We start from the raw sequence: 288,358 nt of genomic DNA on the forward strand, positions 1-288,358 counted from the left end.
TTACTTGATCTGTATTAGCAGAAAATATCCAGGTCAAATAAACAAAAGTCTAATTTGAATCATAAAAGAAAAAACACTCAATTAATTTTTAGGTTTCAGTCAGTTTACAAACCCAGAACTCCTTGAATAAAGGAGTGGCTCCCTAGTCAGAGAAAGGACCTATGGAGGTCAGGTGATCAATGATGTCTTTGCTGAGATCTATCTTGCAGTGAGTCCAGTGGGTCACTGAACCTATTCTGTTGTTATTTCTCTACTTCCAGAATGCATAATTAGAATAGAAATAATTAGCAGCTGGAAGAATCTCAACACTGGTTTTCTAACCAGAAGAGTGAAAGCTATTACAGTGAGAAAGGCCAAAGAGAAGCAATTAGAGTTGTGTATACCAAAGAAAATAGTAAATCAAAAGCAATACTGCATCTCCAGAAGGATTGTAGATATTAATGCCACCATCAAAACTTGAAAGATTCAAAGATGGTGATTTCTACCACATTCCCCATTCAACTCTTCTATTTCATCTGTGCAGAAGACAGATAGATCTTGGAATATTATGGTGGATTATCATAAACTTAAATAAGTGGTGATTCCAATGGAAGCTCCTCTACAAGATGTGGATTTACTGCTTGAGCAAATTAGCACATCTCCTGGTACCTGCTAGGCAGTTAATCTGGCAAATACCTTTTCTCCAACCTGTCCATAATGCCCACCAGAAGCAGTTTTCTGTTAGCTAGAAAGACCAGTAACAATCTTTATTGTACTTCTTCACGAGCGTCTTAACTCTTTAGCACTATGTCATAATTTAGTTCAAAGGGATCTTGATTACTTTTCTTTTCCACAAGATATTACACAGACCTATTACATTGAAGACATTTGCTGACTGGACTTAATGATCAAAAAGTAAGAAATACTTTAGACTTACTGGTAAGACATTTGCATTTCAGAAGGTAGAAAATAAATCCAACTAAAATTCAGGAGACTTTAACATCAGTAAAATTTCTAGGGGTTGTGTGGTGTGGGGCATGCCAAGATATCCTTCCTAAGGCAGAGGATAAGTTGCTGCATCTGATTCCTTCTGCAACCAAGAAAGAGGCAAATTGCCTAGTGGGCTTATGTAACTGGTCCAAACTATCAAGAAGAAGTTGGACTACTATACACTAGTGGAGGTAAGAAAGAGTATTTCTGGAATACAGAAGATCTTCTAGGGTGTCTCTTAATATTACCACACTCTATGATTAAGGGTCAGTGGAAAACTACAATGACCCAATCCAGGCAGAACAACAAATGGCCCAAACCCTTTGGGAATGAAGGTTTAGATCACACCAGCAGGTAAGGAATTACAACCAGCTGAGGTGCTTGCTAAAAGCAAAGAGAATACAGAATGCGTTGTAGAAATAGGTTGTTTAAAATACCAGCTATGACCACACGACCAATTAAGAAAATAAAGACAGTTATTTTCATGCGTATTTCCTTTCTATGTGTTAAAAATAAGATTTTATATATATAAATATATATATACATATATTAAGCAAATATATTTGTTTCATTTATATATACATATATTAAACAAATATCTTTGTTTCACTTCCTGTTTTATTCTTTTATCATGTAACAAAAGACATACTGACTTTATGTCAGTATTTAAGCATTGTTAATTTACATTATAGTATTTAAGTTAGAGAATATCAAGAGAAAAGTAAACAAACCCTCAGCAGTGAGTTTACCTCTATTTATAGGAAGGGATGAATATGTTTCTATTTTCATATGTTTTTGTGTTAATAATTAGCATATTTTTCTTTCAGATTAAATAACTCCCTTTAACATTTCTTTTAAGATAGATCTGGTGGTAATGAACTCCTTAAGCTTTTGTTAGTCTGAGAATATCTTTATCTCTTCTTCATTTTCGGAGGACAGCTTTGCTAGTTACAACATTCTTGGTTAGCAGGGTTTTGCTTTCGTTTTTGTTTCTTTTTCTTTTCTTTTCTTTTCTTTTTTTTTTTTGCTTTTTTGTTTTTTTGTGTTTAGTACTTGGCATATATCATCCCACTCTCTCCTGGCCTGTAAATTCTCTGCTGAAAGATTCACTTCTAGCCTTACTGAAACTCTCTTCTATGTTATTTGTTTCTTCCTCTTGCTGCTTCCAACATCCTCTCTTTGTCCATAATTTGTAACAGATTCAATATAATATGACTTAGTCTTCTTTAGACTGAATCTCATTGAACACTTTTCACCTTCTTGTTCTTGGATATTTATTTTTTTCACAGATTTGAAAAGCTTTCACTGTTATCTATTTAAATAAAATTTCTACCCCTTTGTCTTTCTCTGCTCCTTTAAATCATGTCACATAAAGTCTTCTTTTGATGTTGCCCTATAAAACCTTTAATCTTTCTTAATTTCTTTTTCTTTTTTTTTTTTTTTTGAGATGAAGTTTTACTCTTGTTTCCTAGGCTGGAGTGCAATGGTGTGATCTTGGCTCACCACAACTTCCACCTACCAGATTCAAGTGATTCTCCTGCCTCAGCCTCCCAAGTAGCTGGGATTATAAGCATGTGCCACCACAATTGGCTAATTTTTTGTATTTTTAGTAAAGACAGGTTTTCTCCATGTTGGTCAGGCTGGTCTTGAACTCCTGACCTCAAGTGGTCTGCGTGCCTTAGCCTCCCAAAGTGCTGGGATTACAGGCATGACATACTGCATCTGGCCTTCTTAATTTCTTTTTATTCTTTTCTGCCTGTATATTTTCAAACAACCTGTCATCTAAATAACGGGATTCTTTCTTCTGCTTCATAAATTATGCTGTTCATGTTCTTTATTTCATTTTTCACTTTATTCATTGTATTCTTCAGCCACAGAATTTATGGGCTTTTAAAAATAATTTCAGTCTCTGTTAAACTTCTCATTCTGATTATTTATTTTCTGAATTTATTGAATTATTTATCTGGTTTTCTTTTGAAATTTGCTAAATTTTCTTAAATACAATTATTTTCAACTCTTTGTCATACAGTTCACATATCTCTATTTTTTTGGTTTCAGCTAATGGGAGGTTGTATTTGTGTGATGATGTTATGTCTCCCTGGCTTTTCCTGTTTCTTATTGCCATATGTTTATTTCTACACATCTGAAGAGCCTGTTCTAGTACTTGCAGACTGGCTTTATCAGGTAAAATCCTTCAGCAGTCAGTCTATTCAGGGATTCTGTGCAGGCCATCTGGCAAAGTTTGAGGGTGAGCTTGCTTCTGGAGTCCTCAGGCATGTAGTTCTTGTACCTGGGTCAGCAGGCAGCTGGGTATGGTGGCTGAGTCTGTGGTGTTGGGCCTGATATCTGAATCCAATTGAGTAGACTTCAACAAGGGGGAGGTTTGCAGGGATGCACTTGGAGCCTGGGTCCATGAAGGCAAGTGTAGAGCCTGTATCTATGATGGCCAACCTCAAGCCTAAGTCCACAGGGACTGACCTGGAGCTGAGGTGAGACTTAACCCTGAGTCTGCAGGGGCTGACCAGGCACTTTGGCATCTGTTTCGACTGGGATGAGTCTGAAGTCTGAGTCCACAGGAACTAGACTGACACTGGACCAGTCAGGAACCTAAGGATGCAGAAGTGGGTCTGGATCTTGGATACACAGAAGCTGACCTGGATTCTGAGTCTACAGGGGTGTTTTGGAGCCTCAGTCAAAGGGGTATGGTCAGGCACGACTGTATACAGAAATAGGCCTGAACCCTGGGTCTGCTGAGACATGCCTGGACCCCGAGTCCTCTGAAGTGTAAGTCCACAGGAACAAGTTTAGAGCGTCAGGCTGACATATTGCTAAGTCTCGTGTAGAGCCTGGGTCTGCAGGGGCTAGTCTGGAGCCTGAAGCCTGGGAATATGGGGGCAAGCTTGGAGTCATGTCCAATGATGTCAGTCTAGAGGCTGAGTATGGAGTTGCTAGCCTAGGTTCTAGGACAGCATGTCTGGCCTGGGTCCTGGGGCATTGGGTACTGTCCTAGTATATGGGTACACAAGGACAACTCTGGAGTCTAAGCCCATGAGTGCCTGTCCAGCACTGAGGGCCTAGACCCTGGATCAGCTGAAAGGTGAGACCATAAGACCAGCCTGGCAATGGGAAGGCATTGAGCATGTCTTCATGGGTCCCCACTTGGTGTTTGAGGCCAGTATGTTGACCTGGCACTGGGACAGGTCTTTAGTCTGGTGCTGGTACCAGTCTAAACCCTGGGGCCACAGGAGCCAACCTCGTTCTAGGGCAGTCTTGGAGACCAAGTCTATTGTGCAGGCCTAGAGCCTGGATCTGCAGGATACTACCTGGTGCCAAGGTGGGCCTTGAGGATCAATCTGCATGTACCAGCCTGGAGCCTGGGGCTGTGGGGGCCTCTCTGATATAAGGTTTTACTGGAATGGGCCCAGTTTGGGGATCTGAGACAGTCCAGTGCCCAGTGCTCAGTTTTGTTTTGTTTTTTTTCTTCCCCTCATAGATGGATATCTTTCTCCACGCTGTGCTGCTTAGAGTTGGGGGAGGGGTGATGTGGGTAATGTGAAACTGTAATTTCTCCACTTTTTTCCCCACTTTGGAAATGGAGTCTTGCTCTGTTGCCCAGGCTGAAGTGCAGTGGCGGGATCTCAGCTCACTGCAGACTCCGCTTCACAGGTTCAAGCAAATCTCCTGCCTCAGCCTCCAGAGTAGCTTGGATTACAAGCACCTGCCACCATGCCTGGCTAATATTTGTATTTTTAGTAGAAATGGGGTTTCACCATGTTGGCCAGGCTGGTCTCAAACTCCTGACCTCAAATGATCCACCCTTTCTCCACTCTCAAATGCATCTTTCTTTATTTGCTACACCCAGGTGCTGTAATATCTCACCTGCTTTCTTTAGCTCTTGTAAAGATAATTTTGTGCATGAATAGTTGTTCAAATGGATACTTCTGTAGGGTGATGAGTGTTGAAGAGTCCTATTTTGCCCTCTTGCTACATAGGAATTTAATAAGTTTGGAGAGGCTGCCTTGGGAGCTGCTAGCCAGACATCTACTATTTTAAACACCATGAGATATGCACATATAGTACAATACATTATTTAAAGTGTGCAATTCAATGGTTTGGGATATTTATAGATATGCATAGATATGTGTAAATATCACTACTGTCAATTTTATGCATTTTCATTAACACTGAGTAAAATCACACACTCCTTAGACATCAATTCTCATCATAACTTAAGGGAAAACCCACCCTTAAGCAAATAGCAATTTTTTCTGACACTATAGATTTGCCTCTTGTGAACATTTTATTTATATGAAATTATATATGTTACTGTGTGATTGGGTTCTTTCACATAGCATAATGATTTTGCTTTTCCAAGACCACCAGGCAAGATTTTTTGTTTTCCTTTTCCTTGTCTTTTTTTTTCTCTTTTTTGGCATAATGCTTTCAAGGTTTATTCTGGCAGTATATATGTATACTTCTTTCCTGCTTATTACCAAATTAATATTTCATTGTATAAATATACATTTTGTTTTCCTTTCACCACTTGAAGTGCATTTGAGTTGTTTCCACATTTTCCTAGTATAAATGTGTCTTCTGTAAACAGTCCTGTACAATTTTTGTTTGAACACCTGTTTTTTAGTTATTTTGGCTATGTATCAGTAGTAAAATTGCTGGGTAGCATGTTATTTTTATGTTTAATTTATAGAGGAACCACAAAATTGTTTTGCCCCATGGCTGCATCATTTATCATTACCACCAATGATGCCATATGTTCCTGTTTCCCCACATTCTCTCTAACATTTATTATTTTGCTTTTTTATTAAAAAAAAAAAAAAAACTATCCTACTGGTATAAATTGGTATAGTTTTGTGGTTTTGATTTGCATTTTCCTGATGACTAATGGTGTTGAACATTTTCTCATGTGCAAATTGTGATTTGTATGTCTTCTTTACAAAAGAATGTATTCAGATCATTTCATCATTATAAAATTGGTTTATTGTTTGTTTTATTATTTAGTTATAATTACATTTTAGTTTAGTTTAGTTTAGTTTAGTTTTTGAGAAAAAGTCTCGCACTGTCACCCAGGCTGGAATGTGCAGTGATGTGATCTTTACTCACTGCAACCTCTGCATCCCAGGCTCAAGTAATCCTCCCACCTCAGCCTCCCAAGTAACTAAGATTACAGGCATGCACCACCATACCCGACTAATTTTTTTTTGGTATTTTTAAAAATTAAATTAAATTAAATTTTTTTGAGACAGAGTCTCACTCTGTCTTCCAGGCTGGAATGGAGTGACACGATCTCCGCTCATTGCAACCTTTGTTTCCTAGGTTGAAGCAATTCTCCTACCTCAGCCTCCCAAGTAGCTGGGACTACAGACATGTGCCATCATGCCCGGCTAATTTTTTTGTATTTTTAGTATAGACGGGGTTTCACCAAGTTGGTCAGGCTGATCTCAAGCTCCCTTACCTCAGATGATCCACCCGCCTCAGCCTCGCAAAGTGCTGGGTTTCATTGTTTTGTTTGGTTTTTTAGTAGAGACAGGGTTTCACCATGTTGGCCAGGCTGATCTTAAGCTCCTGACCTCAAGTGATCCACCCACCTCGGCCTCCCAAAGTGCTGGGATTACAGGATAAGCCACCGTGTCTGGCCTTAAATATTTTAGATACAAGTCGTGAGATATATTATTTGCAAAAATATTCTGGCACTCTGTAGCTGTCTTTCAACTTTCCTGACTGTTTTCATTGAAGCAGAAGTTGTTTTTTCTTAATTTTAATTATATCCAATTTATCCATTTTTTTCCTTATCAAATTGTGCTTTTGGTGTAAAAATTAAGAATCCAATGCCTAATTCAAGGGCACATAGATTTACTCTATATTTCCTCCTAAAAGTTTTGTAGTGTAAACTTTCTATTTGAGTCTTGGGCTTATTTTCAGTTAATTACTGTATTTTTCATGAGGTAGGGGTGTAATTTTCTTATTTATTTATTTACTTTTGCATATGGATACCAAGTTGTCCCAGCACCATTTGTTGAAAATAGTTAATTCCCCTTTTAATTGTCTTGCCTCCCTTGTCAGAAGTTAATTGGCTGCAAATTAACTTCTGTGAGGGTTTATGTCTGGACTTTAAATTCTATTTCATTGATCAATATTTATATCCTATGCCAGTACCAGCTTTGTAATAAGTTTAAAAATTTGGAAATGTGACTCTTCAAACTTTGTCTATTTCAACATTGTTTTGGCTATTCTGCGTCCATTACATTTTTATAAAAATATTAGAAACAGGTTGTAAATTTCTTCAAAGTAGGCAACCTTAATTTTGATAGGGCTTGCATTGACTATTTAGATTATTTTGAAGAGTACTATCATCTTTATAATATTGTGCCTTCTGATGCATAAAATGCCTTTTATCAGATGTCATTTTGAAGAAGTCTGTGATTACTGCTTTTGATGTTCAGGCTGGCTCAACAGTTTTAAAACTCTAATGTGTGATTAGTAATATTATACCATCTTTAAATAATTATCTGTAATTTATTAAGTGTGCATAACATAACTCTAGAATATACATAAATGTCACCATACCTTCATTTGTGATTTTTCAGATCCTTTAATTCTGACACCGGGGCGAATTTCAGAAGACTGTGTAAAATACTCAGGTTTCACAATCTCTCTAAATATTCGTTTTACAATGTCAGCTTTACTTATTTGAACAAATTGTATATTTTAATTTATAGGCTAAGTTTATCTGACATTTTCAGATATAATATATGCTTTCTAATCTGTTTATTTTTTATTACAATTCAGAGGTGGAAGTTTTATTTTCTATATCCCTGGCAATCATTATAGTCTATAATTTTTTTCTGTAAATCTCTAATTCCTGAAAAATTTGTGAACTATGTGAAATATTAAAAGCTGCTATCTAATTTTTTTCCATTTTACTTGTATTTTTTACTGTAATATTTATTACTGTTTTTAATTAGGATATTCTATTTGTACAGTACTAAGCATTTTAGAAAGAAAGTAGAAAATTATTTTTTAAAAAGCACACCAACCATTTTAATCAGGAAAATAGTTAAGGATTAGCATAAAAAGATGTGGATTCTATGAAAAAATTGGCAGCAAAGTAAAGAAAGTATACTGGAAACTAACTTAATTCTTTTTTAGATTAATCCTACCTCTCTTTTCCTTATATTTTTCACTAAAATAAATGAATAAAAAGACATAAATAAATGAATAAATGTAGGAAGAAGGTCATATTTTGATACCAATTTGAGTAATGCTTTATATATGGCGTTCTTATAAAATATTTACTTAAAATTCACAATTTACTAGATATAGTCATATAGATCTAACACAGCACTTAGAGACAAACTTTATTGGGGTCTTCATGGATTTATAGGAATATAAAGTTATACAACAAGAACTGGATGTCACAAAAAGAGCGCACTGGTTGGCTGCTGCGGGACCATCTCACAGATGTTATTTGCTTTGGTAAATTCATCATGATCCAGGCCATGGCTGTAAATCTTAGAGGTTTTACAACCCGATCTTGCCCACATCCTAGAATTCATCCAAATTCATGAGGTGAAATCACGCTGATTACATCATAATACTGAAAGATACAGAAAGAGAAGGAAAGTTTATTGATTTATAATGAGAAATGCCATTATCATACAGGTCAGATATGCCTGTTGAGCAGAAAACACCCCAATTTCCCAATTAAGCAGGTTAAAAAGAATGCAAAATTATTAGATGAGTTCTTAATAAACATTAAATCAAAGGCATACAATGCTGAGTAACCTTCATCTTGTTGGTATCTAACGTACTTGAAAGCAAAATAATTTATCTGTCAGGTGGACCAGCTGTTTCTATTATCCTAGTCATATTTCTCCCCCCAAAAATGCAGGAATGTCTACCACTGTTACTCTTGTTTTACTAGGCTTCCAAAACTGATCATTCAGCCCCATTGTTCCCTTATAGCCCCTTGACAAACTCCTATATTCCTTGGAAATTTTATATGTATTTATTTACGCAACTAATACATGAATAAAATATAACTTTATGTAATTCAAAGAACATAGACACAAGTCTTCTTATCACTAAACTTTTAACATTCCTCAGTCCTTCTATTTCCAGAAGAAAACATAGGTATCATTTCTGTCTAGACCTTTTTCTGTTTAAATGTACACATACATAGTATTTATAATAATATAATAATTTAGATTTGGAGTTTATAATATAAATTAGACCATCATAACATACTTCTGCAATTTATTTTTATTCACTTATAAATGTATTAATAATTTTTAATATAAAAATAGTCTCAATATTTTCAGTAGCTTCAAAATATTGCATTGTATTACAGTGTAATTTTAAAATCATTCTTTTTTGAAAGATACTTAATATGCTTGCAACATTTTTTATTATGAACAATAATGCCAATTTATTCATATATACAATTATTTTCATATATTATACAAATAAAATGTCAAAATTTACAAACATTAAAGTAATGATACAGATACAATACTTTAAAAATGTGTAATTTTACAGATAGTAGATATTTAATCAAATCCTTTCTAAAACAGAATTCTGGAGACTTTTGATTGTGGCAACTATCATGACCTAATATTAAAGTCAACTACATTTATTATGATTATTGGCCATATATTTTTGTCTTCTATGAATTGTCTGTTCTTTGACTATATTTCTATCAGGCTTTGTTTCTGTATTAATATAAAGGAGTGCATTATATATTCTAGGAACTAGTGACATCCATTATATATCTTTTAAATGGAACCACACTGTATATAAATAGTCTTTACGTTTACTTATGATGTTTTTCTTCATATAAAGTTTGCATGTTTTATAAAAGAAGATTATATTTAGAAATATAATACAAAGGCATTGAAATGAGGAAAACAATATAAAATGTATAAAAGAGAAGATTAATAATTTTTTCCAAAAAAACAATTCTAAATCCATGGAGGTTAAAAGATGTTAGAAATATAGAGTAAATGCCTCACAATTTTTTTCCCATAACAATCAAAGACACATGTACTTACAAACATGCAGAACTTTGTTTGTTGTTACAAAAAATGAGTTTGTATTAGACACATTACTCCAGACATGTTTTCTTTATTTAATAATATCTCATAGTAACCACATAAACTTAAATATTTTTAAAATATCTGCACAAAATTCCACCAAATGGTTCCACCAAAACTTAGTATTTCTCAAAATAAACAGAATTGAGACAGTTTCCAATTGTGTTTTCACAAATATGCAAATATACTTTCAGCTGGTATAATAAAAAAATTGAACAATTTGTGGATTACTATTTAAATGTTTCAGTAAACAATTGTCCACACATCAATGTATAAGAGACAAGCTAATCACCTCAATAAGAAATACCTGTTATCATACTTTAAATTTCTATGAATGATAAAGGAAACATGGCATATGTTTGATTTATTGTACCTTAATAGAATTATAAAGTGGACAATTTTTTAAAAACTTAGTGATCCAAAACTTCTTACTCATGATAATCTCCCCATTTTGATATAGAAAAAGAAATTTTCATTTAAATGAATCTCTATAAATGGTCATTGTGTATGAATTATTTTAATAATCTTTGCAACATAGGTTTAAATCTATTTACCAGATATTATACTATGCTTTGGTTTGAAATTAAGTGTTTTTAGTATTTTTATTAAGATATTTTATTATCAAAGAGTAAAGAATGTATTGATGACTTTCCAATTTTCCTGATTCCTCAGAAAGATCTATTTAAGCCAAGTCATATAGTCTATGAAATCATGAATTTATATTAAAATGAGTTGATTTATCACTGCTTTAAGAATACATTTCTCAATGTAGTAAAAATTGTGTACAAGATATGATGAAAATGTACAAAACATAGAATGAGGTAAAGTTTAAATATATATTACAAAAATATATTCTCTGTTAGCTATTCCTATGAGACATAAAATATGAAATTTCTTACTATCACATTTGATCAATCTAAAAAGGAAATATCCCAAAATATGATCAAGAGACTAAGTTGAACAGCAAAAGAAAAGATGTGGTTCAGAACATGGGTCACTTAAACAGGAAGCAAAAGAAAATTAAAACATACGATGCAAAAGGGAAATGATCTTCCCAAAATAAAAACTTAGTAATCCCTCATTAATATATAATCAACTCTAATAAAACTTAAGTTTTTAAAATGCCCTGAAAAGCCACAAAAAAGTTACGGAGTAAAATAAATGGAGAAAAAATATTTCATATAACAATAAAGCCATTCAATAACCACTCCAAAACAACTCAATAGAAAAAGACTAAAAAAACCACTAAATTAAAAAAATGATAAAACATTACTATGAATCCACCACTTGGGAAAAGAAATTAATCACCTAAAATGACTAACTTTGGTCCAGAAAAAAAAAAGATAGAAAATACAAAAATCAATTCAAATCTCAAAATACTAAATAAAAAAGTAAAACAACAAATTGAAAAACACAAAAGAAAAAAATAACTGAAAGTGATACCAATTATGTTAAAAATAATGTAAAGCAGTGAAAGTAAAAACAGAAAAAAAAAGACAAAAGAATCAGACTGAGAAGAAGGAATGACAATGAATAGGAGTAACAGAGATACAGCAGTGATGTCCTCATGAAAAAACATGCAACCAAGAAGCTTTGTGATTATGGGATCCTTTCTGAGTGTAAGTTTTTAAGCAGTTTGGCCAAGAAAGCTCCAATTTCACACCCACTGCTGGGACCTATCTGATAACAGACTTCCTGCATTTATTCTCAAAAGAAGGCCCAAGTTACCCAATCAATGGCATGATGACCCAGGCCTAGAGACAGGAAAACTTGCAGTTCAGAGCCCGTATGGGAGAGCGTGTGGTCAGTTTTATGCCTTGTGGGGGTGCATGTGTATGTGTGTCTGTGTGGGAGAATAGTTGGGCCCACACCCTTGTGTCTGTGTGAGGTTTCTTGTGTGTGTTGTGATTATGTTTCTGGGTGTGGGGTAACTGCTTGTGTGTTTGTGGTGTGTTTCTGGGTGTAGGGTCCCTTCAAGTGTGTGTATGTGTGTCTGTGTCTGTGGTCTGTGGATGTCTGCCTGTGTGAGTGAGAGTGGGCAAATGGACACGTGGCAGAGACAACCTGCCCGTACACACTGAAATGAAGATTGTTGTGTTCACATGGCTGGACTGGAAAGAAAGGCAACAGGACACAACTTGCTGAGGCTCATAATTGGACATTTACAGCATCCACAAGGAGAATGGGGGCAAACAGCAAGCCAAGAGGTACTGGGAAAGCCATAAATTCATGATGACATTTTACTTAAAAGTAACACCTGGGTGGCTTTTTGAAGCACCAGAGAAACTGAACTGGTGACCTTCATTTCTGCTCCTTTAAGAACAAAAGTGAAGCCTCCCTTCAGGCTTAGTGCTGCAAAGGGGCACACCCATCACCAAGAAGCAGTAGAAGAGGCAGTCTCCATAGAACACTTGTCCCTTCAAGAGCCAAAAGTGAAAGAAAAAAAGGAAGAAGAAAGGAGGAGGAGGAGAAGAAGAAGAGGAGGAGGAGGAAGAAGAAGGAGAACAACAACAAGTGGCAGCTTCATGCTACTGCAGCAGTCCTGAAAGATCTAGTTCAGGGATACATCACTGCTTGATGACATACACGACAAGTGGCAAAGGACACAAGTGACGTCCCAGTGAAAGGACACACCACTGAAAAGCTTCTTGTTGTTGGGATCCTTTCTGATTGGGATCAAAGTGCTGGATCCAGAAGTAGGCCTGAAGGAGCAAAAGAGAAAAAAGGTGCAGGCAAACCCATGCCCTCTGTATGTCATCAACATACTGCAAGTGGCCATTAAGCCCCTAGTCCATAAGGCCAAGGCAGGGAGAGACCCTGGAAATTAGAGGAGAGATTAAAAAATGGAGAGAAACCGGACACCAGGAAAAACAGGTGATCAGCCACCTATGGCAATAGGGAGAGAGGGCAGAAAGAGGAGGAGGATTCTGATTATGCACCTCAGGGGTCAGCCAGGGTCTTTCTAATTTCCTTGGGGAAAGTAAGCATGTCTTCCCTAATGATGTGCCCATGCCCACCTGACCAGAAGTGGACTAAAAGTAAAGATAGTGAAGACTAAAAAAGTGAAGGGAGAAAAACTCCAAAAGTACACAAAAAATTCGACTGAGCAATAAGGATGAGAACAGGTGGACAGGTAGCAACCCAAGTGGCTTCCTGGGGCCTCACAGAGGAGGAAGAGCCACCAGCCAGGAGAAAGTGTCAGCCCCTTAGGCCCAGGTCGGCACCACATTGGCACAGAGGCCTGTCAAGCCTGGAGGCTGCCCTGCTCTCCACTACCCCCATCCCCACACACCCCATCCCACACCATCCACCAGCAAATATTGGAAAGCCACACAGATAGGGACAAGAAAGACAAACAAGAGAGAACCTGGAAGCTTAGAGTTGCCTAGACAATGGGACCGAGTTTGAGAAGTGGTGCCTGGGCATATGCTTGTGAGTGACTATGGGTGAGGATATATGTATGTGGCTGAGGATGTATGGAAGCACAAATGAAGACAGGAAAAAGGTTAGATGTGATCGGAGTTAAATGTTAAGAACAAGGACCTCTGACATTCAGACTCCCAATGCCAATCCTAAGAATGCAGTCCAGATCTTTCTGCATTCCTTTCTTCCTGTGTTTTTCTTAGGCAGGCACCAGAGATACCCCCATGGTGATTACTACATATGAGAAAAGGATTGACAATAGTTGACAAGTGACTGAAAGGGGGGTGACTCTTGTTCCACGGTAATGTTGCCCTTCTTCCTGGAATGCCCTGAGAGTGCAAGCCGATGCATGAAATTGATGTTTGTGAGAGTGGGGCATACACACTGAGTGTGGGAATCATAACCTGTGGGGTGAGAGGGGAGACCCCCTCGCCTCCTTCAGTTTCACCTCCACCTCTCCCCTTCCAGATGGGAAGGAGGGTGAAGAAGAAAAAAAATGAAATAAAATACTAAAGAGCTGGGAAAATGACTCCCTCTTTAGTTCCCAGTGTCTCTGCTATCTGTTAACCTTGAAAGAGCTGCAAATGAATGTTATCCCTGCTGGTTGGAGCCCTGCACTGGTTCAAGCCCCCACATCTCCACGAACCAGGCTCCCTCTTGGAAACACCTCTGCCAACAAACAGCTTGTTTCTTTTGTCTTGTCTCTGTAAGCCCCCTCCCCTGCTGGTCCCCGCTCACTCTGCATATGAATTAGCAAATCAATGAAGCCAAAAGACTGTAAGGTCGGATATCCAGCAAATGGACACTGACATAGTACCACCTCATTTTCCCCTTTAGCATTGTAAGCCTATAAAAGGGGAGAGAAACTGCAGCTCGGGGAGCTCAGCGAATGAGGCTGTAGCCCCCACAGCTCCCAGCTGAATAAAAAGCCACTTCCTTCCTCAGTTCCATCTTTGAGAGGTTTGTTCCCTGCCGCTCCTGCTACAGGGTAAATTTTCTGTCCTATGAAGCTTTGGCCATTCTCAGTGCGACCTACACATCCAGGAAGACTTGTGACAAATGAAGACAGAAAACATTTGCAATATTCTGAGTGTCGTCTTCCATGCTGCTCTCCAGTCACTGAGTGGCATTAGTAAGACATGCAACATTTAGAGCAATGTGGCCACAGCTTTGCTTCTCAACGTGGGCTCTCTATAAAGGACCCATGCCCGGCTTTCCCATTTCTGCCTGGAGACCCAAAATGGGGGGCATGATTGGTCCTCCACTGTCTCGTCCATTTTCCAGGCTGAATAACTGACAAGCAACATAATTCAGCTTGAGGAGTCCAGATGGCTTTGTATCAAACCAAGGCACAGCCACCTCACCACCTACACAGACACGCCAGCCTCAGCCTTCACTTCCATGTCCAGCACAGGAACACAGAAGAGGCCCAGGCAAAAGTAAATATGGCCAGGGCCTGGCTAACCATGTACTTGGCAGAATGGCCAAGGTGCCCAGGGAACTCACTGGTGAGCCACCACGTTCGGTGAGCATGCATGCTCCATCAGATATGCCACTTAGAATACCCTCCCACTCCTGGGTATGGATGAGTGTCTGGGCTCCAGTGAGAAAGGTAGCTGAAGGCCTTAGACAGGTGTCTGATCTGTTAGGTCCCATCCTGAGAGACACCTGGCCTGACTCCCTTCTGCTAGAAGGGTCAACAATCTGTGGACACCTGTTGGACTTGGCTGCTTTTGATCCAAGCTTTCATCCCTTCCCCAAGAAAGAGTGTGCTGCCTATTGACAAGTGTGTTGTGGACAATCAGGCAGCTGGGTATCCTTAGGAGGCTTATGCAGATTCAGAAAAGGAATCTGTAATGGCCCACAGGCAGGCCCATGCATTCACACACCTCTCCCCCTGAACCCCCTCATACTGCCTCCAGTGTGACCTACCCCACCATGCCACAGCCCCAAGGGTGACATTTCTTGAGGATAGTCTCCTCTGGTTCACTGGGACTCCTGCCCAGAGAAGAATCCAGAGGGAAGGAGGGAGGCAGAGAGCCCTCCAACTGTTGCAGTTTTCCCCAAGAGACCACGTAGATGGGAGCCCTGCTGTAGGTGAGGTGGGTGCTTTTTGGCTGGTTTCTTTCTGTCTTTGTTTTTTGTTTTATTGTTGTTTGTTTTGTTCTGTTGGCAGCAAAAGGAGAAAGAGGAAGACAAGATGGGGGAAGGGAAATAAGTGACTGCCATTTCTGGAGCCACATTTCCATCCAGTGGCAGTTGTTTCTGAACACGACAGGCTGAAGGGACACTTGCTTTCTGACAGACATAGACTTCAGCAAGAATATGTTGGACTGGGTGGACTCTGACTAAGCCAGGGTTTTCCTCATTGTGGTTCAGAGCCCTTGAAGAAAGTGCACCTCCCATTTGGACCCCATGGAGATGGAGAAGCACTTATTCTAGAGGTCCGGGGACAGGGCATCCAGGCAGCCCCAAGACCAGTCAGCCCAGGCGGAGGAGCTGCCCAGGCAGCCATCTAGAGATGGGCTTAAGGGAAGCCACTGGCCACTGATGGCTGGGACTGGGGTTGTTTACTCTGGTCTCTTCTATTGGGAGTTCTGGGATGCTCTTGGCTGGGGTCACACTGGGTCCAGAGGTCCTCTATCCTCTCAGTGAAAAAAGAAGCTTTGGGGAGCTGTGGGTGGGATGACATGCCTGGCAATTTCTGGAGATGGCCAAGGGAACCCATGGTGGGCTGCCCCTGCGTGCCCTTTTTTTGGAGAGGGCTGTGGAGCCTAGGCACCATCCTGGGAATGAGCAAAGGGTCAGCCAGGAGTTCCCTTTTCATCCAGCTTCAGTCATGTCTTCTATGCTCCTGAGATTTCTCCAGCACTGGTTCCCAGCTGCCTTCTGTTTTCAGAAACAGATTCCACTCAATGGCAGTATGACTTTCCAAATGCCAACTATAACCTTAACCCTTTCCCTCCAATCCCGAGTCTTCTGTCCTTTCCAATGTGGAAAAAAAAAAAAAAGAGGATTGCTGGGTCAAATGGAATTTCTATTTCTAGGTCCTTGAGGAATCGCCACACTGTTTTCCACAATGGTTGAACTAATTTACACTCCCACCAACAGTGTAAAAGTGTTCCTATTTCTCCACATCCTCTCCAGCATCTGTTGTCTCCAGATTTTTTAATGATCGCCATTCTAACACAGGGAGGGGAGCACTATACACTGGGGTCTGTTGAGGGGGAGTGGGGGGGACAGAGGCGGGGTGGGGAGTTGGGGAGGGATAGCATGGGGAGAAATGCCAGATATAGGTGAAGGGGAGGAAGGCAGCAAATCACACTGCCACGTATGCACCTATGCAACTACCTTGCATGATTTTCACATGTACCCCAAAACCTAAAATGCAATTAAAAAAAAAAAGAGGAAGGAGAAATTTAAAAAGACAGGGAGAATAAAAAGAAACCAGCCACCTGGTCTCAGGTTGACCACTTATGACCTAAGACCAGCAGGCTGGAGACACTGTGGGAATCCCCTTCATGCAGCCAGCCTTTGACTTTCCTTTGGACAGCTCCAGGTTTCATCGCTCATGCTCATGCAGAAAAATAAAAGACAAAGGGTGCATAATCATGGCCACTGGGAAACCAGAGGAAGACTGGGATCATAGGGCTGCTGCCCCAGGACAAGGTGCTGGTTACCCAGCTGGCTTACACAAGGTTTTGCTGTAGGACCGTTGGTTCTCTCAAAGCCTGGAGCTCCAGGTAGAGTTTACCACCTTGGGTTGACACGTAGAGGTCACCAGAATGGGGAGATGGCTCAACAGGCAGTCACAGGGCTTGAAACAGGAATCTCCCTCAGAGGTGATACTCAGCAACTCACTCAAGTCTGACTCTGTGTAGGCTGTCCTGGCTTTCACACAGGGAGTGGGGGCTAACAGGAGGGTGGCTTAGGGGAGCTGGGGAAGGCCACCACACAACACTGATTCCATGGCATCACAGAGGGCCAAGGTTCCCAAGGGGACTCTCTCTGCCTCTACCCCAAAGTGTTGTCCCTTTTTAAGCAGGGTGACCCAGGAGGCTCCAGTTTCACACCAGCTGCTAAGGCCTATCTGATAATGAACTTCTCACATTTATTCTCAGGAGAAGGTCCTAGTTGCCAAATCAATGGCATAATAATCCAATCCTGGAGCCAGTAATCCTAGCCCATGGCCCACTGCCTGTGGCCAACTGAGAGCCCCTATGGGACAGTTCATGGGCAGTCTCATGCCTGTGGTGATGTGTGTGCATGTGCATGTGTGTGGGAGAATGATTGGGTCTGTATCCCTGGACCTGCGTGAGTGTTGTGTGTGTGTGTGTGTGTTACTGTACATGTTTGTGTCTGTATATGTATCTCCCTGTGCATGTGTGTTTGTGATTGTTTGTGGTTGTGGGGTGAACAAAGATGAACAAGAGAAAACTGGGAGGCTGAAGTTCCCTGTGAGTGCATGTGAGTGTGTCTGTGTCTGTCTTCTGTGGGTGTCTGCCTGTGTGAGAGTGGGCAAATGGGCACATGGCAGAGAGAGCTTGACGGCACACACTGAAATCAGAATTATTGTTTTCATATGGTTGGGTTGAAAGGAAAGGCAAAGGGGGACAGCTTGCTGAGGCTCCTACTGGCTCAGGGTTACACATTTAGAACATCCACAAAGAACAGGGAAGACCGGTGAGCCATGAAGAACAGGGTAAGGGGTGGGTTCATGATGACATTTCATTAAAAGTAACACATGGGGGCCTTGGTGGAGCACCAGAGGGGTTGAACTGGTGACCTTCATCTCTGCTCCTTTAAGAACAAAAGTAAGGCTTTTTCTCACTTGAGTTCTGTGAAGGGGCATTCCACATCACAAGAAGCAGAGGAAGAAGCAGTCTCAGTGTAATGCTTGACCCGCCAAGAGCTGAAAGTGAAAAAAAAAAAAGAAAGAGGAGAAAAAGGAGAAAGAGAAGGAAGGACAAGGAGAAAGAGGAGAAGAAGAAAGAAGAGGAGGAGGAGGAGGAAGAGGAAGAAGAACCAGAAAGAGAATAAGAACAAGAAGTGGCAGCTTCACGCCACAGCAGCTGTTCTGAAGGACCTAGTTCAGGGGTGCCTCACTGCATGGTGACATACACAAGTGGCAAGGAGAAACCAATAATGTCCCAGTGAAGGGACACAATGCCGAGAAGCTTCTTGTTGATGGGATCTCTTCTGAGTGGGATCAAAGACTTTGATCTACAAGTTGACTTAAAGAAGCTACAGAGGGCAGAGGTGCAGGCTGAACCATGCCCTCCAGATGTCATCAGCACAATGCAAGGGGCCATGAGCTTCTAGTCTACAAGGCCTAGGCAGGGAAGTATCCTGGAAATGGGTGGGAGGAGAGATGAAAAACTGGGAGGAAATGAACACCAGAGAAAAGACGTAATGAGCCACCTATGGCAATACTGAGAGAAGGCAGATAGGGGCGAGGGATGCTGCTTACTCCCTCAAGGGTCAGCCAGGGTCCTTCTGACTTCCTTAGGAAAAGTAGGCTTATTCTCCCTAAGGGCATTCTGTGCCCGAGACCCTGCTTTTGCAGGCTGATTCTGACCTCCCCAAACCAGAAGTGAACAAAAAGTAAAGACAGTGAACAAGAAAAAAGTGAAGGAAGAAAAACTCTAAAAGTACACAAAGAATCAGCGTGAACAATGAGGATAAGAGCAAACTGAAATGCAGGATGTTCCATGTGCAAAGATGGCTGCCCAAATGGCCTCCTGTGCCCTGATACAAGAAGAACCACGTGCCAGGAAAAAGCATCAGACTCTTAGGCCAGGATTTGTAGCGGGTCTGCACGAAGGCCTGAGGAGCCAAGAGGCTTCCCTGCTCCCCACTGCCCCCACCCCCATACCATCCCACACGCTCTAACAGTAAATATTGAGAAACCAGAGAGAAAGGGAAAACAAAGATGAACAAGAGAAAACTGGGAGGCTGAAGAACCCTGCCCATTAAGAGTTATCTAGACGTGGAGATCTAAGTGTGAGGTGAGGTGCCTGGGCAGACACCTTTTAGTGAGTATTGATGAGGATACATATATGTGTCTGAGGACATAATAGAAGCACAGATAGATCTAGGAAAAAAGTGAGATGAAATTGAACTTAAATGTTAAAAATGAGGACTTCTCACACTCAGAGTCACATTGCCACCCCTAAAGACACAGTCCAGATCTTTCTGATTTCTTTTCTTTCTGTGTTTTCCCTGGGCAGGCATCGGTCTCCTTCGGAGCATGCCTGTGCAGATTCATAGAAGAATCTGCAGTGGCCCACATGCAGGCCTACAGAACCACACATCCCTCCTGCTATACCCCCTCACACTGCCCCCAGTGGGACATCCCCCCCTGAATCAACAGAAAAAGAGTAACATTTCTTGAGGATAGGCTTCTCTGGTTCACTGGGACCCCCAGCACAGAGAAGAATCCAGAGGGAAGGAGGGAGGCAGAGATCCCTCCTACTGTTACAGGTTTCCCCAAAGTAACCACATAGGTGGGGAGCCCTGCAGCAGGTGAGGTGATGCTCCTTGGGCAGTTTCCTTCTTTGTTTCTTTGATTTTTGTTTTTTGGTGTTTGTTTTGTTTGGTTGACAGCAAAAGGAGGGAGAGGAATACAAGGTGGAGGAAGGAAAGGGGTGACCGCCATTTGTGCAGCCACAGTGCCGTCCAGCAGAAGGTGTTTCTTTCTTTTTTTTTTAATTGTATTTTAGGTTCTGGGGTACATGTGTAGATCATGCAGGATTGTTGCATAGGTATATACATGGCAAGGTGGTTTGCTGACTCCATTCCCCCATCACCTATATCTGGCATTTCTCCCCATGTTATCCCTCCCCAACCTCCCTACCATCCACTGTCCCTCCACTAGGTCTCCCCACAACAGATCCCAGTGTGTGATGCTCCCCTCCTTGTGTCCATGTGTTTTCATTGTTCAACATCTGCATATGAGTGAGAACATGCGGTGTTTGGTTTTCTGTTTTTGTGTCAGTTTGTTGAGAATGATAGTTTCTAGCTTTATCCATGTCCCTACAAAGAACGTGAACTCATCGTTTTTTATGGCTGTATAGTATTCCATGGTGTATATGTGCCACATTTTCTTTGTCCAGTCTATCATTGATGGGCATTTGGCTTGGTTCCAGGTCTTTTCTATTGTAAGCAGTGCCGCAATGAACACATATGTGCATGTGTCTTTATAATAGAGCAATTTATAATCCTTTGGGTATATACCCAGTAATGGGATTGCTGGCTTAAATGAAATTTTTATTTCTAGATCCTTTAGGAATTGCCACGCAGTCTTCCACAGTGGTTTAACTAATTACACTCCCACCAACAGTGTAAAAGTGTTCCTATTTCTCCACATCTTCTCCAGCATCTGTTGTCTCCAGATTTCCTAATGATCACCATTCTAAGTGGCGTGAGATGGTATCTCAATGTGGTTTTAATTTGTGTTTCTCTAATGACCAGTGATGAGGAATATTTTTTCATATGTTTGTTGGCCTCATAAATGTCTTCTTTTGAAAATTGTCTGTTCATATCTTTTGCCCACTTTTGAAGGGGTTTGTTTGTTTGTTTCTTGTTAATTTCCTTTAGTTCTTTGTAGATTCTGGATATTAGCCCTTTGTCAGATGAGTAGATTGCAAAATATTTTCCCCATTCTGTTGGTTGCTGGTGTACTCTAATGATTGTTTCTTTTGCTGTGCAGAAACTCTTAAGTTTAATGAGATCCTATTTGTTTATTTTGGCTTTTGTTGCAATTGCTTTCGGTGTTTTAGTCATGAAGTCCTTCCCTATGCCTATGTCCTCAATGGCATTGCCTAGGGTTTTTAATGGTGTTAGGTTTAATGTTTAAACCTTTAATCCATCTGGAGTTAACTTTAGTGTAAGGTGTAAGGAAGGTGTCCAGTTTTAGCTTTTTGCACATTGTTCAGAAGGTGTTTTTGAACATGACTGCATGTTCATGGCTGCAGGGACACTTGCCTTCTTCCAGGCACAGATAGCAGCGAGGATGTGCCAGGCTGGGTAGACTGTGTCCAAGCCAGGGTTTCCCCCACCGGGGTTCAGAGCCCTTAAGGAAGTATACCTGCCATTGGAAACTCGTGAAGAAGCAGGTAAATTACAGGCCCAGGAACAGAGCAGCCGGGCAACCCCAAGACCAGTAGCCCAGTGGGCAGAGCTGATCCATCTTGGGATGGGTTTAAGGGAAGCTACTGTCCACTGATGTCTGAGACTGGGGTCATTTACTCTGATCTCTTTTGTGGAGAGTTCAGTGGTGCCCTTGGCTGGGGCCACACAGGGGCAAGGGGCTCCCTATCCTCCCTGCGAACAAAGAAGTTTTAGGATGTGTGGTGGGGCAACTCATGCCAAGCAGTCTCTGGAGACTGCCAGGGGAACTCATGGTCGTCCATCTCTGCTTGTCCGTTCTTACAGAGAGAGCTGTGGAGGCAAGGTGCAATTCTGGGAATGAGCATAGGCCATGGGCCAGCCAGTAGTTCTTCTCTCAACCAGCTTCAGCCTGAGGGCTTCATGCTGCCATCTGTCTAGTGCTCTTGGGCTTTCCTCAGCACCTGAGCTCAGGTGCCTCCCATTTCCAGAAATGATTTTGACATGATGGCACTATGGCTCCACAAACTCCAAGTACAATTGTAACCCTGTTCCTCCACCTCGAAGGTCTCTGACTTTTCCAATGTGAACAAATAAATAGAAAGGAGAAAGAGAAAAAGATGGGGGAGAGAAAGGAATCAGCCACCTGATTCCAGGTTGACCACCAAAGTCAGAGGTCCACGTGACCAAGAACCAGTAGGCTGGAGACCCTGTGGGAATCCTGTTTCGGAAGCCAGCCTTTGGCCTTCCTTTGGCCCTCTCTAGGTTTCATGGCTCCTGCTCCTGCAGAAAATAAAAGACAAAGGACACATAATCACAGGCACTGGGACACTACAAGAGACTTGGGATCACAGGGCTGTGGTTACAGGACAAGGTGTTGGTCACCCAGCTGACTTACACAAGGTTTTGCTGCAGGACTGGGTGTCCTCCCAAAGTCTGGAGCCCTAGGTAGAGTTTCCCACCTTGGGCTGGCACATGGAAGTCACCAGAACGGGAAGACTGCTGAACCAGGAGCCATAGGACTTGAGGCAGGAGTATCCCTTAGAGAGCACATTCAGCAACTCACCCAAGTCTGACTCTGTACAGGCTGTCCTGGCTTTCAGACAGGCAGGGGTGAGAGGAGGGTGGCTTAGTGGGACTCAAAAAGGCCACCACACACCACAGATTCCCATGACATCACACAGGGCTAAGTCTCCCAACAGGACTCTCTCTGCCTCTACCCAAAACGTGGGTTTGCCTTTAAACAGGTTGACCCAGGATGCTTGTTTCACACCCTCTGCTGTGGCCTATCTGATAACAGACTTCCTGCATTCATTCTCAGGAGAAAGCCGAGTTGCCCAATCAATGGCATGAGGACCTAGCCCTGAAGCCAGAAATGATTGCCCATAGCCCATTGCTTGTCAGCGAATGAGAGCCCGTATGAGAGACTTTATGGGTAGTCTCATGCCTGTGGCTTTGTGTGTTTGTTTGCCTCTGAGTGAGAGAATACTTGGGCCTGAACCCCTGTGCCTTTGTGAGGTTACCTGTTTGTCTATGTGTGTGTGTATGTGTATGTGTGTGTAACTATGTGTGTCACTGTGCTTGCATGTGTGTGTGTCTGCATGTGTGTTTCTATCTGCATCTGCATGTATCTCCATGTGTGTATGGGTTTGTAATTTTATTTCTGGTTGTGGGGTTTCTTGTGAGTGTGTGCACGTGTTCTGTGTCTGTGGTCTGTGGGTTCCTGCCTGTGTGAATGAAAGTGGGCAAATTGGCATGCGGCAGAGACAGCCTGATTGTACACACTAAAATCCATATTGTTTTCTTCACATGGTTTGACTGAAGAAAAGGCAATGGGAGACAACATGACAAATTGCCAGGCTCCTACTGACACAGAATTATACATTTAGAAAGTCCACAAAAAGAAAAAGAAAGAATGGCAAGCGAGGAGGTATAACATTTTACTTAAAAGTAACACTTGGGCAGCTTATGGGTGAACAAAATAAACTGAACTGGTGACCTTCACTGATGTTGTTTCAAAAGAAAAGGTGAGGCCTTTCTTGAGGCCTAGTGCTGCAGAGGAAAATCCCCAATCACCGAGGAGTAGAATAAGAAGCAGTCTCCTAGAACACTTTTCCTGTACAGAACTGAAAGTTAAAGAAAAAAAAGAAGCAGAAAGAAGAAAAAGGAGAAGAAAAAAAGGAGAAAAAAACAAGAAAAAAAGAAGGTGAAAAAGAAGAAAGAAAGAAAAGACAAAGGACAAGAAAGAAGAAAAGAAGAGAAACAGAAACAGAGATACAACAAAGAAATAAAAAGAAGACCAAAAAAGAGAAGAAGAAAAAAGAAGGAGGAGAAGAAAGAGGAGAAGGAGAAGAAGAAAAGAAGAAGAAGAAGGAGAAGGAGGAGGAGGAGAAGGAAGAGGAGGAGGAGGAGAAAGAGGAGAAGGAAGAGGAGGAGGAAGAGGAGGAAGAAGGAGAGAAGAAGAGAAGATGAAAGACAAGAAAAAGGAGAAGACAAAGAGAAGGAGGAATAGAAGAAAAGAAAGAAAAAACAAAAAGAACACAAAAAGACTAAGATGGAGAATAAAGAAAGAAAGAAAAGAAGAAGACTGAGATAGAGAAGAAAAAAGAAGGGGAAAGATAAGACTGTGAGAAGGAGTAGAAATAAAGAAGAAGGACAAGGAGAAAAAGACTGTGAGGAGAAGGAGAAAAAGGAGAAGAAGATGATGAGAAGGAGGAGGAAGAGGAGGAGAAGAAGAAGAGGAGAGTAAAAAGGAGGATGAGAAGGAGAAAAAAGACGAGGAGGAGGAAGAAGATGGTGAAAAAGACTGCAAATAAGAAGGAAGAAAAGAAGAAGACAAAGGTGAAGAAGGAAAAGGAGAAGACAAACAAGAAGAAATAGAAGGAGAAGAGGAAAGAGAAAAAAGAAGAAGAAAAAGAACAAGAAGAGAAAAATGAAGCCAAAGAAGAAAAAGAAGTAGAAATAGAAGAAGAAAAACAAAAAGAAGAAAAAGAGAGAAGAGAAAGGGGAAAAGCAAAAGGAGAAAAAGGAGAAGAAAAAAACAGGAATAGGAGGAGAAAGATGAAGAAAAACCAAAAGAGGAACAAGCACAGGAAGTGAGAGGTCCATGCCACTGTAGCTGTCCTGAAGAATCTAGTTCAGGGGAGTGTCAATGTGTGGTGATATATACAACAAGTAGCAATGAGACACCAGTGATGTCCCACTTAAATAACACATCATAAGGAAGCCTCTTGTCCATGGGATCTTTCCTAAGTGGAATTAAAAGCTTTGATACACAAATAAGCCTGCAGGAGTTATAGACAACACAAGTGCAGGCTGAACCACAACCTGCAGATGTCAGCAGAAGACTACAAAGGGCCACCGATTCCCAAGTGTACAAGGCCAAGGCAGGGAAGGACCCCCAAAAGATGGGAACATAAAAAATGAGGAGGAAATGGACACGAGGGTTCTGCTGGGGTCCTTCAAGTTTCCTTAAGAAAAGTAAGCCAGTTTTCACTAAGGGTGTTCCTGTACTCAGCCGATTCTGCCTCCAGGCTTATCCTGACCTCCCCAAACATAAGTGTACAAGAAGTAAAGACAGTGAAAAAGAAAAAGGTGAACAGAGAAAAACTCAAAAAGTGCACTACAAATCAGAGTAAACAATGAGATTAAGAGTAAAGTGAAATGCAGAGTGCCCCAGGTGGACAGCTGACAGCTTGAGGGGCCTTCTGTGGCCTCGCAGAGAAAGAGCCACAAGGCAGAAAAAAGTGACAGCATTTTAAGCACTGCATCTGCACAGAGGCCTGTTGGACCAGGAGTCTGCAGTGCTTCCCGCTGCCCCCACACCAACCCAACATGCACACTCTGCTGGCAAATGTTAGGAAGCCAGATACAAAGTGACAAGAAAGAGGAACAACAGGGAAGCAGAAATCTGAAAAACTCCCCACTGAGAGTTGCCTAGATGATCCAACATGGGTATGAATGAAGGTGTCTGGGCTGATGCTTGTGAGTATGGGTGGTGATTTTTGTATGTGCAAGACTACCTATGGAGGAACAGATAAAGGTAGAAAAAAGTTGAGATATGATGTGAATTAAATGTTAAAAATGAGGACCTCTGACACTCAGAGTCTCAATGATACCGCTAAAGATGCAGTCCAGATCTTCCTGAGTTCTTTTCTTCTTGTGTTTTCCCTAGGCAGGGCCAGAGATGCCCCGTGGTGGAGGCGACCTACATGTGAGGAAAGGAACCACATTTGTTGACAAATGATAGGAAGAGACTTCTCTTCAATGGTCATATTGGTTTTCTACCCCAAATGCCCTGAGAGTGCAGCCCAATGCATGGGCTCCAGTGAGAGAGATAGCTGAAGCCCTCAAACAAGAGTTCGTCCTATCCGCTCCCGTCCCCACAAACACCTGGCCCAACTCCCTGCTGCTGGATGGGTCAACAATGTGCAGATGCCTGTTGGACCTGGCTGCTTTTGATCCAAGCTTTGGTTTCTTCCCCATGACGGAGAGTGCTGCCCAGGGACAAGTGCACACAAGCATGTGGCCTGGGCACTTGCTTAGGAGACCTGTGCAGATTCATAGAGGAATCTGCAGTGCCATGCACGCAGAGCCACACTCACACACCCACACACCCCTCCCACTGAACACCTTCACACTGACCCCAGTATGAACAGCCGCCACTGTGCCACAGTCCTAAGGGTGTGCTTTCTTGAAGATAGGCTTTTCTGGTTTACTGGGATCCCTGCCAAGAGAAGAATCCAGAGGGAAGAAGGGAGGAAGAGATCCATACTACTGTGGTAGGTTTCCCCAAAGTGACTTACTAAAGGTGGGAGCCTTGTACTAGGTGAGGTGGGTGATCCTTAGCCTACTGCTGCTTGCTTGCTTTTTCTCTTTCTTTCGTTTGTTCTTTCTTTTTTACTTTCTTCTTTCCTTCTTTCTTTCCGCTCTTTCTCTATCTCTCTTTTTCTTCCTTTCTTCTCTCTCTCCCTTCCTTCCTCTCTCCCTCCCTCCCCCTTTCTTTTCTTTCTTTCTTTCTTCTTTCTCTTTCTTTTTTCTTGCTTTCTTTCCTTCTTTCCGTCTTTCTTTGCTTTTGTTTTGTGTGTGTTTTTGTGTGTTTGTTTTCTTCCATTGGTAGTAAATGGAGAAAGACAAAGGCAAGGTGGGGGAGGAAAACACGTGACTGCCATTTGTGGAGACACAGTGCCATCCAGTGGAAGCTGTTTCTGAACGTGGCAACAGGCTGCAAAAACACTTGCCTTCAGCCAGGCACAGAGATCAGTGACGATGTGCAGGACTGGGTGGACTCTGCCTGAGCCAGGCTTTCTGCGACTGGGATTTAGAGCCCAAGAACAAAGTGTACCTGTTATTGGGACCCCTTGGAGAAGCAGCTACTCTAGAGGTCCCGAGAGAGAGAAGCCAGGCAGCCCCAAGACCAGTCAGCTCACAGGGCGGAGCTGCCCCAGCAGCCATTTTGAGATGAGCATAAGGGAAGCCACTGGCCACTGATGTCCAAGACTGGAGCTGTTTACTCTGGTCTCTTTTGTTAGCAGTTCTGGGGTACCCTTGCCTGGGGCCTCGCTGGGTCCAGAGAGCCCCCATCCTCCTGGGGAACAAAGGAGCTTTGGAGTACTGAGTGTGGGGCGACTCATGACCGGCTGTGAACCCTTGGCGGGCTGACCAGCTTGCCATTCCTTAAACATAGCACAGGTGCCGGGGCACCACGGCACAATCCTGGGAATGAACCCAGGCCAAGGTCCAGCCAGGAGTTCCTCTGTCATCCTTCTTCAGTCTTGGGGCCCCACGCCACCATCTGTTTTGAGCTCCTGGGCTTTCCTCAGCACTTGCACCCAACTGCCTCCCATTTCTGGAAACAGTTTCCGCTTGATGGCAGTATGGCTCCACAAATGCCAACTACAACCCTAACTCTGCCCCTCCAAGCTGAGGACCTCCGCCTTTTGCCACGTGAAAAAAAGTAAACAGAAAAAAGGAACAAAAACAGATAGAAGGGAAAGGAATCAGCCACTTAGGCACAAGTTGACCACCAAACTTGGGACCCTAGGACCAGGATCCAGCAGGCAGGAGACCCTGTAGAAATGCTGTTGAGACAGCCAGCTTTTGCCCTTCATTTGGCATCTCTCCCGATTGCATGTCTCCCTTTCGTGCAGACAGTAAAAGACAAAAGACATAAACTTGGCCACTGGGAAACCCCCATAGGGCTGCTGCCCCAGGACAAGGCACTGGCCACCAAGCTGGCTTACACAAGGCTTTGCTCCAGGACTGGGGGGGGTCCTCCCAAAGCCTGAAGCTGCAGGTAGAGTTTACCACCTCGGGGTACCACATGGAGTTCACCTGAAAAGGCTGACGGCTCAATAGGAAGTCACAGGGCCTGAGACAGGAGTCTCCCTCACAGGGGACACTCAGCAGCTCACTCAACTCTGACTCTGCTCTGACTGTCTTGGCTTTCACACAGGCAGGAGTGGGAGGAGGGGGGCTCAGGGAGGCTGGGGAAGCCCACCATGCACCACAGATTCTCATGGCATCACACAGGGCCAAGGCTCCCATAGGGACTTTCTCTGCCCCTACCACAAAGTGGGGTCCCTTTTTAAGCGGTTTGACCCAGGACACCTGCTGCCTGGGCCTATCTGATAACAGACTTCCCACATTCATTCTCAGGAAAAGGCCCTAGTTGACAAAGAATTAACATGATGACCCAGGCAGGCCAGAAATTCTCGCCTATCTCTACTTTCCCTTTGCTCATTAAGAGCTTGTGTTGGAGAGATTATGGTCAATCTTGTGCCTGCGGTAGTGTGTCTGTGTCTGTGTCTGTGTCTGTGTCTGTGTCTGTGTCTGTGTCTGTGTCTGTGTGGGATAATACTTGGGCCCGCGCCCCTGTGCCCATGTGGGCTTACGTGTGTGTGTGTGTGCATGCACGTTGGTGTGTGTAAGCATGTGAGTTTGTGTCTGCGTGTTCATTTGCCTCAGGGTGCGTGTGTTTGTGATTTTATTTTTGGCTGCGAGGATCCCTCACGACTGCATGTGTATGTGGCTGAGGCTATGGTCTGTGGGTGCCTGCCTGTGTGAGTGAGGGTGGGCAAATGGGCACATGGCACAGACAGCCTGCTGTGAACACTGAAATCCGGATCGATGTGTTCACATGGCTTGACTGAAATGAAAGGAGGCAGGGGACAACTTGGCAAGGCTTGCACTGGCTCAAGATTTCACATTTAGAGCATCCACAAGAAGAATGGGATATAACGGTGAGCCATGAGGTACTGGGTAAACGCTGCATTTACCATGACATTTCACTTAAAAGTAACACGGGGGCAGCTTTTTGATGGACTAGAGGGACTAAACTGGTGATCTTTATCTCTGCTCTTTTAAGACCGAAAGTCTTAAACAGTGGGACATACTCCATTACCAAGGAACATAAGAAGAAGCAGTCTCCTAGAACACTTGTCCACGCAGATCCGAAAGTGAAAACCAAAAGAGAAGGAGAAGCACAAGCAGAAGCAACAGCAGGAAGAAAAAGAAAAAGAGGCAAAAAGGAGGAGGAGGAGGAGTAGCAGAAAAAGAAGAAGAAGGAGGAGGAGGAGGAAAGAAGGAAGAGGAAGACAAAAGAGGAGAATAAAGAAAAAAGAAAAAGAAGGGAAAGAAAAAGATAAGGAAGAAGAGGAAGAAAGAAGAAGAACAAGAACAAGAATAAAAAGAAGACGAAGCAGAAGAATGAGAAGCAGAACAAAAAGAGCAGAGGCCGAAACAGAAAACGCAAAAGAAGGGGGAGGACGAGGTGGACCAAGAAGAGTAGGAGGAGAAGAAGGAAAGAAGAGGAGTAGGAAGAAGAAGAGGAAGAAGGAGCAGAAGGAGACCAAGAAGAAAAAGTAGAAGGTCCATGTCACTGTAGCTGTCCTGAAGAATCTACTTCGGGGGGGCTAAATGCATGCCAACAAAAACAATGAGTGGCAAGGAGCCACCAGTGATGTCCCGCATAAAGGACACACCACCAAGGAGCTTCTTGTTACAGAAAAAGGGGCACCAGCCAGGAAAAAGCATCTGCCCCTGAAGCCCAGTTTGCACTGCATCTGCACAGAGGCCTGTTGGGCCAGGAGGCTGCCCTGCTTCCCCTGCCCTTACCCCAACCCAACATGCACAATCCAACAGCAAATATTGGAAAGCCAGGCAGAAAACTACGAGAAAGATGAACCAGATCCTGAAAAACTGCCCATTCAGAGTTGCCAACAGCATTCCATACGGGTATGGATGAAGGTATCTGGGCAGAGGCTTCTGAGTATGGGTAAGGATAGGTGTATGTGCCTGAGGACCTATGAAAGTACAGATGAAAACAGGAAAGGGTTTGGGACCTGATGAGAGTTAAATGTTAAAAACCAGGACATCTGACACTAAGAGTCTCAAAGCCACCCCTGAAGACACAGACCAGATCTTCCTGTATTCTTTTCTTCTCACATTTTTCCTGGGCAAAGCCGGAGGTACCCGTGGTGGATGCTACCTACATATGAGGAAAAGATCTGCGTTTGTTGATGAGTGACAAAAAGGGGGTGACTCCTGTTCCATGCTCAGGTTGGTCTTCTTCCCAGAATGCCGTGAGAGCGCAGCCCCACACACAAGATTGGCATTCCTCTTGTGAGAGTACTTCACACACCCCTGAGTGTGGGAATCAAGACCCCTGGGGCAAATTTTCTGTCCTGTGGATCTCTGCCCATTCCCAGTTCGGCCTGCACATCCAGGAAGACTTGTAACCAGCAAAGACAGAAAGCATTGGCAATATTCTGGCTGCCTTGTGTTCCATGCTGATCTCCAAGCACCGAGCGGCATGGGTAGCATATGTAACCTTTGGAGCAATGCAGTCATGGCTTTGCATCCCAGCATGAGCTCTGTATGATGACTCACATCAGGCTTTCTTATGTCTGATTGGAGACCCTAAAGGGGCGGCATAATTTGTTTTCCACCATCTCATACATTTTCCGCGTTGAATATCCGGCAAGCACCAGAGTTTAGCCTGAGGAGCCCAGAGAGCCCTGTATCAAACCAAGGCAGAGCCCCCACCACCACCCCCAAAACACTCCAATTCCACACCCAGCACAGGAACACAGGCAGGGCCCAGGTGATAGTGAGCACGGTCAGCAGAATGACAACCATGCCAGGGCAACTAACTGGTGAACCACCACATTCCTGTGAGCACGTATGGTCCATCAGACATGCCAAGTGGCTCTCTCTCCAGTAGAGCCATCTGTGAAACTCACCCAGAATACCCCTGCCACTCCTGGGCATGGATGAGTGCCTGGGCTCCAGTGAGAGATGTAGCTGAAGGTTTCAGACAAGAGTCAGTCCTGTCGAGTCCCATCCCAACAAACATCTGTCCCGACTCCCTGCTGCTGGATGGTTCAACAATGTTCAGGTGCCTGTTGGACCTGGCTGCTTTTGATCCAAGTTTTGTTCCCTTCCCCAGGAGGGAGAGTGCTGCCTAGGGACAAGTGTACACAAGCATGTGGCCTGGTCTCTTGCTTAGGAGGCCTGTGCAGATTCATAAAGTAATCTGCAGTGCTACGCATGCAAAGCCACACACCCACACACCTCTCCCACTGAATCCCCAGTGCCATCTACCCCCGCCGTGCCACAGCCCTAATGATATGATTTCTTGAGGAGAGACTTTTCTGGTTCACTGGGACCCCTGACCAGAGAGGAATCCAGAGGGAAGGAGGCAAAGATCCCCTCTACTGTTGCAGGTTTCCCCAAGGTGACAAGGTAGGTGGAGCACTGAGGTAGGTGAGCTGGCTGCTCCTTTGAAGATTTTTGTTCGTCATGCTTGCTTTCTTTCTTTCTTTCTTTCTTTCTTTCTTTCTTTCTTTCTTTCTTTTTCTTTCTCTCTTTCTTTCTTTCCTTCTTTCTCTCTCTCTCTTCCTTTCTTTCTTTTCCTTCTTTTTGCTTTCCTTTTTTTTCTGTGTGTCTTTTTTTTTCTTAGGCAACAAATGGAGAAAGACAAGGCAAGGTAGGGGGAGGAAAAGAAGTGACCGCCATTTGTGAAGCCACAGTGCCATCCAGCGGAAGTTGTTCCTGAAGCTCACAACAGGCTGCAGAGACGGCCAGGCACAGAGACCAGCGAGGATGTACAGGGCTGGGTGGACTCTGTCTGAGCCAGGGTTTCCTCGACTGGGTTTTAGAGCCTGATAACAAAGTTTACCTGACATTGGGACGCCTTGGAGAAACAGCTACTCTAGAGGCCCTGAGACAGAGCAGTCAGGCCGCCCCAAGACCAGTCAGCCCACAGGGCGGAACTGCCCAGGCAGCCATTTTGAGATGAGCATAAGGGAAGCCACTGGCCACTGATGGCAGAGACTGGGGCTGTTTACTCTGGTCTCTTTTGTGAGCAGTTCCTCGGTGCCCTTGGCTGGGGCCAAGCTGGGTCCAGGGAACCCCTATCCTCCCAGGGAACAAAGGAGCCTTGGGGTGCTCAGTGTGGAGCGACTCGCGACCGGCTGTTCCTGGAGACAGCCAAGGAAACCCATGGTGGGCAGACATGCCTTCCATTCCTTAAAGACAAATGTGGCACCAGGACTTCATCCTGGGAATGAGCGCAGTCCAAGGGCCAGCCAGGAGTTCCTCTCTCATCCTGCTTCAGTCTTGGGGCCCCACGCTGCCATCTCTTTGGAGCTCCTGAGCTTTGCCTAGCACTTGTGCCCAGCTATCTCCCATTTCCAGAAACAGTTTCCACTTGATGGCAGTATGGCTCCACAAATGCCAACTACAACCTTAAACCTGCCCCTCCAAGCCCAGGGCCTCCGTCTTTTGCCATGTGAAAAAAAGTAAAGAGGAAAAAGAAACAAAAACAAACAGAGAGAAGAGAAAGGAATCAGCCACCTAGGCCCAGATGGACCACCAAACTCAGGGGACCTTAGGACCAAGAACCACTAGGCCAGAGAACCTGTGGGAATGCTGTTGAGGCAGCCAGCCTTTGCCCTTCCTTTGGCTCTCACCAGATTGCATGGCTTCCGCTGGTCCAGAAAGTAAAAGACAAAAAACACTTAATCATGGCCACTGGGTAACCACCAGAAGACTGGTATCATAGGGCTGCTGCCCCAGGACAAGGTGATGCCATCAAGCTGGCTTACAGAAGATTTTACTCCAGGACTGGGGGTCCTCCCAAAGCCTGGAGCTGCACGCAGAGTTTACCACCTCGTGATGCCACATAGAGGTCACCAGAAAAGTCCGATGGCTCAACAGGAAGTCACAGGGCCTGAAACAGGAGTCTCCCTTCCAGAGGACATTCAGCAGCTCACTCAAGTCTGACTCTACACAGGCTGTCTTGGCTTTCACACAAGCGGCAGTAGGAGGAGGGTGTCTCAGGGAGGCCAGGGAAGCCCCCCAGGCACCACAGATTTTCATGGCATCACAAAGGGCCAAGGCTCCCAATGGGATATTCTCTGTCCCTACCACAAAGTGGGGTCTCTTTTTAAGCGGCCAGACCCAGGAGGCTTGTTTCACACCTGCTGCCAGTGCCTATCTGATAACAGACTTCCCACATTCATTCTCAGGAAAAGACCCCAGTTGTCTGAGAAGTAACATGATGACCCAGGCCTGGAGCCAGAAATGCTCACCTGTCTCCTCTTTCCCTTTGCACATTCAGAGCTTCTGTGGGAGATGTTGTGGGCAATTATGTGCCTGTGTCAGTGTGGCTGTACCTGTGTGGGATAATGCTTTGGCCCACACACCTGTGAGCTTGTGTGTTTGTGTCTATGTGTGTGGGTGTTTTGGTAGGAGTGTGTAAGCATGTGATTTTCTGTCTGATTGTGCATGTGTCTCAGTGTGTGTATTTTATTTCACTTCTGGTTGTGAGGGTCCCTTGTGACTGCGTGCATATCTGACTGAGGCTGTGGTCTGTGGGTGCCTGCCTGTATGAGAGTGGGCAAATGGGCACGTGGCACAGACAGCCTGCCTGTACACACTGAAATTCAGATTGATATGTCCTCATGGCTTGACTGAACTGAAAGGAGAAAGGGGACAACTTGCCAAGGCTCCTACTGGCTCAGGATTTCACAATTAGAGCATCCACTAGCAGAATAGGATGTAACGGCGATCCATGAAGTACAGGGTAAACGATGCATTTATGATGACATTTCACTTAAAAGTAACACGTAGGCAGCTTTTTGGTGGACCAGAGGGAATAAACCGACCTTCATCACTGCTTTTTTTAAGAAGAAATTTGAAGTTTTCCCCATGCCTAGTGCTGCAATAGGACATCCTCCATTACCAAGGAGAGGAAGAAGGAGCAGCCATCTAGAACACTTGCCCGCCCAGATAGAAAAGTGAAAAGGAGAAGAGAAGCACAAGCAGAAGCAAAAGCAGGAAGAAAACTAACAAGTGCCATAAAAAGAGGAGGAGGAGGAGGAAGAGGAAGAAAGGAAAGAAAGGGAAGAAGAAGAGAAAGAGGAAGTAGGAGGAGGAGGAAGAGGAGGAGAGGAAGAAGCCAGCAAAAAGGAGGAAGAGAGAAGCTAGCAAAATTTTACCCCATAAACTGTGGGGTAAATTTTCTGTCCTGTGAAGCTCTGTCCATTCTCAGTGTGGCCTGCACACCCAGGATGAGGAGGAGTAGTGAAAAAGAGAAAAAGAAGAAAAGAAGAAGAAGGAGAAGATAAAGATAATTAAGAAGAAAGAACAGGGAGGAAGATCCAAGATGGCTGATTAGGAGCAGCTCAGGACCGCAGCTCCCAGTGAAAGCGCAGAGGGTGAGTAGACGCCACATTTCCAGATGGATTTTTATTGCCCACAGACCAGGAGATTCCCAGGCACAGGAGCCCCATGGGTCACCAGCATGGCTGTTTTGGTCAGTGCAGCTGTTATGCCAGCGCCCTGGCACGGGGGTTCTCCGTACAAAATACTCTGGTCTGGGAACTCCTTTAGCTGGCCAGAGGAGCTCCAGGAAGGCACAGTCACCCATTCAGCTGATTAAAAAGGGGGACTGAAAGAGGAAGCCAGGCCAGGAGATTCCCAGGCAAAAAAGCACCACGAATCTCAGAGTCACTGTTTCAGCTGGCGCAGTGGGTCGCCGCAAGGGAAATCACACAGATCCCAGAGCCTTTTCAACAGGTGACTGGAACACCTGGGAGAGAGTCAATCATTCAACTGAAAAAAAAAAAAAGGCTCTGAGGCAGGGAGCCAGGTGATCAGGCTCGGCGTGTCCCACCCCCACAAAAAAAAAAAAACAGCAATTTGAAGCGCTCTGGGTTGACAGTTTCACAGCAAGCACAGCTGAACCCGGGATGGTCCAGCTCTGTGTGGGAGGGGTGGCCGCGATTACCAATGCACTCCACCACTACAGAGGTAGTCCACCATTGCTGAGGCAGCCTGCCATTGCTGAGGCAACCCGCCATTACAGAGAGAGTCTGCCATTATAGAGGTGGGCCACCATTGCTGAGGCACTTCTAGCTACACCCATTTAAACAGGACTGCAGGGAAGTTCACATGGCAGCTGGGCGGAGCCCACAGCAGCTCAGAAAAACCTCTGCAGGCAGACAGTGACTAGCCTGCCTCCTTGCAGGGCAGGGCAGCCCTGAAAAAAAGGCAGCAGCACAACAGAAACTCATAAATAAAGCCCTAAATCCCCGGGACAGAGCACCTGGGAAAAAAAGGGGTTTATGAGTTCTGCTGTAACAGACTTAAACGTACCTGCCCAGCAGCTTTCAATGAACAACAGAGCTCACAGCTCAGCACTCGAGCTCCTATAAAGGACAGACTGTCTCCTCAAGCAGCTGCCTGACCCCCGTATATCCAAAGAGTCACCTCATAAAGGAGAGATCAGACTGACATTTGGCGGGTATCCTTCTGGGAAAAAGATAGCAGAAGAAGAAACTGGTAGCAACCCTTACTGTTCTGCAGCTACTGCAGGTGATGCCCAGGCAAGCAGGGCTTGGAGTAGACCTCAGCAGTCCTACAGCAGAGGGGCCAGACTGTTAGAAGGAAAACTAAGAAACAGAAATAATTTAATCATCAATAAACTGGAGATCCACTCAGACACCCAATATGAAGGTCAGCAACTACAAAGACGACAGGTGGATAAATCCACAAAGATGGAAAGAAACCAGCGCAAAAAGGATGAAAACACCCGAAACCAGAACACCTCTCCTCCTACAAGGGACCACAACTCCTCACCAGCAAGGGAACAAGGCTGGATGGAGAATGAGTGTGATTAAATGACAGAATCAGGCTTCAGAAGGTGGGTAATAAGAAATTTCTGTGAGCTAAAAGAACATGTTCTAACCCAATGCAAAGAAACCAAGAACCTTGAAAAAAGATTTGACGAAATGCTAACGAGAATAGACAACTTAGAGAGGAATATAAGTGAATTGATGGAGCTGAAAATCACAACACGAGAACTTCATGAAGCATGCACAAGTTTCAACAGCTGAATTGACCAAGCAGAAGAAAGGATATCAGAGGTCAAAGATCAACTCAATGAAATAAAACGAGAAGGCAAGATTAGAGAAGAAAGGGTAAAAAGGAATGAACAAAGTCTCCAAGAAACATGGGACTATGTGAAAAGACCTAATCTACGTTTGATAGGTGTACCTGAATGTGATGAAGAGAATGAATCCAATATGGAAAATACTCTTCAGGATATTATCCAGGAAAACTTCCCCAACCTAGCAAGGCAGGCCAATATTCAAGTCCAGGAAATACAGAGAACACCACAAAGATATTCTTCAACAAGAGCAATCCCAAGGCATATAATCGTCAGAATCACCAGGGTTGAAATGAAGGAGAAAATGCTAAGGGCAGCCAAAGAGAAAGGTCGGGTTAACCACAAAGCGAAGCCCATCAGACTCACAGAAGATCTCTCAGCAGAAACCCTACAAGGCAGAAGAGAGTGGGGGCCAATATTCAACATCCTTAAAGAAAAGAACTTTCAACCCAGAATTTCATATCCAGCCAAACTAAGCTTCATAAGTGAAGGAAAAATAAAATCCTCTGCGACCAAGCAAGTACTCAGATTTCATCACCACCAGGCCTGCTATACAAGAGCTCCTGAAAGAGGCACTACACATAGAAAGGAACAACCAGTACCAGCCACTCCAAAAACATACCAAATCTTAAAAAGCATCAACACAATGGAGAAACTGCATCAACTAACGTGCAAAAGAGCCAGCTAGCATCAAAATGGCAGTATCAAATTCACACTTAACAATATTAACCCTAAATACAAATGGACTAAATGCCCCAATCAAAAGACACAGACTGGCAAATTGGATAAAAAGCCAAAATCCATCAGTGTGCTGTATCCAGGAAACCCACCTCACATGCAAGGATACACAAAGGCTCAAAATAAAGGGATGGAGGAAGATTTACCAAGCAAATGGAAAGCAAAAAAAAAAAGCAGGAGTTGCAATTCTCATCTCTTACAAAATAGACTTTAAAGAATCAAAGATCAAAAGAGACAAAGAAGGACATTACGTACTGGTAAAAGGATCAATGCAAGAAGAAGAGCTAACGATCCTAAATATATATGCACCCAATACAGGAGCACCCAGATACATAAGACAAGTTCTTAATGACTTAAAAGAGACTTAGACTCCCACACAATAATAGTGGGATACTTTAAAACCACATTGTCAATATTAGACAGATCAACGAGACAGAAATTTAACAAGGATATCCAGGAATTGAACTCAGACCTGGACCAAGCAAACCTAATAAACATTTACAGAACTCTCCACCCCAAATCCACAGAATATACATTCTTCTCAGCACCACATCACACCTACTCTAAAATTGACCACATAATTAGAAGTAAATCACTCCTCAGCAAATTCAAAAGAACAGAAATCATAAAAAACAGTCTCTCAGACCACAGTGCAATCAAGTTAGAACTCAGAATTCAGAAGCTAGCTCAGAACCGCACAGCTTCATGGAAACTGAATAATTGGTTCTTGAATGTTGACTGGATAAACAACGAAAGGAAGGCAGAAATAAAGATGTTCTTTGAAACCAACGAGAACGAAGACACAACATACGAGAATCTCTAGGACACGTTTCTAGAGGAAAATATATAGCACTAAGTGCCCACATGAGAAGCAAGGAGAGATCTAAAATTGACACCCTGTCATAAAAATTGAAAGAGCTAGAGGAGGAGGATTAAAAAAAAGACTCAAAACTTAGCCGAAGACAAGAAATAACTAAGATCAGAGCAGAACTGAAGGAGATAGAGACACAAAAAAACCCTTCAAAATATCAATAAATCCAGGAGCTGGTTTGTCGAAAACATCAACAAAATAGACAGACCACTAGCCAGATTAATAAAAAAGAAAACAGAGAATAATTAAATAGATGCAATAAAAAATGATAAAGGGGATATCACCACAGATTCCACAGAAATTCAAACCATCATCAGAGATTATTACAAACAACTCTATGCACATAAACTAGGAAACCTGGAAGAAATGGATAAATTCCTGGACACTTGCCTCCTCCCAACCCTAAACAAGGAAGAAATCAAAACCCTGAATAGACCAATAACAAGGTCTGAAGTGGAGGCAGCAATTAAGAGCCTATCACCCAAAAAAAGCACAGGTCCAGATGGGTTCACAGCTGAATTCTACCAGACACACAAAGAGGAGATGGTACCATTCCTTCTGAAACTATTTCAAATAATCCAAAAGAGGGAATCCTTCCCAAATCATTTTATGAGACCAACATCATCCTGATACCAAAACCCGGCAGAGACTCAACAAGAAAAGAAAACTACAGGCCAACATCCATGATGAACATAGATGCAAAAATCTTCAATAAAATACAGGCAAGCCGATTGCAACAGCACATCAAAAACCTTATCCACCATGATCAAGTAGGATTCATCCTGGGGATGCAAGGGTGGTTCAACATACGCAAGTCTATAAACATAATTCACCACATAAACAGAACCAAAGACAAAAACTGCATGATTATCTCAATTGATGCAGAGAAGGCCTTTGAGAAAATTCAACTGCCCTTTATGCTAAAAACCCTCAATAAACTAGGTATTGATGGAACGTATTTCAAAATAATAAAAGCTATTTATGACAAACCAACAGCCAATATCATCCTGAATGGACAAAGACTGGAAGCATTCCCTTTGAAATCTGGCACTAGACAAGGATGCCCCTTCTCACCACTCCTATTCAATATAGTACTGGAAGTTCTAGCCAGAGCAATCAGGCCAGAAAAAGAAATATAGGGTATTCAAATAGGAAAGGAGGAAGTCAAATGGTCTCTATTTGCAGACAAAATGATTGTATATCTAGAAGACCCCATCGTCTCTGCCAAAAATCTCCTGAAACTGATAAGCAACTTCAGCAAACTCTCAGGATACAAAATCAATGTGGAAAAATCACAAGCATTCCTATACACCAATAACAGACTTAAAGAGAGTCAAATCAAGAACGAATTGCCATTCACAATTGCTACAAAGAGAATAAAATACCTAGGAATACAACTAACCAGGAACGTAAAGGACCTCTTCAAGGAGAACTACAAACCATTGCTCACCGAAATAAGAGAGGACACAAACAGATGGAGAAACATTCCATGTTCGTGGTTAGGAAGAATTAATATCGTGAAAATGGCCATACTGCCCAAAGTAATTTACAGATTCAACGCTATCCCCATCAAGCTACCAATGACCTTCTTCACAGAACTGGAAAAAGCCACCTTAAACTTCATATGGAACCAAAAGGGAGCCAATGTAGCCAAGTCAATTCTAAGCAAAAAGAAAAAAGCAGGAGGCATCACACTACTGGACTTCAAACTATACTACAAGGCTACAGTAATCAAAACAGCATGGTACTGGTACCAAAACAGAGATATAGACCAATGGAACAGAACAGAGGCGTAGGAGGCAACAAAACATATCTACAATCATCTGATCTTTGACAAACCTGACAAAAACAAGCAATGGGGAAAGGATTCCATGTTTAATAAATGGTGTTGGGAAAACTGGCTAGCCACATGCAGAAAGCAGAAACTGGGACCCTTCCTGACACCTTATACAAAAATTAACTGCAGATTGATTAAAGACTTAAACATAAGACCTAACACCAGAAAAACCATAGAAGAAAATCTAGGCAAAACCATTCAAGACATAGGTGTAGGCAAGGACAAAACACCAAAAGCATTGGCAACAAAAGCCAAAATAGACAAATGGGACCTAATCAAACTCCACAGTTTCTGCACGGCAAAAGAAACACTCATTAGAGTGAATCGGGAAAAAATGGGAATGGGAAAAAATTTTTGCAGTTTACCCATCTGACAAAGGGCTGATATCCACAATTTACAAAGAACTAAAACAGATTTATAAGGAAAAAACAAACAAGCCCATTCAAAAGTGGGCGAAGGATATGAACAGACACTTTACAAAAGAAGACATACACGAGGCCAACAAACATATGAAAAAATGCTCATCATCACTGGTCATTAGAGAAATGCAAATCAAAACTACATTGACATACCATCTCAAGCCAGTTCAAATGTTGATCATTAAAAAATCTGGAGACAACAGATGCTGGAGAGGATGTGGAGAAATAGGAACACTTTTACACTGTTGGTGGGAGTGTAAATTAGTTCAACCATTGTGGAAGACAGTGTAGCAATTCCTCAAGGACCTAGAAATAGAAATTCCATTTGACCCAGCAATCCCATTACTGGTATATATCCAAAGGATTATAAATCGTTCTACTATAAGGACACATGCACACGAATGTTCATTGCAGCACAGTTTACAATAGCAAAGACCTGGAACCAACCCAAATGCCCATCAATGATAGACGGGACAGGGAAAATGTGGCACATATACACCATGGAATATTATGCAGCCATCAAAAACGATGAGTTCGTGTCCTTTGTAGGGATATGGATGAACCTGGAAACCATCATTCTCAGTAAACTGACACAAGAACAGAAAATCAAACACTGCATGTTCTCACTCATAGACGGGTGTTGAATAATGAGAACACATGGACACAGGGAGGGGAGCACTGCGATCTGGGGTCTGTTGGGCAGAAATAGAGGAGGGACTGTGGAGGGTGGGGAGTTGGGGAGAGGTAGCATGGGGAGAAATGCCAGATATACGTGAAGGGGAGGAAGGCGGCAAATCACACTGCCACATGTGTACCTATGCAATAATCTTGCATGTTCTTCACATGTACCCGAGAACCTAAAATACAATTTGAAAGAAAAAGAATGCTTTAAATAAAATCATTTCACAATTACATTTATAAAAAGAAAGAACAGTAAGAACAAGACTAAAAAGAAGATGAAGCAGAAGGATAAGAACAAGAATGAAAAGCAGAGCAGAGGTAGAAACAGAAGAAGCAGAAGAAGGGGAGGAGGAGGTGAGGCAAGATGAGTAGGAGAAGAAGAAGGAAAGAAGAGGAGTAGGAGGAGAAGAGGAACAAGAAGAACAAGAACAAAACATTGAAGGTTCATGTCACTGTAGCTGTCCTCAAAGATCTATTTCAGGGGGTCTGAATGCATGCTGACATAAACAATTAGTAGCAAGGAGCCACCAGTGACGTCCCACATAAAGGACACACCACCAAGTATCTTCTTGTCACAGAGATAGAGGCACCGGCTAGGAAAAAGCATGAGCTCCTTAAGCCAGGGTTTGTGCCACATCTGCACAGAGGCCTGTTGGGCCAGAGGCTGCCCTGCTTCCTGCTGCCCTTACCCCAACCCAACATGCACAATCCAATAGCAAATATTGGAAAGCTAGACAGAAAGCTACAAGAAAGATGAACAAGAAGGAACCGGAAACCTGAAAAACTGCCCATTCAGAGTTGCCAATACCACTCCACACAGGTGTGAATGAAGGTGTCTGGGCAGAGGCTTGTGAGTATGGGTAAGAATCGGTGTATGTGCCTGAGGACTTACAAAGGCAGAGATGAAGACAGGAAAAAGTTGAGACGTGATGGGAGTTAAATGTCAAAAACGAGGACATCTGACACTCAGAGTCAAAGCCACCCCTAAAGACGCAGACCAGATCTTCCCGCATTCTTCTCTCACGAGTTTTTCCTGGGCAGGGCCGGAGGTGCCCCGTGGTGCATGCTACCTACATACAAGAAAAAGATTCGCATTTGTGGACAAGTGACAGAAAGGGAGTGACTCCTGTTCCATGCTTGGTTGGTTTTCTTCCCGGAATACCCTAAGAGTACAGCCCCACATATGGGATGGGCGTTCCTCTTGTGAGAGTACTTCACACACCGCTGATTGTGGGAATCATGACCCGTGGGGTAAATTTTCTGTCCTGTGAAGCTCTGCCCATTCCCAGTGCAGCCTGTACATCCAGGAAAACTTGTAACCAGCAAAAACAGAAAACATTGGCAATATTCTGACAGCCTGGTGTTCCGTGCTGCTCTCCAGGCACTGAGCAGCATGGGTAGCATATGTAACCTTTGGAGCAACGCGGTCATGGCTTTGCATTCCAACAAGAGCTTTGTGTGATGACCCACGTCAGGGTTTCTTATGTCTGATTGGAGACCCAAAAGGGGTGGCATAATTTGTCCTCCACCATTTCATTCATTTTCCGGGTCTAATATCCGGGAAGCACCAGAGTTTAGCCTGAGGAGCCTAGAGAGCCCTCTATCAAACCAAGATACAGCCCCCCGACCACCCCCTAAACACTCCAGGATAAACCTCCACTTCCACACACAGCACAGGAACACAGACAAGGCACAGGTGATAGTGATCACAGTCGGTGGTCAGGCTACCCATGCATTTTGGCAGAATGACCCCCACGCCAGGGCAACTAACTGGTGAACCACCACGTTCCACTCAGCATGCATGCTCCATCAGACATGCCAAGTGGCTCTCTTTCCAGGAGAGTCATCTGGGAAACTCACCCAGAATACCCCTGCCACTCCTGGGCATATATGAGTGCCTGGGCTCCAGTGAGAGAGGTAGCTGAAGGCCTCAAACAAGAGTCCGTTCTGTCCTGTCCCATCCCAAGAAATATCTGACCCAACTCCCTGCTGCTGGATGGGTCAACAATGTGCAGATGCCTTTTGGACCTGGTTGCTTTTGATCCAAGCTTTGGTTCCTTCCCCATAAGGGAGAGTGCTGCCTAGGGACAAGTGCACACAAGCATGTGGCCTGGTCACTTGCTGAGGAGACCTGTGCAGATTCATAGAGGAATCTGCAGTGCCATGCACACAGAGCCACACACCCACACACCCCTCCCATTGAACCGTCTCACACTACCCCTGTGCCACCTACCCCCAGCGTGCCACAGCGCCTACAGTGTACTATCTTGAGGGTAGGATTTCTGGTTTACTGATACTCCTGCCCAGAGAAGTAACCTGAGGGGAGGATAAAGGCAGAGATCCCCCCTACTGCTGCAGGTTTCCCCAAAGTGACCACCTGCCACAGGTTTCCCCAAAGTGGGAACCCTGCGGTAGGTGAGGTGGGTGATCCTTGGCCGATTTCTTTTTCCCTTCTTTCCCTCCTTCCCTCTTTCTTCCTTCCTTTCTTTCTTTCTTCCTTTCTGCTTTCTTTCTTTATTCCTTTATTTCTTTCTTTTTCTTTCTTTGCTTTAGTTTTTATGTGTGTGTGTAGATTTTCCACCATTGGCTGCAAATAAGAAAGAGGAAGGCAGGGTGGGGGAAGGAAAAGACGTGACCACCATTTGTGGAGCCACACTGCCATCCAGCGGAAGTTGTTTCTGAACACGGCAACAGGCTGCAGAGACACTTGCCTTAGGCCAGTACAGAAATCAGAGAGGATGTGCGGGGCTGGGTAGAACAGAGTTTCCCCGACTAGGATTTAGAGCAGGAAAACAAAGTGTTCTTGCTATTGGGATTCCTTGGAGAGGCAGCCACTCTAGAGGTCCTGAGACAGAGCAGCCAGGCAGCCCCAAGACCAATTAGCTGAGGGGGCGGAGCTGGCCTGGCAGCCATTTTGAGATGTGCATAAGGGAAGCCACTGGCAACTGACAGCGACACCGAAGACATTTACTCTGGACTCTTTAGTGAGCAGTTCTGGGGTGTCCTTGGCTGAGGCCACTCTGTGTCTGGAGAGTCCCTATCCTCCCGGGGTATGAAGGAGCTTCGGGGTGCTGAGTGTGTGCCGACTCACGATACCATCTGTTTCTGGAGACAGCCAGGGGAACCCATGGTGGGCTGACTTGCCTGCCCTTCCTTAAAGACAGGGAATGAGCCCAGGCCAAGGGCCAGTCAGGAGTTCCTCTGTCATCCTGCTTCAGTCGTCTAGCCCCACGCCGCCATCTCTTCTGCGCTCAGGTGCTTTCCCTAGAACTTCTAACCAGTTACCTCCCGTTTTCAGAAACAGATTCCACTTGATGGCAGTATGACTCCACAAACGCCATCTATAACCTCAACCTTGGCCCTCCAAGCCAAGCGCCTCCACCTCTTCCCATGTGAAAAAAAGTAAAGAAGAAAAAGAAAGAAAAACAGACAGGGAGAAGAGAAAAGAATCAGCCACCTGGGCCCAGGTTGACCATCAAACTCAGGGGACACTAGGACCATGAACCAGTAAGCCAGAGAACCTGCAGAAATGCTGTTGAGGCAACCAGGCTTTGTCTATCCTTTGGCTCTCACCAGATTGCATGGCTCCCGCCCTTGAGGAGAATAAAAGACAAAGGACACATAATTATGGCCACTGAGTAACAACCAGAGGACTGAGATGATAGGGCTGCTGCCCCAGGATGAAGTGCTGGCCACCAAGCTGGCTTACACAAGGTTTTGCTCCAGGACTGGGGGTCCTCCCAAAGCCTGGAGCTGCACATAGAGTTTACTACCTTGGGATGCCACATGGAGATCACCAGAAAAGGCTGACGACTCAACAGGAAGTCACAGTGCCTGAGACAGGAGTCCTCCTCACAGGGGACACTGAGCAGATCACTCAAGTCTGACTCTGCTCTGACAGTCTGGACTTTCACACAGGTGGGGGTGGGAGGAGGGAGGAGGGTGGCTCAGGGAGGCAGGGGAAGCCCACCACGCACCACAGATTCTCATGGCATCACACAGGGCCAAGGTTCCCAATGGGACTTTCTCTGTCCCTACCACAAAGTGGGGCCCCTTTTTAAGCAGCATGACCCAGGATGCTCACTTCACACCTGTTGCCTGGGCCTATCTGATAACAGACTTCCCACATTCATTCTCAGGAAAAGGCCCTAGTTGCCCAAGAAATAACATGATGACTCAGGCCTGGAGCCAAAAATGCTCGCTGTCTCCCTTTTCCCCTTGCACATTTAGAGCTTGTGTGGGAGAGATTGTGGGCAATCATGTGCCTGTGGCGGTGTGTCTGTGTCTGTGTCTGTGTCTGTGTCTGTGTGGGATAATGCTAGGGCCTACAACCCTATGCCAATGTCAGCTTATATGTGTGTGTGTGTGTGTGTGTGTGTGTGTCTATGTGTGTGTGTTTGCATGGTAGTGTGTAAGCATGTGAGTTTGTGTCTGCATGTGCATGTGTCTCAGTGTGCATGTGTTTGTGATTTTATTTCTGGCTGTGAGGGTACCCTGTGACTGTGTGCATATGTGGCTGTGGCTGTGGCTGTGGTCTGTGGATGCCTGCCTATGTGAATGAGAGTGGGCAAATGGGCATGTGGCAGAGACAGCCTTCCTGTACACACTGAAATTCAGATTGATGTGTTCCCATGACTTGACTGAAATGAAAGGAGAAAGGGGACAACTTGCCAAGGCTCCTACTCGCTCAGAGTTTCACACTTAAAACATCTACAAGGAGAACCAGATATAATGGCGATCCATGAGGTACTGGGTAAACGCTGCACAGGTGGGCAGCTTTTTGGTGGACCAGAGGGAATAAACCGATGAACTTCATCTCTGCATTTTTAAGAACAAAAGAGAAGTTTCTCCAGGCCTAGTGCTGCAGTGAGACATCCCACATTACCAAGGAGCGGAAGAAGAAGCAGTCTCCTAGAACATTTGCCGACCCAGGTCGGAAAGTGGAAAGAAGAGAAAGAGAAACACAAGCAGAAGCAAATGTAGGAAGAAAAAGAACAAGAGGCAAAAAAAGAGAAGGAGGAGGAATAAAAGAAAGGAAAGAAGAAGAAGCAGAGGAGGAGGAGGAGGAAAAGGAAGAAGAGGAAGAGAAGAAGAAGAAGGAGAAGAAGGAGTAGGAGGAGGAAGGAGGAGGAGAAGAAGAAGAAGAGAAGATGATGATGACAAAAGAGGAGAAAAAGAAGGAAAGAAAAAGAGAAAGACAAAGATGAAGAAGAAGAAGAATGAAATACCTGGTGAACCACCACGTTCCAGTGACCACCCATGCTCCATTTGACATGGCAAGTGGCTCTCTCTCCAGGAAAGCCATCTGTGAAACCCATCCAGAATGCCCGTCCCACTCTGGGCACGCAAGAGTGCCTGGGATCTAGTGATAGAGGTAGCTGAAGGCCCAGCACAAGAGTCCGTCCGGTTCAGTCCCATCCCAAGAAACATCTGGCCCGACTCCCTGTTGTTCAATGGGTCAACAATGTGCAGATGCCTATTGGACCTGGCTGCTTTTGATCCAAACTTTGGTCCCTTCCCCAGGAGGGAGAGTGCTGCCGAGAAGGGAATGTGGTGCTCCCAAGCATGGGGCCTGATCTTTTGATTAGGAGGCCAGGGCAGATACATAGAGGAATCGCTCTGCCATGTAGGCAGGCCCACACCCTCAAACAACTTTCACTCAAACTTCTCACACTGCCATCAGTGCCACCTACCCCACCGTGCCACAGCCCTAATGGTGTGGTTTCTTAAGGATAGACTCCTCTAGTTCACTGGGACCTTTACTCAGAGAAGAATCCAGAGGGAAGGAGGAAGGCAGAGATCCCCCTGCAAAGATTTCCCCAAAGTGACCATGTAGGTGGGGAGCACTGCCATAGGTCAGGTGGGTGTTTCTTGGCTGATTTCTTTCTTTCTTTCTTCTTCTGTGTGTGCATGCACGTGCGTGTGTGTGTGTGTGTGTGTGTGTGTTTGCTTTGTTCCATTGGCAGCAAATGGAGAAACAAAAGGCAAGGTGATGGAAGGAAAAGACGAAATTGCCATTTGTGGAGAACCAGTGCCATCCAATGGAAGCTGTTTCTGAACATTACAACAGACTACAGGGACACTTGCCTCAAGCCAGGAATGGAGATCAGCAAAAATATGTGGGGCTGGGTGGACTCTGCCTGAGCCAGAGTTTCCCTGACTGGGGTTTGGAGCTGGAGAACAAAGTGTACCTGACACTGTGATCCCTTGCAGAAGCAGCTATTCAAGAGGCCCCAAGACAGAGCAGCCAGGCAGCCCCAAGACCAGTGAGGCCAGAAGGTGGAGCTGCCCCAACAGCCATTTTGAGATAGGCACAAAAGAAGCCACTGGCACCTGAGGACTGAGACAGGAGCCATTTGCTCTGGTCACTTTTTGAGCAGTTCCTGGGTGCCCTTGGCTGTAGTCACGCTGGGTTCAGGGAGCCCCTATCCTCCCATAGAACAAAGGAGCTTTGGGATGCCAAGTGTGGGGTGACTCACAACCCGCTGTTCCTGGAGACAGCCAGGGGAACCCATGGTGGGCCAACCTGCCTGCTTTTCCTTAAAGACAACTGTGGTGCCAGGGTGCAATCCTAGAAATGAGCCCAGGCCAAGGGCCAGCCAGAAGTTCATCTCTCATCCTGCTTAAGTCTTCGGGCTCCACGTGGCCATCTCTTTTGGCTCCTGGGTTTTTCCCAGCACTTGTCTCCACCTGACTCCCATTTCCAAAAACAGTTTCTGCATGATGGCAGTATGGCTCTACAAATCTCAACCACAAGCATAACTCAGCCGCTCCAATAGGAGGGCCTCCACCTTTTACCATGTGAAAAAAGTAAAGAGGAAAATGAAACAAAAACAGACAGGAATCAGCCACCTGGGCCAAGGTGGACCGCTAAACTCAGGGGACCCTAAGACCAAGAACCAGAAGGCGGGAGCACCTGCAGGAATGCTGCTGAGACAGCCAGCCTTTACCCTTCTTTTAGCTCTCTCCAGATTGCATGGCTCCCGCTAGTGTGGAGTGTTCACAGGCTTGACTGACATGAAAGGAAACAGGCCATAACTTGCCGAGGCTCCTAGTGGCTCAGAGTTTCACACTTAGAGCACCCACAAGAAGAACCGGATATATGGTGTGTCATGAGGTACTGCGTAAACGGTGCATTTACCCTGACGTTTCACCTAAAAGGAACACATGGGAAATTTTTTGGTAAACTAGAGGGATTCAACCGGTGACTTTTATTTCTGCTCCTTTAAGAATGAAAGTGAAGTTCCACCAGGCCTAGTGCTGCACTGAAACATCCCTCACTACCAAGGAGCAGCAGATGAAAGAGTTTCCTAGAACACATGCGGATGGAGATGAGAAAGTGAAAAGAGAAAGTGAAAAAGAAGCACAAGCAGAAGCAAATGCAGGAAGAAAAAGAAAAACAGGTAAAAAGCAGCAGGAGGAGTAGGAGTAGCAGAAAGAAAAGAAGAAAAGGAAGAAGAATAGGAAGAAGAAGAAGACAGAAGAAGAACAAGAAGAAGGAGTAGCAGGAGGAGGAGAAAGAAGAGCTAGAATAAAAAGAAGACAGACTAACTGGTGAACCACCACATTCCAGTGAGCACCCAAGTTTCATCTGACATGGCAAGTGGCTCTCTCTCCAGGACAGCCATCTGTGAAACCCACCCAGAACACCCCTCCCATTTCTGGGCACCAATGAGTGCCTAGGCTCTAGTGATAGAGGTAGCTGAAGGCCTCACATGAGTCTGTGCAGTCCAGTCCCATTCCAACAAACATCTGGCCCGACTCCCTGCTATTGGATGAGTCAATAATGTGCAGATGCCTGTTGGACCTGGTTGCTTTTGATCCAAACTTTGGTCCCTTCCTCAGGAGGAAAAGTGCTGCCTAGGGACAAGTGTGGTGCATACAAGCATGTGACCTGGTGTCTTGCTTAGGAGGCCTTGCAGATTCATAGAGGAATCTGTAGCACCACATACAGGCCCACATACCCATACACCCACCCACCCCTCCCACTGAACTCACTCACACAGTCCCCAGTGCCAACCATGACCACCATGCCACAAACCTAAGAGTCTGATTTCTTGAGGAAAGTCTTCTCTGGTTAACTGGGATCCCTGACCAGAAAAGAATCCAGAGGAAGAGAGGGAGGCAGAGATCCCCCCTACTGTGGCAGTTTTCCCCAAAGTAACCATGTAGGTCGGAGCACTGCTGTAGGTGAGGTGGGTGCTACTTGGCCAGTTTCTTTCTTTCTTATTTTGCTGTTATTGTTTTTTGGTTTTTTTTTTCTGTGCATCTTTTTTTTTCCTTTGGCAGCAAATGCAGAAACACTATGGCAAGGTGGGGGAGGAAAAGACTTGAACGCCATTTGTAGAGCCACAGTGCCATCCAGCGGAAGGTGTTTCTGAACATGACAACAGGCTGCAGAGATGCTTGACTTAGGCAAAGCACTGAGATCAGCGAGGATATGCGGGTCTGGGTGGACTTCACCTGAGGCAGGCTTTCCGTGACTGGGTTTTAGAGCCCAAGAACAAAGTCTCCCTGACATTGGGATCCCTTGGAGAAGCAGCTACTCTAGAGGGCCCGAGACAGAGCAGCCAGGCAGCCCCAAGACCAGTCAGCCCACAGGGCGGAACTTCCCCGGCAGCCATTTTGAGATGGGCATAAGGGCAGCCACTGGCCACTCATAGCAAAGACTAGAGCCATTTACTCTGGTCTCTTTTGTGAACAGTTCTGAGGTGCCCTTGGGTGGAGCCATGCTGGCTCCAGGGAGCCCCTATCTTGGCAGGGAACAAAGGAGCTTCTGGGTGCTGATTGTGGGGTGACTCACAACCTGCTGTTCCTGGAGACAGCCAGGGGAACCCATGCGGGCCGACCTGCCTGCCCTTCCTTGCAGACAGCTGTAGCATCAGGGCGCCATCCTGGGAATGAGCCCAAGCCAATGGCCAGCCAGAAGTTCCTCTCTAGTCCTGCTTCAGTCTTTGTGTCCCACGCCGCCAACTCTTTTGCGCTCCTGGGCTTTCCCCAGCACTTGGGTTCAGCTGCCTCCCATTTCCTGAACCATTTTCCGCTTGATGGCAGTATGGCTCCACAAATGCTAACTACAACCATAACTCTTCCCCTCCACGCCGAGTGCCTCCGCCTTTTGCCATGTAAAAAAAGTAAAGAGGAAAAAGAAACAAAAACAGACAGGAAGAAAATAAAAGAATCAGTCACCTGGGCCAAGGTGGATCACTAACCTCAGGGGACTCTAAGACCATGAACCGGTAGGCTGGAGACCCTGTGGGAATGCTGTTGAGGCCATCAGCCTTTGCCCTTTCTTTGGCTCTCTCCAGCTTGCATAGATCCTGCCACTGTAGTGTTCACGTGGCTTGACTGAAACGAAAGGAGACAGGCAAAATCTTGGCATGGCTCCGATGGGCTCAGAGATTGACACTTACAGTATCCACATAGAGAATGGGATATAACCGCGTGTCATGAGGTACTGGGTAAACAGTGCATTTACCATGACATTTCACTTAAAAGTAACACGTGGGCAGCTTTTTGGTGGACCAGAGGGACTAAACCAGTGACCTTCATCTCTGCTCCCTTAAGAACGAAAGTGAAGTTTCCTCCAGGCCTAGTGCTGCACTGGGACATCCCCCATTACCAAGGAGCAGCAGACAAAGCAGTTTCTTAGAACACATAACTGCGCAGATCCGAAAGTGAAAAGAGAAAGAGAAGAACCAGCAGAAGCAAAAGCAGGAAGAAAATGAAGAGGAAGGAAAAAAGCAGGAGGAGGAGGAGCAGAAACAAAAGAAAAAGAAGAGGAAGAGGAAGAAGAAGAAGAAGAGGAGGAGGAGGATGGGGCAGTGGAGGAGGAGAACAAGAAAAAGAAGAAAAAGAGGAAGAAGAGAAAGAAGAAGATGAAGAAGGAGAAGGAATGAGGTGGTGTAGGAGGAGAACAAGAAATAGGAAAAAAGGAAAAAGAGAAAGAAGAAGAAAAAGAAGGAGGAGGAAGACAGGGCAGCAGTGAAGGAGAACAAGAAAAAGAAAATGAGGAAGAGGAGGAAGAGAAAGAAGAAGGAGGAGGAGGTGGTGGCATAGGAGGAGAACAAGAAATACAAGGAAAAGAGTAAGAAGAGGAAAAATAGAAAGAAGAAGAGGAAGAAGAAAAAGGAAAAGAAAGAAGAAAGAGGCAGAGGAGGAGAAGAAGCAGCAGCAGCAGCGGAAGATGAAGTTGGAGGAGGAGAAGACAAAAGGAAAACAAGAAAAAAGTGAAGGGGAATACAAAGATAATAAATGAAGAACAAAGAAGAGGAAGAAGACCAAAGAGGAGAAAAAGAAGAAAAGAAGAAGGGGAAAACAAAGACAATGAAGAAGAGGAAGAAGAATAAGAAGCAGGAGGAGGAGGAATAGGAAGAGGAGCAGGAGGAGGAGGAGTAAGAACTAGAATAACAACAAGAAGAACTCACTGGTGGACCACAATGTTCCAGTGAGCATGCATGCTCCATCTAACATGCCAAGTGGCTCTCTCTCCAGGAGAGCCATTTGTAAACCAACCTGGAATACCCTTCCCACTTCTGGGCACTCATGAGTGCCTGGGCTCCAGTGACAGAGATAGCTGAAGGCTTCACATAAGAGTCCGTCCGGTACAGTCTCATCCACACAAACAGCTGGCTTGACTCCCTGCTGCTGGATGGGTCAACAATGTGCGGATGCCTGTTGGACCTGGCTGCTTTTGATCCAAGCTTTGGTCCCTTCCCCAGGAGGGAGAGTATAGAAACAAGTGGCACAAGCATTAGGAGTCCTGTGCAGATACATAGGGGAATCTCTGCACCACATAGGTAGTCTCAAGCCTTCAAACCACTTTCACTGAAACCCTTCACAGTGCCCAAAGTTCCACCTACCCCCACCGTTCCACAGCCCTAATGACAGGCTCCTCTGGTTCACTGGGACCCTTGCCCAGAGAAGAATTCAGAGGGAAGGAGGAGGGCAAAGATCCCCCCTACTGTTGCAGATTTCCCCAAAATGACCACATAGGTGGGGAGCCCTGCAGTAGGTCAGGTGGGTGCTCCTTAGCTGGTATATTCCTTTCTTTCTTTCCTGTGTGTGTGTGTATGTGTGTGTGTGTGCATTTGCTTTGTTTCATTGGCAGCAAATGGAGAAACAAAAGGCAAGGTGGGGGAAGGAAAAGACGTGATCGCCATTTGTGGAGCCACAGGGCCATCCAGCGGAAGCTGGTTCTGAACATTACAGCAGAATACAGAGACACCAGCATTAAGCCAGAAACAGAGATCAGTGAAAATATATGGGGCTGGGTGGACTCTGCCTGAGCCAGGGTTTCCCTCACTGGGGTTTGGAGCCTGGGAACAAAGTGCACCTGACATTGGGATCCCTTGGAGAAGCAACTATTCAAGAGGCTCTGAGACAGAGCAACCAGGCAGCATGAAGACCAGATAGCCTAGAGGGCAGAGCTGCCCCACAGCCATTTTGAGATGGGAACAACAGAAGCCACTGGCCACTGAGGGCTGAGACTGGAGCTATTTCCTCAGGTCACTTTCTGAGCAGTGCCGGGGTGCCCTTGGCTGAAACCACGCTGGGCCCAGGGAGTCTCTATCCTCCCAAAAAACAAAGGACCTTTGGGGTGCTGAGTGTGCAGTGACTCAGGACCCACTGTTCCTGGAGACAGCCAGGAGAACCCATGGCAGGCCGAACTGCCTCCCCTTCCTTAAAGACAGCTGTGGTGCCAGGGCACCATCCTGGGAATGAGTACAAGCCAAGGGCCAGAGTGAAGTATTTCATCTTGCTTCAGTCGTCGAGCCCCACGGAGCCATCTCTTTTGCATTGCTGGGATTTTCCCAGCACACTGCCCAGCTGCCTCCCATTTACAGAAACAGTTTCCGCTTGATGGCACCATAGCTCTAGAAATGCCAACCACAACAATAACCCAGCCCCTCCAAGCTGAGGGCCTCTGCCTTTTGCCATGTGAAAAAAGTAAAGAGGAAAAAGAAACAAAACCACACAGGGAGAAGAGAAACAAAACAGCCACCTGGGCAAAAATGGACCACTAAAGTCAGAGGACCCTAGGACCAAGAACCAGTGGGTGGGAGACCCCACAGGAATACTGTAGAGACAGCCAGCCTTTGCCCTTCATTTAGCTCTCTCCAGATTGCATGGCTCCCGCTAGTGCGGAGTGTTCACAGGTTTCACTGACAAGAAAGGAGACAGGCGACAACTTGCCAAGGCTCCTAGTGGCTCAGAGTTTCACACTTAGAGCATCCACAAGGAGAACGGGATATAAGGCTTGTCAGGAGGTACTGGGTAAATGGTGCATTTAACGTGATATTTCATCTAAAAGCAACACATGGGCAGCTTTTTGGTAAACTAGAGTGACTCAACCCATGACCTTTATCTCTGCTCCTTTAAGAACGAAAATGAAGTTCCACCAGGCCTACTGTTGCACTGAAACATTCCTCACCACCAAGGAGCAGCAGATGAAACAGTTTCCTAGAACACATGCCTGCACAGATCCAAAAGTGAAAAGAGAAAGTGAAAAGGAAGCAAAAGCAGAAGGAAAAACAGGAAGAAAAAGAAGAGGGAAACGCAGGAGGAGGAAGAGGAGCAGCAAAAAGAAAAGAAGAGGAAGAAAAAGGAGAAGGAGAAGAAGAAAGAAGAAGAAGAGGAGGAGGAGGAAGAAGAAGAAAGAGCTAGAATAAAAAGAAGATGAACTAACTGATGAACCAACACATTCCAGTGAGCACCCATGCTCCATCTGACATGGCAAGTGGCGCTTTCTCCAGAAGAGCCACCTGGGAAACCCACCCGGAATACGCCTCCCATTTCCAGGCACGCATGAGTGCCTAAAATCTATTGATAGAGGTAGCTGAAGGCCTCTCACAAGAGTCCATCCAGTCCAGTCCCGTCCCAGCAAACATCTGGCCAGACTCCCTGCTTCTGGATGAGTCAACAGTGTGCAGATGCCTGTGGACCTGGTTACTTTTGATCCAAACTTTGGTCCTGTACTCAGGAGAGAGAGTGAGTACAAGCATGTGGTCTGGTCTCTTGCTTAGGAGGCATTGCAGATTAATAGAGAAATCTGCAGCGCCACAGACAGGAGAAAACACCCACACACACCTCTCACTGAACTCCCACACACAGCCTCCAGTGCCATCCATGAACACCATGCCACAGCCCTGAGAGTCTGATATTTTGAGGACAAGCTCCTCTGGTGCACTGTGATCCCTGCCCAGAGAAGAATCCAGAAGAAAGAAGGAAGGCAGAGATCCCCCATACTGTGTCAGGTTTCCTGTAAGTAGGTAGGAGAACTACTGCAGGTGAGATGGGTGCTCCTTGACCAGTTTCTTTATTTCTTTCTTTGCTTTTGATTTGTGAGTGTGTGTGTGCATGCGTGTGTGTGTTCGTCTTTTATTTCTTTGGCAGCAAATGGAGAAAAAGTAAGGCAAGGTTGGGGAGGAAAAGACATGATCACCATTTGTGGGGCCCCAGTGCCATCCAGTTCAAGGTGTTTCTGAACATGACAACAGGCCACAGAGACACTTGACTTTGGTCAGGCAATGAATTCAGCAAGGATGTGCGAGGCTGGATGGACTCTGCCTGATCCAGGTTTTACATGACTGGGGTTTAGAGCCCAAGAACAAAGTGTACCTGACATTGGGACCCCTTGGAGAAGCAGCTACTCTAGAGGCCCTGAGACAAAGAAGGAAGGCAACCCCAAGACCAGTCAGTCCACAGGGTGGAGCTACCCCAGCAGCCATTTTGAGACGGGCATAAGGGAAACCACTGGCCATTGACAGCACAGATTGGTGTGTTTACTCTGTTATCTTTTGTGAACAGTTCTGAGGTGCCCTTCGTGGGAGACACACTGGCTCCTGGGAGCCCCTATCTTGGTGGGGAACAAAGGAGCTTCGGGTTGCTCAGTGTGCAGTGACTCAAGATTGGCTGTTCCTGGAGACAGTCAGGGAACCCATGGCGGGTGACCTGCCTGCCCTTCCTTAAAATAGCTGTGGTGCCAGGGTGCAATTCTGGGAATGAGCCCATGCCAATGGTGAGCCAGAAAGCCCTGTCTCATTCTGCTTCAGTCTTCGGACCCCATGACACCATCTCTTCTGTGTTCCTGGGCTTTCCCCAGCATTTCTGTCAAGTTGGCTCCTGTTTCCAGAAACATTTTCCGCTTGATGGCAGTATGGCTCCACAAACGCCAAGCTCAACCATAACCCTGCCCCACCAAGTGGAGTGCCTCCACCTTTTGCCATGTGAAAAAAGCAAAAAAGAAAAAGAAACAAAACCATACAGGGAGAAGAGAAAGGAATCAGCCACCTGGGCCAAAATGGACCAAGAAAGTCAGGGGACCCTAGGACCAAGAACCAGTAGGTGGGAGCACCTGCAGGAATGCTGTTGAGAGAGCCAGCCTTTGACCTTCCTTTAGCTCTCTCCAGATTGCATGGCTCCCGCTAGTGTGGAGTGTTCATAGGATTGACTGACAAGAAAGGAGACAGGAGACAACTTGCCGAGGATCCTAGTGGCTCAAAGTTTCACACTTTGAACATCCACAAGGAAAACGGGATATATAGCGTGTTGTGAGGTACTGGGTAAACGGTGCAATTACTGTGACACTTCACCTAAAAGGAACACGTGGGTAGCTTTTTGGTAAACTAGAAATTCAACCGGTGACTTTTATCTCTGCTCCTTTAAGAACGAAAGTGAAGTTCCACCAGGCCAAGTGCTGCATTGAAATATCCCTGACTAGCAAAGAGCGGCAGATGAAACAGTTTCCTAGAACACATTCCTGTGCAGATATGAAAGTGAAAAGAGAAAGGGAAAAAGAAGCACAAGCAGAGGCAAAAGCAGGAAGAAAAAGAACAAGAGGCAAAAAAAGGAGGAGGAGGAGAGCCAGAAAGAAAAGAAGAAGAGGAATAAAAGGAAAAAGAAGAATATGAACTAGAACAAGAGGAGAAGGATAAAAAGGAGGAGGAAGGAGAGGAGAAGGAGGAGAAAAGAATAACCAGAATAAAAAGAAAATGAACTAACTGGTGAACAACGATATTCCAATAAGTACCCATGCTCCACCTGACATAGCAAGTGGCTCTCTCCAGAAGAACCATCTCTGAGACCCACCCAGAATACCCCTACCACATCTGGGCACCCATAAGTGCCTAGGTTCTAGAGATAGAGGTAGCTGAAAGGCCTCACACAAGAATCTGTCCAGTCCAGTCCCATCACCCCTAGAAAAACATTGGGCCTGACTCCCTACTTCTGGATAGGTCAACAATGTGTGGATGCCTGTTGGAACAGGTTGCTTTTGATCCAAACTTTGGTCCCTTCCTCAGGAGGAAGAGTGCTGTCTAGGGACAAGAGTGGTGCATACAAGCACGTGGCCTTGCCTCTTGTTTAGGAGGCCTTGCAGATTCATAGAGGAATCCGCAGTGCCACACAAGCAGGCCCACACACTCACACACCCACCCACCCCTCCCACTGAACTCCATCACACAGCCTCCAGTTCCACTCATGACCACTGTGCCACAGCCCTAAGCATCTGATTTCCTGACCACAGTCTCCTATGGTTCACTGGGATACCTGTCCAGAGAAAAATACAGAGAAAAAGAGGGAGGCAGGGACCTCCCCTACTGTGGCATTTTTCCCCAAAGTAAGCATGTAGATAGGAGTAAAGCGGTAGGGGAGGTGGGTGCCCCTTGGCTAGTCTCTACCCTTCTAATTTGATTTTGTTTATTTTTGTGTGTCTATTTCTTTGGAAGCAAATAGAGAAAAAGTAAGGCAAGTTGGGGGAGGAAAAGATGTGAATGCCATTTGCAGAGCCACAGTGCCATCCAGCAGCAGTTGTTTCTAAACATGACAAGAGACTACAGAGACACTTGACTTCAGCCAGGCATTGAATTCAGGGAGAATGTGCGAGGCTGGATGGACTCTGCCTGATCCACGCTTTCGGTGACTGGGGTATAGAGCCCAACAACAAAGTGTACCTGACATTGGGACCCCTTGGAGAAGCAGCTACTCTAGAGGCCCCTTGACAGAGCAGCCAGGCAGCCCCAAGACCAGTCAACCCACAGGGCGGAACTTCCCTGGCAGCCATTTTGAGATCGGCATCAGGTAAGCCACTGGCCACTAAGGACAGAGAATGGGGCCGTTTACTCTGGTCTCTTTTGTGAACAATTCCGAGGTGCCCTTGGCTGGAGCCACGCTGGGTCCAGAGAGCCCCTATCTTTGTGATGGACAAAGGCGCTCCGGGGTGCTGAGTGTATAGTGACTCAATAACCGCTGTACCTGGAGACAGCCAGGGGAACCCATGGTGGGCTGATCTGCCCGCCTTTCCATAAAGACAGCTGTGGGGCCAGGGCGCCATCCTGGGAATGAGCCCAGGCCAAGGGCCAGCCACCAGTTCCTCTCTCTTCCAGCTTAGTTTTGGGTCCCACGTGGCCATCTCTTTTGTGCTCCCGGGTTTTTCCCAGCAATTGTGCCCTGTTGCCTTCCATTTCCAGAAACAGTTTCCGCTTGATGGCAGTATGGCTCCACAAATGCCAACCGCAAGTATAATTCTGCCTCTCCAAGCTGAGGGCCTCCGCCTTTTGCCATGTGAAAAAAGTAAAGAGGAAAAAGAAATGAAACCATACAAGGAGAAGAGAGAGGAATCAGCCATCTGGGCAAAAATGGAACTCTAAAGTCAGGGGACCCTGGGACCAAGAACCAGTAGGCGGGAGACCCCCACGGGAATACTGTAGACAGCCAGCCCTTGCCCTTCTTTTAGCTCTCTCCAGATTGCATGGCTCCCGCTAGTGCGGAGGGTTCACAGGCATGACTGACAAGGAAGGACACAGGCGACAACTTACCTAGGCTCGTAATGGCTCAGAGTTTCACAATTAGAGCATCCACAAGGAGAACGGGATATATGGCATGTCGTGAGGTACTGGGTAAATGGTGCCTTTACTGTGACATTTCACCTCAGAAGAACAAGTGGACAGCTCGCTGGTAAACAAGAGGGACTCAACCGGTGACTTTTATTTCTGCTCCTTTAAGAATGAAAGTGAAGTTCCACCAGGCCTAGTGCTGCACTAAAACATCCCCCACTACCAAGGAGCAGCAGATGAAACAGTTTCCTAGAACACACGCTGCGCAGTACCAAAAGTGAAAGGAGAAACAGAAAGGGATAAGAAAGCACAAGGAGAAGCAAAAGCTGGAAGAAAAAGAACAAGAGGCAAAAAAGCAGCATGAGGAAGAGGAGTTCCAGAAAGAAACGAAGAGGAAGAATAGGAAGAAGGTAAGAGAAAGAAGGAGGAGGAGGAAAAGTGAAGGAGGAGGAAGAGGAGAAGAAAGAAGAACCAGAATAAAAGGAAAACGGACTAACTGGTGAACCACGACATTCCAGTGAGCCCCCATGCTCTACCTGACATAGAAAGTGGCTCTCTCTCCAGGAGAGCCATCTCTGAGACCCACCAAGAACACCCCTCCCACTTCTGGGCATGCATGAGTGCCTAGGCCCTAGTGATAGAGGCAGCTGAAGGCCTCACACAAGAGTCCATCCAGTCCTGTCCAATCCCAAAAAACACCTGGCTCAACTCCCTGCTGCTGGATGGGTCAGCAATGTGCAGATGCCTGTTGGACCTGATTGATTTTGATCCAAATTTTGATCCCTTCCTCAGGAGGGAGAGTGCTGCCTAGGGACAATTGTGGTGCTTACAAGCATGTGGCCTGACCTCTTGCTTAAGAGGCCTTGCAGATTCATAGAGGAATCTGCAGCACCACACACTCACACACCCAACCACCCCTCCCACTGAACTCCATCACACAGCCTCCAGTGCCACCCATCACCACTACGCCACAGCCCTAAGCATCTGATTTCTTGATGACAGTCTCCTCTGGTTCGCTGGGATACCGGTCCAGAGAAAAGGAGGGAGGCAGAGATACCCCATACTGTGGCAGTTTTCCCCAAAGTAACCATGCAGGTAGGAGCAATGTTGTTGGTGAGGTGGGTGGCCCTTGGCCAGTTTCTATCCTTCTGACTTTGATTTTGTTTATTTTTGTGTGTCTGCGTCTTTTGATTCTTTGGAAGCAAATAGAGAAAAAGTAAGGCAAGGTGGGGGAGGAAAAGACGTGAACTCCATTTGTAGAGCACTGTGCAATCCAGCGGAAGTTGTTTCTGAACATGACAACACGCTGCAGAGACACTTGACTTCAGCCAGGCACTGAATTCATGGAGGATGTGTGAGGCTGGATGGACTCTGACTGATCCAGGATTTCAGGGACTGGGGTTTAGAGCCAGAGAACGAAGTGTACCTGACATTGGGAACCCGTGGAGAAGCAGCTACTCTAGAGGCCCTGAGACAGAGCAGCCAGGCAGCCCCAAGACCAGTCAGACCACTAGCAGAAATTCCCCAGCAGCCATTTTCAGATGAGCATAAGGGCAGCCACTGGGAACTAACGACAGAGAATGGGGCTGTTTACTCTGGGCTATTTCGTGAACAGTTCTGAGGTGCCCTTGCCTGGAGCCATGCTGGGTCCAGGGAGTTCCTATCTTTTCAGGTAACAACGGCACTTTGGCGTGCTGAGTGTGCAGCTAATCAAGACCTGCTCTTCCTAGAGACACCAGGGGGAACCCATGGTGGGCCGACCTGCCTGCCCTTCCTTAAAGACAGCTGTGGTGCCAGGGCACCAACCTGGGAATGAGCCCAGACCAAGGGCCAGCCAGCAGTTCCTCTCTTGTCCAGCTTCAGTATTCAGGCTCCACTTGGCCATCTCTTTTGCGCTCCTGGGTTTTTCCCAGCACTTGGGCCCAGCTGCCTCTCATTTCCAGAAACAGTTTCTGCTTGATGGCAGTATGGCTCAACAAATGCCAAGCACCACCATGACCCTGCCTTTGCAAGCCAAGGGCCTCTGCCTTTTGCCATGTGAAATGTATAAAGAGGAAAAACAAAACCATAGAGGGAGAAGAGAAAGGAATCAGCCACCTGCACCAAAATGGAACTCTAAAGTCAGGGGACCCTAGGACCAAGAACCAGTAGGTGGGAGACCCCACAGGAATTTTCTTGAGACAGCCAGCCTTTGCCCTTCCTTTAGCTCTCTCTGGATTGCATGGCTTCCGCTAGTGGGCGGTGGTCACAGGTTTGACTGACAATAAAGGGGACAGCTGACAACTTGCCAAGGCTCCTAGTGGCTCAGAGTTTCACACTTAGAGCATCCACAAGGAGAACGGTATATATGGCTTGTTGTGATGTACTCAGTAAACGGCGGGTTTACAGTGACATTTCACCTAAAGAAACATGCGTGCTGCTTTCGTGTAAACTGCAGGGTCTCAACCGGTGACTTATATCTCTGCTTCTTTAAGAACAAAAGGGAAGTTCCACCAGGCATAGTGATGCCCTGAAACATCCCCAACTACTAAGGAGCAGCAGAAGAAACAGTTTCCTAGAACACATGCCTGCGCAGATCTGAAAATGAAAGGAGAAAGGGAAAAAGAAGCACAAGCAGAAGCAAAAGCAGGAAGAAAAAAATAAGAGGCCATAAAGCAGCAGGAAGAGGAGGAGTACCAGAAATAAAAGAAGAAGAGGAAGAAAATGAAATAGAAGAAGAGGAAGAAGAAGGAGAAGAGGAAGAAGGAGGAGGAGAAGGAGGAGGAGGAAGAGAAGGAGAAGGTGAAGGAAAAGAAGAAGAAAAGAAAGAAGAAAGAAGAAGAAGAAGAAGAAGAAGAAGAAGAAGAAGAAGAAGAAGAAGAAGAAGAAGAAGAAGAAGAAGAAGAAAGAGGAAGAAAAGAAGTACTAGAATAAAAAGAAGACAAACTAACTGGTGAACCACCACATTCCAGTCAGCCCCAATACTCCATCTGAGATGGCAAGTGGCGATCTCTGCAGGAGAGCCACCTGTGAAACCCAGCTGAAATACCCCTCCCACTTCTGGGCACCCATGTGAACCTGGGCTCTAGTGATAGAGGTAGCTGAAGGACTCGCACAAGAGTCCATCCAGTCCAGTCCCATTCTAACAAACATCTGGCCCGACTCCCTTTTGCTGGATGGGTCAACATTGCACAGATGACTGTGGACCTGGTTGCTCTGATCCAAATTTTGGTCCCTTCCTCAGGAGGGAGGGTGCTGCCTAGGGACAAGTGTGGCGCATAAAAGCATGTGGCCTGGCCTCTTGCTTAGGAGACCTTACAGATTCATAGAGGAATCTGCAGCACCACAGACAGGCTGAAACACCCACCCACCCCTCCCACTGATCTCCCTCACACAGCCCCCAGTGCCACCCATGAACACCATGCCACAGCCCTAAGAGTCTAATTTCTTGAGGACAGCCTCCTCTGGTGCACTGGGATTCCTGCCCAGAGAAGAATCCAGAGGAAAGGAAGGAGGCAGAGATCCCCCTTACTGTGTCAGGTTTCCCCTAAGTAACCATGTAGGTAGGAGCACTGCTGTAGGTGACGTGGGTGCTCCTTGGCCGGTTTCTTTATTTCTTACTTTGCTTTTGTTTTCTTTTGTGTTTGTGTTTCTACTGTTCCATTGGCAGCAAATGGATAAAAAGTAAGACAAGGTGGGGGATGAAAAGAGGTGATCACCGTTTGTAGAGCCCCAGTGCCATCAAGTTGAAGGTGTTTCTGAAAATAACAACAGGCTGCAGAGACATTGGACTTCAGTCAGGCAATGAATTCAGCAATGATGTGCGAGGCTGGTTGGACTCTGCCTGATCCAGGCTTTCCATGACTGGGGTTTAGAGCCCAAGAAGAAAGTGTACCTGACATTGGGACCCCTTGGAGAAGCAGCTACTCTAGAGGCCCCCAGACAGTGCAGCCAGGCAGCCCCAAGACCGGTCAGCCCACAGGGCAGAGCTACCCCGGCAGCCATTTTGAGATGGGAATAAAAGAAGCCACCGGCCACTGACAGCAGAGGTTGGTGCATTTACTCTGGTATCTTTTGTAAACAGTTCTGAGCTGTCCTTGATGGGAGCGACGCTGGCTCCAGGGAGCCTCTCTCTTCGTGGGGAACAAAGGAGCTTTGGGTTGCTCAGTGTGCAGCGACTCAAGACCTGCTATTCCTGGAGACAACCATGGGAACTCATGGCGGGCGACCTGCCTTGCCCTTCCTTAAAGAGAGCTGTGGCGCCAAGGCTCCATCCTGGGAATGAGCCCAGGCCAAGGGCCAGCCAGCAATTCCTCTCTCATCCTGCTTCAGTCTTCGGAACCCACGCCGCCATCTCTTCTCTGTTCCTGAGCTTTCCCGAGCACTTGTGCCCAGTTGCCTCCTGTTTCCAGAAACATCTTCCGCTTGATGGCAGTATGGCTCCATAAGCGCCAAGCTCAACCATAACCCTGCCCCTCCACGTCGAGTGCCTCCGCCTTTTGCCATGTGAAAAAAGTAAAGAAGAAAAAGAAACAAAACAATATGCAGAGAAGAGAAAGGAATCAGACACCTGGGCTAAAATGGACCACTAAAATCAGGGGACCCTAGGGCCAAGAACCAGTAGGCAGGGACACTATGGGAATTCTGTTGCGACAGCCAGCCTTTGCTGTTCCTTTAGCTCTCTCCAGATTGCACGGTTCCCGCTAGTGCGGAGTATTCACAGGCTTGACTGACAAGAAAGGAGAAAGGCGACAACTTGCCAAGGATCCTAGTGGCTCAGAGTTTCACACTTTGAACATCCACAAGGAAAATGGGATATATAGAGTGTCGTGAGGTACTGGGTAAACGATGCGTTTACTGTGACACTTCACTTAAAAGGAACACGTGGGTAGCTTTTTGGTAAACTAGAGAGATTCAAACTGTGACTTTTATCTCTGCTCCTTTAAGAATGAAAGTGAAGTTCCACCAGGCCAAGTGCTGCATTGAAATATTCCTGACTAGCAAAAAGCAGCAGAACAAACAGTTTCCTAGAAGACATTCCTGCGCAAATATGAAAGTGAAAAGAGAAAAGGAAAAAGAAGCACAAGCAGAGGCAAAAGCAGGAAGAAAGAGAATAAGAGACAAAAAAAGGAAGAGAGGAGGAGAACCAGAAAGAAAAGAAAAAGAGGAATAAAAGGAAAAAGAAGAATATGAAGAAGAACAGGAAGAAGAAGAAGAACAAGAGGAGGAGGAAAAGGAGGAGGAGGTGGAGGAGGAGAAAAGAATAACCAGAATAAAGAGAAAACAAACTAACTGGTGAACCATGATATTCCAATGAGCACAGATGCTCCACCTGACATAGCAAGTGGCTCTTTCCAGGAGAGCCATCTCTGAGACCCACCCAGAACACCGCTCCCACATCTGGGCAGTGCCTAGGCTCTAGAGACAGAGGTAGCTGAAAGGTCTCGCACAAGAATCTGTCCAGTCCAGTCCCATCCCAAAAAAAGAAAACATCTGGCCCGACTCCCTGCTTATGGATAGGTCAACAATGTGCAGATGCCTGTTGGACCTGGTCGCTTTTGATCCAAATTTTGGTCATTTCCTCAGGAGGGAGAGTGCTGCCTAGGGACAAGTGTGGTGCATACAAGCACGTGGCCTGGCCTCTTGCTTAGGAGGTCTTGCAGATTCATAGAGGAATCCACAGCACCACACAAGCAGGCCACACACACACACACACCCACCCACCCCTCCCACTGAACTCCATCACACAGCCTCGAGTGCCACTCATGACCACTATGCCACAGCCCTAAGCATCTGATTTCCTGACCACAGTCTCCTATGGTTTACTGGGATACCTGTCCAGAGAAGAATCCAGAGAAAAAGAGGGAGGCAGAGACCCCTATTGTGACAGTTTTCCCCAAAGTAACCATGTAGGTAGGAGCGAAGCTGTAGGTGAGGTGGGTGCCCCTTGGCCAGTCTCTATCCTTTTTAATTTGATTTTGTTTATGTTTGTGTGTCTGTTTCTTTGGAAGCAAATAAAGAAAAAGTAAGGCATGGTGGGGGAGGGAAAGATGTGAACGCCATTGGTACAGCCACAGTGCCATCCAGCGGAAGTTGTTTCTGAACATGACGCCAGGCTACAGAGACACTTGACTTCAGCCAGACACTGAATTCAGGGAGGATGTGTAAGGCTGGATGGACTCTGCCTGATCCACACTTTCGGTGACTGGGGTATAGAGCCCAACAACAAAGTGTACCTGACATTGGGACTCCTTGGAGAAGCAGCTACTCTAGAGGCCCCTTGACAGAGCAGCCAGGCAGCCCCAAGACCAGTCAGCCTACAGGGCGGAACTTCCCCGACCGCCATTTTGAGATCGGCATAAGGGAAGCCATTGGCCACTAAGGACAGAGAATGGGGCCGTTTATTCTGGTCTCTTGTGAACAATTCCGAGGTGCTCTTGGCTGGAGCTATGCTGGGTCCAGAGAGCCCCTATCTTAGCGGGGAACAAAGGCACTTTGGGGTGCTGAGTGTATAGCGACTCAAGAACTGCTGTACCTGGAGACAGCCAGGGGAACCCATGGTGGGCCGAGCTGCCTGCACTTCCATAAAGACAGCTGTGGTGCCAGGGCGCCATCATGGGAATGATCCCAGGCCAAGGGCCAGCCAGCAGTTTCTTTCTCATCCAACTTCAGTTTCTGGTTCCACGAGGCCATCTCTTTTGTGCTCCCGAGTTTTTCCCAGCAATTGTGCCCTGCTGCCTCCTGTTTCCAGAAAGAGTTTCCGCTTGATGGCAGTATGGGTCTACAAATGCCAACCACAAGTATAATTGTGCTCCTCCAAGCCGACGGCCTCCGCCTTTTGCCATGTGAAAAAATTAAAGAGGAAAAAGAAACAAAACCATACAGGGAGAAGAGAAAGGAATCAGAGACCTGGGACAAAATGGACCACTAAAGTCAGGGGACCCTAGGACCAAGAACAGTAGGCAGGGACACTATGAGAATTATGTTGAGACAGCCAGCCTTTGCCCTTCCTTTAGCTCTCTCCAGATTGCATGGCTCCCGCTAGTGCGGAGGGTTCACAGGCATGACTGACAAGGAAGGACACAGGCGACAACTTACCTAGGCTCCTAGTGGCTCAGAGTTTCACAATTAGAGCATCCACAAGGAGAACGGCATATATGGCATGTCATGAGGTACTGGGTAAACGGTGCCTTTACTGTGACATTTCACCTCAGAGGAACAAGTGGACAGCTCGCTGGTAAACAAGAGGGACTCAACCGGTGACTTTTATTTCTGCTCCTTTAAGAATGAAAGTGAAGCTCCATCAGGCCTAGTTTTGCACTGAAACATCTCCCGCTACCAAGGAAAAGCAGATGAAAGTTTCCTAGAACACATGCTGCGCAGTAACGAAAGTGAAAGGAGAAAGGGATAAAGAAGTACAAGCAGAAGCAAACACTGGAAAAAAAAGAACAAGAGGAAAAAAGCAGCAGGAGGAGGAGGAGTTCCAGAAAGAAATGAAGAAGAAAAATAGGAAAAAGAATAGGAAGAAGATAAGCGGAAGAATGAGGAGGAGGAGGAGGAGGAAGAGGAGACGTGGAGGAGGTGGAGGAGGAAGACACAAGAACCAGAATAAAAAGAAAATGAACTGCCGGGCGCGGTGGCTCAAGCCTGTAATCCCAGCACTTTGGGAGGCCGAGGTGGGTGGATCATGAGGTCGAGAGATCGAGACCATGCTGGTCAACATTGTGAAACCCCGTCTCTACTAATACAAAAAAATTAGCTGGGCATGGTGGTGCGTGCCTGTAATCCCAGCTACTCAGGAGGCTGAGGCAGGAGAATTGCCTGAACCCAGGAGGCAGAGGTTGCGGTGAGCCGAGATCGCGCCATTGCTCTCCAGCCTGGGTAACGAGAGCAAAACTCCGTCTCAAAAAAAAAAAAAAGAAAATGAACTAACTGGTGAACCACGACATTCCAATGAGCCCCCATGCTCTACCTGACATAGCAAGTGGCTCTCTATCCAGGAGAGCCATCTCTGAGACCCACCAAGAACACCCCTCCCACTTCTAGGCATGCATGAGTGCCTAGGCCCTAGTGATAGAGGTAACAGAATGCCTTACACAAGAGTCCATCCAGTCCTGTCCAATCACAAAAAACATCCGGCCCAACTCCCTACTGCTGGATGGGTCGACAATGTGCAGATGCCTGTTGGACATGGTTGATTTTCATCCAAAATTTGATCCCTTCCTCAGAAGGGAGAGTGCTGCCTAGGGACAAGTGTGGTGCTTACAAGCATGTGGCCTGGCCTTTTGCTTAGGAGGTCTTGCAGACTCATAGAGGAATCTGCAGTGTCACACAAGCAGACCCACACACTCTCACATCCACCCACCCCTCCCACTGAATTCCATCACACAGCCTTCAGTGCCACCCATGACCACAATGGCACAGGCCTAAGCATCTCATTTCTTGATGACAGTCTCCTCTGGTACTCTAGGATACCTCTCCAGAGAAGAATCCAGAGAAAAGGAGGGAGGCAGAGATCCCCCTACTGTGGCATTTTTCCCCAAAGTAACCATGAGGGTAGGAGCAAAGCTGTAGGTGAAGTCAGTGCCCCTTGGCCGGTTTCTATCCTTCTGACTTTGCTTTTGTTTATTTTTGTGTCTGTTTCTTTTGTTTCTTTGGAAGAAAATAAAGAGAAAGTAAGGCAAGGTGGGGAGGAAAAGACATGAACACCATTTGTAGAGCCACAGTGGCATCCAGTGGAAGTTCTCATCCAGGCTTTCAGTGACTGGGGTTTAGAGTCCAAGAACAAAGTGTACCTGACATTGGGACCCCTTGGAGAAGCAGATACTCTAGAGGCTCCCAGACAGAACAGCCAAGCAGCCCCAATAACCGTCAGACAAGAAGCAGAAATTCCGCAGCAGCCATTTTGAGATGAGCGTAAGGGCAGCCACTGGCCACTAATGACAGAGAATGGGGCCGTTTACTCTGGTCTCTTTTGTAAACAGTTCTGAGGTCCCGTTCACTGGAGCCACGCTGGGTCCAGGGAGCTGCTATCTTGTCGGGGGAACAAAGGCGCTTCTGCATGCTCAGTGTGCAGCGACTCAACACCCCTGTTCCTAGAGACAACCAGTGGAACCCATGGCGGCCCACCTGCCTGCCCTTCCTTAAAGACAGTTGTGGCACAAGGGCGCCATCCTGGGAATGAGCCCAGGACAAGGGCCAGCCAGCAGTTCCTCTCTCATCCATCTTCAGTCTTCTAGCTCCACATGGCCATCTCTTTTGCACTCCTGGGTGTTTCCAAGCACTTGTGTCCAGCTGCGTCCCATATCCAGAAACAGGTTCCACTTGATGGCAGTATGGCTCAACAAAAGCCAAGCACCACCATGACCCTGCCCTTCGAAGGCAAGGACTTCCCTTTTGCCATGTAAAAAAGGAAAGAGGAAAAAGAAACAAAACCATAGAGGGAGAAGAGAAAGGAATCAGCCACCTGGGCCAAAATTAAACTCTCAAATCTTTGGACCCTAGGACCAAGAACCAGTAGGCTGGAGACCCTGCGGGAATGCTTTAGAGACAGCCAGCCTTTGCCCTTCCTTTAGCTCTCTCCACATTGCAGGTCTCCCGCTAGTGCGGAGTGTTCACAGGCTTGAGTGACAAGAAAGGAGACAGCTGACAACTTGGAAAGGATCCTAGGGGCTCAGAATTTCAAACTTAGAGCATCCATGAGGAGAATTGAATATACGGCTTGTCGTGATGTACTCAGTAAATGGTGGGTTTACAGTGATATTTCACCTAAAGGAACACGTGCGCTGCTTTCTGGTAAACTGCAGGGTCTCAACCGGTGACTTATATCTCTGCTTCTTTAAGAACAAAAGGGAAGTTCCACCAGGCCTACTGATGCCCTGTAACATCCTCAACTACCAAGAAGCAGCAGAAGAAACAGTTTCCTAGAACACATTCCTGCGCATATCTGAAAATGAAAGGAGAAAAGGAAAAAGAAGCACAAGCAGAAGCAAAACAGGAAAACAAAGAGCAAGAGGCCATAAAGCAGCAGGAAGAGGAGCAGTACCAGAAATAAAAGAAGAAGAGGACAAATAGGAAGAAGAACAAGAAGAAGAAGAAGAAAAGAACTAGAAGAAGAAGAAGATGAACTAACGGGTGAATCACCACATTCTAGTGAACCCCAATGCTCCATCTGATGTGGCAAGTGGTGCTCTCTGAAGGAGAGCCATCCGTGAAACCCACCTGAAATACCCCTCCCACTTCTGGGCACCCATGTGAACCTGGGCTCTAGTGATAGAGGTAGCTGAAGGACTCGCACAAGAGTTCATCCAGTCCAGTCCCTCGCAACAAACATCTGGCCCGACTCTCTTTGCTGGATGGGTCAACAGTGTGCAGATGTCTGTGGACCTGGTTGCTTTGATCCAAATTTTTGTCCCTTCCTCAGGAGGAAGAGTTCTGCCTAGGGACAAGCATGGAGGATACAAGCATGTGGCCTGGCCTCTTGCTTAGGAGGCCTTGCAGATTCATAGAGGAATCTGCAGCACCACAGACAGGCTGAAACACCCACACACCCCTCCCACTGAACTCCCTCACACAGCCCCCAGTGCCACCCATGAACACCATGCCACAGCCCTAAGAGTCTAATTTCTTGAGGACATGCTCCTCTCATCCACTGGGATTCCTGCCCAGAGAAGAATCCAGAGGAAAGGAGGGAGGCAGAGATCCCCCTTACTGTGTCAGGTTTCCCCTAAGTAACCATGTAGGTAGGAGCACTGCTGTAGGGGAGGTGGGTGCTCTTTGGCCGGTTTATTTATTTCTTTTTTTTTTTTTAAAGACGGGGTTTCACCATGCTGGTCAGGCTGGTCTTGAACTCTCAACCTCAGGTGATCCACCCGCCTTGGCTTCTAAAGTGCTTGGATTACAGGCGTGAGCCACCACACCCAGCCGGTTTCTATATTTCTTACTTCGCTTTTGTTTTCTTTTGTGTTTGTGTATTTCTTTTGTTCCATTGGCAACAAATGGAGAAAAAGTAAGGCAAGGTGGGGGATAAAAAGACATGATCACCATTTGTGGATCCCTAGTGCCATCCAGTTGAAGGTGTTTCTGAACATGACAACAGGCTGCAGAGACACTTGACTTCAGCCAGGCACTGAATTCAGGGAGGATGTGCAAGGCTGGGTGGACTGCCCACAGGGTGGAGCTACCCCGGCGGCCATTTTATGATTGGCATAAGGGAAGCCATTGGCCACTGACAGCAGAGATTGGTGAATTTACTCTGGTATCTTTTGTGAACACTACTGAGGTGCCTTTGAAGGGACCCACACTGGCTCCAGGGAGCCCTTATCTTGGTGGGGAACAAAGGAATTTTGCGTTGCTCAGTGTGGAGCGACTCAAGTCCTCCTGTTAGTGGAGACAGCCAGGGGAACCCATGGAGGATGACCTACCTGCCCTTCCTTAAAACAGCTGTGGCGCCAGGGTGCCATCCTGGGAATGAGCCCAGGCCAAGGGAGAGCCAGAAGTTCCTCTCCCATCTTCAGTCTTTGGACCCCACGCTGCCATCTCTTCTGCATTCCTGGGCTTTCCCCAGCACTAGTGCCCAGTTACCTCCTGTTTCCAGAAACATTTTCCGCTTGATGGCAGTATGGCTCCACAAAAGCCAAACACAACCATAACCCTTCCCCTCCAAGCGGAGTGCCTCCGCCTTTTGTCATGTGAAAAAAGTAAAGAGGAAAAAGAAACAAAACCATACAGGGAGAAGAGAAAGGAATCAGCCACCTGGGCAAAAATCAACCAGGGAACTCAAGGGACCCTAGGACCAAGAATCAGTAGGCAGGGGACCCTGTGGGAATTCTGTTGAGACAGCCAGCCTTTGCCCTTCCTTTAACTCTCTCCAGATTGCATAGCTCCTGCTAGTGCGGAGTGTTAATAGGCTTCACTGATAAGAAAGGACACAGGCGACAACTTGCTGAGGCTCCTAGTGGCTCAGTTTCACACTTTGAGCATCCACAAGGAGAATGGGATATACTGGCTGTCATGAGGTACCGGGTAAACGGTGCATTTACCATGACACTTCTTCTAAAAGGAACACGTGGTCACCTTTTTCTTAAACTAGAGGGACTCAACTGGTGACTTTTTTCTCTGCTCCTTGAAGAACGAAAGTGAAGTTCCCCCAGGCCAAGTGCTGCACTGAAGCATCCCCCACTAGCAAGGAGCAGCAGATGAAACAGTTTCCTAGAACACATTCCTGCGCAGATCTGAAAGTGAAAAGAGAAAGGGAAAAAGAAGCACAAGCAGAGGCAAAAGCAGGAAGAAAAAGAACAAGAGGCAAAAAAAAGGAGGAGGAGGAGAACCAGAAAGAAAAGAAGAGGACCAAAAAAAAGAAGAATAGGAAGAAGAAGAAGAGGAAGAAGAGAAGAAGAGGAGGAGGAGGAAGAAGAAGAAGGAAGAAGAAGGAGGAGGAGGAGGAGGAGAAGGAGAAGGAGAAGGAGAAGGAGAAGAGAGAGAGGGAGAGGGAGGAGAAGAAAAAGAAGGGGAAGAGGAGGAGGAGGAGGAGGACAAAGAAAGAAGAACTAGAGTAAAAAGAAAACAAACTAACTGGTGAATCACGACATTCCAGTGAGCACCCATGCTCCACCTGACATAGCACATGGATCTTTCTCCATGAGAGCTATCTGTGAAACCCACCAAGAACAGCCCTCCCACTACTGGGCATGCATGAGTGCCTAGGCACTAGTGATAGAGGTAGCTGAAGGCCTTGCACAAGTCGGTCTGGTCCAGTCCCATCCCAAAAAACATCTGACCGGACTCCCTGCTGCTGGATGGGTCAACAATGCACGGATGCCTGTTGGACCTGGTTGCTTTTGATCCAAACTTTGGTCCCTTCCTCAGGAGGGAGAGTGATGCCTAGGGACAAGTGTGGTGCATATAAACATGTGGCCTGGCCTCTTGCTTGGGAGGTCTTGCAGATACAAGCAGGCCCACACACTCACACACCCAACCACCCCTCCCACTGAACTCCATCACACAGGCTCCAGGGCCACCCATGACCACTATACCACAGCCCTAAGCCTCTAGTTTCTTGACCACAGTCTCCTCTGGTTCACTGGAATACCTGTTCAGAGAAGAATCCAGAGGAAGGGAGGGAGGCAGAGATCCCCTTTACTGTGGCAGTTTTCCCCAAAGTAACCATGTAGATAGGAGCAAAGCTGTAGGTGATGAGGGCGCCCCTTGGCTGGTTTCTTTCTTCTTTTTCTTTTTTTTTTTTTTTCCATGTCTGTGTTTGTTTCTTTCGTTCCTTTGGAAGCAAATTGACAAAAAGTAAGGTAAGGTGGGGAAGGAAAAGATGTGAAAGCCATTTGTAGAGCCACAGTCTCATCCAGTGGAAGTTGTTTCTGAACATGGCAACAGGCTGCAGAGACGCTTGACTTCAGCCAGGCACTGAATTCAGGGAGGATGTGCGAGGCTGGATGGACTCTGCCTGATCCAGGCTTTACGTGACTGGGGTTTAGAGTCTGAGAACAAAGTGTACCTGACATGGGGCCCCTTGGAGAAGCAGCTACTCTAGAGGCCCCGAGACAGAGCAGCCTGGCAGTCCCAAGACCAGTCAGACCACAGGGCGGAACTTCCCCGGCAGTCATTTTGAGATGGACATAAGGAAAGCCACTGGCCACTAATGACAGAGAATGGGGCTGTTTAGTCTGGTCTCTTTTGTGAACAATTCTGAGGTACCCTTGGCTGGAGCCACGTTGGGTCCAGAGAGCCCCTATCTTGATGGGAAACAAAGGCGATTCACAGTGCTGAGTGTGGAGCAACTCAAGACTGGCTGTTCCTTGACACAGCCAGGGGAACCCATGGCGAGCCGACCTGCCTGCCCTTCCTTATTTGGTGCCAGGGCGCCATCCTGGGAATGAGCTCGGGCTAAGGACGAGCCAGGAGTTTCTCTCTTGTCCAGCGTCAGTCTTGGGTTCCATGTGGCCATCGCTTTTGCGCTCCTGGCTTTTTCCCAGCATTAGTGCCCACCTGCCTCCCGTTTCTAGAAACAGTTTCCTCTTGATGTAAGTATGGCTCTAGAAAGGAAAACCACGAGCATAACCCTGCTTCTCCAAGGCGAGGGCCTCCGCCTTTTGCCATGTGAAAAAAGGAAAGAGGAAAAAGAAACAAAAACATACAGGGAGAAGAGAGAGGAATCAGCCACCTAGGCCAAAATCAACCACAAAACACAGGTGAACCTAGGACCAAGAACCAGTATGCAGGAGACCCCATGGGAATGCTGTTGAGACAGCCAGCCTCTGCCCTTCCTTTAGCTCTCTCCAGATTGCATGACTCCCGCTAGTGCAGAGTGTTCACAGGCTTCACTGACAAGAAAGGAGACAGGAGACAACTTGCCGAGGCTCCTAGCGACTCAGAGGTCCAAACAGAGCATCCACAGGGAGAAAACGATATAAGGAGTGCCCTGAGGTACTGGGTAAATGGTGCATTTACTGTGACATTTCACCTCAGAGAAAAAAGTGGGCAGCTTTTTGGTAAACTAGAGGGACACAACCGGTGACTTTTATCTCTGCTTTTTTAAGAATGAAAGTGAAGTTCCACCAGGCCTAGGGCTGCACTGAAACATCCCCCACTACCAAGGAGCAGCAGAGAAAGCAGTTTCCTAGAACACATGTCTAGGCAGATCCAAAAGTCAAAAGAGAAAGTGAAAAAGAAGCACAAGCAGAAGCAAAAACAAGAAGAAAAAGAAGAGGGAAACGCAGGAGGAAAGGGAATAGCAGAAAGAAAAGAAGAAGAGGCAGAGAAGCAGGAGGAGGAGTAGCAAAAGAAAAGGAGGAGGAGGAAGAGGAGGAGAAGGAGAAGAAGAAGAAGAAAGAAGGAGGAGGAGAGGGAGAAAGAAGAAGAACTAGAAAAAAAAGAAGATGATCTAACTGGTGAACCAGCACACCCAGTGAGCTCCCATGCTCCATCTGACATGGCAAGTGGCTCTCTTTCCACGGAGCCATCTGTGAATCCCATCTATAATGCAGGAGTGCCTAGGCTCTAGTGACAGAAGTAGCTGAAGGCCTCGCACAAGAGGCTGTCCAGTCTAGTCCAATCCCAACAAACATCTGGCCCAACTCCCTGCTGCTGGATGGGTCAGCAATGTGCAGATGCCTGTTGGACCTGGTTGCTTTTGATCCAAACTTTGGTCCCTACCTCAGAAGGGAGAGTGCTGCCTAGGGAAAAGTGTGTTGTGTGCAATTATGTGGCCTGACCTCTTGCTTAGGAGGCCTTGCATATTTATAGATGAATCTGCAGCGCCACACAAGCAGGCCCACACACTCACACATCCACCCACTCCACCCACTGAACTCCACTGCACAGCCTCCAGCGCCACCCATGACCACTATGCCACAGCACTAAGCATCTGATTTCTTGATGACAATCTCCTCTGGTTCACTGGGATACCTGTCCAGAGAAGAATCCAGAGGAATGAGGGGAGGCAGAGATCTCCCCTACTGTGACAGGTTTCTGCAAAGTAACGATGTATGTAGGAGCAAAGCTGTAGGTGAGGTGGGTGCCCCTTGGCTGGTTGTTTTGTTTTCTTTCTTACCTTGCTTTTGACTTTCTTCTGTGTGAATGTTTCTTTTGTTCATTTGGAAGCAAATAGAGAAAAAGTAAGGCAAGGTGGGGGAGGAAAAGACATGAATGCCATTTGTAGAGCCACAGTCTCATCCAGCAGAAGTTCTTTCTGAACATGACAATAGGCTGCAGAGACAATTGACTTCAGCCAGGCACTGAATTCAGGGAGGATGTGCGAGACTGGGTGCACTCTGCTTCATCCAGGCTTTCCATGACTAGAGTTTAGAGACCAAGAACAAAATGTACCTGACATTGGGACCCCTTGGAGAAGCAGCTACTCTAGAGGCCCCTTGACAGAGCAGCCAGGCAGCCCCAAGACCAGTCAGCCCACAGAGTGGAGATACCCTGGCAGCCATTTTGAGATGGGCATAAGGGAAGCCGCTGGCCACTAACAACAGAGAATGGGGCTCTTTACTCTGGTCTCTTTTGTGAACAATTCTGAGGTGTCCTTGGCTGGAGCCACGCTGGGTCCGGGGAGCTCCTATCTTGGCGGGAAACAAAGGCACTCTGGGGTGCTGAGTGTGCAGAGACTCAAGACCTTGCTGTTCCTTGAAGACAGCCAGGGGAACTCACGGTGGGCCAACCTGCCTGCCTTTCCTTAAAGACAGCTGTGGTGCCATGGTACCATCTTGGGAATGAGCCCGCATGAAGGGCCAGCGAGCAATTCCTCTCTTGTCCAGCTTCAGTTTTGGGTTCCACGTGACCATCTCTCTTGCACTCTTGGGATTTTCTCAGCATTGTGCCCTGCTGCATCCTGTTTCCAGAAACAGTTTCCGCTTGATGGCAGTATGGCTCTACAAATGCCAACCACAAGCATAAGTCTACCCCTCCAAGCTGAAGGCCTCCGCCTTTTGCCATGTGAAAAAAGTAAAGGGGATAAAGAAACAAAACCATACCGGGAGAAGAGAAAGCAATCAGCCACCTGGGCAAAAATGGAACTCTAAAGTCAGGGGACCCCAGGACCAAGAGCCAGTAGGCGGGAGACCCTGTGGGAATACTGTTGAGACAGCCAGCCTTTGCCTTTCTTTAGCTCTCTCCAGATTGCATGGCTCCCGATACTGCGGAGGGTTCACAGGCTGGACTGACAAGGAAGGACACAGATGACAATTTGCTGAGGCTCCCAGTGGCTCAGAGTTTCACAATTAGAGCATCTGCAAGGAGAACGGGATATATGGCATGTCATGAGGTACTGGGTAAACGGTGCCTTTACCATGATGTTTCACCTCAGAGGAACAAATGGACAGCTTGTTGGTAAACTAGAAGAACTCAACTGGTGACTTTTATCTCTGCTCCTTTAAGAATGAAAGTGAAGTTCCACCAGGCCTAATGCTGCACTGAAACATCCCCCACTACCAAGGAGAAGCAGGTGAAACAGTTTCCTAGAACTCATGCTGCGCAGTACCGAAAGTGAAAGGAGAAAGGGATAAAGAAGCACAAGCAGAAGCAAAAGCTGGAAGAAAAAGAACAAGCAGCTAAAAAGCGGCAGGAGGAGGAGGAGTTCCAGAAATAAATGAAGAAGAAGAATGGGAAAAAGAAGAATAGGAAGAAAGAAGAAGGAGAAGGAGAAGAAAAGGGAGAATGGAGAAGAAGAAGGAGGAGGAGGAAGAGAAGAAGAAGTGGAAGAGGAGGAGGAAGAAAGAGGAACCAGAATAAAAAGAAAATGAACTTACTGGTGAACCAGGATATTCCAGTGAGCACCCATGCTCCACCTGACATAGCAAGTGGCTCTCTGTCCAGGAGAGCCACCTCTGAGACCCACCCGGAATACCCTTCCCCCTTCTTGGCATGCATGAGTGCCTAAGCCCTAGCGGTAGAGGTAGCTGAAGGCCTTGCACAAGAGTCCATCCAGTCTGGTCCCATCCAAAAAAACATCTGGCCTGACTCCCTGCTGCTGGATTGGTCATCAATGTGCAGATGCCTGTTGGACCTGGTTGCTTTTAATCCAAACTTTGGTCCCTTCTTCAGGAGGAAGAGTGTTGCCTAGGGACAATTGTGGTGCATACGAGCATGTGGCCTGGCCTCTTGCTTAGGAGGCCTTGCAGATTTAAACAGGAATCTGCAGTGTCACACAAGCAGGCCCACACACTCAAACACCCACCCACCACTCCCACTGAACTCCATCACATAGCCTCCAGTACCACCCATGACCACTATGCCACAGCCCTAAGCATCTGATTTCCTGATGACAGTCTCCTCTGGTTCACTGGGATACCTGTCCAGAGAAGAATCCAGAGAAAAGAAGGGAGGCAGAGATCCCCCGTACTGTGGTAGTTTTCCCCAAGGTAACCATGTAGGTAGGAGCAAAGCTGTAGGTGAGGTGGGTGCCCTTGGCCAGTTTCTATCCTTCTTACTTTGCTTTTGTTTATATTTCTGTGTCTGTTTCTTTTGTTTCTTTGGAAGCAAATAGAGAAAAACTAAGTCAAGGTGGGGGAGGAAAAGACATGAACGCCATTTGTGGAGCCACACTGCCATCCATCGGAAGTTGTTTCTGAACATGACAACAGGCTGCAGAGGCACTTGACTTCAGCCAGGTACTGAATTGAGGGAGGATGTGCGAGGCCCGATGGACTCCGCCTGATCCAGGCTTTCCATGACTGGGGTTTAGTGTCTGAGAACAAAGTGTACCTGACATTGGGACCCCTTGGAGAAGGAGCTACTCTAGAGGCCCCGAGAAAGAGAAGCCAAGCAGCCCCAAGGCCAGTCAGCCCCCAGGGCAGAACTTCCCCGGCAGCCATTTTGAGATGGGCATAAGGGAGGTCTATGGCCGCTAACGATAGAGAATGGGGCCATTTACTCTGGTCTTTTTTGTCAACAATTCTGAGGTGTCCTTTGCTGGAGCCACGCTGGGTCCAGGGAGCCCCTATCTTGGCGGGAAACAAAGGTGCTTCGGGGTACTGAGTCTATAGCGACCTGCCAGCCCTTCCTTAAAGACAGCTGTGGTGCCAGGGCACCATCCTGGGAATGCGCCCGGGCCAAGGGCCAGCCAACAGTTTCTCTCTTGTCCAGCTTCAGTCTCAGGTTCCACGCAGCCATCTCTTTTGTGCTGCTGGGTTTTTCCCAGCACTTGTGCCCTGCTGTCTCCCATTTCCAGAAACAGTTTCTGCTTGATGGCAGTATGGCTCTACAAACACCAACCACAAGCAAAACTCTTCCACTCCAAGCCGAGGGTCTCCACCTTTTGCCATGTGAAAAAGTAAAGAGGAAAAAGAAACAAAACCATACAGGGAGAAGAGAAAGGAATCAGCCACCTGGGCAAAAATGGAACTCTAAAGTCAGGGGACCCTAGGACCAAGAACCAGTAGGCGGGAGATCCTATAGGAATGCTGTTGAGACAGCCAGCCTTTGCCCTTCCTTTAGCTCTCTCCAGATTGCATGGCTTCTGCTATGGGGGAGGGATCACAGGCTTGACTGACAAGAAAGGAGACAGGGGAAAACATGCTGAGGATCTTAGTGGCTCAGAGTTTCACACTTAGAGCAAAGGCAAGGAGAACAGGATACACACCATGTCATGAGGTACCGGGTAAACGGTGCCTTTACTATATCATTTCACCTCAGAGAAACAAGTGGGCGGCTTGTTGATAAACTAGAGGGACTCAACTGGTGACTTTTATTTCTGCTCCTTTAAGAATGAAAGTGAAGTTCCACCAGGCCTAGTCCTGCACTGAAACATCCCGCACTACCAAGGAGCAGCAGATGAAACAGTTTCCTAGAACACATGTTGCACCGTACCGAAAGTGAAAGGAGAAAGGGATAAAGAAGCATAAACAGAAGCAAAAGCTGGAGGAAAAAAACAAGAGGCAAAAAATCAGCAGGAGGAAGAGGAGTACCAGAAAGAAACGAAGAAAAATAGGAAAAAGAAGAATAGGAAGAAGATAAGAGGAAGAAGAAGAAGAAAGGAGGAGGAGGAGAAGTGGAGGAGGAGGAAGAAAGAAGAACTGGAATAAAAAGAAAATGAATTAACGGTGAACCAGGACATTCCAGTGAGCACCCATGCTCCACTTGACATAGCAAGTGGCTCTCCTGGATGGAGAGCCATCTCTGAGACCCACCCAGAATACCCCTCCCACTTCTGGGTATGCATGAGTGCCTAGGCCCTAGTGATAGAGGTAGGTGAAAGCCTGGCAAAAGAGTCCTTCCAGTCCAGTCCCATTCCAAAAAACATCTGGCCCGACTCCCTGCAGCCGGATGGGTCAACAATGTGCAGATGCCTGTTGGACCTGGTCGCTTTTGATCCAAATATTGATCCCTTCCTCAGGAGGGAGAGTGCTGCCTAGGGAAAAGAGTGGTGCATACAAACATGTGGCCTGGCCTCTTGCTTAGGAGGTCTTGCAGATTTATAGAGGAATCTGCAGTGCCATGCAAGCAGGCCCACACACTCACACGTCCACCCACCCCTCCCACTGAACTCCATCACACAGCCTCCAAGGCCACCCATAAACACTATGCCACAGCCCTAAGCATCTGATTTCTTGACTACAGTCTCCTCTGGTTCACTGGGATTCCTGTCCATAGAAGAATCCAGAGAAAAAGAGGTAGGCAGAGATCCCCCCTACTGTGGCAAGTTTTCCCAAAATAACCATGTAACTAGGAGCAAAGCTGTAGGTGAGGTGGATGCCACTTGGCCAGTTTCTATCCTTCTTACTTTGCTTTTGTTTATTTTTGTGTGTCTGTTTCTTTTGTTCTCTTGGAGGCAAATGGAGAAAAAGTAAAGCAAGGTGGGGGAGAAAAGACATGAACGCCATTCGTAGAACCACAGTGCCATCCAGCGGAATTTGTTTCTGACCATGACAACAGGATGCAGGGACACTTGACTTCAGCCAGACACTGAATTCAGGGAGTATGTGCTAGGCTGGCTGGACTCTGCCTGATCCAGGCTTACTGTGACTGGGGTTTAGAGCCCAAGAACAGTGTGTACCTGACATTGGGTGCCTTGGAGAAGCAGCTACTCTAGAGGCCCTGAGACAGAGCAGCCAGGTACCTCCAAGACCAGTCAGCCCACAGGGTGAAACTTCCCTGGCAGCCATTTTGAGATGGGCATAAGGGAAGCCACTGGCCACTGATAGCAGAGAATGGGGCGTTTCCTCTGGGCTGTCTTGTGAACAGTTCTGAGGTGCCGTTGGCTGGAGCCACGCTGGCTTCAGAGATCCCCTATATTGGTGAGGAACATAGGAGATTTGGGGTGCTGAGTGTGGAGTGACTCAAGTCTGGCTGTTCCTGGTGACAGCTAGGGGAACCCATGGCAGGCCAACCTGCAAGTTCTTCCTTAAAGAGAGCTGTGGTGTCAGCGTGACATCCTGAGAATGAGCCTAGAACAAGGGCCAGCCATAAGTTCCTCTCTCATCCTGCTGCAGTCTTCGGACCCCATGCCACCATCTCTTCTGCGCTCTTGGGCTTTCTGCAGCACTTGTGCCCAGCTCCTCCCATTTCCAGAAACAGTTTCCACTTGATGGCAGTATGGCTCTACGAAAGCCGAACACAACCATAACCCTGCGCCTCCAAGCCAAGGGCCTCTGCCTTTTGCCATGTGGAAAAGGTAAAGAGGAGAAAGAAATAAAACCATAGAGGGAGAAGAGAAAAGAATCAGTCACCTCGGCCAAAATGGACCAGGAAACTCAGGGGACCCTAGGACCAAGAACCAATAGGCCGGAGACCCTGTGGGAATGCTGTTGAGAGAGCCAGCCTTTGCCCTTCCTTTAGCTCTCTCCAGATGGCATGGCTCCCGCTAGTGCAGAGTGTTCAAGAAATGAGACAGGTGCCAACTACTCAAGGCTCCTAGTGACTCAGAGTTTAACACTTAGAGCATCCACAAGAAGAACGGGATATACTGTGTGTAGTGAGGTACTGGGTAAAGGTGTGTTATGGTGATACTTCACCCAAAAGGAACATATGGGCAGCTTTTTGGTAAACTAGAGGTCTCAACTGGTGATTTTTCTCTCCACTTCGTTAAGAAGAAAAGTTATGTTCCACCAGGCCTAGTGCTGCACTGAACCATTCCCCACTACCAAGGAGCAGCAGATGAAATAGTTTCCTAGAACATGTTCCTGTGCAGATCTGAGACTAAAAAGAGAAACAACGGAAAGAGAAGCACAAGGAGAAACAAAAGCAGGAAGAAAAAGAAGAGGCAATAAAGCAGCAGTAGAAGAATTCCATAAAGAAAAGAATAGAAAAAAGAAGAGGAGGAGGAGGAGAAAGAAGAAGAAAAAGAAGAAGGAGGAGAAGGAGAAGGAGAAAGTGGAAGAGGAGGAGGAAGAAAGAAGAGCTAGAATAAAAAGATAACAAACTAACTGGTGAACCACGACATTCCAGTGAGCACCCATGCTCCACCTGACATAGCATGTGGCTCTCTCTCCAGGAGAGCTATCTGTGAGACACACCAAGAACACCCGTCCCACTTCTGAGCCAGCATGAGTGCCTAGACCCTAGTGATAGAGGTAGCTGAAGGCCTCGCACAAGAGTCTGTCCAGTCCAGTCCCATCCCAAAAAACCTTTTGGCCCAACTCCCTGCTGCTGGATGGGTCAACAATGTGCAAATGCCTGTTGGACCTGGTTGCTTTTGATCCAACCTTTGGTCCCTTCCTCAGGAGGGAGAGTGATGCCTAGGGACAAGTGTGGTGCATACAAACATGTGGCCTGGCCTCTTGCTTGGCAGGTCTTGCATACACAAGCAGGCCCACACACTCACAAACCCAACCACCCCTCCCACTGAACTCCATCACACAGCCTCCAGTGTCACCATGACCACTACGCCACAGCCCTAAGCATCTACTTTCTTGACTACAGTCTCCTCTGGTTCACTAGGATACCTGTTCAGAGAAGAATGCAGAGGAAGGGAGGGAGGCAGAGATCCCTCCTACTGTGGCAGGTTTCCCCAAAGTAATCATGTAGGTACTAGCAAAGATGTAGGTGAGGTGGGTGCTCCTTGGCTGCTTTCTTTCTTTCTTCTTTTGCTTTCTTTTTTTTTTTCTGTGTGTGTCTTTCATTTCTTTGGAAGCAAATGGACAAAAAGTAAGGTAAGGTGGGGGAGGAAAAGATGTGAAAGCCATTTGTAGAACCACAGTTCCATCCAGCAGAAGTTATTTCTGAACATGACAGCAGGCTGAAGAGACACTTGACTTCAGCCAGACACTGAATTCAGGGAGGATGCGCGAGGCTGGGTGGACTCTGCCTGATCTGGGCTTTCCGTGACTGGGGTTTAGAGTCTGAGAACAAAGCATATCTGACATGGGGTCCCTTGGAGAAGCAGCTACTCTAGAGGCCTCAAGACAGAGCAGCCAGACATACCCAAGACTAGTCAGATTACAAGGAGGAACTTCCCCGGCAGCCATTTTGAGATGGGCATAAAGGAAGCCACTGGCCGCTAACAACAGAGAACAGGGATGTTTAGTCTGGTCTCTTTTGTGAACAATTCCGAGGTGCTCTTAGCTGGAGCCACGCTGGGTCCAGAGAGCCCCTATCTTGGCGGGAAACAAAGGCGATTCACAGTGTTCAGTGTGCAGCGACTCAAGACTGGCTGTTCCTTGAGACAGCCAGGGGAACCCATGGCAGGCTGACCTGCGTGCCCTTCCTTAAGGACAGCTGAGGTGACAGGGCGCCATCCTGGGAATGAGCCCGGGCTAAGGACGAGCCAGAAGTTCCTCTCTTGTCCAGCGTCAGTCTCGGGTTCCATGCGACAATCTCTTTTGCGCTCCTGGGTTTTTCCAAGCATTAGTACCCAGCTGCCTCCTGTTTTCAGAAACAGTTTCCGCTTGATGGCAGTATGGCTCTACAAACACCAACCACAAGTATAATTGTGCTCCTCCAAGTCGAGAGCCTCCGCTTTTTGCAATGTGAAAAAAGTAAAGAGGAAAAAGAAACAAAAACATACATGGAGAAGAGAAAAGAATCAACGACCTAGGCCAAATTGACCACAAAACACAGGTGACCATAGGACCAAGAACCAGTAGGCGGGAGATCCTGCGGGAATGCTGTAGAGATAGCCATGGCTCCCGCTAGTGCGGAGTGTTCATAGGCTTGACTGACAAGAAAGGAGACAGGTGACAACTTGCCGAGACTCCTAGTGACTCAAAGAGTTTCAAACTTAGAGCATCCACAAGGAGAATGGGATATAAGGCGTGTCCTGATGTACTGGGTAAACATTGTGTTGACCGTGACACTTCACCTCAGAGGAACAAGTGGGCAGGTTGTTGGTAAACTAGAGGGACTCAATCAGTGACTTTTATCTCTGCTTTATTAAGAACGAAAGTGAAGTTCCACCAGGCCTAGTGCTACACTGAAACATCCCCCACTAACAAGGAGCAGCAGAGAAAGCAGTTTCTTGGAACACATGTCTAGGCAGATCCAAAAGTCAAAAGAGAAAGTGAAAAAGAAGCACAAGCAGAAGCAAAAACAGGAAGAAACAGAAGAACAGGGAAATGCAGGAGGAGGAAGGGGAATAGCAGAAAGAAAAGAAGAAGAGGCAGAGAAGCAGGAAGAGGAGGAGAAGGAAGGAGAAGAAGAAAGAAGAAGAACTAGGATAAAAAGAAGATGATCTAACTGGTGAACTACCACACCCAGTGAGTCCCCATGCTCCATCTGACATGGCATGTGGCTCTCTTTCCAGGAGAGCCACCTGTGAATCCGACCTATAATGCAGGAGTGCTTAGGTTCAAGTGATAGAGGTAGCTGAAGGCCTCACACAAGAGTCTGTCCAGTCTAGTCCCATCCCAACAAACATCTGGCCCGACTCTCTGCTGCTGGATTAGTCATCAATGTGCAGATGCCTGTTGGACCTGGTTGCTTTTAATCCAAACTTTGGTCCCTTCCTCAGGAGGGAGAGTGTTGCCTAGGGAAAATTGTGTTGAGTACAATTATGTGGCCTGGCCTCTTGCTTAGGAGGCCTTGCAGATTCATAGGGGAATCTGCAGTGCCATGCAAGCAGGCCCATACACTCACACACCCCCACACCCATCTCACTGAACTCCATTACACAGCCCCCAGTGCCACCCATGACCACTATGCCACAGACCTAAGTGTCTAATTTCTTGACCACATTATCCTCTGGTCACTGGGATCCCTGTCCAGAGAAGAATGCAGAGGAAGGGAAGGAGGCAGAGATCCCCCCAACTGTGGCAGGTTTCCCCAAGTAACCATGTAGGTAGTAGCAAAGCTGTAGGTGAGGTGGGTGACCCTTGGCCAGTTTCTTTCTTTGTACTTTTCTGTGCATGTGTGTGTGTTTGTGTGTTTCTTTTGTTCCTATATAAGCAAATGGAGAAAAAGTAAGGCACGTGTGAGAGGAAAACACGTGAACACCATTTGTAGAGCCACAGTCTCATCCAGTGGAAGTTGTTTCTGAACATGGCAACAGGCTGCAGAGACGCTTGACTTCAGCCAGGCACTGAATTCAGGGAGGATGTGCGAGGCTGGATGGACTCTGCCTGATCCAGGCTTTACGTGACTGGGGTTTAGAGTCTGAGAACAAAGTGTACCTGACACTGGGATCCCTTGGAGAAACAGCTACTCTAGAGGCCTTGAGACAGAGCAGCCAGGCAGCCCCAAGACCTATCAGCCCATAGGGCGGAGCTACCCCTGCAGCCATTTGAAATGGGCATAAGGGAAGCCACTGACCGCTAACCACAGAGAATGGGGCTGTTTACTCTGGTCTCTTTTGTGAACACTTCCGAGGTGCCCTTTGCTGAAGCGATGCTGGGTCCAGGAAGCCCCTATCTTGGTGGTGAACAAAGGAGCTTGAGAGTGTTGAGTGTGGAGCAACTGAAGGCAAGCTATTCCTTGAGACAGCCAGGGGAACCCCTGTCCGGCCCACCTGCCTGCCTTTCCTTAAAGACCACTGTGGCGCCAGGGCACCATCCTGGAAATGAGCAAGGGCCAAGGGCCATACAGCAGTTCCTCTCTTGTCCAGCTTCAGTCTTCGGGCTACTCTCAGCCATCTCTTTTGCACTCCTGGGTTTTTCCCAGCACTTGTGCCCAGTTGTCTCCCATTTCCAGAACGTTTCTGCTTCATGGCAGTATGGCTCTACAAAGCACAACCATTAGCATAACCCTGCCCTCCAAGTCGAGGGCCTCCGCCTTTTGTCATGTGAAAAAAGCAAATAGGAAAAAGAGACAAATCCACACAGGGAGAAGAGAAAGGAATCAGCCACCTGGGCCAAAACAGACCACTAAATTTAGGGGACCCTAGGACCAGGAATTAATACCAAGGAGACCCCACGGGAATGCTGTACAGACAGCCAGCCTTTGCCCTTCCTTTAGCTCTCTCCAAATTGCATGGCTCCCACTAGTACAGAGTGTTAACAGGCTTGACTGACAAGAAAGGAGACAAGGGACAATTTGCCGAGGCTCCTAGTGACTCAGAGTTTAACACTTAGAGCATCCACAAGGAAAATGGGATATACGGCGTGTCACGAGGTACTGGGTAAACGGTTCATTTACCATGACATTTCACCTAAAAGTAACACGTGGGCAGGTTTTTAGTAAAGTAGAGGGACTCAACTGGTGCCTTTCATCTCTGCTCCTTTAAGAACGAAAGTCAAGTTCCACCACGTTTAGTGCTGCAATGAAACATCCCCCATTACCAAGGAGCAGCAGATGAAGCAGGTTCCTAGAACACATATTTGTGCAGATTCGAAAGTGAAAAGAGAAAGTGAAAAAGAACCACATGCAGAAGCAAAACAGGAAGAAGAAGAAGAGGGAAATGCAGGAAGAGGAAGGGGAGTCGCAGAAAGAAAAGAAGAGGAGGCAGAAAAGCAGGAGGAGGAGGAGTAGCAGAAAGAAAAGAAGAAGAGGAAGAAGAAGAAAGTAGGAGGAGAAGAAAAAGAAGAAGAAGAAAGATGAATTAGAATAAAAAGAAGACGAACTGACTGGTGAACCACCACCTTCCAGTGAGCCCCCATGATGCATCTGACAGGGCAAGTGGTTCTCTCTTCAGGAGAGGCACCTGTGAAACCCATCCAGAATACTCCTCTGGGCATGCATGAGTGCCTAGGCTCTAGTGATAGAGGTAGCTGAAGGACTGGCACAAGAGTCCGTCCAGTCCTGTCCCATCTCAACAAACAGCTGGCCAGATTTCCTGCTGCTGGATGGGCCAATACTGTGCAGATTCCTGTTGGACCTGGTTGCTTTGATCCAAGCTTCGGTGTCTTCCTCAGAAGGGAGAGTGCTACCTAGGGACAAATGTTATGCGCACAAGCATGTGGCCTGGCCTCTTGCTTAGGAGGCCTTGCAGTTTCCTAGAGGAATCTGCCGCACCACACAAGCAGGCCCACACACCCATGCACCCACACCTCCTACTGAACTCCCTGACACAGACCCTAGTGCCACCCATGACCACTATGCCATAGTCCTAAGGGTCTGATTTCTTGATGAAGTCTCCTCTGCTTCACTAGAATCCCTGCCAAGAAAAGAATCCAGAAAAAAGGAGGGACCTATATATTCCCCCTACTGTGTCAGGTTTCCTCAAATTAACCATGTAGGAAGGAGCACTACTGTAGGTGAGATGGGTCCTCCTTGGACACTTTCTTTCTTTCCTAGTTTGTTTTTACTTTATGTGTGTGTGTGTGTGTTTGTTTCTATTGTTCCTTTGGCAGCAAATGGAGAAAACTAAGTCAAGGTGGGGGAGGAGAAGATGGGAATGCCATTTGTAGAGCCACAGTGCCATCCAGCGGAAGTTGTTTCTGAACATGACAACAGGCTGCAGAGACACTTGAATGCGGCCAGGCAATAAATTCAGCAAGGATGTGCGAGGCTGGGTGGACTCTGCCTGACCCAGGCTTTCCATGACTTGGGTTTAGAGTCTGAGAACAAAGTGTAGCTGACATTGGGACCCCTTGAAGAAGCAGCTACTCTGGAGGCCCCGAGACACAGCAGCAAGGCAGTACCAAGACCAGTCAGTCCACAGGGCGGAGCTAACCCGGCAGCCATTTTGAGATGGGCATAAGGGAAGCCGCAGGCGGCTAACGACAGAGAATGGGACCATTTACTCTGGTCTCTTTTTGAACAGTTCTGAGGTGCCCTTGGCTGGAGCCATGCTAGGTCCAGGGAGCCTTCATCTTGGCGGGGAACAAAGGCGCTGCGGGCTGCTGAGTGTGCAGCGACTCAAGACCGGTGGTTCCTTGAGACAGCCAGGGGAACCCATGGCGGGCCGACCTGCCTGCCCTTCCTTAAGGACAGCTGAGGCGGCAGGGCACCATCCTGGGAATGAGCCCAGGACAAGGGCCAGTGAGCACTTTCAGTCTCGTCCAGCTTCACTCTTTGGGTTCACGCGGCCATCTCTTCTGCGCTCCTGGGTTTTTCCAAGCACTTGTGCCCAGCTGCCTCTCGTTTCCAGAAACAGTTTCCGCTTGATGGCAGTATGGCTCTACAAACGCCAACCACAAGCATAACCCTGGCCCTCCAAGCCCAGGGCCTCCGCCTTTTGCTGTGTGAAAAAAGTAAAGAGGAAAAAGAAACAAAACCATACAGGGAGAACAGAAAGGAGTCAGCCACCCGGGCCAAAATCCACAGGTAAACACAGGGGATCCTAGGACCAACAGGCAGTATGCAGGAGACCCCGCGGGAATGCTGTAGAGGCAGCCAGCCTTTGCCCTTCATTTAGCTCTCTCCAGATTGCATGGCTCCCGCTAGTGCGGAGTGTTCACACACTTCACTGACGAGAAAGGACACAGGCGACAACTTGCCGAGGCTCCTAGTGACTCAGAGTTTCAAACTTAGAGCATCCACAAGGAGGACAGGATATAAGGCATGCAGTCAGGTACTGGGTAAATGGTGCGTTTACTGTGACATTTCACCTCAGAGGAACAAGTGGGCAGCTTATTGGTAAACTAGAGGGACACAACCGGTGACTTTTATCTCTGCTCCTTTAAAAATGAAAGTGACGTTCCACCAGGCCTAGTGCTGCACTGAAACATCTCCCACTACCAAGGAGCAGCAGAGAAAGCAGTTTCCTAGAACACATCTGTGCAGATCCAAAAGTCAAAAGAGAAAGTGAAAAAGAAGCACAAGCAGAAGCAAAAACAAGTAGAAAAAGAAGAAGGAAACACAGGAGGAGGAAGGGGAACAGCAGAAAGAAAAGAGAAGCAGGAGGAGGAGGAGTAGCAAGTGAAAAGAAGAAGAAGAGAAGAAGAAGAAAAGAAAAAGAGAAAGAAAGAAACAAAGAAACAAAGAAAGAAAAGAAAGAAATAGGAGAAGGAAGAAGAACTGGAATAAAAAGAAGATGATCTAACTGGTGAACCACCACATCCAGTGAGCCCCCATGCTCCATCTGACATGGCAAGTGGCTCTCTCTCCAGGAGAACCACCTGTGAAACCCACCTATAATACAGGAGTGCCTAGGCTCTTGTGATAGAGGTAGCTGAAGGCCTCGCACAAGAGTCTGTCTAGTCCAGTCCCATCCCAACAATCATCTGGCCAGACTTCCTGCTGCTGGATGGGTCAACAATGTGCAGATGCCTGTTGGCCCTGGTTGCTTTTGATCTAAACTTTGGTTCCTTCCTCAGGAGGGAGAGTGCTGCCTAAGGACAAGAGCGGCATGTACAACTATGTAGCCTGGCCTCTTGCTTAGGAGGCTTTGCTGATTCATAGAGGAATCTGCAGTGCCACAGAAGCAGGCCCACACAGTCACACACCCCCCACCCCTCCCTCTGAACTCCATCACACAGCCTCCAGTACCACCCATGACCACTATGCCACAGCCCTAAGCATCTACTTTCTTGACCACAGTCTCCTCTGGTTCACTGGGATCCCTGTCCAGAGAAGAATCCAGAGGAAAGGGAAGAGGCAGAGATCTCCCCTACTGTGACAGGTTTCTGCAAAGTAACGATGTACGTAGGAGCAAAGCTGTAGGTGAGGTGGGTGCCCCTTGGCTGGTTGTTTTCTTTCTTCCCTTGCTTTTGACTTTCTTTTGTGTGAATGTTTCTCTTGTTCCTTTGGAAGCAAATAGAGAAAAAGTAAGGTAAGGTGTGAGAGGAAATCACGTGAACACCATTTGTAGAGCCACAGTCTCATCCAGCAGAAGTTGTTTCTGAACATGACAACAGGCTGCAGAGACGCTTGACTTCAGCCAGGCAGTGAATTCAGGGAGGATGTGTGAGGCTGGATGGACTCTGCCTGACCCAGGCTTTCCATGACTGGGGTTTAGAGTCCGAGAACAAAGTGTACCTGACACTGGGATCCCTTGAAGAAGCAGCTACTCTGGAGGCCCCAAGACACAGCAGCAAGGCAGTACCAAGACCAGCCAGCCCACAGGGCGGAGCTAACCCAGCAGCCATTTTGAGATGGGCATAAGTGAAGCCACTGGACACTGACAGTAGAGAATGCAGCATTTACTTTGGTCTCTTTTGTGAACACTTCTGAGGTGACCTTGGCTGGAGCCATGCTGGCTCCAGGGATACTCTATATTGGTGAGGAAAAAATGAGATTCGTGGTGCTGAGTGTGGAGCAACTCAGGTCTGGTTGTTCCTTGAGACAGTCAGGGGAATCCATGGTGGCCGACCTGCCTGACCTTCCTTAAAGACAACTGTGGTGCCAGGATGACATCTATGGAATGAGCCGAGGATGAGGGCGAGCCATAAGTTCCTCTCTCATCCTGCTTCAGTCTTCAGCCCCCACGTCGCCATCTCTTCTGTGTTCCTGGGCTTTCCCCAGCATTTCTGTCAAGTTGCCTCCTGTTTCCAGAAACGTTTTCCGCTTGATGGCAGTATGGCTCCACAAACCCCAAGCAGAAGAGTAACCCTTCCCCTCCAGGTGGAGTGCCTCTGCCTTTTTCCATGTGAAAAAAGTAATGAAGAAAAAGAAATAAAACCATACAGGGAGAAGAGAAAGGAATCAGCCACCTGGGCCAAAATGGACCAGGAAACTCAGGGGACCCTAGGACCAAGAACCAGTAGGCAGGAGACCCTGCAGGAATGCTGTTGAGAGAGCCAGCCTTTGCCATTCCTTTAGCTCTCTCCAGATTGCATGGCTCCTGCTAGTGCAGAATGTTCACAGGCTTGACTGACAAGAAAGGAGACACGCGACAACTTGCCAAGGCTCCCAGTGGCTCAGAGTTTCACATTTAGAGCATCCACAAGGAGAACGGGATATATGGTGTGTCCTGAGACAGTGGGTACATGGTGCATTTTACTGTGACATTTCACCTAAAAGGAACATGTGGGCAGCTTTTTGGTAAACTAGAGTGTCTCCACCAGTGACTTTTATCTCTACTTCTTTAAGAAGGAAAGTTAAGTTCCACCAGGACTAGGGTTGCACTGAGCCATTCCCCACTAACAACGAGCAGGAGACAAAAGAGTTTCCTAGAACACATTCCTGGGCAGATCTGAAAGTGAAAAGAGAAAGGGAAAAAGAAGCACAAGCAGAGGCAAAAGCAGGAAGAAAAAGAAGAAGAGGCAAAAAAAAAACAGGAGGAGGAAGACGAGTACCAGAAAGAGAAGAATTGGAAAATGAAGAAAGTAAGAAGAGGAAGGAAGAAGAGGAAGGAGAAGAAGAAGAAGAGGAGGAGGAAGATGAAGAAGAAGAAGAAAAGGAGGGGGAAAAGGAGGGAGAAGAAAGAACTAGAATAAAAAGAAAACGAATTAACTGGTGAACCACAACATTCCAGTGAGCACCCATGCTCCACCTGACATGGCAAGTTGCTCTGTCTCCAGGAGAGCCATCTGTGAGACACACCTAGAATACCCCTCCCACTTCTGGGCAGGCATGAGTGCCTAGGCTCTAGTGATAGAGGTAGCTGAAGGCCTCGCACAAGAGTCTGTCCAGTCCAGTCCCATCCCAACAATCATCTGGCCTGACTCCCTGCTGCTGGATGGGTCAACAATGTTCAGATGCCTGTTGGACCTGGTTGCTTTTGATCCAAACTTTGGTTCCTTCCTCAGGAGGGAGAGTGTTGTCTAGGGACAATGGTGGTGCATATAAGCACATGGCCTGGCTTCTTGTTTAGGAGGCCTTGCAGATTCATAGAGGAATCTGCAGTGCCACACAAGCAGGCCCACACACTCACACACCCACTCACCCCTCCCACTGAACTCCATCACACAGCCTCCAGTGCCTCCCATGACCACTATGCCACAGCCCTAAGCATCTACTTTCTTGACCACAGTCTCCTCTGGTTCACTGGGATCCCTGTCCAGAGAAGAATCCAGAGGAAGGGAGGGAGGCAGAGATCTCCCCTGCTGTGGCAGGTTTCCCCAAAGTAACCATGTGGGTAGGAGCAAAGCTGTAGGTGAGGTGGGTGCCCCTTGGCCGGTTTCTTTCTTTCTTACTTTTCTTTGGTTTTCTCTCTCTCTCTCTGTGTGTGTGTGTGTGTGTGTGTGTGTGTGTGTTTCTTTTGTTTCTTTGTAAGCAAATGGAGAAAAAGTAAAGTAAGGTTGCGGAGGAAAAGACGTGAGCACCATTTGTAGAGCACAGTGAAATCCAGTAGAAGTTGTTTCTGAACATAACAGGCTGCAGAGACACTTGACTTCAGCCAGGCACTGAATTCAAGGAGGATGTGTGAGGCTGGATGGACTCTGCCTGATCCAGGCTTTCCATGACTGGGATTTAGATTCTGAGAACAACGTGTACCTGACATTGGGACCCCTTGGAGAAGCAGCTACTCCAGAGGTCCCGAGACAGAGCAGCCAGGCAGCCCCAAGACCAGTCAGTCCACAGGGCAGAGATACCCCGGCAGCCATTTTGAGATGGGCATAAGGGAAGCCACCTGTTACTAATGACAGACAGTGGGGCCATTTACTCTGGTCTCTTTTGTGAAAAATTCTGAGGTGCCCTTGACTGGAGCTACGCTGGGTCCAGGGAGCCCCTGTCGTGGCGGGGAACAAAGGTGTTTCAGGGTGCTGAGTGTGCAGCAACTCAAGACTGATTGTTCCTTGAGACAGCCAGGGGAACCCATGGAGGGCCGACCTGCCTGCCCTTCCTAAAGACAGCTGTGGTGCCAGGGTGCCATCCTGGGAATGAGCCCAGGCCAAAGGCCAGCCACCAGTTCCTCTCTTGTCCAGTTTCAGTCTTCAGGCTCCAGGCGGCCATCTCTATTGCACTCCTGGGTTTTTCCCAGCGCTTGTGCTCTGTTGCTTCCCGTTTCCAGAAACAGGTTCCGCTTGATGGCAGTATGGCTCTACAAAGGACAACCACTAGCATAACTCTGCCCTTGAAGCTGAGCTCCTCCGCCTTTTGTCATGTGAAAAAAGCAAATAGGAAAAAGAAACAAAACCACACAGGGAGAAGAGAAAGGAATCAGCCACCTGGGCCAAAATGGACCACTAAATTTAGGGGACCCTAGGACCAAGAACTAATATGCGGGAGACCCCGTGGGAATTCTGTTGAGACAGCCAGCCTTTGCCCTTCCTTTAGCTCTCTCCAGATTGCATGGCTCCCGCTAGTGCAGAGTGTTCACGTGGCTTGACTGAAATGAAAGGAGATAGGAGACAGCTTGCTGAGGCTCCTACAGGCTCAGAGTTTCACAGTTAGAGCATCCAGAAGGAGAACACAATATAATGACTTCTCATGATGTACTGGGTAAAGGGTGCATTTACTATGACATTTCACTTAAAGGAACACGTGGGCAGCTTTTTGGTGGACCACAAGGACTAAACCCGTGACCTTAATCTCTGCTTCTTTAAGAACAAAAGTGAAGTTTTCCTCCATGTGTAGTGCTGGAACTTCCCCCAATACCATGGAGCATCTGACAAAGCAGTTTCCTAGAACATATGCCTGCGAAGATCCGAAAGTGAAAAGAGAAAGAGAAGGAGAAGCAGAAGCAGAAGCAAAAGCAGGAAGAAAAAGAAGAGGCAAAAAAGCAGGAGAAGGAGGAGTAGCTGAAAGAAAAGAGGAAGGAGAAGAAGAAGAAGGAGAAAACAAGAAGAAGGAGAAGGAGAAGGAGGAAGAACAAGAATAAAAGAAGCCAAAGTAACTGGTGAACCACCACATTCCAGTGAGCACACATGCTCCATCAGACATGCCAAGTGACACTCTCTCCAGGAAAGCCGTATTTAAAATCCACTCGGAATACCCCTCCCACTTCTGGGCATGCATGAATGCCTGAGCTCTAGTGATAGAGGTAGCTGAAAGCCTCGGACAAGAGTCTGTCCTGTCCAGTCCCATCCCAACAAACACCTGGCCCGACTCCCTGCTGCTGGATGGGTCAACAATGCGCAGATGCCTGTTGGATCTGGCTGCTTTTGATCCAAGCTTTGGTCCCTTCCCCAGGTGGGAGTGTGCTGCCTAGGGACAAGTGTGGTGCGCACAACCATGGGGCCTGGTCTATTGCTTAGATGTGTGCAGATACATAGAGGAATCTCCTGCACCATGTAGGTGGGCCCACACCCTCAAATCACCTTCATTGAACCTCCTAACACTGCCACCAGTGCCACCTACCCCTACCGTTCCAAAGTCCTATTGGTGTGATTTCTTGAGGATAGACTCCTCTGGTTCACTGGAATCCTTGCCCAGAGAAGAATCCAGAGGGAAGGAGGAAGGCAGAGATCCCCCCTACTGTTGAAGGTTTCCCCAAAGTGACCAGATAGGTGGGGAGCCCTGCTATAGGTTAGGTGGGTGCTCCTTGGCTGGTTTCTTTCTTTCTTTATTCGCTTGTGTTTTTTTTTTTTCTTTTTTTTCCTGTGTGTGTGTGTGTTTGCTTTGTTCCATTGGCAGCAAATGGAGAAACAAAAGGCAAGGTGGGGGAAGGAAAAGACCTGACCTCCATTTGTGGAGTCACAGTGACATCCAGCAGAAGTTGTTTCTGAACATTACAACAGACTACATAGACACGTGCCTTCAACCAGGAACAGAGATCAGCAAAGACGTGCAGGGCTGGGTGGACTCTGCCTGAGCCAGGGTTTCCCTGACTGGGGTTTAGAGCCCAAGAACAAAGTGTACCTGACATTGGGACCCCTTGGAGTGGCAGCTACTCTAGAGGTCGTGAGACAGAGCACCCAGGCAGCCCCAAGACCAATCATCCCAGGGGACGGAGCTGCCCCAACAGCCATTTTGAGATGGGCACAAAAGTAGTCACTGGCCACTGAGGGCCGAGACTCGGTCTATTTGCTCTCATCTCTTTTTGAGCAGTTCCGTGGTGCCCTTGGCTGGAGCCATGCTGGGTTCAGGGAGCCACTATCCTCCCGAAGAACAAAGGAGCTTTGGAGTGCTGAGTGTGGGGCGACTCACGACCTGCTGTTCCTGGAGAGTGCCAGGGGAACCCATGGCAGGCCGACCTGCCTGTCCTTCCTTAAAGACAGCTGTGGTGCCAAGGCGCCAACCTGGGAGTGAGCGCAGGCCAAGGGCCAGACAGGAGTTCCTCTCTCACGCTGCTTCGGTCTTCAGGCCCTATGCCGCCATCTCTTTTGCTCTCATTTGTGTTCAGCTGGGCTTTCCCCAGCACTTGTGCACAGCTGCCTCCCGTTTCCAGAAACAGTTTCCGCTTGATGGCAGTATGGCTCCAGAAACGCTAACTACAACCCTAACCCTGCCCCTCCAAGCCGAGGGCCTCCGCCTTTTGCCATGTGAAAAAAGTAAAGAGGAAAAGAAACAAAAACAGCAAGAAGTAAATGGAATCAGCCATTTGGGCCCAAGTGAACCACCAAACTCAGGAGACCCTAGGTCCAGGATCCAGCAGGAAGGAGACCCTGGGGGCATGCTGTCGAGGCAGCAAGACTTTGCCCTTTGGCTCTCTCCAGATTGCATGGCTCCCGCCAGTGCAGAGTAAAAGACAAAGGACACATTAATCATGGCCACTGAGAAACCACCAGAGGACTGGGATCATAGGGCTGCAGCCACAGGAGAAGGCACTGGCCACCAAGCAGACTTACAGAAGGTTTTGCTTCAGAACTGGGGGTCCTCCCAGGGCCTAAAGCTTCCAGTAGAGTTTACCACCTTGGGATACCACATGGAGGTCACCAGAAAAGGCCGATGGCTCAACAGGAAGTCACAGGGCCTGAGACAGGAGTCTACCTCACAGGGGACACTCAGCAGCTCACTCAAGTCTGACTCTACTCTGACAGTCTTGGCTTTCACACTGGTGGCGGTAGGAGGAGGGTGGCTCAGGGAGGCGGGGGAAGCACACCACGTACCACAGATTCTCATGGCATCACATAGGGCCAAGGCTCCCAAGGGGAATTTCTCTGCCCCTACCACAAAGTGGGGTCCCTTTTTAAGCAGCTTGACCTGGAATGCTTGTTTCAAGCCTCCTGCTTAGGCCTATCTGATAACAGACTTTCCACACTCATTCTAAGGAAAAGGCCCTAGTTGCCCAAGAAATAACATCATGACCCAGGCCTGGAGCCAGGAATGCTCGCTGTCTCCCCTTTCCCTTTGCACATTTAGAGCTTGTGTGGGAGAGATTGTGGGCAATCTTGTGACAGTGGTGGTGTGTCTGTCTGTGTGGCACAATAATTGGGCCGGCACCTTTGTGTCCATGTGAGCTTACTTGTGTGTATGTGTGTGTGTGTGTGTGTGTATTTGTGTCTGCATGGGCATGTGGAGGTGTGTGTCTGCATATGCATGTGTCTCAGTGTGTGTGTGTTTCTGATTTCATTTCTGGGCCCCTTGTGACTGCGTGCATTTGTGGCTGTGGCTGTGGTCTGTTGGTGCCTGCCTGTGTGAGAGTGGGCAAATGGGCATGGGGCACAGACAGCCTGCCTGTACACACTGAAATCCAGATCGATGTGTTCACATGGTTAGTCTGAAATGAAAGGAGACAGGGGACACCTTGCTGAGGCTCCTATTTCGATCCTCAGAATTTCACACGTAGAGCATCCACAAGGAGAACAGGATATAATGGCAACTCATGAGGTACTGGGTAAACGGTGGGTTTACCATGACATTTCACTAGAAAGTAGCACATGAGCAACTTTTTGGTGGACCTCAGGAGCTAAATTGGTGACTTTCATCTCAATCCTTTAAGAACAAAAGTTAGGCTTTCCCCAGGCCTAGTGCTGCAGTGGGACATCCGCCATTACAAAGGAGCAGGAGAAGAAGCAGTCTCCTAGAACACTTTTCCGCCCGGATCTGAAACTGAAAAGAAACAGAGAAGGAGAAGCACAAGCAGAAGCAAAGGCAGGAAGAAAAAAAAAAGAGAAAAATGGAGGAGGAGGAGTGGCAGAAAGAAGAAGAAGAGGAAGAAGGAGGAGGAGGAGGAGGAGAAGAAGAAGGAGAAGAAGGAGAAGTAGGAAGAGGAGGAAGAGGAAGAAGAAGATGAAGAAGCAGCAGCAGCAGCAGCAGCAGAAGCTGACAAAAAGAAAAGAAAAGAAGTAGAAGAACAAGATATTAAAGAAAAAGAAGAAGGAAAACAGGATCAAGGATAAAGAGAAGACAAAGCAGAAGGATCAGAAGCAGAACAAAAGACAGAGCAAAGGCAGAAGCAGAAGAAGCAGAGGAAGGGGAAGAGGAAGGTGAAGCAAGAGGAGCAGGAGAAGAAGAAAAAGTAAACAAGAGGAAAAGGGGAAGTACGAGGCAGAAGCAGCAGAAGGAGACCAAGAAGGAGACCAAGAAGAAAAAGTGGAAGGTTCATGCCACTGTAGCTGTCCTGAAGGATCTACTTCAGGGGGCCTGAATGCATGCCCAAATAAAGAATGAGTGGCAAGAAGCCACCAGTGATGTCCCGCATAAAGGACACACCACCAAGGAGCTTCTTGTCACAGAGAAAGAGGCACCGGCGAGGAAAAAGAATCGGCCCCTTAAGCCCAGGTTTGCACCATGTCCGCACAGAAGCCCGTTGGGCCAGGAGGCTCCCCTGCTTCTTGCTGCCCTTACCCCAACCTGACACACACACTCCACCAGCAAATATTGGAAAATCAGACAGAAAGTGACAAGAAAGAAGAACAAGAAGAAACCGGAGGGCTGAAAAACTGCCCATTAAGAGTTGCCAAGACTGCCCCACACTGGTGTGAATGGTGGTGTCTGGGCAGAGGCTTGAGTATGGGTAAGGATAGGTGTATGTGCCTGAGGACCTACGAAAGCACAGATAAAGACAGGAAAGAGCTGAGATGCGATGGGAGTTAAATGTTAAAAACAAGGACATCTGACACTCAGAGTCTCAAAGCCACCCCTAAAGACACAGACCAGATCTTCCTGCATTCTTCTCTTCTCAAGTTTTTCCTGGGCAGGGTCAGAGGTGCCCCGTGGTGGATGCTACCTACATATGAGGAAAAGATCCGCATTTTTTGACAAGTGACAGATAGGGGGCGACTCCTGTTCCATGTTCAGGTTGGTCTTCTTCCCAGAATGCACTGAGAGTACAGCCCCACGCGCGACATTGGCGTTCCTCTTGTGAGAGTCCTTCACACACCCCTGAGTGTGGGAATCATGACCCGTGCGGTAAATTTTCTGTCCTGTGAAGCTCTGCCCATTCCCAGTTCGGCATGCACATCCAAGAAGACTTGTAACCAGCAAAAACAGAAAATATTGGCAATATTCTGACAGCATTGTGTTTGGTGCTGCTCTCCAGGCGCCGAGTGGCATGAGTAGCATATGTAACCTTTGGAGCAACACGGTCATGGCTTTGCATCCCAACATGAGCTCTGTATTATGACCCACATCGGGCTTTCTTATGTCTGCCTGGAGATCCTAAAGGGGTGGCATAATATGTCCTCCACCATTTCATTCATTTTCAGGGTTGAATATGTGGAAAGCACCTGAATTTAGCCTGAGGAGCCCAGAGAGCCCTCTATCAAACCAAGCCACAGCCCCCCCACCACCCCTAAAACACTCCAGGATCAACCTCCACTTCCACATCCAGCACAGGAAAATAGACGCGGCCCAGGCAATAGTGAGCAGGGTTGGTGGTCAGGCTACCCATGCACTTTGGCAAAATGACCACCACGTCGGGGCAACTAACTGATGAACACCATGTTCCAGTGAGCACGCATGCTCCATCAGACATGCCAAGTAGCTCTCTCTCCAGCAAAGCCATCTGGGAAACTGACCGGGGGATACCCTTGCCACTCCTGGGCACAGATGAGTGCCTGGGCTCCAGTGAGAGAGGTAGCTGAAGGCCTCAGACAAGAGTCCATCCCATCCAGTCCCATCCCAATAAACATGTGGCCCGACTCCCTGCTGCTGGAGGGTTCAACAATGTGCAGATGCCTGTTGGACCTGGCTGCTTTTGATCCAAGCTTTGGTCCCTTCCCCAGGAGGGAGAGTGCTGCCTAGGGACAAGTGTGGTGCGCACAAGGATGTGGCCTGGTGTCTTGCTTAGGAGGCCTTGCAGATTCATACAGGAATCTTCAGCACCACACACAGGCCCACACACCCACACACCCCTCCCACTGAAACCCCTCACACAACCCCCAGTGCCACCTACACCCACCTTGCCACAGCCCTAAGGGTATCATTTCTTGAGAAAGGACTCCTCTGGTTTACTGGGACCCCTGCCCAGAGAAGAATCCAGACAGAAAGAGGGAGGCAGAGATCCCCCATACTGTGGCAGACTTCCCCAAAGTGACCATGTCGGTGGGAGTCCTGCAGTAAGTGAGGTGGGTGCTCCTTGGCCTCTTTCTTTCTTTCTTTCTTTTCTTTTCTTTCTTTCTTTCTCTTTTCTTTTTCTTTGTTTCTTTATCTTTGTTTATCTTTCTTTCTTTCTCTTTCCTTCCTTCCTTCTCTCTCTTTCTTCACATTTGTTTTGTGTGTGTGTGTGTGTGTTTTGTTCCACTGGCAGCGAATAAAGAGAAGGCACATGTAACCGCCATTTGTGGAGCCAAAGTGCCATCCAACTGGGGTTTAGACTCCGAGAACAAAGTGTACCTGGCAATGGGACCCTTTGGAGAAGCAGCTACTCTATAAGTCCCAAGACAGAGCAGTCAGGTAGCCCCAACCCAGTCCGCCCACAGAGCGGAGCTGCCCTGGCAGCCATTTTGAGATGGGCATAACAGAAGCCACCGGCCACTGACAGCAGAGACTGCAGCAGTTTACGCTGGTCTCCTTCGTGAGCAGTTCCGGGGTGCCCTTGCCTTGGGCTATGCTGGGTCCAGAAAGCCCCTATCCTCCTGGGGAACAAAGGAGCTTTGGGATGCTGAGTGTGGAGTGATTCAGGACCCGCTGTTCCTGGAGACAGACGGGGGAACCCATGGCGGGCCGACTTGCCTGCCCTTCCTTAAAGACAGCTGTGGCACCAGGGCACCATCCTGGGAATGAACCCAGGCCTAGGGCCAGCCAGCAGTTCCTCTCTCCTGCTTCAGTCTTCAGGTCCCACGCCGCCATCTCTTTTGTGCTCCTGGGCTTTCCCCAGCACTGTGCACAGCTGTCTACCGTTTCCAGAAACAGTTTCCACTTGATGGCAGTATAGCTCCACAAACACCAACTATAACCATAACCCTGCCCCTCCAAGCCTAGGGTCTTTTGCCATGTGAAAAAAGTAAAGAGAAAAAAGAAAAAAAAACAGGGAGAAGAGAAAGGAATCAGCCACCTGAGCCCAGGTGGACCACCAAACTCAGAGACCCTAGGACCAAGATCCACTAGGCTGGAGACCCTGAGGAAATGCTGTTGAGACAGCCAGCCTTTGCCCTTCCTTTTTCTCTCTCCAGATTGCATGGCTCCAGCCGGTGCACAGTGGCAAACACAAAGGGCACACATTCATGGCCACTGGGATCATAGGGCTGCTGCCCCAGGATGAAGTGCTGGCCACCAAGCTGGCTTACACAAGGTTTTGCTCCAGGACTGGGGGTCCTCCCAAAGCCTGGAGCTGCACGCAGAGTTTGCCACCCCAGGATGCCACATGGAGGTCACCAGAAAAGGCTGACGGCTCAACAGGAAGTCACAGGGCCTGAGACAGGAGTCTCCCTCACAGGGGACACTCAGCAGCTCACTCAAGTCTGACTCTGCTCTGACTGTCTTGGCTTTCACACAGGTGGAGGTGGGAGGAGGGAGGCTCACAGAGGCGGGAGAAGCCCACCACGCACCACAGATTCTCATGGCATCACACAGGGCCAAGGCTCCCAAGGGGACTTTCTCTGCCCTTACCACAAAGTGGGGTCCCTTTTTAAGCAGCTTGACCCGGAATGCTTGTTTCAAGCCTGCTGCTTAGGCCTATCTGATAACAGACTTTCCATATTCATTCTAAGGAAAAGGCCCTAGATGCACAAGAAATAACAAGATGACCCAGGCCTGGAGCCAGTAATGGCTCATCTGTCTTCCCTTTCCCTTTGCACATTTAGAGCTTGTGTGGGAGAGACTGTGAGCAATATTGTGCCTGTGTCGGTGTGTCTGTGTGGGATAATGCTTGGGCCGGCACCCCTGTGCCTATGTGAGCCTACTTGTGTGTGTGTGTGTGTCTATGTGTGTTTGTCTGTGTGTGTGTAAGCATGTGAGTTTGTGTGTGCATGTGCATGTGTTTCAGTGTGCGTGTGTCTGTGATTTCATTTCTGGTTGCAGGGGTCACTTGTGACTGTGTGCGTATATGACTGCGTATATGACTGTGGCTGTGATCCGTGGGTGACTGCCTGTGTGAGTGAGAGTGGGCAAATGGGCACGGGGCACAGACAGCCTGCCTATACACACTGAAATCCAGATCGATGTGTTCACATGGCTTGACTGATATGAGAAGCAATAGGGGACAGCTTGCAGAGGCTCCTACTGCCTCGGGATTTTACCCACAGAGCATCCACAAGGAGAAGGGGATAGAACAGTGAGTCATGAGGTACCGGGTAAATGGTGGGTTTACCATCACATTTCACTTAAACGTAACACGTGGGCATCTTTTTGGTGAACCACAGGGATAAACCGTTGACCTTCATCTCTAATCCTTTAAGAACAAAAGTAAAGCTTTCCCCAGGCCTAGTGCTGCAGTGGGACATCCCCCATTACCAAGGAGCAGAAGAAGCAGTCTCCTAGAACACTTGCCCTCCCAGATCCGAAAGCGAAAAGTCAAAGAGAAGGAGAAGCACAAGCAGAAGCCAAAGCAGGAAGAAAGAAGAAGAGACAAAATAGAAGGAGGAGAAGGAGGAGGAGGAGAAGAAAGAGAAGACAAAGACAATGAAGAATGAAAAACAAGAGAAACAAGAACAAGAAAAAAAAGAAGACAAAGCAGAAGGATCAGAAGCAGAACCAAAAGCAGAGCAGAGGCAGAATCAGCGGAGCAGAAGAGGAAGGAGGAGGTGGAGCAGGAAGAGTAGGAGCAGAAGAAGAAGGAAAGCAGAGGAGTAGGTGGAGAAGAGGAAGAAGGGTCAGAGAGAGACAAGAACAAAAAGTGGAAGGTCCATGCCCCTTTAGCTGTCCTAAAGGATCTACTTCGGGGGGCCTGAATGCATGCCACAGAGAAAGAGGCACTGGCCAGGAGAAAAGCATCACCTCCTTAAGCCCGGGTCTGCACGGCATCCGCACACAGGCCTATTGGGCCAGAAGGCTGCCCTGCTTCCTGCTGCTGTTACCCCTACCCAACACACACACTCAATAGCAAATATTGGAAAGCAGACAAAGCTACAAGAAAGATGAACAAGAAGGAACTGGAAACCTGAAAAACTGCCCATTCAGAGTTGCCAATACCACTCCACACAGGTGTGAATGAAGGTGTCTGGGCAGAGGCTTGTGAGTATGGGTTCCTTACCCACACGTGTATGTGCCTGAGGACCTATGAAAGCACAGATGAAAACAGGAAAGAGTTGAGATGCGATGGGAGTTAACTGTTAAAAACAAGGACATCTGACACTCAGAGTCTCAAAGCCACCCCTAAAGACGCAGACCAGATCTTCCTGCATTCTTCTCTTCTCGAGTTTTTCCTGGGCAGGGTCAGAGGTGCCCTGTGGTGGATGCTACCTACATATGAGGAAAAGATATGCATTTGTTGACAAGTGACAGATAGGGGGTGACTCCTGTTCCATGCTCATGTTGGTCTTCTTTCCGGAATGCACTGAGAGTACAGCCCCATGCATGACATTGGCGTTCCTCTTGTGAGAGTCCTTCACACACCCCTGAGTGTGGGAATCATGACCCGTGGGGTAAATTTTCTGTCCTGTGAAGCTCTGCCCGTTCCCAGTGCTGCCTGCACGTCCAGGAAGACTTGTAACCAGCAACGACAGAAAACATTGGCAATATTCTGACAGCACTGTGTTCCATGCTGCTCTCCAGGCACCGAGCAGCATGGGTAGAATATGTAACCTTTGGAGGAATGTGGTCATGGCTTTGCATCCCAACATGAGCTCTGTATTATGACCTGCATCAGGCTTTCTTATGTCTGCCTGGACACCCTAAAGGAGTGGCATAATGTGTCCTCCACCATTTCATTCATTTTCAGGGTTGAATATGCGGCAAGCACCAGATTTTAGCCTGAGGATCCCAGAGAGCCCTCTATCAAACCAAGGCACAGCCCCGCCACCACCCCCAAAACACTCCAGGATCAACCTCCACTTCCACATCCAGCACAGGAACATAGACAGGGCCCAGGTGATAGTGAGCAGGGTCGGTGGTCAGGCTACCCATGCACTTCAGCAGAATAACCACCATGCTGGGACAACTAACTGGTGAACCACCACATTCCAGTGAGCATGCATGCTCCATCAGACATGCCAAGTGGCTCTCTTTCTAGGAGAGACATCTGTGAAACTCACCAGGAACACCCCTGTCATTCCTGGGCAAGGATGAGTGCCTGGGCTTCAGTGAAAGAGGTGGCTGAAGGCCTCGAACAAGAGTCCGTTCTATCCAGTCCTATCCCAATAATCACCTGGCCCGACTCCCTGCTGCTGGAAGGTTCAACAATGTGCAGATGCCTGTTGGACCTGGCTGCTTTTGATCCAAGCTCTGATTTCTTCCCCATGAGGGAGAGTCTTGCCTTAGGGACAAGTGTGGTACACACAAGCATGTGGCCTGGTCTCTTGTTTAGGAGACCTTGCAGATTCATAGAGGAATCTGCAGCACCATGCATGCAGACCCACACACCCACACACCCCTCCCAATGAACCCCCTCACACAACCCCCAGTGCCACCTACGCCCACCATGCCACAGCCCTAATGGTGTGATTTCTAGAGGATAGACTCCTCTGGTTCACTGGAACCCCTGACTAGAGAAGAATCCAGGGGGAAGGAGGAAGGTAGAGATCCCCCCTACTGTTGCAGGTTTCCCCAAAGTGAGCAGGTAGGTGGGAGCAGGGCAGTAGGTGAGGTGGGTGCTCCCTGACTGGTTTCTTTCTTTGCCTTTTTTTTTTTTTTTTTTTGGTGTGTTTATGTTTGTTTAGTTCCTTTGGCAGCAAATGGAGAAAGACAAAGGCAAGGTGGGGTAGGAAAAGACATGACCGACATTTGTAGAGCCACAATGTCATCCAGCGGAATCTGTTTCTGAACATGACAACAGGCTGCAGAGACACACTGTTTCAGCCAGGCACAGAGATCACCGAGGATGTGAGGCACTGGGTGGACTCTGCCTGAGCCAGGCTTTCCCCAACTGGGATTTAGAGCCTGATAACAAAGTGTACCTGATATTGGGACCCCTTGGAGAAGCAGCTACTCTAGAGGACCCGAGACAGAGCAGCCAGGCAGCCCCAAGACCAGTCAGCTTGGGGGCGGAGCTACCCCGGCAGCCATTTTGAGATGGGCATAATGGGAGCAACTGGTCACTGCTCGCCAAGAGGGAGGTCTTTTACTCTGGTGTCTTTTTGAGGAGTTCCGAGGTGTCCCTGGCTGGGGCCACACTGGGTCCAGAGAGCCCCTATCCTCCCGGGGAACAAAGGAGCTTCTGAGTGCTGAGTGTGGGGCGATTCAGGACCGGCTGTTCCTGGAGACAGACAGGGGAACCCATGGCGGGCTGAGCTGCCTGCCCTTCCTTAAAGACAGCTGTGGCGCCAGGGCGCCATCCTGGGAATGAGCCCAGGCCAGGGGCCAGACAGGAGTTCCTCTCTCGTCCTGCTTCAGTCTGTGGACCGCATGCTACCACCTCTTGTGCTCCGGGCTTTTCCCAGCACTTGTGCCCAGCTGTCTCCTGTTACGAGAAACAATTTCCGCTTGATGGCAGTATGGCTCCACAAATGCCAACTACAACCTTAACCCTGCCCCTCCAAGCCCAGGGCCTCCGCCTTTTGCCATGTGAAAAAAGTAGAGGAAAAAGAAACAAAAACACGCTTAGGCCCAGACCCCTGTGCCCGTGTGAGCTTACTTGTGTGTGTGTGTGTGTGTATGTGTGTGTTTGCATGAGTTTGTGTCTGCATGTGCATGTGTCTCAGTGTGCATGTGTTTGTGATTTCATTTCTGGTTGTGAGGGTCCCTGGTGACTGTGTGCGTATGTGGCTGAGGCTGTGGTCTGTGGGTGCCTGCCTGTGTAAGAGTGGGCCAATGGGCACGTGGCACAGACAGCCTGCCCGTACACACTGAAATCCAGATCGATGTCTTCATATGACTTGACTGAAATGAAAGGAGAAAGGGGACAACTTGCCAAGGCTCCTACTGGCTCAGGATTTCACAATTAGAGCATCCACTAGGAGAACCAGATATAACAGCAAGCCATGAGGTACTGAGTAAACGCTGTGTTTACCATAACATTTCACTTAAAAGTAACACATGGGCAGCTTTTTGGTGGACCAGATGGACTAAACCGGTAACCTTCATCTCTGCTCCTTTAAGAACGAAAGTGAAGCTTTGTCTAGCCTAGTGCTGCAGTGGGGCATCCCTCATTACCAAGGAGCAGAAGAAGGAGCAGTCTCCTAGAACAATTGCCCTCCCAGATCCGAAAGTGAAAAGAAGAAGAGAAGAAGCACAAGCAGAGGCAAAAGCAGGAAGAAAAAGAACAAGAGGGAAAAAAGAGGAGGAGGAGTAGAAGGAAAAGAAAGGGAGAAAAAGAAAAAGAAGAAGGTGGTGGTGGTGAAGGAGGAGGAGGGAGAGAGGAGGAAGCTGACAACAGGAGAAAAAGAAGAAAAGAAGAAGAAAGAGAAGAGAATGATAAGAAGAAAAAAGAGCAAGAACAACATTAAAAAGAAGATGACACAGAAGAATCAGAAGCAGAACAAAAAGCAGAGCGGAGGCAGAAGCAGCATAAGCAGAAGAAGAGGGAGGAGGAGGTGGAGCACGAAGAGTAGGTGAAGAACAACAAGGAAAGAGGAGGAGCAGGAGGAGGAGGAAGAAGAAGCAGAGAGACAAGAAGAAGAAGTGAAAGGTCCATGCCACTGTAGCTGTCCTGAAGGATCTACTCAAGGGGGCCTGAATGCATGCCGACAGAAACAATGAGTGGCAAGGAGCCACCAGTGATGTCCCCCATAAAGGACACACCACCAAGGAGCTTCCCCTTAAGCCCGGGTCTGCACGGCATCCGCACACAGGCCTGTTGGGCCAGGAGGCTTCCCTGCTTCCCACTGCCCTTACCCCAAAACGACGCACACACTCTGCCAGCAAATATTGGAAAGCCAGACAGAAAGCAACAAGAAAGATGAATGAACAAGAAGGAACCGGAAACCTGAAAAACTCCCCATTCAGAGTTGCCGAGACCGCCCCACACTGGTGTGAATGGTGGTGTCTGGGCAGAGGCTTGACTATGGCTAAGGATAGGTGTATGTGCCTGAGGACCTACGAAAGCACAGATAAAGACAGGAAACAGTTGAGACGTGACGGGAGTTAAATGTTACATACAAGGACATCTGACACTCAGAGTCTCAAAGCCACCCCTAAAGACGCAGACCAGATCTTCCTGCATTTTTCTCTTCTCGAGTTTTTCCTGGGCAGGTCCAGAGGTGCGCCGCGGTGGATGCTACCTACATACGAGGAAAAGATCCGCATTTTTTGACAAGTGACAGATAGGGGGTGACTCCTGTTCCATGCTCAGGTTGGTCTTCTTCCCGGAATACACTGAGAGTACAGCCCCATTCACTAGACTGGCGTTCCTCTTGTGAGAGTCCTTCACACATGTTCACACACCCGAGTATGGGAATCATGACCCGTGGGGTAAATTTTATGTCCTGTGAAGCTCTGCCCGTTCCCAGTGCTGCCTGCACATCCAAGAAGACTTGTAACCAGAAAAAAACAGAAAACATTGGCAATATTCTGACAGCGTTGTGTTCCGCGCTGCTCTCCAGGCACCAAGCCGCATGGGTAACATATGTAACCTTTAGACGAACTCAGTCATGGCTTTGCATCCCAACATGAGCTCTGTATGATGACCCACGTCAGGCTTTCTTATGTCTGCCTGGACACCCTAAAGGGGCGGCATAATGTGTCCTCCACCGTCTCATACATTTTCAGGGTTGAATATGCGGCAAGCACCAGATTTTAGCCTGAGGAGCCCAGAGAGCCCTGTATCAAACCAAGGCAGAGCCCCCCCACCAACCCCAAAACACTAAAGGCTCAACCTCCACTTCCACACCCAGCACAGGAACACAGACGGGGCCCAGGTGATAGTGAGCACGGTCGGTGGTTAGGCTACCCATGCAATTTGCAGAATGACCAACATGCCAAGGCAACTAACTGGTGAACACCATGTTCCAGTGAGCTCGCATGCTCCATCAGACATGCCAAATGGCTGTCTCTCCAGGAGAGCCATCTGTGAAACCCACCCTGAATTCCTCTCCCACTCCTGGGCACCGATCAGTGACTGGGCTCCAGTGAAATATGCAGATGCCTGTTGGACCTGGTTGCTTTTGATCCAAGCTTTGGTCCCTTCCCCAGCAAGGAGAGTGCTGCCTAGGGACAAGTGTGGTGCACACAAGCACAAGACCTGGTCTCTTGCTTAGGAGGCCTGTGCCGATTCATAGAGCAATCTGTAGCACCACCCACGTAGTCCCATAGGCCCACACACCCACACACTCCTCCGCCGGAACCCCCTCACATTGACCCCAGTGCCACCTACCCCCACCATGCCACAGCCTGAATGGTGTGATTTTTTGAGGATAGGCTCCTCTGGTTCACTGGGACTCCTGCCCAGAAAAGAATGCAGAGGGAAGAAGGGAGGCAGAGATCCCCCATACTGTTTTAGGTTTCCCCAATGTGACCAGGTAGGTGGGGAGCCCTGCAGAAGGTGAGGTGGGTGCTGCTTGGCGGGTTTCTTTCTTGCTTTCTTTAATTTTGTATGTTTTTTCTTGTGTGTGTGTGTGTTTTTGTTTTGTTGGCAGCAAATAGAAAAAGATGAAGGCAAGGTGGGGGAAGGGAAAGATGTGACCGCCATTTGTGGAGCCACAGTGCCATCAAGCGGACGTTGTTTCTGAACGTGATAACAAGCTGCAGAGACATTTGCCTTTGGCCAGGCACAGAGACCAGCAAGGGTGTGCGAGGCTAGGTGGACTCTGCCTGAGCCAGGCTTTCCCTGATTGGGGTTTAGAGCCTAAGAACAAAGTAAACCTGACATTGTGACCTCTTCAAGAAGCAGCTACTCTAGAGGCGCCGAGACAGAGCAGTCAGGCAGCCCCAAGACCAGTCAGTCCACCGCGCAGAGCAGCCATTTTGAGATAGGCACAAGGGAAGCCACTGGCCACTGACAGCAGAGACTGGGGGTGTTTACTCTGGTCTCTTCTGTGAGCAGTTCCGGGGTACCCTTGGCTGGGGCCACACTGGGTCCAGGGAGCCCCTATCTTGGCAGGAAACAAAGACGCTTCGGAGTGCTGAGTGTGGGGTGACTCACGACCAGCTGTTCCTGGAGACAGCCAGGGAAACCCATGGTGGGTGACCTGCCTGCCCTTCCTTAAAGACAGCTGTGGTGCCAGGACACCATCCTGGGAATGAGCCCAGGCCAAGGGCCAGCCAGGAGTTCCTCTCTCGTCCTGCTTCAGTCTTGGGGCCCCACACCGCCATGTCTTTTGAGCTTCTGAGCTTTCCGCAGCACTTGTGCCCTGCTGCCTCCCACTTCCAGAAACACTTTCCGCTTGATGGCAGTATGGCTCCACAAACGCCAAGTAAAATCATAACCCTGCCCCTCCAGGCCGAGGGCCTCCACCTTTTGCCATGTGAAAAAAGTAAAGAGGAAAAAGAAACAAAAACAGACAGGGAGAAGAGAAAGGAATCTGCCACCTTTACCCAGGTGGACCACCAAGCTCAAGGGACTCTAGGACAAAGATGGAGCCGGCGGGAGACCCTGTAGGAATGCTGTTGAGGCAGCCAGCCTTTACCGTTCCTTTGGGTCTCTCCAGATTGCATGGCTCCCGATGGTGCAAAGAGTAAAAGACAAAGGACATATAATCATGGCCACTGGGAAACCACTGGGGGACTGGGATCATAGGGTTGCTGCCCCAGGACAAGGCCTTGGCCACATAGCTGGCTTACAGAAAGTTTTGCTCCAGGACTGGGGTTCCTGCTAAAGCCTGGAGGTAGAGTTTACCACCGGATGGCACATGGAGGTCACCAGAATGGGCGGACAGCTCCTGAGGCAGCCACAGGCCCTGAGGCAGTAATACCCCTCATAGGGGACTCTCAGTAACTCACTCAAGTCTGACTCTGCTCAGGCTGTTTTGGTTTTTACACAGTTGGGGGTGGGAGGAGTGTAGCTTGCGGGGGCTGGGTAAGGCCACCACGCACTAGAGATTCCCATAGCATTACACAGGTGCAAGATTCCCTAGAGGACTCTGCCTTTAACACAAAGTGGGGTCCACTTTCAAGCAGCTTGACCCAGGATGCTCCAGTTTCATTCCTGTTGATGGGACCTATCTGATAACAGACTTCTGGCATTCATTTTCAGGAGAAAGCCCAAGTTGCTCAATCAATGGCATGAGGACCCAGGCCTGGAGCCAGAAATGCTTGCCCATCGCCTGTCACCTGTCAGAGATTGAGAGCCCCAGTGGGAGAGTTTGTGAGCTGTCTCGTGCCTGTGCTGGTGCGTGTGCCTGTGCATCTGTTTGGGAGAATGCTTGGTCCCACACCCTTGTGCCTGTGTGAGGTTTCTTGTTCATGTGTGTGTATCTGTGTCTGTGTCTTTGTACCTGCATGTGTGTGGTGTCTGCGTGGGTGTTTGTGTCTGTATCTGCATGTGTCTCCCTGTGCGTGTGTTTGTTGTTTCGTTTCTGATTGTGGGGTTTCTTGTGTATGGGTGCATGCGTTTCTGTGTCTGTGGTCTGTGGGTGCCTAACTGTGTGAGTGAAAGTCGGCAAATTGGCACGTGGCAGAGACAGCCTGCCTGTACACACTGAAATCTGGGTTGTTGTGTTCACATGGCTGGACTGGAAGGAAAGGCAATGGGGACAACTTGCCTAGGTTCCTAATGGCTCAGGATTACACACTTAGAGCATCCACAAGAAGAATGTGGAAGAAGGGTGAGCCATGAGGTACTGGGTAAGGGGTGCGTTCACCATGACATTTTACTACAAAGTAACACGTGAGTGGCTTTTCGGAACACCAGAGAGACTGAACTGGTGACCTTCATCTCTAATCCTTTAAGAACAAAAGTGAAGCTTTTTTCTAGGTCTAGTGCTGCGAAGGGACACCCCAATCATCAAGGAGTAGAAGAAGCAATCTCCGTAAAACCCTTGTCCTGGCAGGAGCTGAAAATGAAAAGAAAAAGAGGAGAAGGAAGAGGAGGAGGAGGAAGAGGAGGAGGATGAAGAGAAAGAGGAGGAGGAAGAGGAGAGTAAGAAGGAGGAGGAGAGTGAGAAGGAGGAGGAGAGTGAGAAGGAGGAGGAGGAAAAAGAAAGAGAAAGAGAAAGAAAGAGACAAAGAGAAGAAAGAATAGGAGGAAGAATCAGAAGGAGAACAAGAAGTGGCAGCTTCATTCCACTGCAGCTGTCCTGAAGAATCTAATCAAGGGATTTCTAACTGTGTGTTGACTTAACAAACGAGTGGCATGGATACACCAGTGAAGTTTCGGTGAAAGGACATACCACCAAGAAGCTTCTTGCCACTGGGATCCCTTCTAAATGGGATCAAGGGCTTTGATTCACAAGTAGGCCTGCCCGAGATACAGAGGACATAGGTGGAGGCTGAACCATGCCTCCAAATGTCATCAGCACACTGCAAGGGGCCAGGAGCCCTTAGTCTAGAAGGCCAAGGCAGGGTAAGACCCCAAATATGGGACACATGAAAAAGGGAAAGGAATCTGACATCAGGGAAAAGAGGTAATCAGTCACCTATGGCAGTAGGTGGCTGATTTTCATGTCTGATGGAACCCATGCTCCATCAGACATGAAAAGTGGCTCTCTCTAGGAGAATCACATGTGAAACCCAGAATACCCCTCCCACCCCTGGGCACTAATGAGTGCCAGAGCTCCATTGAGAGAGGTAGCTGAAGGCCTTGGTGAAAAGGAGTCTGTCCAGTCAAGTCCCATCCCAAAAGACACCTGGTCCAACTCCCTTCTTCTGGATGGGTCAATAATGTGTGTATCCCTGTTGGGCCTGGTTGCTTGTGATCCAAGCTTTGGCCCCTTTCCCAGGAGGGAGAGTGTTGCTTAGGAACAAGTGTGGTGCACACAAGCATGAGGCCTGGTCTGTTGCTTAGGAGGCCTGTGCCGGTTCATAGAGGAATCTGCAGTGGCCATACACAGGCCCACAGCCACACACAGCCCTCCCCTGATACCCCCTCACACTACTCCCAGTGTGACCTACCCCCAACATACCACCGCCCAAGTTTGGGATTTTTTGAGGATAGGCTCTTCTGGTTTACTGGGACCACTGCCCATAGAAGAATCCAGAGGGAGGAAGGGAGACAGAGAGCCCTCCTACAGTTGCAGGTTTCCCCAAAGTGACCACATAGGTGGGAAGCCCTGCTGTAGGTGAGGTGGGTGCTCCTAGGCCGGTTTCTTTGTTTGCTTTTTTTTGGGGAGGTGTTTATTTTGTTGTTTTTTTAATACCAACAGGAGACAGAGGGAGAGAAGGTGGGTGAAGGGAAAGACGAGATTGCTGTTTGTGGAGCCACAGTGCCATCTAGCGGAAGTTGTTTCTGAACAGGACAGGCTTCCGGGACACTTGCCTTCTGCAAGGCACCAAGACCAGCGAGGATGTGCCGGGCTGGGTGGACTCTCCCAAAGCCAGGATTTCTCCCACTAAGGTTCGGGAACCCTTGAAGAAAGTGTACCTGCCATTGAGACCCCTTGGAGAAGCAGTTACTCTAAAGGTCCCGAGACAGAGCAGCCAGGCAGCCCCAAGACCAGTCAGCCCAGGGAGCGGAGCTGGCCCAGCAGTCATTTTGAGATGGGCATAAGGGAAGCCACTGGCCACTGATGGCCTAGACTGGAGCTGTTTACTATGTGTCTTTTGTGGAGAGTTCCGGGGTTTCCTTGGCTGGAGCCACCCTGGGTCCAGGGGGCCCCTATCCTCCTGGGGATCAAAGGAGCTTTGGAGTGCTGGGGGCGGGGCAAGTCATGCCCAGCTGTACCTGGAGACTGCCAGGGGAACCCATGGCAGACCGCCCCTGCCTGGCCTTATTTTCGAAGTTAGCTGTGGAGCCAGAGCGCATTCCTGGGAATGAGCACAGACTAAGGGCCAGTGAGGAGTTCTTATCTCGTACAGCTTCAGCTTGGGTGTCCACATAGCCTTCTTTTTCGCACTCCTGTGCTTTCCCTAGCACTTGTGTGCAGCTGCCGCCCATTTTCAGAAACAGTTTCCGCTTGATGGCAGTATGGCCAAACAAACGCCAACTGCAACCATACCCTATCCCTCCAAGCTGAGGGCCTCCGCCCTTTCCCATGTGAAAAAACGGAGAAAGAAAAAGACAGGGAGAAGAGAAAGGAACCAGCCACCTGGTCCAAGGTTGACCACCAAACTCAGGGGACCCTATGACCAGGGACCAGTATGCAGGAGACCCTGCGGGAATTCTGTTTAGGTAGCCAGCCTTTGCCCTTCCTTTGGCCCTTTTCAGGTTTCATGGCTCCCGCTGGTGCAGGAAGTAAAAGACAAAGGACACATAACCATGACCACTGGGAAATCAGCGGAGGACTAGGATCATAGGGCTGTCACCCCAGGACAAGGTGTGGGCCACCCAGCTGGCTTACACAAGGTTTTGCTGCAGGGCTGGGGGTTCCTCTCAATGGCTAGAAGTCCAAGTAGAGTTTACCACTTTGGGATGGCACATGGAGATCACCAGAATGGTCCAAAGGCTCAACATGCAGTCAATGGGCCTGATGCAGGAGTGCCCCTTACAGGGGACACTCAGCAACTCACTCAAGTCTGACTCTGTGCAGGCTGTCCTGGCTTTTACACAGAGGGGAGAGGGTGGAGGGTGGCTTAGGTGGGCTGGGTAAGGCCACCATGCACACAGATGCCCATGGCATCACACAAGGCCAAGGCTCCAAAGGGGACTCTCTCTGCCTCTACCCCAAAGTGGGGTCCCTTTCTAAACAGCTTGACTGAGGAAACTCCAGTTTCACACCCGCTGCTGGGGCCTATCTGATAACAGACTTCCCCCATTCTTTCTCAGGAGAAGGCCCACATTTTCCAATCAATGGTTGATGACCCAGGCCTGGAGCCAGGAATGCTTGCCTGTTGCTCTTTGCCCTTTGCCCCATAGCACATCACCGATTAAGAGCCCCTAAGGCAGAGTTTGTGAGCAGTCTCCTGCTTGTGGAGGTCTGCGCGTTTGCATCTGTGTGGGAGAATGCTTGCACCTGCAATCTTGTGACCCTGTAAGGTTTCCTTTGAGTGTGTGTATGTCTGTGTGTGCATGTGTCTGCATGTGCGTTTGTTTCTGTGTGTGTTTGTGTCTTTGTGTGCATGTGTGTTTGTGATTACATTTCTGGTTGTAGGGGTCCCTCATGAGTGCATGCGTGTATGACTGTGTCTGTGGTCTCTGGGTGCCTGCCTGTGTGAGACAGTGGGCAAAAGACACGTAGCAAAGACAGCCTGCCTGTACACACTGAAATCCGATCGTTGTTTTCACATAGCTGGACTGAAAGGATATGCAGCGGGGACACTTGCCTAGGCTCCGATTCGCTCAGGATTACACATTTAGAGCATCTACAAAGAGAGCAGGGAAGAGTGGTGAGCGGTGAAGTACACGATGACCTTTCACTTAAAAGTAATACATGTGTGGCTTTTTGGAGGACCAGAGTGACTTAAGTGGTGACCTTCATCTCTGCTCCTTTAAAAATGAAAGACCTTTCTCCAGGTCCTGTGCTGCAAAGGGGCATCCTCCATGACCAGGAGCAGAAGAAGTAGTCTCTATGAAACACTATTCCCTCCAAGAGCCAAAAGTAAAGGGAAAAAGAGAAGAAGGAGGAAGAGGAGGAGGAGGAGAATAAAGAAAAGGAGAAGGAAGGAGGAGAAAGGAAAAGAAAAAAAAGAATGAGAAGTAGAAGGAGAAGGAGAAGAAGAGGAAAAAGGAAGAATAGGAGGAAGAGGAAGAAGTACCAGAAAGAGAACCAGAACAAGTGGCAGCGTCTTGCCACCGCAGCTGTCCTAAAGCATGTAGTTAAAGGGTGCCTCACTTTGTGATGACATACACGAGAGGCAAGGAAACACCCCAGTGATGTCCCGGTGAAAGGACACACCACCAAGAAGCTTCTCGTCCATGGGATCTCTTCTGAGTGGGATCGAGGGCTTTGATCCACAAGCAGGTCTGCAGAAGCTACAGAGGACAAAGGTGCAGGCTGAACCATGCCCTCCAGATGTCATCAGCACACTGCAAGGGGCCACGAGCCCCTAGTCTACAAGGCTGAGGCAGGAAAGGACTCCAGATATGGGAGGGGAGATAAAAATCCGGGAAGAAATGGACACCAGAGAAAAGAGGTAATGAGCCACCTGTGGCAATATAGAGAGAGGGCAGATGGGGGTGGAGGGATGCTGCTTACTCTCTCCAGGAGTCAGCCTAGGTCATTCTGATATCCTTAGAAAAAGTAGACTTCTTCTCCCAAAGGAGGTTCCTGCACCCACCTGACCCTGCCTTCCTGGATGATCCTGACCTCCCCAAACCAGAAGTCAACTAAAAATAAAGAAAGTGAAGAAGAAGAAGGCAAGGGAGAAAAACTCCAAAAGTACACTAAGAATCAGAGTGAGCCATGAGGATGACAGCAAACTGGAATGGAGAATGTCCCAGGTGGACAGCTGGCAGCCTGATTGTCCTCCTATTGCCTCACAGTGGAAGAATCACCAGCCAGGAGAAAGCGTCAGCCCCTTAATCCCAGGTCTGCCCTGCATCAGCACAGAGGCCTGTTGTGCCACCAGGCCGCCCTGCTCCCTACATCCCATTCTGCACACTCTGCCAGCAAATATTGGGAAGCCAGACAAAAAGGGACAGGAAAGGGGGAACAAGATGAACAAGAGGGAACCGGGAAGCTGAAGAACCCGGCCCACTGAGAGTCGGCTAGACAATGGGACCCGGGTTTGAGCGGAGGTGCCTGGTCAGATGCTTGTTAGTGAGTATGGATGGGGATACACGTATGTGCCTCAGGACGTATGGAAGTACAGATGAAGACAGGAAAAATGCGAGATGAAATGGGAATTAAATGTTAAAAACGAGGACATCTGATACTCAGAGTTGCAATGCCACCCCTAAGAATGCAGTCCAGATCTTCCTGCATTCCTTTCTTCCAGCGTTTTCCCTAGGCATGCGATGGAGGTGCTCCTGTGGCAGATACTACGTATGAGGAAAGGATCTGCATTAGTTGACAAGTGACAGAAAGGGGATGACTCCTGTTTCATGTTAATGTTGCCCTTCTTCCTGGAATGCCCCGAGAGTGCAAGTCCATGCACAAGACTGACATTCCTCTTGTGAGTCGGTCATACACCTCTGAGTGTGAGAATCATTACTGGTGGGGTAAATTTTCTGTCCTATGAAGTTCTGTCCATTCCCATTGTGGCCTACACATCCAGGAAGACTAGTAACAAGTGACATAACTAGTAACATAAACATTTGCAATATTCTCAGAATGTTGAGTTCCATGCTGCTTTATAGGCAATGAGGGCATGGGTAAGACACAGAACCTTTAGAGCAACGCAGACATTGCTTTGCATCCCAACAAGGGCTCTGTGTGAAGGCCGAGTACCAGGCTTTCCCGTGTCTGCCTGGAGACCCTAAAGGGGTAGCATAATTTGTCCTCCACCGTCTCATTCATTTTCTGGGCTGAATATGTAACAGGCACCAGAGTGTAGCTTGAGGAGCCCAGAGAGATCTGTGTCAAACCAAGGCACAGCCCTCTGCATCACCCCCAAAACACTCCAGGCCCAACCTCCACTTACACTCCCAGCACACGAACACAGAAGAGGCCCAGGTGAAAGCGAGCACCATGGCTACCCATTCACTTGGGCAGAATAATTAAGATGCTGGGCAACTAACTGGTGAACCACCAACGTTCCAGTGAACACACATGCTCCATCAGACATGCCAAGTGGCTCTCTCTAGGAGAGCCTCCTGTTTAAGCCACCTGGAATACCCCTCCCACCCATGGGCATGAATGAGTGCCTGGGCTCCAGTGAGAGAGGGGACTGAAGGCCTCAGACAGGAGTCCCTCCTGTTCAGTCCGGTCTGACAGACACCTGGTGTGAGTCCCTTCTGCTGCATGGATGAACAATGTGCGGACATGTCTTGGACCTGGCTGCTTTTGATCCAAGCTTTGGTCCCTTCCCCAGAAGGCAGTGTGCTGTCTAGGGACAAGTGCTGTGGCACAAATGAGCAGCCTGATCTCTTGCTTAGGAGGCCTGTGCAGATTCATAGAAGAATCTGCAGCGCCATGCACACACACCCACACACCTCTCCCCCGTATCCCCTCACACTGCCCCCAGTGCCACCTACCCCCACCATGCCACAGCCCTAAGGGTGAGATTTCTTGAGGATAGGCTCCTAGGGTTCACTGGGACCCCTGCCCAGAGAAGAATCCAGAGGGAAGGAGGGAGGCAGAGATCCTCCCTACTGTTGCAGGTTTCCTCAAAGTGACCACGTAGGTGGGGAGCCCTGATGAAGGTCAGGTGGGTGCTCCTTGGGCAATTTCTTTTTGTTTTGTTTTTGTTTTTTTGGTGGTTTTGGTTTTGTTTTATTGGCAGCAGAAGGAGGGAAAGCAAGGCACCGTGGGGGAAGGGAAAGAAATGACTGCCATTTCTGGAGCCATAGAGTCATCCAGCAGAAGTTGTTTCTGAACACGAAAGGCAGCAGGCACACTTGCCAGGCACGGAGATCTGCGAGGATGTGCTTAGATCATGTCTAAGCCCGGGTTTCCCCCACCAGAGTTCTGAGACCGTGAAGGAAATGAACCTGGCATTGAGACCCCTTGGAGAAGCAGCTACTCTACAGGCCTTGAGACAGAGCAGTCAGGCAGCCCCAAGACCAGTCAGCCCCAGGGGCGGAGCTGGCCGGGCAGCCATCTTGAGATAGGCATAATGGAAGCCGCTGGCCACTGACGGCCGACACTGAGGCCGTTTACTCTGGTGTCTTTTGTGGGGAGTTCCGGGGTTCCCTTGGCTGGAGCCACCTGGTGACGAGGGTTCCCCTATCCTTTCAGGGAACAAAGGAGCTTCGGAGTGCTGGGGGCGTGGTGACCTATGCCCGGCAGTAGCTGGAGATGGCCAGGGAACCCATGGCGGGTTGCCCCTGCCTGACCTTTTTTTTTTGTAGAGAGTTGTGGAGCCAGGGCTCCATCCTGGAAATCAGCGCAGGCCAAGGACCAGCTTGGAGTTCCTCTCTTGTCCTGCTTCAGCCTAGGGGCCCCACGCCGCCATCTCTTTTGCGGTCTGGGGCTTTCCCCAGCACTTGTGCCTAGCCGCCTCCAATTTCTAGATACAGTTTCCGCTTGATGGCAGTATGGCTCCACAAACGCCAACTACAACCGTAACCCCGCCCCTCCGAGCCAAGGGCCTCCGCCTTTTCCTATCTGAAAAAAAGTAAAGAAACAGGAGAAACAAAAAAAGATAGAGAGAAGGGAGCCAGTCACCTGGTTTGAGATTGACCACCAAATTCAAGGGACCCTATGACCAAGGACCAGTAGGTTGGAGAACCTGTGGGAATCCCGTTTAGGGAGCTAGCCTTTGCCCTCCCTTTGGCTCTCTGCGGGTTTCGTGACTCCTGCCCGTGCCAAAAGTAAACAACAAAGGACACATGATCGTCGCCACTGAGACACCACAGGGATCATAGGGCTGCTGCCCCAGGACAAGGTGCTGGTCACCCAGATGGCTTACACAAGGTTTTGCTGAAGGACTGGGGGTCCTTCGAAAGCCTGAAGCTCCAGGTAGAGTTACCATCTTGGGCTGGCACATGGAGGTCACCAGAATGGGTGGACAGCTCAACTGGAAACCACAGGGCCTGAGGCAGGAGTATCCCTCAAAGGGGACACTCAGCAACTCACTCAAGTCTGACTCCACTCAGCTGTTCTGGGTTTCACACAGATGAGGCGGAGGGAGGGTGGCTGGGGGTGGGGGAAGGCCACAACACAGCACAGATTTTCACAGCATCACACTATGCCAAGGCTCCCCAGGGAACTCTCTCTGCCTCTACCACAAAGTGAGATTCCTTTTTAAGCAGCTTGACTCAGGATGCTGCAGTTTCACACCGGCTACTGGGTCCTATCTGATAACAGATTTCCCGCATTCATTCTCAGGAGAAGGCCAGAGTTACCCAATCAATCAATGGCATGATGGCCCAGGCCTGGAGCCAGGAATGATCTCCTGAGCCAGGAATGATCTCCTGTCACCCGCTGCCCATTGCGAATTGAGAGCACGTATGGGAGAGATTGTGGGCAGTTTCGTGTCTGTGGTGGTGCGTGTGCATGTGTCTGTGTGGGGGAATGCTTGGGCCCACACCCCTGTGCCCGTGTGAGGTTTCTTGTTTGTGTTTGTGTGTCTATGTGTATGTTTGTATGTGTCTGCATCTGTGTATGTCTGTGTGTGGGTGTGTTTGTGATTTCATTTCTGGTTCTGGGGTCCCTGGTGAGTGCATGTATGTGTATCTGTGTCTGTGGTCTGTGGCTGCTTTCCTCTGTGAATGAGAGTGGGTAAATTGGCACAAGGCAGAGACAGCCTGCCTGTATACACTGATATTTGGAGAGTTGTGTTCACATGGCTTGACTGGAAAAAGAGGAGACGGGGGACAACTTGCTGAGGATCCTACTGGCCAGGATTACACTATTAGATCATCCTCAAGGAGAACAAGTTAGAAGGACGAACCATGACGTACTGGTAAGGGCTGCATTCGAGACAACATTTCACTTAAAAATAACTCATGGGTGGCTTTTTGGAAGACCAGAGGGACTGAACAGGTGACCTTCATCTCTGCTCCTTTAAGAACAAAGTAAAGTTTTCTCCATGCCCAGTGCTGCAGAAGGACATACCCTATTACCAAGGAGCAGAACAAGACGCAGTCTCCATAGAAAACTTATCCTGACAAGATCTGAAAGTGAATGGAAAAAGAGGTGGAGGGGAGGAGGAAGAGGAGGAGGAGAAGAAGGAAGAAAGAAGAGGAAGAGGGAAGAAGGGAAAAGGAGAAGGAAAAGAAGAACAGAGGAGGAGGAGGAGAAAGAACCAGATGGAGAATAAGAACAAGAAGTGGCAGCTTCATGTCATCTCAGCTGTCTTGAAGGATAGAGTTCATGGGTGCCTCAATGCATGGTGACATACATAATGAGTGGCAAAGAGACACGAGTGACGTCCCAATGAAAGGACATACTACCAAGAAGCTTCTTGTCGATGGGATCCCTTGTGAGTGGGATCAAAAGCTTTGATCCACAATTAGGTCTACAGGGGCTACAGCAGGACAAAGATGCAGGCTAAACCATACCCTCTGAATGTCACCTGCAAACCGCAAGGGCCCACAAGACCCTAGTCTACGAGGCCAATGCAGGGTAGGAACCCAGAAATGGGAGGAGAGAGGAAAACCAGGGAGGAAAAGGACACCAGGGAAAAGAGGTAATCAGCCACGTATGGCACTAGAGAGAGAGGGCAGAAAGAAGAGGGGCACTCCGATTACACCTGGCAGGAGTCAGCTGAGGTCTTTCTAACTTCTTTAGGAAAAGAAAGCATGTTCTCCCTAAAGATGTTCCCTCGTCAACCCGACCCTGCCTTCCAGGAGAATCCTGACCTCTCAAAACGAGAAGTGAACAAGTAAAGACAGTGAAGAAGAAAAAAGTGAAGGGAGAAAAACTCCAAAAGTACACTAAGAATCAGAGTGAGCAATGAGGATGACAGTGAACTAGAATGCACAATGTCCCAGGTGGACAGCTGGCAACCCAAGTGGCCTTCTGTGGCTTCACAGAGAAAAGCCACCAGCCAGGACAAAGTGTCAGCCTGTTATGCCTGGGTCTGCACCGAGTCCGCACAGAGGCCTGTTGGGCCAGGAGGCTACCCTGCTTCCGGCTGCCCCCACCCCCACCACATCCTGCACGCTCCGCCAGCAAATAGGCAGACAGATAAAAAGGGAGGAGGAAGATGAACAGGAGGGAACCGGGAAGCTAAAGAACCCTGCCCACTGAGAGTTGCCTAGACGATGGGACCCGGGTGTGAATGGAGGTGTCTGGGCAGACGCTTGTGAGTGAGTATGGGTGGGGATACATATATGTGCCTGAGGACATTTGGAAGCACAGGTGAAGACAAGCAAAAGTTGAGATGTGATGGGAGTTAAATGTTAAAAACGGGGACCTCTGACACTTAAGAGTCGCAATGCCACCCCTAAGGACGCAGTCCAGATCTTCCTGCATTCTTATCTTCCTGCTTTTTCTCTAGGCAGGCACCAGTCTCCTTCTTAGGAGGCCTGTGCAGATTCATAAAGGAATCTGCAGGGGCATGCACACCCGCCCCCCTGTACCCCCTCACACTGCCCCCAGTGTGACCTCCCTACATCACGCCACAGCCTCAAGGATGGGATTTCTTGAGGATAGGCTCTTCCGGTTCACTAGGATCCCTGCCCAGAGAAGAATCCAGAGGGAAGGAGGAAGACATAGAGCCCTCCTACAGTTGCAAGTTGCCCCAAAGTGACCACATAGGTGGGGAGCAATGCTGAAGATGAGGTGGGTGCTCTTTGGCCGGTTTGTTCTTTTGTTTCTTTGCTTTTTGGAGTTTGTTTTGTTTGGTTGCCAGCAAAAGGAGGGAGAAGAAGGCAAGGTGGGGGAAGGGAAAGGGGTGACTGCCATTGGTGAAGCCACAGTGCCATCCAGTGGAAGGTGTTTCTGAACATGACAACAGGCTGCAGGGACACTTGCCTTCTGCTGGGTGTAGACATCAGTGAGGATGTGCCAGGCTGGGTAGAATCAGCCCAAGGCAGGGTTTCCCCCACAGAGGTTCAGAACCCTTGAAGGAAGTGTATCTGCCTGGGACCCCATGGAGAAGCAGCTACTCTTGAGGCCATGGGGCAGAACACCCCGGCAGTCCCAAGACTAGTCTGTCCAGTGGGCAGAGACATCCTGTCTTATAATGGGCATAAGGGAAGCCACTGGCCACTGATGGCCGAGACTGAGGCCGTTTACTCTGGTCTCTTTTGTGGGCAGTTCCAAGGTGCCCTTGGCTGGGTCCAAGCTGGGGCCAGGGGGTTCTTATTCTTTCTGGGAACAAAGGAACTTTGGGGTGCCTGGCAGTCCCAGGAGACTCCCCACCATGGGGAACCCATGCTGGGCCGCCCCTGCTTGTCCTTTCTTTCGGAGAGAGCTGTGGAGCCAGGGTGCCATCCTGTGAGTAAGCACAGGCCAAGGGCTAGTCAGGAGTTCCTCTCTCCCCTAGCTTCAGCCTGGGGACTGCCCGCTGCCATCTGCTTAGCGCTTCTGGGCTTTCCCCAGCACTGGTGCTCAGCTGCAGCCCATTGCCAGAAACTGTTTCCGCTTGCTGACAGTGTGGCTCCACAAATGCCAACTACAACTGTAACCCTGCTCCTCCACCCCGAGGGCTTCCTCCTTTTCCCATGTGAAAAAAAAAAAGGAAGGAGAAAGAGAAAAAGTGGGGAGAGAAAGAAAACCACCACCAGGTCCCAGGTTGACCACCAAACTCAGGGGTCCCAGTGACCAGGACTGGTAGGCTGGAGACCCTGCGGGAATCCTGTTTAAGCGGCCAGTCTTTGCCCTTCCTTTGACCCTCTCCAGGTTTCACGGCTGCTTCTAGTGCAGAAAGTAATGACAAAGGAGACACAATCATGGCCACTGGGCCACCACAAGCGGACTTTGATCATAGGACTGCCATTCCAGGACAAAATGCTGGCCACCCAGCTGACTTCCACAAGGTTTTGCTGCAGGACTGGGGGGCTAGGTAAGTGTGGAGCTCTGTGTTGTGTTTACCACCTTGTCTTGGCACATGGAGGTCACCAGAACGGGCCAATGGCTCAACAGGCAGCCACAGAGCCTGAGGCAGGAGTAGCCCTCAGAGGAGACATTCAGCAACTCACTCAAGTCTGACTCTGCACGGGCTGTCCTGGCTTTCAGAGAGGCAGGGGTGGGAAGAGGGTGACTCAGGGGGCCGATGGAAGGTCACCTGCACCACAGATTCTCATGGCATCACACAGGTCCAAGGCTCTGAAGAGAACTCTCTCTGCTTCTACTATAAGTGGGGTCCCTTTTTAAGCAGCTTGACCTAGGATGCTCCATTTTCACACTTGCTGCTGGGGCCTATCTGATAACAGACTTCCCACATTCATTCTCAGGAGAAGGTCTGAGTTGCCCAATCAATGGCATGATGACCCTGGCCTGAAGCCAGGAATCCTCACCTGTTGCCTGTCACCAGTCGCTGATTGAGAGCCCATATGGGAGAGTTTCTGGCCAGTCTCATGCCTGTGGCCATGTATATGCATGTGTGTCTGTGTGGGAGAATGCTTGGGCCTGTACCTCTGTGCCTACGTGAGGTTTTGTACATGTGTGTGTCTGTGTGTGTGTGTGTGTGTGTCTAGGTGTGTGTGTGTTTCTGCATTTGCCTGTGCCTGTGTTTGTGATTACGTTTCTCGTTGTGGAGTCCCTTGTGAGTGCATGCATGTTTGTCTGTGTCTGTGGTCTCTGGGTGCCTGCCTGTGTGAGTGAGAGTGGACAAATGGGCAGGTAGCAGAGACAGCCTGCCTGTACATACTGAAATCCAGATTGTTGTGTTCACGTGACTGGACTGGAAAAAAAGGCAACGGGGACAAACTTGCCAAGGTTCCTACTGGTTGAGGATTTTATATTTAGAGCGTCTACAAGGAGAACAGCGTAGAACAACAAGCCATGAGGTGGTAGCTAAGGGTGCATTCATGATGACATTTCACTTAACACCTGGGCGGCTTTCTGGAGCACCAGAGGGACTGAACTGGTGACTTTCATCTCTGCTCCTTTAAGAAGGAAGGTGAAGCCTCCCTCCAGGCCTATTGCTGCAAAGGGCCATCCCCCATCACCAAGGAGCAGCAGAAGAAGCAGTCTCCGTAGATCACTTGTTCTGCCAAGAGCTGAAAATGAAAGGAAAAAGAAAAAAGAAAGAAGAATAAAGAAGGAAGAAGAAGAAGATGAAAGGAAGGAAGGAAGGAAGGAAGGAGAGGAGGAGTAAGAGGAGGAAGAGGAAGAGGAAGAAGAACCAGAAGGAAAAGAAGTGGCAGCTTCATGCCACTGCAGCTGTCCTGAGGGATGTAGTTCAGGGGGGCCTCAATGCATGGTGGCATACACAACGAGCGACAAAAAGATTACCAGTGACGTTCCAGTTAATGTACACACCACCAAGAAGCTTCTTGTTGATGGGATCCCTTCTGAGTGGGATCAAGAGCTCTGATCCACAAGTAGGCCTGTAGGAGCTACAGAGGACAAAGGTGCAGGCTGAACCATGCTCTCTGGATGTAATCAGCATACGGCAAGGGGCCACCAAGCCCCTAGTCCACAAGGCCAAGGCAAGGAAGGACCCTGGAATTGAGAGGAGATGAAAAACGGAAAGGAAACAGGCACCAGGGAAAAGAGGTAATCAGCCACCTATGCTCTAGGGAGATAGGGCAGTAAGGAGGGTGGGATGCCGACTACTCCCCACAAGGGTCAGCTGGGGTCCTTCTGATTTCCTTAGGAAAAGTAAGCGTGTTCTCCCTAAAGATGTTCCCATCCAGGTGGATGCTGACCACCACAAACCTGAACTGCACTAAAAGTAAAGAAAGTGAAGAAAAAAGTGAGGGGAGGAAAACTCCAAAAGTACACGAAGAATCAGAGTGAGCGATGAGGTTGAGAGTGAATTGAAATGCAGAGTGTCCCAGGTGGACAGCTGGCAGGCCGAGTGGCCTCCTGTGGCTAGACAGAAAGGAACAAAAAAGATGAACAAGAGGGAACCGGGAAGCTGAAGAACCCTGCCACTTAGATGATAAGTCCCAGAGTTTTCTACATTTCTTCCTTCCTGTGTTTTCCTTAGGCAGGGCTGGAGGTGCCCCTGTGGTGGATACTACATATGAGGAAAGGAGCCACATTAGTTGACAAGTGACAGGAGGTGACTCCTGTTCCATGGTAATGTCACCCTTTTTCCTGGAATGCCCTGAGAGTGCAAGTCCCATGCACAAGATTGACGTTCCTAAGAGTCGGTCATACACTCCTGAGTATGGAAATCATTACCCATGGGGTGAATTTTCTGTCCTATGAAGCTTTGCCCATTCCCAGTGTGGCCTACATATCCAGGAAGACTAGTAACAAAGACAGAAAACATTTGCAGTATTCTGAGAGCATGTGCTCCATGCTGCTCTCCAGGCACCAAGTGGTATGAGTAGGGAATGCAACCTTTAGAGCAACACAGACATGGCTTTGCATTCCAACATGGGCTCTGTATGGGCCCCGAGCCAGGCTTTCGCATGTCTGCCTTGAGACCCTAAAGGGGTGCCATAACTTATCCTCCACTGTCTCATTCACTTTCCGGGCTGAATATCTGTCAGGCACCAGAGTTTAGTTTGAGGAGCCCAGAGACCTCCGTATCAAACCAAGGCACAGCCGCCCTACCACCCTCTAAAACACTCCAGGCTCAACCTCCACTTCCACATCCAGCACGGGAACACAGAGGGGCCCAGGCGAAACCAAGCACGGCTGGGGACCTGGCTACCCATGCACTTCGACAGAATGGCCAAGATGCTGGGGGAACTGGTAAGCCATCACATTCCAGTGAGTAGGCACACTCCATCATCAGATATGCCAAGTAGGTATTTCTAGGACAGCCACCTGTGGAATCCATCCGGAATATCCCACCCATCCTTGGGCATATATGAGTGCCTGGGTTCCAGTCCGAGAGGTAGCCAAAGGCCTCGGACAAGAGTCTGCCTTGTCCTGTCCTGCCCCATCCCGACAGACACCTTTTCCGACTTTGTTCTGCTGGATGGGTCAACAATGTGTGGATGCCTGTTGGACTCGGCTGCCTTTTTGTTTCCGAGACAGTCTCACTCTGTCACACAGGCTGGAGTGCAGTGTCAGGATCTCAGCTCCCTGCAACTTCTTTCAGGTTCAAGCAATTCTCTTGTCTTAGCCTCCCAAGGTAGTTGAGATTACAGGCATGTGCCACCACACCTAGCTAATTTTTGTAATATTAGTAGAGACAGGGTTTCGCCATATTTGCCAGGCTGGTCTTAAACTCCTGGCCTCAAGCGATCCACCCACGTTGGCCTCCCAAATTGCTGGGATTACAAGCATGAGCCACCTCGCCTAGCAGACCTGGCTGCTTTTCATCCAAGCTTTGGTATCTTCCCCAGGAAAGAGTGTGCTGCCTAGGGACAATGTGGTACGCACAAGTAAGTGGGCTGTTTTCCTGTTTGTGAAACCTGTGCAGATTCATAGAAGATTCTGCAGCCACCCAACTCCAACACCCACACACACCTCCCCAGTTTCCCAGCAATGCAAACTCCCCGTATCATGCTACAGCCCCAATGGTTGGATTTTTTGAAGATAAGCTTTCTTTTTTTTCCTTTTCTTTACTTTTCCCTTTTCTTTCTTTCCTTCCTTCCTTCCTTTCTCCTTCCTTCCTTCCCTCCCTCCCTTCCTTCCTTTTCCCTTTCAGAGAGAATAATCAAGAGGGAATAATGGAAGCAGAGAATCCTACTTTGCAAGTTTCCCCAATGTGGTCAAGTTGGTGGGGGAGCCCTGCTGAATTAGATGGGTGCTTTTTAGTTGGTTTCTTTTTCTGTTTTCCAGGTTTTATTTCATTTTTCAGATGTCAAGTGCTCACTGCAAAGGGCCACTGAATTGGTGGTGCACGAGGTGAAGGAAAGGATGCCCGGAATTAGTTTGTTTAGTGGTTACAATTTTTGTTCTTTATGAAATCACAGTGAATAGTTATATATAGTTGCTGTGAAATCAACCCTTGCTTCTTATTTAATCAACATGAATTTCAAAATTAATCCAATTAATCCTGAGTTCATTTGTCATCCTATTCCTCTGTAGAGTCCAAGATACACTACTACAAACCTTCAGAAAAATCTAATATAAGGAAAGATAGTAATGTATTTTGAAGTGGAACATGTCTCCTGTGGACACTCAATTCTTATAATTAGAATTTGCAATTAACACCTTCCTAAAGTTCTTTAGCAATATATTCTAATTCTGATCATATTTGATAATTATATTTTTCAAAAGCCAATCTCATTGTTATTTATGTTTATCATTGCTATTATAAGCAACAGTTTATCATTGTTATTACATATATATGTATATATATGTGTGTGTACATATATATATATATATATATATATATATATATATATATACTTTTTCCGGACAGGGTTTCACACTTGTCATTCAGGCTGGAGTGCAGTGGCGAAATCTTGGCTCACTGCAACCTCCGCCTCCTGGGTTAAAGTGATTCTCTTGTCTTTAATCAGTTTAATCAGTCCCGTTGTATTAAATCATTTACATTATCCAAATACCAAAAGGTGTCTAGGGTCATTTTCTTTTCTTTTCTTTTTTTTCTTCAGAGAGAGTCTCACTCTGTCACTCATGGTGGAGTGCAGTGGCTTGATCTCAGCTCACTGCAACCTCTGCCTGCTGGTTCAAGTGATTCTCATGCCTCAGCCTCCAGATTCACCAGGATTACAGGCATGCACACTAAGCTTGCTAATTTTTTTGTAGAGACAAGGTTTCACCATGTTGGCCAGGCTGGTCTTGAACTCCTGACCACAGGTGATTCACCCGCCTCAGCCTCCCAAAGTGCTGGGATTACAGGCGTGATCCACTGCACCTGGCCTGTTACGCATTCCTTAGAAAAATATTAGTTCATGTTCTCTACCCTTAATTGGATTGCCTTTTTGTTTTTGAATTGCGTGTCAGATATAGACCTTTATCACATATATAATTTGCATTCATTTCATCCCAGTTCTCTATGTTTTCACTTTCTTGATAATATTGTTGGTCACACAAAAGTTAATTTGATGAAGTCAAGTTTATATTTTACTTTTGTTGCTTGTGTTTTCAGAGTAATATTCAAACACCATCGCAAATATTTACACCTGTGATTTTCTTTAAGTTTTATGGTTCTAGGTCTTGTAATTAGGCCATTAATCCACTTTGAATTGATTTTTTAATAGTGTGAAGTAGAAATCTAACATTCTCTTGCATGTGAATACTCAGTTTTCTCAATGCCATCTGTTTGAGAGATGGTCTTTTCCCTATTGAATGGTCTAGATACCCTCAGTTAAAGATTCTCTGATCATATATGCAAGGGTTTATTTCTACACTCTCTATTCCATTCCGTTGTCTATGTGTCTGTTTTTATAACAGTACCACACTGTTTCGATTATTGTAGCTTTGTAATGTATTTTGAAATCAGGAAGTGTGAGTCCTACATTTTTGCTCTTCTTTTCCAAAATTGTTTTGGCTATTGTGGGTCTTTTGAGGTTCCATGTGTATTTTAAGATTAATTTTCCTATTGCTGCATAAAAAGTGCCATTGGGATTTTGATGGGGATTGTGTTGAATCTATAGGTCACTTTGCATAGTGTGGACTTCTTAATAATATTGTCTTCCAATCCATGAATGCAAGCTTTCTTTGCATTTATTTACATCTTTCATTTCTTTCAGCAATGTTTTGTAGTTTTTAGTACACAAGTATTTTGCCTTCTTGGTTAAGTTCATTTCTAAGTATTTTATTCGTTTTGATGCTACTGTAAATGGAATTGTATTCTTAATTCCCTTTTTCAGATTGTTAGTGTACAGAAATGCAAGTTATTTCTGCATGTTGATTTTGCATATTGTAACTTTGCTGAATTCATTGATTAGCTATAGTATATTTTTGTGAGTCTTTTGGTATTACATATATATAGGATTGTGTTATCTGTGAATAAAGATAGTTTTGTTTATTTTCCATTTTGAAAGCCTTTTATTTCTCTTTTCTTCATAATTGCCCTGTCTAGAATTTCAAGTACAAGCAGTGTTGAAAACAAGCATTCTTTCTTTGTTTGTGATCTTTGGAAAAATCTTCAAGTTAATCAACATTAAGGATGATTCAGTTGTTTATTGTTCATAAATGCTCTCAATTATGATGCAGAAGTACTGTTTTTGAATTGATATGGTGCATTACATTGACTTTCCTACTTGTTCATAATGTATAATCCATGTATACATATTCACATATGACACGCTGTTGAATTCTATTTGCTCATATTTTAATACATTTTTTACATTTATATTCATAAGGAATATTTATCTGTAGTTTCATTTTCTTGTGGCATCTTTGTCTGGCTTTGGATGTGTTCTCTCCTGTTCTGTTTTGTGGAAGAATTTGAGAATGACAGGTGTGAATTATTCTTTAAATGTTTGATAGAATTCACCAGTGAAACCATCTGTTCCCAGGTTTTTCTTTGTTGGTAGGTTCTTATTCAATTACTTTTCTAATAAGTCTCTTCAGATTTTCTTTTCTTCTTGAGTCAGTTTCAGTAATTTGTGTGCATCTAAGAAGTTTTCCATTTCATCTAGGTTATCTAACCTGTTCGTGTGCAATTGTTCATAGTATTGCCTTATAATACTTTTATTGTTGTAAGGTAACCACATCTCCATTCTCATTTCTGATTTAGTTATTATTTTAACTATTTGGTAAAGTTTTGTCAATTTTGTTGATATTTTAAAAACAATTTTGGTTTCAGTTTTTCCCTTCATTGTTTTTCTATTTTCGATTTTGTTTATCTCCACTCTAATCTTTATTATTTACTTCTTTCTTCTAGCTTTGGGTTGGCTTTGCTATTATTTTTCTTTTTCCTCTAGGTGTAGAGTCAGTTTTCAAGATCTACTTTTCTAATGCTGATGTTTACACCTACAAATTTCCCTCTGAGCACTGATCTTACTGTGTCCCTTAAATTCTGTCATGTTTTCATTTTCATTTATTTTACAATATTATCTAATTTCCCTGAATAATTCTTCTTTAAACCATTTATTAAGAATGTGTTAATATGATTTTACAGTTTTTTTCTGTTAATGATTTTTAGATTCATTCCATTGTGGTTATAGAAGATACTGTATGACTTCAATCTTTTTAAATTTATTGAAGCTTGTTTCGTGGGCTAACATATGACCCATCCTGGAGAATGTTTCATGGCACTTGGGAAAAATGTGTATATTCTTGTTGTTAGAGGAAGTGTTCTACACATGTCTGTTAGATCTATGGGGCAGTGCTGTTAGGTCTGTACAGTCTATTAGGTCTATTGATTTACAGTGCTGTTCAAGTCCACTATCACTTTATTAACTTCTGTCTACATGGTCCTATCCATTATTGAAAGTAAGGTATTTAAGTCTCCAACTATTATTATGGAACTGTTTATTTCTCCCTTCAATTCTCCTCCTCTCCTAAGGCATACTCTTCCACCTCTGCTCTGGATCCCATATAATCTAATTTTCTTCAAACTATTCATTATACACACTTTTTCCTCTCTCTTCAGCTACTCCTCTCTATTTATCTTTCCCATTGACACTTAAACAAATTTAAATCTTTTCCATCTTAAAAGATGATTCCTTTAACCATGTTTCTTCCCATTATAACTCTCTCCCTTTTTTTGCTACTCATCACAGCTTAAATTCCTGAAAGCACCATCTTCCCTATCTTTGCCCACTTCCTCACACTCCTTCATGCACTCTTCAATCCACTACAATCTTTTTTCTGTCCCTTCTATGCCAATAAATCTTCTCTTACCAAAGTCACTAATAAAGGACCTCCTTTGATAGATTCAATGTTTTCTTTCCCTCCCTTCTGTCCCCATCAACAATGGATGCTTTTAAATCCTTCTCTTACAAAAATATTTGACACTGTTAGCCACGCCCTCTTTCTTGAGATAGTCTCTTCCCTTGCATTTCAGGACACCTCATTTTCTGCTTTCCTTTTTTACTTTTTTTGACAATCTAGTTTCCTTTCCAGGACCCACTTCCTCTCCTAGTCATTTCAATGTTTGTGTTCTTCAGAATTTTCTTCTTGGTGATTTTTCCTCTCACAATAGACACTCTCCCCTGTCTTCAACTCTCATATATATGCTGAACTCTCATCTATATGCTGATTATCATCCAAGTCTACATTCTTTTCCTATATTTCTGATATTCTAGTGGACATCTTCACTTGAATGTCTCACAGGTACCTCAAACTCACATGACTGAAAACTAAATACCTTGCCAACTTCCTTCACCTGAATGCCTCCCACTTACAATGTAAGTTTAATTCGAGCACTATACCTTCCAGGAAGCCTTCTCTGTCTGGGATCACTATCCATCCTTTGTGCTTCCTACCTTTAGCTTCTTCCTTACAGAATGATTTTGTCTCCAGCATTAGACGGAGTGGTCTTCAGGAACAGGTGCATGGTTTAGTAATCTGGGTGTCCCCTTTGTCTCATAGAGTTCCTGACACAGCAAGTTTTCAGTGTTCACTAATTTCAAATTAACACCCTTTCTTTCTTGGAAACATTTTAAGATCTATTCCTACAAGCCTCTTCAAATCTCTGTATATTTCATTTTGCCTTCAAGCAGATAACACGTTACAACATTCTATTTCACTGTAAGGACACCCATCTAAATAATCATAGACTTTTTGATTTTTGTGATTCAAGAGTTGTTGAAGCCTTGCCTCCCTCTTAAAGCATTCCCTCGAGAGCTGTTTCCACATCTCCTTCCTCACAGATACCATTAGGGTGCAGCAGAGTTCTAAGGTACTGATAAGGCTTCAAATAAAAACCTATCTGACAAAAGAGTACAATCCTGTGAAGTGCGAATCAAAACCACAATAAGAAAACATCTCACACCAATCAGAATCGCTGCTATAAAAAGACAAAGAACAATAGCTACTGGTGAGGCTATGGAGGAAAGGGAACACTTAGACACTGCTGGTGTGAATGCAAATTAGTTCAGCCATGGTGGAAAGCAGTTTAGATTTCTCAAAGAAAACGGAGCTACCAATCAATCCAAAAATCACATTACTGTATACATAATCAATGATAATTAGATCATTATACCGAAAAGACACAAGCACTCATATGTTTACTACTGTACTAATCACAATAGCAAAGACCTAGGTGTCCATTATAAAAATCAACCTAGCTGTACAATAGTGGTAGACCAGATAAAGAAAATGTGTTTCATTTACAGCGTGGAATACTATGCAGTCACAGAAATCAACGAAACCATGTCCTTTGCAGCAATATGGATGGAGCTGGAGGTCATAATCCTAAATGAATTAATGCAGAAACAGAAAACCTAATACCGCATGTTCTCACTTATAAGTGGGATCCAAACATTGAGCACATATGGATATAAACATGCGAGCAATAAACATTGCAGATTACTGAGGGGGAGGGAGGGGGTGCCGGTGCAATATGCCCATGTAATAAACCTGCATATGTAGCCCCTACAAGTAAAATGAAAGTTTAAATTTTAAAAGCCGTACATATTCTGTGATTCCATTTATATAAAGTTCAAAAATAGGTGAAACTAGTTAATGTTAACAGAAGTTAGAATAATTGTTACTTTTTGGGGATGTTAACTTGAAAAGGACACAAATGTGCTTTCTAGGGGATATTGGAAATGTTCTATATTTTGATCTAGGTGTTGATTACACTAGTATATATGTACAAATTCATTGAGCTACATGCTTAAGATTTATGTACTGCCAGGCGCGGTGGCTCACGCCTGTAATCCCAGCACTTTGGGAGGCCGAGGCGGGTGGATCACGAGGTCAAGAGATCGAGACCATCCTGGTCAACATGGTGAAACCCCGTCTCTACTAAAAATACAAAAAATTAGCTGGGCACGGTGGCGCGTGCCTGTAATCCCAGCTACTCAGGAGGCTGAGGTAGGAGAATTGCCTGAACCCAGGAGGCGGAGGTTGTGGTGAGTCGAGATCGCGCCATTGCACTCCAGCCTGGGTAACAAGAGCGAAACTCCGTCTCAAAAAAAAAATAAAAATAAAAAGTAAAAAAAAAAGATTTATGTACTTTACTATGAATTGTGCCACAATAAAAAGCAAAAACCTAAGAACAAACCAAATAACTTCAGTCGTGCGTTGTAATTCTTTTTTAAATTCCTAATCAACTAGATGAAAGGTACTACACTGAGAATTCAACGTACATTCACCAAGTCATTGTTTGACATGTGCAATAATAGACAAATACCAGGCACAGAAATGGTAAAGAGGAAGCAATTATTTCTAGAAGCTGAAGACATAGGATGAGGAAGAAAATTCTTGAGGCTATGACAAATGAGCAGAATTTGAAGAATGAAGTTCACAAGGTAAACAAGGTGTTAGAGGGAGTCAAATGTACAAAGAAATCTGCATGAAATAATAACATGTTCAAGAAAACCCTAGTGGCACATAAAATACAAAAAAAATTGTGTGAGTTTTGAGATGATATGTAGGAATAGGTGGCAATAGATAAGGCTTGAGTAAGAGGTGTGTCACACAGAATCTTTCTGGTTATACTAAAACTTTAGATGCTATCATAGAAAGCAAGAAATCATTAAAGGATTTTCATAGAAAGCAAAAAAAAAAATCATTAGAGGATTTTAAGTAGGGGAGCAATGTGATCAGATATTTATTTTAGAGGCCATTCTAAAGGTTGTGCCAAAAGTCACTAGGCAGTACTGGAGGCAGGGGATCAGTTAGACAACTATTATTGTCATTCAGGGGAGAAACGGTGGGGCTCCAAACCAGGGCATGGGACTAGAGTTTTGGAAATGAAAAACAGAATTAAAAATCATGGGATATTTTGAAGAAATAACCATTATGACTTGGTGGCCTGTGCTAGAAATACAGATTTGGAAGTCATTGGCATATATCTTTTTTATTTAACCCAGGGCAGTGGGTGAGATTGCCAAGCAGAAGTGAGAATTGAAATAGGAAGATTCAGGAACCACTCAATTTAAGGATCTAGGCTGAGGAGGTATTGGGAAAAAGATAGTTAGAAACAATGGCCAAATATGTAAAAGCAGAACGAGAAGAGAAGTATGTTGCAGAAAGGAAGAAAGCACAGAATTTTAAACATTACGGAATGAGCAAGATAAAGCCTGAAATCTAGTTATTGGATTTGGGAATTAGAGCTATGGTAACCTCTACCACAAAGCACAATGCATTAGCCGTTGTCACAAATCTCTTCACTGTTGTTTAAAACATCAGCATTTACACTCATTCTTATCCTATTTCTCCTGTGCCAATGGTTTCCAATTCTATATGGCTCCCTTTCTTAAATATTTTAAAGCTTACTGTATTATATTAAAATAAAAATTTCAAAAAAATCAATTTCTATAATATGAAATAGAAGTGAGAAAGTAATTTCTAATAAAATATAATGCATTTTAAGATGTAAATGTGCAGCTGGGCACAGGAGGTTCATGCCTGTAATCCTAGGACTTTGGGAGGCGGAGTCGGGCAGATCATTTAAGCTCAGGAGTTTGAGATCAGCCTGGATAATATGGAGAAGCACCGTTTCTACAAACAATCCAAAAATTAGCTGGGCATGATGGCATATGCCTGTGGTCTCAGCTACTTGGGGGCTTGAGGCAGGAGGATCGCTAGAACCCAGGAGGTCAAGGCTGTGGTGAGCTGGGATTCTGACACCGAATGCCAGCCTAGGTGTCAGAGTGAGTAAATGTGGGGACATGACAACACTAGAAAACAATGAAGTATGCAAAAAATATACAGAGAATGCCTATAAATGTGGCAGCTACAATTATTGACTGATGTGTGTGTAGTATTTGGATTTCAAATATCCAAGAGCAGCATTTTTGTAGGTATCACGATTTTCCAAAATGATAAACATTCTTGGTAAGATTCTGAATAAAACAAAGGTTTTTACTTTGGATTACATGGTAGTTGCACTCCTGGAGAAGTCAGTGTATATCAAAACTTGCTTATTTATATATAAAATGGAATTCAAGGTCTAGATGAACATAAATAGGTTTTTCACCTATGTGAACATCCAATGATACATTCAAAAGTTGTATGGAACATAGAAAATTTCTTTGTGCAGACTGTCTTGCATACTGCAGGTTATTTAGCAATATTGACCCTGCCCACAATATGTCAGGAAGCCCTTCAATAATGATTATCTTAAATGCCTTTCACAAACTTTCCAATCACCCTCTCAGGAATATACTACCTCCACTGAGTACCAATACCCTAGTCTCATCCAAAGAAGGAAACGAGTCCTTCTCTTGGCACTGCATCCTCTCTAACAACTAGGTCTATTTATTTTCTTTCTCAGTAACTTTGAATTCTCCTCTCCTATATCATCAGTCTCTACCCCTTTTCTTGTTACTTTAAGTGAATAAAATTGTGCAAGTTCATATCATTATTTTTTTAATATTCCCTTGGCTCTTAATCTTCTTGTAGTTATCATTTAATTATAAAGTATTGCCCAATTTTTATCCTCCATTCTCATCCCATCTCCTATGTATGAGTGGGCTATGCCAGCTACCCTCAACTTGGCACTTCCTAGTAATTCTTCAACTCACTGTAATCTGGCCTCTGTTCTCACAATACGGAAAACGTTAATGCTAAATTCACCAATAAACTTAATTTACACATTAATGAATATTTTTCAGTACTGAACCCTCTAATGTGTGTGATGCTGCTGTTCACTATATTTTTCTTAATAGGGTAGCAAACCCTTTCAGGTTTCCCCCTCATCCTATTCCTCCTTTATCTGTTCATCTTTCTCTAGATAATCCTTAAATGTTAGTGGTCTCCAGAATTTCCTTCTCACTCCATAACTTTTCTCAAAAATACCTTCTTCTAGATTATTTAATTTACTCCCCTGGTTTTATCTGTTACCTTTATGTTGACGGTTTCGTAAATCTATTTATATGGACAACACTTCTCTTGCAATCTCAGATCTTTACCTGCTTGCCAGGAACCTCCATCTAGGTATCTTAACGAAAATGTTGAAAACCTGCTCCTTTTCTTGTATTCTATAACTCAGTTAGTGATTTCATTTAATACTCAAGCCACAAACTTGAGAACCACCTTCTATTGTTCCGTTTTCCTCGACATCCCATTTGTGATTGTCTTTTGATATGTCAATTTGGATAGGCTAGAGTCCCCAGTTGTTCAATTTAACTAGGTTTTGCTGTGAAGTTATTTTGCAGATGTGATTACTGTCTATAATCAGTTAACTTTAAGAAGATTATCCTAAATAATCTGGGTAGATCTGATTCAATCAGCTGATAGACCTTAAGACCAGAGCTAAGGCCTCCCTGAAGAAATTTAACCTGAGGACATCAGCTTCACCCCATGTCCAAGAGTTCAATCTGTACTTCCTGAAAGCCCACTCCACAGATTTCAGACTTGCCTACATAGCCCCCACAAGCCAATTCTTTACAATACATTTCTTAATATATATCTCCTACTGGTTCTATTTCTCTGGTTGAATCCTGATTGATATACCATCTCATCAATAATACTTCAAAAGCCTTTCTCATAGCCACACATCTGTGCTCCATCCCAACTACCATTGGCTGAGTTTAAGCCTTCATCCCTTTTTGTTGGGATTTTCATACAAGCATCTTAAATGATCTTCTTACCCCAATTTTGTTCTACTATACTACCCTCCACATGGCCATTAGTATGATCTATGTAAAATATAAATGTGAACACAGCATGCTCCTTCAAGATTGTCAGTGACTTCCCATCTCCTACAGATCTATCTTGAACCTTTGTAGCGTGGCACACAAAGTTCATGTTTATGCTTCAGCTTGCTGATCTAGCTCCATCTCTCCACTCCGGGAAAGCTACCTACCAAACATCTCCACAGCCTCCCCAAAGCAGCCTGTCTTTAGCTCTGTAACTTTGGTCATTATTTTCTCACTGCTTGAAGTTCTTTATCCATCTATAATCATCCATCCTTACTTAACACCTCACTCCATTTCAAAGACTGCGCTTAGATACTGATTGATACAGGAGGCCATTCCTGGCTCTTCTAGTCTTGCTCATATGCCTTCTTGTATTCTCTTACAGAACTCTGTGCCAATATTTATCTACAGAACTTACCAAACCAGTTTCTGAACTCCTTGGTGAGTTAGATGTTATAGTTTTGTAACTTTGGCACATAAAACAATGCCTGGAATTTAATACATGCTCAATTTAACAGGCATTCTTTAATATTTGTGTTGGTTGAATAAAAGAATGGATGAATCACACACTGGGTGTCAGGTTATGGCTTGCTACTGTAATAAAATCTGTGGTAGACAAAATGATGGCCACCCAAAGATGTCCATACCACAATTCTAAGATTCCATGACTATGTTATTTTACAAGGCAAAAGGAACTTTACTAATATGATTAAGTTAGGGATCTTGAGATGGGGGAGAATATTCTGAATTATTTGGGTAGGCATACTCTAATAATCTCATGTGTCTTTAAATGCAGAGGACCTTTCCCCAGCTGAGTCAGTGAAAGATGTAATGACAAAAGAAAATGGAGAAATTCTAAGTATGAGAGGGACTCAATCTGCCATAGTTGGCTTTGAAGATGAAGAAAGGAGATTACAATCTAAGGAATGCAGGTGACCTCTAGAAATTAGGAACAGCTCTCAGCTGACAGCCAGCAAGAAAGGGATCTAATATCTACAGTGGCAAGGAACTGAATTCTACCAGTAACCAAATGGGCAGTACACAGATTCCCCCTAGAGCCTCTAGAAAGGAATGCAGTCAGCCAACAGCTTGACTTCTCATCAGGTCTGATGAGACCCATAACAGACTTCTGGCCTATAACTATAAGATAATAAACATTTGGTTTTAAATTTCTAAATTTGCAATCAATTTCTTATGGTAGAAACATAAAACTAATACAGAGTCCATGCAATAAAATCTGGTTTATTTTTCCAAAGAGACAAAAGACCTAGATGCTATGATAACATGTGAGGAGGTAAGATTATCAGGAGAGGAACTTGATCATATCATAATTGCCTCTTAATAATGATCAATATAGAGTAGTGTGAGAAAGTCCTTATAAAGTAAGAGAGGAAAAAGTAACCAAGTCATAGGAAAAAGTACTTAAGGAGACTATAGATGAAGCTGCTGAAAAAAACCTTTATTTCCTACTGAGTTGATTGTGGAAGTTTGTGAGACAGACAACGAGTTGGAATAACTGAATGCTCTGACGTAGCAAAATATAATGGCAGAATAGATATAAAAACTCCTCTTAATGCTGAGCATTTCTGGAAACAGGTAACCTAGACAGGGAATATGGGGCAAATTATAAACCATAATTTCACCTGTGTCCAAAAAAGTAACTTTCTTAAGGGGGAAGTAAAAATACCCACCTAGCTATCCATGTAGTCTTCTTGCTAAAAATGCTTTCACTAGTCATGGGAAAACAATTAGACACATTTCATATTATGAGACATACAGAGGACAACGACCTGGACCCATCAAAAATGCCAATGTCACAAAAAACATACAAGAAAAAAAGTGAGAGAGTGCTATGCTAGATTTTAAAAGGCTAAAGGAGCATGACAACTAAACATAATGCATGACCCTTGACTGGATTTTGGACCAAAATAAATAAAAAGCTATAAAGGATATTGTTAGGAAAATTGTGGGAACTTGATATGGATAGTATATTAGACAATAGTATTGTATCAATGTTAAGTTTCTCTGGGTGTAATAGTAATTTAATTGTTCTTAAGATACGTATGATTTAGTGTATAGAGTTGAAGTGTCATGATATCTGCAATTTACTTCCAAATGGCTCAGCAAAAAATGTGTATATGTATACAGTATTTAGAAAGACAGATAAGCCATATGTAGCCAAATTGATGCACTGATGAATCTAAAGTAGTCCCCTCTTATCCAAAGTTTCAGTTACCCATGATTAACTGCAGTCTGCAAATATTAATGGAAAATTCCATAAACAATTTGTAAAAGTTTTACATTTCACACCATTTTGAGTAGTGTGAAGAAATCTCATGTATGCTCAGATGTGAATAATCCCTTTGTCCAGCACATCAATGCTGTATTCCTTACCTGCCTATCAGTCACTTGCTAGCCATCCTGGTTATCCATTAAACTGTTGCAGTATCACAGTGCTTAGTTCAAGTAATCCTTATTTTACTTAATAGTAGCTCCAAAGTGCAAGAGTAATAATGCTGGCAATTCACATATGCTAAAGAGAAGCTGTAAAGTGCTTCCTTTAATTGAAAAGGAGAAAGTTTTCAATTTAATAAGGGAAGAAAAAAATCATATGTTGAAGTTGCTAAGACCTGTGGTAAGAATGAGTCTTCTGGGTTTCACTGAACTCCCCTGCAGCTCTCGGGAATACTGTGGTTTTCTTCGTTGTCGGGGCCAGGGTACACACCAGCAACAATGTCGAAGGAACCTGCCGTTGGTATTGATCTTGGCACCACCTACTCTTGTGTGGGTGTTTTCCAGCATGGAAAAGTAGAAATAATTGCCAATGATCAAGGAAACCGAACCACTCCAAGCTATGTAGCCTTTACGGACACTGAACTATTGATCGGTGATGCTGCAAAGAATCAAGTTGCAATGAACCCTACCAACACGGTTTTTGATGGCAAATGTCTGATTGGACGCAGATTTGATGATGATGTTGTCCAGTCTGATATGAAGCATTGGCCCTTTATGGTGGTGAATGATGCTGGCAGGCCCAAGGTTCAAGTAGAATACAAGGGAGAGACAAAAAGCTTCTATCCAGAGGAGGTATCCTCTATGGTTCTGACAAAGATGAAGGAAATTGCAGAAGCCTACCTTGGGAAGACTGTTACCAATGCTGTGGTCACAGTGCCCGCTTACTTTAATGACTCTCAGCATCAGGCTACCAAAGATAATGGAACTATTGCTGGTCTCAATGTACTTAGAATTATTAATGAGCCAACTGCTGCTGCTATTGCTTATGGCTTAGACAAAAAGGTTGGAGCTGAAAGAAACGTGCTAATCTTTGACCTGGGAGGTGGCACTTTTGATGTGTCAATCCTCACTATTGAGGATGGAATCTTTGAGGTCAAGTCTACAGCCGGAGACACCCACTTGAGTGGAGAAGATTTTGATAACCGAATGGTCAACCATTTCATTGCTGAGTTCAAGTGCAAGCATAAGAAGGACATAAGTGAGAACAAGAGAGCTGTAAGACACCTCCATACTGCTTGTGAGCGTGCTAAGCATACTCTCTCTTCCAGCACCCAGGCCAGTATTGAGATCGATTCTCTCTATGAAGGAATCGACTTCTATACCTTCATTACCCGTGCCCGATTTGAAGAGTTGAATGCTGACCTGTTCCGTGGAACCCTGGACCTCGTAGAGAAGGCCCTTCGAGATGCCAAACTAGACAAGTCACAGATTCATGATATTGTCCTGGTTGGTGGTTCTACTCACATCCCCAAGATTCAGAAGCTTCTCCAAGACTTTTTCAATGGCAAAGAACTGAATAAGAGCATCAACCCTGGTGAAGCTGTTGCTTATGGTGCAGCTCTCCAGGCCACCATCCTGTCTGGAGACAAGTCTGAAAATGTTCAATATTTGCTGCTCTTGGATGTCACTCCTCTTTCCCTTGGTATTGAAACCGCTGGTGGAGTCATGACTGTCCTCATCAAGCGTAATACTACCATTCCTACCAAGCAGACACAGACCTTCACTACCTATTCCGACAACCAGCCTGGTGTGCTTATTCAGGTTTATGAAGGTGAGCGTGCCATGACCAAGGATAACAACCTGCTTGGCAAGTTTGAACTCACAGGCATACCTCCTGCACCCCGAGGTGTTCCTCAGATTGAAGTCACTTTTGACATTGATGCCAATGGCATCCTCAATGTGTCTGCTGTGGACAAGGATACAGGAAAAGAGAACAAGATTACTATCACTAATGACAAGGGCCGTTTGAGCAAGGAAGACATTGAACGTATGGTCCAGGAAGCTGAGAAGTACAAAGCTGAAGATGAGAAGCAGAGGGACAAAGTGTCATCTAAGAATTCACTTGAATCCTATGCATTCAACATGAAAGCAACTGTCGAAGATGAGAAACTTCAAGGCAAGATTAACGATGAGGGCAAACAGAAGATTCTGGACAAGTGTAATGAAATTATCAACTGGCTTGATACGAATCAGACTGCCAAGAAGGAAGAATTTGAACATCAGCAAAAAGAGCTGGAGAAAGTCTGCAACCCCATCATCACTAAGCTATACCAGAGTGCAGGAGGCATGCCAGGAGGAATGCCTGGGGGATTCCCTGGTGGTGGAGCTCCTCCCTCTGGTGGTGCTTCCTCAGGGCCCACCATTGAAGAGGTTGATTAAGCCAACCCAAGTATAGATTTAGTATTGTTCCACATGTAAAACATTGAAGGACCTAAATTTGTAGCAAATTCTGTGGCAGTTTTTAAAAGTTCAGCTGCTATAGTAAGTTTTACTGGGCATTCTCAATATTCCTTGAATATGGAACATATGCACAGGGGAAGGAAGGAAATAACATTGCACTTTATAAACACTGTATTATAAGTGGAAAATGCAATGTCTTAAATAAAACTATTTAAATTGGCACCAAAAAAAAAAAAGAATGAGTCTTCTATCCATGAAACTGTGAATATTGTAATAATTGTTCTATTTTATTAATATTGTTGTTAATCTTGTATTAATGCCTAACTTATAAATTAAACCTTATCATACGTATGTACGTACAGGAAAAAAACATAGTGTCTGTAGGATTAATTATTCTCCATGATATCAGGCATCCACTGGAGGTTTTGGAACATATTCTCATTGGATAAGAAGAGCACTACAGTACATGAAAGGTATCTTTTGACTTTTCTGTAGAGTTTAAATTTTATAAAAGAAAAAGAAAAAATAAAAATAATGATTGGATATATAAAGCTTATCCTTAATACTAATTATAAATTCTATTGGTAAATTCACAAACAAACAAATCAATGCATTGATTTTTTGGCAGAACATGTTGGATTATAAATGTTCTGATAAAAGATAAAAAGATAAAAGAAAGAAAAAAGTGAGCAAGTAAAATCATGGAAAAAGAAATACCATCAAAAAAGGAAAGCCGGAGTAGTTAGGTTAACAACAAATAAACATTGGACAGGTCTTCCGAACAGAAAATCAACAAAGAAACAGCAGACTTAATCTGTATTAGAGACCAAATGGACCCAACAGATATTTACAGAACATTTCATCCAACGTCTGCGAATATACATTTTTTCCCTCAGCACATGGATAATTCTCTAAAGCAGGCCATATGTTAGGTCACAATATAAGTCTTAAAACATTCAAATACAGCTACTCAGGAGGCTGAGGCAGGAGAATTGCCTGAACCCAGGAGGCGGAGGTTGCGGTGAGCCGAGATCGCGCCATTGCACTCCAGCCTGGGTAACAAGAGCGAAACTCCGCCTCAAAAAAAAAAAAAAAAAAAAACCAAACATTCAAATAAATGGAAATAATATTAAGCATCTCTGATCACAATGGAAGAAAAATAAAATCAATAGCAAGAAAAAATTTGGAAACTATACAAATAAAATTGAACAATATGTTCCTGAATAAGCAGTGGGTCAGTGAAGAAACCAAGACGAAAATTGAAAAATTTCTTGAAACAAATTAATGGAAACGCAACATACAAAAACTTATGGGATACAGCAGAAGCAGTACTCAGAGGGAAGCTTATAGCTATCAGTTCCTAAACAAAAAAGAAGTAAACTTAAAGAACCTAATAATGAATCTTAAAGAACTAGAAAAGCGAGAGCAAGCTAAACCCAAAATTAGAGGAATAAATAATAAATATCAGAGCAGAAATAAATGAAATTGGAATGAAGGAAACAATATAAAATAAAATAAATAAGTAAATAAAATAAAAAGTTGGTGTTCTGAAAAGTTAAACGAAATAGACAAACTTTTAGCCAGACTAAGAAAAAAAGATGGAAGATCCAAGTAAATAAAACCGAAGATGAAAAAAGAGACATTACAACTGATACTGCAGAAATTCAAAGGATCATTAGTGGCCACTATGAGCAACTATATGCCAATAAAGTGGAAAATCTAGACTAAATAGAGAAACTCCTTTACACATATGACATATCAAGACTGAACCATGAAGATAATCCAAAACCTGAAAAGACCAATAACAAGTAACAAGATTAAAGCCATAATAAAAAGTATCCCAGTAAAGAAAAGCCTGGGACCCAATGGTTTCACTGCTGAATTCTAACAAATATTTAAAGAAGAACTAATACCAATCCTACTCAAACTATTCTGAAAAATACAGGAGGGAGAGATATTTCCAAACTCATTCCACAAGGCATGATACAAAAATCAGACAAAAACAAATAAAAAAATACAGGCCAATATCTCTGATAAATATTGATGCAAAAATCCTCAACAAATTACTAGCAAATGAATTCAACAATATATTACAAAGATCATTCATCATGACTAAGTGAGATTTATCCCTAGGATGGAAGGATGGTTCAACAATAATGATACATGATACCAACAGAATGAAGGATTAAAATCATATGGTCGTTTCACTTGATGCCGAAAAAACATTGGATAAAGTTCAACATGCAATCATGATAAAAACCTTCAAAAATGGGTATAGAAGGAAGATGCCTCAACATAATAAAACCCATATACAACAGACTCACAGCTAGTATCATACCAAATGGGGAAAAACTGAAAGCCTTTCCTCTAAGATCTGAAACATGACAAGGATACCCATTGTCACTGTTGTTATTCAACATAGTACTGCAAGTCCTAGTTAGAGCAATCAGACAAGAGAAAGAAATTAAGGGCATCAAAATTGGAAAAGAAGAAGTCAAATTACCCTTGTTTTCAGAGGATTTGATCTTGTGTTTGGAAAAACATAAAGACTTCACAAAAAAACTATAAGAACTGATAAATTCAGTAAAGTTGCAGGATATAAAATCAACATACAAAAATTGGTACCATTTCTGTATGCCAACAGTGGCCAATCTGTAAAAGAAATTTAAAAATAATTCCACAAAATAGCCAAACATAAAATTAAATACCTAGAAGTTAACCAAAGAAGTGGGAGATCTCTATAATAAAAACTGTAGAACACTGATGAAAGAAATTGAAGAGGACACCGAAGTATGGAAAGAGAGTCCACATTAATGGATTGAAAGAATCAATATTGTTAAAATGTCCATACTACGAAAAGCAATCTACAGATTCAATGCAATACTTATCAAAATACAAAAAACATTCTTCACAGAAATAGAAAAAAGACAATCCTAAAATTTATATGGAGCCACAAAAGACCCAGAATAGCCAAAGCTATCATAAGCAAAATGAACAAAACTGGAGGAATCATAGTACCTGACTTCAAATTATACTACAGAACTACAGTAATCAAAATAGCATGGTATTGTCATAAAAACAGACACATAGACCAATGGAAAATAATTGAGAACCCAGAAACAAATCCACACACCTAAAGAACTCATTTTTCAAAGGTGCCAAGAACATACACTGTGGAAAAGACAGTCTCTTCAATAAACGGTGCTGGGAAAACTGCATATCCATATGCAGAAAAATGAAACTAGATAGATATTTCTTGTCATATACAAAAATCAAATAAAAATGTGTTAAAAATTTAAGTTTAAGACCTCAAACTCTGAAACTACAACAAGAAAATATGGGAAAAATCTCCAGGACATAGGTCTGGGCAAAAAATTCTTAAGTAATATCCCACAAGCATAGGCAATCAAAACAAAAATGAACAAATGGGATCACATAAAGGAAAAAAGCTTCTGCACAGCAAAGGATACAGTCTACAAAGTGAAAGTGCAATGGGAAAAAATATTTGCAAACTCCCCTTCTGACAAAAAATTAATAACCAAAATATGTAAGAAGCTCAAACAACTCAAAAGGAAAAAAATCTAATAATTTGATCAAAATTGAGACAAAAAGATTTGAACAGACATTTTTCAAAAGAAGATATACAAATGCCAAACAGGCATGTGAAAAAGTACTTAATGTAGTTGATTTTCAGGGAAATACAAATCAAAACTACAATGGGATATTATCTCATTTCAATTAAAATGACTTATATCCAAGTGACAGGCAATAACAAATGCTGGCGAGAATGTGGAGAAGAGGGATTGCTTGTATACTGTTGGTGGGAATGTAAATTAGTACAACCACAATGGAGAACAATTTGGAGATTCCTCAAAAAAGTAAAAATTGACCTACCATATGATCCAGCAATCCCACTGCTGGGTATATACCCCAAACAAAGGAAATCAGTATATGAAAAAGATACCTACACTCCCATGTTTGTTGCAGCACTGTTTGCAATAGCTAAGATTTGGGAGAAACCTAAGTGTTCATCAACAGATAATGAATGAAGAAAACATGGTACATATACACAATGGAGAAATAATCAGGCATTAAAAAAAGAATGAGATCCAGTCTTCTGCAACAGCATGGATGGAACTGGAGATCATTATGTAAGTGAAATGAGCCAGGCACAGAAAGACAAACGTCACATGTTCTCACTTATTTGTGGAATCTAAAAATCAAAACAATTGAACTCATGGAGATAGAGATTAGAAGTATGGTTACCAGAGGCTGGGAAGGGTAATAGATGATGGAGAAGAGTGGGGATGGTTAATGGGTACAAAGAAAGAATGAATAAGGTCTATTATTTGATAGGACAACAGGGTGACTATAGTCAATAAGAATATAATTGTATATTTTGCAATAACTAAAAGAGTATAATTAAATTGTCTGTAACAAAAGGATAGATGCTTGAAATGATGGATACCCCATTGTACATGATGTGATTATTACACTTTGCATGCATGTATCAAAACATCTCATATACTCCATAAATATATACACCTACTAGGTACCCAGAAAAATTTTAAAAATTTAAAAAGACTCAGCAAACAAAAAAATTTACATTCAAAAAGACAAAAAGGGTTCATAAGATAATAAAATATGTATCTAGTCTAGACTTATATGTACATACTAACAATGCCTCAAGTATACAAAGCAAAAATTGTCAAAAGTATAAGAATTTGACAAATCCACAATTACAGTGGAAGATTTTAACTCTCTCGGTAACTGATAGGTCCAGCAAACAAAAAAATTAGTAATAGAGAAGATTTAAACAACATAATTAAATTTAGTGAACAGAACACTACATGCAAAAATTAGATACACAATCTTACCAGGCACACATAAAACACTAGTTGATCATGTTCTCTAGGACATAAAGCAAGTTTCAACAAACTCTAAATAATCATTATCATATAAACAATATTGTCTCTTAAATGGAAAACAATAACAAAATGTTAAGCTAAAAAACAGCCATATACGATGACTTAGTTTCTAAATACTGTCTCCTTTAAAGATAACAGAGGTCTATAGAGAAATGAGTAATGGGGTAGGAAGTACACGACAAGCCTGAAAGTAAGGAAGTAAAGAAATTTTAAAGTAAGTAAAAATATGTGTTGAACAATGATGAGACATGTCAAAAGACAGGGGAGCCAACTTTAATGGGCAGCCACTCACTAAATCTGAGACAATTTGAGCATTAAAATAAATAACAATAGGGTATTTTAAAAATAAAGTAAATATCTATGTGTCCAAACTAATAAATAAATAAATGGAGAAAAACCTCTACCTTGATGTAGAATATAAACTAATAAATGTAGTAAAAATTATGGAGTTTGAAAATTACCATTTTGCATTTATCATGGTAATATCTGATTCAGTCATGAATTATCAATGGATTTGAAAACTAGTGGATGATAGTATAATGAGGAACAGGATAGGTACATAGTCTCAAAGTATCCCCAGCAAAATCATCAATTATAAAAAGGAAAATGGTAATTGTAAAGTGGATTAATCTAGCAACTATTCACAATGTTAACTAAGTAATCAAAGTTAACTTTACTCCTAAGGGGTCAAACCAGCATCATGTGCCACCAATATGATGTCCTGAGAACAACACATTACTCTTTTGGTGTTTTTGCTCATATGCATACTCTAAATATAATAATGGGGATATGGCACACAAATTGAAATTGAAGGACAATCTATGAAATAAGTGTCCTGTATTTACACAACTGTCAATTGTTGATGTGTGATATTGTGATATATATATATATATATATATATATATATATATATATATTGGTTTTCATCCATGGTTCCTGGCTCATAACTCCCAAAGCTCTTGTTATTTCCTAAGTGACTAAAACAATAGGCATATCTTTTGTTTAAGTATTTGGTCTTTTGTCTTTGGTTCCTGAAGCAGCTTTGAAACAGCTTCAGAGAAATAAAGGTGAGAGACAGTCAATATATGTGTGTGTCTATGTGTGTGTGTTTGTGTGTGTATAATGTATCTGTGTGTGGATATGTGTATACATATGTATAACATTGGAGCATTTTAGGCTTCCGAAATCAGAATCTCTTTCTGACTTTCTCCGGCCCTCCTTTTACCTTCTTTTCTTTCTCCCGAAGGCAAGCCATAGAAACTAAAAATATACTCTAAACTTCACCCAGCTTTCCGTCTTGGAGCTGGTCATGAAGTAATTCTCTGACCTACCTAGTTTGACTATGGGTCATAAGACTCCCATTTCAGAAAGAGTCCTGTCCCATACCCAGGAGGAAGGAACACTGCACAGAGAAGCCAAGAAGAATCTGAACAGGCAAGGCTTGCTAGGTTTCTCCATTGAATCTATTGGTATTAGATCATACCCTTTTAGTCCAATCACATTTCTACATGGTGTTCCGCGCTTCAATAATACCTATCGAATGAAGTCTTCATAAAAAGCACAAGAGGACTAAGTACAGCTGAATTTGTGGAGGCTTATAGAAGGATGAACAAGAATTCATCCACATGCCGGGAGGGTGGCATACCTCAACTCCACAGGAATCGAAGCTCCTGTGCTCAATACCCTTCCAGACCTCACTCTATGTATCTCTTCATCTGGCTGTTTATTTGTAGCCTTTAAAACATCCTTTATAAATAAGTAGGTACATGCAAGTAAGTGTTTCCCTGAGTTCTGTGTGCTGTTCTAGCAAATTATGTGAGCCTAAAAAGAGAGGTTATGGGAACCCTAACTTGAAGCTGGTCAGTAAAAAGTTCCAAAGGCCCAGAATTGAAACTGATGTCTAAAGTTGGGGCAGTCTCGTGGGACTACGCCCTCAATCTGTGGGATCTGATACTTTCTGCAGGGAGATAGCTTCAGAATTAAATTGGATTGGAGCACACCCAGCTGGTGTCCACTGTAGAATTGTTTACTTGCTTGTTGGTGAGAAGAAATCCCAATATATTTGGCCACAAGTTTTCTGTGTTGGTTGTTGTCGTGCAAGAGCCAAAGAAAACCCGTTTTTTTTCCACACAATCAGTGTCAGAGGTGGGGTTGTGAGAATATAATGAGAGAAACTGAGTTTGTTTTTCTACACACATAAAAGACAAAGAAAGGTCAAGGAATTGTTCTATATTAAAAACTGGAGAGGCATGACGCTAAATGTAATGCATCATCTTGGATTAGCACTTTGAACAAGGAAAGAAAATAACGATAAAAGACATTATCAGGATAACTGGTAACATCAGAATATGGATTAGATTATAATATCAGAGCAATATCAAATTTCTTGATTGTGACACATTTACTGAGAATGTATGAGGAAATCATCATTCTGAAGAAATAAACACTGACATATTAAGAGGTAAAGGAGAATGATTTGACATTTGGCAAATTACTATTTGCAAATACTGTCAAACAGGAGAGGGAGAAGGAGAGGAAGAGAAAAACAGAATGATAAGGCAAATGTGATAAAATGTTAATTGGTGAATGTGGATAAAGGGTATTATGGGAGTTCTTTGTAATATTCCCAGTTTTTCAAGTGTGAAATTAAATAAAAATAAAAATTTTAAAAACACAAGTATAAAATTCAACAGTAACAACATCAATAAATATCAGAACCATGCTTTTGCTATGTATTTAATGAAAGAAAATGTTTTATATTGCCAAACTCTGTTGGGAAGAGCAGCCAAGGTATAATTTTGTATCTTGTTATAAGAAGGATTAAAAAAATTTAAAGCAGAAAAAAAGATAAACTAGAATGGCTTTAATGATTTCATAATACAATTTTTTTTTTTTTTTTTGAGATGGAGTTTCGCTCTTGTTACCCAGTCTGGAGTGCAATGGCGCGATCTCGGCTCACCGCAACCTCCGCCTCCTGGATTCAAGCAATTCTCCTGCCTCAGCCTCCTGAGTAGCTGGGATTACAGGCATGCGCCACCATGCCCAACTAATATTTTGTATTTTTAGTAGAGACGGGGTTTCACCATGTTGACCAGGATGGTCTCGATCTCTTGACCTCGTGATCCACCCACCTCAGCCTCCCAAAGTGCTGGGATTACAGGCGTGAGCCACCGCGCCCAGCAATACAATTTTTAAAAAAGGAATCCCATATGGTTAGAAATTAAAAAAAAAAAAAAACATGGGTCAAAAAATCATAAGAGAAATTTAAAAATAATATTGAATGATAAAAATACTATATATAAAAACCTGTGAACTATTTCTAAGGTGGTAGAAGAAATGTATAGTTCTAAATTCTTATCTTACAGAAGACCATTGAAAATTAAGACGCTAAAGATCCAACTCAATAAATTAGAGAGAAAACAACAAAAGAAGAATGTTCAATATAAAAAGTAAAAATTATTAAAATAGAAAACAAAATATCCAATGGTGAGGCTTGATGAAAGCAAAAGCAAGAAATATATTAGAAAATTGATTATTGTAATTTATCACATGGTCACACTGTGATATTAATGGTAGAAAAAGGATATGAAAATGTCAGTACATATAGATGGGAAGAAACTTCACAATATTTGTAATAAAAACTTTCAGCAGATTAGGAATATGAAGAAAATTCCCTAACTTGAGAAAGACAATCTACTAAAAAAGGTGAAACTTTTGTAGAATTTCGGAATAAAATAAGGAAATCTTCCACCAATGCTCTTGTTCCTCTTTGAACTAAAGATCCTAGCTAGCACAGTAATACAAGCTAAAGAAATATTGGAAAAAAAACTGTCATTATTAAAAATACAATTAATTAACAGATAATCCAAGAAACTCTACAAATTATGAGAATAAACAGAATTCAAGAAGGCTACAGAATATAAAATCAATATACAAAAATGTCAATCATGTTCCCATTTACCATAAATAATTAGAAAATGTAGTTAAAAAGATGATATATTTCTCAGTAATAATACAAACTATAAGGTAATTACAAGTGAATCTAACAAAACATTTCTTCAGATTACATTATTATGAGTATGTTTTCATATAATGTAGAATGTAGTTTCAATTTTATCATTTGCTGCTATCTTTTTGTGTTTTGTTTGGCTACTTTTTAATGTGTCAAAACCAACTTTTTTCCTCCTCCTCCTCTTAATAGTTTTTGGTAAAGAGATTACCTTAAGAAGCACAACTTCCAGGTGCAGGACATCAGAAAAAGCAGGGTAGCATTGTAAATAATCTTCATTGTTTTCACCAAGTGAACTATTACGTGAATGCACCAGGGAAATGGAGTCATACTGCAATCCCTCAAAGACTGAAAAATAGTAAAAAAAATATTGTGACATAATTTTTTTTCTGTTTCTGTCCATCTCTTTGTCTCCTGGTCTCCTCAAGTCATTATCCTTTCCCTACCTCAATTTCAATGATATATTCCTATAAAACAGTTGTATACATAGTATTAGAAGGGACGTATTACATAGCAGTTTAGAGCACGAAGTCAAATCAAATGTTCTGGGTTCAAAGCTTAGCTCAGCCACTTCGTGCCGTGTAATTTGTGGCAACTCATACAACTTCCCTTGGCCTATACAAACTTCTCTAGTAGAGCTGTGATTAAATAAATTAAAACATGCAAAGCCCTTTAGAAAACTGGCACATAGACTGAGTGCGGTGGCTCATGCCTGTAATCCTAGCACTTTAAGAGGCAGAGGTGGGCAGATCACGAGGTTAGGTGATCAAGACCATCCTGGCCAACATGATGAAACACCATCTCTACTAAAAATACAAAAATTAGCTTGGTGTGGTGGCGCGCGTCTGTAGTCCCAGCTACTCAGGAGGCTGTGGCGGGAGAATCACATGAACCTGTGAGGCAGAGGCTGCAGTGAGCCAAGATTGCACTACTGCACTCCAGTCTGGGCGACAGAGTAAGCCTCTGTCTCAGAAAAATAAAAAAAGAAAGAAAGAAAGAAAAGAAAATTGGCACATAAATCTTTAGTAAATATTGGTCATTATTACAATTTTCAGTGACTTGAATCACTTGGGGGGAAATTATGTAGCTCTTGCACTTTTTGTTTTGCTCTTTTGTTTTTTCTTTCTTTCTTTCTTTCTTTCTTTTTTTTTTTTACGGAGTCCTCTGTCTCCCAGGCTGGAGTGCAGTGGTGTGATCTTGGCTCACTGCAACCGCCGCTTCCGGGGTTCAATCCATTCTCCTGCCTCAGCCTCCCAAGTAGCTGAGATTACAGGTGCCCACCACCATTCCTGGCTAATTTTTTTTGCAGTTTTAGTAGACAGGATTTCGCCATGTTGGCCAGGCTGGTCTCGAACTCCTAACCTCAGGTGATCCACCAGCCTCAGCCTCCCGAAGTGATTCTTGATTATAGGCCTGAGCCACCATGCCCGGCTGCCCTTTTGTTTTCTGTCTCCGCAATATTCACCCTACGCCCTGCAACCCCTCCACTCCACTACCCCTTTGAATAAAGGTAAACATGTGAGATAGAAGTAAAGCTGTATGGAATGACAGGGAGATGCTTTCAAGTAAAATTGACCTCATTCTTTTTCTATGCATTACCACCAAACCCAATGTCTGTAACTTCTCTGGTGACCAATGTTGTCCCATCATTCATTGATTTATTTATTCAAAATATCTGTTTCACTCCTACTATGTACCAGGCACTGCCTTGGCCATCCAGCCCCTACAGCTCTCAGAATAATTTCTACCCATTACAAGGGCTTCATAAAGGTTTACTGCACAAATGAAGAAAAGATGCTTCTTTCCTTTGGATAAAAAGTATCTATAAAATTTGTGTCAGATTCAGTTTTATTTTTTGCATTCTATAAAGTTCATCCAAATTAATATCAGAGATTGCTTTTCTGATAGTAAGAACTGGAATCTTAAAATACAAATAGTATCACTTGCTGGATATTGGAATGAAGTATATGCTCAGCATAATATTTAAGGCCCTGAAGCACTTTATCTTCCCCTCCTGGTTCTTCTTGTAGATTCAAAATTCAAAATTATAGCCAAGCTGTTTCCAGAAGAACTCTGCCTTTTGTTCTGGAAAGCCTGGGCCTGGAAAACATTCCCTGCCCCTCCACATGGCATATGTCACTCACCCTTTAAGGCCCACCCAAAGTTCCTCCTTCCTTTTTTTTTTTGAGACGTAGTTTTTGCTATTGTCGCCCAGGCTGAAGAGCAATGGTGCAATCTCGGCTCACTGCAACCTCTGCCTTCCAGGTTCAAGCGACCGTCCTGCCATAGCCTCCAGAGTTGCTGGGATTACAGGCGTCCACCATCATGCCCGGCTAATTTTTGTAACTTTAGTAGAGACGGGGTTTCACCATGTTGGCCAGGGTAGTCTCGAACTCCTGACCTGATCTGCTCACCTCAGCCTCCCAAAGGGCTGAGATTATAGGCCTGCACCACCACGCCTGCCCCCCACCCTTTTTTTTTTTTGTTGATGGCTCATGATTACTACCAGGCAGTGACTTGGTCCATCCTCCACGCTTCCTGAATACCTTGAACAAGCAAACGTTATGGCACTTGCATTTGACTATCACATTGTAGCTTAAAATATATATATAATTAACTCTCCTGCAGTACACTTCTGAAGGTTCACCTTACACTTCCCTTTGTTAACACAGTGCTGGACATAGGTGATTGTTATTGGTCTTGAACCAGGCATTTTTTTTTTAAATAAAAATTTTTCAAATGCACGCAAAAGATGCTTGTTTCAATAGATGCTTGTTATTGGTCTTGAACCAGGCATTTTTTTAAAATAAAAAATTTTCAAACGCACGCAAAAGTGGAGAGAATAGTATAATAAATTCCCACAAATACATCACCCAGCTTTAAATTATCAACTCATGAACATTTTTATTACACCTTCCCTCCACCTTGGCACCAATGAATTACTTTCAAACAAATCAAAAGATTCAAGTCTATGTCTTAGAAAATATAACTACAATTATTTCATCTAAAATATTAAAAATAATTATTTAATCTCATTAAATATGCATCATTTCATTCAAGCATATTTTGTGAAAGAGCTGCTTAATGCCTGCATGTTATTTCTTCTATTTTGAAATCGTGGAAAGAACAGGGAAAAGGGGAAGGAGATCTTTGAGAATGCATAATAAGTTTCAAAGAGCCGAGATGTCCCAGATGAGAAAGAATCTAACCTGGTTTAGGGTAGGAGAGATTTATTTCTCTACTTCTCCGGAGGAGGAGGGTGCGACTTCAGGCCGGCTGATGGAGGAGGAGGTGCGGAGGGGAGAGTGGTACTACCTCCGTTGGGAGTTCCTTCTGGATAATCCCACCGCGGAGCTAGGAGGCAGCGCTTTTTTGGAGGCTTGGCTTCCCGTGTGTTTCCAGGTGGGAGAGTGGATCTCCCGGAGGCACAAGGTTGGTCTCCCATAAGGATTATAGAAACGGGGCGTCAGTTTTCTCTGGTGGGCCCCGGCAAAGCCAAGAGACCTGAGATGGCGGCGGGTCCCCTCCAGGCACTGAGCTGGCTTCCTCCTGTTTCGCTCTTACCGTATTTCCTGTATCCTGAGACGTACATCCCTTCTCCGCCTCCACCCCTCCTCCCTACCCCATCCGATTTTAACGTTTCTACTAGGATGAGTGTTAAAAAGCGACGTCGTGATTTAATATAGTGTTTTTTCATCGCGCCCCACTCCCACTAAATGTAAATAAATTTATGGAGAATTTAATATAATTTATGAAATTTTAAGATGAGAAGAAATTCAAGTTTATCTTTAAGTGGTAAACTCTGAATGGCTTATATGTGTGGGAGGGACGCGGGGGTGGGCGGTAACCAAAGAAGAGCTTTACAAGCCAGCTGCAGATGCACATCACAGATCTGTGAAACTAGCTACGATCATTTAAAAAGCACTATGCAAACATGTAAGTTGACTAAAGTGCAGAACAGCACACCAGCACTAACCATGGAAATTGAATGTGGAAAATGAATTCGCCGTATATCACAGAATCTAAGATCACTTTTTCTTCATATTTTTTAAACAAATTTGTAATTTTTGAAGACTTACTGTATTTTTTTCCCCACATTTGAACATCTAGGAAATCTCTGCGACCTGACAATTGATGGTACACTATACTTTAGTTGACAACTTATTTTTTCTTTCTCGTAGGTGTGGAAAATAATGATCCATCTTACCACTGATGACATGTTATATTCTATGATTTATGGTAACCAGAAGCAAGTACCGTGTGTCTCAGAAGAAAAGGCTTCTGGAACTTCTTAGACCTTCATTATTAAAATAGCCTACACATTCATATCCCTTTCCCTATGGACAAACTAGATCACACTTTTTCAGGGTTGTCCTCAGTGGTTTTTGTTTGTTTGTTTCTTGTTGTTTTTGTTGTTGTTGTTGTTGTTGTTGTTTTTAATGGAGAGAGCTTAGTCCTTAATGTAAGAGAAGAAGTGGCTGTTAAACTCTGCTGTTTACAAGCTCTGCGCTCTTTAGGTAATTAATTAAATTCTTGGAATTTTGGTTTCCAGGCCATAATTTTTTACTTGCAAAACTGTCATAACCAGGGATAATACATGTAAAGCATTTACTACTATAACTATCTCTTATCTCCACCCTTGCTACCTTCCTCCAAGTACCCAGCACAGCCCTTTACACAAGTTAGGTACTCAGTAAATGTTTGGGAAATAAATGACCCTGCGGTTTTGTACCAAATGCTACTAAGAAAGACAGAAATGTCAGATGTAGCTCTAGCTTAATGAAAAGATGTGAGGGAGGTATTGAGAAAGGCAATATTTTAGAGCTAGAAGAGTAGTTGGAACTAGGCATACTGATGTGGGAGTCGGCAACATAGAGGTGATAGTTAAAGACAAGGGTATGGATGATATGCCCAAGAGAAAATCAAGAGAAAAGACAATTGAGCTAAAAACAGAATATTGAGTAATTAGAGACAGATAGAAAAGAAGCCTGCTACAAAGGCTGAGAAAGAGTACTCAAAGTCAGGGAAGAAGATTCTAACCCAGTGTTTCTCAACCTTGGTGCTATTGACATTTGAGGCCAAATCAATCTTTGTAGTGGTGGCCAGAGTTTACCATTTAGCGATGTCTTAAGCCAATCCTCTGCCAGCTATATGCCAGTACTACTCCCCACTCCCTGAGTTGTGATAACCAAAAAGATTTCCAAACATTACCAGATGTCCCCTTGGGTACAAAATTGTCCCCAGTTGATCTATTCTTCCATCAAATTTGCTTCTTCCCCAGGTTTTTTTCTTTCATCTCAGTGAGTGCCTTTCACTCAGATATACAAATCAAAACTTGGAGTCTTTATTTTTAGAAACTGAAGAATATTTTATTATTTATTAAAGCAAATAAAATAACATTTTCACAATATTTTTACATGGGTCTCTAAATCTTCAAGACTAAAGACATTAAGAATTGAAATTAAGTTGCTCTACAGCTATAGTTTTAGTAAATTAAGAGAAATATGTGCCTAGTTAGTAAAATGACAGGAATTAAAAATTTTATCAACTTCAGCTAGGTTTAATTTATGGTAAACATTTGACTTGAGGTGAAAACAGTCCCAACTTAGAGCTGCTTCTATCAACATGGACGATTTATACCACAATTAGATGTATTTACTTATCTGTCTTTTTGTTTGTATGCTTTGTGATGAAGCATCATAATATAAACTTTTCCATCTTAGCATTTTTTAAGTGTACAGTTCAATAATGTAAAGTATATTCTTATTGTTGTACAACCAATCTCCAGAACTTTTCCATACCTATCAAACAACAGCTCTCTATCTTACCCTCCTTTCAGCTGCTGGAAACAACCATTATACTTGCAACTGGACTTTTGTTCATTTTTGTTATATTAAAAAGGAGAGCTAAAGCCTTTATTATCCCAGGTTTCAGAACAGTTTTTTGTTTTTTTTTTCCATCATCTTCACGTTAAACTTATTTTCAACATCAATGAACCAGTTGAATGTGAATCATGAAGCCAGAAGAGGGCACTATTAGGTTGAAGGAACGTTGAGGCCAATTTGAGAAGCGCTATAGTTCTGAATTTCTTTCATAATTTACAACGCTCAAAAGATGACAACAGAAAATAAAACTAAACCCACCTCTGAGTGATAGTAAACTGTTTTCATTTAGTTTTTTAAATTGAGATGTTGGTTGATTAATTCAATTTGTTTTGAAAATTAGCTTCATTTTTTATTTTTTTAATTAAATTTTTTTTATTTCTATAGGTTTTTGAGGAGCAAGTGGTATTTAATTGCATGAGTAAGTTCTTTAGTGGTGATTTGTGAGATTTTGGTGAACCCATCACCCGAGCAGTGTACATGGAACCCAGTTTGATTTGTAGTCTTTTATCCCTCACACCGCTCCCACCCTTTCCCCTGAATCCCCAAAGTCCATTGTATCATTCTTATGCCTTTGCATCCTCATAGCTTAGATCCCACTTATGAGTGAGAACATATGATGTTTGGTTTTCCATTCCTGAGTTACTTCACTTAGAATAATAGTCTCCAGTTCTGTCCAGGTTGCTGCAAATTCAATTAATTCATTCGTTTTTATGGCTGAGTAGTATTCCGTCATATATATATTCTAAACCCACCTCTGAGTGATAGTAAACTATTTTCATTTAGTTTTTTAAATTGAGAAATTGTTTGATTAACTTGATTTCTTTTGAAAATTAGCTTTTCTTTTTTTTAATTAAAAAATTGTTTATTTCTATAGGATTTTGGGGAACAAGTGGTATTTAATTGCATGAATATATATATTTTATATATATAATGTATATATTATATATACACACATATATATATATCATAATTTTGTTATAGACTCATTGCGTGATGGCATTTGGGCTGGTTCCATAGTTTTCCAATTGTGAACTGTGCTGCTATAAACATGCATGTGCAAGTGTCTTTTTCATATAATGACTTCTCCTCTGGGTAGATACGTAGTAATGGGACTGCTGGATCAAATTGTAGTTCTACTATTAACTCTTTCAGGAAACTTCAGACTGTTTTTCATAATGTTTATACTAGTTTACATTCCCTCCAGCAGTGTAGAAGTGTTCCTTTTTCATGGCATCCAAACCAAAATCTATTTTTTTTAAATTTTTTGATTATGGCAATTTCTGCAGGAGTAAGGTGGTATTGCATTGTGGTTTTGATTTGCATTTCCCTGATCATCAGTGATGTTGAACAGTTTTGTATATGTTGGCCATTTGTATATCTCCTTTTGAGAATTGTCCTTAGCCCACTTTTTGATGGGATTGTTATTTTTTCTTACTGATTTGTTTGAGTTCATTGTAGATTCTGGATATTAGTCCATTGTTGAGTGTATAGATTGTGAAGACTGTCTCCCACTCTGAGATGTCTGTTTACTCTGCTCACTCTTCCTTTTGCTGTGCAGAGGCTCTTTAGTTTAATTAAGTTCTACCTATTTATCTTTGTTTTTGTTGCATCTGCTTTTGGGTGAAAATGAAATGAATTCTTTGCCTAAGCCAATGTATAGAAGGGTTTTATCAATATTATCTTCTAGAGTTTTTATAGTTTCGGGTCTTAGATTTAAGTCCTTGATCCATCTTGAATGGATTTTTATATAACCTAAGAGATGAGGACAGTTTCATTTTCCTACATGTGATTTGCCAATTATCCCAGCACCATTTGTTGAACAGGCGTCCTTTTCACAGTTTATGCTTTTGTTTGCTTTTTTGAAGACCAGTTGGTGTAAGTATTTGGGTTTATTCTGGATTCTTTATTCTGTTCCATTGGTCTGTGTGCCTATTCTTACACCGGTACCATGCTGTTTTGGTGACTGTGGCATTATAGTATAGTTCTAAGTCAGTTAATGTGATGCCTTGGGATTTGTATTTTTTACTTATTCTTGCTTTGGCTATGAAATTACCATTTCAATCTTGCTGCTCATTACTGGTCTCTTCAGGGTTTCTAATTCTTCCTGATTTAAGCTTGGAGGGTTGTATATTTTTGGAAATTTGCCACCTCCTGTAGGTATTCTCATTTGTGCATGTAAGTGTTTTCTAGTTCCATATGAATTTTAGGATTTTTTTTCTAGTTCTGTGAAGAATGTTGAGGTTATTTGGATGGGAATTGCATTGAATTTGAACTTGCTTTTGGCAGTATGGTCATTTTCACAATATTAATTTTACCCATCCATGAGCCTAGGATGTGTTTCCACTTATTTGTGTCATCTATGATTACTTTCAGCGGTGTTTTGTAGTTTTCCTTGTAAAGGTCTTTCCTTGGTTAGGTATATTTCTAAGTATTTTATTTATTTATTTATTTATTTTGCAGCCACAGTGAAGAGGGTTGAGTTCTCGATTTGGTCCTCAGTTTGGTTGCTGTTGGTGTATAGCAGAGCTACTAATTTATGTACATTAATCTTGTATCCCGAAACTTTGCTGAATTCATTTATCAGTTCTAGGAGCTTTTTGGAGAAATCTTTAGTCTTGGTATACAATAGTCTTTCTCAGTATACAGTTATATCATCAGCAAACAGTGACAGTTTGCCTCTCTTTTTACTGCTCTGGATGCACTTTATTTCTTTCTCTTGTCTGATTGCTCTGGCTAGCACTTTCAGTACTATGTTGAATAGAAGTTGTGAGAGTGGAATTCCTTATCTTGTTCCAATTCTCTCAGGGAATGCTTTCAACTTTTCTCTCTTCAGTATTATGTTGGCTGTGGGTTTGTCATAGATGGCTTTTGTTATGTTGAGGTACGTCTCTTGTATGCCGATTTTGCTGAGGGTTTTAATCACAAAGATGTTCTGGATTTTGTCAAATGATTTTTCTACATCTATTGAGATGATCATGTAATTTTTGCTTTTCATTCTGTTTATGTAGTGTATCACATTTATTGACTTGCCAACGTTAAAGCATCCCTTCATCTTTAGAATGAAAGCCACTTGATCATGGTGGATTATCTTTTTGACATGTTGTTGAATTTGGTTAGCTAGTATGCCTGGCTAATTTTTGCATTTTTAGTAGAGACGGGGTTTCACCATGTTGGCCAGTCTGGTCTCAAACTCCTGACCTCAGGTGATCTGCCCGCCTCAGCCTCCCACAGTGCTGAGATTACAGGCATGAGCCACAATGCCCAGCTGGTTAACCAGTATTTTCTTAACTATTTTTGCATGTATGCTCATCAGAGGTATTGATCTGTAGTTATCTTTCTTTGTTATGTCCTTTTCTAGTTTGGTATTAGGGTGATACTGGCTTTATGGAATGATTTAGGGAGGAGTTCCTCTTTATCTTGTAGAACAGTGTCAATAGGATTGGTACCAATTCTTTTTTGAATGTCTGATAGAATTCAGCTGTGAGTCAATCTATTCCTGGACTTTTCTTGTTGGCAATTTTTTAAATTACCATTTCAATCTTGCTGCTTATTATTGGTCTCTTCAGGATTTCTAATTCTTCCTGATTTAAGCTTGGAGAGTTGTATATTTCCAGAAATTTGTCCATCTCCTGTAGGTATTCTAGTTTGTGCACATAAATGTTTGCATAGTAGTCCTGAATGATCTTTTGAGTTTTTGTAGTGTCAGTTGTAATATCTCTCATTTTGTTTTTAATTGAGCTTATCTGGATTGTCACTCTTTTTTTCTTGGTTAATCTTGCCAATAGTCCATCAATTTTATTTATCTTTTCAAAAAACTAGCACCTGTGCAACAACCTTGCATGTTATTCACATGTACCCCAAAACCTAAAATGCAATAAAAATAAATAAATAAATAAATAAATAAATAAATACTAGATTTTCATTTCATTTGTCTTTTGAATTTTCTTGTTTCAATTTCTTTTTGTTCTGCTCTGATCTTCACTATTTCTTTTCTACTACTGGGTTTGAGTTTGGTTGGTTCTTGTTTTTTTATTCCCTTGAGGTGTGACCTTAGATTGTCTATTTGTGCTCTTTCAGACTTTTTGATATAGGCATTTAAGGCTATAAACTTTTCTCTTAGCATCATCTTTGCTGTATTCCAGAGGTTTCAATAGATTGTGTCACTATTATTGTTCAGTTCAAAGAACATTTTAATTTTCATATTGATTTCATTATTGATCCAATGGTCATTCAGGAAAAGGTTATTTAATTTCCATGTATTTGCATAGTATTTAGGGGCCCTTTTGGAGTTGATTTTCAATTTTATTTCACTGTGGTCTGAGAGAATACTTGATTTAATTTCAATATCCTTAAATGTACTGAAACTTGTTTTTTGGCCTATCATATGGTCTATCTTGGAGAAAGTTCCATGTGTTGATGTATAGAATGTATATTGTGTGATTGTTGGGTAGAATGTTCTTAAACATTTGTTAAGTTTATTTGTTCTAAGGTATAGTGTAAATTTATTGTTTCTTTGTTGCCTTTCTGTCTTGATGACCTGTCTAGTGCTATCAGTGGAATATTGAAGTTCCCACTATTATTGTGTTGCTGTCTATCTCATTTCTTAGGTCTAGTAGTAATTGTTTTATAATTTTGGGAGCTCCAGTGTTAGGTGCAAATATATGTAAGATTGTGATATTTTCCTGTTGGACAAGGCCATTATATAATGTCCCTCTTTGTCTTTTTAAACTGTTGTTGCTTTAAAGTTTGTTTGCCTTTGATGTCCATTTCCATGGAATAACTCTTTCCATCCCTTTACCTTAAGTTTGTTTCCTTATGGGTTAGGTGAGTCTCTTGAAGGCAGCAGATAGTTGGTTGGTGAATTCTTAACCATTCTGCAATTCCATATCTTTTAAGTGGATCACTTAGGCCATTTACATTCAACGTTAATATTGAGATGTGAGGTGCTATTTCATTCATTGTGTTTTGATGCCTAAATGTCTTGGTTATTTATTTATTTATTTATTTATTTACTTATTTATGTATTGGATTTATTTTTTAAAGAAGTTCTGTTTTTTGATATGTTGCCAAGATTTGTTTCAAGATTTAGAGCTCCTTTTATGAGTTCTTGTAGGGCTGGCTTGGTAGTGGCAAATTCTGTCAGCATTTGTTCTTCTGAAAAAGACTGTATCTATCTTTCATTTATGAAGCTTAGTGTCACTGAATAAAAAATTTTGGGCTGGTAATTGTTTTGTTTAAGAAAGCTGAATAGAGGGCCCCAGTCCCTTCTAGCTTGTAGAGTTTATGCTGAGAAATCTGCTGTAAATCTTATGGGTTTTCCTTTATAGATTACCTGGTTCTTTTGACTTACAGCTCTTGGGATTCTTTTCTCATCTTTACGTTAGATAAACTCATGACTATGTGCCTAGGCAATGATCTTTCTGTGATAAAGTTTCCAGGCGTTCTTTGAGCTTCTTGTATTTAGATGTCTGGATCTCTAGCAAGGCCAGGGATGTTTTCATTGATTAATCCCTCAAATATGTTTTACAAACTTTAAATTTCTCTTCTTTCTCAAGAATATCAATTGTTCTTAGGTTTGCTTATCTAACATAATCTGAAACTTCTTGGAGGATTTGTTCATTTTTAAAAATTCTTTTTCTTTGTCTTTGTTGGATTGGGTTAATTTGAAAACCTTGTACTCTAGCTCTGAAGTTCTTTCTTCTGATTGATTCTGTTGCTAAGACTTTCCAGTACATTTCGCATTTCTCTAAGTTTTTTCTTTATTTCTAAAGTTGTGATTGTTTTATATTTATGCTATCTATTTCACTGATGATTTCCTTAAATTGGACTTTCTCTAATCGACCTTCTGCATTATTTTTCTGATAATTCAGGGACTTTTTTCTTGGTTTGGATCCATTGCTGGTGAGCTAGTGTGATTTTTGGGGGGTTGTTAAAGAACCTCTTATGTCATATTACCAGAAATTTTTTCTGATTCCTTGTCATTTGGATAGGCTATATCTGAAAGAAAATCTGAGATTTTAGGCTGCTATTCAGACTCTTTTGTCTCATGGAGTGCTCCCTTGATGTAATACTCTTTCCCTTTTCCTAGGGATATGTCTTCCTGAAAGCTGAACTTCCTGAAAGTAACTTTTATTTTTTCAACAATTTTTATTATTTTATTTTCTTCTGGATGTAGCCACTCAGCAGGGCTACCATGCTCTGGGCTGGTACTGGCAGCGGTGGGGGGTGGGGAGGGGTGTCTGCAGAGTCCTGTAATATAAACCATTTTCAGGTCTCTTAGCTGTGACTACCCACACCTTCTCCAGTGGAGGTGGCAGGAGAGTAAATTGGACTCTGTGAGGCTCCTTAGTTGCAGTTGTTTAATGCACTAGTTTTGTTTTGTTTTTGTTTTTGTCTTGAAACATATAAAAATATTTAATTCCATGAATTCATATTTTGTTGAAATATGAACTTTGCAAAATACTAAAGAACCAAATAATCATTGCTTCATTTCCTTTGCATAATACTAAAGAACCAACTAATCTCTCTGGAAACTGATAAATAGAAAAAACATTAAGCATTTATGCTGGTATTCTTATGAAAACAGTACATCTGGGTAGCCAAATAGTTGAAGTAAAGTTTATCTTTGTAGATATATTTTAGGTAATTATTTTTTGATGTATTTATTTTATTTATTTATTATTATTATACTTTAAGTTTTGGGGTACATGTGCAGAATGTGCAGGTTTGTTACATAGGTATACACATGCCATGGTGGTTTACTGCATCCATCCCCCGGTCATCTACATTAGGTATTTCTCCTAATGCTATCCCTCCCCAGTCCCCCTACCCCCTGCTATCCCTCTCCTAGCCCCCCACCCCCAACAGGCCCCAATGCGAGATGTTCCCCTCCCTGTGTCCATGTGTTCTCATTGTTCAACACCCACTTTTGAGGGAGAACATGTGGTGTTTGGTTTTCTGTTCTTTTGTCAGTTTGCTGAGAATGATGGTTTCCACCTTTATCCATGTCACTGCAAAGGACATGAACTCACTCCTTTTTATGGCTGTGTAGTATTCCATGGTGTATATGTGCCAAATTTTCTTTATCCAGTTTGTCACTGATGGGAATTTGGATGGTTCTAAGTCTTCGCTATTGAGAACAGCTATTGTGAACAGTGCTGCAATAAACATATGTGTGCATGTGTCTTTATAATAGAACAATTTCTAATCCTTTGGGTATATACTCAGTAATGGGATTTCTAGGTCAAATGGTATTTCTGGTTCTAGATCTTTGAGGAATCATCACACTGTCTTCCACAATGGTTGAACTAGTTTACACTCCCACCAACAGTGTAAAAGCATTCCTATTTCTCCACATCCTCTCCACTGTCTGTTGTCTCCTGATTTTTTAATGATTGCCATTCTAACTGGCATGAGATGGTACCTCAATGTGGTTTTGATTTTTATTTCTCTAATGACCAGTGATGATGAGCATTTTTTCATATGTTTGTTGGCTGTATAAATGTCTTCTTTTGCGAAGTGTCTGTTCATATCTTTTGCCCACTTTTTGATGGGGTTGGTTGGTTGTTTCTTATAAATTTAATTTCTTTGTAGATTCTGGATATTAGCCCTTTGTCAGATGGGTATATTGCAAAATTTTTTTCCCATTCTGTTGGTTGCCAGTTCACCCTAATGATAGTTTATTTTTCTGTTAATGCACTAGTTTTGTACTGTTTGACCTTCTGCCTGCAGGTAGTGTTTCCAAGACAGCACCAGCTGTGGTAGTATAGGGGAGTATCAGGCAGTGGGCGGAACCTTAGAACTCCCAAAAGAATGTGACCTTTGTCTTTAGCTACCAGCATGGGTAGAAAATGATCATCAGGATGAGGCAGGGTTAGGCCTGTCTGAGCTCAGCTTCTCCTTGGGCAGGGCTTGATGTGGCTTCTGTGGGGAATAAGGCTGTGGTTCCCAGGTCAATGGAGTTATGTTTCCAGAATTATGGCTGCCTCTTTTGTGTCATGCAGGTTGTCTGGGAAGTGGACGGAAAGCTGACAGTTATAAGGCTCACCTAAAAGCCACACAACCCAAAAGGCTAGTGTCACTCCCACCATGTCCCCCATACCCCACAGCACTGAGATTTTTTTCTAGGCAGTGAGCAAGGAAGGCTGAAAACTTGCCCCAGGCTACCAGTCTCCCAGCTGAGAAAGCAAACAGGGCTTTCATGCCTCCCTACCTGTCAAGTCTGCACAACCGATTCATGCCCTTTCCTGAATTTGGTTGGAATTGTCACAAAGTTTAGCTGGAGATTTTCTTCTTCCTGTGTTTTTTTCCTAGTTTCTTTGGCAGTCCTCCCCAAGGACTCCTGTGAGACAAGTTATAAATGGCTTCCCTGGGGACCCAGAGAGCCCACAGGGCTTTTCTTGCTGCTTCCTCTATCCCTGCATTTTGTTCAGTTCTTTAAATTATCTCAGCTCCAGGTAAGGTCAAATCCTCTCATGATCTGGACCTTCAGGTTCCCCACTGAGGATGTGTGTTCAAGGGTGGACAATTTCCCTTTTCCACTCTCACAGTTCGGGCACTCAGAGTACTTGGGCTGTCTCCTGGGTCCTGCAGAAGCAATTTGGTGCTTTCAAAGGGCCTGTTGATTCTCACAGCTTCCCTGGTATATTCCTGCAGTTGTTCTTGGAGGAAAAGTTAAAAATATGGGTCTCCACATGTTGCTCCATCCATCCAAGTGGGAGCTGCAATTTAGTCTGCCCTCCTACCTGCCATTTTTGTAAATCTTTTGCTGAATTTTTAAAAATATGCTTGCTGGCTGCATGTATGTCTTCTTTGGAAAAGTGTCTCTGTTCATGTCCTTTGCCCAATTTTTAATGGAATTGTTTTTTTTTTGTCAATTTATTTAAGTTTCTTAGAGATGTTTGATAGAAGACGTTTGTCACATGCATAGATTGCAAAAATTTTCTCTCATTCTGTGGGTTATCTGTTTACTCTGCTGATAGTTTCTTTTGCTGTGCAGAATCTCTTTAGTTTAATTAGATCCCATTTGTCAATTTTTGCTTTTATTTCAATTGCTTTTGTCATCTTCGTTATGAAATATTTGCCCATTTCTATTTCCAGAATGACATTGCTTAGGTTATTGTATTAGTCTGCTCTCATGCTGCTGATGAAGACATTCCCAAGACTGGGTAATTTATAAAGAAAAAGAGGCTTAATAGACTCACAGCTTCATGTGGCTCAGGAGGCCTCACAATTATGGCAGAAGATGAAAGGCACATCTTACATGGCAATAGGCAAGAGAAAAATGAAAACAAGTGAAAGGGGTTTCCCCTTATAAAACCATCAGATCTCGTGAGGCTTATTCATTAACCCCAGAACAATATGGGGGAAACTGCCATGATGACTCAATTGTCTCCTACTGGGTCCCTCCCACAAAATGTGGAATTATGGGAGCTACAGTTTAAGATGAGATTTGGGTTGGGACACAGTCAAACCATATCAGCTATTTTCCAGGTTTTTATAATTTTGGGTTTTACATTTAAGTCTTTAATCCATCTTGAGTTAATTTTTGTATATGGTGTAAGCAAAGGCTCCAGTTTTCATCTTCTGCACATGGCTAGCCAGTTATCCCAGCACCATTTATTGAATAGGGAATCATTTCCCCATTGCTTGTTTTTGTCAGATTTGTCAAAGATCAGATAGTTGTAGGTGTGCGATCTTATTTCTAGGTTCTTTATTCTGTTCCATTGGTGTATGTGTTTGTTTTTGTACCAGTACCATGCTTTTTTGGTTCCTGAAGCCCTGAGAATAGTTTAAAGTCAGGTAATGTGATGCGTACAGCTTTTTTCCCCCTAGTTTTGTGAAGAAAGTCAATGGTAGTTTAATAGGAATAGCATCGAATCTATAAATTGCTTTGGGTAGTACGGCCATTTTAATGATGTTAATTATTCTCATCCATGAGCACGGGATGTTTCTCCATTTGTTTGTGTCATCTCTTATTTCTTTGAGTAGTGTTTTGTAGTTCCTCTTGTAGAGATATTTCACTTTCCTAGTTTGCTGTATTTTTAGGAATTGTATTCTTTTTGTGGCAATTATGAATTGGACTGCATTTCTAATTGGGACCTCAATCTGATTGTTGTTGTGATATAGAAATGCTAGTAATTTTTGTACATGCATTTTGTATACTGAGACTTTGCTTAAGTTCTTTATCAGCTGAAGAAGCTTTTGGGTCAAAACTATGAAGTTTTCTATATATAGAATTATGTCATCTGGAAACAGGCATAATTTGACTTTCTCTCTTCCTATTTGGATGGGCTTTATTTATCTTGCCTGATTGTCCTGGCCAGGATGTTCAAAATTGTGTTGAACATGATTCGTGAGAGAGGACATCCTTGTCTTGTGCCAGTTTTCAAAGAGAATGCCTCCAGCTCTTGCTTATTTGCTATAATTTTGGCTGTGGGTTTGTAATACAAGGATCTTATTTTTTTTTGGTTACTCTATTTTTTTAAAAAACAAGAAGAGGTGTTGACAGCTAGGAGCAGTGGCTCACTCCTGCAATCCCAGCACTTTGGGAGGCCAAGGTGGGCAGATCATGAGGTCAGGAGTTCAAGACTAGCCTGACCAACATGGTGAAAGCATGTCTCTACTAAAAATACAAAAATTAGCTGGAGGTGGCATCGTGTGCCTATAATCCCAGCTATTCAGGAGGCTGAGACAGGAGAATCACTTGAACCCAGGAGGGAGAGGTTGCAGTGAGCCAAGATCATGCCACTACATTCCAGCCTGGATGACAGAGTGAGACTTTGTCAAAAATAAAAATAAAAAAAAAAGGAAGGGGGTTGAATTTTATTAAAAGGCTTTCCTGCATTTATTGAGATAATCATGTGGTTTTTGACTTTAGTTCTGTTTATGTCATGAAATGCATTTATTGATTTCCATGTGTTGAACTAACCTTGCATTACAGAGATAAAGCATACTATATCATGGTGGATAATCTTTTTGATGTTCTGCTGGATTTGGTTTGTGAGTAGTTTATTGAGAATTTTTGCATTGAGGTTCATCAAGGATATTGGCCTGAAGTGTGTGTGTTTGCGTGTGTGTGTGTGTGTGTGTGTGTGTGTGTGTGTGTGTGGTGTCTGCCATGTTTTGGTATCATAGAATAAATTAAGGATGTCTCTCCCTCTCAATTTTTCAAAACAGTTTCAGCAGGAATGATACCAGCTCTTCTTTATATATCTGGTAGAATTCAGCTGTGAATTCATGTGTTCCTGAGTTTGTTTTGGTTGGTAAACTATGTATTACTAATTTAATTTTAGAGCTTGTTATTGTTCTGCTCAGGGATTCTATTTCTAACTGGTTCAGTCTTGGGAGGGTGTATGGGTTCAGGAACTTATTTTTGTTCTATATGTTTCACTTTATGTGCATAGAGGTGGTAATATTGTTCTCTGATGGTTGTTTTTATTTCTGTGCAGTCAGTATTTATATTTTTCATTCCTAATTTTGCTTATTTGGCTTTTCTTTCTTTTCTTCTTTATTAGTCTAGCTAGTTGTCTATTTGTTATTGTTTTCAAAACAACCCCTCCTGTATTCATTGAATTTTTTTTTTTTAATTTTATTGTACTTTCGGCTCTGGGGTACATGTGCATATCCTGCATCCTGCAGGATTGTTACATAGGTGCATACATGCCACGGTGGTTTGCTATTTCCATCTCCCACCCCTCCCACATCAGGCATTTTTCCAGGTGTTATTCCTCCCCATCATCCCCATTTCTCACTGTCCCTCTCCTCCCTTCCCCTCCACCCCACATGGTGTCTCAATTTCCTTCAGCTCTGAGTTTGGTTATTTCTTGTCTTCTGCTAGCCTTGAGGTTGGTTTCCTCTTGGGTCACTAGTTCTTTTAGTTGTGATGTTAGCTTAGTAAATTGAGATCTTTCTAACTTTCTGATGAGGACATTTTGTGCTATAAATTTCACTCTTAACACTCTCTTAGCTTTGTTCCAGAGATTCAGGTATTCTATTTTGTTTGTCTCATTAGTTTCAAAAAACTTGATTTCTACCTTAATTTTATTATTTACTCAAAAGTCATCATAAACAGGTTATTCAATTTTGATGTAACTGTATGGTTTTTAGTATATTTCTTAGGGTTGTTTTCTAATTTGATTGTGTCTGATAAATTGGTTGTTATAATTTCAGTTCCTTTGCATTTACTGAGGAGTTTTCTTTAAATCTGATTATGTAATTGATTTTGGAGTATGTGCCACGTGGCAATGAGAAGAATGTGTATTCTGTTCTTTTTGGGTGGAGAGTTCTGAAAGTTCTGTAAGTTCTGTAGATGTCTATCAGGTCCATTTGATTCAGTGCTGAGTTCAGGTCCTAAATATCTTGGTTAATTGGTTAATTTTCTGCTTTGATGATCTGCCTAATGCTGTCTGTAGGGTGTTTAAATTTCTTACTATAATTGTGTGGGAGTTTAAGTCTCTTAGAAAGTCTCTTAAAAGCTTGCTTTATGAATCTGAGTGATCCTGTATTTGGTGTGTATATATCTAGAATAGTTAGGTCTTCTTGAATTGAAGTATTTTCCATTATGTAATGCTCTTCTTTGCCTTTTTTGATATTTGTGGGTTTAAAGTTCTGTTTTGTCTAAAACTAGAATTGCAACCCCTACTTTGCTGTTTTCCATTTGTTTGGTATATACTTCTTCATTCTGTCATTCTGAGCCAGTGGGTGCTATTGCATGTGAGACAGGTCTTTTAAAGACAACGTATCAATGGAACTTGCTTCTTGATTTAGCTTGCCACTATGTGCCTTTTAATTGATGCATTTAGCCCATTTAAATTCAAGGTTAGTATTGATGTATGTGGATTTTTTTTTTCTTGTCATCTTGGTGTTTGCTGGTTATTATGCACACTTGTTTATGTGGTTTCTTTATAATGTCACTGGTCTGTGTACTTAAGTGTGTTTTTGTAGTTGCTGTAATGGGCTTTCTTTTCCATATTTAGTGCTTTCTTCAGGAGCTCTTGTAAAGCAGGTCTGGTGGTAACAAATTTCCCCAGCATTTGTTTGTCTGAAAAAAGTCTTAATTGTCTTACTTATGAAGCTTAATTTAGCTAGATGCAAAATTCTGGTTTGGAGTTCACTTTCTTTAAGAGTGTTGAACATTAGACCCCAATCTCTTCTGGCCTGTAGCATTTCTTCTGAGAGGTCTGCTGTTAGTCTAATATGCTTCCCTTTGTAGGTGACCTGACCTTTATTTCTAGCTGCTTTAACACCTTTTTCTTTTATTTTGATTTGGGATAATCTGATAATTATTTGCCTTTGGGAATTACCTTCTTGTGTATTATGTTGGTGCAAAAGTAATTGCAGGTTTTGCCATTACTTTCAGGGGCAACACTGCATTACTTTTGCAACAACCTAATAGTGTCTTATTGGGGTTCTCTGCATTTCTTAAATTTGATTGTTGGTTCTTTAGCTAGTTTGACAAAGTTCTCATGGATGATATCCTGAAATGTTTTCCAAGCTGCTTACACTCTCCCTATCTTTTTTCAGGGATACCAATGAGTCATACATTTACCTCTTTACATAACCTTGTATTTCTCATAGGTTTTGTTTATTTCTTCTTCTTCCTTTTTTCTCATTTATTTTCTTACTATCTTACTTTAGAGAGCTAGTCTTCAAGCTCTGAGATTCTTTCCTCCACTTGGTGTATCTGCTGTTAATACTTGTGATTGCATAATGAAATTCTTTTAGTGTGTTTGTCAGCTCTATCAGGTAAGTTTTGTACTTTTCTATACTGGCTATTTTGTCTATCATCTCTTGCCTCATTTTGTTGTAATTCTTAGCTTTTTTGGATTGGGTTTCAACATACTCTTGCATCTCAATGATCTTTATTTTTATCCATATTCTGAATTCTATTTCTGTCATTTCAGTCTTTTCAGCACAAGAATTCTTGATAGAGAGGTGGTATGACCATTTGGAAGAAACAAGGCACTCTGGCTTTTTAAGTTGTCAGAGTTCTTGGATAGGTTCTTTCTCATCTTTGTGGACTTATGTTCCTTCAGTTTTTAAAGTTTCTGACCTTTCATGGACTTCTTTTTTGGTCCTATTTGATAACCTTGAGGGTTTGATTGTAGTATAAGGTAGATTCAGCTGATTAGCTTTATTTCTGGGAGATTTTAGGGGGGCAATGCTGAGTTTCCAACCCCTGGACTGCATGTTCTAACTCTAGGGGACTGATATTGGTCCCCAACTTTGCTCTTTGGCTCCTCAAGGTTAAGAATTTGTGGTGCTGTATGGACTGAGGTGTTCCCAGATCGTTGGTTATTACACTCTGATGGGTGGTGTCATCCAAAGCATTTCATAGTGACATCCTTGCTCACAAATGTAATCAGCACAGCTTTGGAAGCACAGCATAACGCACACTCATTGACTGTGTCAGGGTGCTAGAAGGTGCCAGGATGTCTGTCTCTGTGCAGGATAAAGTTACCTCAAAGGACATTTGCAGAACTGGGTATTTATAAGCATTGACAAAATAATGTTAAGTCTGTTAAGTTAAATACAACACTGTTTAAAATCCTACAGGGAAATAAACTATACTCCTGGGGTAATTTTTATAACCAGACAAAAGTCCACAAGTTAACATGTAACCTAACAGAGTCTAGGTGCTAACTGAGATCAAATACCAAAGTCAAAATTAGGTACATACACTGAGAGAATTAAACAATTTGGTGGGCCTATTTAACAATGCTTTATTGAAACAAGGTAACTTCTTTGTATTTTTAAGTTTTGTATTTTTTTTTCTTTTACTAACACATGTATCACCACAAGGCAGGCTTTTTCCTTGATGTTGTTTTGTTTGCTCTGTCAATTCTACAGCTGCAATCTCTAAATGATATTAAAATGCAGCACCTCAGAGGCTAACATTGGTGATGGCTTCATGAATCAGAATTTAATTCTCATCTTTTTATATCAAAGTACTTTATTTTTAGGACACCTGATTGAATTCTAGGACTGACTCACTCCAAGAAAATGAAGTGAGCAACCTATGAAAAGGACTACAAAGTCAGTGATTCCATTGAGAAACACATTTGCCGAATAGATTTTCAGTCTCCGAATAGTGCATTCATCCATTTATAATCAGTTGGATATCACTATGCGTGGATTAACAGCAAGGAATTAGTTGATTGTATTAATGGATGGTGTGATTAGTCAAAAACAAGAGGAAAACTAAGATGAACAGAGTTTTGCAGCTTAAGGAAACCAACATTATTATTTCATAGTTTCTGTGGCTTAGAAATTTAAGTGTAGCTCGGCTGAGTTTCTTTGTCTCCAGGTTTCTTATGAGGTAGCAGTCAAACTGTCAGCTACGGCTGCTGTCATATCTGAAGGTTAGATTGGTGGCATATCCTCCTCCAAGCTCACTCATATGATTATTTCAAGCCTTGATCTCTTGCCACATGGACCATTCTACAAAGTTGCTGGAAGCTCTGGCTTTTCCCAAGGTGGGTGATTAGAGAGAAAATGACAGAGCACTAATGATTGAAGCTCCAATCTTTTTATAAGTTAATTTTAGAAGCGATATCCCATTACTTCTAGCATATTCTATTAATTAGAAGTTAATCACTAGATCAAACCTACACTCAGAGAAAGGAGATTGCACATGGTCATCAATAGCTGAAAGTGAGTTCCCTGAAGGGCATCTTCAAAGGTTCACAAACATGAACATACATTCTTTGAAAAGGAAAAAACAGACTGTCCAATACTAGAAAGTATGGAACCAATAAGTTGTCAAATAAATGCAAATTTTTAAATTTGCATGTCATAATTGTATATATTTATGGAATACATGTAATGTTTTGATATATCTATACAATGTGGAATGATTAAATGAAGCTAATTAACATATTAATCACTTTGTTTACCTACCATTTTTATGGGGAGACATTTATAATGTACTCTTTTAGTTATTTTAAAATGTATATATTATCATTGACTATAATCACCCAGCTGTGCAATTGATCTTAAATCTTATTCCTGAGTGAGGCCTCTGTAGGAAGTCTGTCAAATAGATTCCCTTCTTGCTAGGAGGGCATCTCAGAATAGAAAGACAGCAGCCAGTCAGGGACTTACAAAGTCCCCACCTTCCTGGAACAGAGCACCTGGGAAAAGGGGTGATTGTGGGTTCTGCTTCAGCAGACTTAAACATCCCTGCTCAGCAGTGCTGAAAGGGAGCTTTGGATCCCCTAGCACAGTGCTTAAGCTCCATTAAGGGACAGGCTGCCTCTTCAAGGGACTCCTTGACCTCCCATGTATCCTAACTGGGAGACATGTCATAGAGGAGAGCTCTAGCTGACAGATGGCAGGTACCATTTTGGGACAAAGCTATGAGAGGAAGGCAGCAATCTTTGCTGTTCTGCAGCCCCTGTGGGTGACTCCCAAGCAAGCAGGGTCTGGAGTGGACCTCCAGCAAACTCCAGCAGACCTGCAGCAGAGGGTTCTGACTGTCAGAAGGAAAACTAACAAACAGAAATAAATAGCTTCAGCTTCAACATCAACAGAAAGGACGTCTACTCAGAAACTCCACCCAAAATCACCAACTTCAAAGACCAAAGTTAGATAAATTCACAAAGATGGGAAGGAACCAGTGCAAAAAGGCTGAAATCGCTAAAAGTCAAAACACCTTTTCTCCTCCAAGGGACCACAACCCGTCACCAGCAAGGGAAGAAAACTGGATAAAAATGAGTGTGCCAAATTGACAGAAGCAGGCTTCAGAAGGTGGGTAATAAACTTCTCTGAGCTAAAGGAACAAGTTCTAACCCAAGGCAAGGAAAGTAAGAACTTGGAAAAAAAGGTCAGACGAAATGCCAAAGAGAATAACCAGAATGGAGAAGAGCATAAACAACATGATGGAACTGAAAAACATAGCACACGAACTTCGCGAAGCATACACAAGTTTCAATAGCCAAATCGATCAAGCAGAAGAAAGGATATTAGAGATTGAAGATCAATTCAATGAAATAAAGCAAGAAGGCAAGATTATAGAAAAAAGAATGACAAGGAATGAACAAAGCCTCCAAGAGATTATGTGAAAAGACCAAACCTACATTTGATCAGTGTACCTGAAAGTGACTGGGAGAATGAAATCAAATTGGAAAACACTCTTCAGGATATTTCCCAGAATTTCCCCAACATAGCAAGGCAGGTCAACATTCAAATACAGGAAATACAACATTCAAATACAGGAAATACAGAGAATGCCACAAAGGTATTACTCGAGAAGAGCAATCCCAAGGCACATAATCGTCAGACTTACCAGGGTTGAAATGAAGGAAAAAATGTTAAGGGCAGCCAGAGAGAAAGGTCAGGTTACCCACAAAGGGAAGCCATCAGACTCACAGCAGATCTCTCATCAGAAAACCTACAAACCAGAAAAAAGTGAGGGCCAATATTCAACATCTTAAAAGAAAAGAATTTTCTACCCAGAATTACATATCCAGCCAAACTAAGCTTCATAAGTGAAGGAGAAATAAAATCCTTTACAAACAAGCAACTGCTGATAGATTTCATCACCACCAGGCCTGCCCTACAAGGGCTCCTGAAGAAAGCACTAAACACAGAAAGGAACAACCAGTGCCAGCCACTGCAAAAACATACCCAACTGTAAAGACCATCAACACTAGGAAGAAACTGCATCAACTAATGGACAAAACAACCAGCCAGTATCAAAATGGCAGGATCAAATTCACACATAACAATATTAACCTTAAATGTAAATGGGCTAAATACTCCAATCAAAAGACACAGACTGGCAAATTGGATAAAAAGTCAAGACCCATTGGTGTGCTGTATTCAGGAAACCCATCTCACGTGCAGAAACACACATAGGCTAAAATAAAGGAATGGAGGAAGATTAACCAAGCAAATGGAAAAAAAAAAAAAAAGCAGGAGTTGCAATTCTAGTCTCTGATAAAACAGACTTTAAACCAACAAATATCAAAAGAGACAAAGAAGGGCATTATGTAATGATAAAGGGATCAATGCAACAAGAAGAGCTAACTATTCTAAATATATATGCACCCAATACAGGAGCACCCAGATACATAAAGCAAGTTCTTAATGACCTACAAAGAGACTCAGACTCCCACACAATAATAGTGGGAGACTTTAACACCCCACCGTTAATACTAGACAGATTTACAAGACAGAAAATTAACAAAGATATCCAGGACTTGAACTCGGACCTGGAACAAGCAAACCTAATAGACATTTACAGAACTCTCCACCCCCAATCCACAGAATATACATTCTTCTCAGCACCACATCGTACTTTTTCTAAAATTGACCACACAATTGGAAGTACAACTCTCCTCAGCAAATGCAAAAGAAAGGAAATCATAACAGTCTCTCAGACCACAGTGCAATCAGATTAGAACTCAGGATTAAGAAACTCACTCAAAACTGCACAACTACATGGCAACTAAGCAATAATGAAATAAAGGCAGAAATAAAGATGTTCTTTGAAACCAGTGAGAACAAAGACACAACGTAGCAGAATCTCTGGGACACATTTAAAGCAGTGTCTATTGGGAAATTTATAGCACTAAATGCCCACTAGAGAAGCGAGGAAAGACAAAATCGACACCCTAATGTCATGATTAAAAGAACTAGACGAGCAAGATCAAAAAAACTCAAAAGCCAGCAGAAAGCAAGAAACTACTAAGATCAAAGCAGAACTAAAGGAGATAGAGACACAAAAAGAATCCTTCAAAAACATCAATAAATCCAGGATCTGTTTTTTTGAAAAGATCAACAAAATAGATAGATTCTCAATGGAATCACTAACTTTGCAGTCTTTTTAATAGGTTGCTCACTTCATTTTCTTGGAATGAGTCAGTCCTAGGATTCAATCAGGTGTCCTAAAAATAAAGTGTTTTGATATAAAAAGATGAGAATTAAATTCTGATTCATGAAGCCATCACCAATGCTGCTAATAATGATATTCCTGAGACTATATAATTTATAAAAGAAAAGGTTTAATTGACCTACCTGCAGGGCTGGCGAGGCCTCAGGAAACTTACAATCAGTCAGTAGTGGAAGCAAGCATATCATTTTCCACATGGCAGCAGCAAGGAGAGATGCAGAGTGAAGGAAGGAATAAGCCCCTCATAAGCCATCAGCTCTCATGAAAACTTACTATTACAAAAGCAGCATGAGAAAACCACCTATGTGATTCAGTTACCTCCCACTAGGCCCCTCACACAACATGTGGCAATTATGGGAACTACAGTTTAAGATGACATTTGGTTGGGGACACGGACACATTATATCACTTCCCAACAAGGATTTCCAGCTAACCATGCCAGTGTTCTCTGTCTGATGGAGATTTCTAACCTCCCTGGAATGGAGCTCCTAGAGTTAGGGGTGGGCCTCCATTTTTGCTGCTTGGGTGATATAGCCATTTCAACTTTCAGGTTTTGAAGAGTCCTAGGTCACCAGGAGCTGAAGGAGAGCCCCAGCACAGAAGAGTTGTTCTATGAGAATGGCCAGACTACTTTTTAAAGTGGGTCCCCAGTCATGTTCCTCTTCACTGAATGAGACTTCCCAAAAAGGGTCTACATCCACCTCCTACAGGTGTGTTTGTATCAGCAACAGGTTCATATCTCCCTGAAACAGAGGTCCCAGAGAAAAGGGCAGGCTGACACTTTGACTATTTCACAGCCTTCACCGTTAATACCTCCAGGTACTGGAATATTCAAGGTGACTATGGACTTAAGCAGAACCCCACTATGTTACAAAAGCCATACAAAAACGGCTTTTTGGCCAGACTGTTACATGGGTGCCCATTCCCATAACTCCTCACCAAGCAGATCCTCTAGGCCTCAGTCTCCAGTCATCCCTTGTCAGGTTATTGAGCCATTAGCAGCTCTCCAGCTCCCTGAACAGAGCTCCCAGGGAACTGAAAGCCTCTCTTCCACTACCTCTGCAGTGAACCTTCCCTTGCTACCCTGATACTAATGAAGGAGCAAAGACACTAAGTGCCTTATTCACACCTCCAGAAAGCTGCAGTCAACCCAGAAAAAGGAGGCCAGTCTATCTCCCATGTGACCCAACTACCCCTCCACCTGCTTATTACCAGATAGAAAACCCCTGGCTTGGGCCCTTCATACTGGGCTGATTTCACTGAGTGATTTCCGACCAGCAACTCTATGAGATAGACTTCTTAGGAGAGAAGCAAAAAGCCCTTGGCCACAACCACTACTAAGGTCTCTTCATCTGCAGCTTCCAAGCTGAAAAAAGAACATAAATTCTGAAATTGTCCCGGAGCTTCAGTGGGTAGCCCAGGAGTGTCAAGTCACAATCTTCAGTCAGCACTCAATAGGGAGAGTAGCTCACCCTTCTAGATATTTGAGATGGAATACAGCTGCAACTGTGAGGAAACATAGAGGAGCTACACAACTGAACAAGAGTCTACCAACTGACCAAATAGCCTAGGCACCAACTACTGGATCACACCCCTAAAGCTTCAACACCAAAAATAACTCACTGAAATATCCTCCCTGTGAAAGCAAATACAAAAGGCCAATTTCAAATAAAGACCCTGCACAAAGTTTTGAGCCTGTGAAAACGTTCAGAAAAGAAGTCTAATGACTGTACTCAATGTACACTGCAGCTAAAAGAATACCCACATGCAGAGATGAGAAAGAATCAATGCAGGACCTCCAGTAACTGAAACAGTAAAAGTGTCATATGTCCTTCAAATGACCACACCAGTTCTCTAATAGGAGATCTTAACTAGGCTGAGCTGACTGAAATGACAGAAATAGAACTTGGAATGTGGATAAAAACAAAGACCATTGGGATTCAGTATCATAGCAAAACCCAACCCAAGGAGACTAAGAATTACAATAAAACAATATAGGAGCTGAAGGATAAAATAGCCATTATATAGATGTAAAAAAAAAAAAAAACCACAAACCTGAAAAAGCTAAATACACAATAAAAGAATTTTACAATAAAATCACAAGTATTAACAGCAGAATGGACCAAGTTGAGAAAAAAAAATTCAGAATTTAAGAACAGCTCTCCAAAATAAGACAGACAAAAATAGGAAAAAAAAAAAAAGAATGAAGAATAAACAAAACCTCCAAGAAGTATGGGATTATATAAGGAGGCTAAATCTACTAATCCTTGGCATCCCTGAAAGAGAGAGGGAAAAAGGAAACAACGTGGAAAAGATATTTAAGATATTATCCAAGAAAACTTTGCAAACTTAATAAGCCAACAGTCAAATTAAAAAAAAAAAAGAGAGCGAGAGAGAACTCCTGAAAGATTCTACATGAGGAAATCATTCTCAAGACATCTAATAGTAAAATTTTCCAAAGTCAAAATGAAAGAAAGAATGTCAAAGGCAGCTAGAGAGAAAGGGTAGGTAATCTACAAAGGGGTTCTCATCAGGCTACCAACAAACCTCTTAGCTGAAAACCTAAAAGCCAGAAGAGATTGTGGGCCTATATCCAAAGTTTTGAAAGAAAAAAAATTCTTCAATCAATAACCTTATATCCAGCCAAACTAAGATTCCTAAGCAAAGGAGAAATAAGATCCATTTTAGAGGGAGAGGGCACAAGATGGCCAAATAGAAAAAGCTCTGGTCTGCAGCTCCCAGTGAAACTAATGCAGAAGGCAGGTGATTTCTGCATTTCCAACTGAGGTACCCAGTTTATATCACTGGGAGTGGTTAGACAGTGGGTCCAACCCACTGAGGGCAAGGAGAAGCAAGGTGGGGCATCACTTCATCTGGAAAGTGCAAGGAGCTGGGGCCTTCCCCCATGAGCCAAGGGAAGCTGTGAGGGACTGTGCTACCTGGCCAGGTAACTATGCTTTTCCCATGTTTTTTTGAAATCTGCAGATCAAGAGACTCCGTCATGTGCCTACACCACCAGGTCCCTGGGTTTCAAGCACAAAACTGGGCAGCTGTTTGGGCAGACACTGAGCTTGCTGCAGGATTTTTTTTTTCCATACCCCAGTGGTTCCTGGAACCCCAGTGAGACAGACCATTCACTCCCCTAGAAAGGGTACTGAAGCCAGGGAGCCAAATGGTCTTGCTCAGTGGGTCCCACTATCATGGAGCCCAGCAAGCTAAGAACCACTTACTTGAAATTCTCGCTGCCAGCACAGAAGTCTGAAGTATACCTGGGACAAACAAGCTTGGTTGGGAGGAGGGGTGTCCACCATTACTGAGGCTTTAGTAGTAGATTTTTCCCTGGCAGTGCGAAGAAAGCTGGGAGTTTTGGGCTGGGCGTGGCAAAGCAGCTGTGGCCAGACTTTCTCTGCATTCCTCCTCATTGGGCAGGGCATCTCTGAAGAAAAGATAACAGACCCAGCCAGGGGCTTAGAGACAAAACCCCATCTCCCTGGGCCAGAGCACCTGGGTGAAGGGGCAGCTGTGGGCGCAGCTTCAGCGAATTTAATTGTTATGGCCTGTCAGCTCTGAAGAGACCAGCTGATCCTGGCAAAAGGAATTCTCCTAGCACAGTGCACCAGCTCTACTAAGAGACAGATTGCCTCCTCAAGTGCTTCCCTGACCCCCGTGACTTCTGACTGGGAGAAACCTCCCAATAGGAATTGAAAGACACCTCATACAGGAGAGCTCTGGCTGTCACCAGGCCAGGTCCCTCTGGGATGAAGTTTCCAGAGGAAGGAGCAGGTAGCAATCTTTGCTGTTCTGCAACCTCCACTGGTGATATCCAGGCAAACAGGGTCTGGAGTGGACCTCCCACAAACTGCAGCAGACCTGCAGAAGAGGTCCCTGACTGTTAGAACATAAATTAAAAAACAAAAAGCAACAACACTAACAGCAACATAAAGAACCCACACAAGGCCGGGTGCGGTGGCTCAAGCCTGTAATCCCAGTACTTTGGGAGGCTGAGGCAGGTGGATCACGAGGTCAAGAGATCGAGACCATCCTGGCCAACATGGTGAAATGCTGTCTCTACTAAAAAACACAAAAAACAATTAGCTGGGCGTGGTGGCAGGCACCTGTAGTCCCAGCTACCCGGGAGGCTGAGGCAGGACAATTGCTTGAATCCAGGAGGCAGAGGTTGCAGTGAGCCGAGATCACACCACTGCACTCCAGCCTGGCGCCTGGCAACAGAGCAAGACACTGTCTCAAAAAAAAAAAAAATCCCACACAAAAACCCCTCTAAAGGTAATCAGTCTCAAAGATCAAAGTTAGATAAATGCATGAAGATGAGAAAAAAACAGTGAAAAAATGCTGAAAATTCCCAAAACCAGAATGTCTCTTCTCCTCCAAATAATCACAACTCCTCTCTAGTAAGGGCACAAAACTGGATGGAGAATGAGATCGATGAATTGACAGAAGTAGACTTCAGAAGGTGGGTAATAACAAACTCCTCTGAGCTAAAGGAGCATTTCTAACACAACGCAAAGAGGCTGAGAACCTTGATAAAAGGTTACAGAAACTACTAACTAGAATAACCAGTTTATAGAGAAACAAAAATGACCTGATGGAGCTGAAAAACACAGCACAAGAACTTTGTGAAGCATACACAAGTATCAATAGCCAAATTGATCAAGTGGAAGAAAGGATACTAGAGATTAAAGATCAACTTACTGAAATAAGGCATGAAGACAAGAGTAGAGAAAAAAGAATGAAAAGAAATGAACAAAGTTTCCAAGAAATATAAAACTATGTGCAAAGACCAAATCTAAGATTGATTGGTGTACCTGAAAGTGACAGGGAGAATAAAACCAAGTTGGAAAACACACTTCAGGGTATTATTCAGAAAGACAAGCCAACATGAAAATTCAGCAAATACAAAGAACACCACTAAGTTGCTCCTCAAGAAGAACAACCCCAAGACACATGGTTGTCAGATTCTCAAATGTTGAAGTGAAGGGCATGAGGAAATAGGAATGCCTTTACACTGTTGGTGGGAGTGTAAATTAGTTCAACCACTGTGGAAAACAGTGTGGTGATTACTCAAGGATCCAGAACCACACACACAATTTGACCCAGCAATCCCATTACTGGGTATATATCAAAAGGATTAATCATTCTACTATAAAGACGTGCACACGTATGTTTATTGCAGCACTATTTACAACAGCATAGACTTGGAACCAACCAAAATCCCCATCAATGATAGATTAGATAAAGAAAATGTGGCACATATACATCATGGAATACTATGCAGCCATAAAAAATGAGTTTATGTCCTTTGCAGGGACATGGATGAAGCTGGAAACCATCATCCTCAGCAGAATAACACAGGAAAAAAAACAAAAACTGCATGTTCTCACTCATAAATGGAAGTTAAACAATGAGAACACATGGAGACAGGAAGGGGAAAATCACATACCAGGGCCTGTTAGGGGCTGGGGAGCAAAGGGAGGGAGAGCATTAGGACAAATACCTAATGCATGCATGGCTAAAACATAGATGACAAGTTGATAGGTGCAGCACACCACCACAGCACATATATATTTATGTAACACACCTGCACGTTCTTCACATGTATTCCAGAATTTAGAGTGAAATTTAAAAAAAGAAAGAAAGAACATCAAAAAGTGAGCAAAGGATATGAACAGACACTTCTCAAATGAAGACATTTACGTGGCCAACAAACATGAAAAAAAGCTCATCATCACTGATCATAAGATCAAATAAAACCACAATGAGATACTATCTCACACCAGTTAAAATGGCTATTATTAAAAAGTCAGGAAATGACAGATACTGATGAGGATACAGAGAAACAGAAATGCTTTTATACTCTTGGTGGAAGTGTACATTAGTTCAACCATTGTGGAAGACAATGTGGCAATTCCTCAAGTATCTAGAATCCCAAATACCATTTGACCCAGCAATCCCATTCCTGAGTATATACTGGAATGATTATAAATCATTCTACTATGAAGACACATGCACATGTATGTTTATTGTAGCACTGTTTACAATAGCAAAGACTTGGAATCAACCCACATGCCCATCAGTGACAGACTGGATAAAGAAAACGTGGTACATGTACACCATGGAATATTATGCAGACATAAAAAAAGAATGAGTTCATGTCCTTTTCAGGGACATGGATTAAGCTGGTAGCCATTATTCTCAGCAAACTAACACAGGAACAGAAAACCAAACACTGCATGTTCTTACTCATAAGTGGGAGCTAAACAATGAGAACACAGGAGAAGAACATCACACACTGGGCCTGTCATGGGCTGACGGTCAAGGGGTGGGAGAGCATTAGAACAAATAGCTAATGCATGTGAGGCTTAAAATCTATATGATGGGTTAATGGGTGCAGCAAACCACAATGGCACATGTATACAGATGTAACAAATCCGCATTTTCTGCACATGTATCCTGGAACCTAAAGTAACATACAAAAAAACCCTTTTTAGATAAGCCAATGTTGAGAATGCTTGTTACTACCAGAACAAACTGACAAGAGATCTTGAAAACAGCACTAAATAGAGAAAGGAAAAACCACTAGCAGTTAAAACAAAAATCACACTTAAATATATAGACTAATGACACTGTAGAGCAAACACACAAGAAAGTCAGTATAAAAACCAGCTAATGACGCAATGACAGGATAAAATCCACACTTATCAATACTAACCTTGATGTAAACAGTCTAAATGTCCCATTTAAAAACAGAATGAGAATCCAAGATGGCCAATTAGTTATGGGCTAGGGTACTTAGAGAGAAATAAAAAGAGGCGAGTGAATTCAACACCTTCAACTGAAATATTCTGGGCCTGACTAGGAAAACAACTCAACCAATGGAGAATGAAGAAAAGCAGAAGGGAGCCCATAGATCTTAGCAAACCACAGATCAGGAGATACCATCACAAGCCCATGCTACCAGGTCCTTGGGTGCAATACACAGAGCTGTGTAAAATCTCAGTAGAGCAGCCACTCAGGCACACATTGGGACCCATGAATTTTACATGTTCTTGCCCCAGAATCACTGGCAAAGTGAAAAATCCATCCATACATATCCAAAGAAAGTGGGCTGATTCTGGGAAGCCAAGCAGCATCATTCTGCAGACCCCACTTTTATGGCACCTGAAAGTTAAGACACAATGACTTGGAATTCCAACCAGCCAATGGCAACAGGCTAGAATCTGCCTGAGACAGGTTTGAGTTCCCAGGGGGAGGGCCAGCAACCATTACTGTGGTTTGGTAGACTCAGATGTTCCAGCTTGCAGCTTTTGAGAATACAAATGGTCCAAAAGAGGAACGGTTGCCCACAATGTAGCACAGCTTCCTTGCCAGATTATGGCCAGACTGCTTCTTTAAGCAGGACCCCGATTCATTGCTACTCACTGAGCAGGACTTCTCTGCAGGGACTTCAGCCACTCCAGTCATAGTTCTATGTACAGAGCTCTGATCTCTCCCTGGGAAAGAGCTAATAGGGACAGGAGTAGCTGCCATTTTTGCAATTCAGTCAGCTTAGATGTTCCAGCCTGCCAACTTTGGAGAACACAAATGGTCAAGACAAGAAAGGGTGCCCTCAACACAGGACACTTGGCCTGCCACAGCAGCCAGATTGCTTATTTAAGCAAGTATCTGATCCATTTCCTCTTGAGTAGGTGAGACTTCTGAACAGGGGTCTCCAGCCACTTCATACTGGTGCATTCATGCCAGAAAAACATCAGTACCACAGTGGGATAGAGATTCCAGATAAAGAAGCTGGCTGCCATCTTTGCAGTTTTGCATATTTCATTGGTGATCCCTCCTGGAACGAGAAGAACTGAGGCAACTAGGGTCTGGAGTGGACCTCCAGAAAACCACAGCAGTTCTCTGGTAGAGTGGCCTGACTGAAAAAAAACAAAACAAAACAAAAAATAAACAAACGAACAGAAAGATACCACAACAATATGAAGAAAAAGTATCCTACAAAAATCTCATCCAAAGGTCAGCAATTTCAAAGTTTGCAGGTAGATAAGCCCAGAAAGATGAGAAACAATCAATACAAAAATGCTGAAAACTCAAAAAGTCAGAGTGCCCCTTTTTCTCTAAGTGACAACAACACCTCTCCAGTGAGGGCACAGAACTGGGCTGAGGTTGAGATGGCAGAATTAACAGAAGTAGGCTTCAGAACGTAGGTAATAACAAATTTTTTGAGCTAAAGGAGCATGTTGTAACCTAATGCAAAGAAGCTAAGAATCATAATAAAATAGTATAGGAGCTGATAGCCAGAATAGCCAGTTTTGAGAGAAATATAAATAACCTGATGGAGATGAAAAGCACAAGAACTTCACAATGCAATCAAAAGTATCACTAGTAGAATTGACTAAGCCGAGGAAAGAATGTTAGAGCTTGAGGATTATTTTTCTGAAATGAGACAGGCTGACAACAATAAATAATAATGAAAAAAAGAATGAAAAGGTATGAACAAAAACTCTGAGAAATATGAGATTATGTAAAGAGACTAAACCTATGACTAATTGGGGGTACTTGAAAGAGATGGGGAGAATATCATCCAGGAGAACTTCCTCAGCATAGAAAGACATGCCAACATTAGAATTTAGGAAATGCTGAAAACCTCAGTAACTGATTCCACAAGTAGATCAACACCAAGACACATAATCATCAGATTGTCCAAGGTCAAAATGAAAGAAAAAATGTTAGTGGCACCAGACAGAAAGGCCAGCTCACTTACAAAGGGAAATCCTTCAGACTAACAGTAAACCCTAGGGACCAATATTCAATATTCTTAAATAAAGGAATTTCCAACCCAGAATTTTATATGCAGCCAACTAAGCTTCATAAGCAAAAGGAAAATAAGATTCTCTTCAGAGAAGCAAAGTCTGTTTGTCACCACCAGGCCTGACTTACAAGAGCTCTTGAAGGAAGAACTAAATATGGAAAGGAAAATCCATTACCAGCTACTACAAAAACACACTAAAGTACAGAGAAAAGTAAAACTATGAAACAATCACATAAACAAGTCTGCAAAACAAACAGTTAACATCAGGATGACAGAATCAAATTCACACATCACAACACTAACCTTGAATGTAAATAATCTAAATGCCTCAATTGAAAAACATAATGGCAAGCTAGATAAATAGCCAAGACCCATTGGTATGCTGTCTTCAAGAGATCCATCTCACATGCAAAGTTTCAAAATAAAGGGATGAAGAAAAATTTACCAAGTGAATGGACAACAAAAAAGAAGGGGATGCAATTCTAGTTTCTGACAAAACCAGTTTTAAACCAACAAAGATCACAACAAGACAAAAAATGACATTACATGGTGGTAAAGGGTTCAATTCAACAAGAACAACAAGAACAGCTAACTATCCTAAATATATATGTGCCCAGTACAGGAGCAGCCAGATTTATAATGCAAGTTTTTAGAGATTAATAAAGAGACTTAGATTTCCACACAATAATAATGGGAGACATTAACATGCCAACTGACAATGTTAAACAAATCATTAAGACAGAAAATTAACAAAGAGATTAAAGACCTGAATGCAGCTCTGGAAAGAGTGCGTCTGATAGATATCTACAGAGCTCTCCACCTAAAACCAAAAGAATATAAATTCTTCTCATTGCCACATGGCACTTACTTTGAAATTAATCACATATAAAGTCAAGTATTCCTCAGCAAATGCAAAAGAAATGATATTATAATAGTCTCTCAGATCATAGCAAAATCAAATTAGAACTCAAGATTTAAAAAATTCAGTCAAAACCAAACAACTACATGGACATTGAACAATATGCTCCTGAATAACTTTTAGGTCAATAATGAAATTAACACAGAAATAAAGAAGTCCTTTAGGCCAGGCCCAGTGATTCATGCCTGTAATCCCAGAAATTTAGGAGGCCGAGGTGGGCGGGTCACCTGAGGTCAGGAGTTCGAGACCAGCCTGACCAACGTGGAGAAACCCCATTTCTACTAAAGATACAAAAATTTAGCTGGGCATGGTGGTGCATGCCTGTAATCCGAGCTACTCGGGAGGGAGGCTGAGGTTGTGGTGAACCAAGATCACACCATTGCACTCCAGTCTGGGCAACAAGAGTAAAACTCTGTCTCAAAAAAAAAAAAGGAATTCTTTATAACCAATGAGACCAATGAGACAATGTATGAAAATTTTTGAGACACAGCTAAAGCCACATTAAGAGGGAAATTTATAGCACTAAATGCCCACATCAAAAAGCTAGAAAGATCTCAAGTTAACAATGTGTCATCTTACCTAAAAGAACTAGAGAACCAAGAGCAAGGAAACCCCAATTCTAGCAGAAAACAAGAAATAACAAAGATCAGAGCTGAACTGAATGAGATAGAGACACAAAAATCTCTTCAAAAAATTAATAAATCCAGTGTTTTTTTTAAAAAAAATAAATAAAATAGATAGATTGCTAGCTACACCAATAAAGAAGAGAACAAAGAAGAATCAATCAAGCACAATCAACCAAAAGAAGCCCAGAAACAGATGGATTCACAGCTCGATTCTGTGATAGGAACTAAGAAGAGCTGGTACCATTTCTACTGTGACTATTCAAAAAATATGAAAAGAGACTACTCCATAACTCATTCTATAAGGCCAGAATCATCCTGATACTAAAACCTGGCAGAAACATAACATAACAACAAAAATAACACTTCAGGCCAATATCCTTAATGAACATCAATGCAAAAATCCTCAGTAAAATACTAGCAAACTCAATTCAGCAGCACATGAAAAAGCATGTCCACCATGATCAAGTTGACTTTAACCCTGGGATACATGGTTGGTTCAACATATGCAAATAAATAAATTTGATTCATTACATAAGCAGAACTAAAGACAAAAACCACAGTATTATCTCAATAGACACAGAAAAAGCCTTCAATGAAATTCAACATTTTTTTCATTTAAAAAACTCTCAATAAGCTACGTATTGAAAGAATGCACCTCAAAATAATAAGAGCTATCTATATACAAACCCACAACCAATATCATACTGAATAGGCAAAAGCTGGAAGCATTCATCTTGAAAACTGACATGAGACAAAAATGCCTTCTCATATCACTTCTATTAAAATAATACTGGAAGTTCTGGCCAGGGCAATCAGGTAAGACAAATAAATAAAATTCATTCAGTCAGGTAGAGAGGAAGTCCGATCATCTTTGTTTGCAGATGACATGATCCTATATCTAGAAAACCCCATTATCTCAGCTAAAATATTCTTAAGCTGATAAGCAGCTTCAGCATTCTGGGAATACAAAATCAATGTGCAAAAATTGCTAGCATTTCTATACTTCAACAAGAGTCAAGAAGAAGGCCAAATCATGAATGAATTTCCATTTACATTTGCTAAAAAAAGAATAAAACACCTAGGAATACAGCTAAAAAGTGAAATGAAGAACCTCTTCAAGGAGAACTGTAACACACTGCTACAGGAAATCAGACAGGACACAAACAAATAAAAAAACATTTCATGCTCATGGATATAAAGAATTAATATCATAAAATTGACCATACTGCCCAGAATAATTTATAGATTCAATGTTATTTCCATTAAACTACCATTGACATTCTTCAGAGAATTAGAAGAAACTATTTTAAAATTCATATGAAATTAAAAAAGAGTTCATATGGACAAGACAATCCTCAGAAGAAAGAACAAAGCTGGCGGCATCATGCTACAGGACTTCAAACAATACTACAAGGCTACAGTAACCAAAATAACATGGTACTGGTACAAGAACAGACACATAAATCAGTGGAAAAGAACAGAAAACTCAGAAATAGACCACAAACCTACAACCATATGATCTTCAACAAACCTGATAAAAACAAGCAATGGGAAAAGGATTCTCTATTTAATAAAGGGTGGTGGGAGAACTGGATATCTATACTTCGAAAATTGAAACTGGACCCCTTCCTTACACCATATAAAACAATTTACTGAAAATAGATTAGAGACTTAAATGTAAGACCCTTAATTATAAAAACCCTAGAAGCAAATCTAGGCAATATCATTCAGGATATAGGCACAGGCCAAGATTTTATGATGAAAACACCAAAATAAATTGCAACGAAAGCAAAAGTTGACATATGGTACCTAATTAAAGAGCTTCTGCATAGCCAAAGAAACTATGATCATCAGTGAACAGACGACCTACAGAATAGGAGAAAACTTTTGCAATCTATATATCTAACAAAGGTTTAATATCCAGAGTCCACAAAGAACTTAATTTACAAGAGAAAAACAAACAGCTCCATTAAAAATTGGGCAAATGACATAGACATTTCTCAAAAGAAGATATACATGCAGCCAATAAAAATATTTTTAAAAGTTCAACATCACTGATCATTAGAGGAATGCAAATCAAAACCACCATGAGATACCATGTCATGCAAGTCAAAATGGCAATTATTAAATAATTGACAACAAACATAGGAGAGAAAAAGAAAAGCTTTTATACTGTGGGACTGTAAGTTAGTTCAGCCATTGTGATAGACAGTTTGGTGATTCCTCAAAGACCTAGAGACAGAAATACTATTGGACCCAGCAATCCCATTACTGGATTTATACCCAAGTAAATATAAATTACTTTCTTATAAAATACATGCATGCATATTTATTGTAGCACCATTCCCAATAGCGAAGATATGGAATCAACTCAAATGACCATGAATGATAGACTGGATAAATAATGTGCTACATATACATGTTGGAATATCATACAGCCATAAAAAAGAACAAGATCATGTGTTTTGCAGGAACATGGGTGGAGTTGGATGCTACTATCCTCAGCAAACCAATGCAGTAACAGAACATCAAACACTGCATGTTCTCACTTATAAATGGGAGCTTAATGATGAGAACACATGGAGGGACAACAACACACACTGGGTCCTTCTGGGGGTTTGTTGGGAGAGAGAGAGTTATCAGGAAGAATAGCTAATGGATGCTGGGCTTAATACCTAGGTGATGGAATGATTTGTGTTGCAAACCGCCATGGCACATGTTTAAATGTACCCATCAGATTGGCAACATTTTTAATTGTGATAATATAAAATTTGACAATACTAATGGAAATGCATACTCTCATACTCTGCTGTTGGATGTATATATTAAAAGATAATTTCAATAAGAATGCATATTCTGTAAAAAATAAATAAATAAAACACACAAAGTAGGAAGCTGGATAAAAAATAAAGGCCAATTCTTTGCTGCCTTTAGCAGACCCATCTCACACATAATGGCACCCATAGGCTCAAAATGAGTGGATGGGGAAAAATCTATTAAGCTAATAGAAAACTGAAAAAAGCAGGTATTATGATTCCAATTTTAGAAAACACAGACTTGAAACCAACAAAGACAACAAAAGACAAATAAGGGCATTACATAACAATAAAGAGTTTACTTCAACAGGAAGATGTAACTATCTTAAATATATATACAACCAACATAGGAGCACCCAAATTCATAAAGCAAATTTTTAGAGATGTACAAAGAGATGTAAACTCTCACACAATTATAGTGGGAGATTTCACAGTGCACAGACAGTATCAGAGAGATCAATGAGGCAAACATATTGAGGACTTGAACTTAACATTGGACCAAATTGATCTGATAGACCTCTAAAGAACACTCCACGGAAAATAACAGAATATACATTCTTCCCATCACCACATGGCACATACTGTAAAACCTACCACATAATTGGGCATAAAACAATCTTCAGCAAAGTAAAAAAAAAAAACCACAAAATTATAGAAAACAGGAAAAGCAGTGATTGCAATTATTCAAAAATCATACCAGACACACTCTCCGTACAGCACAATAATAACAGAATTCAAGACTAAAAAAACTTGCTCAAATCCATGCAATTACATAGAAATTAAACAACATGCTCCTCAATTATTTATGGGTGAATAATGAAATTAATCCAGAGATCAAGAAAGTTTTTGAAACTAATGAGAACAAAGACATAACATACCAGAATCTCTGGGACACTGCTAAGGCAGTGCTAAGAGGGAAATTCATAGCACTAAATGCTCACATAAAAAGGTAGAAATATCTCAAGTTAACAACCTAACATGACAACTGGAAGAATTAGCGATAGAAGAACAAATCAGTCCCAAACCTAGCAGATGACAAGAAATAACCAAAATCATAGCTGAACTGAAGGAAATGGAGACATGAAAAGCCATTCAAAAAACTAACAAATCTAGGAGTTGGTTTTTTATATATAACCAATAAGATAGGCCATTATCTAGACTAGTAATAAAGAAAGGAGAGAACATTCAAATAAAAGCAATTAGAAATGATAAATAGGATATTACTGCGGATACAACAGAAATAAAAATAACCACCAGAAACTACTATGAACACCTCTACGCACACAAACTAGAAAACCTAGTCTAGATGGATAAATTCTTGTACAAATAGAAACTTCCCAAACACAGAACCAGAAAGACATTAATTACTTGAAAAGATCAATAATGAGCTCTGAAATTGAATCAATAACAAGTAGCCTACCAACCAAGAAAAGCCCAGGACCAGATGAATTCACAGCCAAATGCTACAAGATGTACAAAGAGGTGGTACCATTCCTACTAAAACTCTTCCAAAAATTGAGGAGGATGGTCTCTTTCTCAACTCATTTTATGAAGTGAGCATTATCCTGATATGAAAATGTGGCAGAGACACAATAACAACAAAACACTTCAGGCCAATATCCTTGATGAATATTGATGCAAAAATTATTCACAAAATACTTGCTAACCAAATCCAGCAGTACATCAAAAAGTTAATCCAGGCTGGGCACAGTGACTCATGCCTGTAGTCTCAGCACTTTGGGGGCTGACGTTGGTGGATCACTTGAGGTCAAAAGTTCAAAACCAGCCTGGCCAACATGGTGAAACCCTGTCTCTACTAACTACAAAAATTAGCCAGGCGTGGTGGCACATGGCTGTAATCCTAGCTACTCGGGAGGCTGAGGCAGGAGAATGGCTTGAACCCCAGAGGCGGAGGTTGCTATAAGCTGAAATCACACCACTGGACTTCAGTCTGGCCTATAAAGTGAGACTCTGTCTCAAAATAATAATAATAATAATAATAATCGCTAATCCGACCACGATCAAGTAGGCATCATCTGCAAGACACAAGATTGGTTCAACATGCACAGATCAAAACATTTGATTCACTACATAAACAGAACTATAGACAAAAACCACATGAAGATTTCAATAGATACAGAAATGTCCTTTCATAAAATTTAACATCTTTTCATGTCAAAACTCTCAATAAACTAGGTATTGAAGGAACATACCTCAAAATAATTAGAGCCACCTATAACAACCCCATAGCCAACATTATACTGAATGGCCAAAAGCTCGATGTTGTCCCCTTGAAAACAAGCACAATACAAAGATGTCTTCTCTCACCACTTCTAGTCAACATAGTATTGAAAATCTTAGCCAGAACAAACAGGCAAGAGAAGGAAATAACGGACATCCAAATAAGAAGAGAGGAATTCAAAGTATCCTTGGTTGCAGACAAATGATTCTATATTTAGAAAACCACATAGTCTTGGCCCCACAGCTTCTTCAGCCTGCAAAAACTTCAGCAAAGTTTCAGGATACCAAATCAATGTACAAAATAACTAGCATTTTAAAATGCCAACAACAGTCAAACTGTGAGCCAAATCAGAGCAATTCCATTCACAATTGCCACAAAAATACTAGAAATACAGCTAACCGTGGAAACACTTCCAAAGAAATCAGAAAAGACACAAAGTAATTTAAAAAACCTTATGCTCATGAATAGAAAGAATCAACATTATTTAAATGACCATACTGCTTAAACAACTTACAAATTCAATGCTATTCCTGTCAAACTATCAATGGCATTCTTCACAGACTAAAAAACAGGGCTTGAATAGCCAAGGCATTCCTAAGCACAATGGACAAAAATAGAGGCATCATGTTACCTAATTTTAAGCTATACTACAGGGATACATTATCCAAAAGAGCATGGTGCTGGTACAGAAACAGGCACATAGACCAATGAAATAAAATAGAGAGCCCAGAACAAGACCAGATGCCTATGACCATTTGATCTTCAACAAAACTCACAAAACCAATGGAGAAAAGAATCCCTATTAAATAAATGGTGCTAGGATAACTGGTTAACCATCTGCAGAAGATTAAGGCTGGACCCTATCCTTATGCTATATATAAAAATCAACTAAAGATGGATTTCAGTATTAAATATAATACACAAAACTATAAAAACTCTCAATCACAGCCTAGGCAATAGCATCCTGGATATAGATTGGGAAAAGATTTTTTTTTAATTGTGCTTTAGGTTCTGGGGTACATGTGCAGATCATGCAAGATTGTTGCATAGGTACATACATGGCAATGTGGTTTGCTGCCTCCATCCCCCCATCACCTCTATCTGACATTTCTCACCATGTTATCCCTCCCCAACTTCCCCACCCCCTGCTGTCCCTCCCTTAGCCCCCAAACAGGCCCCAGTGTGTGATATTCTTCTCCCTCTGTCCATGTGTTCTCATTGTTCAACACCCACCTATGAGTGAGAACATGTGGTGTTTCATTTTCTGTTCTTGTGTCAGTTTTCTGAGAATTATGGTTTTCAGATTCATCCATGTCCCTAGAAAGAACATGTACTCATCATTTTTTGTGGCTGCATAGTATTCCATGGTGTATATGTGCCACATTTTCCTTGTCCAGTCCATCATCAATGGGCATTTGGTTTGGTTTCAGGTCGTTGCTATTGTAAACAGTGCTGCAATGAACATATGTGTTCGTGTGTCTTTATAATAGAATGATTTATAATCCTTTGAGTATATCCCTAGTAATGGGAGTGCTGGATCAAATGGAATTTCTAGTTCTAGGTCCTTGAGGAATCACCACACTGTCTTCCACAGTGGTTGAACTAATTTACACTCCTACCAACAGTGTAAAAGTGTTCCTATTTCTCCACATCCTCTCCAGCATCTGTTGCCTCCAGATTTTTTAATGATTGCCATTCTAACTGGAGTGAGACGTTATCTCAATGTGGTTTTGACTTGCATTTCTCTAATGATGATGAGCATTTTCTCATATGTTTGTTGGCCTCATAAATGTCTTCTTTTGTAAAGTGTCTGTTCATATCCTTTGCCCACTTTTTAATGGGTTTGTTTGTTTGTTTCTTGTAAATCTGTTTTAGTTCTTTGTAGATTCTGGATATTAGCCCTTTGTCAGATGGGTAGGGAAAAGATTTAATAAAAAAGATATCAAAAGCAATGGTAACAAAAGCAAAAATTGATAAATGGGATCTAATTTTCTTAAGAACTTCTACCCAGCAGAAGAAACTATCACCTGAGAAAACAGACAACTTACAGAATGAAGAAGAATATTTTCAGATATAATATCCAGTATCTATAAGAAACTTTAACAAATTACAAGAGAAAAACAACTCCATTAAAAAGTGTGCAAAAGCATGTTTATTGGACCACTCTTCACAATAGCAAAGAATTGAAATCAACCCATTTGCCCATCAATAATATACTGGATAAAGAAAATATCACACATATATACCATGGAATACATGTAGTCATAAAAAGGATGAGTTCATGTCTTTTACAGGGACATGGATGAAGCTGGAAACCATCATTCTCAGCAAACCAACACAGGAACAGAAAACCAAACACTGCATGTTCTCATTCATAAGTGCGAGTTGAACAATGAGAACACATGGACACAGGGAGAAGAATATCACACACTGGGGCCTGTCGGGGGTGGAGAGCTAGGGGAGGGATAGTATTAGGAGAAATATCTAACATAGATGATGGGTTGATGGGTGCAGCAAACTCCCATGGCACGTGTATACCTATGTAACAAACCTGTATGTTCTGCACATGTATACCAGAACTTAAAGTACAATTAAAAAAACAACAACAACAACTGACTTGTAAGATGGTCAAATAGGAACAGCTCTGGTCTGCAGCTCCCAGTGAGATCAGTGCAGAAGGTGGGTGATTTCTCCATTTCCATCTGAGATACCTGGCTAATCTCATTGGAACTGGTTAGACAGTGAGTGCAGCCCACAGACGGCAAGTTAAAGCAGGGTGGGGTATCACCTCACCTGGGAAGTACAAGGGGTCAGGGAACTTCCTCCCTAGCCAAGGGAAGCCATGGGGAAATGTGGTGTGAGGAATGGTGCGCTCCAGCCAAGATACTATGCTTTTCCCATGGTCTTTGCAAACCGCAGACCAGGAGATTCTTTTGGGTGCCTATGCCACCAGAGCCCTGGGTTTCAAGCAAAAAACTGGGCGGCCATTTGGGCAGACACCAACCTAGCTGCAATCATTTTTTCATACCCCAGTGGTGCCTGGATCACCAGCGAGACAGAACCTTTAAATCCCCTGGAAAGGGGGATAAAGCCAGAAAGCAAAGTGGTCTTGCTCAGCAGATCCCACCCCCACAGAGCCCAGCAAGCAAAGTTCCACCGGCTTGAAATTCTTGCTGCCAACACAGCAGCCTGAAGTTCACCTGGAATGCTCGAGCTTGGTGGGAGGAGGGGCGTCTGCCATTACTGAGGCTTGAGTAGGCAGTTTTCTCCTCATAGTGTAAACAAAGCTGCCAGGAAGTTGGAACTAGGCAAAGCCCACTGCAGCTCCACAAAGTCGCTTCAGTCAGACTGCCTCTCTAAATTTCTACTGGGCAGGGCATCTCTGAAAGAAAGGAAGCAGCCCCAGTCAGGGGCTTATAGATAAAACTCCCATCTCCCTGGGACAGAGCACCTGGGGGAAGGGGCAGCTGTGGGAGCAGCTTCAGCAGACCTCAACATTCCTGCCTGCCAACTCTGAAGAGAGCAGCAGAACTCCCAGCACAGCACTCAAGCTCTGCTAAGAGACAGACTGCCTCCTCAACTGAGTGCTGACTGGGAGACACTTCCCAGCAGGGGTCGACAGACACCTCATACAGGAGAGCTCCAGCTGGCATCCGGTGGGTGACCCTCTGGGATGAAGCTTCCACAGGAAGCAACAGGTAGCAATCTTTGCTGTTCTGCAGACTCCACTGGTGATACTCAGGTTAAAAGGGTCTCGAGGCCGAGGCGGGTGGATCACGAGGTCAAGAGATCGAGACCATCCTTGTCAACATGGTGAAACCTCGTCTCTACTAAAAATACAAAAAATTAGCTGGGCATGGTGGTGCGTGCCTGTAATCCCAGCTACTCAGGAGGCTGAGGCAGGAGAATTGCCTGAACCCAGGAGGCGGAGGTTGTGGTGAGCCGAGATCGCGCCATTGCACTACAGCCTGGGTAACAAGAGTGAAACTCAGTCTCAAAAAAAAAAAAAAAAAAAAACGGTCTCGAGTGGACCTCAAGCAAACTGCAGCAGACCTGCAGCAGAGAAGCCTGACTGTTAAAAGGAAAACTAGCAAACAGAGAGAAATAGCATCAATGTCAACAAAAAGGATATTTCACACAGAAACCCCATATGAAGGTCACCAACATCAAAGACCAAAGGTAGATAAATCCACGAAGATGAAAAAAAAAAAGGCACAAAAAGGCTAAAAATTCAAAAAAACAGAATGCCTCTTCTCCTCCAAAAGATCACAACTCCTCACTGCAAGATAAGAAAACTGGACAGAGCTGGGTAATAACAAACTCCTCCAAGCTAACGGAATACGTTCTAATGCAATGCAAGGAAGCTAAGAACCTTGAAAAATGCTAGAGGAATTGCTAACTAGATTAACCAGTTTAGAGAAGAATATAAATTACCTAATGAAGCTGAAAAACAGCATGAGAACTTCATGAAGCATACACAAGTATCAATAGCCAAATCAACTGAGTGGAAGAAAAGATATCAGAGATGAAAGATCAACTTAATGAAATAAAGCATGAAGACAAGATTAGAGAAAAAAGAATAAAAAGGAACAAAGCCTCCAAGAAATATGGGACTATGTGCAAAAACCAAATCTACTTTTTTAAAAATTTTATTTATTTATTTATTTATTTTTAATTTTTATTGCATTTTAGGTTTTGGGGTACATGTGAAGAACATACAAGATTGTTGCATAGGTGCATACGTGGCAGTGTGATTTGCTGCCTTCCTCCCCTTCACCTGTTTTTTGTTTTTTTTTTTTTTTTGATCAGTGTACCTGAAAGTGATGGGAAAAATGGAACCAAGTTGGAAAACATGCCTCAGGATATTATCCAGGAGAATTTCCCCAACCTAGTAAGAGAGGGCAACATCCAAATTCAGGAAATACAGAGAACACCATGAAGATACTCCTCGATAAGAGCAACCCCAAGACACATAATTGTCGGATTCAACAAGGTTGAAATGAAGGAAAAAATCGTAAGGGCAGCCAGAGAGAAAGGTCGGGTTACCCACAAAGGGAAGCCCATCAGAGGAACAGTGGATCTATCTGTAGAAATCCCAAAAGCCGGAAGAGATTGGGGGCCAATATTCAACTTTTTTTTTTTTTTTTTGATATGGAGTCTTCCTTTGTCACCCAGGCTGGAGTGCAGTGGCTCAATCTCGGCTCACTGCAACCTCCACTGCCCATGTTAGGGGATTCCCCTGCCTCAGCCTCCGGAGTAGCTGGAACTACAGGTGCACACCACCATGCCTGGCTATTTTTTTTTTTTTTTTGTATTTTAGTAGAGACAAGGTTTGACCATGTTGGCCAGGATGGTCTCAATCTCCTGACATTGTGATCCCCTTGCCCCAGCCTCCCAAAGTGCTGGTATTACAGGCCTGAGCCACCACGCCCAACCTCAACATTCTTAAAGAAAAGAATTTTCAACCCAGAATTTCGTATTCAGCCAAACTAAGTTTCATAAGTGAAGGAGAAATACAATCCTTTACAGACAAACAAATACTGAGAGACTTTGTCACCACCAGGCCTGGCTTACAAGAGCTCATGAAGGAAGCACTAAATACGAAAATGAAAAACTGGTACCAGCCACTGCAAAAACATACCAAATTGTAAAGGCCATCAACACTATGAAGAAACTGCATCAACTAATAGGCAAAATAACCAGCTAACATTATGATGACAGGATCAAATTCACAAATGACAATATTAACCTTAAATGTAAACGGGCTAAATGCCCCAATTAAAACACACAGACTGACAAATTGGATAAAGAGTCAACACCCTACTGTTATCCCTCCCCAACCCCCCAGAAATACCTAATGTAGATGACAGGGGGATGGATGCAGCAACCCACCATGGCATCTGTATACCTGTGTAACAAACCTGCACATTCTCCACATGTACCCCAGAAATTTAAGTATAATTTTAAAAAAATCAATTTAAAAAAAGGGAGTCAAGACTCATTGTTGTGCTGTATTCAGGAGACCCATCTCACATATGAAGACACACATAGACTCAAAATAAAGAAATGGAGGAAGATTTACCAAGCAAATGAAAAGCAAAAAGAAGCAGGGATCACAATCCTAGTCTCTGATAAAACAGATTTTAAACCAACAAAGATCAAAAAAGACAAAGAAGGGCATTACATAATGGTAAAGAGATCAACGCAACAAGAAGAGCTAACTATTCTAAATATATATGCACCCAATACAGGAGCACCCAGATTCATAAAGCAAGTTCCTAGAGACCTACAAAAAGACTTAGACTCCCACACAGCAATATTGGGAGACTTTAACATCCCACTTTCAATAAACAAGACAGAAAATTAAAAAAGATATTGAGGACTTGAACTCAGCTCTGGGCCAAGCAGACCTAATAAACATCTACAGAACTCTCCACCCCAAATCAAGAGAATATAGATTCTTTGCAGCACCACATCACACTTATTGTAAAATTGACCACATAATTGAAAGTAAAACACTCCTCCACAAATGCAGAAAAACAGAAATTATAACAAACAACCTCTCACACCACAGTGCAATCAAATTAGCACTCAGGATTAAGAAACTCACTCAAAACTGCACAACTATATGGAAATTGAACAACCTGCTCTTGCGTGACTACTGAGTAAATTTAAAAATTGAAGCAGAAATAAATAAGATCTTTGAAACCAATGAGAACAAATCCTTGGGACACAGGTAAGGTAGTGTTTAGAGGAAAATTTATCACAATAAATGCCCATAGGAGAAAGTAGGAAAAATCTAAAATCGACAGCTTAACATCAAAATTAAACGAACTAGAGATAAAAGAGCAAACAAATTTCAAAGCTAGGAGAAGACAAGAAATAACTACGATCAGAGCAGAACTGATAAAGATAGAGACACAAAAAGCCCTTCAAAAATTAACAAATCTGGAGCTTGCTTTTTGAAAAGATTAACAAAATAGATAGACTGCTAGCCAGACTAATACAGAAGAAAGGAGAACATGTGGTGTTTGGTTTTCTGTTCTTCTGTCAGTTTGCTGAGAATAATGGTTTGCAGTTTCATCCACGTCTCTGCAAAGGACATGAACTCATCCTTTTTTATGGCTGTATAGTATTCCATGGTGTATATGTGCCACATTTTCTTCATCTTGTCTATCATTGATGAGCATTTGGGTTGGTTCCAAGTCTTTGGTGTTGTAAACAGTGCTGCAATAAACATACGTGTGCATGTGTCTTTATAATAGAATGATTTATAATCCTTTGGGTATATATGCAGTAATGGGATTGCTGGATCAAATGGTATTTCTATTTCTTGATCCTTGAGGAATTGCCACACTGTCTTCCACCATGGTTGAATTAATTTACACTCCCAGTGTAAAAGTGTTCCTTTTTCTCCACATCCTCTACAGAATCTGTTGTTTTCTGACTTTTTAATGATCATCATTCTAACTGGCATGAGGTGGTATCACAATGTGGTTTTGATTTGCATTTCTCTAATGACAAGTGATGATGAGCTTTCTTTATATAGGGGAACATCACACACTGGGGCCTTGTGGGGACTAGGATAGGAATAGCAAGGGGTGAGGGGATTGGGGAGGGATAGCATTAGGAGAAATACCTAATGTAGATGACCATGCAATGGATGCAGCAGACTACCACCATGGCAAGTGTATACCTATGTGACAAACCTGCACGATCTGCACATGTACCCCAGAACTTAAAGTATAATTTTAAAAAAAGAGAGAAGAATCAAATAAACACAACAAAAAATGATAAAGGGGTTATCACCACTGAGCCCAAAGGTATACAAACTACCATCAGTGAATACTAAATCTAGAACTAAAGTATAAATTGCTGGACACATACACCCTCCCAAGCCTAAACTGGGAAGAAGTCGAATCTCTGCATAGACCAATAACAAGTTCTGAAATTGAGGCAGTAATTACTAGCCTACCAACCAACTAAAGGCCAGAACCAGATGGATTCATAGTCAAATTCTACCAGAGTTACAAAGAGGAGCTGATACCATTCCTTATGAAACTATTCCAAACAACAGAAAAAGATGGACTCCTCCCTTACTCATTTTATGAGGCCAGCATCATCCTGATACAAAAATCTGGCGGAGACATAACAAAAAAAGAAAATTTTAGGTCCATATCCCTGAAGAATATCAAAGTGAAAATCCGCAATAAAATATTGGCAACAGAATAAAGCAGCCCTTCAAAGAGCTTATTCACCATGATCAAAACGACTTCATCCCTGGAATGCAAGGCTGGTCCAATATATGCAAATCAATAAATGTAGTCTATCACATAAACAGAACCAATGACAAAAAGCACATGATTAACTGAATAGATGCAGAAAAGGCCTTTGATAAAATTCAACACCACTTCATGCTAAAAACCCAATAAACTAGGCATTGATGGAACATATCTCAAAATAACAAGAGCTGTTTATGACAAACCCAGACCCAATATCATACGGAATGGGCAAAAGCTAGAAGCACTCCCTTTGAAAAACAGCACAGGACAAAAATGCTCTCTGTCACCACTTCTATTGAACATAGTATTGGATTTTCTGGCCAGGGCAATCAGGCAAGAGAAAGAAACAAAGGATATTCAAATAGGAAAAGTTGAAGTCAAATTGTCTCTGTTTGCAGATGACATGATTGTAATTTAGAAAAGCCCATTGTAAAGTGGGCAAAGGACATGAACAGACACTTCTCAAAAGAAGACAAACATGCAGCCAACAAGCAAATGAAAAACAGCTCGATACCACTGATCATTAGAAAAATGCAAATCAAAAGTACAATATTTTGTCTCACATCAATCAGAATGACTAGAGTTAAAAAGTCAACAAAACAACAGATGCTGGCAAGATTGTGGAGAAAAGGGAACAGTTATGCACTGTTGCTGCAAGTGTTAATTTGTTCAACTATTGTGGAAAGCAGTATGGTGGTTCCTCAAATAGCTAGAAACAGAAATACCATTCAGCCCAGCAAACCCATTACTGGGTATATACACAGACAAATATAAAATATTCTACCATAAAGACACACACATGGGAATGCTCATCGTATCACCAGTCACAATAGCAAAGACATAGAATTAACTTAAATGCTTATAGATTACAGATTTGATCAAGAAAATGTAGTATATGCACACTATGAAATACTACGCAGCCATAGAACAAGATCATGTCTTTTGTGGAAACATGGATGAAGCTGGAAGTTATTATTTTTAGCTAACTAATGCAGAAACAGAAAACTAAATACCACATTTTCACTCATAAGTAAAAGCTAAATAATGAGAACTCACTGACACAAAGAAGGGAGATATAAACACTGGAGTCTACTTAGGGTGAAGGGTAGGAGAAGAAAGAGGAGCAAAAAAATTACTATTGGATACTAGTCTTACTACCTGGGTGATGAAATAATCTATATGACAAACTCTCATGATATGAGTTTAGCTATATAACACACTTTCACGTGTAACCCCAAACCTAAATTAAAAGTTAAAAAAAAATAAAACTAAACTAAATGCATACCTTGTTTGGGGGTGCAGAGTTCTGTAGATGTCTGTTGCGTGAATTTGGTCAAGTGTCAAGTTCAAGTTCTGAATATGTTTGCTAGCTCTCTGCCTCAATGTTTTGTGTGGTAGTGACAGTGGGGTGTTGAAGTTTCTCAGTATTATTGTGTGATTACATAAGTCCTTTCATAGGTCTCTAACTTGTTTTAGAAATTTGGGTGTTCCTGTGTTGATGCATCTATATTTAGGATAGTTAATTCTTCCTGTCCAGTTGAACTCTTTACCATTATGTCATGCCCTTCTTTGTCTTTACTTTTGTCAATTTAAAGTCTCTTTTCTCTAAAATTACAAGGAAAACCTCTGTTTGTTTTTCCACTTGCTTGGTAGATTTTTCTCCGTCTCTTTATGTTGAGTCTATGAGTGTCATTGTATATATGATAGATCTGTTGAAGACATCATACATCTGAGTCTTGCTTCTTTATTGAACTTGTCACTTTACCTTTTAATTGGGAAATTTACATTTGAGATTAATATTGATTTGTGCAAACTGGTCCTGTTCATTTTGTGTTTGCTCTATCGTTTCAATGGTCTATATACTTAAGTGTGTGTTCTGGTGGCCAGTAATGGTCTTTTATTTCCATAAATAGCACTCCCTTTTAAAGGACCTCTTGTAAGGCAGGTCTGGTGGTATAAATTCCCTTAGAATTTGTTTGTCTGAAAATATTTTATTTCTCCTTTGTTTATGAACCTCAGTTTGGTTGGATATGAAATTTGTGGTTGGAATTTCTTTTCTGTAAGAATGCTGAATATAGGCCCCCAAACTCTTCTGGCTTGTGGTGTTTCTGCTGAATGGTCTGTCGTTAGACCGAGCGTTTCCTTTTTAGGTGATCTGCCCCACCACTCTAGCTGCCTTTAATTTTTTTCTTTTTTCACATTGACCTTGCAAAATATAACTACATGTCTTGCAGATTGTTGTCCTGTATATAATGTCACAGGGCTTCTCTGCATTTCCTCAGTTTGAATGTCTGCCTATCTAGCAAGGTTGGGGATATTTTCATAAACAAAATCCTGAAATATAATTTTCAAGTTGCTTGCTTTCTCTTCCTCTTTTTCAGTGATGCCAATGAGTCATAGGTTTGGTATCTTTACATAATCCCACTTTCCTTGGAGGATTTATTTATTCTTTATTATTATTATTATTATTATTATGCCTGACTAGTTGATTTGAAGAACTAGCCTTTGACTTCTGAGAATCTTTCCTTAGCTTGATTTATTCTACTGTTGATACTTGGGAATGTATTATGAAATTCTTGAAGTGTGTTTTTCGGCTCTATCAGCTCAGTTTGTTTTGTCTTAAAATGGCTACTTTATCTGTATTTTCAATCAGTTCATAGTTTGTGTACCTTTCAAGTAAAGCAAGTAATGACTTAAACATTTTTGAGCACACAAAATGGTGTTTAGACCACTATATCGAATCTCTCAGAAGCTTAAATTCAAGGGCAGGTATTGCTGAGCATAGGATGATGTAAGTGTGCAATATTTACTTAATTTTTTTTACTTTCATTACCATACAGCCCCTAGTCCTACTGCATGACATTGATGCATTCATGCGGGAAGTTATTTACTTATTTATTTATGCAGTAAGTATATATCAATCACCTAGTAGGTGCCAGGCATTAGGAATAAAATGATGAACACCAACAATATCTATTTTCATGGGGTCTTAAGTCTTATAGTGGAAATAAGTTTTAATCAAATTTCAAAATCATGCTATTATTAACTATTTAATGTTACAAATGAAAGTTGTTCGAATCTGTAAGAGTGGAACAGGAGGTCTCTATCTACTCTTGGTAGTGAGATGTTAGATATTCAGTGAATGTTTTTTGAAAAAGTGCATAAATGACTAATTACAGCTTCTCTAAATTCAGATTCAACAAAAGTGTGACAGAGACTGCTAGTTATCTGTCAATAATTGTTCTCCCTTTCTACAAAAGTAGACGTGTTAAGCAGGCATATGGCAACTCAGGGGAAAAAGAAAGATTGTTTTCCAGACTTCTTTGAATACTGATATGATTATGTGACTAGGTTATTGACAATATCTTGAGAAAAAACAATGTGTGAAGCTTCAGAGTAGTATTCTTAAGGTGGAAGGGGGCCACCCCTCCTCTTTTCTTCTCCCCACTGACTTTAATTCTACTGTAGCTATCTTGAATCATGGGTGATAAAGTGAATACCATAGTGATGGCAGAACCACAAGGGAAAAAAAAAAAAAAACCTGGGCCCCTCATATCTTTGTAGAGCAGAGGAACACGCCACCTTGGAATGGACTTGGAGTTTTTACAGGTGTGATAAACTTTTATCCTATTTAAGCCATTATTTTGAGAATTCTTTTTTTTTTATTTCTTCTAAAAAATTGGGGTATATGTGCAGAACGTGCAGGTTTGTCACATAGGTATACACGTACCGTGAGGATTTGCTGCACCTATTGCCCAATCCTCTAAGTTTTCTCCCCTCATCCCCCACCCCTCAACAGGCCCTGATGTATGATGTTCACTTCTCTGTGTCCATGTGTTCTCAATGTTCAAATCCCAATTAGGAGTAAGTAAGAACATGCGGTGTTTGGTTTTCTGTTCCTGTCTGAGAATTATAGCTTCCAGCTTCATTCATGTCCCTGCAAAGGACATGAACTCATTTTTTTCTGAATGCATAGTATTCCATGATGTATATGTGCCACATTTTCTTTATCCAGTCTATTATTGATGGGCATTTGGGTTGGTTCCAAGTCTTTGCTATTGTAAATAGTGCTGCAAAAACATACGTGTGCATGTGTCTTTGTAGTGGAGTGATTTATAATCTTTTGCGTATATACCCAGTAATGGGATTGCTGGGTCAAATGGTATTTCTGGTTTTAGATCCTTGAGAAATCACCATACTTTCTTCCACAATGGTTGAACTAGTTTACATCCTCACCAACAGTGTAAAAGCATTCCTATTTCTCTACAAGCTTACCAGTATCTTTTGTTTCCTGACTTTTTAATAATTGCCATTCTGACTGGCATAAGATGGTATCTCATTGTGGTTTCGATTTGCATTTCACTGATCATCAGTGATGTTGAGATTTTTTTCATATGTTTTTTCGCCATTTAAATGTCTTTTTTTTTTGATGTATGTTCATATCTTTTGCCCACTTTTTGATGGTTATTTTTTCTTGTAAATATGTTTAAGTTCCTTGTAAATTCTAGATATTAGACCTCTCTCAGGTGGGTAGATTTCAAAAATTTTCTCCCATTCTGTAGATTGTCTGTTTATTCTGATAATAGTTTCTTTTGCCCTGCAGAAACTCTTTAGTTTAAATAAATCCCATTAGTCAATTTTGGCTTTTTTAACAATTGCTTTTGGTGATTTTGTCATAAAGTCTTTGCCCATGCCTCTGTCCTGAATGGTATTTCCTAGGTTTTCTTCTGGAGTTTTTATGGTTTGGGGTTTTACATTTAAGTCTTTAATCAATCTTGAGTTAGTTTTTGTATACATTGTAAGGCAGGAGTCCAGTTGCAGTTTTCTGCATATGGCTAGCCAGTTTTCCTGGCAGCATTTACCAAATAGGAAGTCCTTTTTCCCATTTTGTTTTTGTCAGGTTTGTCGAAGATCAGGTGGTTGTAGATGCTTGGTGTTATTTGTGAGGTATCTGTTCTATTCCATTGGTCTATATATCTGTTTTGGTACCAGTACTATGCTGTTTTGGTTACTGTAGCCTTGTCATATAGTTTGAAGTCAGGTAGCGTGATGCCTCCAGTTTTGTTCTTTTTGCTTAGGATTGTCTTGGCTATATGGGGTCTTCTTTGATTTCATATGAAATTTAAAATAGTTTTTTAAAAATTATGTGAAGAATTTTAATAGTAGTTTTATAGGAATAGCATTGAATCTATAAATTACTTTGGGCAGTATGGCCATTTTTGTGATATTGATTCTTTCTATCCATGAGGAATGCTTTTCCATTTGCTTGTGTCCGCTCTTATTTCTTTAGCAGTGTTTTGTAGTTCTCCCTGAAGAGGACCTTCACATCCCTTTTTAGCTATATTCTTAGGTATTTTATTCTCTGTAGCAATTATAAATGGGAGTTCACTCATGATTTTATTTTCTCCTTGTCTATTGTTGGTGTAAATGAACGCTTGTGATTTTTGTACATTGATTTTAGATCCTGAGACTTTGCTGAAGTTGCTTATCAGTTCAAGAAGTTTTGGGGTTGAGGTGATGGGATTTTCTAAATATACAATCACGTTGTCTGCAAACAGAGACAACTAGACTTCCTCTCTTCCTATTTGAACAGCCTTATTTCTTTCTCTTGACTGACTGTCCTGGCCAGAATTTCCAATACTATGTTTAATATGAGTGGAAAGAGAGGGCATCCTTGTCTTGTACTGGTTTTCAAAGAGGATACTTTCAGCTTTTGCCCATTCCATATGATATTGGCTGTTTGTTATAAATAGCTCTTATTATTTTGAGACATGTTTTATCAATACCTAGTTTATTGAGAGTTTTTAACATGAATGGATGTTGAATTTTATCAAAGACCTTTTCTGCATTTATTGAGATAGTCATGTGATTTTTCTGTCTTTGGTTCTGTGTATGTGATGGATTATGTTTATTGATTTGCGTATGTTGAACCAGCCTTGCATCCCAGGGATGAAGGCAACTTGATCATGGTGGATAAGGGTTTTCATGTGCTACTGGATTCAGTTTGCCAATATTTTATTGAGGATTTTTACATTGATGTTCATCAGGGATATTGACCTGAATTTTTTTTGTTGTTGTATTATCTGCCACGTTTTGGTTTCAGGATGAAGCTGGCTTCATAAAATGAGTTAGGGAGGAGGCCATCTTTTTCAGTTGTTCAGAAGAAATTCAGAAAAAATGGTACCAGCTCCTCTTTGTATTCCTGGTAGAATTCAGCTGTGAATTTATCTGGTCCTGGGCTTTTTTTTTTTTTTTTTTGGTTGCTAGGCTGTTGATTACTTCCTCTACTTCAGAACTTGTTATTGGTCTATTTGGGGATTCAGCTTTTTTCTGGTTCAGTCTTGGAAGGGTGTATGCATCCAGGAATGTATCCATTTTTTTCTAGATTTTCTGGTTTATTTGCATAGAGGTGTTTATGATATTCTCTGATGGTAGTTTGTGTTTCTGTGGGGTCAGTGGTGATATCCTCTTTATCACTTTTTATAGAATCTATGTGATTCTTCTTTCTCTTCTTTATTAGTCTAGCTAGCAGTCTATTCTTAGTTATTTCTTGTTTTCTGTTAGCTTTTGGATTAGTTTACTGTCGCCTCTCTAGCTCTTTAATTGTGATATTAGGATGTTGATTTAAGATCTTTCTAGCTTTCTGATGTGGGCATTTAGTGCTGTAGATTTCCCTCTTAACACCGCTTTAGCCGTGTCCCATAGATTCTGGCACTTTGTCTCTTTGTTCTCATTGGTTCTAAAGAACTTTTTTATTTCCGACTTAACTTTATTATTTACCCAGGAGTCACTCAGGAGCAGGTTGTTCAATTTCCACTAAATTGTGTGGTTTTGAGTGAGTTACTGAGTCTTGGATTCTAATTTGATTGCACTGTGGTCTGAGAGACTGTTATGATTTCCATTTTTTTGCATCTGCTGAGAAGTGTTTTACTTCCAATTATGTGCTCGATTTTAGAATAAGTGCTATGTGATGCTGAGAAAAATGTATATTCTGTGGATTTGGGGTATAGAGTTCTGTAGACGTCTACTAGGTCTACTTGATCCAGAGCTGAGTTGAAGTCGTGAATATCCTCGTCAATTGTTATGTCTCCTTGATCTGTGAAATACTGATAGCTGGGTGTTAAAGTCTTCCACTATGTATATAGGTCTCTAAAAACTTGTTTTATGAATCTTTGTGCTCCTGTATTGGGTGCATATATATTTAGAATAGTTAGCTCTTCTTATTGAATTGTTCCCTTTGCATTGGGTTAGAACATGCTCCTTTAGCTCATCATAGTTTTTTTTTTTTATTATGCTTGTTCTGAAGCCTAGTTCTGTCAACTCGTCCATCTGATACTTTTCTAGTTCTGCACACTTGATGGAGAGATGTTGTGATCATTTGGAGGAGAAGAGGCACTCTGGCTTTTTGAGTTTTCAGCATTTTTTCATTGATTCTTTCTCATCTTTGTGAATTCATCTAGTTTCAGTCTTTGAGGCTGCTGACCCCTGGATGGGGTTTTTGTGTGGGCCATTTTTGTTGCTGTTGACGCTGTTGTTGTTGCTTTCTGATTGTTTTTCTTTCAAAAGTCAGGTCCCTTTTCTGCAGGGGTGCTGTAGTTTGCCCTTTTTAATCTGATTCACTCATGTGTCTGGAGATGTCACTCAAGGATGCTGGAGAACAGCAAAGATGGGTGCCTTATCTTTCTTCTGGGACCTCTGACCTTGAGGGCCACCAACCTGATGCCAATAGAATTGCTCCTATATAAGGTGCCTGACAACCCCTGTTGGAGGGTCTCACCCAGTTGGGTGGCATTCGGAGCAGGACCCATTTAATGAAGCTTCGTCCCTTGGTTTAGAGGGTGTGTTTTGCTGGGGGGAAACCCCCTCATCTGGGCTGTTCGGATTCCTCAAGACTACCAGAAGGAGAGGCTGTCTATTGGTCAGCAGAGACTGCAGCCATCCTCCCCCTAGGGCCTCAGGCCCAGGGAGATTCAAATTCTGTCCCTGAGCCTCTGGCTGGAGTTATTGGAGATCCTGTGGGGAAGCCCCACCCCGTGAGTAAGGATGGGTCATAGCTAGGTCTGAAGAGGCACACTGGCTTCAGACTGCCACAGCCAGTGTGTTGGGCTGTAGGGACAAATCTTAGAACCAAACCATCGTGCCTCAATAGCTCCAGCAAGGAAAGCACAGCCTAGAGCTATAGAAATGAGTGCTGCCAGTCCCCTACCCAGGGAGCTTAGTGTGTTAGGCAGTTGTGAGTTTCAGTGCTTGCTGCTGCACCTACCCCAAGGAGCACAAAGGGCTTAGACTGCAGGCAGCTGCAGACAGTGCTGGTCACCCCTCCCCCTGGGAGTTTGGTAGGCTTAAGCAGATTTCAGCTGAGAGGTTGTACAAATCTGTACATTCCAAGATTGGGACGCTGGGTCCCAGTGGCATGGGTTTGCAAGGGGGATCTTCTGATCCATGAGTTGCACAGTTCCGTGGAAAAAGCAGTTTCCCCTAATGGGGAGTGCGCTCACTCATCGTTTACCTTGGCTGGGGAAGGAGGGGGTTACTCTTTCCCATGTGGCTTTCAGGCGGGCTGCCACACAACACTGCCCTTCCTTCTCTCCGTGGATCACGCCAGCCTTCTAGTCAATTTTAATAAGAGAACCTGGATACCTTGGTTGCCGATAAAGGATTCACATGCTTATTATGTTTTTTATTTATTTTATTTTTTAAATGAGAGCCTCCAAATGCCTTTGCTTCTAGTCAGCCATCTTGGCCCCGCCCAGGTTTCTTTCATACGAAGCTGAACCTGTATCTTAATCATATAAACGTTAAACAAAACCATCTACTTTCCCTCAGGGTATAGAATGACCTAGGTTATAATCTGGCCTCTTCCACTCATAAATTTGCTGAGCATCAAAGTAAGTTCACACCTTCTGAGTCTCAGTTTCCTCATTTGTCAAATGGAAATAAAAATATGTCATTCAAAGGTATAAGAGTAATCAATCTTTCCATCTCCCAGGGTTTCTGTCTCGGCCTTTAAAACAGAAAAACAATCTTTAGAAAGTGTTTTGTTCCATTCCTTTACTTACTCCTCTTCAGGGGAGAAAAAAGTAATTACTTGTTTGGTGATACTGGAGAAAGTGTCTGCCAAACATGTCCCATCTTCCTTGTTTCTCAAAGCAGTCTGTCCACACAATGATTACACAATGAGTAATCCACATAACCATAATCAACCTTCCCATGCAGAGGGTGAATTACAGATCTTGTTGCTCTACCTGTATCTGGGTATAAACATTTTGATTTTGGAAGTAAGAGTCAGGAAGCTTCATTGTGGCCACAGATTCAAGATAGATTCTCTGAGTGACTTTTAATAATAATGAAACTGATACTATCTTCCATCTAATTAGTTTGTGTATTTTTCAACTGGTTCTAAATTCACAGCAAAATCCTGAGGTGTGATGGCACCTCAGACTTCAAAAACAAGATTTTAAAAATAAACATTGAGATGAATTAATGAATAAAAGGTGCCCAGTTGGTGTTCAATGAATAATAATATTCTCTATTCCTTTAATTTCTTCAAAGTAAGTGGTGATAATAGTACCAACTTCTCAAAATTGTTGTGGGAATTACATGTAGTAGCACAAGTAAAGCACACAGGAGTATCATTAACATGTAAGAATCTGTATTAACTTAATGTTAAATATTAGGTCAAATTGCTGGTTGTAAATTTTCTATTTGAGGAGATGGATCCAAGAAGGGTGATTAGGGGCAGCTCAGGATTGCAGCTCCCAGTGAAAGAACGGAGGCTGCTGCAGGCGATCCCCAGGCAAGCAGGGCCTGGAGTGGACCTCAGCAGTCCTGCAGCAGAGGGGCCTGACTGGTAGAAGAAAAACTAAGAAACAGAAAGAAATAACTTCATCATCAACAAACTGGACATCCACTCAGAGACCCAATCTGAAAGCCAACAACTACAAAGACGACAGATGGATAAATCCACAAAGATGGGAAGAAACCAGAGCAAAAAGGATGAAAATACCCGAAACCAGAATGCCTCTCCTCCTACAAGGGATCACAAGTCCTCACCAGCAAGAGAACAAGGCTGGATGGAGAATGAGTTTGATGAATTGACAGAAACAGGCTTCAGAAGGTGGGTAATAAGAAACTTCGCTGAGCTGAAAGAACTTGTTCTAACCCAATGCAAAGAAACTAAGAACGTTGAAAAAAGGTTTGATGAAATGCTAACGAGAATGGACAACTTAGAGAGGAATATAAGTGAATTGATGGAGCTGAAAAACACAACATGAGAACTTTGTGAAGCATATACAAGTTTCACCAGCTGAATTAACCAAGCAGAAAAAAGGATGTCAGAGGTCGAAGATCAACTCAATGAAATAAAATGAGAAGGCAAGATTAGAGAAAACAGGGTAAAAAGGAATGAACAAAGTCTCCAAGAAATATGGGACTATGTGAAAAGACCTAATCTACGTTCGATAGGTGTACCTGAATGTGACGAAGGGAATGAATCCAAGCTGGAAAATACTCTTCAGGATATTATCCAGGAAAACTTCCCCAACCTAGCAAGGCAGGCCAATATTCAAATCTAGGAAATACAGAGAACACCACAAAGATATTCCTCAAGAAGAGCAACCCCAAGGCACCTAATTGTCAGATTCACCAGGGTTGAAATGAAGGAGAAAATGCTAAGGGCAGCCAGAGAGAAAGGTCAGGTTACCCACAAAGGGAAGCCCATCAGACACACAGCAGATCTCTCAGCAGAAATCCTAACAATCCAGAAGAGAGTAGAGGCCAATATTCAACATCCTTACACAAAAGAACTTTCAACCCAGAATTTCATATCCAGCCAAACTAAGCTTCAAAAGTGAAGGAGAAATAAAATCTTTTATGAATAAGCAAGTACTCGGAGATTTCATCGGCACCAGGCCTGCTTTACAAGAGCTCCTGAAAGAAGCACTAAACGTAGAAAGGAACAACCAGTATCCGCCACTCCAAAAACACACCAAATGGTAAAGAGCATCAACACAATGAAGAAACTGCAACAACTAATGGGCAAAACAGCCGGCTAGCATCAAAATGGCATGATCAAACTCACACATAATAATATTAACCCTAAATGTAAATGGGCTAAATGCCCCAATCAAAAGACACAGACTGGCAAATTTGATAAAAAGCCAAAACCCATCAGTGTGCTGTATCCAGGAAACCCATCTCACATGCAAGGATAAACAAAGGCTCAAAATAAAGGGATGGAAGAAGACTTACCAAGCAAATGAAGAGCAAAAAAAAGCAGGAGTTGCAATTCTTGTCTCTGATAAAATAGACTTTAAAGCAACAAAGATCAAAACAGACAAAGAAGGACATTACATAAATGGTAAAAGGATCAATGCAACAAGAAGAGCTAATGATCCTAAATACATATGCACCCAATACAGGAGCACCCAGATACATAAAGCAAGTTCTTAATGACTTACAAAGAGACTTAGACTCCCACACAATAATAGTGAGAGACTTTAACACCCTATTGTCAATATTAGATCAATGAGACAGAAAATTAACAAGGATATCCAGGACTTGAACTCAAGCCTGGACTAAGCACACCTAATAGACATTTAGAGAACTCTCCACCACAAATCCACAGAATATACGTTCTTTTCAGCACCACATCACACCTACTCTAAAACTGACCACATAATTGGAAGTAAATCACTCCTCAGCAAATGCAAAAGAATGGAAACCATAACGAACTGTCTCTCATACCACAGTGCAATCAAATTAGAACTCAGAATTCAGAAACTAACTCAGAACCGCACAGCTTCATGGAAACTGAACAACTGGCTCTTGAATGTTGACTGGATAAACAACGAAATGAAGGCAGAAATAAAGATGTGCTTTGAAACCAAGGAGAATGAAGACACAATGTACCAGAATCTCTGGGACACATTTAAAGCAGTGCCTAGAGGAAAATATACAGCAGTAAATGCCCATATGAGAAGCAAGGAAAGATCTAAAATTGACACCCTATCATCAAAATTAAAAGAGCCAGAGAAGCAAGATCAAAAAAACTCAAAACCTAGCAGAAGACAAGAAAGAACTAAGATCAGAGCAGAACTGAAGGAGATAGAGACACAAAAAACCCTTCAAAAAATCAATAAATCCAGGAGCTGGTTTTTTGAAAAGCTCAACAAAATAGACAGACCACTAGCCAGATTAATAAAAAAGAAAAGAAAGAATAACCAAACAGATGCAATAAAAAATGATAAAGGGGATATCACCACAGATTCCACAGAAATTCAAACCATCATCAGAGATTATTACAAACAACTTTATGCACATAAACTAGTAAACCTGGAAGAAATGGATAAATTCCTGGACACTTGCATCCTCCCAAGCCTAAACCAGGAAGAAGCTAAAACCCTGAATAAACCAATAATGAGGGCAGAAGTTGAGGCAGGAATTAAGAGCCTACCACCTAAAAAAAAGCCCAGGTCCAGATGGGTTCACAGCCAAATTCTACCAGGCATACAAAGAGGAGCTGGTACCATTCCTTTCGAAAGTATTCCAAACAATCCAAAAAGAGGGAATCCTTCCCAAATCATTTTATGAGACCAACATCATCCTGATACCAAAACCCGGCAGAGACTCAGCAAGAAAAGAAAACTTCAGGCCAATATCCATGATGAACATAGATGCAAAAATCTTCAATAAAATACTGGCAAACCGATTGCACCAGCACATCAAAAAGCTTATCCACCATGTTCAAGTAGGCTTCATCCCAGGGATGCAAGGCTGGTTCAACATACGCAAGTCTATAAATGTAATTCACCACATAAACAGAACCAAAGACAAAACCACATGATTATCTCAATTGATGCAGAGAATGCCTTTGACAAAATTCAACAACCCTTTATCCTAAATACCCTCAATAAACTAGGTATTGATTGAACATATCTCAAAATAATAAAAGCTATTTACAACAAACCAACAGCCAATATCATACTGAATGGGCAAAGACTGGAAGCATTCTCTTTGAATCTGGCACTAGACAAGGATGCCATCTCTCACCACTCCTATTAAATATAGTACTGGAAGTTCTAGCCAGAGCAGTCAGGCAAGGAAAAGAAATAAAGTGTATTCAAATAGGAAAGGAGGAGGTCAAATTGTCTCTATTTGCAGATGACGTGATTGTATATTTAGAAGACCCCATCATCTCAGCCCCAAGTCTCCTGAAACTGATAAGCAAAGTCTCAGGATACAAAATCAATGTGCAAAAATCACAAACATTCCTATACACCAACAACAGACTTAAAGAGAGCCAAATCAAGAACGAACTGCCAGTCACAATTGCTACAAAGAGAATAAAATACCTAGGAATACAACTAACAAGGAACGTAAAGGGCCTCTTCAAGGACAACGACAAACCACTGCTCAACGAAATAAGACAGGACACAAACAGATGGAGAAACATCTCATGCTCACGGTTAGGAAGAATCAATATCATCAAAATGGCCATACTGCTCAGAGAAATTTACAGATTCAACGTTATCCCCATCAAGCTACCAATGACCTTCTTCACAGAACTGGAAAAAAACACCTTAAACTTTATATGGAACCAAAAGAGAGCCCACATAGCCAAATCAATTCTAAGCAAAAAGAACAAAGCTGAAGACATCACACTACCAGACTTCAAACTATATTACAAGGCTACAGTAATCAAAACAGCATGGTACTGGTACCAAAACAGAGATATAGACCAATAGAACAGAATAGAGGCCTCGGAGGAATCACCACACATCTACAACAATCCCATCTTTGACAAACCTGACAAAAACAAGCAATGGGGAAAGATTCCCTGTTTAATATATGGTGTTGGGAAAACTGGCTAGCCATGTGCAGAAAGCAGAAACTGGACCCCTTTCTAACACCTTACACTAAAACTAACTCCAGATGCATTAAAGACTTAAACATAAGACCTAACATCATAAAAACCCTGGAAGAAAATCTAGGCAAAACCATTCAGGACATAGGCATAGGCAAGGACTTCATGACCAAAACACCAAAAGCATTGGCAACAAAAGCCAAAATAGACAAATGGGACCTAATCAAACTCCACAGATTCTACACAGCAAAAGAAACAATCATTAGAGTGATTTGGCAACCAACAGAATGGGAAAAATTTTTGCAATCTACCCATCTGACAAAGGGCTGATATCCAGAATCTACAAAGAACTAAAACAGATTTACAAGAAAAAAAAAAACAAGCCCATTCAAAAGTGGGCAAAAGATATGAACAGACACTTTACAAAAGAAGACATACATGAGGCCAATAAACATATGAAAAAGTGCTCATCATCGCTGGTCATTAGAGAAATGCAAATCAAAACTACATTGAGATACCATCTCATGCCAGTTAGAATGGTGATCGTTAAAAAATCTGGAGACAACAGTTGCTGAAGAAGATGTGGAGAAATAGGAACACTTTTACACTGTTGGTGGGAGTGTAAATTAGTTCAACCACTGTGGAGGACAGTGTGGCGACTCCTCAAGGCCCTAGAAATAGAAATTCTATTTGACCCAGCAATCCCATTCCTGGGATTTATATCCAAAGGATTATAAATCATTCTACTATAAGGACACATGCACACGAATGTTCATTGCAGCACTGTTTACAATAGCAAAGACCTGGAACCAACCTAAATGCTCATCGATGACAGACTGGACAGGGAAAATGTGGCACATATGCACACCATGGAATATTATGTAGCCATCAAAAACGATGAGTTCGTGTCCTTCGTAGGGACATGGATGAGCCTGGAAACCATCATTCTCAGCAAACTGACACAGGAACAGAGAATCAAACACTGCATATTCTCACTCATAGGCGGGTGTTGAACAATGAGAACACATGGACACAGGGAGGGGAGCACTATACACTGGGATCTGTTGGGGGGAAACAGGGGAGGGACAGCGGGGGGTGGGGAGTTGGGGAGAGATAACATAGGGAGAAATGCCAGATATAGGTGAAGGGTAGGAAGGCAGCAAATCACACTGCCACGTATGCACCTATGCAACAATCTTGCATGTTCTTCACATGTACCCCAAAACCTAAAATGCAGTGAAAAAAATATTTCTCCTTGAAACTCTAAAACACTTGCAACCGCTTCAACCACCAAGTTCTCTCTCATTGTGGGAACTTAAAAGTTTTGACAAGTTCCTCACTAAACTCCCTTTGCACATTATCTGAAATTCCTCACTTCTGCTCACTTAGAGCACTCATCTTTTGACTTCAAAGCAATTAGTTCTCAAACTGTGCTTCGTGAAACCCTACACTTCACAGAGAGTTTTCAGGGATTTTATAAAAAGTAAATATAACACATTGCACATCTTCTGAATTGTCCATTCATTACTTTTGTTTTATATAACAGATTTGGAAGAATTTATCCTTTTAAAATTTCTATTAAAAATGTGAACAACAGCACTAAAAACAGTGACTTCTAGAAGATCCCTTTTAAAATATAACTGTTATTTTGTTGCAGTAACACCTAAGTATATCATCTGGATTTTCTTAAACGAATGCAAATTTATAAAACTAACTTAAAGTCCTAGAACAATTTTAGTGTTTTCAAAAGAAAATGACTATGGTAAATAAGCCTCATTAGCTAACATAGATGATACTTCAAGTTTTCACTATATGAATAGGATAGTATGCAGTTTGTTTTATTTCTTCCACTGCAGTTGACTTTCTTCTGAGTCTAAAGTAGACATTTGTCACTTTTAGGGCCAACTAGCTTATGAATGCCTTTCCTTTGTTTGCAAAACCTTATATTTTAGAAGTTTGCTTCCCACTTTAAAATGAAAATGCTGGATATTTGCTTTCCCAGGCTACCTTGCAGTTTTAGTGTGTTTGAGTATGACCTTGTCTCTGACAGTCAGACTCACGTGCCCTGAATGGCAAACTTGTGACAGGCTGAATTAGGTATTGCCTATAGTTTATTGTTGTGATGGATGATGAGTTGTGGTAGAGATAGCAGTGACAGAGGTTCCAAAGACAGTGACATTAGAGTCTAGTGCCAATGGCATAGACAATGCATGTTTCAGTAGTCCAATTCTCCAAGAGTAACGGTGTTGAATACATTAAACTAGCTATGCAGTATAATTTCGGACATCGTTCACAGCTGTGTAGCCCCTATACATGGTTGCCTCATCCCCCCAGAAATTCTGTGAACAACCCGAAATTTTTTTCCTGCAAAATCCAGCCAGGCTCAGTTTCTAATTTTTCCAACAAAACCCTAATATATATATATACACTGTATATATATGTGTATATATAATCAACTTATATAACTTTTTTTATGACTTTATGTTTTAGCAATTATTTGTGAATATCTCACTTAAGACTTTCAACTGAAAACAAAAATGAAAACACATATCTAGCCAGTTTGAAACTCCTTATTTAACCTAGGATTCAGTCTATGCTCAAATTCTTAATGCACTACATAAACCTGAGAGATTACTACAAATTATTTCTACTCTTTCCCCTATTGCCTTATTGCTAGGAAATAGGAAAGTAATCTGATTGAATGAATATAATTACAATTTGATGAGCAAATGTCAGTGTTTTAGAACTAATTTTAATGTAAGAGTACAGTAAATTAATGACTGAGTAAAAGTGAGGCGTAGACCAGTAGTCCTGGTCCTAAGTGGTATTATAAATCCTCTCTAAAGCAGATTAACTATATTTCTCAGAGACCAATGCCAAGGCCACTGCATGAAGCAACAGTTCACCCCTGCTCAACTTCCTATCCTTATGGCCTAACTGTGGTGTACCTACAAATGGTGAGCAAAAGATAACCTTTTCCATACTAGACAGACGGAGGCATTGAGACCTGGAGAATACCAGAAACATGCCAGAGGGGATAGGGCTAGTAAACGTATTTAAGTCAAAATAAAAGCAAGCTAATATCAAGACTAACTTAATTATGCAAAAGGGATATGGGAATGGAAAAACCCATGAAAATGGTACACCAATGAGTGAAGTTTGGGAAACATCTCCCTATAGCATGTAAAATGTTGGTTACGCATTAGGTTAAATGTTCAATTGCCGTCTAAGGCCATCACACACTTATCAAAAGGGTATCGGCAAAGCTAGACGGAAAAACTGTGTCAGCTGACCCTTGATCACATTTCTAAACTCTTTATGTCTATTAATAGTTGATCTGAACCCTGAGATTCTTCGAAATAATTATCAAATAGTCTTTTATAGGTTATACATTTATTGCGTGCTTACCATGTATCCACAGAGGTAAAAATTTATTTTGAAATGTCAATCACAGTCCCCTGTTGGAGTTGACTACCCATACTCATAGTCACCTACTGCCCGTTTAATCTCTCTGTCTTAGACCACAGCTAATTGGGGTTTCTGAATAAGAACAATCACTAAAGAATTTAACTTCAGAGAGGATGGTTGAGAATTCATGTTTGTTGAAGGGCTGACATGACTAATTTAGGACAGGTATAAGCTGAGAAAAAGATGATCTCTGTGGAGACTGAAACATGGCAGTGACAGGCTCTGAGATTACTGAAGGCGAGGCCATGTGTCCTCTGAAAGACAAGCGAGAACATTAATTCTCAACAGCTCCATAGGCTCTTTGAAACCTAATTGAACTCCATGTCCTGTCTAGGACAGGTGCCTCTTTCAAACGCCCATCACTCATACCCCTAACACATGCACTTTTAGTTTTTCTTAAGCCACATTGAGTGAGTTTTAGTTTCTTGCAACCCAAAGAGTCCTCACTAGAAAATAAATCAAAAGATAATAAGTACAATAGAGACTGGTGCTGAGGCAAATAAGGAGCATTAAAAATATGTAAAGGAAAGAGATCGTTATTTGATTATTACCGTGTTGCAAAGCTATTCCAATAGGAGATAAAGATTCTCTAAAATGAGCTCTCAGAGCCTTCTTTTCATAGCAATCCAATCATTTGTCTTGAATCTCTAATGTTTTCTTCCTTCTTCCTTTTTCTTTCTTCCTTCCTTTCTTCCTTCCATTTTTCTTCCCTCCTTTTTTCTTCCCTCCCTTCCTTCCTTCCCTCTCTTTCTTTCTTTCCTTTTCTTTCTTCTTTCTTTCTTTCTTTTCTTCTTTCTCTTCTCTCTCTTTTCTTTCCCTCCCTCCCTGCCTGCCTCCTCCCTCCCTCCTTCCTTCCTTCACTCCTTCCTTCCCTCCCTCCCTCCCTTCCTTCTGTCCTTTCTTCCTTTTCTATCTCTTTCTTTTTTGACAGAGTCTTGCTCTGTTGCCCAGGCTGGAGTACAGAGGAGTGATCTCGACTTACCTCTGTCTCCTGGGTTCAAGTGATTCTCCTGCCTTAGCCCCGCTAAGTAGCTGGGACTACAGGTGTGCACCAGTATGCCAGGCTAATTTTTGTATTTTTGGTAGACACAGGGTTTCACCATGTTGGCCAGGCTGGTCTTTAACTCCTGGCCTCAAGTGATCCACCCACCTCAGCCTCCCAAAATGCTGGAATTACAGGAGTGAGCCACCACACTTGCATTCAAATTCCTGATGCTTTCATATGAGTACATCTACTTTCAACCTGTTATAATAAAAACTCATCAATAGGAATTCTAGAAAATAAAATTGTATGTATTTTTTTAAGTTCTCCTCCCTTTTTTCTCTTCTTTGTCCTCCTTCTCTCACTCCCACCACAGATACAAACATACACACATACACACACAGTTAGCTAGTCAAGAAAAAACAAAAGTTAACAGTTGTCATATGCGCCCAATTATTTGACCAATGAAAACTAAATTACTACATATATATTAACATAATGCAATATTTTGTTTACCCTTCCCTTACCCATATGCTCTCGCATCTTGATTTTAATAAATGAAACACTGGTGGCAGTGTTTTAAAATGGCATACCTCTTTATGCCTGTATAATAGCTATGATACTTTTTCAAATAAAAGCAATTTAAGTGTTAAGCCTTTTATTCTTAAAAATAGTTACTTGTGTGGATTGCTCTATTTTCACTCATTTTCTATTAAGAAAAAATGATAACTTTAGGTTTGGTTGACCTTTCTACGAACCTCCTGGAGTACTTTTGTCACCTTCTTTCATTCAGCCTGGTAAAAACATACACATATATATAACACAAACATATGTATATGTAATTTCTAGTTTATAATTTGCATATACAGGGCTTTCCCTAAGTAAATACAAATAGCAATTTATATATATAAATAAATCCAATATGTGGTGCTGAGAACCAGTTTGGAAATCATGACTCATCATTCCTCAACTCACTTAATCTTCTAACTTTATCTAACTGAATTCACCCAACAAATGCATTTCCACTATTTATAGTGATGTAAAAGTACATATATCTACACATCAAACACTTTTTTTCAAATGGCATCCCTCTTCTCAGTGCAAGGCAGTTTGGAAGCCAGATAGAATGGGATGATGTGTGAGAAGGAAGGTGCCAAAAATGTTCAGCTGGTTATGGTGAAAGTAGTGACATTGTTCAAGATTAGATAGAGGACTGAAGGTCCAAGTGTAATGTGTCTATTTCTAAAGGAGATAGTTGGCATGGGAACAGAGAAAAGGAGAATTGGCTTTTTTTTGGTGGGTTTTTTTGTTTTTTGGTTAATTTTTTAAAGTGTCATTCATGGTGAAAATATATTCAGTAAAAGGCGTCCAGATCTTGTCTTCTGTCTGGTTATGCGTTACAGTACAGGTGCCAGTGGAGTTGCATGCTGCCATGTGGAAGCCAGCATCAGTTAATTTGTCAAAGGCTTGTTCCAGAAAGGTGAATTTGAGGTAGTAGCGAGAAGTGTATCACTCAGGAGGATGGTCATGGTCTCAGCTTTCATTCAGAGTACCTCCAAACACTTCTTTGGCCAATGAGATCTTACCACACACCATAATTCGGGTCACACAGCAGAATTTTGCATGTTTTGCTCTCCCGACCCAGAGTATAGGAGCCTCAACAGCCAATAGTGATGAAGCTTGTCTTCATGAGGTCAAAACCACTGCCCACATCGGAGCTAGGGAGTTATCAAGGCCATTAACATGGATGGTATTACTTGAGAGATTACACATAGTGTCAAAGTTGAGGGAAAGTTCTTCAAGGTCACTTTGACATAGGACACTGCCAACTGAGTTCAGCTTGTTCATTTTAGGAGGCAACATCTTAACCAGCTCTGGCAACTTGAAGTATTCCGCTTCTCTCTGGAGCCTACCATGCTCTGAAAAGTGGTCAGTAAGCACTCCTTTTTGGTCTCTCATGTAGTCTAACACATAGTGAAACAGGAAACCATCCTGGTCTACAAATAATTTCCCTTTATTGTCCTGGATCAGGGAACAAGTATTCTTTTCATTGAACATTTCCCAGAGTAGGAAACATTTCCCAGAGTAGTGAAACCATTTCGCTGACCAAAGTAGGAGAGCGAGTGATGTACACCTGACAACCTACATTGAGTTCAATAATCTCAGAAATAACTGAAATCCTCACTCGGGTTGGTATACTTGATTTCTCTGGCATGGACATAATGATCTGCAAGAGCAAAACAGATTAGTTTTAAATAACAGTTTTACAGTATGGGGATTCTTTTCATAAGGATTTATTTTCTGCACACATACACACTACACATGAAGAATGCCAAGCAATCTAGCCTAGCTATATACCTCATCTCTACAAATAATAATTTAAACAATAAGATAGGTGTAGTGGTTCATTCCTGGTCCCAGCTACTGTCAGGGAGCTGCCATGGGAGAATGGCTTGAGCCAGGGCAGTCAAGGCTCCAGTGAATTGTGTTCACACCACTGCACTCCAGCCTAGGTGACAGAGCAATACTCTGTCTCAAAGGAAGGGAAGGGAAGGGAAGGGAAGAAGGGAAGGGGAGGGGAGGAGAGGGGAGGGGAGGGGAGGGGAAAGGGGAAAGGAGAAAGGAACCCAAGCAAAAGCATAACCTTTTATAATACTAATTAACTATTTTCAACTTGAGATAATTATCTCAAGTATTTGCCAGTAATAATTAACTATTTCTGTAACTGGAGAATGGTCACATAGAAAAATAACACATGGTTTGACTTTTCAATGCTCTTTTTGAATGTGAGTGTGTCAGAGGATCACACTCCTCAGCTTATGGCATGTTAACACAATTCACGCAAAACCCCCCGTCCACATGATGTTCACTCAGTTGTTCTATTTTATCATCATGCTCTATTTCCATTCTTATCTTTTTTCTCACCATAAGCAACCATTACAAGTTTAGCGTATTTTTTGTTTGTTTATATTCTTGCAAAATGGATTTTGTCATTTTAAATACATGTATATGTTACCTTACTGTGTATTTTATTACTCAGTCTTTTTTCACTCTCAGCATTATATTACTCAGGTACTTCCATGTTGCTATATCTAATCACCTGCTTCTAACTGTGCATCCACCACATTTTACCATCCACTCTTCCAATGATTAACACCCCGACTGCTTCCAGCTATCTGCTTTACTGTACCTTTGTACATGTTCTCTATGATCATCCTATCCTGGACTCTCTCTCCTAAACTTTGGTTCCATATAGGCAACTACTTGCTGAATGCCTGGCAGCACCTTGACTTGAGCATGTTCAAAACCACTCTCACGTATGTGAAAGTGTTTTGTAAAATGTTTGTTATTATTAATTATTTCTGTCTTTATTTTTCTCAAAACAGGTTATAGTTTCTGACCTTTTTCTTCTGTCAGTGGTACCATAATTTTCTGTTATCCAACCTTAAAATTGAGAAATGTCAGAATCATCTTACTGACTTATTCATCTTTCTCATCCATATTCCTTACTAACCTAAAAATTATTCTTTTATGATGTCTCTTGTATACATGTTATTACTGTTGCCACTTCTCATTCTTCATTTTGTACTAATATGAGAATCCCCTAGTTGGTCTGTCTATCTGGTTGCTACCCATCCACGTCTATCCCCCTACAACACTACAAGATATCCTAAATACTGCTACCATATCAGTTGTTATCATGTAATCTTCTTCTTTGTTTAACAATTTTCAGTGGCTTTATTTTGCCTATATATCAAATCAAACTCCTTACCCTGGGACTCAAAGCTATCTATAAACTAGTCCTAGTCTCTTTTTACTGATAAGAATACCTAACACTACATAGGATTTACTATGTTCCAGGTACTGTTCTTAGCCCATGAGGTGGGTACTATTTTTAGCCACAACTGGTAAATGACTGATTAAAATGAAAACTTGCCCAACATAAAACTACCAAGTGACTAAGCTTGTGTTAAAACTCAAGCAATAAGATCCAATGTCCATGTTCATAACCACTACACATACTACTCCCTTTTGATTGCATATGCTAAGAATTCTTTACATGTAGAAAAAAAAGTATTGGTCACTGTTGACTGCCCATAGTGTGTGTGTGTGTATGTGTGTTTTGCTTTTATTCATATCATTTTCCCTTTTAGAAAGCCTTATTCACCACCTCAACATCCATCTGCACTTTAAGGACCAATTCAAGTCCCAACTCAGGCTAGCCTTCTCCTCCTGTTTCTGTATTAAACTTGAAAATCTCAGTTCTTTTTCTTTACTTATATTGTTTCCTACTCTTTTACATGATATAATAACAGAAGTTAGAGAAATAATAACAATAGCTAACATTTATGAGGCACTTTCTATATGCCAATTTCCTTCTGATCCTATTTCATGTGATCACTAGTTAATATTAATGACAAACCAATGAGGTAAACACTATTGCAATCCACATTTCTCAAAAGTATATTAGATGCTCAATCCATTATAATTATTTACATGGACTACTGCCTTCAGTATCTACTCATTAATCTGCCCTTCATACTACCACTAGGATTATCTTTCCAAAATGTAAAACTGATTCTAGCCTTTCTTTCATAGACATTGTCAAAGATTGCTCAAAATCTACAGAATAAAGTTCAAACATTAAATTCAGTGCAGTATACAAAACGTTTTATAATGTGGTCTTTGCCTTGCTCTTGGGATTTAATTCCAACAATTTTTTTCTTTCATACCCCAAAGTAACCTTAAATTTTAGCAACCTTAGATCTAGATCAAGTTGATGAAACTCACCTACTTATTCATGTCCACTGCTTTAAACTTACAATTCTCTGCCTGAAATGACCTCTTTTACTCTACGCATATCCCCAATTTCCCTGTCACTTTGTGTGAAATAGTGTAACGTAGTGCTTTGGGCAGTTCTGAGTTTAAATCCTGGGTCTGCAATTTACTACCTAGTGCAAACTACTTACCCTCTCTGTGCTTCAATTTTCTTATTTGAAAATGGATATACTACAATGTTCTAATTCATATGATGAGGAGGAAATTACAAATAATGCATATAAAGTACTTAACATCGTGTATTTAATGAATGGTTGGTTATATGTCCACCCTTAAGCTTGTGGTAAAAGGAGTGAACTGCTATCCACTGAGTTGATCATGGCACAAGAAGTATCATAGTAATCCATTAAGATTCTCCTAAAATAAAACATCCTCTCTAACTGACCCTTCCATCTCTACATATTATTGCTGTAGTTTAGACATACCTCTATTGGAGTACTAATCACGGCATACTGGAATTATTTATTTATATATCTGCCTGTGCCTATGAACTCTTAAGATAGATAGCAGTTTTGATTTAAATGTCTCTGGATCCCCAGCAGTGTGAGCCTGATTATAAGTAATTACTGAATGATGAGAAAATTCTCAATAAACAAATATAATATCAATCTAATTACTTTCACAATTTCATAATATGAGTAGAAATCCATTTATAGAAATCCACTTTGAATACCTGTGTGTATAAGAACAAGAAATGTATATGCAGTAGATTTTGCAGATTTCTGAATTCAAGAAAAGTTATTTATTTTTTTCAAAAGCAATAATAAAAGTCCAAAACAGTTGTTCCTCAAACAGATCATTTTACAACACAATTAAGTAACTGAAAAGTAGCTTTGTAAAACTGATACCTTCTGATTTTAGGTTTCTCTTTCTTATTGTTCTTGTTACTTTAGAGATATTTTTTCCCAGAAAAACAGATGGTCTAAAATCTTATGAGTCAGAATCACATTCAACTTGAGGAGTCAAGCTGAGTATTCTATTTCCCTTCTCACATTAACAATGAAATTTTTACCTAAATCCTAAGAACAGGATCTTTATTTCTGGAGAAAGAAGTCAGAAGACAAAAAGATAGGACCAGAACTCCACTAGACCCTCAACTGCCACCTCTTCATGGAACAACCACAAACATATTTTAAACAAATAGAAGTTTTACCCTGACAGCTATTTGCAGCAATATTGACAATTAAGAATCTCAAAAAGAGACTTTTTTTTTAAAGAAATGAAAATGGAGGAAGTTTAACGAAAGATGTCCAACTACATGGTCCTTGGTATATTATCATCACATAAAATCGGGGAGGATATACTCCCCAAACAGGAAGATTTTTAAAATTTGTTTTCATGTATTTGCAATGTAAAAATCTCTTGTATATAAAAATCTCTTCATATTTCTCCTTTCTCCTTTTTTCCATCCCAATGTTTCCTATTTATCTGACTTTGCTCATGACAAAGAATAATACAGTTCATTCAACCTAACAATTTCTCAGTGTTTTAAATGCTTCTTTGGGAAATAGCCCTTTAGGGAATCCTGAAATGTTGTCTCATTTATTTTCTTCTGCCCGTATACCAGAGGCTGATAAAGCTTGTGGTTAGCTGCCCTTAGTAAATCAAAGAAATAAAAGTCTCTTCAAGGACAAAGTAAAGGAGACAATGTGCAATGTAAATACTTTAAGCCAGATCGAAAATAAAATCATTGAAATCAGCTGTACACTGTAAACCCAGAAGAGCTGAGCTTTACATTTCAACATTTCAATGGCACTGAGAAAAGTAGCTAGTGTTTATTCCTCACTTTCTGCAGTCAAATAACACTGCTCCTAATTAAAGTATTTATAACCAAGATCCAGCGTTTTTAAAAGCAAAATAGAAACAAAAAAACCAAGTCAGAAATATCAAAACACACCATATTGTAACCTCTTTATAACGACCCCTGATTTATTTCTGAAAATATGAAGGAAATATTTTCTAAAGAAATAAGTTTATAAATGACCCACTCCTAATTTTATTAAACCTAAAAGCTTTGTAACTAAAGCACTCCTCCCTTCTCTTTCCCTTCCCCCTTTCCTCTCTCCTTCCTTCTCTCCCTTTCTCCTCATCCTTGTAACCTACTCTCTTCCCCCACTCCTGCACGTTCCACCCATCCCCTCATCTTTCTCTTCCCTTTGACCAGTCTATCTTAAACATGAACTCACTTATAAGAATGAATCCACCAATTTAAATTTGAACTGTGGTTCCCTCCTTTTATGTTGCTCAGATTCAGAGAAATTCAAGAATACAAAATAGGTAATAGCTGAACTGGAAGTGGAAGCAAAAGGAGAAAACAACTTTAACTGAGAATTGAAAAATTGTTTTTCTTCTACTTGCAAAACAAAATCCTCAGCACCATTTCCAGCCTCTTCAAATTAGCTTGTATCTACAGCTTTTTATCTGTTTATAAAACAAAATGCTAGTACCCAGATGCTTTAAAAACAATATATTTTTTTAATTAACCAAATAATGAAAGACAATCTGAGTTTTCAGAATTCCCCTTTCAGGAAGAACCGTGCCTGCTTCTGTATCTCTGGCCTGCTTTCTAACGAGCAGGTTTCACTTGCAGTCCTTTCCTAATACAGAGAAAGGACACACAGGGACATGCGCGTTGCCAGCTCAAATGCAGAAGCGTCTGAATTACGGAAGCAGTGAATTAGAAAAGAAAGACAAGAGGATCAGTGGAATAGTTACCTTGAATCTCCAGCCACTGGGATACTGCCATGCACAGTCTCAGTCCCTCTCTGCCTTGCTGCCCTGCTGGCTCAGCTCTGCTTATGAAATGCCCTACTGCCTTCTTCCTCTCCTTTGCTGTGTGCTTTGGTGCTTCATCTGAGTTTCTCTTTTTAATACAAGGAACTATGTAGACCCTCCTCCTCTGCTATGACATACTTGGCTCCCTTCCCTGCCAGCCTCCTACATGCAAATGCATGCTCTCTATTCTGCAGTTTGAGGAGGGAGAGAGAGGGGGTGGGGGGGAAGAGAGAGAGAGAGAGAGAGAGAGAGAGAGAGAGAGAAAGGATGGTGGTAGTAATGTTAATAAAACAGGAGTAAAATATTGGCATAAGAGAATTTTTGCTGATCACTTTATTGGTTCCAAAAAAAAAACCCAAATAAAGATTTAGCAGATTCAAATTACCTTAATGTATTATTATTAGTTTTTTCACTAAATTGGTGGTTGAATCATAAACTTAGATACATTAGGACTGTTTACTTTTGTAAATAAAAAATAAAAATTTGGGACCACAATTCACTGTGCTGAAGAGGAAAAAATTAAGCTGAAAGCTGAATCATGCAAAAAACTGCCTTTCTCAACATAAAGAGTGGGAGAACATTTTTGCAATCTACCCATCTGTCAAAGGTCTAATATCCAGAATTTACAAGGAATGTAAACAAATTTACAAAAAAATAAAAATAAACACATCAAATTGCAAGCAAAAGATATGAACAGACACTTCTCAAAAGAAGACATGTGGACAACAAACATATGAAGAAAGCTCAACATCACTGATCATCAGAGAAATGCAAATCAAGACCACAATGAGCTACCATCTCATGCCAGTTAGAATGGTGATCATTAAAAAGTCAAGAAACAATAGATGCTGGAGAGGCTGTGGAGAAATATGAACACATTTACACTGTTGGTGGGAATGTAATCTAGTTCAACCATTGTGAAAGACAGTATGGTGGTTCCTCAAGGATCTAGAACCAGAAATACCATTTGACCTAGCAATCCAATTTCTGGATATATACCCAAAGGAATATAAATCATTCTACTACAAAGACAAATGCACATGTATGTTTATTGCAGCACTATTCACAATAGCAAAGATGCCAAATGCACATGAATGATAGACTGGACAAAGAAAATTTGGTGCGTATACACCATGGAATACTATGCAGCCATAAAAAGGAATGAGATCATGTCCTTTGCAGGGACATGGATAAAGCTGAAAGCCATTCTCCTCAGCAAACTAACATAGGAACAGAAAACCAAATACTGCATGTTGCCACTCATAATTGGGAATTCAACAATGAGAATACATGGATACAGAGAGGGGAACAACACGCACCAGGGCCTGCTGGAGGGTGAGGGTGAGGGGAGGGAATTTAGAAGACAGGTCAATAGGTGCTGCAAGCCACCACGGCACACGTAAACCTATGTAACAAACCTGCATGTTCTATACATGTGTCATCCCATTTTTTTAGAGAAGAAAATAATGCCCTGCCTTTTCTTTTTTTCCTAAGCAGATAGATACAGATAAAAGTTTTAAAAATCTTTGATAGTGGCAGGAGGTAGACAGGCACAGGTTCTCAGTGAAACCCCACCTTCAAGCCAAAAACAGCCTGAAGGCTGAAAGACCAGACTGCTAGTTCCCGACGAAACCTGTGACCCGGAGTGAGAATTTCTGTTCTTATTTGCATGCCCTTTCTGGTTTATTATTTTTATTGGTTTATTCTGAATAATGCTTTTAAACTAATTGAATGTTGCCTTTCCCAATACTACCTACGGCCTGCCCTCCCTCATCCAATGCCTATAAAAAGTCCAGACTCAGCCAAACAGGTGATACGACCTGACTTTAGATGAGAGACCACCTTCGCATCTCCTCTCCACGGAGAGCTATTTTGTTGCTCAATAAAATTCTTTGCCCTCATCACTCTTCAGTCGTCAGCATGACCTCATTCTTAGACACAGAATAAGAATTTGGGACCCATTGAATGTGGGTACTCAAAAGGCTATAACACTGTGGTTCTCTGCTGTCTGCCAGAGGACAGCAGCTGCCCCACACTACAGGAAGCAATGGCAGGGCCAAGCCAGTCCTGGAGTCATGAGCCAGAGAGGGGCAAAGGGGTGACTGAGCTGTTAACATGCTGCCATCCATCAAACTGTGGACGGCTGGACTAAAAGAGCTAATTAGCATGTTGTAACACCCCTTCGGGGGCTTCAGGGTTGCGGGCGCCCCTACCTGTGCACCACTGCATTTCCCTCAGGGTGACATGCCTGGTCCAGCCACAAGCCCTGCACAGAGCCCATCCCTGTGCTGGAGTTTGGAATAACCGACTTGAGCCTGTACTCACTTACTCATACACCCTCTCCTGCCAGGGTCTGAGCATGCAGTCGTGGCAGTCACAGGCCAAAGAGCAAGCCAGATGCAGCCTGACAGCCTGATTAGATGGGGCACTTCCTGTTGCAAGCCTGGCAAAGGGGCCGAGAAAAATCCTGTGTAATCTCCACAGATAGTTACTCCATGTTCACCTAATCTTATGTAAAATGTTGATTCACTGAGCACTGTGAATATGTAATTGACTATTGCCCTGCCTGCTCCTTTTATCTTGCAACATGTGGATTCAGTAATGTGATTATATCCTTATTTGTTACCCTTTAGCCTGCTTTTCCCCTTCAAATATTGAAACCCTCTAAGTTACCTTTAGAGAAAGGCATAAACCACAGATGGCTTCTGTAATTCTCTGTTTTTTCTTCTGGGCATTGTTCTTAATCTTGGCAAAATAAACTTCTAAGTTGATTGAGACCTATCTCAGATATGTTTTGGTTTATGACTTAACTTTATTGTGATAATTACTCAAATTGTCATCTTAGTTGAAATAAATCATTTACTAAGCACTTTCTATATGCCACATAATATGCTAAATGCTAAGAATGAGGAAATTAATTAGAAACATTTTTCATTCTTAAGAGTCTTACAGTGTAGTTCAGGAATGAACAAAAAAATGAACAAAAAAATTAATGTAAAGTGTGTAGTGTTGTAGAAGAGGTAAGCAGACAGTGCTGTGCAAGTACAAATGAAAGACCCCTAGGCTAGCTAGGGATACTTGATGACTTCCTGAAAAATATGAGTAAACTAAGTCTTATCAGATGAATAAGGATTAGCCAGAAGAAAAACAGGTAGAAAAAGTATTCCAAGCATAGGGAAAAGATTTAGCAAAGACATAGAGGTGTGAAAAAGTATGTCATGCTGGACAGGGAAAACGTGGCACATATACACCATGGAATACTGTGCAGTCATCAAAAACGATGAGTTCGTGTCCTTTGTAGGGACATGGATGAACCTGGCAACCATCATTCTCAGCAAAACTGACACAAGAACAGAAAATCAAACACCGCATGTTCTCACTCATAGGCGAGTGTTGAACAATGAGAACACATGGACACAGGGAGCGGAGCATCACACACTGGGGTCTGTTGGGGGGAAATAGGGGAGGGACAGCGGGGGGTGGGGAGTCGGGGAGGGATGGTATGGGGAGAAATGGCACATATGGGTGAGGGGGAGGAAGGCAGCAAACCGTATTGCCATGTATGTACCTATGCAACAATCCTGCATGTTCTTCACAGGTACCCCAATACCTAAAACGCAATAAAATATATATTTTAAAAAATCACTTTGTAAAACAAAAAAAAAGAGAAAAAGAAAAAGTATGTCATGTACTAGAAACTATAATCATTTTTTTAACTGTTGGAATCAGGAGAGGAAGGATATTTTCATCCCCAAATCTAAATGAATTTTATTTAAAGTGTCTACGCAATCTAAGTAAAGAATGGACCAATTATCCAATATGGATATCTCTAATATAATCGTTTTATTTCACATGTAATTTCTCTCTTTAACCTCAAGTTAAATCGTTGAATTAAAATGTGAACTTTCTCAAAAAGGAAGTGTGACTGTTTCCAGGGCCCTGTTTCTCTGAACTTCTAACCTCTTCTCTGTCAGTCAAATAGCCAAACAGAATTCTGTGGTATGGTGTTAGAAATGATGTGGTTTGGGGTGAGGATATTCTTGCCTGTAAGGAATGAAAAGCCAGATTAAACAATAAAGATATTTTTATTTGCTCACATAAAAACTCTTTAGGCAATTCAGTTATACCATTGGTTATTTCAGTAAGTAAATTACTTCATTAAAAACTCTTTTAATTATCATATTCACCTCTCTTTGCCATTCAAGCAACTCCCTTCATAGTCGCCAAATGGCTTTAGCAACATCAAGCATGGAAGTGAACTAAAAGGTTGTCCCCTACAAAACTGTGTGAAATCTTTCTCTCATAAGTCACACACTTTAAGAGTATTTAAATAATGCAAAAACAAGAATGTGGGCAATATTGTTAAGTACTACTTAGAACATAAAGTATTTTGGACTCTCTGATTACAAGATCTCATCACCTGTAATTAGTCAAACATTTCTTTTTATAGTAGGAAAATCCTTCCCAGTAGCACTACCTGTCCCTACACAGATCACATTTGCCCTGATTAGGTCATATGCACATCCTATACTGATTACTGGCAAGAGGAATGTAATAACCATCATTTAGTTCAAATCTATTTTATTTTTTCAGTTGGAGAAAAATAAAGTTTCCTTTAAAGCATATTTCTGCTAAAAGATCTGAAAAAAATCCTGAGGTTCTGTTAGCAAGGATGGAGTTGAACAATGGCTTCTAAATAGACAAACAGTAGTATCCACCATAAGCCTTCCTGATTTGATATTAGGCAAATGAGCCCAAATTCTGACATGGCACAAATCATCTTTCTCCCCATCTTGGAATGTGAGTTGTTAGATTAAGAAAAGTAAAATTAAAATTTCCTATCAATTATCCAAGGCTAGCATATCTATCTATCTATCTATCTATCTATCTATCTATCCATCCATCCATCCTCTAAACACACACACACACACGTATATACATATATATGCCAGTTTAACTATTTTTAGTATAATATTCAGTGGAATTAATTACCTGTGTAACAAACCTGCACATCCTGCATGTGTACCCTGGAACGTATAAGTTGAAGAAAAAAAAAAACAGCCTCAGGCAGGTCTTTCAGGAGGTGTTTCAGAAAAAGGCACTGTTTATCACAGGAGATGACAGCTCCCTGCCTATCATTGCCCCTGAAGACCTTCCACTGATGCAAGATGCAGAGGTGGAAGAGAGTGATATTGATGATCCTAACCCTGTATAGACCTATGTTCATATGTATGATTCTGCTTTTGTTTGTAATAAAAACTTTCAAAAAGTAACAAAAAATTAAAAATGCAAAAATGCTTACAGAATAAGGATATAAGGAAATAAAATATTTTTGTAGAGCTGTAAAATCGGCTTGTGTTTTAAGCTAAGTGTTGTTACAAAAGAGTCAAAATTTTTTAAAAAACAAAAATTGTACAAAGTAAAAAGTTTACAGTAATCTAAGGTTAATTTACTATTGAATAAAGGAAAAGTATTTTTATAAATTTTATGTAGCCTTAAATCTTTTATAAATTTAAGCCTTAACATTTATTCTCCACTCACTCACTGACTCACCCAAGGCAAATCTACTCCGACAAGCTTCATGGTAAGTGCCCTGTACAGGTACGTACCATTTCTTATATTTTATGCCATATTTGTATTGTACTTTTTTATATTTAGATATGTTTGGATACACAAATACTTACCATTGTGTTACAGTTGCCTGCAATATTCAGTACAGTAACATGCTGTACAGGTTTGTAGCCTAGGAGAAATAAGCTATACCATATAACTTAGGTTTCTAGTAGCCAATACCAACTAGGTTACTGTAAATAAACTCTATGATGTTCTCACGATGATAAAATAACCTAACATGTTCATCAGAGCATATCCCCACTTTTAAGTAATGCATGACTGTATTTGTTACAATTAGTAAACCTACATTGACCTGTGATTATCACTTAGGATGCATAGTTTACATTAGGATTTGCTCTTGGTGTTGTGCATCTTGTGGATTTGGACAAATTTATAATGACATACATCCATTATTACAGTGTCAAACAAAACAGTTTCACTGCCCTAGAAATTATCTAATCATCTATGTTATATCTATTTATCTTTTTCTGTCTCCTAACCCCTGGCAACCATTAATCTTTTTACTTTCACCATAGCTTTGCCTTTTCTAGAATGTCATAGAATTGTACAGTATGTACCCTTTTCAGATTGACTTTTTTCACTTAATATGCATGCAAGTTTCCTTTATGCCTTTTCTTACAACTCAATGGCTCATTGCTTTTTAAACAATAAGTAACATTTTGTTGTCAGAATGCACAACTTTTCATTCCTTCAACTACTGATGGACATGCACCCACGTATTTGACGATTATGAAAAAAGCTGCTATAAACATCCATTTGCAAACTTGTGTGTGAACATACATTTTCAACATTTTGGGGTAAATATCAAGAAGTACAACTGCTGGATTCTATTATTAGACTGTGCTTAGTTCTGTAAGATGCCGAAAAGCTGTTATTTAAAGTAAAGTTTCTGTAGCTCCATAAATTTTACCAGTATTGGTGGTTGTTTAATTTTCTGATTTGGGCCATTCTAGTCGGTATGTAGTGGTACCTCCCCATTGTTTTAATTTGCATTTTCCTAATAACATATGATTGAAAACATCTTTTTTTGTGTTATTTGCCATCTATACACCTTCCTTGGTGAGGTGTCCATTGAAGTCTTTGGTCCCTTTCTAAAAACAAGGTCATTCGTTTTTGAAATTATCGACTTTCATATTAATACATTACATTTCTACATACTTACGGGGTACAGGTAATATATTGTAGCAAGCATAGAATGTGTAATTATCAAGTTAGAGTATGTAGGTTATTCATCACGTGTATTTATTATTTCTCTATGAGTTAGTAGCATTTTAAGTCTTCTAGCTAATTTGAAATGTAGGATACATTGTTGTCTATAGTCACACTATTCTACTATCAAACGTTGGATCTTATTCTTTCTATATAACTGTATTTTTTTACCCATTAACCAACCTCTCTCATCTATCCCTGAGAAACACACACCTTTCCTCACCTCTGGTAACTATTATTCTACTCTCTACCTCTATTAATTATTTTAGCACCCACATATGAATAAGAATATGTGATATTTATCTTTCTGTACCTGGCTTATTTCATTTAACATAATTTTCTTCAGCTCCAACCATGTTGCTGCAAATGACAAAATTTCATTATTTTTTATGGCTGAATAATATTCTATTGCATTTTCTTTATCCATTCATCCATTGCTGGACACTTAGGTTGATTCCATATCTTTGCTATTGTGAATAATAGTGCAATAATCATGGGGGAACAGGTATCCATTTGATATACTGATTTTCATTCCTTTGAATAAATACTCAGTAGTGGCATTGCTGGATTATATGGTAGTTTTATCTTTAGTTTTTAAACAAATCTCCATATTGTTTTCCATAATAGTTGTGCTCATTTACATTCCCAGAAACAATGTATAAGATTTTTCTTTTCTCCATATTATTGCCAATGTTTGTTTTTCTTGATGATAATCATTCTAACTTGGTTAAGATGCTATCTCTTGTAGGTTTGCAGTTCCTTGATTAGTAATGTTGAGCATCATTTTATATACTTGTTGACCATTTGTAAGTCTTTGTTGAAAAAATGTTTATTCAAGTTTTTAAACTCCTGATATGCTTTGGCTCGTGTCTTTACCCAAATCTCATGTTAAGTTGTAATTCCCAGTCTTGGGGGAGGAGCCTGTTGGGAGGTGATTGAATTAAGGGATAGATTTTCCCCATGTGTTCTTGTGATAGTGAGTTGGTTCTCATGAGATCTGATTTTTTTTTTTTTTTTTTTGCATTTTAGTTTTTGGGGTACATGTGAAAAACATGCAAGGTTGTTGTATAGGTGCATACGTGGCAGTATGATTTGCTGCCTCCCTCCCCTTCACCTATATCTGGCATTTCTTCCCATGCTATCCCTCCCCAACTCCCCACCACCCCGCTGTCTGCCCCCCAACAGACCCCCGTGTATAGTGCTCCCCTCCCTGTGTCCATGTGTTCTCCTTGTTCAACACCCACCTATGAGTGAGAACATGTGGTGTTTGATTTTCTGTTCTCGTGTCAGTTTGCTGAGAATGATGGTTTCCAGGTTCATCCATGTCCCTACGAAGGATGTGAACTCCTCGTTTTTAATGGCTGCATAATATTCCATGGTGTATATGTGCCACATTTTTCCTGTCCAGTCTATCATCGATGGGAATTTGGGTTGGTTCCAGGTCTTTGCTATTGTAAACTGTGCTGCAATGAACATTCGTGTGCATGTGTCCTTATAGTAGAACGCTTTATAATCCTTTGGATATATGCCCAGTAATGGGATTGCTGGGTCAAATGGAATTTCTATTTCTAGGTCCTTGAGGAATCGCCACACTGTTTTCCACAGTGGTTGAACTAATTTACACTCCCACCAACAGTGTAAAAGTGTTCCTATTTCTCCACATCCTCTCCAGCATCTATTGTCTCCAGATTTTTTAATGATCGCCATTGTAACTGGCGTGAGATGGTATCTCAATGTAGTTTTGATTTGCATTTCTCTAATGACCAGTGATGATGAGCATTTTTTCATATGTTTGTTGGCCTTATGTATGTCTTCTTTTGTAAAGTATCTGTTCATATCCTTCGCCCATTTTTGAATGGGCTTGTTTGTTTTTTTCTTGTAAATCTTTTTTAGCTCCTTGTAAATTCTGGATATCAGCCCTTTGTCAGACGGGTAGGCTGCAAAAATTTTTTCCCATTCTGTTGCTTGCCGATTCACTCTATTGACTGTTTCTTTTGCCGTGCAGAAGCTGTGGAGTTTGATTAGGTCCCATTTGTCTATTTTGGCTTTTGTTGCCAATGCTTTTGGTGTTTTGGTCATGAAGTCCTTGCCTACGCCTGTGTCCTGAATGGTTTTGCCTAGGTTTCCTTCTAGTGTTTTTATGGTGTTAGGTCTTATGTTTAAGTCTTTAATCCATCTGGAGTCAATTTTAGTGTAAGGTGTCAGGAAGGGGTCAAGTTTCTGCTTTCTGCATATGGCTAGCCAGTTTTTCCAACATCACTTATTGAACAGGGAATCATTTCCCCATTGCTTGTTTTTCTCAGGTTTGTCAAAGATCGGGTGGTTGTAGATATGTTGTGTCGCCTCCGACGCCTCTGTTCTGTTCCATTGGTCTATATCTCTGTTTTGGTACCAGTACCATGCTGTTTTGATTACTGTAGCCTTGTAGTAGAGTTTGATGTCCAGTAGTGTGATGCCTCCCGCTTTGTTCTTTTTGCTTAGAATTGACTTGGCTATGCGGGCTCTCTTTTGGTTCCATATGAAGTTCAAGGTGGTTTTTTCCACTTCTGTGAGGAAGTTCATTGGTAGCTTGATGGGGATAGCGTTGAATCTGTAAATTACTTTGGGCAGTATGGCCATTTTCACGATATTAATTCTTCCTAACCATGAACATGGAATGTTTCTCCATCTGTTTGTGTCCTCTCTTATTTTGTTGAGCAGTGATTTGTAGTTCTCCTTGAAGAGGTCCTTTACGTTCCTTGTTAGTTGTATTCCTAGGTATTTTATTCTCTTTGTAGCAATTGTGAATGGCAGTTCCTTCTTGATTTGGCTCTCTTTAAGTCTGTTATTGGTGTGTAGGAATGCTTGTGATTTTTGCACGTTGATTTTGTATCCTGAGACTTTGCTGAAGTTGCTTATCAGTTTCAGGAGATTTTGGGCTGAGGTGATAGGGTCTTCTAGATATACAATCATGTCGTCTGCAAATAGAGACAATTTGACTTCCTCCTTTCCTAATCGAATACCCTTTATTTCTTTTTCTTGCCTGATTGCTCTGGCTAGAACTTCCAGTACTATATTGAATAGGAGTGGTGAGAGAAGGCATCCTTATCTAGTGCCAGATTTCAAAGGGAATGCTTCCAGTTTTTGCCCATTCAGTATGATATTGGCTGTCGGTTTGTCATAAATAGCTTTTATTATTTTGAGGTACGTTCCGTCGATACCTAGTTTATTGAGAGTTTTTTAGCATAAAGGGCTGTTGAATTTTGTCGAAGGCCTTCTCTGCATCAGTTGAGATAATCATGTGGTTTTTGTTTTTGGTTCTGTTTATGTGGTGAATTACATTTATAGACTTGCGTATATTGAACCAGCCTTGCATCCCCGGGATGAATCCTACTTGATCATGGTGGATAAGCTTTTTGGTGTGCTGTTGTAATCGGCTTGCCAGTATTTTATTGAAGATTTTTGCATCTATGTTCATCATGGATATTGGCCTGTAGTTTTCTTTTCTTGTTGAGTCTCTGCCAGGTTTTGGTATTAGTATGATGTTGGTCTCATAAAATGATTTGGGAAGGATTCCCTCTTTTTGGATTATTTGGAATAGTTTCAGTAGGAATGGTACCAGTTCCTCTTTGTATGTCTGGTAGAATTCGGCTGTGAAACCATCTGGGCCTGGGCTTTTTTTGGGTGGTAGGCTCTTAATTGCTGCCTCAACTTCAGACCTTGTTATTGGTCTATTCAGGGTTTTGACTTCTTCCTGGTTTAGGCTTGGGAGGAGGCTACTGTCCAGGAATTTATCCATTTCTTCCAGGTTTTCTAATTTATGTGCATAGAGTTGTTTGTAATAATCTCTGATGATGGTTTGAATTTCTGTGGATTCTGTGGTGATATCCCCTTTATCGTTTTTTATTGCATCTATTTGGTTATTCTCTCTTTTCTTTTTTATTAGTCTGGCTAGTGGTCTGTCTATTTTGTTGATCTTTTCAAAAAACCAGCTCCTGGATTTATTTATTTTTTGTAGGGTTTTTCGTGTCTCTATCTCCTTCAATTCTGCTTTGATCTTAGTTATTTCTTGTCTTCTGCTAGGTTTTGAGTTTTTTTTGATCTTCCTGCTCTAGCTCTTTCAATTTTGATGATAGGGTGTCAATTTTAGTTCTCTCCTTTCTTCTCATGTGGGCACTTATTGCTATATATTTTCCTCTAGAGACTGCTTTAAATGTGTCCCAGAGATTCTGGTATGTGGTGTCTTCATTCTGGTTGGTTTTGAAGAACATCTTTATTTCTGCCTTCATTTCAGTGTTTATCCAGTCAACATTCAGGAGAAAGTTGTTCAATTTCCATGAGGCTGTGCGGTTCTGGGTTGGCTTCTGAATTCTGAGTTCTAACTTGATTTCACTGTGGTCTGAGAGACTGTTTGTTATGGTTTCCGTTCTTCTGCATTTGCTGAGGAGTGATTTACTTCCAGTTATGTGGTCAATTTTAGAGTAGGTGTGATGTGGTGCTGAGAAGAATGTATATTCTGTGGATTTGGGATGGAGAGTTCTGTAAATGTCTATTAGGTTTGCTTGTTCCAGGTCTGAGTTCAAGTCCTGGATATCCTTATTAATTTTCTGTCTCGTTGATCTTTCTAATATTGACAATGGTGTGTTGAAGTCTCCCACTATTAATGTGTGGGAGTCTAAGTCTCTTTGCAAGTCTTTAAGAACTTGCCTTATGTATCTGGGTGCTCCCATATTAGGTGCATATATATTTAGGATCGTTAGCTCTTCTTGTTGCATTGATCCTTTTACCATTATGTAGTGTCCTTCTTTGTCTCTTTTGATCTTTGTTGCTTTAAAGTCTATTTTATCAGAGATGAGAATTGCAACTCTTGCTTTTTTTTGCTCTCCATTTGCTTGGTAAATCTTCCTCCATCCCTTTATTTTGAGCCTTTGTGTATCCTTGCATGTGAGGTAGGTTTCCTGGATACAGCACACTGATGGGTTTTGCCTTTTTATCCAATTTGCCAGTCTGTGTCTTTTGATTGGGTCATTTAGTCCATTTACATTTAGGGTTAATATTGTTATGTGTGAGTTTGATCCTGTCATTTTGATGCTAGCTGGCTGTTTTGCCCATTGGTTGATGCAGATTCTTCATTGTGTTGCTGCTCTTTACCATTTCGTGCATTTTTGGAGTGGCTGGTGCTGGTTGTTTTTTTCTATGTGTAGTGTCTCCTTCAGGAGCTCTTGTAAAGCTGGTCTGGTGGTGATGAAATCTGTGAGTACTTGCTTGTTCACAAAGGATTTTATTTTTCCTTCACTTATGAAGCTTAGTTTGGCTGGATATGAAATTCTGGGTTGAAAGTTCTTTTCTTTAAGGATGTTGAATATCGGCCCCCACTCTCTTCTGGCCTGTAGGGTTTCTGCTGAGAGATCTGCTGTGAGTCTGATGGGTTTCCCTTTGTGGGTAACCTGACCTTTCTCTCTGGCTGCCCTTAGTATTTTCTCCTTCATTTCAACCCTGGTGAATCTGATGATTATGTGCCTTGGGGTTTCTCTTCTAGAGGAATATCTTTGTGGTGTTCTCTGTATTTCCTGGACTTGAATCTTGGCCTGCCTTGCTAGGTTGGGGAAGTTTTCCTGGATAATATCCTGAAGAGTATTTTCCAGTTTGGATGCATTCTCTTCGTCACATTCAGGTACACCTATCAAACGTAGATTAGGTCTTTTCACGTAGTCCCATATTTCTTGTTGACTCTGTTCATTCCTTTTTACCGTGTTTTCTCTAATCTTCCCTTCTCATTTTATTTCATTGAGTTGATCTTCGACTTCTGATATCCTTTCTTCTGCTTGGTCAATTCTGCTGTTGAAACTTGTGCATGCTTCCCGAAGTTCTCGTGTTGTGTTTTTCAGCTCCATCAATTCACTCATATTCCTCTCTAAGTTGTCCATTCTCGTTAGCATTTCATCAAGTCTTTTTTCAAGGTTCTTAGTTTCTTTGCATTGGGTTAGAACATGTTCTTTTAGCTCACAGAAGTTTCTTATTATCCATTTTCTGAAAGCTGATTCTCTCATTTCTTCACACTCATTCTCCATCCAGTCTTGTTCCCGTGCTGGTGCGGAGTTATGCTGCCTTGTAGGAGGAGAGGTGTTCTGTTTTTGGGTGTTTTCATCCTTTTTGCGCTGGTTTCTTCCCATCTTTGTGGATTTATCCGCCTATTGACTTTGTAGTTGCTGTCTTTCTGATTTTGGTAATTTTAAGTCTGCAGCAGCTGAACTCATAAACCCCCTTTTCTTCCCCCCAGGTGTTCTGGCCCAGGGGGTTAGGGCTTTATGCTTTTCAGCTGTGTTGCTACCGTTTTCCCTGCCCACAAGGTGGCAGTCTAGTCACATTCAGCCTGCAGAGGCTTCACTGAGCTTCTGTGGGCTCCGCCCAGCTTCCGTGTGAGCTTCCCTGCAGTCCTGTTTATATGGGTGTAGTTAGAACTGCTTCCGCTATGCTGGCCCGCCCCTGTAGTGACAGAGTCTCTGTAGTGGCAGGTTGTCTTGGTTATGGCAAATTGCCCCGGGAACTGCAGGGTGTTTCCCGATGGAGGACGCCCCTCCCCCACAGAGCTGGACCGTCCCGGGTTCAGCCGTGTTTCCAGTGGGGCCCTCTTTGCCCGGGAATCTCTTGGCTTGCCTCCTTGCCTCAGCTCCCCTTGCTGGCCCAGAGGGGACACAGTCTCGTTCACTTTGCTCAAGGAGCCGCTGCTCGCCACCCCCGGTGCAGGCCGAGCGGCTGCTCTGGTCCAACCAGCAGCGCTGGGAACCCATGGAGCTTCTCCGCCTGTGAATCTCCCGGTCTGTGGGCAGTTAAAATCTGCTGCCCTGTGTGCCGCTGCATCAGCTGAAGCATCAGCTCTGAGATTCGTGGCGCATCCTTGCCCGGGGGTCTCCTGGCTTGACTCCCTGCTTCAGCTCCCCTTTCTGGCTCAGAGGGAACTCTGTCTCTCTCGCTCTGCATAAGAAGCCACTGCCCCCCGCCCCAGGGCGTAGGCTGAGCGGCGCTGGCGACCCGTGGGGTTTCTCCTCCTGTGAATCTCCTGGTCTGTGGGCAGTAAAAATCCGTCTGGAAATGCGGCATCCACTCACCCTCCGCGCCTTCTCTCGGAGCTGCAATCCCGACTTCCTCCTAAGCAGCCATCTTGGATCTTCGATTATTTTTATTTCAAAACCAGTTTTATTGAGTTCTGCAAGGAATAACTTGTGGTGCCCAGGAACCCGTGGAGAAGTCAGCAGTGCAGGGACCACCCGCGCGCTCCGTGCCTACCTGCCTCCTCGCAGCAAGTCAGCTGTCGCCCTGCATCTGACTCGCGCCCTCCACTCGGCTCCGCATCTGCTCACAAAGTGCTCGGGGCGCGGCGGGCGGCGAGGGCGTTCAGGTCACCTGCGGCTCGGCGGAGCCCAGCGCCCCGCCCGCCAGCCGCGCTCCCTCCACCCCTTCCCACACGCGCGCTGCCTGGCCAGTCAAGATCTGATTTTTTAAAAGCTCATGACACTTCTCCCCCACCATCTCCTGCTGCCATGAGAAAAAGCTGCTTGCTACCCCTTCATGCTTCTGCTATCATTGTAAGTGTCCTGAAGCCGCCCAGCCATGCTTCCCAGCAAGCCTGTGGAACTGTGAGTTAATTAAACCTCTTTTCTTCATAAATGACCCAGTATCAGGTAGTACATTATAGCAGTGTGAGAATGAATGGATATAGAAAATTGGTTCCAAGAGGGTGGTATTGCTGTAAAGATACCTGAAACTGGGGAAGCTACTTTGGAACTGGGTAATGGGCAGAGGTTGGAACAATTTGGAGGGCTCAGAAGAAGACAGGAAGATGTGGTAAAAATTGGAAATTCCTAGAGACATGTTGAATTGTTTTGGCTGAATTGCTGACAGTGATAGGGACAATGAAGTCCAGGCTGAGGTGATCTTAGATGGAGATGAGGAAGTTATTGGGAACTGGAGCAAAGGTCACTCTTGCTATGCTTTAGCAAAAAGACTGGCAGCATTTTGCCCTTGCTGTAGAGATCTGTGGAACTTTGAACTTGAGAGAGATGATTTAAGGTATTCGGTGGAAGAAATTTGTAACCAGTAAAACATTCAAGATGTGACCCAGCTGTTTCTGAAAGTGTACACTCATATGTGTGAACAAAGAGATTATTAGAAATTACATGTTATATTTAGTAGAAAAGCAGACAATGAAAGTTTGAAAAACTTGCAGCCCAGTCATGTGCTCACTTTCTGGGAAGAAATTCAAGCCTGATGCAGAAATTTGCAGAAGTAAAGAGAAACTGAACATAGTAGCCAAGACAATGAGGAAAAAGTCTCCAGGGCAGGCCAGAGACTTTTATGGTAATCCCTCCCATCACAGGCCCAGAGGCCTAGAATAGAAAAATGGTTTATTTGGCCAGGACTAGGCTCAGCTTCTCTGTTCAGCCTTGAGATGTGGCACCCTGCATTACAGCCATTCCAGCTCCAGCTGTGGCTAAAGGGGGCAAAGGTACAGCTCAGGCTATGGCCTTAGAGGGTGTAAGGCCCAAGCCTTGGCAGCTTCCATGTGGTGTTGGGCCAGCAGGTGCACAGAAGGCAAGAGTTGAGGTTTGGGAACCATATTATTAGTCAGGATACTATAGAACAGAACTCATAGAATATATGTATATAGAAAAAGGAGTTTATTACAGAATATTGACTTGCACAATCACAAGGTGAAGTTCCACAATAGGCCGTCTGCAAGCTGAGGAGCAAGAAAGCCAATCTGAGCCCCAAAACCTCAAAAATAGGGAAGCTGACAGAGCAAACTTCAGTCTGTGTCTGAAGGCCCAAGAGCTGCTGGCAAATCACCGGTGTAAGCCCAAATCCAAAAGATGAAAAACTTAGAATCTGTTGCTTAAGGGCAGATAGCATGCAGCAAAGGAGAAAGATTAAGGCCAAAAGACTCAGCAAGTCTAGTCCTTCCAACTTCTGCTTGCTTTACTCTAGCTGTGCTGGTAGCTAATTAGATAGTGCCCACTCAGATTCAGAATGGGTCTGTCTCTCTCAGTCTGCTGACTCAAACATTAAAATCCCTCAGCAATACTCTCACAGACACACTGAGGAACAGTACTTTGCATCCTTCAATTCAACCAAGTTAACCCTCAATATTAACTATCACAGCAACCTCCACCCAGATTTCAGAGGATGATGAAAATACCTGGATGTCCAGGCAGAAGTTTGCTCCAGGGGTGGAGCCCTTATGGAGACCCTCTACTAGTGCAGTGCAGAAGGAACATGTGGGATTGGAAACCCTGTACAGAGTCCCTATTGGGGCACTGCTTAGTGAAGCTGTGATAATAGGGCCACCATTCTCCAGACCTCAGAATCATAGATTCACTGACAGATTACCCCACGCACCTGAAAAAGCTGCAGGCTTTCAATGCCAGTTCATGAAAACAGCCACAGAGGCTATACCCTGCACAGCCACAGGGGCAGAAGAGCTGCTCAGGGCCATGAGAGACTACTCCTTGCATCAGTGTGGCCTGGATATAAGATATGAAGTGAAAGATTATTTTGTAGATTTAAGATTTAATAACTGCCCTGTTGGATACTGGACTTCCATGGGGCCTGTAGCCCCTTTGTTTTGGCCAATTTCTCCCTTTTCAAATGGGAGCATTTACCCAATGCCTGTACCAACATTGTATCTTGGAAGTAATGAACATGTCTTTGATTTTACAGGCTCCTTGGAAGAAAAGATTTGCTTTGCCTCAGCTGAGACTTTGGACTTGGACTTTCGAGTTAAAGCTAGATAAGTTAAGACTTTGGAGACTATTGGGAAGGCATAACTGGTTTTGAAATGTGAGAAGAATATAAGATTTTACAGGTGCCAGGAGCAGAATCATAAAGTTTGGCTCTATGTCTTCACACAAATGTCGTGTCAAATGTTCTCAATGTTGAGGGAGGAACCTGGTAGGAGGTGACTGAATCATGGGGCGAATGTCCTCATGCTCTTCTTGTGATAGCAGTGAGTTCTTACATGATCTGATTGTTTAAAAGTATGTGGCAGTTTCCACCTCACTATCTCTCTCTCCTGCTGTCATGAGAAGAAGATGCTTGCTACCCCCTCCCCTTCTGCTATAAATGGAAGTGTCCTGAAGCCTCTCAGCCATGCTTTCTGTGAAGCCTGTGGAACTGTGAGTCAATTAAATATATTTTCTTCATAAATTACCCAGTCTCAGGTAGTTCTTTATAGCACTGTGAGAACAAACTAATACAACTCCTCTTTAATTGAATTATTTGAGTAATTGCTGTTGAGTTTCTTATATATTCTGTATTGGTCTCTTGTGAAATAAATAGTTTTTGAGTGTTTTCTTCTATTCAAAAGGTTCCCTCTTCACTTGATTGTGTGCTTTCCTATGCAGAAGGTTTTTAGTCTAATATACTTCAATTCGTCTATTTTTGTTTTCATTGCCTGTACATTTGAGGTCTCAGCCATAAAATCTTTGCCTAAATCAAAGTCCTGGAGTGATTCCTTTATGTATTCTTGTAATAGTTTTATAGTTTTGAATCTCATATTTGAGTCTTTAATCCATTTTAAGATGATGTATGTATGTAGTAAAATATATGGGTCAAGATTTATTGTGTTGCTTAGCCATATCCATTTTTTTCAGCACCATTTACTGATGAGAAAGTGTGTTTTTCCCCCTAATTTATGTTCTAGGTGCCTTTGCCAAAATGGCTGATATGTATATTTATTTCTAGGTTCTCTATAGTGTTTTGTTAGCTTATGTATCTGTTTTTGTGCCAACACCTTGCTGTTTGGGTTACTATAGTCTTCTAATATATTATGAAATCAGATAGTGTGATGCTTCCAGTTTTATTTTTGTTCAGAATTACTTTGGGTATGTTGGCTATTTTTTGGTTCCATGCAAGTTTTCAGATTTCTTTCTGTTTCTAGAAAAAAATATCATTGGTGTCTTCATAGGGATTGCTTTGAATTTGTGGGCTGCTTTGTAAAGTAAGGTTATGTTAACAATATCAATTCTTCAAATTCAGGGGTGTGGGTTTTCTATCCACTTGCTTATGTTCTATTCAATTTCTCCTTCAGTGATTTGTAATTTTTCATATGGATGTCTTTTAATTTTCTTTTCTTTTCTTTTCTTTTTTTTAGACAGAGTCTCTCTCTATCACCCAGGCTGGAGTGTAATGGCATGATCTCGGCTCACTGCATCCTCCACCTCATGGGTTCAGGCGATTCTCCCTGCCTCAACCCCCTGAGTATCTGGGATTACTGGTGCCCACCACCATACCCAGCTAATTTTTGTATTTTTTTTTTGTAGAAAGTGATTTATTTAAATAGAGAAACAGGAGAAGGAGAGAGAAACAGCTAGCTCTCACACTGAATGAGAGAAGGAAAAGCCACTCTCGCACTGAGTGAAAAGGGTTTCCAGAGGAATAAAACCAGAGAAGAAAAACTCTCCTCACACTGAGTGAGAGAATCCAGAAAAATGGAATCCAGGAGAGGAAAGACAGCTTCCACACTGGGTGGAAGGGGTCAGAGAGATGGAGTTTAGGAGGGGAAGATAGGCTTCCATGAGAGAGTGTGGAAGGTGACCACAGAGGAGTAATTTTTGTATTTTTAGTAGAAACAGGGTTTTGCCATGTTGGTCAGGCTGGTCTTGAACTCCGGACCTCAGGTGATCCACCCACCTTGGCCTCCCAAAGTGCTGGGATTACAGGCATGTAATCCCACCACCGTGCCCAGTCTTACTTTCTTACTTTTACCTGTATTCTTAGGCCTTTTTGTAGGCATTGTAAACAAGATTCCTTCTTGATTTCTCTTTAGACTAAATCATTGTTGTATAAAAACACTACCGATTTGTGCATCTTAATTTAATATTCTGCAACATCACTAAATTTGTTTACCAGTTCTGAAAATTTATTGGTATAGTTTAAAAAATATATTTGTGGAGTATTTAGGTTTTTCTAAATGTAAGAGTATGTTGTCTGCAAAGAGAAATAATTTGACTTCCTCTTTTCAAATGTGGATGCCTTTTATTTCTATATCTTGACTAATTGCTGTGGATAAAACACTGAGTACAATTTCAATGGCAGTCGTGTAAGTGGGCATACATATCTTGCTCCAGTTGTGGGGAAAAAAATCTTTCACAATTAGGCTGGGAGGCAAAATGGCTGACTAGATGCAGAAAACAGGAATATATGCCACTGAGGTACCAGGACATTGGAAAGACTGGCATGCTCCAAGCAGATCTTTGGAGGGAAGACATTGATAGTGGACAAAGGGGAGACAAAAATACTGAGCTGAAGTTCGAGAAAGCTGGAAACTCAACATGGGGCACCACGCACTGGGACTCATTTCTGGTCCCCAATGACTTCTGGGGAAGGGGTAAGTTGAGCAGATAAGAAGTAACCCACTCTCACCATGAACCTTTGGAATCCTGGCAGCAGGAAAACTCATGACCCTCACAGACACTTGAGTTGTCAGGAAGAGCTGCTTACAGAGGTGGTAGAGGCAGAACTCCAGCCAATGTGAAGCCCAGAGGGTTTAGCATGGAATAGTCTGTAGTGGAGCACAACCAGAGATTCCCATCTTACAAGAGTTTAACATCCAACCCCAACTGTGCCACACCACAATGGCTGCCACTGTGAAATCCTGAATATAGGAGCAACACTAAAGTTGAGTCCAAATTTTGGCTATTGTGAACAGTGCTGCAAAAAAACCATGAAGATATCTCTTCAATATATTGATTTTCTTTCTATTGGGGATATATCCATAAGTGCAATTGCTGGATTATATGGTAGCTCTATATTAGTTTTGTGAGAAACTCAAAACTGTTCTTCATGAAATGATCCAAGATGGCTGATCACTAGCAGCTCGGGCTTGTAGTTCCCAGTGAAAGCGCAGAGAACGAGAGGACGCCACACTTTCAGACGAATATTTGTTGCTCATGGACCAGGAGATTCCCAGCAGAGGAGCCCCACGTGTGGCCAGGGCAACTCTTGTGGCCAGCATGGCGGTTTTGCTGGTGCCTTAGCGCACCAGTTTTTGGTGCAGAGTCCGTAGATTCCCGGGCAGAAAAGCACCATCAATCTTAACACCGCTATTTTGGCCGGTGCAGTGGATTGCTCAGATTTCGGCACTGGGAATCAACAAGTTGGACGTCTGCTCAGAGACCTAGTTAGAAAGTTGGTAATTACAAAGACAAAAGACGGATAAATATATAATGAAGGGAAGAAATCAGCATAAAAAGGCAGAAAATACTCAAAATCAGAATGCCTCTCCCTCTACATGGGATCGCAATTCCTCATCAGTAACGGAACAAGGCTTAATAGATTACGAGTGTGTTCCAATAACAGAAGCAGGTTTCAAAACGTGGGTGATAAGAAACTTCTGTGAATTAAAAGAACTTGTTCTAACCCAATGCAAAGAAACTAAGAACCTTGAAAAAAGTTTTGACGAAATGTTAACGAGAATGGACAATTTAGAGAGGAATATAAGTGAATTGATGGAGCTGAAAAACACAACATGAGAACTTTGTGAAGCATGCACAAGTTTAAACAGTCGAATTGATCAAGTAGAAGAAAGGATATCAGAAGTCGAGGACCAGCTCAGTGAAATGAAACGAGAAGACAAGATTGGAGAAAAAAGGATGAAAAGCAATGAGCAAAGTCTCCAGGAAATATGGGACTATGTGAAAAGACCTAATTTACATTTGATAGGTGTACCTGAATGTGATGAAGAGAATGAATCCAAGTTGGAAAATACTCTTCAGGATATCATTCAGGAAAATTTTCCCAACCTGGCAAGGCAGGGTAATATTCAACTCCAGGTAATACAGAGAACACCACAAAGATATTCTTCAAGAAGACCAACCCCAAGGCACATAATCGCCAGATTTATTAGGGTTGAAATGAAGGAGAAAATACTAAGGGCAGCCAGAGAGAAAGGTCAGGTTACCCATAAAGGGAAACCTATCAGACTTACAGCAGATCTCTCAGCAGAAACCCTACAAGCCAGAAAAGAGTGGGGACCAATATTTAACATCCTTAAAGAAAAGAACTTTCAACCCAGAATTTCCTATCCAGCCAAACTAAGCTTTATAATCGAAGGAAAAATTAAATCCTTTGCGAACAAACAAGTACTTAGAGAGTTCACCGCCACCAGGCCTGCTTTACAAGAGCTTCTGAAAGAAGCACTATACATATAAATGAACAACCAGTATCAGCCTTTCCAAAAATATATCAAAAAGAAAAGAACATTAACACAACGAAAAATTTACACTAACTAATGGGCAAAACAGCCAGCTAGCATCAAATGCCAGTATTAAAGTTATATATATTCTAATTGGATAAAAAGCCAAAACCCATTGGTATGCTGCATCCAGACCCATCTCACATGCAATGATACACAAAGACTTAAAACAAAGAGAAGGAGGAAGATTTATCAACCATTCAGAGAGTAAAAATAAACAAATAAATAAAAAGCAGGAGATGCAATTCTCGCCTCTGATAAAGTAGACTTTAAAGCAACAAAGAGCAAAAGAGGCAAAGAAGGACATTACATAATGGCAAAAGGATCAATGTAACAAGAAGAGCTAATGATTTTATAGATCAACGAGACAGAAAATTAACAAGGACATCCAGGACTTGAACTCAGACCCGGAACAAGTAAACTTAATAAACATTTATAGAACTCTCCACTTCAAATACATAAAACATACATTACCACCTCACACCTATTCCAAAAGTGACTACATAATTGGAAGTAAATAACTCCTCAGTAATCGCATAGCATTTCATAGGTTTAAATGAAATACTGGTTGGCTGCTCGTTTGTTATTTTCTTCCCTTATTCCTTCCTGTTTACATCAAGTATAATTATTGGTATAAAGGAGGTTTTCAATACCCATTACTAAAATGCATTCTAGCCTGGGCAAGAAAGCAATACTCCCATTCTCTCTCTCTCTTTCTCTTCCTTTTTCCTCCTCTTCTTTATTCTTTTTCTTTCTTTCTTTCTTTAAAAAAAAAAAACTGTTCTTCATAATTGCACTAGCTTATATTCCCATGAACAGTGTACAAGGATTCCGTTTTCTTTACATCCTCGCCAGCATTAGTTATCGATTGTCTTTTGGATGTAAATTATTTTAAATGGGGTGAGATGATATCACATTGTAGTTTTGATTTGCATCTCTGATGATCAATGATGTTGAGCACCTGGTCATATGGCTGTTTGCCACTTGTGTGTCTTCTTTTTAGAAATGTTTATTAAGATCTTTTACTCATTTTTAAATCTGATGATTAGGCTTTTTATTTTTTATTTTTATTTATTTATTTTTTTTGAGACAGAGTCTCACTCTGTCGCCAGGCTGGAGTGCAGTGGTGCGATGTCGGCTAACTGTAACCTCTGCCTCCTGGGTTCAAGCGATTCTCCTGACTCAGCCTCCAGAGTAGCTGTGACTACAGGCACACGCCACCATGCCTGGATAAATTTTTTATTTTAGTAGAGACGGGCTTTCACTATGTTGGCCAGAATGGTCTCGATCTCTCGACCTTGTGATTCTCCTGCCTTGGCCTCCCAAAGTGCTGGGATTACAGGTGTGAGCCACCACACCTGGCCTTTTTTTTTTTTTAATAATTGCTTGAGCTTTTTATACAGTCTGATTATTAATCCTTTGTTACAGGGGTATTTTGCAAATATTTTCTTCTATTCTGTGGGTTCTTTTCACTTTGTTGATTGTTTCCTTTGCTCTACAGAAGCTTTTTCACTTGATGTGATCCCATTTGACCATTTTTGTTCGTTTGTCTGTACCTGTGAAATATTACTCAAGAAGTTCTTGCTGAAACCAATGTCTGAAGATTTTCCCCAACATTTACTTGTAATAGTTTTATAGTATGAGGTCCTAGATTTAAGTCTTTAATCTCTTTTTATTTGATTTTAGTACATGGAAAGAGAAGTTTAGCTTCATTTCTCTGTTTAGAATATATAGTTTTCCCACCACCATTTTCTGAAGACTGTCTATTTCTTAGTGTATGTCTGTGACACTTTTGTCAAAAATGAGTTCAATGTAGGTATGTGGATTTATTTCTGGGATCTCAATTTTATTCTATTAATCTATGTTTCTGTTTTTATGTTAGTAACATCCTGTTTTAATTACCATCACTATATAGTTTAATCTGAGCCAGGTAATGTAATTATTCAAGGTTTGTTCTTTTTGCTTTGGATAGCTTTGCTTATTCTGGGTTTTTTGTGATTCCATTTAAATTTTAAGATTTCTTTTCTGTTTCTGTTAGTAATATTTTTGGTATTTTGATAAGGATTGCACTGAATCTGTAGATCACTTTGGGTAGTACAAACATTTTAACAATATAAAATTTTCCAATTTATGGACAGGGAGTATCTTTCAATTTTTTGAGTGTGTCCTCTTCAGTTTCTTTAATCAATGTTTTATAGTTGTCATTATGGAGATCTTTTACTTCTTTGGTTAATTACTAGGTATTTAATTTCATTTATCACTATTGTAACCAGGATTACTTTTAATTTCTTTTTTTGCATTGTTCATTGTTGGCATATAAAAATGTTAATATTGATGTTGATTTTTTTATCCTGCAATTTTAATTTATGAGTTCTAATTATTTATTTTTTTGCAGTCTTTATGGTTTTCAAAACACAAGATTATATCCTCTGCAAACAAGGATAATTTGACTTTGTCCTTTTTCGATTTAAATGTCTTTTTTCCTTCTCTTGTCTGATTGCTTTAGCTAGGACTTCCCTTGCTGTGCTGACTAAGAGTAATGAATATGAGCATAGTTGTCATGTTCCTGATCTCAGATCTTAGAGACAAGCCTTTTAGTTTTTCCCCAGGCAGTATGATACTAGCAGTGGGTTGCTTTTATATGGCTTTAATTATGTTTAGGTATGTTTCTCTTGAGAGTTTTTAATCATGAAAGAATGCTTAATTTTATCAATTTCTTTTTCGGCATCAATTGAAATAGCCATATGATTATCCTTCATTCTTTTGATATAAGGTATCAAATCAACTGATTTGCATGTGTTGAACCATGCTTGCATCCTAGGGATAAATCCTGGATTTAGTATTAGGGTAAAACTGATCTCATAGAATGAGTTTTGAGGTATTTTATCCTCCTTTATTTTCTGGAATACTTTGAGTAGGAATGTTAATACTTCTTTTTAAATGTTTGGTAAAATTCAACAGTGAAGCCAGTGGGTCCTGGGATTTTCTTTACTAGGAGTATTTTTATCATGATGACTTCGATATTGTCACTTGTTGTTGGTTTGTTTTAAATTTTTCCTGGTTCAATTGTAGTAGGTTTTATGTATCTGAAAATTTGTCTATTTCTTCTCAATTTTTCAATTTTTTTGGCTCACAGTAGCCAAAGATGATCCTTTGACATTTTACAGTATAAGTTGCAATTTCTCTTTTTCATCTTTAATTTTATTTATTTCTATATCCTCACTTTTTTTTCTTAGTCTGGCTATAGATTTGTCAGTTTTGTTTAACTTTTGAAAAAACAAATTTTTTAATTATGTTTTGTTTTGTTTTAATTTTTTTAAAAATCTTTTAAGTTTAGAGGTACATGGGTAAGGTTTGTTATATAGGTAAACTCCTGTCATAGAGTTTTTTTTTGGACAAATAATCTTGTGACCCAGATACTAAGCCTAGTACCCAATTGTTAGTTTTTCTGAGCCTATTACTCCCTTTATTATCTACCTTTAATAGGCCCCAGTGTCTGTTGTTCCTTTCTCTGTATTCATGTTTTCTCACATTTAGCTTCCACTTATAAGTGAGAAAACAGAGTATTTGCATTTCTGTTTCTGTGTTAGTTTGCTATTAATAATGTCCTACAGCTTCATCCATGTATCTTCAAAAAAACATAATCTCATTCTTTTTTATGGCTGCATAGTATTCCATGGTGTATATGTACCACTTTTTTTAATCAGTGTACCGTTGATTGGCCTTTATGTTGATTTCATGTCTTTGCTGTTGTAAATACCGCTGCCATGAATATACACAAGCATGTGTCTCTATGGTAGAATGATTTATATATTTTTGGATATATATCCAGTAATGAAATTGCTGGGTCGAATGGTAGGTTTTTTTTTTAGTTCTTTGAGGAATCACAGCACTTTCCATAATGGTCGATTTACATTTCTCTAATAACTAGTAATATTGAGATGTTCAAATATGCTTGTTGGTTGCATAACTGTCTTCTTTAAAAATCTGCCCACTTTTCAGCACATCAAAAAGCTTATCCACCATGATCAAGTAGGATTCATCCCGGGGATGCAAGGCTGGTTCAATATACGCAAGTCTATAAATGTAATTCACCACATAAACAGAACCAAAAACAAAAACCACATGATTATCTCAACTGATGCAGAGAAGGCCTTTGACAAAATTCAACAGCCCTTTATGCTAAAAACTCTCAATAAACTAGGTATCGACGGAACGTATCTCAAAATAATAAAAGCTATTTATGACAAACCAACAGCCAATATCATACTGAATGGGCAAAAGCTGGAAGCATTCCCTTTGAAATCTGGCACTAGACAAGGATGCCCTCTCTCACCACTCCTATTCAATATAGTACTGGAAGTTCTAGCCAGAGCAGTCAGGCAAGAAAAAGAAATAAAGGGTATTCACATGGGAAAGGAGGAAGTCAAATTGTCTCTATTTGCAGACGACATGATTGTATATCTACAAGACCCTATCACCTCAGCCCAAAATCTCCTGAAACTGATAAGCAACTTCAGCAAAGTCTCAGGATACAAAATCAATGTGCAAAAATCACAAGCATTCCTATACACCAATAACAGACTTAAAGAGAGCCATATCAAGAACGAACTGCCATTCACAATTGCTATAAAGAGAATAAAATACCTAGGAATACAACTAACAAGGAACTTAAAGGACCTCTTCAAGGAGAACTACAAATCACTGCTCAACGAAATAAGAGAGGACACAAACAGATGGAGAAACATTCCATGTTCATGGTTAGGAAGAATTAATATCGTGAAAATGGCCATACTGCCCAAAGTAATTTACAGATTCAACGCTATCCCCATCAAGCTACCAATGACCTTCCTCACAGAACTGTAAAAAAACCACCTTAAACTTCATATGGAACCAAAAGAGAGCCCGCATAGCCAAGTCAATTCTAAGCAAAAAGAACAAAGCGGGAGGCATCACACTACCAGACATCAAACTCTACTACAAGGCTACAGTAATCAAAAGAGCATGGTACTGGTATCAAAACAGAGATATAGACCAATGGAACAGAACAGAGGTCTCGGAGGTGGCACAACATATCTACAACCACCCGATCTTTGACAAACCTGAGAAAAACATGCAATGGGGAAAGGATTCCCTGTTCAATAAGTGGTGTTGGGAAAACTGGCTAGCCATACGCAGAAAGCAGAAACTCGACCCCTTCCTGACACCTTACACTAAAATTGACTCCAGATGGATTAAAGACTTAAACATAAGACCTAACACCATAAAAACACTAGAAGGAAACCTAGGCAAAACCATTCAGGACATAGGCGTAGGCAAGGACTTTATGACCAAAACACCAAAAGCATTGGCAACAAAAGCCAAAATAGACAAATGGGACCTAATCAAACTCCACAGCTTCTGCACGGCAAAAGAAACAGTCAATAGAGTGAATCAGCAAGCAACAGAATGGGAAAAAATTTTTGCAGCCTACCCGTCTGACAAAGGGCTGATATCCAGAATTTACAATGAGCTAAAAAAGATTTACAAGAAAAAACAAACAAGCCCATTCAAAAATGGGCGAAGGATATGAACAGATACTTTACAAAAGAAGACATACATGAGGCCAACAAACATATGAAAAAATGCTCATCATCACTGGTCATTAGAGAAATGCAAATCAAAACTACATTGAGATACCATCTCACGCCAGTTAGAATGGCGATCATTAAAAAATCTGGAGACAACAGATGCTGGAGAGGATGTGGAGAAATAGGAACACTTTTACACTGTTGGTGGGAGTGTAAATTAGTTCAACCACTGTGGAAAACAGTGTGACGATTCCTCAAGGACCTAGAAATAGAAATTCCATTTGACCCAGCAATCCCATTACTGGGCATATATCCAAAGGATTATAAAGCGTTCTACTATAAGGACACATGCACACGAATGTTCATTGCAGCACAGTTTACAATAGCAAAGACCTGGAACCAGCCCAAATGCCCATCGATGATAGACTGGACAGGAAAAATGTGGGACATATACACCATGGAATATTATGCAGCCATTAAAAACGAGGAGTTCACGTCCTTTGTAGGGACATGGATGAACCTGGAAACCATCATTCTCAGCAAACTGACACAAGAACACAAAATCAAACACCACATGTTCTCACTCATAGGCAGGTGTTGAACAAGGAGAATACATGGACACAGGGAGGGGAGCACTATACACGGGGGTCTGTTGGGGGGGACAGCGGGGGGGGCGGGGAGTTGGGGAGGGATAGCATGGGGAGAAATGCCAGATATAGGTGAAGGGGAGGGAGGCAGCAAATCACACTGCCACGTATGCACCTATGCAACAACCTTGCATGTTTTTCACATGTACCCCAAAACCTAAAATGTAATAAAAAAAATAGTCTGCCCACTTTTTAATAGGGTTATTTGATTTTGCTTGTAAATTTCTTTAAGTTTTTTTATAGGTACTTGTTATACCTTTGTGAGATACGTCTTTTGCAAGTATTTTCTTCCATTCTGTAGTGTGTCTGTTTGATCTGCTGATCATTTCTTTTGCTGTGCAGAAGCTCTTAAGTTTAGTGAGATCTCATTTGTCAATTTTTATTTTTGTTGAGATTGTTTAGGTGTTTTTGTCATAAAATCTTTACCAGTTTCTATGTCAAGATGGTATTGTCTAGGTTGCTTTCCACACTTTTTACAGTTTTAAGTTTTCTATTTAAGTCTTTAATTCATCTTGAGGTTTTTTAATGCAGTGTAAGAAAGGCGTCCAGTTTCAGTCTTCTGCATGTGGTTAGTGAGTTTTCCCAACATGTTATTGAAGAAGAAGCTCTTTTCACATTTCTTGTTTTGAATCTTTGTCAAAGATTCCATGATTGTAGATGTGTGGCCTCATTTTTGGGTTTTTTATTCTCTTCCAGTGGTCTATGTATTTGTTTTTCTGTCAGTACTACGCTGTTTCGGGTACTGTAGCTCTGTAGTATGGTTTGCAGTTGTGTAATTTGATGCCTCCAGCTTTGTGCTTTTTGCTTAGGATTGTCTTAGCTACTTAGGCTCCCGATTGGTCCTCTATAAATTTTCAAATAGATTTCTCTAGTTCTATGAAGAGTGTCATTGGTAGTTTGATAGGAATAGCATTTAATTTGTAAATTGCTTTGGACAGCATGACCATTTTAATAATATTAATTCTTCTCATCCATGTGCATGAAATATTTTCCATTCATGTCATCTCTGATTTTTTTTTGAGCAGTGTTTTGTAGTTCTTCTTATACAGATCCATCACCTTCCTGGTTGGCTGTATTCTAAGACACTTTATTCTTTTTGTGGTCATTGTGAATGGGTTTGCATTTCTGATTTGGTTCTTGGCTTGGCTGTTTTTGGAATAAACAAATGCTAGTGATTTTTGACCTTTATTTTATAACCTGAAACTGCTGAAATTGTCAGCTGAAGGAGCTTTTGGGCCGAGATGGTGGTTTTCTTGATATAGAACCATATTATCTACAAACAGTAGTTTGACGTCCTCCCTTCTCTTTGTATGTCCTTTATTTCTTTCTCTTGCTTGATTGCTTTTGCTAAAACTTCAAATACTGTGTTGAATAGGAAGGAGGAAGAGAGAGCATTCTTGTCTTGTGCTGGTTTTCCAGGAAAATGATTCCATCTTTTGCCCATTTATTATGATTTTGGCTGTGGGTTTGTCATATATTGTTCTTATTATTTTGAGATCTGTCCTTCAACAGCTAGTATATTGAGAGTTTTCAACATGAAGGCATGTTGAATTTTTTCAAGTCTTTTCTGCATCTATTAAAATAATCCTGTGGTTTTTGCCTATAGTTCTGTTTATGTGATGAATCACATTTTTTGGTTTGTGTTTAACCAATTTTTCTTCCTGGCGAGGAAGCCAAGTTGATCATGCTGAATAATTGATATGATTATGCTTAGTGTTTCTACCCAAATCTCGTCTTGAATTATAATTCCCATAATCCCCACAGGTAGGTTTTATGTATCTAAGATAGATAGAGATAATTGAATCAGGAGGGTGGTTTCCCCCATGCTGTTCTTATAATAGTGAGTTCTTACAAGATTTGATGGTTTTATGAGTAGCTCTTCCCTACCTTCACTCAGCACTTCTCTTTCTGCTGCCTTGTGAAAAAGTTTTCTTGCTCCTTTACCTTCTGCTATGATTGTGTTTCCTGAGGCCTCCTTAACCATGAGAAACTGTGAGTTAACCCTTTTTTCTTTATAAATTGTCCAGTCTTTGGCAGGTCTTATAGCAGTGTGAGAAAGAAATAATACAATACATTTTGTGATTGCTGCTGGATGCGGTTTGTGAGTATCTTATTGAGAATTTTTGCATTAATGTTCATCAAGGATATTGGCCTGAAGTTTTCTCTTTCATTGTGTCTCTGTAAGGTTTTGGTATCAGGATAATACTGGTCTCACAGAAAGAGTTTAGTCAAAGTTCCTTCTAATTTTTAAAATAGTTCCAGTAGAAATGGCACCAGGTCTTCTTTGTACATCTTGTAGAATTTAACTGAATTTGTCTGGTGCTTGTCTCTTTTTTGTTGGTACACCAATTATTACTGATTCAGTTTGAGAGTTCATTTTTTGTCTGTTTAGGGAATATATATTTTTTTTTCCCTGAAGGGTGTATGCATTGAGGAATTTGTCCATCTCTTCTGTATTTTCTAGTTTGTTTTTACAGAAATGTTTGTAGTAGCCTCTGATCATTGTATTTCTGTGGGGCCAGTAGTAAAAACTTCTCCATTTATAATTGTGTTTATTTTCATCTTCTCTTCTTTCTTTAGTTTAAGTAGTAGTTCATCTTATTAATTTTTTGAAGAAATTAATTTCTGAATTCATTCATGATTAGAGTTATTTTCTTGTCTTTATCTCCCATTCAGCTCTGATTTTGATTATTTCTTGTCTTCTGCTAGCTTTGGGGTTAGTTTGTTCTTATTCTGTGTTTTTTTCAATTGTGATGTTAGGTTGTTAATTTGAGATGTTGCTATCTTTTTTTTTTTTTTTTTCCTTGAGATGGAATTTCGCTCTTGTCACCCAGGCTGGAGTGCAATGGCACGATCTAGGCTCACCACAACCTCCGCCTCCTGGGTTCAGGCAATTCTCCTGCCTCAGCCTCCTGAGTAGCTGGGATTACAGGCACGTGCCACCGTGCCCAGCTAATTTTTTGTATTTTTAGTAGAGACAGGGTTTCACCATGTTGACCAGGATGGTCTCGATCTCTTGACCTCATGATCCATCCACCTCGGCCTCCCAAAGTGCTGGGATTATAGGCGTGAGCCACCGCGCCTGGCCCGCTTTTTTTGATTGAGCATATAGTGTTATAAATTTCCCTGTTTATGCTGCCTTTGTGTTTTGCCAAAAGTTTTACTTTTGTTTTGAGCTCAATTCTCTGCAAGAAAACCAGACCACAATATTACACTCAAATGCAGCTAAAAGTTTAATGACCAACGTAGCAAAAAATTATAGTGATAAACTTAGGAAAGATTAAATTGGGAGAAAAAGGAAAATTTTTAAGAAAGAGAAAAAAATATGCACATATGTGCATATATATATGTATTCACCAAATTGGGGAGAATACATACATCCAGATCAAGCAGTGCTGAGAAGTCCCAAAAATAACAATCTGGAGTCCCAATTAAAATGGTCCCAGGCAGTGCATTCACTTCAATAGTGCAACCTCAGAGACCAGTCAGAGGGTCCCAGCTTATATTACCAAACCACTAGCTGAAATTACCAGCTAATGTGCAAATATGCAGCTCCAAAGGTTTAATCTATAATGCTTAATCTTTTACTTCGTGTGTCTTAGGATGTTCTGAAATTTAGAGAATTGGCCAGATTTGAAAGGTTTGAGAAGTTCCACAACACACTCCCTTTCTTCTCTAATGTTTCTTAGGACTGGTGGGTGTTTACCTTTCTTATCGGCATGTAGCCACATGGGGTCATCTGTTGTTCAGAGGCCTAACATTGCTCCTGAAGCCTAAACAAGACTAATCCAAATTTAAATTCCTTACACTTGTCTGGGTTCTAGATATTACAGTATTTTGCATCTTTCTCATCATTCAGAAGCAGGTTTTAAATTTTTTATTTAATTAATGGTTTTGAGCATTTTTTTTTAGTCTTTATGTCTATTTTATTCAGCTGTGGTCTGAAAGTATGTTTACTATAATTTTACCTCTTTTGAATCTGCTGAGGATTATTTTAAGACTGGTTATATGATAGATTTTAGAATATGTGACATGTGACAATAAGAAGAATGTATATTCTGTTGTTTTGGGGTGAAGAGTTCTGTAGATGTCCATCAATTCCATTTAGTCCAATGTTGAGTTCAGGTCCTGAATATGTTTCTTAATTTTCTGCCTCAATTATCTGTCTAATACTGTTAGTGGACTGTTGAAGTATCCCATTATTATTGTGTGGGAGTCTAAGTCTTTTTGCAGGTCTGTAAGTACCTGCTTTATGAGTCTGGGTGCTTCTGTGTTTGGTGCATATATATTTGAGGTAGTTACATCATCTTGTTGAATTGAAAACCCTTTGCCATTATGAATTTTGCTCTGTGTCTTTTTGATCTTTGTGGATTTAAATTCTGTTTTGACTGAAATAAAGATTGCAACCCCTGCTTTTTTAATGTTTTCCATTAGCTTGTTATATTTTTCTTTATCCCTCCATTTTGAGCCTATCAGGGGATATGGGTCTCCTGAAAACAGCATACTATTAGATATTGCTTTATGTGTGTGTGTGTGTGTGTGTGTAGTATTTTAGGTTCTGAGGTACATGTGAAGCTCATGCAGGATTGCTGCATAGGTACATACATGGCAATGTGGTTTGCTGCCTCCATACTCCCATCACCTATATCTGGCATTTCTTCCCATGTTATCTTTCCCCAACCACCACACCCGCCACTCTCCCTCCTCTAGGCACCCCCAACAGACCCCAGTGTGTGTTGCTCCCCTCCCTGTGTCCACGTGTTCTCATTATTCAACACCCACCTATGAGTGAGATTTTTTTGTTCTTGTGTCAGTTTGCTGAGAATGATGGTTTCCAGATTCATCCATGTCCCTACAAAGGACACAATCTCATCATTTTTATGGCTGCATAGTATTCCATGGTGTAAATGTGCCACATTTTCTTTATCCAGTCTATCATTGATGGACATTTGGGTTGGGTCCCGGTCTTTGCTATTGTTAACAGTGCTGCAATGAACATACATGTGCATGTGTCCTTATAATAGAACGATTTGAAATCCTTTGGATATATACCCAGTAATGGGATCGGTGGATCAAATGGAATTTCTATTTTTAGGTCCTTGAAGAATTTGCCACACTATCTTCCACAGTGGTTGAACTAGTTTACACTCCCACCAACAGTGTAAAAGTGTTCCTATTTCTCCACATCCTCTCCTGCATCTGTTGTCTCCAGATTTTTTGATGATCGTCATTCTAACTGGCATGACATGGTATCTCAATGTGGTTTTGATTTGCATTTCTGTAATGACCAGTGGTGATGAGCATTTTTTCAAATGTTTTTTGGCCTCATATATGTCTTCTTTTGAAAAGTATCTGTTCATATCCTTTGCCCACTTTTGAATGGGTTTGTTTTTTTCTTGTAAATCTGTTTTAGTTCTTTGTAGATTCTGGATATTAGCCCTTTGTCAGATGGACTGAAAAAAATTTTTTCCCATTCTGTTTGTTGCCAGTTCAGTCTAACGATTGTTTGTTTTGCTGTACAGAAGCTCTGGACTTTAATTAGATCCTATTTTTCTTTTTTTTTATTGCATTTTAGGTTTGGGGGTACATGTGAAAAACATGCAAGATTGTTGCATAGGTGCATGCGTGGCAGTGTGATTTGCTGCCTTCCTCCCCTTCACCTAGATCCCATTTTTCTATTTTGGCTTTTGTTGCCAATGCTTTTGGTGTTTTAGTCATGAACTCCTTGCCTATGCCTATGTCCTGAATGGTTTTGCCTAGGTTTTCTTCTAGAGATTTTTGGTGTTAGGTCTTAAAGACTTAAACATAAGTCTTAAACTTAAACTAGTCTCCAAGTTCTGTGATTCTTTTCTCAACTTTGTCTATTCTGTTATGAATACTTGTGATTGCATTGTAAAATTTTTGTAGTGTATATTTCAGCTCTACTATATCAGTTAGCTCCTGTTTTATACTGGCTATTTTATCTGTTAGCTTCTGTATTGTTTTATTGTGATTTTTACTTTTATTTGACTGGGTTATGCTGTGTCTAGAAGTCCAATAATCTTCATTCCTATTCCTATTGCAAATTCTATTTCTGTCATTTCAGTCAACTCAGCCGGGTTAAGATCCTCTGTTGGAAAACTAGTATGGTTATTTGGTGGACATAAGATACTCTGGCCATTTGAGCTGCCAGAGTTCTTGTGCTAATTTTTTCTCATCTCTGCATGTGAATGTTCCTATTACTGCTAGTCTGCCTCTAATTGAAGTAGTCAGTTTAAAGAAGTATGGTTGTGCTGGAGTGCCAGGTCAGACAGCCCTGCCCAGTGAAGAGAGATGAGGCCTGGAACCTGCATGGAGAATAGTATGGTCATTCTTCCATGGAGTGTATGCTCTGTGCCAGGGGTCTCTACAAGTTCCTTGTCCCTGTGGACTTTCCAGAGCCTAGTGGCAGCAAGGGTGAGGGCTGCAATATAATAAACATGGCAACCCACTCCTCACACTGACAGCTCTATTTCTGGAAGTTGCAGAGCTGCTACTAGCTCAATAGCCCCAGCAGGGGCTGGCTGGAGACCAAGGCCAAGAGGACTTGCTTAGCAAGTAGACATGGGATCAGAGACACATGTAAAAAACAGTCTGGCTGCTTTACTATGGGGCTGCTACAGTATGCTGTGGGTTCACTCCAGACCCTGGTCACCTCCAATTTTCCAGCATTGGAAGGTATCAACAGTGGAGGCTGCAAAACAGCAAAGATGGCAGCCAGCACCTCCCTCTAGGAGCCCTATCCCAGGGAGGTACAGACCTGTTGCCAGCCTGAACACACCGGGGTAGCTGCAGACCTTAGTCAGGAGATTCCATCCACTAACTAGAAACACAGTCTGGAACCCATGTGAAAATACAGCTTGGGTGGTTCTCTATAGAACTTCCAAACTGTGCCAGGGAACTGCTTCAGTCTCTAGTCACCTCATACTTCCTATATCCCTAAGACAAAAATGGGTAAAGCTGCAAAACAGTAAAGATGAAGACCTTTCCCTTTCCCTCAGAGTTCTGTCTCAGAAAGGTTTGAGACCACTGCCAGCTGGAAAATACCAGTGATGTTGGCTAGTGACCCTGGTTGGGAGGGTTAGTCCTTTATACTCTTTCTTCACCTTTCCAAAGCCAGAGGAGACTCACTTTGTGGCAACTACCATCAAAGGTCCCCAGGGAGCACTGCCAAACTACTGACAATATTCCTGGCCCAGGGAGGGTCCAGAAATGCCATTCAATTTTCAAGGCCTGGAATCAGAGGCCCCAAGAGCCCAGCTGGTGTTCCACACTTCTGTGGTCAAACTGGTACCTCAGGTGCAAGACAAAGTCCTCTTTACTTTTTTCTCCACTTTTGTCAAGCAGAAGTATCATCCAATAGCCAGCACTACTGGGATTTTACTGAGTTTCACCTGAAGCCAGCAAGGCTGAGTCTCACTCAGGGTCCTCACCATAGGACCTGTGTATTGCTGCCAGTTATTCAGGGCCCAAGGGCTCTTCAGTTAGCAGGTGATGATGTCTGCAAGGACTGGGTTCTTCCCTTCAAGGCAACTGGTTCCCTTCCATTCTAGCATGTGTCTAGAAATGTCATCTGAGAGCTAGGACTGTCTAAGAAAGTCTCATGTCTCTGACAGTTTCCTATCTTGTTGTGGCTTAGTTAGTATCCAAGATGCTAGCTAACGTCTTCCCCACTCTTGCCTCTTCTCTCCTCAAGCAAAAGGAAAGGATCTCCTTTGGAGCCTTGAGATGTGCAGCCTGGGGTTAGTGGAGGGGGCACGTCAGAACCTTCTTAGTGGCCTCAGGTGGTGTCTCAGTAGGTTGCATGGCCCTCAGACTTCTGGCTCTGGGCCCAGTTGTGCTTTAGGACTTCCCTAAAATTTGCAGTCCTTGTGGCCTAAATTGCCTTCCAGGTATTTTTAGAACCCAAGTACACTTTACCCTGTGTCAGCAAGGTTTGTGGAAACTCAAGTTCCAACTACTGGGATTAGTACCTTTTTTCTGGTTAGGGCTGGTTTCAATGCTTTCTCCATCCATGGATGGGTGTCAGCTGAGTGTGCATTTGTGTTTGTGTGTGTGTGTGTACTGAGTATGCTTTTTTTTTCTGCTATAACAGGGCAACACTGAAAACACTGAACGCAATGCTTCACAATTGTTGGGTTCTCTTTCTCTCTAGTGCACAGAACTGTTCTTTACACCATGCTGCCCCTGCATTGGTTTGGGGGAGGGGTGCTATAGGTGATTCAAGATCATTTTTTCTACCTATTCAGTGCCTCTTTCAGTGATATATAGTTACAAGTAGGTACTATGAGTTCTTCAAAATACTTTTTTTCATTTTGTTATACTATATGTAGGGATCCATGAGCCCCACACATTGGGCACCAGGATGTGGGGATCCAGGAGCCTCACAAGTTGAGTGCCAGAATGTAGGGAACCAGCCCTATATTAACTGTAGGTACCCCATGTTCGGTGGTGACAAAGGAATGAGAAAAAGACAGATTAAGAGAGACAGCGGGACCAGGGAGGTATCACTTATTACTTTGGAGGAGACAACGAAGGCCCGAAGCTCTGATCATCCACACTATTGATTGATTACAATCACTTTGATCTATAGGGTAGGGGTGGAGTGACCGTGAAGTAAACCAGTGAGCCAGAACTAGTGTGTCATCCTAAGAATTGATAACAGTGGCAGTTTGGGAGTTTCACAAAACAAGAACATGTGGTTATCTTTAATTTATTATCTATGTGCAGCTGGCAGAACTCGGGCCTTACAAGGAGCCTACAAGTCTGGCTACATCATAGTGCTATGAAGGGGTTTTACGTCCTTGAGCACAATGTTTATGGTAACAGAGCCGAGGTCACCTGCACCGGAACATGAGGCATGGAGAGGCCTTCCTCCTCAGAGGCCTCCTGCAGCCTTGCACAGTTTGTTGTTCCTTGTTTATATGTTACTCATAACCAATTTATGTAGGCACTCTGTAAGTCCTTTCTCCTTTGCTGCTTTTCCCAACACTATATAACAATATATAGATATGTGTTCTTTTCTTAGGGTATTACAGATGTAGTTAAATATTTCTTGACATGTATCTTCCATGCTGAAGTCCCGAAAACCTCTTCCAGCCAAAGGTAACCACAATTATGAGGTTGGGGCAGGTGTTTCAAGATATTTTTGAACATCAATCATACTTTTAAATGCGTCTCTCAATATCAATAGAAAATATATTTTATCATTTCATGTGTTTTTGTAGAAATTGTATTTTCTTGTACATGTTACTTTACTACTTGCTTTTTATGCATAATTATTTCTTTGATATCTATCCATGTTGATATAAATATATAAAAGTTCCATGTTATACAAAATATCCATTTGTACATCTTTTTATAGAGAAATGTTTATTCAAGTTCTTTGCCCATTTTACAGGCCTACATACTGTTTTGTTTATTTTGTATATGTTTTACACTTTCTGCAATAAAACACATATAAAATGACAAAGCTGATCTACAATGTTAGCTCTTAAGATCTTGGTTACTTTTGGGGAGCACAAAGAAAGTGGTTGGCAGAAATTCAGTGACACTGGTTCTATTTCTAGGTTAAACGAGTGTGTTCACTTTGTAATGTTTTTTCTTTTTTTCTCCTAAGTTATTGGAATACATGTGGTATTTGGTTACATGAGTAAGTTCTTTAGTGGTGATCTGTGAGATTTTGGTGCACCCATCACCTGAGCAGCATACACTTCACTCACAGAGTGCAGGAAACACTTCTACACTGATGGTGATAATGTTAACTAGTACAACCATTATGAAAAAGTGTGTGGAGATTCTTTAATTAATTAAAAGTAGAACTACCATTTTATCCAGCAAAACTACTACTGTGTATCTACCCTAGAGAATAAGTCATTATACTATATATATATATATATATATATATATATATATATATATGTATACCAAATAGAATAGAATGGAATAGAATATATATATATATACCAAATAGAATAGAATATAAAACCAAATGTTGTATGTTCTCACTGATATGTGGGAGCTAAGCTATGAGGACACAAAGGCATAAGAATGATACAGTGGACTTTGGGGACTCGGTGGGGGGAAGAGTGGGAGGGAGGCAAGGGATAAAAGCCTACAGATATCTTTTTGGATAATATAAAAGAGTACATATATATGTAAAATAGCCATACTGCCAAAAGCAATAGATCTAATGCTATTCGTATGAAACACTACCAGCGTCATTTTTTACAGACTTTTTTGTGTCAACTTTGTCAAGGATAAGATGGTTGTAAGTATGTGGCTTTATTTTTGGTTTCTCTATTCTATTTCATTGATTTATGTGTTTGTTTTGTGCTAGTATGATGCTGTTTTGGTTACTCTAGCTTTATAGTGCATTTTAAAGCTGGGCAATGTGATCTCTCTCTCTCTCTCTCTCTCTCTCTCTCTCGGTTTTGCTTATTATTGCTTTGACTGTTTGGGGTCTTTTTGGGTTTCATATAAATTTTAGAATAGTTTTTTCTAATTCTGTAAAAAATGACATTGGAATTGTTTCACAGGAATAGCGTTAACTCTATTGCTTTTCACAGTATGTCCATTTTAACACTATTGACTGAGTTATAGTTCTTTGTATATTCTCTCTATTAATTCTTTACCAGTTGTATGATCTGTAAATATTTTCTCTCATTCAGTATGTCATCCTTTCACATCTTTGACAGTAATCTTGGATAGATGAAAGTTCTCAATTTTGATGTAGCTCAACTTATGTATTTTTTTGTTGTTCCCTGTGTTTTTAGTGTCATGAGTCAGTGAAAAATATTTTAATTACTAGTTTCCCTTTTATCATATGCTTAAAATAGTTTTGTTATGGCTCCAGAGATCTAAAGAAGGATAAAGATCAGACCCTATTATTGTATATTGGAGTTGTACAATAATAGGGTCTGATCTTTATCATTCATCCTGGAATGAAAAAAAAAAAATAGACAAGAAATCAAATGAAAAGTAAAACAGAATATTAAAAATTCAGTTATAAGAGCTGGGAAGGACTTCAGGAGATAACGAGCTTAACCTCTAACTTCAGGTAGGCAAAACATGATTACACCTACTAATACACAAAATTACTAATGCCTCAAGTGGTCATTTCAATGAAATAAACATATTTTGTGTTTTACTTATATTTGAAGTGTTTTCCTGGCAATGAGTTAAGGGAATGACCCAGAGGCCACATGACTACTATTCCAAAAGCCCAGGAAATTGTTCAAAAACTTCTGACAAGTTTTCAGAAAAATTTTAGCAACAGACCCTACTGTTATTTTAAGACAGAAGACATTCTGATAAAATTCAGTGCAATTCTCTTTCTGTTGGCTCTTTAATTAAGTCTTAGAGGCTACTACTTATAGGTAAACTGGACGAGATTTAATTTTTTTCATTGACACTTTATCTCAATGTTCTATATTGATATTTTATCATTATCACCCTAAACTACTTGATCTGAGACACCTTAACTTGGAAATTCTCTTTCTCTGACTAGAAACACATACTTATATTTTTTTCTTACTCCTTCTAGTCCCTTGATCCACCCCTTCTATTCTATTGCTTGTTTTACATTAATAGTTTTCTTAGTCAGCATTAATCGAGTACCTATATCTTATATACTAGATGTTTAATATATTTTTTATTTAATTTACAAAAATTCCTGCAAGGTAGGTATTAGTACTTAAATATGAGGAAGTGACATATTGAAAGTCAGAGAGTGAGTAAATAATCATTTTCCAATTATAAAAAGAAATATGCACTGGGCGTGGTGGCTCACGCCTGTAATCCCAGCACTTTGGGAGGCCGAGGCGGGTGGATCACGAGGTCAAGAGATTGAGACCATCCTGGTCAACATAGTGAAACCCTGTCTCTACTAAAAATACAAAAAATTATCTGGGCACAGTGGCGCGTGCCTGTAATCCCAGCTACTCAGGAGGCTGAGGCAGGAGAATTTCCTGAACCCAGGAGGTGGAGGTTGCGATGAGCCGAGATCGCGCCATTGCACTCCAGCCTGGGTAACAAGAGCGAAACTCTGTCTCAAAAAAAAAAAAGAAAAAAGAAATATGCTCAGAGTATTCTGTTTCACTTAGGACTGTCCTCAAGAGAAACTATTTACTAGAGTCTAATCAACTTGAAGGAAACAGAATGCCCAATTGCAGCCCCTAATAATCTTTTTGACTCGCCAAAGAGGAGAAAAAAAAAATAACTAAGAAGTATATGTCAGAGTCACAAGCTGGGGACACAGGCTCACTAAAAGGCTGAAATCTAATTATAGGGCCATAAAATGTAGTTCTCATCCACTTCCACTTTACCATTACGTCAAAAGGGCTTCTGTATAGTGATAGGGAGATACAACTGAAGGAACTGCATATCTCAGACCTTATTTACAAATCATGCTATATAATTTTACATTGGATCAATGTAGAATATTTTTTATGCAGATATGCCAAAATGGCCCATTAAATTTGTAAAATCAGTTTAAAATTGACATATATCTTCAACAGCATATAGGGGTATAGAATGTAGTCCCCACCCACCCTCACTTTACCTCCACAAATGACATGAAGGTAGAGACCCTTGTGACATTTACTGCTTTACAATACAATGTTAAGCAACCCCATTAGAACATAATCAATAGTAGCCAATCAAATCTTTCTATGGAAATGTAATTTCTGTTTGACACCTCTATTTTGTCTGTATAAGTGGTTCTTATTTTTTCCCATACCAGGAACACTGATCAACATTCTTTGGCATAGCTTTGCCCCCTGAATATCCACCCTCACACTTTGCACTTGAATAAATTCTGTTTAAATCAGATTCTAATTATTTTGATCATTTTAGGTTTACAAATGGAAGAAGAGACTTTTCAGATAAAATTAAGGTTTCAGACCTTGAAACAGAGAGATTACCCTACATTATCCCCTGAGTCTCATCTACCATGTGAGCTCATAAAAAGAGAACTTGCTCAATCTGTAAGTAGGAAAGATATGGTGGAAGACATAGGAGAGATGGAAGAAGAGAAATTAGAGAGATTCAAAGCATGAAAGGGACTAAATTGTTCCAGGAAAGCATGCCACATGAAAAGCATTAGAAGAAATGAGAGCAGCCTCTAGCATCTGACAGCAATTAAAAGGAAATTGGGACCTCCATCCTACAACTTCAAGGAACTGAATTTAGCCAACAGCCAAAATAAACTTGGAAGCAGATTCATCTTCAGAGCCTCTAGGAATGGCACAGCTTTTCTGACAAAAGTCTTATTTCAGCACTTGGAGACTTTAACAGAGGACCCCAGATGAACCACTCTGTACACAGGACTCTGATTTCGTTACTCAAGGAAACTTTTGTTTACTTCACTGGCATAGTAAAGTCAAACTTCTACACTGTATCAGTCTATTTTCACACTGCTGATAAAGACACAGCTGAGACAGGGAAGAAAAGGAGATTTAATTGGATTTATGATTCCAAAGTTCTGGGGAGGTCTCAGAATTATGGCAGGAGGTGAAAGGCACGTCTTACATGGCAGCAGCAAGAGAAAATGAGGAAGAAGCAAAAGTGGAAACCTCTGGAAAACCACTCAGATCTTGTGAGACTTATTCACTATCACGAGGAATAGCGCAGCAAAGACCAACCCCCATGATTCAATTATCTCCCCCTCGGTGCCTCCCACTACAAATGAGAATTCTGGGAGATACAATTCAAGTTGAAATTTGGGTGGAGACAAAGCCAAACCATATCATTCCATGCCTGGCTCCTCCAAATCTCATGTCCTCACATTACAAAACCAATCATGCCTTCCCAACAGCCCGTCAAAGTGTTAACTCATTTCAGCATTAACCCAAAAGTCCACAGTCCAAAGTCTCATCTGAGACAAGGCAAGTCCATTCCGCCTATGAGCCTGTAAAATCAAAAGCAAGCTAGTTACTTTCTAGATGCAATGGAGGTGCAGGCATTGGGTAAATAAAGCCATTCCAAATGGGAGAAAGTGGCCAAAACAAAGGGGTTACAGGGTCCATGCAAGTTCAAAATATGGTGAGGCAGTCAAATTTTAAAGCTCCAAAATGATCTCCTTTGACTCTAGGTCTCATATTCAGGTGAGGCTCAGGCAAGAGGTGGGTTCCCATGGTCTTGGGCAGCTTCACCCTTGTGGCTTTGCAGGGTACAGCCTCTCTCCCAGCTGCTTTTATAGGCTGGCACTGAATCTCTGTGTTTTTTTCAGGCTCACAGTGCAAGCTGTCAGTGGATCTACCATTCTGGGGGCTGGAAGATGGTGGCCCTCTTCTCACAGATCCACTAGGCAGTGCCCCAGTACAGACTATGTGTGGAGGATCTGACATCCTATTTCCCTTCTGCACTGCTCTAGCAGAGGTTCTCCATGAGGTTTCCCTCCCTACAGCAATCTTTTGCCTAGGCATGCAAATGTTTTCATATATCTGAAATCTAGGCAGAGGTTCCCAAACCTCAATTCTTGACTTCTGTGCACTAATAGGCTCAACACCACGTGAAGCTGACAAGACTTGGGGCTTCCACCTTCTGAAGCCACAGCCTAAGCTGTAAAATTGGCCCCTTTCAGCCACGACTGGAGCAGCTGGGAAGCAGTGCACCAAGTCCCTAGGCTGTATACAGCAATGGAACCTTGGGCCCAGCCCACAAAACCACTTTTTCCTCCTGGGCCTCTGATGTGAGGGGCTGCTGTAAAGGTCTCTGACCATGGCCTGGAGACATTTCCCCCAAGGTCTTGGAGATTAACATTAAGCTCCTTGCTACTTATGCAAATTTCTGTAGCCAGCTTGAATTTCTCCCAAGAAAATGGGTTTTTCTTTTGTATTGCATAGTCAGGCTGCAAATTTTCCAAACTTTTATGCTCTGCTTCCCTTATAAAACTGAATGCCTTTGACAATACCTAAGTTACCTCTTGAATGCTTTGCTGCTTAGAAATTTCTTCCACCAGATACCCTAAATCATCTTTCTCAAGTTGAAAGTTCCACAAATCTCTAGGGCAGGGAAAAATGCTGCCAGCCTCTTTGCTAAAACATGAGAATCACTTTCGCTCTAGTTCCCAACATGTTGCTTATCTCCACCTGAGATCACCTCAGCATCTTATTGTCCATATTGCTATCAACATTTTGGGCAAAGCCATTCAACAAGTCTCTAGGAAGTTTCAAACTTTCCCACATTTTTCTATCTTCCTCTGAGCTCTCCAAACTGTTCTGTCCTCTGCCTGTTACCCAGTTCCCAAGTCACTTCCACATTTTCTGTTATCTTTTCAGCAACACCCCACTCTACTGGTACTAATTTACTGTATCAGTCTGTTTTCATGCTACTGATAAAGACATACCCAAGACTGGGAAGCAAAGGGGGTGTAATTGGACTTACAGTTCCACATGGCTAAGGAGACCTCATAATTATGTCAGAAGGTGAAAGGCAGTTCTTACACGGCAGCAGCAAGAGAAAATGAGAAAGAAGGTAAAGCAGAAATCCCTGATAAACCCATCGGATCTCGTGAGACTTATTCACTATCATGAGAATAGTACAAGAAAGACTGGCCCCCATGATTCAGTTACCTCCCCCTGTGTCTCTCCCACAACATGTGGGAATTCCAGGAGATACAATTCAAGTTGAGATTTGAGTGGGGACACATCCAAACTATATCATACACTGAGGTCTTGTAGTCAGAGAAAAAAGGGTGTTTATTTGCAGGGCATCAATCAAGTATAATTGGGAAACTCACATTAAGATCTGACCTCCATGATTACTTACAAACAAGAGTTTTCAGGTCAGGCACAGTGGCTCAAGCCTGTAATCCCAGCACTTTGGGAGGAAGAGGTGGGCAGATCACATGAGGTCAGTTTTGAGACCAGCCTGGCCAACATGGCAAAAACCCATATCTACTAAAAATTACAAAAGTTAGTCAGCATGGTGGCACATGCTTGTAATCTCAACTACTTGGGAGGCTGAGGTAGGAGAATCACTTGAACCTGGGAGGTGGAGTTAGCAGTGAGCCGAGATTGGGTTACCGCACTTCAGCCTGGGCAATGAGTGCAAAACTCCATCTCAAAAATAAAAATAAAATAAAACAAACAAAGAAACAAAAAAAAAACCAAGGGTTTTTGAAGGCAGAGGTAAATTTCAGGAAGGCAGAAGTTACAGGCAAAACTGTAAATCAACACATGGAGATTATGCATTGGCTTGGCTGAGAAGAGTAAGGTACCTTCAGGTTATAGGTGAACTCACAGATTCTTTGACTTGTGATTGATTAAGGAAGTGAAGCTTCATCTAAAATCTTAGGGTAAGCAGGGAGAAATGTTAAGATTCTGTCTGTGGGTGTGACTGTCTCCAAGACCCTTAGGAAGAAATTTGGAACAAAGAACGGAAGTCAGAATTAGTTCTTATCTGAGGTCTACATGCCAGCAGATGGCATTTTCCAGTTGGTGACAGTCTGGGTTTCTGAAAAACAACTCAGGGACATATGTTGAGATGTTATTTTTAGTTTCTATAGGAAACCAACGATCTTATGGCTCTAATTTTCTTGGCGATTGCTTTAATCTATTATTACCTTCTTGCTTATCAGGTTGCTCATTTAGTTCTCAAGGCTATCTAGGTGTTTTCAGTTTTCCTTGAAGGAACTCAAAGTTTTCTTTTATTTTGATGCTTAGGGTGTGGGCTGTCAGGCCCTTAAGAGGGATCTCTATCTATCTGTTCCCTGTCTTTTGTCATTCCTCATTACTGAGGAATACAGGGATGCATAATGCTTTGGTTACTTCTTGTAGAATTTGGAAGATTGGGGACTGGGATATAAGAAGAGAAAGCTCCTAGCATGGAGCTTGAAATATTCATGGGTCCTGGGCATTTCTTCATGGTTTTGAACTATCATTATATTGGTTGCTTCAGTTACTATTTTATTACAACATTTTAATACACATTTGGCTACAATATAAAGTATAAGCAAAAGTAGCAAGACTGACATGCCTAACTTTGCAATCCAGAAAACATGACTGTATTTCATGAGGAATCCAAGGAATCTAAAAGGAAACCAGTCTTCGGGAACAGTCATGGAGACCCACCCATTGTGACCAAGTTGCTTGCACTCCAATTTTTCTTAGATAAATGTCTATCTCTTTAGTTTCATTTATGTAAGTACAATATGTGGCATTTGCAACCATACACACTAATCCCTGCTCAGCTAAAATGTAATTCGAGGGTATCCTATTAGCTAAGACAACCAAAGCCAATGAATTAATTCTTCTCTGCTAAGTAGTTTTTTCCAATGCACCTCTTAGTAATATTTTATCCACTGACCCCACCCTGATCTTTGGCTATAAATTTCTACTTGCCATACCATATTACAGTTGAACTTAATCTCTCTCCAACACTGGAAAATCTGATTGCAGTGGTTCTCATACCAGTCACAATTGTACCCTATTCCCTTGAGTAAAGTCTTTCTTACATGCTTTAACAATTATTAAATATGTTTTTTCTTTAACAGTAAGGGTCGTCAACAGTATTATATGCTGCTTGTTGTTACTTCTGTCGCCCAACTATTTTCTTCAAGCACAGTGGCTGTGGTTGTTTTCTTTCTTATTTTTGTTTTCTTTCTAATCCTATTGTAAGTCTTGATAAATATAGGTGATAATGTGCTCAAGTGTTCAGTGAATTCTTGTTGATTGATAAACCATAAACTGCTAATTATTTTGTCATTACATATGTGTTCAATTAAACTTGATTTAGAATTAGTTAACTTTCTATGTTCTATAGTTGTAGCATTTATAGTTAACCCTAACTAGCTATTTCTTGAATGCTTATTATCTGGGTGAGAAAATAGTGCTAAATTAACCAAAATGATCTTTTACTGTAAAGAAAACAGTGCTAATAATACACAAAAATACTTGTAATTAAACAATGCAGACAAAATGTCTTGGGGACACAATTCATTCAATTAACTAATAATAACAAAAGAATTGCTAGCTAAATACTTGCACTTTGCATACCTTTAGCACTGTGCTAGGCCTAGGTGTTAAATAAGTTTTATTTTTTATTTAATCCCACAACAACCTTATAAATAAAATATTATTGTTACTTCCATTTTACAGATAAGATAAAGTAGGCATATCAAGGCAAAGACACATGTTCAAAGATCCATAACACGTACAGCTCAGAAGATTCAAACTATAAATCCATATGTTTAATCATTATGCCAAATAGCATTTATTAAATATTTGTCTTGTAAGCATACATATTCATTGTATTCCTGAAAAAAAAAACTTATTTACTCATTACATATTTATCCACGGTTTCTGAAATACAAGCTGAATATTTTAAAAAATATTTGTATTTCCATTTATGTAATCAACTTAGGGTTGTTTTGACATATCCTTGAGGCATTTGGTTTTTTTATAGGATCTTTTAAATTTATTTTTTCAGAATCATTATCTAATTAAAAGCAAACATACAAATCAATGTAGCCTGTCAAAGAAATACTAACCATTCATGGGATAAATTATAATTACAATGACAACAATGTCAAAAAAAGCAAAACCCTTTTAAATAACCTATAATTATTATTTATAATTTTTTAACTCTATTTTAGGCTTGGTTGAATATGTAAAGATTTTTCACATAGGTAAACACTTGTCATGGGGCTTGTTATACATACTATTTTATCACCCAGGTATTAAGCCTAGTACCCAATAGCTATCTTTTCTGCTCCTCTCCTTTGTCCCACCCTCTTCCATCAAGTAGACTCCAGTATCTGTTGTTTGCTTTTTTTGTGTTAATGTTATTATCATTTAGTTTCCACTTAAAAGTGAAAGCATGTGGTATTTGGGTTGCTGTTCCTGCATTCATTTGCTAGAGCTAATAGCCTCTAGCTCCACCCATGTTCCCACAAAAAAACCACGATCTTATTTTTTTATGGCTGCATAGTATTCCATGGTGTATATGTACTACACTTTCTTTATCCACTTTGTCATTGATAGGCTTTTGGGTTGAATCCTTATCTTTGCTATTGTGAATAGTGCTGCAATGAACATTCACATGCATGGGTCTTTATGGCAGAATAATTCATATATATCTGGGTATATATCTAGTAATGATATTGCTGGCTTGAATAGTAGTTCTGCTTTTACCTGTTTGAAAAATTGTCATGTTGTTTTGCTCAATGGTTGAACCAATTTACACTCCCATCAACAGTGAATAAATGTTCCCTTTTCTCCACAACCTAGCCAGCATCTTTTATTTTTTGACTTTTTAAAATTAGCCATTCTGAACGGTGTTCGATGGTATCTCATTGTAGTTTTGATTTGCATTTCTCTAAGAATCAGTAATACCAAACTTTTTTTTTTTATATATGATTGTGGCTGCCTATATGTCTTCTTTTGAGAATTGTCTGTTCATGTCCTTTGTTCACATTTTAATAGGGTTGTTTTTCTCTTGAAAATTTGTTTAAGTTCCTTGTAGGTGTTGGATATTAGAACTTTGTCAGATGCATAGTTTACAAATATTTTCTCCCATTGTGTAGGTTATCTGTTTACTCTGTTGATAGTTTATTTTGCTGTACAGAAGCACTTAAGATTACTTAGATTCTATCTGTAAATTTTTGCTTTTGTTGTGATTTCTTTTGGTGTCTTTGTCATAAAATCTTTGTCCGTTTTCATGTCCGGGATGGTATTGTCTAGGTTGTCTCCAATAATTTTTATAGTTTTAAGTTTTACATTTAAGCCTTCAATGCATCTTGAGTTGATTTTTGTATATGGTGTTAGGAAGGAGTCCACCTTCCTAACATATGTCTAGCCAGTTACCTAAGCATCTTTTTTTGAATAAGAAGTCTTTTCTCCAATAAATGTTTTTGGTCACCAGCTCAATATTATTATCGTCATTTTAATATTTAGAAGTAAATCTTCAGAGGTGACCAGTCCAACATAATAAACTCTGTATTGAAGCTTGGATGGAAAACGGTAGTTATTATAGCATTCACCTGATAGAGTTATTATAAAGATTAAATAATATGCTTGAAAATCTGGGAACTGAATCTGTCCCAGAGGAAGCACTAAGAAAATATTTATTTGAGAGATCCAAGATGGCTGATGATTAGCAGCTCGGGCACATACCTCCCAGTGAAAGCGCAAAGAACGAGAGGACGCCACACTTTCAGACGAATATTAGTTGCTCACGGACCAGAAGATTCCCAGTGGAAGAGCTCCACGGGTCGCCAGGGCGACTCTTGTGGCCGGCGTGGCGGTTTTGCTGGTGCCTTAGCACGCCAGTTCTTGGTGCAGAGTCCGGAGATTCCCGGGCAGAAAAGCACCATCAATCTTAACACCGCTGTTTTGGCCGGCTCAGTGGATTGCTCAGATTTCGGCGCAGGGAATCAACAAGTTGGACGTCAGAGACCCAGTTAGAAAGTCGGTAATTATAAAGACGACAGACGGACAAATATATAATGAAGGGAAGAAACCAGCGTAAAAAGGTAGAGAATACTCAAAATCAGAATGCCTCTCCCTCTACAGGGGATTGCAATTCCTCATCAGTAACGGAACAAGGCTTAATAGATTACACGTGTGTTCCAATAACAGAAGCAGGTTTCAAAACGTGGGTGATAAGAAACTTCTGTGAATTAAAAGAACTTGTTCTAACCCAATGCAAAGAAACTAAGAACTTTGAAAAAAGGTTTGACGAAATGTTAACGAGAATGGACAATTTAGAGAAGAATATAAGTGAATTGATGGAGCTGAAAAACACAACAAGAGAACTTCGCGAAGCATGCACAAGTTTAAACAGTCGAATTGATCAAGCAGAAGGAAAGATATCAGAAGTCGAGGACCAGCTCAGTGAAATGAAACGAGAAGACAAGAATGCAGAAAAAAGGATGAAAAGGAATGAGCAAAGTCTCCAGGAAATATGGGACTATGTGAAAAGACCTAATTTACGTTTGATAGGTGTACCTGAATGTGATGAAGAGAATGAATCCAAGTTGGAAAATACTCTTCAGGATATCATTCAGGAAAATTTTCCCAACCTGGCAAGGCAGGGTAATATTCAACTCCAGGTAATACAGAGAACACCACAAAGATATTCTTCAAGAAGACCAACCCCAAGGCACATAATCGCCAGATTTATTAGGGTTGAAATGAAGGAGAAAATACTAAGGGCAGCCAGAGAGAAAGGTCAGGTTACCCATAAAGGGAAACCTATCAGACTTACAGCAGATCTCTCAGCAGAAACCCTACAAGCCAGAAAAGAGTGGGGACCAATATTTAACATCCTTAAAGAAAAGAACTTTCAACCCAGAATTTCCTATCCAGCCAAACTAAGCTTTATGAGTGAAGGAAAAATTAAATCTTTTGCGAACAAACAAGTACTTAGAGAGTTCACCACCACCAGGCCTGCTTTACAAGAGCTTCTGAAAGAAGCACTATACATATAAAGGAACAACCAATATCAGCCTTTCCAAAAATATATCAAAAAGCAAAGAACTTTAACACAATAAAAAATTTACATCAACTAATGGGCAAAACAGCCAGCTAGCATCAAACGCCGGTATTAAACTTATATATATTTTAATTGGATAAAAAGCCAAAACCCATCGGTATGCTGCATCCGGGCCCATCTTACATGCACCAATACACAAAGACTCAGAGAGAAGGAGGAAGATTTACCAATCAAACAGAGAGTAAAAATAAACCAATAAACAAAAAGCAGGAGATGCAATTCTCGCCTCTGATAAAGTAGACTTTGGAGCAACAAAGATCAAAAGAGGCGAGGAATGACATTACATAATGGCAAAAGGATCAATGCAACAAGAAGAGCTAACGGTTCTATAGATCAACGAGACAGAAAATTAACAAGGATATTCAGAACTTGAACTCAGACCCGGAACAAGTAAACTTAATAAACATTTATAGAACTCTCCACTTCAAATACACAAAGCATACATTACCACCTCACACCTATTCCAAAGGTGACTATATAATTGGAAGTAAATCACTCCCCAGTAATCGCATAGCATTTCATAGGTTTAAATTAAATATTGGTTGGCTGTTTGTTTGTTATCTTCTTCCCTTATTCCTTCCTGACTACATCATTAAGTATAATTATCAGTATAAAAGAGGTTTTCAATACCCATTACTAAATTGCATTCTAGCCTGGGCAAGAAAGCAATACTCCCATTCTCTCTCCCTCTTTCTTTTCCTTCTCCCTCCTCCCCATTCTGTCTCTCTCTTTCTCTTCCTTTTTCCTCCTTCCTATTTTCCTCTCTTTCTCTTTAAAAAAAAAAAAAAAAAAGTAATGGTAAAAGAAATGGGATGTTACTTTCACTTGACTAAGGTTCTATCTGCAAAATAATAAAATCTTGACTTAATGGATCAGGAACAAAGTTCTGAGTCCCCTTTACTAAGTCGTTTCTCTATAACCTAGTCTCCCTGCTAACAGCCCATTCTCAAACATGAAACTTCTTCTCAAGTTTCTTTTCTGAATCTTTTCTGAAGTAAGGAATCAGTAATTGAACACCAACATGGCTTCACCTCACTCCAACAGTGAAATTGCTCTTATAAAGGTCACCAATGAGCTCAAAAGGTACCATTTACCTTCATTATTTGGCCTCTCAGCAACTTTTAAAGTGTCAGATCATGCTCTGTGACCAAGACGTTTTCCTTTCTCACTTCTTGGTGACACCAGACAAAACTAGGTTTCCTCCTTCTTCACAGGCCAACTTTTTGGGTTTGTTTTTTTGTTTGAGACAGGGTCTCACCCAGTCACCCAGGCTGGAGTGCAATGGCTCACTGCATCCTCAGACTCCTGGGATTAAGCAATCCTCCCCCTTCAGCCTCCCAAAGTACTGGGATTATAGGCATAAGCCACTGCACCCAGAACAAGCCAACTTCTTGTTCTTCTTTGCAGAGTATTTCTAGTCTACATAGGGATCTAAAAGGGCTTCTATCTGGGTGTCTTTCTTTTCCCCATCTATACTCTCTACAGGCAGCCTCATCAAGTCCAACGATGTTAAGTAACAAGTAAATGTTGATGATTCCCAAATGCATGTCCTCAGTCTTTACCTTTCTCTGAAGCTCCTGACTGCTATATCTGTACCCATCTGCTTATCTGATATTTCCCCTTGCATGTCTTGAGCATAACTAAAAGATAACATCAGGAATAGAATTCCTGATTCCGCTCTAAAACCTGTTCCTCCCCAAATTAAAAAAAAAAAAATATTTATTTGTTATTATCATTGTTATTCCTACTATGACTACTTCTCAGTTCTTATTGATTGTTACCACGTAGAAATGCAATCTAGAGTTGTCAGATATTTTTAAAAAAATAAAATTTTTGATGGCCAAATAGGAACAGCTCTGGTCTGTAGCTCCAAGTGAGATCAATGCAGAAGGCGAGTCATTTCTGAATTTCCAACTGACATACCTGGCTCATCTCATTGGGACTGGTTAGACAATGGGTGCAGCCACCGGAGTGCAAGCTGAAACAGGGTGGGGCATCACTTCACCGAGTAAGCGTAATGGGCCGGAGAACCGACCCCATAGTATCTGGCCCAGACACTATGCTTTTTCCACAGTCTTCATAACCCGCAGACCAGGAGATTCCCTCAGGTGCCTACACCACCAAGGCCCTGGGTTTCAAGCAAAAAACTGGGCGGCCATTTGGGCAGACAACAAGCTAGCTGCAGGATTTTTTTTGTACACTCTAGTGGCACCTGGAATGCCAGCAAGACAGAACCATTACTCCCCTGGAAAAGGGACTGATGCCAGGGAGCCAAGTGGTCTAGCTCAGCAGATCCCACCCTAATGGAGCCAAGAAAGCTAAGATCCACTGGCTTGAAATTCTCAGTGCCAGCACAGCAGTCTAAAGTCGACCTGGGATGCTTCAGCTTGGTTGGGGGAGGGGTGTCCACCATTACTGAGGCTTGAGTAGGCAGTTTCCCCTTCACAGAGTAAACAAAGCCCTTGGAACATTTGAACTGGATGGAGCCTACCTTAGCCTGGCAAAGCCGCCGTAGCCAGACTGCTTCTCTAGATTCCTCCTCCATGTGCAGGGCATCTCTGAAAGTAATGCAGCAGCCTGAGCCAGGGACTTATAGATAAAACTCCCACCTCCCTGAGACAGAGCACCTAGGGAAGGGGCAGCTGTGGAAGCAGCTTCAGCAGATTTAAATGTTCCTGCCTGCCAGCTCTAAAGAGAACAGTGAATCTTCCAGCACAGTCCTCAAGCTCTGCTAAGAGACAAACTACCTCCTCAAGTGGGTCCATGACCCCCATGCCTCCTGAGAGACACCTCCCAGAAGGGGTCCACAGACACCTCATACAGGGGGGCTCTGGTGGGCATCTAGTGGGTGCCCTTCTGAGACAAATCTTCCAGAGGAAGAAATAGTCAGCAATCTTTGCTGTTCTGCAACCTCCACTGGTGATACCCAGGCAAACAGAGTCTTGAGTGGACCTCCAGCAAGCTTGAGCAGACCTGTAGCAGAGATGCCTGTTAGAAGGAAAATTAAGAAACAGAAATAAATAGCATCGACATCAACAAAAAGGACGTCCACACAAAAACCCCATCCGAACATCAACATCAAAAACCAACTGTAGATAAATCCATGAAGATAATAAAAAACAAGCAAGAAAAGTATGAAAATTTCAAAACCCAAAATGCCTCTTCTCCTCCAGAGGATCACAACTCATCTCTAGCAAGGGAACAAAACTGGATGGAGATTAAGTTTGATGAATTGACAGAAGTAGGCTTCAGAAGGTTGGTAATAACAAACTCCTCCAAGCTAAAGGAGCATGTTCTAACCCAATGCAAGGAAGCTAAGAACCTGGAAAAAAATTAGAGGAACTGCTAAGTAGAATAACCAGTTTGGAGAAGAACATAAATGACTTGATGGAGCTGAAAAACACAGCACGAGAACTTCATGAAGCATACGCAAGTTTCAATAACCAAATTGACCAAGCGGAAGAAAGGATATCAGAGATTGAAGATCAACTCAATGAAATAAAGTGAGAAGATAAGATTAGAGAAAAAAGAATAAAAAGGAACAAAAAAGCCTCCAAGAATTAAGGAACTATGTAAAAAAAAAAAAAAAAGTTAAAAAGAACAAAAAAACCTACGTTTGATTGGTGTACCTGAAAGTGATGGGGAGAATGGAACCAAGTTCAAAAACACTCTTCAGGATATTATCCAGGAGAAATCCCCAACCTAGCAAGAAAGGCCAACATTCAAATTCATGAAATACAGCAAACACCACAAAGATGCTCCTCAAGAAGAGCAACCATAAGACACATAATCATCAGATTGATCAAGGTTATGGGCAGACAGAGAGAAAGATCACGTTACCCACAAAGGGAAGCCCAACAGAACTAACAGCAGATTTCTCTGCAGAAACCCTACAAGCCAAAAGAGAGTGGTTGCCAATATCCAATATTTTTAAAGAAAATAATTTTCAACCTAGAATTTCATATCCAGCCAAACTAAGCTTCATAAGCAAAGGAGAAATAAAGTCCTTTACAGGCAATCAAATGCTGAGAGACTTTTGTCACCACCAGGCCAGCTTTACAGGAGCTCTTGAAGGAAGCACTAAATATGGAAAAAGAAAAATGGTACCAGGCACTGCAAAAACATACCAATTTGTAAAGACCATTGACACCATGTAGAAACTGCATCAACTAATGGGCAAAATAATCCACTTCATTGATTATCCACCTAATGAAATAATCAAATTCACATATAACAATATTAACCTTAAATGTAAATGGGCTAAATGCCCAAATTAAAAGACAAAAACTGGCAAATTGGATAAATACTCAAGACCCATCAGTGTGCTGTATTCAGGAAACCCATCTTATGTACAAATATACACATAGGCTCAAAATAAAGCAGGGATTGCAATCCTAGTCTCTGATAAAATAGACTTTAAACCAACAAAGATCAAAAGAAACAAAGAAGTAATGGTAAAGGGATCAATGCAGCAAGAAGAGCTAACTATCCTAAATACATATGCACCCAATACAGGAGCACCCAGATATATAAAGCAAGTTCTTAATGACCTACAAAGAGACTTAGACTCCTATGCAATAAAAGTGGGAGACTTTAACACCCCACTGTCAATATTAGACAGATCAACAAGACAGAAAATTAACAAGGATATTCAGGACTTGAATTCAGCTCTGGACCAAGCAGACCTAATAAACATCTACAGAACTCTCCACCCCAAATCAACAGAATATACATTCTTTTCAGCACCACATTGCTCTTACCACAAAATTGATCACATTATTGGAAGTAAAACACTCCTCAGCAACTGTAAAAGAAGGAAAATCATAACAACCAGTCTCTCAGACCACAGTGCAATCAAATTAGCACTCAGGATTAAGAAACATACTCAAATCTGCACAACTACATAAAAACTGAACAACCTGATCCTGAATGACTACTGGGTAAATAACAAAATTAAGGCAGAAATAAAGAAGTTCTTTGAAACCAATGAGAACAGAGACACAACATACCAGAATCTCTGGGACACATTTAAAGTAGTGTTTAGAGGGCAATTTATAACACCAAATGCTCACAGGAGAAAGCAGAAATGATCTAAAATCAAGACCCTAACAGTACAATTAAAAGAACTAGAGAAGCAAGAGAAAACAAATTCATAAAGCTAGCAGAAGACAATAAATAACTAAGATCAGAGCAGAAATGAAGGAGATAGAGACACAAAAAAACTGCAAAAAATCAATAAATCGAGGAGCTGGTTTTTTGAAAAGATTAACAAACTAGATAGACTGCTAGCCAGACTAATAAAGACAGAGAAGAAACACATAGACAAAATAAAAAATGATAAAGGGGATATCACCACTGATCCCAAATAAATACAAGGTATCACCAGAGAATACTATATACACCTCTACGCAAATAAACTGGAAATCTAGAAGAAATGGATAAATTCCTGGACACATACACCCTCCCAAGACTAAACCAGGAAGAAGTTGAATCCTTGAATAGACCAATAATAAGTTCTGAATTTGAGGCAGTAATTAATAGCCTACCAACCAAAAATCCCAGGACCTGATGTATTCATAGCCCAATTCTACCAGAGATACAAAAAGCAGCCGGTACGATTCCTTCTGAAACTATTCAAAACAACAGAAAAAGAGAGGCTCCTCCCTAACTCATTTTATGAGGCCAACATCATCCTGATACCAAAATTTGGCAGAGACACAACAAAAAAAGAAAATTTCAGGCCAATATTCCTGATGAACATCGAAGAAAAAGTCCTCAATATAAGAACACAAAATCAAACACCGCATGTTCTCACTCATAGGCAGGTGTTGAACATGAGAACACAAGGACACAGGGAGGGGAGCACTAAACACTGGGGTCTGTTGGGGGAAAACAGGGGAGGGACAGTGGGGGGTGGGGAGTTGGGGAGAGATAGCATGGGGAGAAATGCCAGATATAGGTGAAGGGGAGGAAGGCAGCAAATCACACTGCCATGTATGCACCTATGCAACAATCTTGCATGTTCTTCACATGTACCCCAAAACCTAAAATGCGATAAAAATAAATAAATAAATAAAAAGAGAGAAAAAAAAGTCTTCAATATAATACTGGCAAACTGAATCCACCAGCACATCAAAAAGTTTATCCACCACAATCAAGTTGGCTTCATCCTTGGGATGCAAATCTGGTTCAACATAGGCAAATTATTAAATGTAATCCATCACATAAACAGAACCAATGACAAAAACCACATGATTATCTCCATAGATTCAGAAAAGGCCTTCAATAAAATTCAACACCCTTCATGCTAAAAACTCTCAATAAATTAGGTATTGATGGGATGTATCTTCAAATAATAAGAGCTATTTATAACAAACCCACAGTCAATATCATACTGAATGGGCAAAAGCTGGAAGCATTCCCTTTGAAATCTGGCACAAGACAAGGATGCCCTCTCTCACCATTCCTATTTAATGTAATATTGGAAGTTGTGGCCAGGGCAATCAGGCATGAGAAAGAAATAAAGAATATTCAAATGGGACAAGAGGAAGTCAAATTGTCTCTGTTTGTGGATGACATGATTGTATATTTAGAAAACCCCATCATCTCAGTCCAAAATCTCCTCAAGCTGATAAGCAACTTCAGCAAAGTCTCAGGATACAAAATCAATGTGCAAAAATCACAAGCATTCTATACACCAATAATAGACAGACAGCCAAATAATAAGGGAACTCCCATTCACAACTGCTACAAAGAGAAGAAAATACTTAGGAATACAACATACAAGGGATGTGAAGAACCTCTTCAAGGAGAACTACAAACCACTGCTCAAGAAAATAAGAGAGTACACGAACAAATGGAAAAACATTTCATGCTCATGGATAAGAAAAATCAATATTGTGAAAATGGCCATACTGCCCAAAGTAATTTATAGATTCAATGCTATCCCATCAAGCTACCATTGACTTTCTTCACAGAATTAGAAAAAAACTACTTTAAATTTCATATGGAACCAGAAAGTGTCTTGTCTATTTGACTGTATAGACAAGACAATCCTAAGTAAAAAGAGCAAATCTGGAGGCATCATACTACCTGACTTCAAATTATATTACAAAGTTACAGTAACAAAAACAGCATGGTAGTGGTACCAAAACAGATATATAGGCCAATGGAACAGAGCAGATACCTCAGGAATAACAGCACACATCAACAACCCTTTGATCTTTGAGAAACCTGACAAAAGCAATGGGAAAAGGATTTCCTATTTAATAAATGGTGTTGGGAAAACTGGCTAGCCATATGCAGAAAACTGAAACTGGACCATTTCCTTATACCTTATTCAAAAATTAACTCAAGATGGATTAAAGACTTAAACATAAGACCTAAAACCATAAAAACCCAAGAAGAAAACCTAGGCAATATCATTCAGGACATAGCCATGGGCAAAGACTTAATGAGTAAAACACCAAAAGCAATGGCAACAAAAGCAAAAATTGACAAATGAGATCTAATTAAACTAAAGAGTTTCTGCACAGCAAAAGAAACTATCATCAGAGTGAACAGGCAACCTACAAAATGGGAGAAAAATTTGCAATCTATCCATCTGACAAGGGCTAATATCCAGAATCTAGAAAAAACTTATACAAATTTATAAGAACAAAACAAACCACTTCATCAAAAATTGGGTGAAGGATATGAACAGACACTTCTCAAAAGAAGAAATTTATGTGGCCAACAAACATATGAAAAAAAGCTCATTATTATTCATCATTAGAGAAATGCAAATCAAATCCACAATGAGATACCATCTCATGCCGGTTAGAATGGCGATCATTAAAAAGTCAGAAAACAACAGGTGCTCTAGAGGATGTGGACAAATAAGAAGGCTTTTTCACTGCTGGTGGGAGTGTAAATTAGTTCAACCATTGTGGAAGACAGTGTGGTGATTACTCAAGGATCTAGAACCAGAGATACCATTTGACCCAGCAATCCCATTACTGGGTATATACCCAAAGGATTATAAATCATTCTATTATAAAGACACATGCACACATATGTTTATTGCAACACTGTTCATAACAGCAAAGACTTGGAACCAATCCAAATGCCCATCAATGATAGACTGGATAAAGAAAATGTGGCACATATACACCATGGAATACTATGTAGCCATAAAAAAAGATGAGTTCATGTCCTTTCCAGAGGCATAGATGAAGCTGGAAACCATCATTCTCGGCGAATTAACACAGGAACAGAAAACCAAACACCACACATTCTCACTCATAAGTGGAAGCTGACCATGAGAATACATGGACCCAGGGAGTGGAACATCACTTACCTGGGTCTGTCGGCAGGTAAGGGGTTAGGCGAGGGATAGCATTAGGAGAAATACCTAATGTAGATGACAGGTTGATAGGCACAGCAAACCACCATGGCACATATATACCTATGTAACAAACCTCCACTTTCTGCACATGTATCCTAGAACTTAAAGTATAACAAAAAACAATTTAAAAATGGGATCTAATTAAACTAAAGAGCTTCTGCATAGCAAATGAAATTATCAACAGAGTAATCAGACCACCTAGAGAATCATAGAAAATGTTTGAAAACTATGCATCTGACAAAGGTTTAATATCCAGAATCTATAAGGAAATCAAACAAATCAACAAGCAATAAACAGAGAACTCCATTAAAAATGGGCAAAGGACATGAGATTCTAAAAAAAAAAAGACATACATGCAGCCAACAAGCATATGAAAAAAATGCTCAACATCACTAACAACTAGAGAAAATGCAACTGAAAATCAGAATGAGATATCATCTCAAAGCAGTCATAATGGCTACTTTTAAAAAATCAAAAAATAACACATGCTGGCAAGCTTGTAGAGAATTGAAGGCTTATGCACTGCTGGTGGGAATGCAAATCAATTCATCTATTGTGGAAAGAAGTTTGGTGTTTTCTCAACATAAAAAGTACTACCATTCTACCCAGAAATCCCATTATTGGGTATATACCCTAAGGATTATAAATCATTCTACTATAAAGACACATGCATACATACGTTCATTGCAGCACTATTCACAATAGCGAAGACATGGAATTTACCTAAATTCTCATTAATGGTAGTTTAGATAAAGAAAATGTGGTACATATGCCTCATGGAATACTACACAGCCATTAAAAAAATGAGACCATGTCTTTTCCAGCAACATTGATGGAGCTGGAGGCCATTATCCTAGGCAAACTAATGTGGCAACAGAAAAACCAAATACTTCATATTCCCATTTATAAATGTGAGCTGAACACTGAGTATACATGGATACGCAGAAGGCAACAAAAGACACCAGGGCCTATTTGAGGGTGGAAGGTAGGAGGAGGGTGAAGATCCAATAACTACCTATCATATACTATGCTTATTACCTGGTTAACAAAATAATTTGTACACCAAACCCTTGTGACATGCAATTTAACCATATAGCAAACCTGCACTTGTACCCCTGTACCTAAAACAATGGTTAAAAAGAGAAAGAAAAGAAAATGTTAGAGATAACAAAAATATGAAGATTTGAGGAATAAAGTCTTTTAAACTTTAAAAGTTTAAAAGTCATTAAAATACCATTCAGAGTAGCAGATCATTGTATCCTCCCGTTGGCCCTCAAATATTTAACTGGGGTTTGTTGCCTGTGACACTCCTGCATAGATTATTTAGCTGGATTTCAGGGAAAAAGGGAGAAGTGTACTGAACACTGACTTTTGTGAATTCTGAGTTTCCCATACCACCTATATACTGATTAACCTTCATGTATGAATGTAAGCAGTTGGTAAAAACCTGGTGCACATAAGATGATAATTAAGAACAAAGCAAAAAAATATTTTACTGCACAAATTCCAAATGAAATATAGCAAATCAAACATAGGAATATACTTCAAGAATAAGACCCCATGACGAAGTTTAGGTCAAGAGCACAAGGATGAGTCAACATACTAAGAAACTAATTTAACACATTAATATGTCAAAAAAGAAAGTATATATATTTTATGTATGTGTGTGTAGATATATATATATATATGTTTATTTTGATAGATAACCAAAAACTTTTAATAAAATTGAGTATCTCCCTAATTTGAAAAAAAAAATGTAACTGTGGAATTTCAAAAAGTAAATTATTTTACAAATAGCATTTATGTGAACTCAAGTGCAAATATATTATACTAAAATTAAAATACGAAATTCATTTCTAATATAAGCAAAAGGATGTTTCCTTTTCACTCTAATAGACAACACTGTTCTGAAAGCTATAATATAATACAAAAAGGAAAATAAGAGAGATAAATTCAATCAATGAATATCAACATTTCTATATACTAGCAATAACCAAGTAGAAAATGTAATAAGGAGAAAAGTTGCCATTATCACCAACAGCTATAAGATATCTAGAGCTAATCCTAAGAAACCCTAACAACATAAAGCTACAAAAAATATATAAAGAACACTATAAAACTTAACTGAAGGACATAAGAGAAATGTAGAAACTTATCATATCCCTTGATGAGAAAATACAATTCTGCCAGAATCTTAATTCTTCCTCTATCATTCTACATATTTAATACAACTTCTCGCAGAATCCAATGTTGGGAAAGAAATAGGAATTCTACATTTTGGGGGGTCAGGGTCTAAATGACTATAGCCATTCTAAAGGACAATTTGGTATTAACTATTTTTTAAATGTCCAAACATTTTTACCTAGAATTTAATTTCTAGAAATTTATCTAACAAAAATAACTAAAGAAATTACTTAAGTTGAATGTAAAATTATAACAACCAGAGCCATGTTTATCACCAAATTTAGAGCAATAGCCTAAAGGTTCATTAATGGAGATTAATAAATGATGGTATATTCATGCGTTGAAATATTTCTCATATAATATTATTATGTAACTACTGGAATGAAGCTAATCTCTATTTACTGACTTGGAAAAAAAAATACGTATATGTTAACTAAAGTGTTAACATGTTCCCCTTACTTTCCCCTTGCTCAAATTGAAATCTAGGAATTGAATGTGGGTGAGGAAAGAGATTGGAGACACTATGAGCAAAGACATTGGGAAAAGCTGTGGACATTTTCCCAGACCCAGAATTGAGAGCAGGATGCCACTTTTAATACGAGTACATACAAACTCAGTCATTCCTTGGTGACCCAGCAGCATGTCTGCACAGGCATTTCAGTCTAGGGCCAGAGACTGGAATACCTGCTCTGGAGCAGGATATGGGCCTCCACAGACAGAACTGTGGAAAGCTCCTCAGCAGTAGGTGCTGGAATTGTGCTGTCCCTCTTACTAGTCGGGATGGTAGGAGAATTATTACAGCTGTAGTTTCTCCTGGGCAGTGAGATGCAGCCAGGGACTGCTTGACAACCTGAAACTGATTTGCATGTGCCATTTCTGGGTCCACCATCCTACTCCTCTGAGATCACGGTGCAGAGAAGCCTCTCTGCTCCACAACCAGGCAGAACTCCAGGCATAGGGAACACTCGTATACCTGATTCAGCAGCCTGAACCACCCCACCCTTCTCAGACATAGATCTTGGTGCAGTGTGGCTCTCTCTTCTCCATGACCAGGCAAACCTCCAAGCATTAAGAGCACTTGTTCACCTGGTACAGCAGCCTGAACTGCCCCATCCTTCCTGAACATAGAGCATGGTTTAGCAGGGCTCTCTCTGCTCCACACCCAGGCAGATCTCTAGGCATTTGAAGCACCCATTTGCCTGGTTCAGCAGCCTGAGCCATCCCACCCTCCATGGACATAGACCTTGATGCAGTAAGGCTCTGTCTGCTTCATGCCCAGGCAGATCACCAGGCATCTAGAGCACTCACTCTCTTGGAATAGAAGCTTAGGCCACCGCTTATCCACATGAAGAATATCTGGAGCCAAAGAGGTTTCCCGGCTCCATGCCTAAGCAAACCTCTGGGAGCCTGCTGGCCACTCACTGTACTTTCCCTTGGCACTAGTGCTTGTGCATGCCATCAGGGACTAGCAGGTGGAACTGCCCAGTTTGGCTTCACCATTCATGGCTCCCACCCCACTAGGGCTAAGCAGGGATCTCAGATCTCTGTGCAGTGTACAAATCAGCCCAATGCTTGAGGCAACAAACAGCTTCTGCCAGTAAACAAGGATTAAGTATATACCCAGCCTCCTTGGCTACAGCTGACTCTTACCTATAAGTGCCACCTACAGGCTTGTAGGACAAACTGCACAGCCCAATATAAAGCCTCCTGAAAGAAGTGCACAGGGCTATAGAAGCAAAGCCAAAAGACCTTACCTAGCATTCTCTACAATCGGGGCGGAGGGGGGGTAGTTAAAATATAGGGAAAGAAAAAACTTATCACAAAATTAGAAGTGCCAGCATCTCCAAATGAAAAGGAACCAGCAAAAGAATCCTAGCACTATGAAAAATCTGACTGTAGTGACACCACCAAAAGATTGCGCCAGTCCTTCAGCAATGGTCCTTAACCAAAATGAAAACTCAGAAGTGACAGATAAAGAATTCAAAACATGGCCAGGCATGGTGGCTCATGCCTGTAATCCCAGCACTTTGGGAGGCAGAGGCAAGCGGATCACGAGGTCAGGAGATCAGGACCATCCTGGCTAACATGGTGAAACCCCATCTCTACTAAAAATACAAAAAAATTAGCTGGGCGTGGTGGTGCATGCCTGTAGTCCCAGCTACTCGGGAGGCTGAGGCAGGAGAATTGCTTGAACCCAGGAGGTGGAGATTGCAGTGAGCCGAGATCGCACCACTGTACTACAGCCTGGGTGACAATGAAAGACTTGGTCTCAAAAAAAAAAAAAAAAAAAGAATTCAAAACATAGATGGCAAGAAAGCTCAATGAGATGCAAGGCAAGGTTGAAAATCAGTAAAAAAGAAACTTCTAAAGCAACTCAGGAAACGAAGGAAGAGATAAATATCTTAAAAAGAAATAGATCAGAGTTTCTCAAATTGAAAAACTCACTTAAGGAATTTGAAAATACAACTGAAAGCTTTATTAATAAGCTGGACCAAGCAGAAGAAAGAATTTCGGAGCTTGAAGATTGGTCTTTTGAAATAACCCAGTCTGATAAAAATGAAGAAGTAATATTTTTAAATAAGAAAAGCCTTCAAGAACTATGGGATTATGCAACATGACCAAATCTACAAATTATTGTAATTCCTGAGGAAAAAAGAGAAGAAGCAAACAACTTGAAAAATATATTTGAGGAAATAATTGAAGAAAATTTCCATTATCTTGTTAGAGAAGTAGACATCCAGGTACAAGAAATCCAGAGAACACCTGTGAGACAGTAAACAACACAAAGGCATACAGTAACCAGAATGTTCAAGGTATACAATAGAGAAAAAATCTTGAAAGCAGTTAGAGAAAAAGAGTAGATCACATAAAAAGAGAATCCCCTCAGGCTAACAGTGGACTTCTCAGCAGAAACCTTATATGCCAGAAGAGATGTGGGGCCTATTTTCAGCATTTTTAGTCCAAAAAACAATTTCATATTCCAGCGAACTAAGCTTCATATCTAAGGAGAAATAGAATATTTTCCCGACAAGCAAGCACTAAGAAAATTTGTTACTACTGGACCATACTTACAAGAGATCCTGAAGGGAGTTCTAATCATGGAAAGCAAAGTATCACACCCACTACCACAAAAATATACTTAAGTACAGACTCTATAAAGCAAAACTGAATAGAAACTATAATCAGCTGACAATCTCATGATAGAATCAAACCTCACAATCAACATTAACCGTGAATGTAAATGGTCTAAATATCTCACCTAAAAGGCATGGAGTGACAAGTTGGATAAAAAACAAGAGGCATCCATCTGCTATTTTGAAGAGACCCATCTCACATGTAATGATACCCAAAGGCTCAAAGTAAAGAGTTGAAAAAGTATTACAACATAAATGGAAAACCAAAAAGAGCAGACATCACTATTCTTGTATCAGGTAAGATAGACTTTAACAATAAGAAAAAGGACATTACATAATAATAAAGGCCTTGATTCAACAAGATGACTTAACTATTCTAAACATATATGCACTCAACATTGGAAAATCCCAATTTATAAAAGAAGGACTTTTAGACCTACAAATAAACTTACAAAGACACACAATAATAATAATAGTAAACTTGAACACTCCAAAGACAGCATTAGACAGATTGTTGAGAGAGAAAACTAACAGATTCTGAACTTTAGTCATTTGACCAATTGGACCTAATAGAGGTCTACAAAATATTCCACCTATCAGCCACAGAATATGCATTCTCATCTGCAGATAGAACATATTCTATGATTAACAATATGCTCAGCCATAAATCAAGTATTATTAAATTTAAAAAAATCAAAATTATACAAACTATACTCTTGTACCACAATGGAATAAAAATAGAAATTAATACCAAGAAAATCTCTCAAAGTCACTCAATTACATAAAAATTAAACAATGTGCTCCTGAATAACTTTTGAATAAACAATAAAATCAAGGTAAAAATAAAAAAAAATTAGTTGAAATAAATGAAAACAGAGACAGAACACACCAGAATCTCTGGATGTAATAAAAGCAGTTTTAAGAGGAAAATTTACAGCATTAAATGCCTACCACGAAAGTTAGAAAGATCTCAAATCAACAATCTAACATCACACCTAGAAGAACTAGAAAAACAAGGAAAAAACTGAAGCCCAAAGCAGAAGAAAAGAAATAACTAAAACCACAGTGGAGCTGAATAAAATTGAAACAAAAAAATTCATACAAAGAATCAACAAAACCAAAAGTTGGTTCTTTGAAATGACAGGCTGCTACCTAGATTACCAAGGAAAAAAAGAGAATATCCAAACAATCAGAAACAACGAAAATTACATTATAACTGATCCCACAGAAATACAAAAGAAAATCCTCAGAAACTATTAAAAATTCCTCTACACATACAAGCTAGAAAATGTAGAAAAAAAAGATTAATTACTGGAAACACAATCTCCCAAGATTGAATTAGGAAGAAATTGAAACACTGAACAAACCAATATCGAGTTCCAAAATTTAACCAGTAATACAAAACCTACAAACATAATAAAGCACTGGATGAGAAGGATTCATAGCTGAATTCAAAAGACATACAAAGAAGAGCTGGAAACAATTTCATTAAACTATTTCCAAAAATCAAATAGAATAAACTCCTCCCCAACTTATTCTACAAAGCCAGCATTGCCCTGATACCAAACCAAGCAAAGACACAACAAAAAGAATCCTACGGGCCAATATCCCTAAAGAATGTAGACCAAAAAAAAATCCTCAGCAAAATATTAGCAAACAGCCCATCAAAAAGTTAATTCACCATGAATAAGTAAGCTTCATTACTGAGATGCAAGTTTGGTACAACATATAGAAATCAATAAATATCATCCACAACATAAACAGAATCAAAAACAAAAACCATATGATCATCTCACTAGACAGGGAAAAGGCTTTTTGATAAAATCTAATATCCCTTCATCTAAAAAAAAAAAAAAACTCATCGATAAACTAGGCATTACAGAAACATACCTGAAAATAATGACAGTCATCCATGACAAACCCACAATTAACATCATACTAAATAGACAAAAACTGGAAGTATTTTCCTTGAGAACTGGAACAAGATAAGGATACCCACTCTCACCACTACTACTGGAAGTCCTACCCGAGCAATCAGGCAAGAGAAAGAAATAAAAGGCATCCAAATAGAAAAAGAAGAAACAAAACTATCTCTCTTCACAGACAATATGACTCTCTATCTAGAAAATCCTTAAGACTCCGCCAAAAGGCTCCTGGAACTGATAAGCGACTTCAGCAAAATTTCAGGATACAAAATCAATGTACAGAAACAAGCAGCATTTCTGTATACCAATACAGTTCAAGCTGAGAGCCAAATCAAAAATGTAATCCCATTTATAATAAATGCAACAAAAAGAAACTATCTAAGAATACATTTAACCAAGGAGGTAAAAAATCTCTATAGAACTATAAAACCGCTAAGTCGTTGATGAAACAAAAGACAAAACATTCCACGATTATGGATTGGAAGAATCAATATTAAAATGGCTATTGTGTCCAAAGCAATCCACAAAATCCTATCAAACTACCAATATTATTTTTTTCCCATGGAATTAGACAGAACTATTCTAAAATTTATATGGAACCCAAAAAGAGCCCGAATAGCCAAAGCAATCTTAAGCAAAAAGAACAAAGCCAGAGGCATCATGTTAACCCTCTTCAGACTATAAGGTTACAGTAACCAAAACAGCATGAAACTGATAGAAAACACACACATATACCAACTGAATAGGTTAGAAAGACTAGAAATAAGGCCTCACACCTAGAGCTATCTAATCTTTGACAAAGTCAACAAATATAATCAATGGAGAATGGATTCTCTATTCAATAAATGATGCTGAAATAGCTGGCTAAACATAAGCAGAAAGATGGACCATGCTACCTTTGAGCATAGAAAAAAATTAACTTATGTTGGATTAAAGATTTAAACGTAAGGCCTCAAACTATTAAGATTGCTAGAAGAAAGCCCAGGAAGCATGATTCTGGACACAGACCTTGGGAAAGAATTCATGTCCTCATTTTCAAAAGCAGTTCCAACAAAACAAAAATTAACAAGCGGGGTCTAATTAAAGAGCTTCTGCATAGCAAAATAAACTAACAACAGAGTAAACAGACAACCTACAGAATGGGAGAAAATATTTGCAAACTATGCATCCAACAAAGGTATAGCCAAAATCTATAAGGAATTTAAGCAATCAAACAATCAAAAAATAAAATAAAATAAACCCATTAAAAATGGGTGAAAGATGGCCAGGCGTGGTGGCTCATGCCTGTAATCCCAGCACTTTGGGAGGCTGAGGTGGGAAGATCATGAGGTCAGGAGTTCGAGACCAGCCTGATCAACATGGTGAAACCCCATTCTCTACTAAAAATACAAAAATTAGCCGGGCATGGAGGCACACACCTGTAATCCCAGCTACTCGGGAGGCTGAGGCAGGAGAATTGCTTGAACACAGGAGGTGGAGGTTGCAGTGAGCCAAGGTCATACCACTGCACTCCAGCCTGGGTGACAGAGCAGACTCTGTCTCAAAAAAAAAAAAAAAAAATGGGTAAAAGCCATAAACAGACACTTCTCAAAAGAAGATATACAAGTGGGTAACAAAGTCATAAAAAAATGCTCGTTGTCATATCAGATAAACGCAGACCAAAACCACAATGAGGTACCATCTGATGCCAGTCAGATCGGCTAATAAAGAGTCAAAAAATGACAGATGCTAGTGAGGCTGCAGAGAAAAGGGAATGCTTATACACCATTGTTGGGAATGTAAATTAGTTTAGCCACTGTGGAAAGCTGTTGGGAGATTTATTCAAGAACTTAAAATTGAACTACCATTCTACACAGCAATCCCATTACTGGGAATATATCCAAAAGAAAACCAATTGTTCTACCAAAAAGATGCATGGACTCACATGTTCATTGCAGCACTATTCACAATACCAAAGACAGGGAATAAACCTAGGTGCCCATCCTTAGTGGAATGGAAAAAGAAAATGTGGTACATATGCACAATGGAATAGCATACAACAAGAAAAAGAACAGAATCATGTACTTTGCTGCAACATGGATGTGGCTGGAGGTCATTATTCTAAGTGAATTAACACAGAAACAGAAAATCAAAGACGATGTGTTCTCACCTATAAGTGGGAGCTAAACATCAGGTACTCATGGACATAAAGATGGCAACAATAGACACTGGGGTCCACTAGTGTTGAACGGAGGGAGAAAAAGCTTGAAAAACTAACTGTTGGGTACTATTCTTAGTACCTGGTGGTTGGGATCATTCATACTCCAAATCTCAGCATCACACACTATAGCCAGGTAACAAACTTGCACATGTACCAAGTGAATCTAAAATAAAAGTGGAAATATATATATATATATATACACACAAATAAAATAGTAGTTATCTCTGGCCTGGCACAGTAGCTCATGCCTATAATCCCAGCACTTTGGAAGGCTGAGGTGGGCGGATCACTTGAGGTCAGGAGTTCAAGACCAGCCTAGAGAACATGGTGAAATTCCATCTCTACTAAAAATATAGAAATTAATCGGGATTAGCTGGGCATGGTGGTATGAGTCTGTAATGTCAGCTACTTGGAGAATCTGAGGCAGGAGAATCACTTGAACCTGAGAGGCGGAGGCTGCAGTGAGCCAAGATCGTGCCACTGTACTCCAGCATGGGCGACAGAAAGAGACTTCCGTCTGAAAAAAAAAATAGTGGTTATCTCTGATGATGAGTGTTTTTTCTTATTTTCTTCATTATATTTCACATTTAAAATATATTTTATAATGAGTATATATTCCTTTTATTAAAAGGCAATTTTTTTAAAGTGAAAAAGTAAGCATAAATTTCAAAAATGCCAGACCAAATTAAAGGGTCTGGCATTTATTCACATTCATGCATGTGAATATTTATGGCAGGTTTACTCATAATCCCCAAAACTGGATGCAATCAAGATGTCCTTAGATGGGTAAATAAACATACGGTGGTATGCCAATGAAGTGGAATGTTATTCAGCGATTAAAAAGAAATGGTATCAAGCTACAAAAGGACATCAATGAATCTTAACTGCAAATTGCTAAGTGACAGAAGCCATTCTGAAAAGATCACATACTGCAATATTCTAATTATATGACTTCCTGAAAAACACAAAACGACAGTGAT

At 42.2% G+C, this 288,358-nt stretch overlaps 2 protein-coding genes across 2 annotated transcripts; one reads left to right on the forward strand and one right to left on the reverse strand.

Moving 5' to 3' along the window:
• Positions 1–6,962: 6,962 nt before the first annotated feature.
• Positions 6,963–149,882, reverse strand: NBDY (negative regulator of P-body association). The gene is made up of 3 exons (XM_021668871.2): positions 149,536–149,882; positions 146,538–146,674; positions 6,963–8,581 (listed from the first exon to the last, which is right to left on the reverse strand). Exon 1 carries the CDS (start codon positions 149,769–149,771, stop codon positions 149,565–149,567), a length of 207 nt encoding a protein of 68 aa, XP_021524546.1. The 5' UTR covers positions 149,772–149,882; the 3' UTR covers positions 6,963–8,581; positions 146,538–146,674; positions 149,536–149,564.
• LOC135269890 (heat shock cognate 71 kDa protein-like) lies at positions 135,413–137,628 on the forward strand. Its single transcript, XM_064364311.1, has one exon. The coding sequence runs from the start codon at positions 135,428–135,430 to the stop codon at positions 137,366–137,368; it is 1,941 nt and encodes a 646-aa protein (XP_064220381.1). The 5' UTR covers positions 135,413–135,427; the 3' UTR covers positions 137,369–137,628.
• Positions 149,883–288,358: the final 138,476 nt, after the last annotated feature.

The sequence above is a fragment of the Aotus nancymaae genome, unplaced genomic scaffold (genome assembly GCF_030222135.1).
Source record: "Aotus nancymaae isolate 86718 unplaced genomic scaffold, 86718_ANA_hifiasm-v0.15.2.pri h1tg000058l, whole genome shotgun sequence".
Classification (NCBI taxonomy): Eukaryota; Metazoa; Chordata; class Mammalia; order Primates; family Aotidae; genus Aotus; species Aotus nancymaae.

Coding starts and splice junctions, on each gene's coding strand:
- LOC135269890 (XM_064364311.1), top strand. CDS start 135,428: ATGTCGAAGGAACCTGCCGTTGGTATTGATCTTGGCACCACCTACTCT.
- NBDY (XM_021668871.2), bottom strand. CDS start 149,771: ATGGGAGACCAACCTTGTGCCTCCGGGAGATCCACTCTCCCACCTGGA.